We start from the raw sequence: 249,230 nt of genomic DNA on the forward strand, positions 1-249,230 counted from the left end.
CTCTTTGTGTGTCCTGATTCTGTTTCTGATTCTAGCTTCCTGCTGCTACACACACTGGGAAGGAGGGATGGTTCAAAATCACTTGGGTTACTACAATCCACATAGAAGGCCTGGACGAGTTCCTGTCTCCTGGCTTCAGCCTGGCCTAGCCCAAGCAGTTAAAAGCACTTAGGGGAAATGAACCAGTGGATGGATGATTCATTCCTGTCTTCTGCCTTTCAGTTAAATAAAGTAAATGAAAATATTTTTTGAAAATAAGAAGTTGTCTATTTTATTCGCCTACTTATGAGTTTTCTGACCTCAGCCTGTTAACAATGGGAATGCTCAGAGAAATAGAATATTAAACTTTTTTATTTTAGGGAAATAAAAAAATTTCCCTGAACAAGAGTATTAGAACTAAGTCAAGGAATATAAAATGAAGCATTCTCTCTGTTAGGATATTCTTTGCATTACTTCTTGGCCTTTTGGCTGAGATCAAGCATAGGGTACTCTTGGCAGCTCCTGAAAGATGCAGAATCGCCATTCAAGAAAACCTAGAGCCTTAAGGAAAATATACTGACTTTCCTTGATTCACATATTTCTTAACCCTCTGTTGCCCCAGGGAATAACCCAAGTATCAGTACTGTTTGTGCAGATGATATATTCTACTTGATGTTACAGCTCAAGAAGTGACAAATGTTAACACAGTAATTTCTCTGATTTGCCAACACACAATAAAGATTCTTTATAATTTATCAAAACAGGATGCTTAGAAATTCTTTTTACTTTTTGGAGTAAATATAACACAATGGATAGCTTTAGAACAAGCTAACATTATCATGATTCAGGCATGAGCAACTGGTACAGTTAAGTAGTCCATCAATGATTCAAACAAACGTACAATACATAGGCCAGAAACTTAACTTACAAAATACAGTCAATATTACAAGTAATACACAGAGGTAAAAAACCATCGTTCCACACACTTGAAAAAAAAAAACACATTAACTTTATACAATAATTGAAATTACAGAATTCTACTTAGATGATTTGGGCATCTTACAAACACATAATCCGAAAAAACAAAACAAAACAAACAAAAAACTCATAGTCACATCTTGTTTTTTTTTTTGTTCCAGTGGTGTATAATCACATGAAATGTTGTCTGTTTGTGTGAAACATCTGGTTGAAGTACAACAGCTGCTGAATTATAAATATTCCCATATAAATGTTGATATTAAAACAATCCTAAATGTTAGAACTCTAATTCGGATTATTTTGAGAGTCCTTAAGAATTATGGAAACAGAAGCAGTTAGCTTTCAGTGTGTGTTTTCCTATGTTTTCTCTTTAACATCAGTAAACAAATACTGGATTGTAAAGTGCAGCTTCTTTTTCCTCTCGCCTCAATCCCCCCCCCAAAAACAAACAAACAACAACAACAAACCACAGTTCTATAGTAATTTTTAGGTTCTCTACCGAAGAAGAAACTGAGTGATGGTCAAGTGTGTGTGTTCCGGAAGTCGATGATGGCCTTCCACAGTGAGCACAGCATCCCGCCCCTGTTTAGAAAGACACAAGAACAGGGCCAAGAGAACACTGCGTTTGAAACATTGCCCTTGAAATGGACACGTGACTCCTTAGCTCTCAGCTGCCCTGGTCAGGACATGCAGAGCCCAGTCTGATCAGTCCTCGCTTATTCTTGTGTATTCCCTTTCTATTCCCACCAACTGCTAGGTTCCAAGACATCATTTAAAATTTTCAGCTTTCAAACAACCAAAAAACCAAAACAAACAAGCCACTCAAGAAATGGGCACGGGAAATGGGCAAACATTTCACAAAGGAACAAGTCCAAATGGCAAACAAACATATGAAAAAATGTTCCAGCTCCCTAGCAATAAGGGAAATCCAAATTAAAACATCGATGAGGTACCACCTAACACCAGCAAGATTGGCCCACATAAACAAGAACACCAACGACGCTTGCTGGCGAGGATGCGGGGAAAAGGGAACCCTACTCCACTGCTGGTGGAGCTGCAAATTGGTACAGCCTTTATGGAAATCAGTCTGGAGAACACTCAAACAACTCAAAATCTGCATACCATATGACCCAGCAATAGCACTCCTAGGAATATATCCAAAACACCTGTTTTACGACAAACCAACATGCATCCCTATGTTCATTGCAGCACAATCAGTAATTGCAAAAACATGGAAGCAACCGAAATGCCCATCAGCAGAAGATTGGATAAGAAAGCTTTGGTTCATCTACTCCATGGAATACTACTCAGCTATTAAAAAAAAACAAAATGCAGTTCTTTGTGGCTAAATGGGCACAACTGGAAACTATAATGCTAAGGGAAATGAGCGAATCCCAAAAGATTAGATACCACATGTTTGCCTTGATTTAACCTGTAATTTTTTGTTTGGTTGTTTGTTATCTTTTGAACCTGTCATTGATACTGCCTCAACCCAGATGTTTCGAAGAATGGAACTTGCATTATTTTTAACATATTGTTTACCCAATACTATGTCAATTAATTCCATAATGTTGTATATTGATACTGAGGCCTTGTTGGGGCTTTTAACTGACCGGATCTTTACTCTGTTAGACCTATCTTCAGACCATAGAAGGTCTCCCCAAGAGGCCACTGAACTTATCTGGACAATAAGACGCTGAACTTTATGCTAGGCATGTGTTTGCAAGCAATGAATCTCAACTGAACTTGAACTATGGTTATGCAACAAGGTGGAGGAATCCACCATGGGAGGAGGGGTATGGGAGGGGTGGGGGGAATCCCCAGCGCCTATAAAACTGTACTACATAATACAATGTAAGCAACAATTAAAAAAAAAATAAAAAAATAAAATTTTCAGCTTTCTTGCAATGTGTCTTTATTGAGGTGAGCATAATGGTTTTGTGCACTCCTGGCCTGGAACAGTAAACTATTCCAACAAATTGTATCAGCTTATATACCAGCTTATGTACCAGGTTTTCTTGGGTGATGTATCAGCACCTCATCCCAGCATTTCTAGTAAGCATGAGACAATCACAGACTAAATGTTTGTTTAGGGTAGTTTTGGAGTATCTGCGTGCCTTAGTTTGAAAATGATTTGAGAACATTCTTTATTCATCTAGAAAGCTGGTTATGAAAGCTGGGAGCACAATAACAGAGAGAAAAGTGGTACCTTAGTCTCAGGCATTTCAAATCTTCACGGGTAACGTAGTAGAGAACATCCACCAGTGTATAACCCTCAGCCAAAAACTGTAGAGAGAGTAGAATATGCATTAAAGTCAGAGATTTGTATACCCTTAGTAAATAAGCTCTACCTCTAATGTAAGCATTGGCAACAATCAGCAGTGCATCTTGAAAGCAATCTGCTAAACATGTGATCATCTGGCATTATTAGGGGAAAGACCTCCCTGATGCAAAGTAATTATAAAGAAATGCACACATATGATTTCCAATGCATAAAGATGACATATGCCGGAATACTTCTGAATTATTGTCCAATGAGCAGGACAGACTGCAGCTATTACACCTGCCTCTCTTGCATGTAAGAGTTTCGTTGTTGTGTAGCTCTGTTTTTTTTTTTTCCTCAAGTGGATTAAGAATGTTTTGTGTCTCATTTTTGTCACCCATGTGTTGGCTACTCAGTGGCACGTTTCTCCATGGTGCTGTAATTTGTTGTTGTGGTGGTGGTGGCGGCTGTTGTTCTAACTCATACCAGTTGACCTTGTTTCATGGCGTCTCGAAATGTATAGTGATGGAGTACAGGGGGCTACCATATCCATTTGTGGGGATATAATGCAACATGCATTCCTGCTTCCAGATGAAAGATGGATTCCCAATGAGACTGTTGGAAATGTGTAGACAATGAGATGCTGAACTACTTGACATTGTCTGTATCAGCATTTTGGGGTACACTTAAATAAGAGACTGATGGAATTATGATTCCTTATGAAGGACTATACCCATTTTAATGGGGAAAATCTGTCGGGGAGTGGGAGTGTGGAGCAGGGAATCCCAGTCTATCTGAAATTGTACCACCTAATTCAAAATTCAAAAGAGTGTTCCAGAAAGGCACTGATTACATTTAATACCTCAATTTCCTTTTTCACAACTAATACATTTGCTATAATTCACCACAAAATCAGAGCTCTGAAAGCAAACTGAAGTTTTTGACTTAAAAACGACAGTGATTTAGTGAATCATCAATTAATCAAATCATAATTTAAGTCTAATTTAGAAGGATAAATGTTTTTAGAGAACCTGACTGGATACATGTTTCCTATAAGGAATGAAGTTGCTTAACTTTATTTGGCAGTGTTGTATAGTGGGTAAAGCTGCCAGCTGCAGTGCTGACATCCCAGATGGGCACAGGTTCAAGTATGATCCAATTCTGATCTGGCTTCCTGCTAATGGGAAAGCAGCAAAAGGTGGCCCAATTCCTTAGTCCCCAAATGGCACCCACAAAGGAAACCCAGACGAAGCCCCTGCTGGCTCCTGGCTCAACCCCACGCATTGTGGCCATTTGGGAGCAGGGAGGCAGTGACCCAGTGGGTGGAGGATCTCTCTATATTCCTCTCTCTCTCTCTAACTCTGTAACTTCCTTTCAAATAAATAATAATAAAAACTTAAAATTTTTTATTTGACAAGAATTTGGTAAATGCAGCCTTCCAAGGAGGCTCTAAATTTCATTCAATGGATAATAAATTATTAAAGCAAAGAATGACATCTTTATTCTTACTCTTAAATTCAAATATAAAATTGAAATCCATACAATGTTGTGCTAACAGGCTCTATGTATAAATCCAAAATCTATAAGGAATAGAGAGGAATTTGGTTCCTGTAGATATGGAATGGTTTGTATAGCAAATATTTCTGTCATTGTTACCAACTCAATCTTTTATTATGTAGATAAATAGCTGCTGCCTAGGACAGCCTAATAATAATGTAAGAAAGTCACAAATCCAACAGGGGTGGGTGTTTGGTGCAGCAGTTTAGACACTGGTTAGAATACCATATCCATTATCAAACTGCCTGCATTCCAGTCCCAGCTCCTTTGCTTCCAATCCACCTTCCTGCTAACATGCACTCTGGGAGGTAACAGGTGTTGGTTCCCACATGGGAAAGCTGGGTAGCATTCTAGGCTCTTGGCTATGGCCTTGCAATGAGAGGCATTGAGAAGTGAATCAGCAGATGGGAGATATTTCAGTGTCTCTCTCTTTCTCTCTGGTTCTCAAAGTGAAAATAAACTTTTTTATTCTTTTTTTAAAGATCTATCCATTTCTATTGCAAGTCAGGTATACAGAGAGGAGGAGACGGAGAGGAAGATCTTCTGCCCGATGATTCACTCCCCAAGTGACCGCAATGGCCGAACCTAAGCTGATCCGAAGCCAGGAGCCAGGAGTCTCTTCTGGGTGTCCCATACAAGTGCAGGGTCCCAAGACCTTGTGCCCTCCTTGACTGCCCTCCCACGCCACAAGCAGGGAGCTGGATGGGAAGCAGGGCTGCCAGGATTAGAACCAGCGCCATATGGGATTCTGGCATGCAAAGTAAGGATTTTAGCCACTAGGCCACTGTCTAGGCCCAAAAATAAATTTTCAAAACATTTAATTTTTTTTTTAATAAATACAAGAAACAGAAGAACTTCTCCCCCAGCCCTTTTACATCTGTCTTGATTTCTTTTCTCTGTTCTTTATCTTCAGTTAATAAAATACAAAGATCCATAGAGGTTCTGGACCATAAAGCATTTGTCATCCTCATTTGTCTTGTCTCCCCAGCCTAGACTGATCCCTGTTCCTTGGCTGTTCCCAGCCCCACAAACACACAGTTGAATTTCAGCTCATTTATAACCTTCTTAGACAATCTTCCCAAGCCTCCTCTTCACTCTGTCTCATAATACTTTTCCTTCATAGAACCTTCCAGCATGTAGTTACGTTTTTTTCTGTGAAATTGCCTGACTATTGTGTGCCTCTATACTAGTCTGTAAGGCCCTGGAGGGCACTGGCTGTATCTGCTGTGCTCACCAGCACAACCCTGTTGCCTAGAACAGTGCTGAAATACAGCAGACACTCAGTGCTGTGAATAAAGGAATGCTGATTCCTGCAGGTCCAAGTTGTCTTTACCCGACTTATAGTGTCTTCATCTGCTCCATTTTCTCTCAGCCAGTCAGTAAGTTCAGAGTCTTCAGTATTTGTGCCAGGAGAATTGAGGTGACAGACAGGGACCCCAGGAATATCTGGAACAGAATTTGGAGGGATATTCTTAGTTTTGACAGCAGGGTATCTGAAACCCTTCTCATCAGCAGACATTTATGATGACACATTAGATTGCTCAGAAAATAGATATTTATCAGAAAAAAGTTAACAGAAACAATTGAGACTGGCAGTTGAAGTGATAAATCTAAGACTCATTAATCTAATCTAGTAAATGGAAAGTCAGAAGAAATAATATAATATGTGCCTTGCATTGTGGTGCAGCATGTTAAATTATTGCCTGCAATGCCAACATCCCACATGGGCAACAATTTAAGTCCAGGCTTCTGCACTTCCAGTCCAACTGACTGCTAATGAGCATGAGAAAGCAGTGGCAGACGACCCCCAGGCATCCACATGGGAGACCCAAATGAAGTTCCAGGCTGTTGCCTTCAGCCTTTATGACCATCTAGAGAATAAACCAGAGGATGGAAGTCACTCTCTCTGTGTGTGTTTGTGTGTGTGTGTCTCCCTGTAACTCTGCCTTTCAAATAAACAAATCTTTAATAACACTGCCTATACTTTCATAGCAATTGATTATCCCTTAGACTAATGAGACTTTGTTTTTATGTAACAAAGATGAACACCGTGAGCAAGAATCGTGCAATTGCAATAATATCTTTTCCTACTATTTGCAATATTATGGAACAGCCATATTTCTGAAAAAAATAACCATAAACTTTATTTTTACCCAAATTGGCCAAGTAAGAGTATCCATAGATTATCTCATCTTCAATTTCTCCCTCTAAGACAAATTCTTCAAAGAGTTCTTCAAAGTTCCAACCTATGAGCTTTTATTATTATTATTTTATTATTTATTTAAGTCTCTTCAAATTATAAGGAAAATGCAAAATTATAAAAAAGGTATTATAGTCTAGCAAACAGTAAAAAGAGTAGAGATCTGTGTTTATCTCAATAATACATAATCTCTGAAAGAGATGACTAGGAATCATCCATTTTACTGTAGTTTTGAGAAATGATCATCCACTAGCTTTAGAAATGGCATGTTATCTTTAAAGCAACTCCTGCTTGTAGTCATGGTACAAATGACAGGTGCTGAATAACCCATGAAAAAAAAAACCACCTGTTGGCCCAAACAGCATTCCTTTAATAGTTTCTGCCATTTACCTATTGGTTGGGATTTAAGTTTCAGGTGCTTAATCTCTTGTTCTTTTTCTTGAATGGCTCGATGAAGGAGCGCGTGCAATTCTTTTTCTTTCCGAATCAATTCTTCCAGTAATCTGCAGAAGGAAATCACACGAGTTGACAGGATAATAAAGCTAACATAGAGTCACTTTGTAGATTTGGTTTTTCACACCATAAGGAGCATAGACACTGCTGGGATTGCACCGACACACTCTGACCCGAGGTTTCTGAAGTGAGGCCCGAGCCCTTCCACGTCCAAGGAGTGTCCAGGTAATACTGACACTGCAGGCCCACAGATGCCTTCCCTGCCATCGCTATGTTGAGTAACAATGTTCTGGAAGATTCTGCTTCCAGAAGGAATTCAAAACCTCTATCCCAGATTGTCTGCTAAAATTTCCAGAGATGGCTGGTCTATCCTGTTTATGATGGCAAATGTCAGAAACAAAAATAACATGTTAAAAGCCCAATCTTTTACATGTAAGGCCCCCTAATTAAAAAGTTAGTAAATACGGATAATTTTATCATCCACGGAAAGCAACGAGGTGATCACTTTTCCTGAATTATGAAGATCTGAGCGATTGCTTTCCACCTGGCACTTGGCAAATGTTCAGTCAATACAAATGGTTGTCGCCGCAATTGTGATTATTGTGATTATTCCTTTCCCTCTGAAGGCAGAGTGAAGTGGGTAAAAAAAAAAAAAAAAAACAGCTTTGTTCAAGTACATTCAGTTCCCAAAAAGGCACATGGTGAAGTTTTCAAAGAAACAAAAATAAATGATAATACTTATCCCAAACTTCCCACACTGTAAGTCTCACCATGCAACAGGGAGCCAACCTTATCAGTTCCAGCAGTTTCTTGCAAAAAAAAAAAAATCCAATTTATGAAAAAGAGATGTTCTAGTTTTTGCAAAAAACGAACAAACAAAAAACCCCAAAACAAACAAACAAAAAACTATCTTTGAGTAACATGGAACCAGAATTATTTACAATATATAATTATGAGATCATCAGGATATATTATGGCATAGCCTACAGCTCTAGATAAGGCATTTTTGTTTCAGTTTCTGAGTATTGATAGCTTTAACTGAAGACACACATTCCATACATTAGTTCATTTCTGCTTCAGTGGACATGCTCTGAAGGCACAATGGTGCAACACAAAGATAGGCCTGGACTTGCTCCTGGTTCAGACCACGCACTTCCTTGTGTGAAGCTTAGGCAAAAGTTATCTAATACCTCTGGACTTCACTTTGTTGTTTCTAACAAGGGAAAGTAAAGCTTCCAGAGAAGATTAGTGAGCATTAAATAACAGAGCAAAGGTCCCATCCCAGTGCTTGACCTTGCCTAAGGGCTCTGCACTTCTCTGTGATAGCTGAAGGCCCTGGGCAAAAAGCCCTCCCAGGGCTTGGAGGGGCTCCTCCCTAACCTGTTAAAGCCATTCCTATAGGAAAGGAAGATAAGGCCCATCAGGTAGGAGCTGCTGTTGCCATTTGCAGAGTCACCAGCAGTTGCGACCCCCCTCACCCTCAGCAACTTTGCCTTTCAAACACACTGAAATTTATTTTAAAATACCTTGGAGCTCCTGGCTCCTGGCTTCTGATTGGCTCAGCTCCAGCCATTGTGGTCACTTGGGGAGTGAATCATTGGATGGAAGATCTTCCTCTCTGTCTCTCCTCCTCTCTGTGTATCTGCCTTTCAATAAAAATAAATGATTCTAAAAAAAAATGCTAGATAAATTTGATTTACCTTTATTAGTGATTGTCATAATGTTACAAGTTTAACATTTTTCACATGAAAATTACTCTTGTAAAAACACACTAATGTGTCCTCTAAATTCATTCTGCAATGTACATACTCTTTCATTTTTTGTAATATTCAGCTGAAGGGTCTGGCACAATGGCTCGATTGGCTAATCCTCTAACTTGCAACAGCCAGGATCCTATATGGTGCTGGTTTGTGTCCTGACTGCTCCACTTCCCATCCAGCTCCCTGCTCGTGGCCTGGGAAAGCAGTGGAGGTGGAGGATAGTGTAAAGCCTGGAGACCCTGTACCTGTGTGGAAGACCTGAAAGAAGTTCCTGGCTCCTAGCTTCAGAGTGGCTCAGCTCTGGCCATTGAGGCCCTTTGGGGGAATGAACCAGTGGGTGAAGATCTTTCTGTCTTTCCTTCTCTCTGTGAAATCTGCCTTTCTAATAAAAATAAGTAAATCTTACCAAAAAAATTCAGCTGAAAATTATAAGACTAATATTGACATGACTGGTCCCTTTAGCTGCTCAGTGCTGGGACTAAATCAGACGCCTTTTCTTCAATGTACACATAAAATAAGCGCACTCATCTCATCTGGCTGAGGATGATGGGGCTGCTATGAAAGACATTACTGGAACCTAAAAAAGGAGCCCACTAATTGTATAGGTTTCACAAATTCAAATGTAAATAGATAGGAAAAAAAATGTACATGTGAAAGCTGCTGTAAACAAGACAGTTCATGCAATGGAGGAAGGCTTTGTCTTTTCCACACAGCTGAGAATGCAGAAGTGTTGAAGACAGGAGGAAGGCAACCAAAGGCAACAGCTCTAAGAGTTTGCTGGGCACAGGCTATAGCACCTGAGTGATGAGCACACGGCCCACCAACTGGGCCTAGAAGAGAAGGGAAAGGAGTACAGATCAGGGTTGCACTTGGGGAGAAAGGTGCTATGGACACAGCCAGGCGGTGTGCACAGAAGCTTGGGGCCAGGGAAGCAGATACTTCAGCTGTTCAGTGAACACAGCAGCTTTGCTATCTGTATTGTTCTCACCAGGAGCCCTGGGTTGGAAGCAATAGACCTACAATGGTTATGAGTGAATCTTCATCTTCCAGAAGCCAGGGCAGGGGTCCAAAAATTAACTCCACTCAGGACTGGATCACAGAGAGAATGAAGGAGAAGTGACTAAAGGCAACACCTGCTATATTTATGAAAGATGTTCCACTAGACTCTTGACTGAGAAGGGGAGAAATGAGACACCAAGATTTAGATGTAGACTCACAAGAGACTCAAGATCTTTCCTACTAAGCAGTAGAGCTAGCAAGTAATGAGTTGGGTTTCAGAGCACAAAACTAAAATATTAAAGTCAGAAAGTTAATTCCAATTTCCCCTTATTAAGAAACATCTTTATGCAAACCATAGAGGATATTTACTTACCTCAGCAACTAAAGTTCAGGTTTCTAAGAATAGGATGAGCTTTGTACTACCTAGTACTAAGTTTGGAATCTGAGCATAGCATTAAAAACCTAGACCTCTAACTGGAACAATGTGTGTGTTTCCTTATCTTTCTGGTGAACAACTAGAACTTTCAACTACAGTTTATAAATATTTGAATACCTTTTATTGATTCAATAGAAAAAACAAAAAAAGTTTTCATTGCAAAGCCAGGGTCATAAAGTCAGTTGCCCACATGTCAACGGCAGCTAACACAGGAAGCCATAAATCATAAACATTCAGACCTTGGACTGTGGCGACATCTATGAAGGTCAGGAGATATGCACTATGCACATAGTAACCTGATCACATAGGTTTATTGTACCAGATTCCCAAAGACAAACGAAACTCCATGTATGTTACAGTACAGTAAGAACAGAATAGAATCATAATGTGGTCACATGATTGTCCTTTCAAGCCTCTCAAATACAAAGCTTCGGCAGCATTAATTTTGTCTCCTGTTAGCATGGAAGAGTTTCAGAAGTTCCTGTTTTAGAAGAACCTGCTATTCCCAGCCACGGGTTTTCTGTTCTGTCATTGGGCTATCTGTTAGAGAAGGACATGCTGTTCTGAATCTGTTTCCAAGACAATCTATGAGTTACAAGTCAGCAAAATCTCAGTGCACTTGAGATAAGGCAGCAGATAAATAATGCTGAAGAAAGGCCGAAAATGGTTTTATAAAGATTGGCATTAAATCAAGTTTCCATAAACAGGATCCACCTATGGATTAGACTTTTAAAGAAGACCCAAAACATGCACTGTTAGCAAAATAGGAAAATGGAAGCTGAGGCAGAGCAGAACTTACCTGTTGGTCTCTATCTTCATCCTTCCAAGCTGCACGCTGAGTGACCGGTGACCACTCTGCGAGTCGTGGGACACAGTAGAGCTGAGCGTGCTCACCCCTGAGGTAGCCACGGCATCTTCTATGACAGCCTGTGCTCTCCGGACACTCGAGTTAGAAGGCTGTTCCTCATGCTCATCCTCTACATCCAGATCTTCTGGGTCAGCGGTGTCACTCTCGGATGCAAGGCTAAAATGTGGCCTCAGTTCTGTGTGCGACAGCCACATTAAACAGGATTGATTGCATTGATTTTTTGGAAAGAGAAAAAGGCAAGGAGGAAGAGAGGAAGGGAAATTTGAAGAAGGGATGGAGGGAAGGAGAGAGAGAGAGAGAACGCTTTCATCCATTGGTTCACTCCCCCAAATGCCCACAATAGCTAGAGATGGGCCAGAAACACAGCTAGGAACCAGGAACTAAATCCAGATATCCTAGTTGGCTGACTGAGATCCAAAGACCTGAGCTTCCCAGGATGTGCATTAGCAGGAAGCTAGACTGGAAGCAGGGTAGCTGAAAATCATACCAGGTACACTGACATGGGAGGCAAGTATCCCAGGTGGTAACTTTAATTGCTGTGCCACATAACTGCCCTGGTATAAGATAGGAAAATCAACCCAGCTGTACACTGGTTCCAATTTTTTTTCTTCTAGTGAACTTGCAAAAAAATTTTGGGATACATAAACTCAGTTAAAATTATTTAACTCAAACCTAAGAAAAACATTCATACCCACAGGAGACACCTGGTGAAAAGGCTGAAATCTGAACTAACAGCAATGATGTAAAAGCCTTATTAGCAATATAAGAATATTTTCATGTAAGTAAACATTTATTTTCATATTATATAATATCTGACAACTATCAACTTGTTTAGAAATGAGGAAACAGATATACAGATTTTCCATGAACAAAAGTAGCTTTGTAGGTGCCCTTTTCTCCTGTAACATTTAAATCTAAGCGAATGTGGTAGGGTGCTGGAAATGACATGAAAGTCTACATTCTCTTCAATAAGATTATCTGTGACTGGTTGATTCTTAGTCTGTGTCTTTCTCTGAACCAGTGAATGCATCTTTGAAATTGAAAGTGCAATAGTTACAAATCTTCAGCCTAAACAAACTGAGTAACATTAGTTCCTCATATGTCACTTCAAAACTTGAATATCTCCCCACAGGGAAAAAAATAAACTATAAACTGTGACTAAGCCCTCAAGATGGCTCACAAGAGGAATACCATTCAAAACTTAGGTGAAATCAAGGTAGCAAAAATACTGGATTTTCATGTCACATATTCTGGCTACACGGAATTTGTATCAGATTGCAGAATCCACCGAAAACCTGATAAAAATCACGTTTCCCCAGGGCATTCATACAACACTGGCCTAGATTTCCATAGAATCCCTGCAGCCCGTCTCCTGAGACCAGGCCCCACAGGTGAGCTCCTGTGTGCAGCAAAGGAGTATAATAGAATCAATGGAAGGTATACCCCACCACTCAACACAGCCACCTCGCAAGGCCCCCAAAGGTCTGCGAGCCACAGCCTCCAGTCAGTTTTTCAGCCTCCACCTTACCTGACCTGTGCTCTGCATTTCCTCTAAGTCGCTGGCTTTTCTCCAGAGCCTTTTGGTCCAAAATATTAGGACCTTTTACATTTTCTACTTTATCTCCATGGATGAGCTCATTCAACTCTGAACTTAATCACAGTTATGCATGGCAATTATGGTTACCCCCTAATTGCAGTGGTCCCTCAGGTTACAGTGTTTAGTAATGCCATAAGCATCTTAGATTATACAAACACAGTCTATGATGCTCACACAATGATGAAAACTACCTAACTATCTTAGAATGCAGCACATGACTGTACTTCTAACATGCAGATGGTAAACTCTACATTCCTAGCCCCATCCTGTAATAACTAGAACCTTCTACAAACATCTGTTGGACAGGTACATCAGCACCCTACAGAGAACTAGGACATGAACTGGTTCCTATTATAAGCAGCAGCTTCAACCACTATATCACAACACTGATCCAAACCACCTCTACTCTACTTTGTGCCATTTCTCTCTTTTTTGTCTAAAATCTCATTTAGTAATTTACCTTTAGCAGGAGTGACAAGAAAGCAGGTATTTTCATTTTGTAAACCTGGTACCCAGGCCAAGGTCTAAAAATAGTATGGTCTGTAAAAATGTTGGCAAAATGGGAAATATATACTACTAGGGTTATCTGTCTTTAGAAAGAATAAAATAATTACTTTAAAATTAAGAAAATATACTTCTAGATTAAATGAAGATATAGTTAAGCCTTTGAAAGATTCTAGGCTTATTTTATAGTTTCAAATTGATTTTTTTTAACAATGTAAGAGATTTTAGTACACCTGGATAGAATTTCACTTTTGGGGAGGCAAATCTTCCAATATTCATTTTTTAAAAGATTTATTTAGTTTTTTTTGTTGTTGTTGGAAAGGCGGATACACAGAGGAAGAGAGACACAGAGGAAGATCTTCCATCCGATGGTTCACTTCCCAAGTGACTGCAACAGCCGGTTCTGCGCCAATCCGAAGCCAGGAGCCAGGAGCTCTTCTGGGTCTCCCACATGGGTGCAGGGTCCCAAGGCTTTGGGTTGTCCTTGACTGCTTTCCCAGACCACAAGCAGGGAGTTGGATGGGAAGCAGGGCCGCTGGGATTAGAACCAGTGACCATATGGGATCCTGGGCGTATGCAAGGCAAGGACTTTAATCACTATGCTATTGTGCAGGTCCCCCAATATTTATGTTGATTCTTAATTAGCCCTAACTCTGTATATTTTACATATACATGACTAAGGAAAATTTTCATGTAATTTGAAGAAAGTAAAAAAATGCAAGCTAAGGTGATGCTTTGTTGTTTCCTGATCTTTGATGTCTATTCTCTAAATATACATCATCAGATTAGCAGTTGTAAAATTTGCAGATCAAAAAGAACATTTTGTCCTTAGTTCATCTAGAGAGCTGAGGTCAACACACAGAAGGGCTCCAGATGCATTTACAAAGATAATGTTAAAATAACTATAAGGACTATCAACACAGCTGAAAACAGCCTACATGATAGACCTGGCTACCTATGTAATTCCCATATACACTAAAGGACAGCTTTATGTGTCAACTTGACAGAGCTAAGGGATGTTTCTGGGTGAAGATATTATTGGAAGTGATTTAGCATTTGATTTAACAAACTGAGTAAGCATGCAAGCATATTTCATCACAGCTCCTGATTCTCAGGCCTGGGTCTCAGAGACTGGGAATCACACTGTTATCTGCCCTGATTCTCAACACTTCAGACTTGTCCTAAACAGCATCACCAGCAAGCCGTCATGGTCTCCAGTTTGCAGTCAGATTACAGTGGGACTTCTCAGCCTCCATGATGCTATGAGTCAATTCTGCAGGTAAATTTCCTCTTGTATCTCTCTATATATAAGCCTCACACAAACATGTATGAACAGTGCTGAGAGGTAAATAAGGTTTACCACGACTAAGTTTGGGGGTGTTTAATCATTGATAGCCTCAGTTTCACAGAGGCTCAAGGGCCTTATAAGGACAGGTGCTCCATTCAGTTTAACAACAGGTGGCAATATCAAGTGCTTTAAACAGCTTTTTAAATGTCAGCTATTCCTTCTACCCCAGCACTGCCACCCTAGACTCTAGGATAGCACTGCTCCATCTGTGCATCCTCAGCCAGACTGTACTTGAGGAGTCAGATTTGTAATGCTGCCAATAATCCAGACTGACTCTTGATGACAAGTGCAAGAACAGTCAGAAAAAAAATCTGTTGAGGGACTTGCACTGTACTCTTTGTTCCGTGTGTTCTTCCAGGAGGAAAGGAGGTTGAACACTTTTTGTTTAAAAAAAAAGATTTATTTATTTTATTTAAGAGTTATACAGAGTTATCCAGGATGGGCATGCTCCCCTCAACATCTCTCCTGCTTGACCCTAAGTGGAGAGGTTCTAAAAGTGCTTACTTCTAAGCTTAGCCTCCTGCACCTGTGGAGGGTTTGACAGCACCATGGGGAGTTCTACCACAAGCTTCTAGCAAGAAAACCTAACCCCACACACTGCTGACCACCAATTTAACTTGGCAGAATTCAAATATATTCATTATTTTGTAATGTTTTCAAAAGAACACCATAGTTCCTAGGTATACTAACATTTGAATAAGTAGAAGGACTGATAATAGAAAATATTCTCTGTTATAAATCACTTACATTCATGATGGACTAAATGGTAGATTACAACACTGTCTGAATATTAAGATCTCCTAGGAAGCTTTTCGAAATTCTTATCTGGAGAGCAAGATGGTGGAATAGGGTGAAGACACATTAAAACAGAGGATTAGTGAAGCAGACCCTTGAACACAGGGAAGCAGTAGCAGTGGAGTGGTGCTGCAGAAACACACCCAGCAGTGATTGGCGCTCCAACGGCTGTCAGGTGAGAAGAGGGGATCACAGGGAACACATCAGGTGAATCAAGGATAGATTTGCACATACTGATGATTTTTTAAATCTGATCACAAGCAGAAGTAGAATGGCAGAGCCCTATCAGATGGGTGTGGGAATGGGACGGATTTATGGCCAACACTCCAACTACTGCCACAGCAGGCGCCATTTTGACTTCTGTAGCAAAGAATCTGGTTGCAGTGGGGGTGCTGGTGGACAACAGCAAGCTGAGCATTTTTTAAGCCAAGGAAGAACTCATGTCTGACAAAGCACATTGCACTGGTCCCAGAGGGAAAATAATACCGATGTGGCATTCTGGGGATTCCATCCAAAATAGGTCCAGGTTGCCCCTAGACCTTGCTGTCAGCAGGTTCTGGGAAGTGGAAAGAAAAAATAATCTGTGCAATGGGTTCCACTCACAGCCCTGTGATCTAGTTTAAAGTGACAGATGGTGTCTACCTAATCCTAGGTACTGCTGGAACCTGGAGTGGAAGAAGACTGAACAAACAAACTGTATGGCCACAACACAGATTTTCAGAGGGTGGAGAGTGGCAGTCCTAAGTCCCAGCTACAGAGATGTGGCAGAAACATAGTATGGAAGCCCAAGATGGGAGCCCAGGACTGAAACTCACTGAGGGAGTGCCACAAGTGATGCAAACAGAGAAGAGGGCACTGAACAGGATTAGTAAACCTAACCTGTAGATTTGTGGACAACACAGCCTAAAAACCAACCCTAAAAACCAGCAGAACAATCTGTTACTCTGAGTTGCAACAGCCAATGGCAAAAGAAGAAGCACAGACACAATGAATGAGGTTGCTGATGTCTCCCAAAAAAAGGAACAAAAGACCATATCAATCTCTGAGTTAACTGAAGAATAACTGTGGGATAAAGACTTTTTTTTTTTAAAGAAATTGTTACAAAGCTCTTTAAGAAAAAAATCAGAAATACACATATGAGTTAAAAGAGCTTAAGAAATATATTACATAGGAAATAGCAACACTGACAAAATCTAATTGAATTATTAGTAATGAAAGATAAACTACAGCAAATTAAAAATTCAACGGAAAACATCAATAGTAGAATAAGTGAGGCAGAAAAAAGAATTTCAGAACTGGAAGACACCACATGCAAAAATACTGAAGCAGAAAGCAGAAAGAGTAACTGAGGAAGCTAAGAAAACTTATAAGAATTGATAACTACATGAGATGGAAGAAGCCCAAACCCTTCCTTGCAGGATCCAAGGTCATTGGAATAGTAAGCTTCCTTCAGGACTAGGGAGAGAGCTTTCTCTGGTCCTCACTTAGTTCTAACTTTGGATCCCCACCCTATCTTGCAATGACCATCAGGGTCGCTCCGAAGCCCCCCACCCCAAAACACACACACACACACACACACACACACGCAAGCACGCACGTATCCCCCCACACAAATTGGAATAGATAGACAGAGAACAACAAGGAAAGCTTGGAACCAGACAGGAAACGGTCAGCATGGACTCACACATGCCTTACTAGGTAGGACACAAAGATCAGTTACTCCTCACTAAGGTGTTGAAGATTTCTCTGCACACCCCTCCTAAAACTGTTCTGCACTTCAACTGTTGACACATGCCTTGTTAGAGTTATAAGCCAGTTGAGACCATCCCCAAATCTGCCAAGTTCAGCAAAATTAAGCTTCAACACTATAAACTGATGAATGCTAAAATGAAAATAGTCACGAGACAGCTGAATAGTACGCTATAGCCATTTTAAGAGTACAGTGGAGCAAATTAAAACCACAGTGGAGAGTCTCCAAATTAGAATGAAGCAGGCAGAAGAAAGAATCTCAAAATTAGAAGATATCTCCTGTCACCAGGAGAAAACAAACAAAATGCTGGAGGCAGACCTGGTTAAGCAAAAAAAAAGTATTCAAGTACTGAACGGCACTATTAAAAGGCCAAATATAAGAGTTAGTGCAGAAAGAGAAGCTGGAATTAAAGGTGTATTCAAAGAAATAACAAGGGAGAATTTCCCTAATCTAGAAAAAGAATCGGGAAACAACATCCAGAAGGGGCACAGAATTCCCAACAGGCTTGACCAAAAGTGATCTTCACCACAACAAATGATAACCAAGCTCTCTTCAACTGAATATAAGGAAAGGATCCTTAAATGTGCACGTGAAAAAAATCAACTGACATAAAAAGGAATGCCAATTAAACTCACAGGAGATGTCTCATAAGAAACTCTACAGGCCAGAAGAGAATGGAGTGACATATTCCAGATTCTAAAAACAAAAAAATCTGTCGGCCCAAGATAACATACCAAGCAAAGCTTTCCTTTGTCTTTGAAAATGAAATAAAATTCTTCCACAGTAAAGAAAAGTTAAAAGAATTTGCCTCTTCCAAACCTGCCCTACAAATGATACTTAAAGATGTTCTCTTGACAGAGAAAAGGAATAGCACTCAACAAAACCAAACGCAAATATGAAGAACATTCCAGTAAAATGACAACAGAAAACTAAATCAATGAACAACCCATTCCTAAAATGACAGGACCAAAGTACCATCCATACACATAATCCTGAATGTAAACGACTACAACTCATCAATCAAAGCTCATCGATTAGTCGACTGGATTAAAAACCAAAATCCATCTAATTGTTGCCAAGAGGAGTTACACATCACCAACAAAGATCAGAGGAAACTATGTCTCATGGATTTTGATTTTTTTTTTTTTAGTTTCTCCTCTTCAAAACATTTTCCTCTTTTTGAAATTGCTTTTATTTTAACAATCTTTACATAGTTGGTTAGGGCACAAAGGGCCAAGGGCTACAGGAAAGTGGGTAAGACTACTGCTTCCACATTATTTTTTCCCCCTGTATCTGGGGTAAAGGGGAAGATAAAGGGAGAGGCCCCACCCAGTCTCCCACCCATCCCAGGTCCCTGATGTGGGGCATTCTCCGAGGGTCCTGCTCAAGTGGTTTTGGTAGTTCAATAGTTATGAATTGCTGCCAATCTCGCCATTCTAAGCATGATGAAATCACTGCAGAATCCACTGGTTGATGTAGTCCACCTCAGAGTCTGTCCAGATTTTCACTGCCAACACATGGCTGGGGTAGTTGATTGATTTGTTCTGTCCTCTGTTCTATGATGTGGTACCAGGTTTCCTCTGCAGGTTCTGATGGACTGCCATATCCTCCATGTGCACTTGGGTATGCTTTCCACTGCTCCATCTGAGCCTCTGAGGAGACTAAGTTTTGACACTTGCACTCCTTGTCAGACCATGGAATCTACACTTCTCTTCATGGTTAGGGTTCTGAGTTCAGCAGTTCAACTGGGGAGATCCCCCAAGAAATTTTTTCTGAGGTGATCCCAGACCTGATTCTTATATGTGTCTGCCAGTACAGGGCTTGGCAGAGTCATTGCCCCAATTAGCTGGTGGGTGCAATTGCTGGGTCAGTTCTGTTTCCATCCCTGTCCTCCACTGGAACCAATGGGTGTTGCAGTCCAGCCTGATTCTGCCCAGCACACACTTGGCCCTCACACAAACCAGTGGGAACTCTTCTTCATTAAATTCTTCCCTGACTCATAGATCATACAGTAGCAAAATATTCTTCAAGAAGGTGGTTGATTTTCTTTTTCATTTATTCAGTGACACATTTGTCATTCAGTAGCATGTTATTTAACTCCATGGTAATTTTAATTTCTTCTTTTCTTCCTGCGGTTGATTATGTTTTGTGGCTTTTCATTTAAGGGGATATACAGTAACTGTGTAATGGAGACTATCATATCCAGTAGCATGTTATTTAACTTCATGGTGTTGTAAATTTCTACTTTTCTTCCTGTTGTTGATTTTGTATGGTGGCTTTTCATTTAAGGGAATGTATATTAATTGTGTAATGGGGACTATCTTATTCAGATGTGAGGATAAAATGCAGTATGCATCTCTACTTCCAGATCCAAGATGGACTCCCAATAAAACTGTTTAGTCTATCTTGACAATAGGATGCTGGACTCTTTGACATTGTCCATTCCTGCAATGATGGACATATGACTGTTTATGAGGAACTATATGATAGTAATAATATAGGAGAACTCAGTTGTAGGGGGAGGGTAAGGGACAGAGGAGGGGCTAAGGGAAATCCCAAGGCCTTTGGAACTGTATCATAGATGAGAATTTTAAAAAACTAAAAAAAAAAAAGTTATGGAAGTTCCTGAAGGCATGTAAAGAGAAGCTGGGTTAAAAGATACATTCAATGAAATAGAAATGCAAAATTCCCCAACATGGAGAAATGTGAAGCCAAATACAGGAAGGGTAGAGAACCTCAAATATACTCGACTAAAAGCAATCCTCACCATAGCATATCATAATCAAGCTATTTTTGCTTTATATTTAAAAAGATCTACTTAAATATGCATGTGAGAAACATTGATCAACTTACCGAGGAACACAAATAGACTCTCATCCGACCTCCCAGATAGACCAGGAAATGGAATAACACATTCCAGATCTCAAAAGAAAAGAAGTATCAGCCCAGAATAATACCAGAATAACATACCCAGCAAAGCTTTTATTTGTATTTAAAAATGAAACAAAGTATTTCCAAAGTAAACAAAAATGGAAATAATTCATCTCTACAAATGCTGCTTAAGGACATACTACGGACAGAGAAAAAGAATAACACCTACCAAATCCAAAAGGAAATGCAGAAAAGATCTTAATAAAATCACAACATATACCTAAATCAATGAGAAGACAATTGCTAATACGACGGGACCAAATCACTACATGTTGATATTAACCCTGAATGTAAGTGGCTTAAATTCATCAATCAAAATACATAGATTAGAGGACTAGATAAAAAATCCAGGCCCCCGGGCCCGGAGCGGTGGCGCAAGTGGTTAAGGTCCTCACCTTGCACGCCCGGGATCCCATATGGGCGCCGGTTCTAATCCTGGCAGCCCCGCTTCCCTTCCAGCTCCCTGCTTGTGGCCTGGGAAAGCAGTCGAGGACAGCCCAAAGCTTTGGGAACCTGCACCCGCGTGGGAGACCCGGAAGAGGCTCCTGGCTTTGGATCGGCATAGTATCGGCCCGTTGCGCTCACTTGGGGAGTGAATCATCGGACGGAAGATCTTCCTCTCTGTCTCTCCTCTCTGTATATCCGCCTTTCCAATGAAAAAATAATAAAAATAAATCTTAAAAAAAAAAATCCAGGACCCATCTGTTACCTACAAGAGATACTTCTCACCAACAAAGATACAAGGAATATGAAAGTAAAAGAATGGAAAGCAGTATTCCAGGATAACAGAAAGGAAATATGAGCTAGAGTAGCCATTCTTCTATTAGATATTGTAGACTTCAATGAAAAACATTAAAAGAGATGAAGAAGGACACCACATAATGATCAAGGTCAATTCAACAATAAGAAACCATGATAATAAATATGTATGTAGCAATGCCAGGACACTTGGCTACATGAAACAAATATTGATGGATTTAAAGGGAGAAATAGACTCTAATATAATAATAGCGGGGGATTTTAATACCCCACTAACCTCAATGGACAGATCAATGAGACAGACACTCAGCATGTAAACAACAGATCTCACCAAACAGTAGAACAAATGGACTTAATAGAATTTTTCATCCTATAGATGCAGAATACACTTTTTTTCCCCATCAATACATGAAACTTTTCCAGGACAGTACAGGTCACAAAGTAAGCCTCAGCACATTTAAAAAAGATAAACATACATGCACTTTCTCAGACCACAATGGAAACCAACAAGTCAGAATACCCCCAAAAGATATGCAAATGCTTGCAGACTAAACAATGTGCTATAAAATGGACAATCTATTACAAGAGAAATAAAAAAGGAAATTAAAACATTTTTTTAAACAAATGAAAGTATCAATATAACATATCAGAACCGGAGGGACACAGCAAGGTAGTGTTAAGAGGAAATTTCATTGCAGTCAATGCCTACATCAAGGAATTAGAAAGGCACGAGGTAAACAGGCTAGCCATACATCTGAAGGAGCTAGAAAAACAACAGCGAATGAATTCCAAGATTAGTAGATACAAAGAAATAATCAAAATAAGGGACAAAATAATCAAATAGAGACCGAAAGAACGATATATAAGGTCAACAAATCAAAGAGCTGTTTCTTTGAAAAACATCAGCAAAATACACTCCCCATTATACCAACTAATAAACAAAAGAGGGAGAATATATGAGTCAGTAGAAACAGAGACAAAAAGGATATTTCACAATATATACATCAGAGATACATAGAATAATCAAGAACTATTATAAGCAAGTACACACTAACAAATTGGAAGACCTAGAAGAAATGGATATATTTTTGGACATATACAATTTGCCAAGACTGAATTAAGAGGTAAATAAAAATCTAAATGGAACTATGAATGGGATGGGGATTGAATCAGTAATTAAATACCTTCCAACAAAGAAAAGCCCAGGACTGAATGGCTTCACTGCTGAATTCTACCAAATGTGTCAAGCAAAACTTACTCTAATCCTTCACAAGCTATTCAAAACAACAGAAAGGGAAGCAATCCTTTCAAACGCTTTTTATGAAGCCAACATCACCATAATACCAAACTTGACAGAGGCACAACAAAGAACCACAAGGCTTTATCCCTGATGAACATAGACGCAAAAATTCTCAATAAAATATTCCAACAGAATCTATCAATGTATCAGACAGCCCATTCACCCTGATGATGGGATTCATCCTACTTTGCCCTCTACAGCAGCCCTTGAAGATGCTTCTTTGCAGGAAGGATGACTGTGGTGTTTGCTCAATACTGATTTTTGTTTCCCTTATCTTTTCTATACTTATCAGTTGGAATTCAACTACAACAACACTGTAGTTCATTCAATTAACTATGAGCTTCTGAGATTCTCCTTGGCTTTTCACTAATTCCCCTACCCTGCCTCCCACTCCAGGATATTCCACTGCATTTGGGTAATCAGTACTAAAAGGAAGTTTTTTTTTTTTTTAAGAAAGAGTAAAATTGTTGTAAAAGGAGAATATTGCAGCATTTTTGGTGCTGTAGCAGAAGAAGGGGAACAAAACTGGACAACTACCCCAAACGAACGATGATAGTAAAACATTTTGGTGAATGGAGCCAATGGACATTGGGAGGAACATCATCCTTGGATTGGTGAAAACAGCAGCATTTCAGAACTATCCAAGCCACTTAGACAGAATGCTCAGAATATGTACACATTGAGACTCTGGGTTGATATAAGGTTCCTCATCGCTGGGTACTGGGACATGTGGAAAGTCATGAGTGGTTTCCCCCTTTGTCTCTCTCCTTCCCCCAGAAAAAAACAACAAGAAATGGCAAAACTGGGAGCAATGAGTACACCCAATTTTCCCTAAAGCTCAATCCTTCCAACCTGATCCACCATGTAATGATGATTAAAAAATAAAACTAAAAAAAGAGTTAAATTAACAGATCACTTATATGCTATTTAAATTATTTCAAAATATAATTGTTTTTCCTTTTGTCATTTGGGCATCGTTAATGCAAAGATTAGACGTCTTTAACTCAGGGCTATCCTAATCCCTTTTAGTGATATACACCTATTCCTTTCACCCTGGTGTCTTTCAAGTCTTTCAGCCCTCTACCTCACATGCTCTACATCTAGCTCATCCTAATTATATAATAATTTATATCTAAACTTAATTGACATCCTTAGAGTATGAATTCTTTTAGGTTCACATCAACTGCTGATCGCCTAGTTTGGAGACTCTATAGAATTTTTGTTTCTGTCACACAATCTTCTACCCTAATTAGTTATTATCAAACAAAACTCATTTCTTTATTATTGCAACCAAATATTTCTCACTGGTCTACTATGTTGCAGGCACGCTTCCTGGACAGTGTGCTAGACACAAGGCTAAAGGAAACATACACTTACTCTCTAACGAGGGTTGCAGCCACTATAACTATGAACCTGTGGTTTCCGTTTGTGGTATCACAAATGGGTGAAAAGCATTTCCCAAGAAGAGAGAATAACCCAGGATGCCCACTTCAGAAGACAGTGGCTCAGTACTGGGCCCACATGCTAGCCATGGGAGATGAGGGACAGGACATGCGGGCAGGTCCAGGGAGGAGCCAGTTGAGTAGAACACCTGCTCACACCTCTTTCTCATGCAAGAAAGACAGGAAATTGAATCTTTACTAACATTTAATATAAAGATTGACACTGGTGCCCTCATTCTCAAGTTAAAATACTATACAAGAAGAAAGGGTATCTTCTAACTTTAAAGTGTTTACATGGACTTAAAGGTTTGGAGTACTACTTATAAATAACTTACATTTAAGAAATTTAATACTGATCTTATCTTTTACATTCCTATTTTAGAATGTTTTATACTGTATGTATGAATCAGAACATGTTTTGAGAAAAATCAATAAAATTATAAATTCCACATTAGCCCAACTAATCAAAAAAGAGGGAAAAGGTAGAAATCAATAGAATCAGAGATAAAAACATATTCTTAATTTACACAATACATCTAAACTTAATTAGTATCTATCTATTCTTCCTTTATCCCTTCTTACCTAACTATCCATCCACCCATTTACCCTTCTACCTTCACATGAACATACATATAGGGTGGAAGGACTTTGTTAATCACAGATTGTGAAATCATTTCTGAGGTTTTGCATTAGAAATTTAGCGTATTTCTCACTTATGCCATAAAGCCTTGTTTCATCAATAACACTGCCTTCATATGTCATGGCCAATATAGCTGAATTGGTCAATATAACTGGCTGTGCATCAACATGGTCTTGGAGCTGAATTAAAATCAGAATTCTAGAGAGAGAACATTGAGGATTTTCTCAGGGCTATGAAAACATTCTGTATGCTGATACCATCTTGGATATATGTTGTTATGCATGTGTCCTAACCCACATACTGTACAACATTTACTGTAGAGTGAAACCTAAGGTAAATTTTGGGCTTTGGGTAAGAAGGATTTAACAATGCTGGTTCATCAGCTGTGACAAATATACTCTGGAGGTTGATCCTGGGAAGGGATACGCATGTGTGGAAACAGAAAGTACATAAACATTCTGCTTGATTTAGCTGTGAACCTAAAAGTACTCTAAATAAAAGAACGCTAAAATTTTCAAGTCTTTTGGAATCAGGTGCCCGCTCCTATAATGTATACCAGCATCCCATCAGAGCACCAGTTTGGGTCCTGGCTGCTCTATTTCCAACCCAGCTCCCTGCCAATGCACTTAGGAAAACAGCAGGTGATGGCCCAAGTGTTTGGGCCTTACAACTCTTTTGGGAGACCTGGATGGTGTTTCAGCCTTCTAGCTTTTGCATTTCCCAGCTCTAGCCACTGTCACCAATTGGGAAGTGAACTAAATGGACAATTCTCTACGGATGGAAGAGCTCTCCATGTCTCTCCCCACCTCCCTTTTTAATTCTGCCTTTCAAGCTAAGGAGTAAAACATTTTTTAGAACAATTCTAAGTACTTGGCCTTATCTCCAGCAAATTCTTTCCTGGTTCTCAGAGAGACTCTGAAAATCATAACATCCATGATTTCCTTACTCATCACTTAGGGTTCATGCAGATTCAGAGACCACTGCTATCAGATAACACAGAAACATGGTTCATGCTCTCAGGGGTCTATATATTAAAATGCATATTTATTTGGATCACCTGAATAAACTTCCTTGTTTTTTTCATAGCCAACTCTATTCTTTAAAGCCATGGAAGCAAGTCTTCCTCACTCACAGTAAACCTTTTGTACGGTTGTACCATTACTGAGACTGTATGCACCAATGGATGTTACTTGGAGGCTTTGGGGAGATTTCTTTTAAGAGCTATTCTATGGTATGACAAACACTATGGAGATGGCAGAAGCGATAAGTGAAGAGTAATGCAAGCACTAAAGATGCCTGCAGAGGAACTAAACGTTGCTGACCTGGAACCAGAATGGTAATAGCCGTCTGCACTGCCTTTCGGATGATGCTGTCCAGGGCAAACATCCAGTGAGGTTTGATGTTATGATTCCGAAGAACTTTATTGACCTGGGGAAAGAGTGTGACAGGTGAACCACTTTAGTGCTCAATTTTAAAGTAATCCAGTTGACTCAAGCACCTGGCTGATGTTCTATTTACCAAAATGAATGAATTAATGAATACACGAATAAATCAATGAATAAGTAAATAAATAAACAACTGAACAGTTTCTTGTAGTTGAATTACATATAATTTCCTTAAGTCAAGGGAAAACAAGTTACAAATTGCCAATTCAAATTATCTTTTGGTATTTTTTCAAATTGTGGTAAAACATCCATAATACAAAAGCTACTATGTTAAATATTTTAAAGTTCATGGCAGTGATGATATTCATACTGTTGTGTTTCCATCATCACCAGCTGTCTACCAAACTCTTCATCTTGCAAACCTCAAGCTTTGATTATGATACCCAATACATTTCCCTTCCCACTGTTACTGGAAATCATCATTGTATTTTGGTGTCCAAGAACCTCACTCCTTGAGCTGTCTCATGTAAGTGGAAGCATAGAGTGGATGGCTTTTGGTAAATGGATTCTTTTGCACAACCTGACATCCTCAAGGTGCATCCCTGTTGTAGTCTGAGTCAGGATTACCTTGGTTTTTAAGACTGAATAATATCCCACTGTACGCATATACCATGTATATACATTTTTAAAAAAGATTTATTTTTATTGGAGAGGCAGATATACAGAGAGGAGAGACAGAGAGGAATCATCTGTCTGATGATTCACTCCCCAAATGGCCACAATGGCTGGAGCTAAGCCGAGCCAAAGCCAGGAGCCCAGAGTCTCTTCCAGGTCTCCTATGTGGGTCCAGGGTTCCAAGGCTTTGGGCCATCCTTGACTGCTTTTCTGGGCCACAAGCAGGGAGCTGGATGGGAAGTGGGGCTGCCGGCATAGAACTGGTGCCCACATGGGTTCCTGGCACATGCAAGGTGAGGACTTTAGCCATTTGGCTACTGCCCCAGGCCCATTTCTATACCCCTTTACCATACAGCCAAGAGAGACTCATTCAAGGCTCTAGTAGAGTCTGTTATGTACTGATTGAAGCAGACTTCCTGCACAGGACTCAGATCACAGACTTTAGGGTCAGTACAGGAAACGTGGGCCTGCAGCAAACCCGTGCCAGGAGCTGAGCTCCAGGTGTCCAGTCCCCCGCTCAGTCCACTGCAGCACAACCCCTTGGGTTAGAGGGCAGTCTGAACATTTCCTCACAGAAGTTGCCCCAATGAAATGAAACACTGTTAGGTTCCCACTTGTTCTAGAAAATCCTCAGTCAGAGTTTGCCATGGTTGCTTCATTTCTTGGAAGGATTTAGCTGATGAGTGACAGGTAGTGACTAGAATGTTTTTCTTGAGTTACACAGGCACCTGGGTCGAAGAGGGATTCCTGATAACCATGCCCTGCTGTTCCTAGCTCTTTGTTTCCCTTCTCTGGGTTCATTTCCAACCTGGACACAGTAAGCAGTGCAGGAATGTAGGATTAAATGTGTGTGTGTGTGTGTGTGTGTGTGTGTGTGTGTGTGTGTGTGTGAAATCCAGGATTACAGTTTAAAAACCTCTCAACATGGATGTCTCAGCCAAACTGATTTCTCACTTCAAGGCTGGAGGCTAAGTTATCTCACTCTGCTTGCAGATGGTTGGGTCTCCCCAGTTGCAGAGATTTTTCCCTAGTGCAGATAATTATGTGCATGAGTTTTGGCCACTGCTTTTATTCCTAGAACTTGAATCAAGTCAGGTCTTTTGTCCCTGCCTACCACACAGTGCAAAAGCCAATGGGTAACCCAGTGTCTTGGAGAACTCTAGTGAACCTTGGAGGAGCATCACATGGTTTTAAATCAGGGATCATTTCATATGCCAAATACAACTGCCATGACACCTCCTCCACAAGTACGAGAAACACACTAGGGAGGGAATTCATTTTTGTAATTTAAGGAAAATTATGCCAAGTATTCACATCATAGGTACTGTCAATCATCCTCTGATTTCAGTGTTCTGGGAGTGGCTGAAGGCTTTTGCTTTTTTTTCTTTTTGCACAACATTTCGTAGATAAGTCTTATCCAAGAAAAATATAGAGTTCAGAATTAGACTTTCAGAATATTGGCTTCTAGCTTGTGTTGCATAGCAACTCGACTTTAGAGAAAAGAATTCTTAGCAGGCTCGCACTGGATCATGGGGATTAACTTTCATTGCTTTGGAATGTGATACTTTGCACTCTGAAATACAGTTACAGTTACTTATGGCTAGGACACAGCAAATCTTTGTGGAATACACATGTTAAACATTTTTAGCATGGAAACCAGAAGAAAATGGAGGGTGGCGGAGATGAGTGGTATTCTTTTTTGCAAACCTGGTTATTAGGAAACTTTTCTTAATGGCCACTAGATGGCATTTCTCATATAGCTTTAGAACAGTGCATGCCCAAAGTGTGTTTATATTGCTAAAGCTGACAAAATAGTGACCCACCACATGATTTCAAAAGAACAAAGTTTAGCCAGGGGAGATGGTTGTAATTTTTCTATTTTTTCCATGATGATTCAGTTTTGTGTGAACCTAACTTGAGGAACACAAATACATGGAAAACCCTCTGACACTTAGAAGCATAACTCTCATCTATATCCCAAGCAAAGAGATCTGGATATTATTGAAGAAAGAAAACTAGTAAAATTGAAGTTTTGTCCTGTTTTTTTTTTTCTCCTTACCCATTTTGAGCAAAGCATCATACTTACAGCATCCTGGAAGCCAAAGAGTACCACCTGGACCTGGCTGATGCCATGGCTGTCGAAGTCCAGCTCTAATTTCAGCTTGGATAGTGTCGTGGCAATAATTTTTCGGTCAGTGGATCTCACAAATTCTCGCAGGCTTGCGATGAGGGTTGTGATGTGCTCCCATTTGAGTTTGGGTTCTTCGGCTCCCTGCGGGGGAGGGGGAGAAAAGCAACAATTCCTCACTGTGTGTTGGCTCCATCAGCCATGAGCTTTTCCGCAGCACTAGCTGAGAAAGACTGGGCTTAATTTCAATATGTTGCTGCTAGAGGGAAAAGACCACATTTGAAACCATGTCCCATGCTTGCTTTGGAAGCACATACACTAAAATTAGAGCAAAACTAATATGTCCCCTCTTAACCTTGCTCCACACCAAGACGTTGAGAGAAAGCACACAGGACTTACCTTGTCTCCTGGAGTGATCACGATGAAGTCACACAAACAATGCTTTGCTTAAACAGTGGCAGTCTGAGGCAGTAAGACTGTTGCTTTCAGAAATTCTATTTTATTTTTTTTTTAAAGATTCATTTATTTTTATTGGAAAGTCAGATATACAGAGAGGAAGGTCTTCCATCCGATGATTCAACTCCCCAAGTGGCCACAATCACTGGAGCTGAGCAGATTTGAAGCCAGGAGAGCCCAGAGTTTCTTCCGGATCTCCCATGTGGATGTAGGGTGCCAAGGCTTTGGGCCATCCTTGACTACTTTCCCAGGCTACAAGCAGGGAGCTGGATGGGAAGTGGGCCTGCCTGGATTAGAACTGGTTCCCCCCCCACCCTCCGCTGGACAGCTACTCCCACTGGAGAGCGTAAGCTGAGATGGGGGCAGACCAGACTAGGCAGGGCTATAACACCTGTGGGCCTCATGTGGACTAGATCAGGGAAAAGTCAGGCTGGGCTGATTGTTCCTACTGATGCAAACAAAAATTAGAGTGGGTGAGGGTTGGTTGGGCTTAGCCGCAGCATCAGCTGGCAGAAGCTGGCACTGGGGGCTAATTCTGATAAGTTACATCACAGAACCACCTGGAAAGTGCATAATCTGGGAGTGGGAGTGGTCTAGAAGGGAAATAGTGGGCTCCTTCCTCTTGGGTTACCACTCCCACTGGAGTGCATGAAAACCAGGACAGGGGCTGGGGTGGCTAGACAGAAAAGCACCCAACATGCGGATAGTCCCACACATGTGTGTGGGCTAGCCAGGCAGGTTGGATTTAACTAGGTTTCAGTGCCCATTGACATGTATGAAAGCTGAAAGGGATGTGGGACAGACTGGACTAGTCTGCTGCACATACTGGCAAACCAGGATAGGGGGCAGGGGTTATTGTGGGTCGCTCTGACTGGGCTGCAGCTCCCACTGGTTTATATAAGGGCCAAGTGTGTGCTGGGCAGAATCAGGCTGGACTGCAACACCCATTGGTTCATGTGGAAGACAGGGATGGAAACAGAATCAACCCAGCAATTCACAATCACCAGCTGATTGGGGTAATGGACCTGTACTAGCAAGCACACACAACAATCAGGTCTGGGATCACCTCAGATGAAATTTCTTTAGAGATCTCCCCAGTTGAACTGCTGGACTCAGAACCCTAACTATGAAAAGACAGAAGACAGAACAAGTCAGTCAACTACCTCAGCCACATGTTGGCAGTGAAAATCTGGGCAAACAGAAACTCTAAGATGGACTATGTCAATCAGTGGATTCTTCAATTACCTCATAGTGCTTGGAATGGCGAGACTGGCAGCGATTCGTAACTGTTGAACTATCAAAACCACTTGAGCAAGACCCTTGGAGCATGCCCCACATCAGGGACCTGGGATGGGTGGGAGACTGGGTGGGCCTTCTCCCTTTATCTCCTCCTTTACCCCATATACATGACAAAAATAATGTGGAAATAATGGTCTTACCCACTTTCCTGTAGCCCTTGACCCTTTTTGCCCTACTTACTTATGTAAAGACTGTCAAAAATAAAAGAGAAAAAAAAAGAACTGGTGCCCATATGGGATCCCAACACATGCAAGGCAAGGACTTCAGGCAGTAGGTTGCCACACCAGGCTCACTGTCAGAAATTTAAATTTAATTTTAATTTAAGAACTAAAGAGAGACTCATGCAATGAGACACATAATCTCAACCTCAAACTTTGCCAGGGAGAGAAGTAATGAAACAGGCTCCTGAATACATCCTATTACATGGAAAGAAGTGGAATCAATGGCGCCAAGAATGACATTACACTGAGGTTGGAGAAATGGATACAACCAGAAATGTATCACAAGAAAGCCGGCTATTGAGCTTGCAAAATGATTCACCAACTCTTCAAGCTTGCAGTCCCTTGGGCTCATGCTCTAATATCCAACCCCCTGAAGCCAAGCCAGGCAAAATGGCTAGAATTCCTCAAAATTTCACTTTTCCCACTGTTGTGTGAATGTTACAACACACTCCTCGCACTTGGAATGTCCTTAACATGTTCAGTTTCTGGCAGCTAAAGAGGCTGATTCTCATTCTCCAGCCTTGAAATCATGTCTTATCCACCAGTGTGGTGGTTAGTTATAAGAATGGACCAACAGACTATTTCACACATTAAGACTACATCTGGGGTAGCTGTTCTGGTACAACAGGTTAGGCTTCCTACTGGGACACCTATCTTCCATTATAGAGGGCCTGGTATTGAATCCTGCCTCTGTTTCTAATCTAGCTTTCTGCCCATCTGTCTGGGAGGCAGCAGATGATGGCTCAAGTTCTTGGGTTCTTGACATGGACTAGGCACTCCAATGAAGTTCCTGATTCCTGGCTTTGGCCTGGCTCAGTTCTAGCTGATACAGCTATTTAGGAGGATGAACCAAGATGGAATAGCTTTCTCTCTCTCTCTCTGTTTTTGTGTCTTTCAAAAAGATAAATCAGCTGGTAAAAGTACATACTTAAACATGTACTGTGGGTATCTGACCCAATGAATCAGCTATTGGTCAGGACACCTGCATCTCACATCAGAGTAACTGGATTGGAATTTGGCTTCATTCTCACTCCAACTTCCTGCTACTGGGCATCCTGGGAGGCAGCAGGTGACAGCTCAAGTGGCTAGGTCTCTGCCATCTAGGTAGGAGATCTGGACAGTGTGTTTCTGGCTCTTGGCTCTGGTCTGACCTTTCTCGGGAGGCATCTAAGGAATGACCCAGCACATAGAAGCACTCTACCTCCATCTCACTTGCTTTTGTTTCCCAAATAATACATTTTAAAACACTAAAAATAAAATTAATTAAACAGATGCACTCTTGGTATCCCTGCATGATGGCTAAATGGCTAAAGTCCTCACTTTGCAAGTGCCTGGGATCCCCAGTGGGTGCTAGTTCACCTCCCGGCTACTCCACTTCCCATCCAGCAATCTGCTTGTGGCCTGGGAAAGCAGTAGAGGATGGACCAAAGCCTTGGAAACCTGCACACATATGGGAGATCCGGAAGAAGCTCTTGGCACCTGGCTTTGAATCAGATCAGCTCCAGCCATTCGGGCCACTTGGGGAGTGAATCAGAGGATACAAGATCTTTCTCTCCTTCTCTCTATAAATCTTATCTGCCTCTTAAATAAAAATAAATAAATCTTCTAAAAAAAGGTGCATTCTCTCAAATTTCTTTCTTTTGTAACTCTGGAGTAAGGTACCTTGCAGTTTTACAGGAAACATAAGGAAGATGTGATTTATCCTCATTTAAGAAACAACAGGATTTATTTTCTCATTGCTCATTTTCTTATTGCAACATTAAAATTAAATTCCTCAACTGAGCTACTATGAAAATTATAATTTCTAGGATTCTATTAAAATAAAAGAGAAATGCATCATCAAGCTCTTTCTCTCAATATCTTTTCATGTGGGAGCGCTGTCTCTGTTTACGGTTTCATGAGAAAAGATTATATTAAAAAGCTTGAAATGAGTCATTAAGGGAATATTTTAAAGTCAGATTGGGAACAATGATAAACTATGATTTTTTTTTCCCTCATCACAAAGTAAATTGCACCCAAAGTAAAGATTCACAGACAAAATCATAACACCATGAAAATATGTTCAAGGAAAAAGTAGAATGTGAGTTATTCAGAAATTGGAAGCTTATCACAGTAAAAAATCAGTTACAAGTCTGCCAACAGTTTACATAGCAAGCATTTTTTGTAACATGAGATTCCTCTTCACAACCAGGAAAGCACACGACTTCTGGTTTTTGATGCAGATGACACCGTCCTACAAAGGAACAGTTTGCTCAGGAGCTTTACGGAATCATGATTTTTATTTTAACTCTGGGCCCTCCATGCTAACACAATTACATGTCTTCATCACAAGCAAGGTAGGGATCAAGGCAGCCCTGAACTCAGTATCCGAAGCTAGCACTTGACAGCATGCCTGTGCATGGTCCAGTTACAGTCTCCATTCTTTATCCTTATTGATCATCAGTTGGAGTAATGCATTTGGCTTAGCAGATAAAACACTGAACAGAATGCTTGTGTTTCACATTGCAGTACTTGTGTTCTACCCCCACCTGCATCTTCTGCTCCCAGCTTTCTACGAATGAGCATCACGGGCAACAGCAGGAAATGGCTCAGGCACTGGTGTCTGCTCCCCACATGGCCTTAGTCCACGACCTCCACTAGTGTGAGCATATGGGGAGTGAAGCAGTGGATTCAAGCTCCTTCTCTCTTCCTTCTTTCTCTCTGCTCTCCTTTTCATAAATACTTTTTAAAATCAATGGGTTTCAGAATAATGTTATAGGATAAGGAGATTACTGTGGTTTAGTGGCTTGGATTACTGATCAGCATTGAGACTCTAGTTTCATGATAAAGGCTATATATGAAACCAGCATTGTGGTGTGATAAGTTGCTGCCTACAATACCTGCATTCCATAGGGGTGCTGGTTCAAGTCCCTGGCTGCTCAGTTCCAATCCAGGTCGCTGCTAATATACCTGGGAAAGCAACAGAAGATGGCCCAAGTGTTTGGGTCCCTGCACCCACATGGGAGACCCAAATGAAGCTCCTGGCATCGAATTATGCCAGCCCCAGCTGCTGTGGCCATTTAGGGAATAAATCTAGTAAATGGAAACTCTCTCTCTCACTTTGCCTTTCAAATAAATAATAAATCTTCTTTAAAAAGTTCATATTATGAAAAGAAGGATTTTTATCTGGTTGTAGAAAAATTTAAAATATAAGATAACTGGTAATAACAGCAGTAAGAGATGATATTTGTGAAACATTTTTTTTGTTACACAAATCACTCACCATCTCTATTACTCCAGACATCAACCTAACATGGAAGAATGCTCTATTTTACAGATTAGGAAGCTCAGGGTCTCAGAAGTTACATAACTTGCATAGGCTATAAATTGGGCCAGCCTTCCGATAGCATTTTCAATAAAAGCAAGTCCAAGCTGATCCCAAGTTCCTAATCATGACATTCTTCTGTCCCATTAAGCTGGACTACCCAGCTGCAAACCTGGGTGGGGACTAAGGTACTCTGTGCAGTTACAGAAAAAATCTCCTTAGCATTGCAATGTCGTTCTAATTAGCAACTTCCGCTGCTCACTGGGAGTTGTATGCTGGTGTAGCTAGGCTTCCACTCTGATGCTTATTTTTAAGGTATTCTTTCATTTCTCCTTTTACAGAGGAAATCCACATGAAAACTGGGTTCCAGCTCTGGTTCATGCTTGGGATACCCACTTGCATACTGAAGTGCCTGGTTTGAGTCCTGCCTCTTTCACTTCTGATGCAGCTTATCTGATAATGTGCACCCTTGGAGACAGGCGATGATGGCTTAATACACGGGTCCCTACCACCCATGTGTGAGACCCAGATGAAGATTGGATCCTTGGTTTTAGTCTGGCCCAGCTGTGGCTGTTATGGGCATTAACACTCGAGAAGTGAACTGGTGGATGGAAGACTTCTCCTGCTCAGTCTTCATGCCTTCTCTCTCTCCTCCCTTCCCCAGACCCTCTGCCATTCAAAGACGAAATAAAAATAAACAAAAATGGAGTTCTAGATGTTTCTCATCTAAAATTAAGCCTCCCACACTAGCAGGTACAGGAGAAACCTTGACTCCGTAGTGGCTCTTGGCAATCTCCCCACCTTCTCTCCTCTCCAGCTCCCCTGCCTTATGCTTCTCCCAGCACTTGTCACCATATGACAGACAGTGTAACACTCAAGAGCACAGACCCTGGAGCCAGATGCAAAGGTCCAAATGCTGACTATCAACTAGCCACATGACCTTGGCAAGGTAACTCTGAAGTACTCCTCTCTGCCTCAGTTTTCTCACCTGTATAAGTCAGGATGCCAAGAGAACAACTACTGTGGTGAGAATTTAGTGAGAAAACATGCATGAAACACTAACAATATCTGGCTTACAGAAAATGCTGGTAGCTATATGCTTAATAGGCATTTACTAATTTTTGTTGTTTTTCTTCATCCACTAGAATGTCAACATGAGTGGGAGACATATCTTGTTATTTTGTCCACTGCTGCAAACCCAGCACATAGAATGGCTCTTGGTATCCAGTAGATGCTCACTGTTTGATGAATGAATGCATGAATGAACTCCAAGTGCTTCCCAAAGGCTCCCTCATTGTCACTTGGATCCTCTTCTTTTCCCACTCATCCCATTCTCAGTCCATGAATGACCATGGTGAGCAGAAAGGAAGACAAGAGAAAAAGCTAAGGGTTCAAGATGAGTCCAGTTTCCTTCCCACACAGCATCCGCACCATCCCCTCCCATCCCCAGCTCAGAGGCCCAGCCACCTCTCTTCATAATGCACCTGCTGTCTGGGCCTCTGTGCTGGCAACTGCTCTACGTGGTTTTCCTCTAGGACATAAGCCAGGGTTTTCCCAGAGATACCCACTTCAGCTCTTCCTGTACCTAGGGATTGTACTGGTTCACAAACAACCTTTTAGCTGCTTTCATGTCATCTGAAGAAGTGGACACCAGGGAGTTACTAAGGTGATGAAAGTTTCAGATTCAAAAGTACACAGGGGTCCTGGCACAGCAGCCTAGCGGCTAAAGTCCTTGCCTTGTATGCACCAGGATCACATATTGTCACGTTCTAACTGTGGCAGCCTTGCTTCCTATCTAGCTCCCTGCTTGCGGCCTGGGAAAACAGTCGAAGACAGCTCAAAGCCTTGGGTCCCTGCACCAGTGAGACCTGGAATAGGCTCTGGGATCCTGGCTTCAGATTGGCTCAACTCCAGTTGTTGCAGCTGCTTGGGGAGTGAATCAGTGGACAGAAGGTCTTCCTCTCTGTCTCTCCTTCTTTCTGTATATATGACTTTCCACTAAAAATAAAAATAAATCTGTTTTTAAAGAAATGTGTGCAGAGTGAGTGGATTTCTCAAGACAGACAAGTTGAGGCTGCACAGTGAGAACCCAGTGCAGGCAATCTGGTGTCATCTACGTCCCCATTACAGATGAGAACAGGCAGACTCTTGCAATGAGAGGTCTAACATGCTTGGCTCAACTCCACACCCAGACGTACCCTTTTCTGAGGATGTTTTACCAAGATAGAAAGGAATAGGCTATGGGCAGGCCACAGCGATCATGTAGGACACGGGGCAGCCAAAGGTGGACATGTAGGTAGACTCATTTCCAAGGTCCGCAGAACTCTAAGGCTCACATGTGGGTCTGTGGAAGGCTTAAACCCATGAGGGTCCTCAGCTGTCCCCAGCAGCTTAGAGCTGAGGCGAAGCCTATGTTCATTCATGCCTATTTGGACACACTTTAATGGTTATTATGCACTGTTTTCATAGGCCAGATCCCTAATTCCAAATATGACCCCATTTGAAGAGATAGTCTCTAAAGGGCCCATCAAGTCATAAACGTGGGGCTTTAATCTGATCAGACTGGTGTCCCAGGGAGTCTAATTTGGAATACTGGCTTCCCATTTCTGAGAGCTGGTTTGAATCCTGGCTGCTGCATTTCTGATGCAGCTAATACACCTGGAAAGGCAGTAGAATATGTCCCTGTCATCCATGTGGGAGACCAGAATGGAGTTCCTGGCTTTTGGCTTCAGGCTGCCCAGACTCAGCTGTTACAGTCACCTGGGGAGTAAGCCAGTGGACGAAAGAGTTCTCTTGTTATCTCTCTCTCTCTTTCAAATCAATAAAGAAATACAGAAACAAATTTTAATTACAAATAGGCTCCAGGAATGCACCTGCCCAGAGAAAAGGGCCCTTCAGGACACAGTGTGAAAGTAGCCATCTGGAAGCTGAGCAGTGATGTCACAGGAGAAGGCCTCCCAGCCAGTGGTGCCCCAGCAAAATGATCTTTCACAAAGCACCAGAGTTGTTTGGCTCACGTCGCCGAGCAGGGCCCTCTGACACTACCCAGCTGTGACTTCTTACATCTGTCACCCTCTGCCTGTCAGAATCCAGCCCCCCAAATACCAGGGTTCTGCGTAGTTGACTGTGCTTCCAAAACACTCTAAGGGATGACCAGCAGATGGCTTTATGCTAACCTGCGAGTCACAGATTCCCAGAGCTCAATGCCCATTTTGACAACTGACTGAAAAAAACAAATGGAATTGAAAGCATAAACAAATGAACGAAGGGGAGATGAGGCTGGAAGGGACTGACTGTAAGCTCTCCAACATTAAAAAAAAAATTGCTTTTGGCTGAAAACCAGTTTTTTCATTCCAGCAACCACATGAGGAACTGGCTTCCTCACGGCAGCGTCCTGGTGTCCCCATGTCCTCTGTGAGACAATGAAGACTCGTGAGCTCTGGGACGTGAGGGGGACTGGCTGGGGGCTTTACCTGAGCTAAAGACTCCATTAAGTTCCTCACGACCTTGTCTTGGTCTTCTGTCAGAATCCTGTGTAGTGTGGCACGCCGCTCACTGTCCTTCCTCAGCAGGAAGAAACCAGAATCCTTCTCCTCCGGGGATGGGGGTGCACTGTGGTCTTCAAAGTTCTCATCCGGGATGCTGGAAGGGGAGGAGCAGTATGAAGCATGGTGCGCTTAGCCGGCAGTACACCCAATACCACAAGCCCATCACCCAAGAGCCAAGCAGTTCGGTACCCCAGGAAGAGTGTCCGGATCCCTTTGCCGTCTTTTTCCCCGCAGGACTTGGCTCTGGTTTTGAAGGAGAAGGGGTCTGCCTTCAGCTCGGTGTCCGGGGAAACAGAACCGTACTCGCTGCTGCTGCTTGTGTCTTCTACCAGGACGGGCACCGGCAGGGAGATGCTCCTGAGATACTCTGCATGGGTGAGAGACACACACACACATTCACATGATGCATGCCTGCAACAACTTAACACACAGCTAGAGGTGGGCACATGCCAAGACCTCCCTCATCCCATTATCAGAGCACCAGGAATTGCATCTCCACTTCCCATCTGGCTTCCTGCTAATGTGCCTGGGAGGCAGCAGGTAATGGCCCACATTCTTTGGTCCATGCTTCCCTTGTGGGAGACCCAGGTGGAGTGTCCTGACTTTGGCCTGGCCCAGCCCTGGCTGTTGCAGGCATACAGGAAATGATTCAGCAAATGGAAGATCTGTCTCTCCCTTTCTCTCTGCGACTCTGCAGAAGCAGCTGCTGAAAGTCAGCCTCAGTCCTCAGGACATATCTCAGTGTGAAGAGAAGAGTAATTCTACTACTAGAGGTATGTGTCAATGATTGCCACAAGCTCACTGTCACCCATGTAGGGGGCCAGATAGGGCCTTTTGGACCCTGAAAGGAACAAATTAAGGGTGTAAAAGAGTTGTGGAAGCACCAGGCTTCTGATTCGCTCATTTTACTTACTGTTTATTATTTTAATCACAGGTCTCCATTTGCACAACTAGGAAATACAGAATCAGATGAATAATTTTTGAAGATTTATTTTACTTATTTGCAAGGCAGACGGACAGATAGAGGGAGACAGAAAGGAAAGAGATGCTACATCTGCTATCTGGGCCTGACTGAAACCAGGAGCCAAGAACCCCATCCGGGTCTCCCAATTGGATGGCAGGGACCCACACACTTGGGCCATTTCCCACTGCCTTCCCAGGCATATTAGCAGGGCGCTGGAATTCATAATTTGTAAACCAAACTGATTGGGGCCTTTATAGTCCTTTTTAGCATGTTGGAGCTGCCTAGGATATGGCGAGTAAGTGGGAGTCTGATTTTGGTCCACTGTTTCCAATTTTCAAAAACAAATAACTCTGACTGGCACATATCTTGGCTTTATGCATGGAGGCATAGAAAAAAGCATTCTCTGCTAAGGATAAATATTTGAAAATAATGGATTGATTATCTCTCAGGGTTTTCTATGATTTTTTTAATGATTTAATTTTTTGAAAGTCAAAGTTAGGGTGAGGAAAGAGCTCTCCCACATGCTGGCTCACACCTCTAATGATTGAAACAGTGGGAGCTAGACCTGGCTGAAGCCAGGAGCTTCTTAAGAGTCTTTCACCAAGGGTGCAGGAATCTAAACACTAGGGCCATCTCCCACTGCTTTCCCAGATGCATTAGTATGAAGCTGGATTAGCATGGGCAACTAGGTAACTAGTTCGTATCCACATGGGATACTGACATTGCAAGAATTAGTTTAATGTGCTACACCACAATGCCAGGCCCAGACTTCTACTTTATTTGGATCGAGACAAAAGTGGCACACTAGAAGCTCACTACATTTCATCAGATTCTGGTTTTAAGAACAGTGATTTGTGCCTGAAATATTTTCATCAGAAGTGTATTCAGTGCTCAAACAGGCTTTTGCTAAAGAAGACAGATATAAAATGATCAAAAATCTATGGCTGCTTGAGAATCTCTTTTACTTGCCACCTCTTGGGCTGAGCTGAATCAACAGGTCTCAAGGTCAGGAGACAGGAATGGACACCTGACAAAGCAATTAAGATGCTGCATGGGATGCTTGTATGTTACTTCAGAGTGCCAGGTTCAAGTGTCTTCCTGTTACTCGCTTCCTGTCCAGCTTCCTGCTAATGCACACCTCAAGGGGCAGTAGGTGATGCCCCAAGTAGTTGATTCATGCTATCTATATGGGAGATGGATTTCCTGGGTCCTGGCCTCAGTCCTGGCCATGGACATCTGGGGTTTGAACCAGCAGATGGAAGATCACTCTTTGTCTTTCAAATAACAAGAAAACAACCTTTTTTTCAAGCTTTTACCCCCTAGATTTATTTGAAAAAATTACACACAGAGGGAGGTTCCATTTGCTGGTTCACTCCCCAAATGGCCACAACAGCTGGGCCTGGGCCAGACCAAAGTCAGGGGCCAGGAGCCAGGAACTTCTTCTAGGTGTTCCACATGGGTGCAGAAGCCCAAGCACTCAGGCTGTCTTCTGCTGCTTTCTCAGACACATCTGTATGGAGTTGGATTGGAAATGGAGCAGCTGGGACTTGAACTGGTGCATATTTTGGATGCTGGCACTAGAGGTGGCTTTTTAAGCCACTGCACAGTCTCACAAATAGATTCTTAAAAGAATTTTGCTACAACTACAAATCAGTGTTCATGAACAGGATGGGTGGTAACAGTAGATCACTGAGACAAATGGACAAATCTGAAGAACATTCATCTCAGATCTCAGATTTACAAACTACACAGCATCTCCTTTCCTTTCTTCCTTCCCTTCCTCCCAACTGTTGCAAAGTTCTCTATTTGAAGATTCTGTGTGTATGCTGTGTTGTATGCTGTATGTATATCTGGGTGACTATGCACCTAAATACACCATGGTATTAATGGTACTTATTTCTATAAAATATTATTTTGGATGACTGTGATTTTCCATCTTCCCAAAGCCTCTACAATAAACAAGCATCATCTCGAGAACAGAAAACTACATGCTGGAAATATTTTTGACAAGCCAACATTTCACAGGTAGCAGTACCAGACTACCGAGTAACATGCATAATGATGGTTCTGCATTTAAATGTCCCTTGACAGAATAGGCAATGACACCTCCCGACAATGTATCGCTCCGTATGGGGGAAGGCTCTTCTTTGCTGCTCAGTCTTAACGAGGGTTTTCTAACCACATCCTGTGGTATCCTGAATCAAATCCTGCTGCAAGTAAGACCCACCCTGTCCCCTGGTTGTATCATAGCTACCATGCAGGAAAATTCTAACATTCCATCCCACTTAAAGGGCAGGTAGGAAAGCAGGTTTTAGAGGAGCGTCTAGTGCTGTGTTCATTTATAGTGACAATGAGAGAGAGATTCTGTCTCCCAGGTGTTCCTGGGAGATAGCACACCTTCCAGAGACACCTGGTTTCAAGGTCTCTTACTTGTCAGACATAGGCACAAATGGTTGATCTATGTGCTATTACTTAAATGATTCTGGAACTGAATCATCCAAAGAGAATAAAATAAGAAGGAAAAAAGCTGCTGAGTCTACATTTTAACACCCTTGTGCCTTTTATAAATGTACAGAGAAGTCCAAACAGCTTGGCTGAAGACACACAGAAGCAGGGAGCTGGACAGGCCACAGCCTCAACGTCTCCTCAACCAGAGACTCCCTTTTTTTGCCTGGAGTACTGCAAGGGCCTGGCACTCCATGGCCCACATTTCAAGTGGCATTTTCACTCTGCAAACGAGTTAGCTCTTCCTTGCTGAAGCTGAAGAACAGATTGCCCGAGAGTAGAAATGTTTGAGTGCGGGCATGTGGGGGTGAACACAGGACTGATCTTTTGTATTTTGGGGGAAGTCAAGGTATGTAAAGAGCGTTGCTTCTGCTGCAATTCAGGAGCACAGATTTCCACATGGGCAAAACGGCTGATTGACAACAGCATGATTTTCATTGCTGTGAGATGTCAAGCCCCCAAAGTTAAACACTGATGAGGAAGCAGGTGAGCTTCCTCGCACTGTATTTCCCTTCATCAGGTGCTGAAGGATGCAACCGAGTACTCACCAGCAAGGCCCATCTAGGACTTTTCAATATCCTGCATGCCCTGTGTGCAAAGAACCGATTCCCTCCTCATTTGATGTCAAACTAGGGACCTTCATTCTGCACTGGTCAGCTGTCTCTTAGCCATGTGATTATGCACCCAACATGTAGTTATCTCTTGTTTGTTGGGTAGATAAGAGGACTTGCTGGTGGACTGGAGTGAGGGGTATGAAAAGGAGAACTCAAAAAGGACCCTGATGCATCTGGCTTAAGGAAACAAGCGCAAGTACTACTTACAGGAGTACAAGAGGAGAAAGAACACATGTGGAAAGGCAAGGTGTGGTAGTGGGTATGAGCAAGAGACCCAAGTAGGTAGCTGTGAGGAGCAGCAAAGAGAGGCCAATCTGTGGGCTGTAGAGTACTGGGAGCCCCCATGCACAGCAGGAAACCAGTCTGCACTTCAAACAGTTGGAAAGTGAGGGTTTCCTTCCACCACAATGAGGGCATTCCTGGGTCCTTTATGGCTCTCCCTCTCTCCAGCACAGTCTGTGGAAAAAAGCCACACCCAGCACAAAGCTTCCTAACTGGATTGTCCAGTGTCCCATAACTTGAATAATGGTTCTCATACTTCAGTGAACTTAACGGTGATCTGGGCTTACTTCAAAGCACAGAATTCCAAGTTGCAACCCTAGACTGTGGGAAAAACTGACAGGCACTCCCAAGCAACCCAGGTAGATCTGGGTGGTCTGAGTCCCTTCCATATTCTCTTGTTTTTTTAAAGATTTATTTTATTTTTATTCAAAAGGCAGGGCTACAGAGAGAAGAGACAGAGAGATATGTCTTCCATCTACTGGCTCACTCCCCAAATTGCTGCAATGGTAGGGGCTGAGCTGATCCGAAGTCAGGAGTCAGGAGCTTATTCTTAGTCTCCCACATAGACACAGGATCCCAAGGACTTGAGTCATCCTCTGTTGCTTTCCCAGGCCACAAACAGGGAGCTGGATCAAAGTTGAGTACCTGGGACATGAACTGGCGTTCGAATGGGATGTCAACACCACAGGTGGAGGCTTAGCCTACTACTACTCCATCCCCACCACCACCCTATATTCTTAGTGTCCAGTGCCTCATCATCAGTCATCCTTCTCACAGCCATTGGCATAATCCACATGGTAGTGTCACTAATACAGTGGCTAGAACCTTCATAGGTGTTCTTTACATTAACATTAAAAGAAAATCAAAGCAGAAACCCACATAGGGCTGGTGGTGGTCACCCTGAACAGTATGAATACGTTCATTGCCATGTTATCGCAGCATTATAGCCCCAATGCTGGTCTATGACATAAAACCAGATTAATATATCCTGCTGGTTTTCCACGCCTCTTTTGTGCATTTATTAGCTTTTCACGGGCAGCACGTTGCAGCCCAAGCTGCTTGCGACCTCTGGCTTGATCTCTTCCCCTTGCACTTCAAGCATGGGCCAAGCTGTCAAAGCTTCCTTCATCCCCCATAAACTAAGGCTAACAGGGCCTCACTTGGCTTTTGACTCCCCATCCACCTGTGAAACCTGCCTTCTCCCTAATCCACCAAGCTCTACCGGAGGTCACTTTGGCCAAGTCCCATCACATTCTCCCCCACTTGTGACTCCCTCTGTACAGGTCAGTTGCCTATTGCATCTCCTGTACCAGAACCACAGCTCTTAAATGTCAGGACCCCTGTATTTCTCACTGCTATGCATTCAGGGCCAGGCACGTTTCCTGTGCACAACAAATGTTTTTGTGAAAGCAAACTGCTTAAATTTGGGGTCTGTGTATGAAAATGGGAGAGCTGTCGGGTTCAAACAAGTCACATACTGTGGCTTTAATATCACTACTGAAACTCATTTTGAAATGCATCGCCCAGTGGAATGGATTAAGACATGAGATTTGTAACAGGTGATTAGGTTATGGCGGTTTTTGCCCCATCCATGGTTCATGGTTGAGTGGATTGGTGGAGGGAGTAGTTTTGCTGTGAAAGGGAACTTTACTTGGCTTACTAACTCTATAATGCCATGCATTTTCCTGCGCTATCTTGGGACCACTAGAAAAGCAGACCCTCACCAGATGCCAAGCAGAGCTGGGACCATGTTCTCAGACATCAGAATTCACATCTCTCTCTTCTCCTCCTCTGCTCCCCTCCCCCCTTTTTGTTTTAGAAATCATCCAGTCTGGCACTCTGTTAAAGTAACAGAAAATAGACTGAGCTGTCACCTCTTCCTAAAGGCTGCGGAGGGCCTCATCAGTTCCCCCTCCCCACCTTTGACTCCCCTCTTAAGGAAAAGGCAAGGATAATTAGAGGCCCCACAGAAACAGGCATATGACTTGGAAAGAGACCTGGGGAAGGAAGAGGCCTGTAGCTTTGATTCATCCAGAAAGACAGAAAGACGAGGTTGCAGTTCAAAGTTCAAATTAATAGGAGGATGAGGTTCTTGGTAACCCTGAACAATCAGTTGAGAGGTTAATGCCTTGTTAGGTTAGCTTGCCTTGTCTTGCCCTCCTGGAAAAGAGAATGTTCATCTACATCACACTATCCCTTTAGCTTAAAGTCAGAATAGCCATGTGACCCAGACTTAGGGCTGCTCCATGTGCAGGCACAAGTTCATGTTTCAGGTACTATGGGCAGAACAGGTACTATGGGCCACTGGGAAAAGAACATATCCTGGGGAATGCAGCCCTAAGGCAGGCCCTAAGGGAAAGGAGGAGACCTGTGGACTATGTCTGCAACTCCCATCAGTCCATTAGGCATGGGTGGCAATAGAGAAGCGTGAACATGGCCCTTATGAAGCACTCACTGGGTCAAGCATTTTCCATAACCAATCTCATTTGCTCCTCAAACAATCCCATAAACAGCTGGTCTAACTGAACTCACCAGAGAGATAAGGTGGCAGTGAGATATGTTTAAGGCCACCCAGGCAACAAGTGAGCCCAGGTCAGACCCAACACCCTTCCTTTTAAGAGTGGTTACACTCTAAAACCAAATCAGAATCCAACTAGCATTTGAATTACCTTGAACATGAAGCAGAAGAGGACAGGTGGGAGCCATGAGAGAGCAAAGTTCGGCAGATTTGTAACCCCATCTCATGCTTACCCTAAGTGCAGGTTCACAGAGAACCCTCAGGAGCTGCTGCTTCAAACACGCATCTCTCTCACTAAATAATGCCTTGTTGAGTTCTCAGAGTTCTCAGAAGTTAAATGTGCCTATGATGGGAATCTGTTCCCTGCCAACAAAAACCCAGCCATGTGGAGGGAAGAAAACATTCATGGGCTGAGCTGCTTGGGCACAGCATTAAGGTTCTTTAAGGACACGTTTTATTCTATTTTCAGAATGAAATCTGTGAAGTTGGTATTGTTACCAGCACAGGGTGACAGCTGAGACAAGTGAACTGCTACCTGTCACAGATCTACCAAGTGGCTCGGCACACCAGCATCGAGTTCTGTGCCACTCCAGTCAGTGCCCATCTGATCACACCTGAAACCAGCTGCTCAGAGGCAAACGAGCATAGTTGGGCCTCCCTTCTGAAAGCACAATAGCTGCCTTCAGAGCTATGGCTGTCCATGAGAAAGGAATGGAGGAAGGAAACCTGGGGGAGAGGGGCATTGCAAGGAAATGGGTCTATATCCCATTCCTTGGGATATTCCAGACTTCAGGCTATCTTTGGCATCTGACAAAACCCGTCATGCTTCACAGAACCCATGTACCATTGGACCAAGCACTTAGGGAAATCTCAAACCACATTCTCTCTTTGTTATTATTTACAATGCCCTAATTGATCTTCCTAGAGCAAACCCACCTTCCAATGAAGATCTATGAAAACCAACTTGAGAAAATAAAAGCACAATAATGCATGACCAACTGAAGACATAATGGACAGCTCCCACAACAACAGAGCCAACTATGCGGCACTGCTGTTTTCCATAAGAAATTCTTGGGGTGAGAAAGCATAGAGTTCTCTCAAATCAAACATTTCAAAACCAGTCGCCATCTTGCTTTTAGGAAGAGTCAGTGTAAAACACATTCATAAAAGAGACAGAAGAGGGATTTATAAAAGAATGAATCCAGACAGGCTTGCAGTTGTACTCATTCTTAGCTCTCAAAAATGTCTAGATCTTCAAGGAGCAGAGATGAGGTTATTTATGGGACATCTATAGGGTATCACTTGACATGCCAGACTTTAACTCATCGGGCAAAGCAAAAACAAACTCACCATTTGATCCAGCTGAAAGAGCTGTAGAGAAGAAAGAAAACAACAATATCAGCACACACAGGGTTTGCTGTTAAACTGAGAAACCGACAAAAAGTGAACGCGTGACATGAGATCAACGTTTTTTCCATTCAGTCTGTCCAATCACATCCAATAGGACACCAGAAACCATGAGAACAAATGAGTCATTTACTTGTTCTCTTTCTGAACTGAGTATCTGAAATTATTACTAAAACATAACATTTCTTTTTTATTACAAAGTCAGATATACAGAGAGGAGAGACAGAGAGGAAAATCTTCTGTCTGTTGATTCACTCCCCAAGTGGCCTCAACGACCAGAGCTGTGCTGATCTGAAACCAGGAAGGAGCCCAAAGCCTCCTCCAGATCTCCCACATGGGTGCAGGGTCCCAAGGCTTTGGGCTGTCCTCCGCTCTCCCAGGCCACAAGCACAGTGTTGAATGGAAAGTGGGGCTGCAGGGACACAAACCAGTGCCCATATGGGATCCTGCACGTGCAAGGCAAAGACTTTAGCTACTAGGCTACTGTGCCAGGCCCTATACTTCCACTTACATGCCAGCAATGCAAGAATGGTATAGATGCTGTGCCTTAATTATTAGAAACATGTGATGGAAAAATACTATATTAGCATTTGGCACTTGTGAAACTAATGTTAGCAATGCTGGAACACAGACACTTAGGAACCTTTGCTAATGTTTATATCAATTTCCAAACAGGTCGGTGAAGAGATTATTTTACTTCTAAATAATACTTCCATCTTAAAAGCCCAAGCCTAGTGACTAGAACCTGCATCCTTTCCTACGCAACTCTATACCTGAAAGCTTAGGTTGTGTCTTTTTCTTCTTGCTCGAAACCTTTAAGAACTCATCGATAAGCAAGTCGTTGGCACAGGCTCTCTTGTCAGGGTCTGGTTCAAAACATTTCAGTATGAATGCCTTCGCCTCTGCAGACATGGACTCCGGGATCTCGGGGTGCACTTTAAACATTCCCACCTAAGATTAAAGGAAGAAGCATAATGCGTCACCTGAGCTCCAACTGCTAGCACTAGGCTCCCAAGTGCAACAAGGTCCCGTTCTACAAACTCATGTGAGCTTGGGACTCAATGTGAATACACTTCCTATAGCTTGTGGACAGTGACTCCATAACATTACCGATGCTAATGATACCTGCTGAGTAAGTAGCTTCAGAAAGTGCATAATATTTTGAAGGAATAGTTTGGTCTTTCTAATTTTTGGATGATACCAATATACTGGCACACAGAAAAAGATATTTTTAGTTAAGACCACTGACTTGCTCATAATAGCCATGAACCTGGCATTGTGCTGGTCTTTTCCACTTACAAATCTCATCAAAGCCTGTCTCCAAACTAGTAGACAAAATAGTATCCCTGTCACTCCAATGAGGAAAGCAGGGCTCAGAAGGGATGAAGTTACACGGTTATTAACAGGTAAATCTGGAATTTAAATCTCAATTTGTCTGGATTAAAGCCTGTGTCTGTCCCCAATCACACAATCTGTATTTTTCCTATCTCAAATGTACCTACATTAAAAGTGATTTGAAAATAAACAATGTTGCAATTAAGAACTTACCTCTCCTTAAAAGAAATTAATGATGTTCTATTGTATTTAGCACAGAGAAAATTTTCTAAGAAACTCTTTATTGTTACAGAGTTCATAGAAGCTATTATATACATAATAACATGGCTATTTAGAGTAATTATGGAACATGTATCATGGGCCACGCACTATTCTAAGTGTTTTCCTATCTCACACACCATCTCACACACTTCAAACTCCTCTGAGTATTATTTTTCCACCTGTTTCACAGGTGAGGAAACTAAGAAACATGGAAGTTAAGTAACTTACCTAAAGTCTCAAACACCTTCACTAGCATCACAAATCATGGGTAAAGTATATGTTCACCTCTCAAGTATATCATACCATATGCACTGCCTTGGTTCCCTGCCTCATAACAAAGGCATGCTGTGTAATCACCAAGTATACAGAGGGTAAAAAGGCTGCATTTAGACCAAAGTCCTCAAGACTAGTGACAACTGGCTGAGAAGAGGAAGACACCTCTCTACGCCAAGGCAGGCTCTCTCCGAGCATCTGCCAGTGCTCCTTCTGGCTTGGCTCTTTGCATCAGCCCCGGCTCAAGGGATCATCCGCCAGCCAAAGCAAGTCAAGCTTTGTGCAAAGCTGTTGGTGTGCAGCACGTGGCCCTCACATGAGGCCATCCACCAACGGCACAAAGACTGGAAATGCCTCCAGCAGCAGGGTGAGGAGTAACCATGCTCATCCAAAGATCTCTGCCTTAGAAGGGCAGATCCCCGAGTTTTAATTTCTAGGAACCAGGTTTTCCATTTTAAATTTCCCACTGACTTGGGAGTCGCTGAACCAGGTATGCCACACCCAGTCCCCAGATACTGAAACCTTGGCTCCTGGGCTCTCTCAGGTCCATTTCTGTAACAGGTGCCTCCTACTGCAAGAGGTGGTGGCCACAGTGAGGTATGTCTCACTCTCCTGAGAATTACTAATGGGAGAATTAACAAGCCAGATGACTAAATATGTTAGAATAAGATAGATTTAAAAACGCCTAATTTTTTTTAAAGATTTATTTTTATTATGTTTTTATTGGAAAGGCGGATATATAGAGAGGAGAGAGAGAGGAAGATCTTCCGTCCGATGATTCACTCCCCAAGTGAGCACAACGGCCGACAGTATGCCAATCTGAAGCCAGGAGCCTCTTCCGGGTCTCCCACATGGGTGCAGGGTCCCAAAGCTTTGGGCCGTCCTCGACTGCTTTCCCGGGCCACAAGCAGGGAGCTGGAAGGGAAGCAGGGCTGCTGGGATAGAACCGGCGCCCATATGGGATCCCGGGCGTGCAAGGTGAGGACCTTAACCACTTGCACCACCGCGCTGGGCCCTAAAAACACCTAATTTTAAAAACAAAAAAATGGAACCTTCAAGCTATTATGGTAGAGAAGTAAAGGCAGACAATAGCTGGACTAAATTTCCAAATGAGCCAAAACAATTTTGAACCAGCGGAAAAATGCTGGTTATTTTCCAAGGAGCTTACATCACCTTGCATATAGTGGCATGTTCATTATACTATATTGTGAAAAAGAGGTCAAAAGAAGTTAGAGTAGATGCCATACTGTACCTAAGACAACCCAGACAGCAGACAGCCTCTGAGTGAGGCACTGGCCCTGACTCTTGTCAAATTTGAAAGTGCTGTCAACTTAGGCTTCCTCAGGTTCCTTCCCTTTTGCCTTACAAAAAAAGACACATATCTAGCACATCCAGTAGCTATAAGAAGCATTATCTATGTATCTCTGAGATAATACAAGAGGTGACCTTGAACATGGCTGCCTGTGGTTCTCCCAGTTCATGAAATGGGGGCTTTCCTGTGGCCATCTCGATGATCGTACAGCCCAAAGACCAGATGTCTGCTGCTTTCCCGTAGCCACGTGGTCCTTTATCTATGATTTCTGGTGCCATATATTGAAGGGTGCCTGCAAAAATCCATACATATTTCCATTTCAACGGAAGAATACGGATGGGCGACAACTCCAGTTTCACCACACAAGTAAGACAGCTTTAAAAACAGGATTCAGGTGTTAATATTTCACCTTTTGTGAGTTTATTTCTTCTGCTGTGCATACAGTGGCAATAGCAGTTTTCATGATGAATTTGTCAATATGTATTTTCTGGAATCAATTCTTCAAATACATGAAGACTACTCTTATAAATACTTCTAATCTGTTTCCAGGAAAAAAAATAGCTTATACATCTATTTTCTGAAATCCGTATTTCACAACTCCTGAACTGAATGCTTAGTTCTCTTTCTATTCTTGTTGCTTAATCATGACAGCATCAAGATCGTGAAAGCCACTGTGAAAAATAACACAAATACTTTCTGGCATACTCTATTCTGTAAACTAAGTTTACGTGACTCCTGTTGCGTGTCTATAATACGTGGAATAACCAGTTACACAGATCAAAAGCCATAAGACATCAATAGAAACAAATCATCAGACATGGTGAGAACAGAGCAGAAAGAGATTTAGAAGGCTGCATGAAATCAGAGAGCAGTGTGATGGAAAACATTAAACAAGGAGCCAAGATCTGCTGCTTCTTGTTCTAGCTGGGTTCATCCCAGGTAAACAACTGCAGTGACTTCACTGCACCAAAGGAAAGGATGAATTCCAACCTCTAGGCTTTGAGAGGTTTCCCTTGGTCCAGCAATGGGGTCAGGAGCATGGATGGGAATATCTTTTTTTTTTTTTAAAGATTTATTTTTATTATTTTTTTCATTGGAAAGGCGGATATACAGAGAGGAGAGACAGAGAGGAAGATCTTCTGTCCGATGATTCACTCCCCAAGTGAGCACAACGGGCCGATACTATGCCGATCCGAAGCCAGGAGCCTCTTCAGGGTCTCCCACGCGGGTGCAGGTTCCCAAAGCCCTTGGGCCGTCCTCGACTGCTTTCCCGGGCCACAGGCAGGGAGCTGGAAGGGAAGCGGGGCTGCCAGGATTAGAACCGGCGCCCATATGGGATCCCGGGTGTGCAAGGCGAGGACCTTTAACCACTTGCGCCACCGCGCCGGGCCCGGATGGGAATATCTTAATGCCATATCCTCTGCTTCTGGTATACTCACACGAATGATATAATCAGCTAACAGGAACCCCTCCAAGATGCCAGGTTGAATTACTTCAACTCTCGAGGCATTTGCCAAAAGAACTACTTCAGTATTTTCTGGTTCATAACGAGCTGATGGAAATTTTGAAAAATATAGACAAGAACTTTCGCAAATATCTCATGCATGATTTATTGCTAAAAACTCTTATGTAAAATTCCTCCACACAATTCCTGTGAAACCCACAAATGAATACTGGAAATGAACTGCTGTTCATACACAGCATATGAAAGTATATTGTTTTTATCAAGTAGTGTCAGCCTGTCAGCTTCATCTCACAGACCTCATTGTTACTTGGGAATATTTGTTCACACCTAAGTTTGTATCTAACCACATATGCCGCTCTAAGCTTAACACAGAACACTACCGAAGGAAAGTCTTTTACTTAGCTAACGATACAGCAGCCTCTCCTTAGTAGAAAACTGCTATAATTTCTTTCATCTATATCCTTCCTCCAAGTGATAACTTTCTTAAGATTTAAATAAAACCCAGTGGCCTTTTTAAAAAAATGTGTATTAAAACCATTCCTGCTTGTTGTCTCTGGGATTAATGAAAAAAATTTAAGTTGTATTAACATCCAAATATGATTTTCAACTGATAAAAACAGTGAAGTTTTAAAAATGGACAATTCAGGTACTATAATAAATTACACAATATTTCCTGAAAAAACATGAAACACCATCTTATACAAAATGATTTATAGAGATGGGAAAAGATGATACAAGTATCATCAGCCTATGGAAAATAAGAGGGAGCACCAACTCAGACTCAAATCTTATTTATCTGCATTCCAAAAGTTTTTTTTAAAACGTTTTTCTTGCTCTGTTTGTTTTGAGAAGTGGAGAGACAAAAGTCTCCCATGCACTGGTTCACTGCCTAAGTGTCTGTGATGGGTAGAGATGGAAGTCAGGCAGGGAATTCCCTATTGCAGGAACCCCTGCCCGTTGACTAACATTTTCGAAGGATCAGTCTGGTGTTGAGAACAGAGCAGGGGGCACATGTGGAAGGAGAGTAAGGGGTCTTTCGAGTGTGAGACATGGGTGGTAGCAGGGGAAGGGGTCTGATTCTGGTCTGATTTTGGACACAAAGGCACAGCCAACAGGCTTCCTTGATATATTGGGTTGGAGTGTAAGAAAAGGCACCACACATAATTCTATACCTTCAGTGGCCATCCAGTGACCCAGGGAGACTGTGGGAAGAACAGGCTCAGGGAGAAAAATAACGAATCCCATTTGGCATCTAGTTTGAATCTCAGTGCTATTACTAACTAGCTCTGTGACTCTGAGCCAGTTGTCCAACTTCTTTGAATCTTAATTGCCTTCCCATAAACTTGGATAATAATCCCTAATGATAAAGATTGATTTGCAAACTGCAATGAGATCACAAATGGCAGGCAGCAAGCACTGAGCCAGCTGCACAGTCAGCACTCCACAAACAGTGCTCACTCTCGCTTTTTTCCTCAGCAAAATCAAGACAATGAACCGGATCAGTGTCATTCGGTTGCATTCCTGAGAGGCCCACTAGGCACCTGCAAACTGAAGAGCACAGTTAGTGCTGCGAGGTGTTTGGGGTTGAGGGGATGGATCTGCTCACCTGTTAACCCTCAAGGTCAGTGCAGGAGACAGGTCTCTCTTCCTATGCCAGAGCAACAGCTAAGCACAAGCCAACAGCTTGTGTGGTCTACTTTCCTATAACTCCTTTGGGAATTTTACCAAGGACAAAGAGATGTCTTTCACGCACACAGAAGACACTAAAGTAATACTCTGCCCCTGAAAGTAGGCATTTTCTTCCCAGGAGTTTCCAAACTTTGGTAGCTCCTACAAAATGTGCCTTGCTAAGCTGCAGGCATATTTTAGTTACTAAGATTTGGGGATTGACTTTTTTACAAAATACATTCTAACTGTTTTTACTTGTGAACTCTGAAATATTCATGACTAGGAAGGTGCCAGGTGGGCCAGAGATGCAGACTTTCTCTCTCTCCTTTGCCACCTCCCAGGCTGTCAGGAGGGCACCATGGCCACAGAAGGCAGAAAGTGAACACACAGAGCAAGGGTAAGGGCACAGCCCGAGCTCGCTCACGTCCGGTATGCTGAGGCCTCTGGTACACATGTCCTTCTCTCCCAGTGTGCCCATCTGTGCTACAGAGGCTCTCCTGCGGCCTTGGCAACATCCAGCCACTCTGCCTGATGCTGAACCAAGGATTACCCAGGATCATTTTTTTTTTCCTTCTTCTTCTTGACCAGTTTCTGTCTCTCTGCTGGATAAGAATAAAATCTAATCTTTCATGCAAATCAGCATCATGGAGTGGTGAGAACTTGGAGGGGATGGTGGGTAGATATACTTCCTGTCATTGCAGCCTCAACTTCCTCTTGGCTACCATTACCTTTGTGGAACTCACTTGGGCTCCGCCCTCTGGGGAGCCTGGGACAGAGGCAGCCTAGGGGCTGGGTTGACTAATTCCTCAGAAAAGCTCCCCGCCTGGTGGCCTCCTGAGTGGGTGAGTCACTTCCTCTTTGTGAAGTAAAATCCTGCTGGTTATTTATATTGTGGAAAAGGGTGAGAAACTACAGAGAATAAATAGCTCGCATAGAGTCCAACTGCGAAGTGATCACAGAATGAGGAAGAATCACAACCAGGTCCAGACAAGCCAGTGTTAGTTTTTCTAAACTATCTGTGTACAGTGGTTGTAGGCCAACTAGGAGTAATATAATGACAGAAAACAGATAGCAAAATTGAGAATTAGGAAAGAAAATAAGCTTTAGTGGCATTAAGCAAGTGACTAAGCCAATTATAGTAATGTAAGAGGGAGGTAAAGCGGCCAGATAGCATCTTCTATATGCATAACATTTTTCATCAAAATATGCTGATATTAATTAGTGTGTGGGAATACCATTGAAATTTATTTCTCACATCATGCTCAAAACCTGGCAATTACCTCCATAATTACACACAATCTATAATATCATGGTAAAGACATACCAGTAAAAGTTTCAGTGCATGGGTTAATGCCAGCAAGCCTCTTGGATGTCCCGAAGTCAGAGATCTTGAGCACCCCGCTGTAGGTGTTAATCAACACATTGTCACCCTAGGGAACAGAGGCCGTTCGTCAAACATGGGACCTCCCTTCAGACACTGTGGTGTTCATTTGCGAATTCCAGTGACAAAATCTGCTCTTAGTACAAACAAGGACACTAACGCTCCTTCTTCCCGAATAGTTTATCTCTCCAAAGAGGATTCCTGATGCCATCTCTGAGTTTCTGTACCATCAGCTATCCACCATCAGAACATAGTTCAGAGGTAGAGCTTGCTATCATGCCCCAATAGGCTCTGTGTTTGATACCTGTATGAGGAATGGAATTCTCAGTTTCCTTACCTTTTTTTTCTGTTATTATTTTTTTTCATGAAATATTTAGGGATATGACAAACAAGTGCCATTTTGGTTGATTTCAGATTTCAGAGTTGTAATATTAAGTTGCTATTAATAGTGTGGCCTTTGTAAAAAATGTAACACTTCTGAATTTTCTCAAGAGGGAATATAGAGTTACTGACTTATTTCATAATTTCAGTTTTTAAGTTCAGTCCATGAATACATGAAAGCTGTGAGAAAAGGGGCTTATTTTCTTCTAGCATCCATCCACTGATTCAGTAGATGTTAACTGTTATTGCTATAGGCAAAGATCCAGAGATCAGGTACCCTGTAACATGCTCAGGTGCAAAGACTGTCCATTGAGCTTCATACTGCCACACTGCCACCCCACAGGGCTCCAAGAAAATATCACAGAATAAGAGCACAACCTTGTTGGTTGAACATGGTTAAGGAGCTTATTCTCCGAGTAGGAGATCCAAGACACGAACATACTCATTCAAAGTGTTTTGCCAGCTTGTTTTCCTGTTGATTCTAAGGCTCACTCACTACTCTACATTAATACAAATAACACCCGTGGCTTGCAAATACAACCATCATGCAGCAAGGAAATCCTGAAAATGCATCCTGTGCCTCTTACCTTTATATCCCGATGGACTATCTGATTGTCATGGAGGTATTTTAATCCTTCCAGTATTTGCTTAGTATAAAAGCCAATCGTTTGCTCATTATCTTTTAAGGGGCCCCATTTGGAACGAAGGAGTGCAGAAAGACTTCCTGTGAGGTAGACAGAGTGGATAAAATCCTACCCAAATGAGCTCTTTAAAACACATTAATAATTAAATATTAATTTAATGCAACAGTCACTTTTTAAAAAACAATGTCAGGAACTGTACTAGGTACTTGGATTCAAACATTAATATAAAAATGCCCCTACCCTGAAGATGGACAATATCAAATACAGTCTAAGTAAAAGGCCAATCAATTGCTAGCTTCAATACAAGTCAAGATAACTGACACTAAAATGGTCTCATTATTTATTAATTTACTAACAATTGTGAAGTAACAGCATGTGTCTCATTTTCTCTTCAGCTGAGACAAACTAAGACCTTTCTGAAGGAGTTTCAGAAAGTTCATAGAAGATGCATTATGAAACAACTGCATGGATTTCAAAATGTATGGTGCCATAATTAATTTACGTCTGAGTCCATTGTTCTTGACTTTTTGCAGCCCCTTCATATTCCAGTAAATCCCATTCGCTGTTATTACCCTTTCAGGTACTAGAAACTTATGTCATCTAAGGTGAAAAAAAAAAAGAATTCTTACCTCCTGGGACCTGCTCCATAAAGATTTTAATAAAACCATTTTCACTAAACGAGCCCAGATACTGGACAATATTTTTGTGCTTCAGGTGCTTATGCAATGCTATTTCCTCGTGCAAGGGCTGAGAGTACCTGGAAAACACGCAAATGTGTGTGAGCCAGTGATGCCGCTGTGCCTTCATGTAAACATTTAACCAATATTGTTGGAAAGAAGCTAAGTATATGTCCCCTAAGTATATGTCCCTCTATAAAACACGATGAAGGGGCCCAGCACGGTGGTCTAGCAGCTCAAGTCCTCACCTTGCTTGTGCTGGGATCCCGTATCATATCGGTGCCGGTTCGAATCCTGGCAACCCACCTTCCCATCCAGCTCCCTGCTTGTGGCCTGGAAAAGCAGTTGAGGACAGCCCAAGACCACTCCAATAAAAAGAAAAAATCTTAAAACAAAAAAAAACTATGAGGTTTAAGCTGTGGCAGGACCTCTTTTGAGGGGCCTCTTTTGAGGGGTTTGCTCTGGATCTCCTGTTTTTGGAAAGTTGGGGTATTTGGCTCATATCCTTTACCTCATCTGCTTGAAGATCAGATCCTACAAGGAGACAACATAGTTTTTGTTTTTGTGATGTGGAGGCTAACCATTAACAACTACATCTAGGGTTGTTTTCTTGGGACCTATGGTAGGCACTCAATCCAAATCCATGGCCTCCCATAAATTTTGTGTAAATATGGTAGGGCATGAAGAACAATAAGCAGAGACTGAAAGCTATTTCCTTTATTGAAACTCTTATAAAACTAAGGCCACAGGTGTAGGAAGTACTAACCGCTTAAGATGAATTAAACACAGGGCCCAGTGCAGTAGCCTAGTGGCTAAATCCTTGCCTAGCATGCACCCAAGGTTCCCATCTGGGTGCCAATTTGTATCCCAGCTGTTCCATGACCTTTTCAGCTCCCTGCTTGTGGCCTGGGAATGCAGCAGAGGATGGCCCAAAACCTAGGGATCTGGCACCCTCATGAGAGAAATGGAAGAAGCTCCTGGCTCCCGGCTTTGGATGGGTTTGTTCCGGCTGTTATGGCTACCGGGGTTGTGAAACAGCAGATGGAAGATCTTCCTTTCTATCTCTCCTTCTCTCTATAAATGTAACTTCCCAATAAAAATAAATAAATCTTTAGAAAAAATCGGATGTCTCATAGTTGCTTTCATCCTGCATGTAGGAAAGAGCTTACAAGGCCAAATGCACATAAGCAGAAAGGTATATTTTTTTTTTCCAGAATGGTATTTTTTAAATGCCAGTGACAAACGCTAAAACTGGTTAATACTGAATAACACTATTTCATGAAGTATTTCAGGGTAAGGGCTAAAGCTAAGCAGTCGGCAGTTTATAAAAACTCAATTAATTTAATTAGCTCTTATTATGATAATACTTGGAACGCAATCAATAATAACAAAGGGAAGAAATGTGTTTTCGAATTATTATTCATTTTTTCTTTAGAACTGGTATATGAACCAAAAAGAGCAGGTATTAAAATGAGCCCATTAATGGTACTCTTTTTTTTTTTTTAAATCAGAGACAGTAATTTTTCATAATTGCTTGAATGTGAAAGCAGCAGAGGATGGTCAAAATCCTTGGGCTCCTGTACCCATGTGGGGGACCTGAGAAAGCTCCAGGCTCCTAGCTTTGAATCAGTCCAGCTCTGGCCACTGTGGCCACTTGGTGGGGGCGGGGGTGAACCACAGGATGGAAGATCCTTCTCTCTGTCTCTCTGTAACTCTGTATTTTTTTTCTATAACCCTGTCATTCAAATGCAAATAAAATAAATCTTTTTTTTAAAAAATGCTGTGCCTTTTCTACATATATAGTTAAGGTAATTAAATAGTCTTAGGCAAGCAATTTACTCTGTTTATTAGAAATCAAAGGGTTCCCGCCTCCTAATTCTCTATTAAAATTCAACCATAAATGCTTAAAGGAAGGACATTGGAGAAGCAGATAATTGTACCTCATTATTTAAACCCAGCATAGCTCAAAATTCAGGCTTCTAGGCAGAGTCTAATCTACCTAAGGAGAGTACTCTTCTTCAATACTAAAAATAATGCACAGTGCCTCTATGTGTCAGTATTACTGCAAATACTTTTATCAAGCTTTGTTTTCTATTTCTGTCAAACAATTTTTCAGCATTATATACTATTACAGTTTTAGTGGACTATGAGTAGTTTAAAATTTATCATTTATGGTTATATGGAAATGTACAACTGTTCATTGGATTATTTATAACCCTTGCCTATATTCCTCTTGAATTAGGGTCTTTCAACTTTTAGCTTGTTAAACCCTTTATGCAGTAGAAAGTAAAATCTTTGACTGTAATGTAAATTCAAACATACCTTCTCTAAAATCAAAAAGATTTTAAAAAAGACTACAGTAAAAAAGCACCAGGAAGCCACTAACGATTTTCACTAGGTATAAATGGCAATCACTGCATAAGGATAATAATTGCTTCAGGTCAATAAATTGAAATTATCTATGGGAATTTTAGGAAAATCACATTTCTTCTAATTTAGCTGTGACAATGGAAGATGAGATGGTACAGGTAATCAGAAATACTCACACGGATTTAGCTGTGAAAACCCAACAGTTCCACAGTCATCTCCACGCCATGCCCTTTAAACCCAATCTCCCCTGTTAACCAGCTCAACAAGAGGGCCTGGCCATCACTGCAAACTGGTTTCTTAAAGAGCATCAATGCCCAGAGCATCCATCATTTCTGCAGGCATAGCTTGAGCATCACCATTGTTGTTTTTAACTTTTTTCTTTATTTTTAACAATCTTTACATAGTTAATTAGGGCACAAAGGTTCAACGGCTGTAGCAAAGGAGCATCACCATTGTTAAATGCTCCCCATTGATTGTAAGTACAGGTTTAAGAAAAAAAACATAAAATAAACAGCTTAGGCATGTGTAAAAATATTAGAGAAAGCTAACCCAAGATTAGCAACTAGCTGGGGACTGATTCTGAGTGTACTTAAAATCCACTGCCTGTCTCTTATAAGCACCATGATTCACTAACCAAATGCTTTAAGAAATACAGAAATACAGAAAGAACTGTTAAAACCATGGGGGCAGGCATTGTGGTGTTGTGGGTTAAGCTGCTGTTTGGGAAAGCCTGCATCCCAAATTGGAGTGCCTGATCCATGTCAAAGCTTCTTTACTTCTTTCTCATCCAGCGTTCTGCTAACACACACTAGGAGACAGGAAATGATGGTTCAAGTACTTAGGCCCCTGCCACCCACATGGAAGACCTAGAATGGGAGTTCTTGACTCCTAATATGGGCCTGGTCCAACTCTGGCTGTTTTTGCAAGCATTTGGGGAATACACCAGTAGATGCAAGATTTCTCTCTCTCTCTCTCTCTCTCTCTCTCTCTCTTCCTTGCTGTCCCTCCCTGTCTCTCTGTCACTCTTTCAAGTACATGAAATATGACAACTTTATATATTATCACTACAGGCATTTAAGGAATAATTCTAATCACTATTTCATAAGAATTCAAAAACATGCCTTACTATTTAATCAAAAGGAAACTTCAGAACAATACCACAAAAAAAAAATACGTAACTGAAACTTAACAAGTGATATAGATACTTGCCTACCAATATCTACTTTTCTTTCTTCCTATGATTTGGAGAAGCAAATGGCTGGCTACAAAGCTAAACAGTTCTTTGCTTTCTTAGGGTGGAGTGTGGCAATTCTGACCAGTGAAACGGAGGCACAAGCGTGCTGGGTATTTCTAGGCATGAGGTATGGGAGATGGCGGCAGAGCAGCCACTATGGAGGTCATAAGTTAAGGAGATCTGGGACCAGGAGATGGTGGTTATATGGTGGCAGGGCAGGGACAATTTGGGACAGTCAGAGCAAGCCCTAGTGAGGCTTTGGCAGCTCAGCTGAGGCTTAAATGATGACAACAAGAGTTCTGCTAATATTTGGGTTGACCTTTGTGTGTCTGATGGACAGAAAGATAAGAGTGTGCTCATAGTGAAAGTGAGGCTACAGAGCAAGAGGATGGCCCAGGTCCTTGGGGCTTAAGTTATGGGGACTGGGTTTTATGCTGACTGTGGTAGAATCCACTGAGAGGGTTTAGACTGTAGTATCACAATGTGATTAAATAAAGAGGCCTTTTATGAGTAGTTTTAGGTTCTCGACAAAATTGAGCAGACAGCAGAGAAATTTCTTGATTCAACATGTGTAAACTCCCCTCACCAGAGTGAGGAACCCACATTGGCAGCTGTTATCACCATATGATGGGTTTCAACTCCCCAAAGGTCTCCATGGCTTCTCTGCGGAAGACTGGGCTAGGGTGCAAGGAAAAGCAGTGGCAGTGACTGGTTAGGAGGCAGAGGGGAGTCTAAGTGACAGGAATGAAGACAGCCTAAGTTAGAGCCGAAGTGATGGAAGAGAGCAGAAAGAATCAGAATATGTCACAGAGATGGGTACAAACAGTATGACTGCCTAATGGCACAAATACAGCATGTGAGCAGGAGAGGATTTCAAATGCATTCAGGGTCTTAGCCTGCGCAGCTGGGCCAAAGGGATACCTTTAAGTGATACAGGGAATACTTTAAGGAGAATACATTTGGGAGTTACAACAACAAAAATCCATGGCTGTGTCTGAGAAATCAGAGGACAGCCTGAGTGCTTGGGTCTCTGCACCCATGTAGGAAACATGGAAGACCTGTCTGGACCCTGATTTCAGCCCGGCCCAGCCCTGGTCTTGTGGCTGTCTGGGTAGTGAACCAGCTGACAGAAGACCTCGGTCTCTGACTCTCCCTCTTTTTCTTTGTAACTCTGTCGTTCAAACAAATAAAATAAATGTTCAAAAAAAAAAAAAAAGCAAAAATGCACAGCATCATTTTGGCCCTGTTAGCCTTGAGGTTGTTTTGGATTTACAGAAAGAGAAGCTGGAAAGGCAGACCACCAAGGGACCTTGGGAGAGGGTCCTTTCTGCAGACGGCTCATCACGAGACCCTCTCCCTGTGGGATGCTGTGGTGGGAGGTCCTGAGCTGTGACTGACAGGTGGCTGGAGGCCGAGTGTGGAGGAGTCTAGCCCACTGCTGTGTTCAGTGTTGCCTCCTAGAGCTCTACCTGATCCTCTATGTGAGTGCTAGAAAAAATCCCACAGTGCTTCTGTTACAGGGAGGGGGCAAGTTACCATTTTGGAATGTGTCAGACCTTTTGCTCTTGACAAGTCCTACCCTTCAAAAAGAAACTCATGAGCCCAAAGTTTGACCCAACCAGGGATAAGGAAATGCTGAAGTCCAGCACATTCTAGTCCAGTGTATTTTTGTCATCCTGTCCCCTGTAAGAGTAAAACTGAAAAACACTTGTGAAGCTTGTAGCCTAAGGACAAACACTCACCAAAACAGAGACCTAAGTATATAAGTGTAGCACTCGTCCCCTGCACATGCACTCTTGTTTGAACAGTTCCTTTTTCCCATCTCATCTACCTTTCAACAAGGTATTGTAAGGTATATCAAACGGCAAAAAACACAGTTCAAAGAAACTAGCAAGTGTCAGAACCAGAGTCAGACAGGCAGGGATGTTAGGGCCATCAGACTGAGATTTGAAAACAATCATGCTAAATGTGCCAACAATGCTAATAGAAAAAGTAGACAACATGTACGATCGTGATCCCAACTTAGAAATGATCTGAAATTCGGAGGAATAACTAGAAAGAAATGTTGGGGACAGAAATAAAGAATGTGTTTGATGGCTCCATCGTGACCAGATACAGTTGAAGAAAGAATCTCTGAGCTTGAAGATACGTCAGTAGAAATTTCTAAAATTGAAAAATAACAGAAAAGAAAAACAACTGGGAAAAAAATGGAACATAAGATCCAAGAACTGTGAGAAAACTGCAAAAAAAAAAAAAAAGTATAACGAATGTTTACTGTTTAAAAGTATGGCCAGATGGAAAAGAGAGAAAGCTAGAGAAGCTATGCTGAATAAACAGTTTGAGCTACATATAATGATGTGTTGTGAAAAATGAAATTGTTTTTATTAACAAGTTATCAGAAAACTTAACAATTCTGTTAACAGGATTATCTGGTGTTTCCTGCTCTGGCACTCCACTTTAGGGTCTAATAGTTCTCCCAACCTCATGACTTGGGCCAGTCACGTTCTCCCTCATGTCCTCTCTCTGACAGTGCCCCTGCAATCAACTACACACATTTCCCATGTACTTTATATTCTGAAAGAGAGAGTACTACATCATTTAATTATGCTTCCGTGGCCACCCTTTGATGCCCAGCTAAAGCATGAGCTGCTTTTGGCTGCACTTGCAAGTCTGCTTCCCAGGAGGCTTCCGCTTGTGGATTTCTGCTCTGGTGTGGTCTAACTCTGCATAACTTCCTATCTGTCTCTACCAGCTTAGGGGAAGCTGCTTGCCGCGAGACCCAGCTTCACCAACAGATCCAAACATCCTCAGTCTGTTCAGCTTTGCAGTGTTAACATGCCATGATGATATCCAAGATCCTGATGTGTTTGCCTGATAACTGCTACTTCTGGGGCCAATCATTTTGGATAGTACTTACTCCCCACCCTTGCATCCAATAAGCCGACCTTTATGTGGCATAAGCTGAGTCCAATACACCCAGGATCATTCTGTTTTCTCGAACGATGCCCATCCTGCATCTCACACATGAATCACTGAACAGTGCAGTAGCCCCAAATGAATGCAGTATGGTCCTCAGAGCTTTGTTGGCATACCACCAAGTGTTTCCCATATTACCATCAACAACCGAAAGTACTTTAAAAAACACTATCAGTTAGCCACAGTGATTGTACCTGCTATCCCTTTCTGGGATTTCCTTAATTGCAATTCGGACTTGGTTGCTCAGGTCACGGCCTGCGTAGACGATTCCGTACGTGCCTTTGCCCAAAACAACTCTGTCACCATTTTCATCATATTCGTAGTCATACTACAAAAGGAAAAGCAGACAGAGAAGATGAAAACATAAGTTTCATTCCTTATTTCAGACATGACATTTTTCCCTCAAGACTATTCTTCCCTATTTTCTAAGATGCCTTTAATAAGTAAAATAATTAGCTGAGGTTCTGAGAAACAGCATCCAGAACAGAGATAAACAAATGCTCTTACTTCTAACATAAACCAGATACTGTGTTCATGTTTTTCAATTGTTAAGGTTGCACTGGGGACTACACAGTTAAATTACTCAACAGCCTGAGACACCCTTTTGAAGTACTTGGCACAAACAAGGCTAAAATAAATTTAAAAGGCAGATTCCTCTCTTTTCATACTGCATATATAGAATTCTTGCTGGTAATGTACTACTGACATTGAACTCACAATACAGCAATTTTAAATATACATGAAATAATTCGTCACTAGTAGTCATATGAGAAAAATACCAATATTTAAAACTTCGTAAGATAGAAAGTAGTAAAATACACGCACTTAACATAAAGACAGAAGGTAAGCATTTTTTTTAAAAGCACAAGAAAAGGATAAGACATTCTAAAACAGCCAAGACAATTTTGAGAAAGAAGAAAAAGTAACTTCCAGAAATTGAGTCCTAAATAGGAAGAATGAAAATACATTCACACTGAGAAATGATATTGGGAAGCTATGGCAGAAGAAGATAAAAGAAAGTCATATACTGAAGCAGAGATAAAAAGAACAAATTGCCTGCACAGGTAGGTAGCTCATCAGATCTCTGCAAACTCTCTGGGGTAACTACAGGGCATGTTGCTAAGAGCTCCATGTCATTAACACCTCCAGCTTATCTGCCAGCAGATTCCCGTTCCCACATTTCTTACACAAAGCAGTCAGATGCTATCTCCTGGGCAAAATCATGCCCCAACCCAAGCTAGGGAGGGCAGGAGAGAAGCCACACTTTGGAAGGGAGGTGCCTGCTTCCATGGTTGTAACACTGAACAGCCACTGCCAGGGACCTCGTGCTATGACAGAGAATACTCTGACTCTGGCTGCCTGCCACAAGGCTGAAGGCTGTCCCAGTTCACAGCGGGTGATGGCGAGGTTTGCAGGTTGAGGGCACTGGCAGCAGGGATCATTTAGCAATGCGCTCAGACTCGCAGGTAAAACTGGGCTCTATTCCAGCAACAGAAGAGGTAGCATGCATAGTTTAAACAATGCCACTGCAAGGATCTAAGCCTCCTTCCACATTCCAATTCCTCTGTTCAGACTTCTACAATGCTGTTCCATCCATGCTGCCACCCAGGCCCACGGGAGGCAGGGCAGGGACCCTCAACAATAAGCCTCACTTTGCCCTCTCAACAAAACAGAAACCTACAGTCTGAACCCAGTATGGTCACTACCTCACCATATCACTATTAATCTTCTAATCTAAAGGGAAAGAGCTCCAATTTTTAATAGCCTATTTCATCTGCTGACAATCAGCCTCTGATTACTTCCAAGTTAAAAATTATCAGAAATGTTTTTTTCCAGGGAAAATATGTGGGATGTGTGATTTAAAGCCAGCTCACAAAATTTCAGATTTTGTGTTCTTTCCACCATTAATCCTGTGTGGGAAATCTGAATATTCTGTAAGAGCTTGTAAGGTGAATGTTTAATATTCAAACACCAGTTGCATATGCTAGCAAATGACAACGCTCAGTCAACAGCTACTTGGTTTTTTAAGGACACATCTGGGAGCCACCAACCTCCTAGATCCATTACCTTCCTTTCCCTTATTCCCTATGTCAGCTGGAACGCCAAATGCTACCAGCTTTTTCTTACTAAAAATCTTACAAATCTCTTTAACCTCTCTATCCTCCTGCTATTGACTCAGTCAGGCTTTTCTTCTGTGTCAATCCTAGAATCTTTACTAGCCTCTCTGCCCCCTCCTCTCTTGTTGCTTCACTCCCTAGTATATGCTCCACTCACTTGACCATGAACTTCCCAAAGTTCCAAGGTGAGCTTCCCAGGTTAATATTGTCTTTGCTTCACTGGTTCCTTGTTGCTTTCAAGAGAAAATTTAAACTCAGCAAGACACCACACACATGCATCAGAATGCCATTCCTGCCTCTGTATCCAACCTTCCTTCATATCCTCTGTGGGGAACTGTCAGTGAAGTCACCCGCTCTGCACCTTCATGGATGTTGCATTTTTTACCTAGGTCACTTCCCCTCATGTTTGAAATCCAGGCTCAGACAAGGCTTTCCTCAACTGTCTGCCTGCCAGCTGTGCTTCCAGGCCCTCCCCCTTTATCACACATTGCTCACTCTGCCTGGTGCTGGCTATTTGTCTCCATCCATGGGTGGACCTGGGGTGACTTGAGAACTGGAACTTCATCTTTAACTACTTTATCCTTCCTCTTAGAAATAACTGGATAGAGTAGATGCCCCTCACATTTTAAATTAATTAATTATTTAATTATTTAATAGAAAATGAGGGGCTGGCACCAGGGTATATCAGGCTAAGTAATTCCACCTGTGGTGCTAGTATCTCACATGAGCACTGGTTCAAGTCCTGGCAGCTCCACTTCCAATTCAGCTCTGTGTTAACAGCCTGGGAAAGTGGAGGAACACGGCCCAAGCCTTTGGGCTCCTGCACCCATCGGGAGATGTGAAGAAGCTCCGGGCTTTAGACTGGCTTAACTCCAGCCACTGTGACCATTTGAGGAGTGAACCACTGAATGGAAGATCTTTCCCCCTGTCTCTTCATTATCTCTCTGTAACTCTGCCTAATAATAAATAAATCTTAGAAAAAGAAGATAAAATGAGATGAGAACTTTTTCAAAACCAAGTTTGATTTCAAAGCCAAATTTGATTTATTTTTGGTTGAAAGCAGTTTTGCGACATGGTATTCACATAGCTTACTGAAGAATACATATGCAAACCTTGATGAAGCTGTTTAAGCTCTAGTTTCCCTTTGGAGAGTAAACATTCAAAGACTATTTAGTGAAAAAATATGGATTATATATTAGATTCTGAAGTCAACTCCCAGAGCCAGCAGTGTTACACAGTGTTAAGCTACTGCCTGCAATATCAGCATCCGATTGAGTGCCAGTTCAAATCCCAGCTGCTCTACTTTTGATCCAGCTCCCTGGTTGATGAGCCTGGGAAAGCAGCAGAGGATGGCCTGTGTGCCTGGGCCCTTGCCATCCATGTAGAAGCCCTAGAGGGGGTTCCTGGCCTTGGCCCAGCCTACCCCTGGAAGTTGTAATCATTAGGGAGTGGATAGATTTTTTTTTCTCTCCCTCTTCTGTTTGTCACTCTGCCTTTCAAATAACTAATCTTTTTAAAACTTGATTTCTGTTAAAGTCATCATAATAAAAACCAGAAGACTCCTTAGTGAGACTAACATGATTAACAGAAAGCAGCTTAGTAATAAATTATTGCTTTCTTTTCTGCTTTCACTTCATTCTGTCCTTACAAAATAAAGGTATAATTTTAAAAGGCAGTTTTGAAAAAAAAAAAAAAAGGAGAGAGTCTCCTGGCCTTTAAGGACTGATGATTTTATCTATACGACAGAAAAAAAGTTCAGGGCCTGGACTGAGGAGACAGGAGGGCAGCTTCTATTAAAAGACTTCTCTGGGAAAACAGGAAGGTTTTAAAACACAAAAGTTCTCATCACACTGCATATTTTGCATTCTATTTCTATAGCAATAGGTGAACAAATCAAATTGTTGCTAAGGGAGATGATTGCTTTGTGCAGCCATCCTGGGAATACATCGGGGATCAGCCTGTGAGGCTGCCTGCTCAGAGCCATCTAACCGCTGCAGAAGAGAATGGAACAGGTGTGAGAAGACAACTGTGGGCAAGGCCGAACAAAGTGGTGACCTGCTCAGTCTTTCTGCTGCCAACGGATGCCATGCCCCAGCAAAGTAACCACCCTATAAAAAGCCATGCACTTCCTTTTGGGATTTAATTACTTTGAGTGAATAAATACACACCTCAAAGACCAAGATAGTAGTTTCATTCATTTTCAGTCTGTACTGCTTCTTTAATACATACACACCCAAACCATTAGTGATTACTTACAACATAAACACTGCAAATACAAATCCTACGCTAGTAATAGCATCTTCTTAAAGTAGTGCTCTGGGTTTCCCTCACTAAAATTCCCTGTTCCTGCTACCTAGTTCCTTCCTAACACATATCCCTGCCTCACTTTACTCCCAAACATGTTCTAACAAGTGTTATATTTTCCTTATTTGTGCTTCTTATTGTTTGCCTCTTCATAGAATACAAGTCCTGTGAGGGAAGGATCATCCCCTATTTCTCGGCCCTATCCTCAGCACCAAAAACAATGCTGATTACATAGGAAGTAGGTAATAGCTACTTGCTAACTTGAGTGAATGGGATCTTCTTGGAGCTATTGATATGAAGGTTATGTTAGGCTGAAAAACATCTGACAAGTAAAACCATATAAATTAATCCAATCTAAACTTCTTTTGCTAACTTACAAAGAGACTACCCAAACCACAGCTGCCATAAATCAGTTATCCAGAAAATGAGCATTTGTCACCGTCAAGACACCATTTTGGACAATACAACTCTTATCAGTGTGCCTGGGTGTAACTTTCATCAATGCTTGCAGTTCCAGCCTCCCGCACAGGTGCACACCATGGGAGGCAAGAGGTGAAAGTGTTCAGTATGTTCCAGCTCCTGGTTTTGCCCTCATCCACCTACAACCATTACAGGCATTTGAGAGGAGGTCACACAGAGAATGAAAGAGCTCTCTTTCTACAACATTAAAAAATGTTTTTAAATTCCCTACCCAGCAGGTTAACAGCCTAAATGGAGATGTAATAACTCAAATTTAAATGAGAAATTGTAGTTTGTAAAAATCAAACTTTGCTATGCTTTCTTTTGATTTCTGTTCATTTTTTCATGTTAGTTTCCTTTCATCTTCTTTCCCTCAAATTATGAATACTTCCTCTTAAAAATGAAATGTAAACACTTAACTTTAGCAGTTTGAGAGTCATTTCCACCGCTTCTCGGCCTTTTGGCTAAGATCAAGTATTGAGAGTCATTTCCCTATGTGCTATGTCACACATGAAGTGATCCTGTTAACTTGCTTTTCATCTGTTAAACTGCATGCCTCCAACAGAGAATTTAAGTCAGTATACCTGGAAAAGCTTCCTGTCCTCCCAGTAGAATGAACAATATCATAGTACACTAATAAGTGATACATTTTCTCAGTGATCCATCTGGGTCTTCAAATTGGGATCCATTTAAAATAGAAGCAGAATGTGAAAGAAAAACAACCCAGGTTGCTACCTGATGTTTCCAAACTGATTTAAATAAATTTTAAACCATCATTTACTATTGTTAACAGTCATGAAGCAAATCATAAGAAAAAGAGATGGTCAAATTTTCCACCATCCTGCAGAAGTTTGAATAAAAGGAAACTATAGCTTTTATTTCACTTGTTCCCAACTCCTCCACACGAGAGCCCAACATTTTCTTTATGCACCCTGGAAACTGCAGAAACAGGTCACAGATGCCCTGATGGCTACAGCCTGGTTGTGGCAGTCTTATCTCACTTTGATTAAAAAAAAAAAGGTACAAATGCATGTAAGAGTGATGAATGAAAAAGGGGATACAAGCAGGCATAATGGGTATGTGTTTGGGAAATAGTAAAGGAGACACAACAAATTTCAAACCATCATCAAAAAAAGATGTCAGTTATTATAGTCTTTCTTCTTTTCGTGGAAATAGGTAAGAGAAATGGGTGGGTCAATAATGGCTTGGCAATGGTATTAAGCCTGATGACAGTGACTAGCTAATCTTCAAGCCACTTCCCCAGCATTGACTCAGCCCACTCTAGGCTGTACTGTTCTCCTGTTTCAACAACTCTAGTGTTTCGGTGTCCTGGCTCCTGACCTTCCTTTCTGATTGAACTTTCTCTGCCTGGACACACAGTACCATGCAAGACTACGCACTTACAACAAAGATAAGCCATAGTCCTGCCTTGGAATGTTCACGGTCCTGTGCAGGCCACAGAATCACAATACAGTGCAAACAGCCAAGGCAGAAGCTCGGGCGACAAAGACAAGAAAACAGAGAGAAGTGGGAAGGGGAAAGTTAAGAAATGACCCCACGGGAGAAAATGATCCTGGACCTGGGTTTCTACAAACAAGGATGTGGTCACCAGGGGACAGACAGCAGGAAGATTTGCAGCCTGGGGCATCTTGCTGTTAACACTAGAGGCCAAAACAAAGTGCGGCTGTATGGCAAATGGAAAGGAGCTGGCACTGCTGTGTTACCAGGTGGAAAGGCAAGGGTACAAAGTTTTAGGCAAAGCCAGCGGCATAAGAGCTTCAGAGGCTGCAGAACCGTCCTCACACACAGAGCAGCATCTGGGGCTTCCAGGTGAAGAAGTCTCCAGATTATGTCCACATGAGGGCTTTTGCCCATGATGACACTCATTCTATTACAGCAGGACAAGTGATGAATACCTGAGGTCAGGGAGGGATCATAAGGATGAAAGAATGGGGCAGAAGGGAGGATCAGACATGAAGGATAAGACAGAGAGCAGCAAGGCCCAGCATGATAGCCTAGTGGCTAAATCCTTGCCTTGCATGCCCAGGTTCGTGTCCTGGTTGCTTCACTTCCCATCCAGCTCCCTGCTTGTGACCTGGGAAGACAGTAGAGAATGGTCCAAAGCTTTGAGATTCTACACCACATGGGTGACACGGAGGAAGCTCCTGGCTTTGGATAGGTGCCGTTGCAGCAGACAGAACCGGCAGATGGAAGATATTTCTCTCTGTCCCTCTCTAAATCTGCCTTTCCAATAAAAATAAATGAATCTTTAAAAAGAGAAAAAAGTAACAGCAGAGGTACCAGGGAGGTAGTTGCCAGGCTCAAGGTCCTGGGCAGGTGTCCCTGCTCTTAATACATACATACCAGATACGAAGGACAGGGACCACAGCAAGACAGAATTAAAATCCAGGGCAGGGGTAGGGAGGACAAGATGGCCAATTGTAGAAGTCAGGCGTAGCTGAGAGGGCAGAGATCTTTGGGACAGGATCTTGTGGAACAGAGAGCTAGAAGAGAAGCCTCATCAGGTGAGGTGATTGAGGCTTCCTGGAGTCCACCAGAGGGACATGGATGTTACACAGGTGAGGAAGCACTGCTGAAAACATTCAGGATTGCAGCCAGAAGCCCAGGAGGGTGAGCACAGAGCCACTACAGGAATGCAACTCAGGCCACAGACAAAAGCCTGGTGAGTTTCAAATCAATATAGGGAGACTCCCAGTGGGAGCCTTCCCAAGGAGACAATGGTAATCAAAGGAACCCATAAGACAAAATACTGGTGAAGGAAGGCAAATCTGAGAAGAAACCCCAGGCACCCCCAACCCCGAGAGAATGGTATGCCACTGAGGAACGAACCATTGCGGAGGGAGCAGCTGGGGAGTAGACCATCTAAGAGAGAAACACACAGAGCAAGAACTGAGTCTGCCCACACCTAAAGGGTCTGTGCCCTGAACCCCTTGGAGAGACACCAGGACCACCCGAGAGGGAGATGCAGATCCCTGGCGGGGCCAGGTCTAGACCCAGATGCCAAAGAGCAGGAGAGTGCAGATCCCTGGCTCACAAAGCTGCAGCTGCCAGTGTGCACCTGATCTGCTGCTTGCCACAGCTGTTGGTGTTCTCCCTATCCTCTGCTTGCCCTGATCTGCATGCCCCATCTGCTGCTTGAAGAAAGCGGGTCACAGAGGAACCCTCCCCAAGCAGGTGCACAGTGGGTGTCCCTATATTTCAGCCATCTCCCTGACCCTGACAGGTGCCCTAGAAAACCCCAGAGATTGAAACCCCAGAGACTGAAGGCCCACAGGGGCACACCCATTACCAACAGATCTGAAAGGCCATTAGAAAGAACAACAGAAAAACAGGAAGCAACATACATGAGGAAACTAGTGCTTCCCTCAAAAAATGAGCAAAAGATCAGATCAATCTTAGAGCTAGAGGATGACGATACTGAGGATCTCCCAGACATGGAAAACAAAACAAAACAAAACAAAACAAACATCATAAAACTCTTCAGAGACAATGAAAAATTATGGCAAGAATCCAAGGAATTTAAAGAACATATCACCACAGAGATAGAATCTATAAAACAGGTCTGAACTGAAAGAGTTGAGCTAAAAAAACAGAAATTCTCAGCAACAAAATAAATGCTGCAAAAGAAAGAACATTAGAATGGGAAAGATAACCAATTTGAGAACACATAATTAATTAAACATATGGAAGAGAATCTGACTAAAGTCAAGAAATCTATCCAAGAAATAAATGACACCATAAAAAAAATCAAATATCAGAATTATAGGAATTCTGGAAGGTGTGGAAAGAGAGACAGGATTGAAGGAGGTATTCCATGTAATTACAAAAGAGAACTTCCCAAACACTGGGAACATAAGGGGAAGCCATTACAGAAGGGGCACAGAACCCCAAAGAGATTCGATCCAAAAAGACCCTCTCCCAAACACTTCATTATCAAACTCCCCACAACTGAACATAAAGAAAGAATATTGAACTAAGCACAAATAAAGGATCAGGTAACATATAGGTGAAAACCAATCCGAATCACTGCAGACTTCTCAGAAGAGACCCTTCAAGCAAGAAAAGAATGGAGTAACATTTTTCAGATCCTAAAACAGAAAAACTGTCAACCTCATTTGTATTTGAAAATGAAATAAAATATTTCAATAGTAAAGAGAAGTTAGAAGTATATGCCAACACTAAGCCAGCCCTAGAAATGCTGTTCAGAAACATGGTGAAGTCAGAAAGAAAGGAAGTCAATCATAATCAATGATGGCAAAGGGGAATATCTTTCCATTAAAACCCACAAAAGAAACCAAAGTGAAACAAAGACCTCAACACACACACACACGCACAAACACAAATAACAGCCAACATCATACCAAATAGGGTAAGATTGAAAGCTTCCTACTAAGATCCGGAATTAGACAAGGTGGCCACTATCACCATTGCTATTTAACAAATAAAAAGACTCAGTAAAGGGACTGCTAGAACTTATATATGAGTATGGCAAAGTGGCAGGGTACAAAATAAACAAACAGAAATCAATGGCCCTAGTGTATGCAAACTCCAAGGCCAAAAAAGAACTGATCAGCATGGTACCTCTCAAAATAACATATACTGAAATATCTTGGAATAAATCTAACTAAAGATATGGAAGATCTTTATGAGGAAAATTATAAAACACTGAAAAAAGAAAAAGGAGAAGACTTGAAAAAGTGGAGAAATGTACCATGTTTCTGGATGGGCACAGTCACTAGCTTAAACACGTCCAAATTCCCAAAAACAATATGCAAATTCAACAAAATTTCAATCAAAATACAAAGAACATTCTTCACAGAGCTGGAAAAAATGATACAAACGTTCATCTGTAGACACAAGAGATCATGAATAGTCAAAACTATCCTGAAGAATAAGAATTTAGGCATGGTGGCTGGAAGGCCCCGGGATAAGCAGCATCTCATGCCTGGAGCACATGTGGCCGCTACCATGGGTGTGTCTGGAGCTGGTATCTGGCGGTCGGCCAGTGTGCCATTTGGCGGTAGGCTCTGCCTGCTGGCCGCCCGGCCAGGGAGCTCTGGGATTTGGTTTTTATGATTGCTGCTTAGAAAGCTCCATGATGAATCCTCAGGGCTTTGGGTGCATAAATCAACCCTAAAGATTCCCAATGAGGGTAAATCTCCCCTGATGGACCTAATATGGTCTCAAGCCATGTGTTTTTAAAATTGTATAACCAAATGTCCTTTCCATACCTTTTACTACTCAGAAATTGGGCAGGAGAGCAAAGAAACCTTCCATCTTCTGTGAACATGTGACAAAGCCATGTAGTGTAACCTCTCAGGCACATAACAGGTAACTTGTAGACAATAGATTCAAGACAACATTAGATAACAGTAAAACTACAAAGACATACAGGGGGAATCAAGAGCGACCCTGACAACCTATTAACAGGAGGTCATGTGCATAGAGCAGTGGAGGACCACAGAGTGAAGCAGGTGGACAGGAGGAGACTTGTATCCCAAACCTGGAGACTCCCGGATCCCCACCAATGACTATCAGTATGGGCGCCTAGGACTACATCCCAACTGCCAAAGAGACCACGGGGGACTGGAATGCCTTCGGAGGCCGAGAACTCAGAGGACATCCCCCCTGCCTTTGGACCTACCACATGGGATGGAAGAAGCTGAATCCTTCATCATAGGATCCAAGGCCATCTGAACAACAGCCAGGAAACCTGAGCCATCTTTAGAAACAGAAGAACAGTAAACTTCCTTCAGGACTTGGGAGAGGAGCAATCTCTGATTCTTACTTAGCTCCAACTTAGGGTCCCCAACCTCTCTGCAATGACCATGAGGGATGCTCCAGAGCACCCCCAAAACACACACACACACACACACACACACACACACACACACATACACACTCACAAATTGGAATGGATAGGCAGAGAATAACAAGGAAGGCTTGGTCAGCATGGATTCACACACACCTTACTAGGTAGGACACGGGGATTAAGTACTCCCCACCAAGGTATGGAAGATTTGTCTGCACACCCCTCCTAAAACTGTTTCGCACCTCAATTGTTGAATTGTCATTGAAATAGTCACAGAAAGTTGTTAAGGCCTTGCATCCAATTTTGACATATCGGTTGCTCAATACCATGTCAATTTATCTCTTAACATTTTATATTGTTGCTGATGTTATGTTGGGGCTTTTAATTGATTGGGATTTTGCTTTGTTGGCTTTGCCTTTGTACCGGGGAGGGTCTCCCTAAGAAACCGCTGAACTTGACCAGACAGTAATATGCTGGACTCTATGCTTGGTGTATGCTTGCAATGAAGGGATCTCAACTAAACCTGAACTGTGGTTACACAACGGGGGGGAGGAACCCACCGTGGGGGGAGGGTTAGAGGAGGGGTGGGGGGAATCCCAGTGCCTATAGAACTATGTCACATAATATAATGTAATTGAAATAATAATAATAATAAAAAAATAAGAACTTAGCTGGAGGGATCACAATCCCAAACCTTAGGACATATTATAAGGAGGTAGTAATCAAAACAGCCTGGTACTGATACAGAAACAGAGAGGAAGATCAATGGAGAATACAAACATCAGAAGGGAGCCCACATATGTACAACCACCTAATCTTCGGCAAGAAAACAGAAAATAACCCAGGGAAGAAAGGAGGTCTCTTCAACAAATGCTGTTGGGACAACTGGATAGCAGCCCACAGAAGTAAGAAACAAGACCCCCATCTTTCACCATACACAAAGGTCAACTCTAAATGGATAAAGGATATAAACCTATACCCAGACACCATCAAACTTTCAGAATAAAATGTAGAATAAAACAAGATATAGGCACAGGGTAAGACTTCCTATAAAAGTCTTGAAGAAAAGGCAGTCAAGGCCAAAATAAACAAATGGGATTACATTAAATTAAGAAGCTTCTGCATAGTAAAGAAAACAATCAACAAAGTAAAAAAAGCAACCACAGAGTGGGAGAAAATCTTCGCATACTACATAACAGACTGGGGGCTAATATCCAGAATAAACAAAGAACTCCAGAATAACCATAACAACAAAACAAACCAGTCAAGAAATTGGTGAAGGAAATGAGCAGACACTTTTCAAAGGAACAGATCCAAATGGCTAACAGACATATGAAAAAAAATGCTCAAGTTCCCTAGCAATAAGGGAAATTCAAATAAAAACAAAACTGATGTTCTACTTAACTCCAATAAGAATGGCCCAAGTACAGAAAACTACGAAAAACACCAACTGGTGAGGATGTGGGGGAAAAGGAACCCTACTCCACTGCTGGTGGGATTGCAGGCTGGTGCAGCCATTATGGAAGCTGGTATGGAGAATACTTAGGCAACTGAAAATTCACCTACCATGTGACCCAGCAATCCCACTACTAGGAATATATCTAAAAGATGTGATACATACTCATGAGAAAGCAACTTTCACACCTGAATTTATTGCAGGACAATCAACAATTGCAAAGACAAGGAAACAACCTAGATGCCCAGTGAAAGCACACTGGATAAGAAAACCTGTAGAACATCTTGTCTAAGGAATACTACTCAGCTATTAAAAAGTATGAAATTCTACCATTTGTATACAAATAGCCTCAACTGGAGAATATTAGGCTAAGTGAAAGGAGCCAATCTCAAAAGGACAAGTGTCATATGTTCATTCTAATATGATAACTTCCATAGAAAATAAAAAAGGAGAATAAACACAAATATGTAACCCTACAAACAAAGGATGTAACGGAGACTAGACCACCAGGAATCAGGGAAAATCAACAAAATGCATCTCTACTAAGGAATGAAGGTAGACTTACAGTGAAACTTCTAAATATACCTAGACAGCAAAAAACTTAAAATGCCTTCTATTGCCCATGCTAATCGTGTCAGGACTCATGTAAAAGCAAAAAGTTGGAACCATTTTTGTTTCATCTCTGATTTCAAGTGGTTGTCACCTCATGATGCTCCTTGCTAATATGGCTGAGGGGTTGTTTTGTTCATCTTCTTAGGGAATGGCTCTTATTTCAATTTGTAGTTTTTTGGTGTCAAATCTAATTATTTTTGCTGTGAATTTTACATTTTTGCACTTCCTAGTCATTTGTATCTTTTTCAATAAGTTCTTGTGATTCATTAATTGATCATCCATAAGAGACTTTCTGATTGCTTGTACGCACCTGAAGTTGTAAATGTCACTTTCAACACTGTTTTTGCTACACCTCATGGGCAATGATATTCTTGTTTTTATTGTCATTTCTTCAGTGCCACATGGGTCAAGCAGTAGCATCAGTTTCTACAAGAAGGTCCTTGGCTTTCTTTTTCATCTTTTGCATTCTGTAATATGTTGATGAAAATTTAATCTTTTTTCCCCTGTGTTTTCTGGCTCTGTATTTAAAGGGAAGTATAATAGAAGTGTATTGGAAATTGACATGCCCAGAGTGGAGACATAGTGCAGCATCTTTCTCTGCATGCAGACCAAAACTAGATTCCCAGTGAGACAGCTGAAAAGATCCTGAAAGCAGGATGCTGGACTCTCAAAGTCCATGCCTACAATACTGGGAAACACTTCAACAGTAGAATCACAGTATTAGAGAGACTTATGACTGTTCATGAAGGACCACCCATTATAATACTAGAGGGGAAGACAATGTGGGGAGAAGAATTGGGGAGTGGAAGAGGAAGTCCCATAGCCTGTGGAATTGTATCAAAAATCAATAAAAAAAATCCAGGGCAGGGTAGACATGAAGACATGTTTGCAATGCCCACAGCACATCACAGAGTGTGTGGGTTTAAGTCTTGACTCTGCTTCTAATTCCAACTTTCAGCGAATGGATGCCTTGGAAGGCAGCAGTAATGGCAAAACAGGTGGCTCCCTGTCACTTTTGCAGGAGATCTGGATGAAGTTTCCAGTTCCTGACTTCAGCCTGGCCCAGTTGTGGTATCTGGAGAGTGAGCTGAAAGATCTAAGATTTCTGTCTGCTTCTCTCTCCAATCAAACAAACATAATTAAAAAAAACCTGAGGATTTTGACAAAAAACATCATCACATTAAACCACTTAAAATCATTTAAGGGTTCACCCCCTACACCTTCCACAGAAAAATACAACTTTGGAAGAAAAAGCCATGGCCTTGAATCCAAAGAAATCATTTCTCTGTTTAAAAGCAGGAAAGTCCTTCTCTGGGAAGCGGTACTGAGCTATATTTGAAACAACCTTGGACACTGTGTACTAATCTTGAGAATCATTTTGAAAGTGAGCTCTGGGAAAGGCCATGAAGGATCTTCTTGATTCACTCTAACTTATGAAGTCATCTGAGCCCAGTGGGAATAGGAACTCTTTTGGAAGTTGCAAAGATGACTGAAGAAAATGTTAGGACCAGACCCACGGCTCCTTACCCTGCCTGGAGATCTCAGTGGATTCAAACTTGCTCACAGTGCAAACAGGGTCTAACGATGACCCAAGGAAGCCACATCCTTCTCATGGTGGTACTGCTTCAAAGAAGACATACTATTCAAATTATAAACAAATCAACTGTGAATGGTGCTTCCAAGCAGTCTTCCAAATGCTAGGCCACCTTGGAATTAGCTTTCATTCTGCAGTTTACAGAAACACATTAACACCTCGGCACCACACTAAGAGAAAGTAAAATACGCAAGGGCATTTCCTGGTCATCTGTCCAGTCTTACTCGACAATGTTGAAAGTATTCAAGAAATAGATAAAAGGAAATTATCCTTAATTGTGCAAAATAAGAAATAAGTTAAAGCTTACTAACTCACACTGCAAAGATGCTCTGGCTGCAAAGAGACACTAGTGAGAGGGATGGCTGAGACGCAGAGCCTCAGGCTGCAGTCCGAACACCACTGACACCACTCACCATGATGTGCTAACAGAGCACCCACAACACTGTGGCAAAAAGGAAGCCACAATTCTTAAAACAAAAATGTTTGAATTCTTCAGTTAGACTATAAAGTTCATTACAAATACCAAAGAAGCCACTCTGTAGAGAACTCAATTACTCTGTTAGCGAATTTTTTTTCTCATATTAACAGAATAGCATCCTGCATGTAATTACAAAGTACAAGTTCAGAGCAATTGGATGACTCAGCAGTATTCTCTGTGCTGTCTATCTAAGGTCAGCAGATTTACTCAAACCCTCTGGCTCAGCCTAGGCAGAAACCCTAGCATGTGTTTCTTATTTAGCTGGTTAACCTGTTCATATTAGTTGCCATCGAATGGCTTAATTGAGCAGGGTCTCATCCAAAGCCCCAGTCCACATACTGTCATATAAGGAAAGAGGTTATTGGTCCTGGATCCTTGTGATAGCTCTTTGGAAGTGATTAATCTTCACCTTTACGTAACAGGAGACCAAGGCTGAGAAAAATCAGCTGGCCAAATTTCCCACAAATTGCAAGGCACTTAAAGCTTTATTATGCTATCAAATAGTTAAAATAGTTCCTACAGTTAGGCCTTTCAGCTACTGATGCAATCATTTATCAAAACCCATTTTGCCTATCATGAGGTCTTCAAAAATTCATGGAAAAAGTGTTATCATTTACTATGGCATGAATTACATGTTATTTTGCACTAGAATAAACACTTTTGGAAAAGATTATTAGCCAGGCTATGCTATATATATTATTGTTAATATAACTGAGTTTTCAAAAAAAAAGAAAAATAAAGTACAGGTATTGTTGGTTTATGGTATCAGCAACTTATTGCACTTCAGAAAGTTTTTTTTTTTATCATTTTTCCAGTCTCATTTATTCATAATTTTGCATTACTGATAGAATTACTTGATTCTCAGTACCTTTAAGCTATTGCCTAGAAACTGCTATGGATCAAGTGATATTAAATTTAACAGAAACAAAAACAGAGATAATGAAGCACAATCAGAAGGTCACTACAGTCGGAGTCAAGAGCTTTGAGTTCTCAACATAGTCACTTAAACAAGAAAAACACGTTATAAAACACAAAGCATATACAAGGAAGCACTATCAGTTCGTTCTACAGACAATAAGCTAAAGCAGCTAAAGCAGCTAAAGCAGCTAAAGCAGCTAAAGCATGGGGAATTTATTCTCTCCAAATGAGCTCTATCCTTTTACAACTTTAACGAAAGAGCTTCAGACCTATCCAAGAAGTGAACAATTCCTGCATAATCATATGACTTAACTGTAGATAGAGTTTACAATTGGATACTATATTTAAATTTTTCCTCAACTCTACTGATTCACAGAGATTTAAGTGCGTGATATGACTTTCTTAAGTTAATCTAACAAACGAGTACATGAAGCAGGTTGGTGATCTGTAGTTTTTTCAACTAATGTTAGTATTAAAAATAAAATTTTCAGTATTGTTTGGTGCTATATACCAAATACCTGTGTCCTTACAAAATAACCCATTAAATTCCCTATCCCCAGCCCGGGGTATTAGCAAGAGGGGCCTTTGGAGAGGTGAGGAGGGCTCTGATTCCCAAAAACTACTTCAGTGACTTTGTAAAAGAGGCTACTGCTCATTTCTTCCAATGAGTGGAGGAGGCAGCAAACAGGTGTCAGGTCCATACCCTAACCAATCCCTGAATTTGCTAGCACCCTGACCTTGGACTCCCTAGTCCCCAGAACTGTGAGAAACAGATTTCTGTTGCTTGTGGATGGTTTCATGTTATACATGCTTGAATGGACTGGATTGAGAGTTCTTGCTTTAAGCTAGACATTGGGAAGGGCTTGGAGAAAACAGTGGCCTAGCAATGCACCCAGAGAAGTGTCATTCCTTCAACCCTGAGATGCTGGCATGATGGGGGCAGCCCTCTGGAAACATACTACCACTGTTTCTTGCATTGGTGGAAGGCTGTTATTCACAGAGCAGATAAGGCAGAGAAAAATGGGTGCAGACAAGCCAGAAGTACCCAAAATGCACAGGAACCACGAGGCAAAAGTAAGAGAAGTGCAACAGAGAGGAACAACCTCTGGGGTGTCTGTTATAATCTCTTCTCTTTATTCTATTAACATTCCAGGGGTTCAGGTCCTCTGTGTAGCATGTTAGTGAGGAATTCAAAGGGTTCTATCATGTTTAACTGTGTATACCTGTGTGTGAACTCCACCCATCTCAGAGACTGGTTGTAAAGGCACCATTGCACATGCAATGAGGGTAGGCAATACACTCACAGGCACAGCGCAACAGCCCAACATCAAGAAATTGAACTCACTCTTCTTAAAAATAAGATTTTGGCAATATTTGCTTTTTAGCCCTTTTTAACCAAAGGCATTCTGGAAGTTCCTAGTAATGTGAAGGAAAAACTTACATGCCCCAGCTGATGCCTCGATCCCTATGAACCCAACCATACCTTTCTGGGCAAGTCTTTAACCAGTTCATTTGCAAAACCATCTGCAGAGGACCTTTGCACAATGGAAGTCATTACCTCCAGGGAGTCACCTTCGCAGTCCCCTTCCTCTGTGCCTCTCCCTTTCTCTTCAGTGATGGTGTTCACCATTTCAAAAAACCTACAACAGAAATTAACTTGTGAGCAATCATAACACATACATCACAAAATGCAGATACTTTCTTGACTTAGCATAGGATCAGGTCATCCCAAGCTGAAAATACCATTAAGCTTAAAATGCATTGCATACACCTCTCCCACCAAACTGGCTTTAAACACAAGGTTTAAGATTTGGGTAAAGACTTGTTTCAGTCAATACAAACATCTCCATAATCATCTCACAGTGTCATTTTGTATTCTGCAGTCATGAGTGTATAGTTGAAATCCCAGGCTTGATGCTTACCAGTTACATGATTTTAGGCTAAACTCCCTAAGACTTATAAAATATTAATCTTATCTATTCAGTAAGGATAAAATAGGTACTAGATTTAGAACAGGCGCTCCACAAATCTTAGCTAAAACTATCACAGACACAAATCAATAACCTTGAGATTTAAGTGTAAGTAAACAAGAGCATTAAGAAGCTGCAATTATTTTCTATCATACCATTTGCAACAAAAAATAAAAACAAATATAAAATAAAAAATAAAAAACCAAAATAAACCAAGAATTGGCAATTACACACACATTTTTGGGCAACAAGACTGAATGATGGTAGACCGTAGCTAGCCTGCCACTCTCTTAGAACAGAGTCAAATAATGACTAAATCGAGTAAGAGCGAGAGTCAGTAGAATGTGAAGTACAAACTGGCTATTACTTGCACTTTGGCTTTCAAAGTGTCACTTGTTTTTCCAGTTCCTCAGAGTACTGAGTTTCAAATGAATCTTAAAAATGTGATAATAAACCTAAGAGAAACACACCTAGAGGGGTTAATACAAATAGTATTAACCTCAATAGTACAAATGTACTCCATGCATTTTTGGACTATCTCTTTTATTGGAGTGGATCAGATCACAAGTTCTTAATTCAGGCTTGGTCCCAAGCAAAAGGTCTGACCTTACTAGTGTGAGGTGGGGCCCAGGTATGCTTCTCTCTCTCTTTAAACATTTGTTTTATTTTGATTGGAAAGGCAGATTTACAGAAAGAAGGAGAATCAGAGAGGAAGATCTTCAGTCTGCTGCTTCACTCCCCAAGTGGCTGCAATGACCGGAGCTGAATAGATCCAAAGCCAGGAGTCAGGAACTTCCTCTGGGTCTCCCACATGGGTGTAGGGTCCCAAAGCTTCTGACCATCCTCCTTTGCTTTCCCAGGTCACAGAAGGGAGCTGAATGGGAAGTGGAGCAGCTGAAACACGAACTGGGGCCCATATGGGATCCTGGGTACATGCAAGATAAGGATTTAGCCACTGAACCACTGTGCCAGGCTCCTAGGTGTGCTTCTAAAGCTTATCAGGTGATTCTATTATGAGCTAGATGTAAAGGCCAGAGTTGTAAGAGAAAAAAAATTGATTTATTAAAGCAAACTCCCAAAATTCTGATTGCATATCATATTATACTAACTATAGCATATTACCCCAAATAAAATAATTGTAACAATCACATAGCTATTAATTGTTTTTAGGAGTTACACTCACTGAAAATAATAATGAAGTAAAAACAGTGTTGTTCACACACAATGACCAATACCTACTTTTTACAGTGAAGTTCTGTACAGAAATAGATTTGGAAATCATCAGAATTGTGAAGCACATAAAGAAAACAGCATCGTTCTTCAAATTTAGAAATACTAAAACAAAGAAACAGAAGCATTATTCAGGGAACAAGCAACACTTTAGATCAGTCATAAAAAATGAATATTTTTATCTCAAATCTCAATAAAAGTATTAATATTGCTTACGACCAAAAGATATAAATCCATGATTCTACTTACCAGTAGCACAACACTGAAATTATTTACTATTCTCAGAGTTGTCCTCCTACTCATATCTGCTGCCTGCAGTGTCGTAAGCACACATAATCACCTTTGTCATCGCTGTGCATGGAAAAGAGACCTTGCCTATCATGGCAGCCCTAACCTATACAGAGGCAAGCAGAGCATCAATACACACTGTACTACAGTGGTGTTCCTGAAGCTAGCGAGCAATTTGCAGAGGTCTCTTTCTCTCTCTCTCTTTATATAAAAACACACACACACACATATAGACAGGACACAGGACACATAGCTAAAATATTTTAATTTCTCAGGCCCAATTGCTCAACTTTGCCACTGGGACACAAAATCAGTTTGAGGTAACATGCAAATAAATGAACATGGCTGTGTTCCAATAAAAATTTAAAAGAACAGGGAGCAAGCCGGATTTAACTTTTCTCCAAATTTGCCAGCTCCTACTTCACACCAATATACTAGTTGTTCCTCAGGTTTAGGTGTACATCCCCTTTTACTTTTAAAAGAAGTTCTGCCCATCCTTTAAGGCCCTGCCTTGACCTAACCTGCTCCTACCCTAACGAGAGTGACATCCTCTTGCACTTCTGTGCTCTGAGTGTACTTGACCACTGCTGACAGGCATTAATTGCCATTCCTTTTAAAATGTCTGATCCCCTCCCTATTGGGTGGTGAGTTCTTCCAAGACAGGAGTTGGTACCTAGGTCACTTGTATTGTGCCTATAGGACTCAATATTTGCTCCATAAATACTCTGACTTGAGTTGAGCACATTCTGAGGTGATGCAAAACAAATGGCTGGCCTAGCTGGATGCTCTTCCATTAATCTGTTATTTCTTCTCTACAGTGGAGGAAACCAGTAAAAGTTAACTCTCTTTGAAGCCACCAACTAGAACACAGGTTTCTCAACATCAATCAGTAGCAGCCATACTGGAGGCACTTCGTGCCTATCACATAGAGTGCAACTTGTGCAGGGCGGCGATGTCTAATTAGAGATTCTCTTCCTTGGAAAACAAATCTGATAAATTGAAATTTACAATGCCACAATTTCCCAACTATATTGCTTAAAACAGCACTAATAAACAATGAGTTTTTTGGCTAATGACTGGTTTTAAAAATTAAATATTAAGAGAATAAAGTTTCATTCGAGACAGTATTGATTGGCAAGATATCAGATGAGTCAGTCTATAATCTTGCTTGTTTCTGTTCCAATCACCAAGGAGGTAACAGGTAGTTTTCATTAGGCAAATTCCGATTACAAATGACTCACACTGCTCTACCAGTTCGTGCCCTAACAAAACCAATTACTGCTATTCTAAAAGCAACAGGATATTGCATAACTGGCTTGCAGAAATCTGTTGTCTCTTACTTCTATTACGTGGGGAGAAATAATAGTAAATGCACCTAATTTGGTTTAAAATCCTCAAGTACTGGTCTAGCATGAGCTTCTACAGGACAAATATGTCAACCCTTAACCAGTAACTCTGGATGGTAAAACACAATCTTATTTTTGTTTTCCAAGATAACGGCATTTTTTTAAGCTGTTGGTAGACAACGTCAAAACCAACTTGAACTGACTTATGTCACTGTAACCTCAAAAACACCCCATCAACAGTGACCACGGTAAACGTTTTTAAAAAGTAGAATACGTCTAATCCCACAAAATTAATAATTGCTACAAGAGCCAATCTAGGAGACAGCATGTGTGTCTTATGTAGCTCCTGGTACATCAAAAGCAGAAAAAACTGTCCTCTAACATAGATGAACAGTTTAGCTGGCTGAAAAGGACCTCCACGTAGTTTCCATTTATCTGTATCTTGATTCTGGTCTGAAGTTTGTATTCAATATCTAGTCACTATGGTTTACATGGCATCAGTTCAACCAACAGTGTACAACTTCTGCAAATCTTGTCATCATAGAATCAGTTTTGGGACTGAAGAAGGCTGAGCATCTTCATCAGTGTAAGAATTCTTGAAACATGTACTCTTTTAAAAATCACAGCTGAAAGTCTCATCCAGTCATAAATATACAATAAAAAACATTCTTCTAAATAAACCAAATGCACCAATGAAACATACCTCACTCCCCGGACTGAGGCAGCACTGAAATTCCACTCATGAATGCCTTTCTGTAAAACCACAGAAGATCAGCAGCATGTTGAGCCAACCACGAGTAAACAAGACAACAACATTTGGCTTTATTGCTTTTTAACAATTTAGAGTAATTTTCTTCTACAGCATAATTCAAGAACAAATTATCTGATGGAAACTCCACTTCATACTCAAGTCACAAAGGTGATATCTAGTTCATAATTTCTGTACTTCAGTAAGGCAGCTTCCAAAAGAACCTAGGTAAACATCTCATTAAATTCTTACATTTTTATTTATTACAGGGGCTCTATCACCCAACCGCAGCCCAGTGTATGCCATTCTAATTGGGACCTGGAATTCAGTGCAGGTTTCCCACACAGGTGGCCAGGACCCAATTCCTTAAGACCTCAACCCTTGCCTCACAAGAGCATGCTTTAGCAGGAAGCTAGAATCAGGGCCAGAGCTGGTGCTTGAACCCAGACACTCCACATACATCTAACAGGCATGTCAACTTAACAGTTGAGTGGCCAAATACCCATTCCAGTTCACTGAATTCTGAAACTGAATTTTTAGTGAAGATTGTTGTGTGTTAATTTTTGAGACAAACAACTCGGCGATTATTGCCTTATAATAGTCCAACAATAGTTCTCTTGTGAGAAAGAAAAACATTAACCTGAGTAAAAGTTCTGCAATGTTTTAAGGATATTAATTTCTGAATTCAATTTAGGTAGACTTTCCAGTTAAACTGACAATTGTATTTCCTTAGAAATTGGCAGAGTATATGTATATCTCTTCACATATGTATAGCACATTCACCTATCCACAGTGTTCTCATGGTGTAGTATTCATTACAGCTATAAGGGTTTGCTACCTAATTTATGCAAAATTCAATATGCCAGCAAGTTTGAATATAAAAAATTGGCTTACCATATGATAAACATGCATGATTTAAAGGTCCAAGATGGGAAAAAAGAGTTATAATTTGCTTTTTTTGAGTTTATCTCTAAAGCTAAATTAAAATTTTATCAAGTTCATAAGTTCCTAAATTAAGTAAGTAAAGGACATGCTGAATGTTTTTTCCTATAAAAATATTTGACAACTATACAAAATAAATAGCACAAACATTTCTACAGAAAAAACATAAGTGTTACATGTATCTAAATCTGGCAAGTATTGTACAGAGACCAATCACAGTGTAGTTCAATTCCTTAAATGTTGAAGAGCCTCTTATCCACCCACTGCCCGTAGCTGAGGCCTTGGTTAGGCTAGAGAAATGGGTATGACAATCTTGTGGCTCTGAGGTGGCTCCAAATTCTCTTGGCCGAAGCAACAGAAAAGCCACTGTTCTTATCCTCAGCCCCTTGTTCATTGCTAGGCTGTTGCAACTTGAAATAAAAACAGATCCTCTTAAGCCCAGTGTAGTAAAAGATTGATTTCAATTCACATCTGTCAGGTCATGGGAATGTGAATTGAGCTATTATGGAGTAAATTTTGTTCTGCACAGAATCCAGGGAAGGAAGGAAAATGCCACAGAAATGTGCTCATGGAAGATGGTTCTCTTAACATGAATTCCAGAGAATGGAATTAACGCAGCAGCCTACAGCCTCAATTGACAAGCTGGAAAGTTGCTTCTAAATTCCTTGAGCCTCAGGTGAACTTCTAGCTACAGACAGGACCCTGTGGCCCTAACCTGTCCACTACTTGCATATAATGAGCTGCCTGCCAAGATCATGTCAAGGTCCAATAGGGGCTAAACACCGAACAGGCAAAGGCAGTGTGCAAAGTTGTCCCTGCATACAACAGCTGGCAAATGCCAAGACGTATGGGTCCAACTGCTCTTCCAGCTTAGGCCAGCCTTGTCCTCTGTTGGCTCCAGCCTGAGTCGGCTACAGAGAGATATCTCAAACTGATGGGGCTCGTTTTGTAGAACAGGAGAGTACTTAGAAAATGCTTGATTCTGAAAGGTTGCCAAGGTTGCTGGGGTATGTTTCATTTCCCCAGGATGGAGGAAATGAAATGGGAAAAAGGTCTCCCTCCCTCCCTGTCTTGCTAATGGGGTTCACCACACAGAGGCGCTGGAGAGCTACAAAACCACGGCCGGTTAAACTGCTCCAACACTAGGTAGTCCCAGCAGGCTTCATACCCCAGTTCACCCTCATTTTATCAGAACAAGCACCATTTTCTAGGAACTGACAGCTGTAGATCTGAGGCCTCCATTAAGGCAAGATTAAGATCTGAGACTTAATACTGAGTTCAGTGGCAGGAACCACACTGTGGCAGGCACCATTGGTTCCATAGGCAACAGCCATTGCTTCCTTCTCTGCAAACAGACAAAAAAAAAAAAAAAGTTCAGGTTCAGCTGGCAATGTTGAAGCACGTGAAACTGATTAGTTTAACCTGGCCATGGTGAAGTCTTTTCCCTAGCTGGTTATTTGTTTAGACATGGTGAGATGACACACTGAAGGGGGTTGGGCTTCTGACCCTCTCCCTGGAACGCTATGGTCTGAGGTGATGCTTGGAGCAGCTGTTTAAGACTATACGAGGAAAGTCCAAACTAGGCACAGAAGCTAGTGACACTGAAGTTACTCTCAGGATGGCCCTACTTCAGAATTTCTTGAAATGTGGAATATTGTTTCTTTATTTTTCAAGCTACTTTCCATTTAATGATTTATTTTTATTATTTTTTCATTGGAAAGGCAGATATACAGAGAGGAGAGACAGAGAGGAAGATCTTCCATCCGATGATTCACTCCCCAAGTGAGCGCAACGGGTCGATACTAAGCCAAGAGCCTCCTCCGGGTCTCCCACAGGGTGCAGGTTCCCAAAGCCCTGGGACGTCCTAGACTGCCTTCCCGGGCCACAGGCAGGGAGCTGGAAGGGAAGTGGGGCTGCCGGGATTAGAACCGGCGCCCATATGGGATCCCGGGCATGCTAGGCGAGGACCTTTAACCACTTGCGCCACTGCGCCGGGCCCTCAAGCTACTTTGGTTGGGAGCTGAAGGACATTGCAAAGGAGATAAGTATTATAAGTAGCTTCTCTTTGTCTCAATGTCCAGGTGTTTGCTTTTGCTTTCCTTGCACAGGTAGATTTTGTTCAAGTACAAGCTTACTTTACACAGGAACCATACACTGAACAAAGAGAGAAACTGTTAAAAAGGTTGAGATTTCAATTAATCTTGCCCCAGAATGTGAAGTAGCACCAGAAGAGTCCTGGGGAATGGGGAATAATTGGCATACAACATAAGTTAAGTTTTGAGAACGACAGCATAAAGTTCCTCTTTGCTCATGGAACTGTTCAATCCACATGTTAGGGGGAAAATACTGAGACAGGGAGTGAGGACAGAGAGAAAAATGATCGATGAAATGCAACATTCTCTGTTTTACTTTTAGAAGAAAAAAAATCAAAACATTCTATTAGCAATACAACTCACTTCCTGCTTTAGCAGAAAACCCACTTAATTGGTTGTTTATCTGATGTCTAACTATGGTCTCATAGACATTTAAAATTAACATAGTAATAATAAAGTTTTCTTATTTTTATTGCTGTCTTCCAATTTCACTACTTCTATTTTTAAAAATGCAACAAATAGCAATGATGATGAATATATTATGGATACAAGGAGGGTTTGCAGAGAACGCCGCAAGTTCCAAATGGAAAAGGATGTCAGGAAGTTTAAATGTTTGTGTGCACAAGGAGAATTTTTATCACTAGAGGTTACTGCAATGCAGACCATGCAAATTGACTCCCTAGGTCAAAGAGGGTAAAGAAGAAACGTGGCAATCCAAGCCTTCCTCCTGCATTCACCTGTATGTTAATACACACACTTCCTGACACAATATAAAACTTGTCCCTATAACTGCCTCAGAACATAAGTGAATCAGCATAGGGCTCACTTTATTAGATGAAGAACCTCCAGGACGGAGAAATCAGTAACAGCTACTTGGAAATGGTACTCATTTTTCCAAAAATCTCTGGCCTCCCTTCTATTCCCTTTCTGTCTTCCAAGTTCTCCTGGCTCTCTGCCGATTCTTGGGCTTTGCTAATCGCTAATTCCTACAGCCCCATTTGGTTTCCAAGTGTCCTCGAATAACCTCACGCTTTCTAATGAAGCCTCTGCAAATCTCTTGATCTTGCCTTTCTTCGTGTTCATGCCTCCTAGCTGTGTCAGTTTCTGTGGTTTCAACTGTTACTTCTGAGAACGTGTGTGTTCTTGAAAAACAACATAAATAAAATGCTGTGCATTCAAGCAATATTAATAGCAACTAGGTAATATATTGACTATTCTTAAATTTATCTCAGGATGATTGCAATGAAGTCATGCCAGCAGTTCAAACTAAACAAAGCCATAGTCCAAAGTCTTATGAACTAGTTTCTCCTCTAACCACCATTCCGACGTTACTAACACACTCAGAGATTCATTCATGTTTTGACTGATGTGGCCATTTGGGCAGTGACCCTGAGGAAGGAAGATCTCTCCATCACTTTGCCTTACAAATAAATAGAAGAATTTTAAAAATGCAGTAATTTTATACATATTCCTGCTTTTAATTTTTCTTCCTCCTTGGCGAGTAGGTCATTCACCTTTCTTTCCAAAGGACCTGTCCCTCTGTAGTCACAATCACATGATCCAAGACTAAGGTCTCCCCAATTCCTCTAACAGTCTTTGTGACCCCCCCAGACTCCAGGACTTCTGAACTCTAATGCCAAGGCCAGATACATTGTATACTATGACAACAACCACAATGAAGCACTTGATCCCTGCCATTTAGCACTGGGCTAAGTGCTTTGCATTGATTATCTAACTTACTCTTCCTAACAATTCCAGTACCTATTTTCATGTTTTACATGTTTTGTACCTCCTTCTCAAAGCAGGAGGAGTTGAAGTGGATGGCCCAGGTGATAAAGCAAGTAAGCCAACTCCAGCTTTCATACTTGTACAGTTTGAGACAGACTGTCTTCTTCTTCTTCTTCTTTTTTTTAAAGATTTATTTATTTTTATTGGAAAGGCAGATATACAGAGGAGGAGAGACAGAGAGGAAGATCTTCCATCCAATGGTTCATCCCCCAAGTAACTGCAATGGCCAGAACTGAGCCAATCCAAAGCCAGGAGCTAGGAACTTCTTTCTAGGTCTCCCACGTGGGTGCAGGGTTCCATGGCTTTGGGCCATCCTCAACTGCTTTCCCAGGCCACAAGCAGGGAGCTGGATGTGAAGCAGGGCTGCCGGCATTAGAACTGGCGCCCGTATGGGATCCCAGACGTGCAAGGCGAGGACTGTAACCACTATGCTATCCCACCAGGCCTAACAGTCTGTCTTCTTAATTCCTTCTCTGTTTTGCCTTCATGCATGCTCTCAGATTTTTAAGAAACTTTAGGGATGCCTTGTTTCCTGCCATTACGTGTCTAAATTCTGCTTCCTAGCTTATGTAGGGCTCTAGAGTCATCACCTCCTTGTGAGTCAAGTCACAGCCATCATAGCTCTTGCTTACATCCCATTGGTGTGTTTTCTAGAATCCTGCCCTGTTCTTCAAGCTCAAACTGTCTTCCCTTGTCCCACTTCTCTTCAGGTTCTACCCAGCGTCAAAGTCCAGCTTCTGCTTCCTTTCTACAACCTTCTCTAAGGACTCCAGGCCTTCCTCCACTTCCTCCTTGCTCAGCTGCAGCCAACATCTCACACAGTGTTGCACACTAACCAGCAAGGACTCAGGAGCCACAGAACTCACAAATGATGTGCTCCACTAGCATCTCCACAGTGTTTCCATCAGGTGTAGCTGATGCTCTGGGAAATGGGCTGGGTTGATGACTTCATTTGGCCTTTTCTCTGCACTTGGCTGAAAATCTGCCATAGGAGGTCATTATCTAGGAAGCTTTATGTTAAGAACAAATCAGTACTTCAAGTGCTTATATTTTTAATTCATATTTCTAATAATGAAAAAGAATCAAATTTCTATTTGCTCATAGTGGCCAACAACTTGTATGTGTAGTTGGGGCTTGTTTTGAAGATTCTCATTAGATCTTTAAGTGGGATTTAAGATTTTGATGTACTTACTGTAGAATGTCTTGTGAAAGTACTGGCAAGTTTGGGGTTTCGGAGACTGGGCTATGAACAGGATCACACTTCTGAGAGACTCACCAAGTATTCCTCAATGCTACTATGTAGATTTGGGATTGAGAATGGATGGTTCTCCACATGCCTGTCTTAGTTTTATGTTATTAACATTAAACATGTTTGCCAAGTTAGCAAATAACATGAGCAAGTTTATCCCAACATATAATCACTTACAAAACAAGATGAACTTAGTATGCTACTCAACATCTAGTCATTTCAAACACATGATACTGCCTTTCTGGAAATGATGGTAATGGGACAGAGGACTTCATGCCCCTCTCTGACAGAGGTCAAAAGATTGGCATCTGGGCCTGTTCCAGCTGATTAAGGAACATCAAAGTACAGGACAGTCTTCTTACTAGATTACAGACCGAATGTGTTGATTTTCCTGTTCAACTTCCCAAGGTAGAGTGTATCAGTCTGGTTTTCTTTACTTCAACAAAATACCTCACAGAAACCACTTATGAAGCAAGGAAGTTGATTTGCATTCATGGTACTGGAGGTTCATAGTCCCACATTAAGTGGTCACATTATTTTGGACTCTGATAAGTGGTAGAGCATGAAGAAAGGATGGAATGGAAAACCAGGAAGCGTGGGACAAAGTGGGAACCAACTTGGCTTTTAGAACCAATCCTCTCACGAGAGAACAAGCTCCCAAAGGCACCCCGCTGCACCAATCTAAGGAGCCCGCACATGACCCACCTCCTAAACACCATAATTGCATTAAGTGCTCACTCCCACCATTATGACTGAGGACTAAATAGCTGCATGGGTTCAGGAGTCCAATCTTGCTCAAACCATAACAGGTGGGAACATGCTATGTGAGGTTTGAGACTGTTCAGTAGCTCTGAAAAGTAGACTACAAATTTGCATTTAAAATCAGCTCCTAGGGGCCCAGCGCAGTAGCCTGGCAGCTAAAGTCCTCAGGTTAAAGTGCAGGGATCTCATATGGGTGCTGGTTCGTGTCCCAACACCCCTGCTTCCCATTAAGCTCCCTGCTTGTGGCCTGGGAAAGCAGCAGAGGATAGCCCAAAGCCTTGTGACCCTGCACCAGCCTGGGACACCTGTTAGAAGCTCTTGGCTCCTGGCTTCAGGTCGGCTGAGCTCTGGCCATTGCAACTATTTGGGGAGTAAATCAGTGGACAGAAGATCTTCCTTTCTGTATCTCCTTCTCCCTGTATATATGACTTTCTAACTAAAAAACAAAACAAAAAAAAAACTTAAAAAAAAAATCAGCTCCTTGGCTCACTACATTGCTGGTGTTGCAGGAATCCACACTTTGAAAAATACATTCCTTGGGAGGTAGCTTGGTCATAATAGCAGATATGGTGACTTTTCTCAACTACTACAATTTAATGATTTAGTATACTCACATGCCTTATTAATACTGTTTCCAACAACCATGGCTAAGAACCATATAGAGATCTTCATTAACACATGCTAGGGAAAGCATCATTATAAGTATAAAAGATTCCAGCTCAGGTGAATGTGACACTCAGCAGGTGTGTGCCCTAACGGAATACCAGTGCCTTCCCAAAGATCACCTCTTATTGATTTAAACATCACATTCTGGGATTTAGCACTTAGTCATGTAAACTGAATGTTGCAATACCTGCGTAAATGGAAAATCAGATATATTTATTTTTTCCTAACAGGCATTTGTCATGAACTTCTTTCTGGAGATCCCTTATATGCAAGGATTTCGATTTTTTTTTTTTTGCACCAAGATAAATGCTATCTTTAAATTCTGCTTTTCATGAACTCCGGGAAAATAACTTCATCATTATTGTTACTGTTTTTATCACATACTGAACACTTATTATAAACCAGGCTCTGTGAAATATATTGGTATTATTTTATTTTCTCTCTCCAAGCTTTCCCTGTTTCCCTTCTGTTCAATCTCTTTAATGTCATAGTCTGTGAAATGCTTCAAGTTTATAAAAGATCTTCACAAGCTTTTGAGGTAGGTATTATTATCATGATCCTATTTTACAAATAAGGGCATTGCAGCTTGAAGAAGCCAAGTTGCCCAATAGGATATGAACAACTCAAAGTTCACACTTCTAAAAATTTCTAAAAATGATTTTTCTAGAAATTCAACCCCACATCTCCAAGTAAACTTCTTGATTTCATCTCCTGTTTTATTTTTCCTTTTAATCACTACTGAGTACAGCTACATATTTTGATTACTGACTTACTGCTTCTCCAAGTACAGTGCAAGCAACATAAGGGCAGGAATTTTGTTTTTTTCATACACAGCTATTCCTCAGCTGTCAAGCATAAAACCTGATAGTTCCTGACACAGAGTTAAGTGTTCAATGTATTTTGTTACATGAACAGTGAATAAATGTTGATTGCAGAAAATTATACGGGCATCTTAGAAAGCAACCACAGACACACACGCAAACGATTTTTCCATAAGACTCTCCTCAATTCTGTGATCTATCCAGTGGACAGGCCTTAAAAGGTTTTTATTAATTAAAAACAGTAAGATGATTTGTACATGCATTAAAACCTCTGAAATGCAAACATAGAAAGGCTTAATCACGTGACTGCTCTAAGCAGAAATGTGTGCTTAGGATCCTACTGGGAGCCATTTAGCCTAGCAATTGAGACAGACGTAAAGACGTCCACAGTTCACACTGAAGTACCTGGGCTTCACACTTGGCACCAGCTCCTGATTCCACAGTGATGGCTTAATTAGTCGAGTTCCTGCCACCCAAGCTGGATTGAGTTTCCATCTCCAGGCTTCAGCCCCTGCCCAGTCCTATCCACTGTATACACTTGCGTTGGGAATTTTTCTCTCTTTCTTCTTTTGTCTGTCTGTCCCTTTCTCTCCCAAATTTCAAAAAGGATCCTTCCGAATCAAATGGTAGCACAACCTACCTTATTACCACAATGAGTCAGTGGTTAATTTGAACTCAAGCAGCTATTTAGATAACCAAACAGTACAATGTAATGATAACTATGATGGTAGCAGTGTAGGACTACAAGTGGCATTATTTGGATGTGGTTTCTACAATTAAGATATGCATCATACACATTATGTATCCTGCATATTAGTTCTTGTGTGCAAAATTCAATTCATAGCATAAACTTAAAAACAAAATGTCTGCGTTGTCACACTACATAGCATAAATATCCACACGGTTCAGCTATATATTCATTACTAAACGCAATTCTTAACTCAAATTGAACATAGTATATTACGGAATGGATTTATGCCAAGATAAACACATAGTCAATCTCTTTCTTAACCACACAGGCCAATCCCAGTCACTGGCTGAAGTAGGTAAATACTATAAGAGCATAAAGTACTGAATTAGTAAAACTTCTGTCTAATAACTGCACAATTTACCTTGTCGTCAGGAAGCACGTGCCAAATAGATATCGTCTTTTCCTCGACTTCGTTGTTGATAGACAAATATGAAGGTTGGTAGATTTTGGTTGGTTCTAATATTAATACCTTGAACACATAAGGCAAAGAAACTCAAGTCAGTGTCTTCAGATTTAAACCACTTAGAGCTGCTATAAGGAACCAACACAAGATGATCAGATCAAGCTCTGAATGCACTGCTGGATTAAACCACTTAAACTTCCATTTACAGCCATTCTTATTACTCCTTTGAGCATCTTATGGAATTATGCAATGATCATAGGGTACAATAATGCTTCATTTTGTATTGCTAATGAAATTGGCAATGGATTATTCCCAAGGAATCTTTTAAGGATACTTTTTGAAATCCTATATTTTAGCATGAAGGACATGAGCTATCTCTATAAATATAAAAGTGTCAAAGGAAAGCAGAAGCGTGGTAAAACAAATAATTTTGAACACAGGAAAGATTCCATACACAGAATGTCACCTACTTATTTTAGGTTCCTGCTGTCACACTTTATCATAAAGATGTAGTACCACAGCATGATTTTAGCACCAGTGTGAGTGAATTTAGAAATGATTTGGATTATTGAAAGAGGTGTGTGTGTGTGCATCAAAGAGAGACACAGCCTCATGAAACAGTAAAAATAGCTTTGTATAATGTTCAAGATAAACCAGGAACCTTCAATAATGATATATTTAGCCTTGAGAGAGAAAAAGAACTAAAATGTGCTCTATTTGAGAGATAGATGTGGGGCATCTGATAAGTGAGTTGAGGGTTTCCATCAAAGGCTGGCCTTTGAGGTATCCTATTATTACTAACATCTCACATCAGAAAAGAATAGTATTAAAATAACACACAAGTCCTGGTTCCGAAGAAGCTGTAATTATCAAGTACTCAAAGGCACCTATCTAACCCAGCTTTTCTATGTAGACTTATAACTTAATTATCAGTGAAAATGGAACAATTCTTGCTAAAGTTCTACTGCTTAAAATTTAAGAAAATTAGGTTCAGAACCAACACTGAACCAGCTGTGTTTACGAAAAAATGGTGGAGGAAAAGTCCTTCCAAAAGCACCATGAAAAAAAATTATAAATTCAAAATGCATTAGAATATAAGTAAGAAGGCAGGAGAATTTGGTCAGGAAATCGATTCCCAGCAATATCACAAACTGAATTTATTTTTTATTTAAATGTGTCATTTACATATGGCAAAGTCCTGAGAATTAGATGAAGGGGTCCCAAAGACAAATTATTTTTTTCTCTTTGAGCATAACAAGTTTAAGGGCTCAAACAATTCAGGTTTTAGTAATGAAAAATAAAGGGACAGATGAGATTATATTGTGGAGGGGCAGGCACTATGGCACAGTGGATTAAGCAGTGCCTAAAATGTTGGGATCCCATAAAAGTGGTCCAGGTTTCTGCTGATGTGCCTAGGAGAGCAGCAGAAGATGGCCCAAATGCTTGGGTCCCTGCACCCATGTGGAAGACCTGAAAGAAGTTCCTGGTTTCCTCTGGCACAGCCCCAGCCACTGTAGCCTTCTGAGGGGTGAATAAGTAGATGGAAGCCCTCTCTGTCTCTTCCTCTTCTGTAACTCTGCCTTTCATATCAATCAATCAATAAATATTTAATTTATTCATTAGAAATGCAATAAAAAGTTAATTTTACATAAAAATTTTGAAATCCATACATAAGAAATTCTCAAAAAGTTTACAGAAAATGCATATTATGAAACAATTGTATGAATTCCTTTTAAATTGCACCAAAATAGACTTATCTTTTAATTTTATTTCCCAGAAATCTTTTAAAAGTGCCTTCATATCACAAATACACAGTGAGAGCCTACCAGGGTCATAGTCTAACACAGGAATCCACTCAGCAGGTGAATCCAGGTGCAAGTTCCAAGAAAAACAAAGTGACATGTTACTGACAAGCACTAGCAACAAAGTCTCAATCTTGTGGAACTGATGCCAACACATCTGAGCATCCCAGTGACTACAAACTTAATAACAGGTCATAGAAGTAGGTTTCCCAAATCATTGTGCAAATCTCCTCACTGGCAAATAAGAAAATGAAAGGTTTTATCAAAAATTCATGGAAAATGTACATTACAAAAAAGCTATACATGGATTTGAAAATTTTTGTGCCAAAGTAAACTTTGCACAAAATCATCTGCAGATTACTTATAACATCTAACACAATATAGGTGCTATATAAATGATTGCCATACTACACTCCATAAGAAAAGATGACAAGAAAAGTAAGTCTTTCAGTACAGACATATTTCCATCTCCTGAACATATCTGACTTTCAGTTGTTTGGATTTGTGGACACAGAGTAATTCTATTTCTCTTCAGGAAACTTAGTTAATAGTCTCCTTCTTACCTAGTATTTTCTAGTTACACTTTTTTACATTCGTTTATTTAATTATGACATTCAAATTTATCTTCAACCAAATTAGCTCAAAGTGGCTAATATAAATAGCTTCCTGTCACCACAGTCTGTTTCTAGCTGACCCAGTGAACAGGTAGGTGCTCCCTTCTCTCACCACTGCATTTACTGCTGCTCCAAGCACCAGCTGGCAGCAGGCTGCCAGCTCACTCCAACGTACGGATTTTTCTAGACTACCTGTTCTCTGGTCTAGAAAGCAAAGTGAAATATTTCAGTTTCAAAGGCTTTTCAATTAAGGAGCCTGCTGAGTTCATCTGGCTTCGTCTGGAAGCCAAAGCAAGCAAAGCATGTTAATGCCAGCCAGGGACTTAATTAAATGAAGCAGATGATCCTAGCAACAAGAGCTAGAAACCAAGACTTATCAAAAAGAATTGAGAACTGTTGCTACCTCTCATGGAAGATCGAGATGAGAGGGCTCAAGCAGAGCGATGTGTGACATGACTCTGCCACAGAAAGACATGTAAACACGCTGTGAATCATCAATAACTCTTGACTTGGACACGAAAACACTACTGCTCTGGATGGTATTCTGAGAAATCTCTGGAGAAGGGGGCATCAGATGAGACAATGGAAACACTATTTTTAAAAAGCATTCATGTGTTGTGTGTGTGCGTGCTCCACATTTAAATACACACATATAAGGGAAAGTCTTCAAAAAGTCCATAGATAGCACACATTATGGAAAAACTAGGCATGGGTTTCAAAATTGTGCGCAGCAAAATACTTTTTGATCCTTTTCCCCCTGAGCTTCTTGAAGCACACACACACAGACATTTCACCAGAGAACGGTCCAAATGAGCTGTGGATCAGAAACTATTAAGTTGTCACTTTCCATGATCAAAAGAGTGACTGAGGCTCTCAAGTACTTGGGTAATGAGTGGTAGAGACCATTCAGCAGCACAGGTGAGCCCGGCACTCCTCATCATCGCGATGACGATGCTACTGAGTGCAATGTCAGCAGTAATACAGCATCACTACAAGTACCTGTGTAGTCTGAAGAGACGACTCTCCGGGCTAACCAGGAGATCATCTTTTCATTGTCTGGGAAGCACACTGTACCACTTAATCAAAAAGAACCACTTGAATCCCATGGCAAAAACAGAAGAATGTATACTTTTCCTTGGGTTCTCAAGAAGTTATTTTTACAAGTAAGCTAAAGTACACCCATTTGCAGAAAACCTAAATACTAACCAGATGCTGGCAGTCGGAGGGCAAGGACACCAGCATGCTAGAATTGTTCCAAGCTCAGTGCGGACACTCCTCCAATCAAAGCAATAACACAAAGTGTACTTAGAGTTAAACCAAGCGTACTCACTGGAAACCTAACTACTGTAACATCTGTTTTTGTGGCCTCAACCAAGAAATCCATCCAAAAGTCCACAAGTTCCTGCTTGGCCACAGGCTGTTCTGTAGTCAATTTCACAAAATGTTTATAGATCAAAATTGTCTCTACCATAGACTTGAGGTACCTGAGAAGAAAAAGATATCAAACATAGTGCAGGTAAGTTAAAACCACTTGTTTCAATGCATTCTAGTTTTATTCTGTAATGTAATTTACATACAAGCATTCGTAATTATATATTCAGATTCACCATGCTTTGATTGGTATCTCATGCAAATCTCACAAAAATTCAATAGAATCGACTAAATTGTCATTTTTTTTTCCTTTGAAAGGCTTAGTTATGCAGAGAGAGTCAGAGAAAGAGGAGACACTTCCATGTGCTTGGCCACAACACCTGGGGATGGGCCAGGTCAAAGCCAGGAGCCTGGAACTCCACTGGGGTCTCCCACGTGGCTGGCAGAAGCCCAAATACTTGGACCATCTTCTGCTTTTTCCAAGATGCATTAGCAGAGTCGGATTAAAAGTGAAGCAGCTGTAGTTATAATTCAAACCAGCACTCATATAGGACACCAGAAGGAAGCTTAACCTGCTCTGCTATAATATTATTTTCTCTCCTTTCAGACATGAAAAAACTAAGCCTTATAGAGAGCTTTTAAGTAACTTGGCCTGGGACCACACATGTACTTAAAATATGACTTTTAAAATGACCATATTCTGCTTAGGCAATGCATTTTTTATTAATTACATTTCATTTTGTGACACAGTTTCACAGGCTCTGGGATTCCCTAACCCCTCCCATTACCCTCCTCCCATGTTGGATTCCTCCACCTTGTTGCAGTATTACAGTTCAAATCTAGTCAAGATTCTTTCATTGCAAGCATATAGCAAGCATAGAGTCCAGCATCTTATTGTCCAGAAAAATTTAATGGTTTCCGGGGGAGACTATCTCTGGTCTGAAGGCAGAGCTGGCAGAATATCACCCTGACCAATGCCTTTTAATATAACAAATCTTAAAAACCCATACCACATACAAAATATTGCACACCTTTCAAAACAGTTTTGTCCCCAGATCAACCTTTTGGTTCTCCTTTGCCACAATGTTTTGCATTTCTCTTGTATGATTCCTTGAGGAAACATTCCTAAACAGACCATTTGGGTCAGGCACTAGGCCTAGTGGTTAAGGCACAGCTTGGAATGCCCACATGCCACACCAGAGGGCCCGGACTGCAGTTCTGGCTCTGCTCCGGATTCCAGCTTTCTGTTCATACAAGCCCTGGGAGCCAGTCACGATGGCTGGGGTGACTGGGCGCCTGCCACACACATGGGACAGCAGGACTGTGTTTCCAGCTGGGAGCGTTGGCCCAGTGTAGAGCCCTTGCAGACAGCTGAGGCGAGAACCAGCAGGTGGCAGCACTCTGTCTCCCTTTTCTTGTTTCTGCTGCTCAAATACAGATTAAAAGAAGAAATTCACATTTGTCTAAAAAGAAACAAATGTACCCAACACAAGATTTTGTTTTGCTCTGAAGCAATTCAATGGATATATTACACAAATATTCGCAAATCACTAAGACAGATGGTGCATTAAAGGAAAGCAGGAAAAATAAGAAGCAAGATCAACAGACAAGGTGATAGCTACATAGGCCTTTTGTAGACCACAAGCAAGAAAGTTTACATTTCAGAAATATTTAGTTTATGGAAACTTAAGGCACAATTTTGTGGCTTTAATTACTAATGGTATTTTTTTTTCTCATTAACAGAAGCCAGGATATCAGAGCCTTAAGCTCTTAGTACTTGTGCCATCAGAATGGTTAGTGTAAAGCACAGTACATTTGCAACATGTTGCATGGGCTATTTAATTTCATTTGCTTAATGTCTACTGTGCACATGATACTGTCAACAAATCACTAGTTCTCAAAAGCTGTATGCAATGCAGTGGCAACAAACATAAAAAGGTATTATAACATCATGAATAAATATCAATAGAGATATAACTAATTGGAGCTAAAAATTTTTAAACTGTACAAACAATGTCAGTAGAGACATAATACAGCAGCTAGAGTGGCATGGGAGAAGGGAGTTAGGTGTAAGACAAAGTTTATGTTAGAGGCTGCTGTAAAAACAATGACCCATGCGTGCCCCACAGGTGGATTAGAGCAGTGAAAGTGGCACATTTGGCACGTACTGAGACACCAACACAAGAAGCAGCAAATGTCATGTTCAGAATGAAGAGAGGAGAGTGTGGATTCGGATATGATGGGAGTTGAAGTTGGAGTGACTCTGGGTAAACCACCTTTGACACGCTCTGGAGAGGGACTTCAGACCATAAACTGTGAGGAACCATCACAGTAGACTGAAGTGAGGTTTCAGTGTGGCATAAAGTTCAGGCAAGTTAAAATCATTACTTTTTAAAATTTCAGAGGCAGAGAGGAGAAAGGGGGAAGGAAGAGGAGAAAGGGGAAAGAGAAAGAGAGAGACTGACTCCCATCTGCTGGTACATTCCCCAAAGGGCTACAATGGCCAGGACTGGGTTGGGTCAAATACACTAGCTAGCAACTTAATCCAGGACTCCCACATGAGTCGTAGAGCCCAATACTTGAGCCATCACTGCCACCTCCTGGTGTGTGCATTAGCTGGAAGCTGGAGTCAGGAGCTAGAACCAGGAGTTCAATCTGGGTATGTTGAAACGAGATGCAGATCACTTAACCACTGTGCTAAACCTCTGCTCCCGAGGCATACACTTTACAAAGATTACTGTGAGAGTGATATTGGAGAGGAAACTGAATGGAGGGAACCTTTAAGGACCCCATGATTGTCTCACTGTGACAGTCATTTCCTCAAGGGGTTTCTGTACATCGCCAATGATGGGCACTGAGCTCTCAGGGAAAAATTCTCTCTATATGCCATTGCTGACCTTTCACACTCTCCAGCAAGTGATCAGTCATTATAAATGATACAAAATACAGTCTGTGTTTCAAAAAACAGTCCTAAATGCAGATGGAATATGCTTTCATCTCTCCAATTCCATATAATGATGCACCTTGAGTGTTATCCAAGAATAATCTGAAATTGGCAAAAACCTCTCTAGGAAACACCCAGATGTATTCGTCACACCATAATAACAAGAAATGAAAATCAAGAATGAGAATCCTCAAGTGCAGAACACATTGGAAGAGAAACAAAGGGGAGGGGGAGCATTTGCAGCAGAAGCCCAAGAAGAAGGGATGGAAACACGGGCTCAAGTCCCAAAGCTGAATCACACACTCGCAGGTGTAGGTACGATGCTTTCTGTAGGATTTGTGCAACACTGTTCAACTCGATCAGTGGGTTGGCTAATGTGGAAGAAAAGATAAGTAAGCAACCAGCCTCTACACTCTGCATCCAAAGTCATCTGGCTGTAATTTAATCTCTTTTCCTTAGGAATCTCATCTCTTAATTTTGTGTTCAATTCCATAACCACATGAAATAACCTCACTGTCACTTCAATTAATATGGGTACAATATGAGGTTACTTATTACAAGTAACTGCATAAACACATAGGAGTCTATGATTACCATGCTGGTGTCTTCAGTTTGAAAAGCTTTTCTGATGCTTGAATGACTCTTACGTGGTCATTGGCCAAGACACTAGCCCCCAGAAAAAATCCAACTTCCCAGTAGCTCTGGAGATTCTCTAAGCTTCCCTTTTTACCAAGAAGGCTACTTAGCTTCACCCCTAGAAAGAAAACAGAAAACAAAATGTCATGAACACATCACAGAGAGTCAGAGCTAAGTGTTCACTCTAAAGCAAGATTAAAATAGCTTTGTTAAGTTTCTAATTAAAGTGACTCAAGATCATTGCAAGACTAATCAGAAAGCTAGAAAGAATAAACTGAAAATTACTCTTTACTTTAAAACATATATATCAGTGCAGACCTTTTATTGAAAGATTTCTTCTATTTTAATTTGAAAGGCAGAGAGAGAGAGAGAGAAAGAGAGAGAGAGAGAGAAACTGCCATCTACTGGTTCACTCCCCAAATGGCAGCAATCCAGAGCTGAGCCAGGAGTCAGAATCTCTCTGAGTCTTCCACATGGGTGCAGGGGTCCATCTTCCTCCACTGCTTTCCCAGGCCACAAGCAGGAAGTTGGATCTGAAGTGGAATAGCTGGGACATGAACCGGTTCCCACATGGGATGCCAGTGTCACAGGTGAAAATAGCCTACGGAGCCATGGTGCCAGCCCTCTCAATGCAGAACATTTAGGAATGGAAATAGTTAAGAATAAAATCACAGAAATAATTTAGAAATAAAATTTCAGCCTTCTTCTTACAATCCAAAACTTCATTCTATAATGTTGGCTATTAGTCTTTGCAGAAATCTGTCACATAAATAGGACACTCCATCAGCCAGTATTTGTACAAAACATGGTTAATAGTGTTATAGTATATGGATGTGTCATGTTGTATTTATGTTAATGCAGATAATTTTCTGTTATCATAAACATTGTTGCACAACTGCTTTGTGCACTTGTTCAATTATTTCCTTACACTAAAGTTCCAAATGTGTATTTATTGGGGATAGAAGATACGCCTATTTCAAGTGCTGACAAATCAATGTTGCGTCAAGTTCCACTCTTACCTGAAGCAACTGACAAGGACTTTCTCTTCAGTGCCCTTTCTAGTTGCAAGTACTATCCAGTCCACTCATCTCTACCAAAGAAACGGAGGGAAAAATGAACATGGCCCTATTTAGCCACTGAAGTTATTTCTCATATATCTGTTTCTCTTTTGGGAATAAGCTTCATGTTCTCTGCACATATGACGCATGAAACCAGAGGATATTATTTTTTTAGGTAAGAAGCTGGTACTAATTTTTAAAATTTAGGAGTCCCTTTCTCTCTTCTGCTCTTCCTCTCTTACCTAGAATACAGGAATAAACAGCTCAGTACATAAAATCTGTTCTGTATTTAGCACTATATCCACTGGGTAGAGTTGCAAAGTAACTGCTGTTTTGCATGATTCCAGAATACAATATTTTTAAAGCTTTGGATCCACAGGACCAAATGAATAGAGCATTATCTCTGGTACATGAACTATCATCATTATCAAGTCCATAGCAGCCCAGTATTTTTATTTAAAATATTTTGGCTACATATATAAGCAGTGGTTGTTAGGTTATTATTGGTTTATCTACCATCTTTGATTCACCTGTTTCTGCAATTTGAATTTTGACAGTGCTCTCAATTAAAGACTGGCTTGAGGGGGCAGGGGGAAAATTGGTGGACTTCTAAGTATTCAATAGTATCAATACTTTAATGTTTATCATTATTTTTATCACATTGTGCTTATTAAAAGATACAAGGCTGTTTTACTGAAGAAAGGCAGGACATTTTTACTGAATAGTCATTTCTATGTCTAACACTGCATGTTGAAAATGGTACCGTGTTCAATCCATACAACACCACAGTGAACCAGATTATCTCCTTAAGGCCTGAAGAGGATTAGCACCTTGTGTAAGGTCACAAACTCAAAGATGGTAGAGATGAGATTCTTTGCACTTAATCTTCCTTATGAAGAATTTAAAACATAGATGAAAGCAGACAAAAAGTGGCACACTACATTTTCAACAAGTATCAGCATTTTGCTATTGTTTCTCCCTGAATATTTCTGCTGAACCATTCCAGGTTAAATCACAGACGTGTCATTGCACTCTGAAGTGTATACATGTCTAAAAAACCTTATATGTCATATTCTATTACTGTCCCTAACACTAAGATTAGCAGCAAGTGTCCAGGTTTACAAAAATAAATATCATACACTAAAACAATCAGTACATAATAAATATTGATTTATTTGTTCAATGGCTATAGATTCCATTCTTTATATAATATAACACTTTTTAAAAAAGTTTTATTTACTTTTATTGGTAAGTCAGATACACAGAGAGAAGGAGAGGCAGAGAGGTAGATCTTCATCTGATGATTCATTCCTCAAGTGACCGCAACAGCTGGTGTTGCACCAATCCAAAGCCAGGAGCCAGGAACTTCCTCCCACACAGGTGCAGGGTCATCCTCGACTGCTTTCCCAGGACACAAGCAGGGAGCTGGATGGGAAGCAGGGCTACTGGGATTAGAACTGGCACCCATATGAGATCCCAGCATGTTTAGGGCAAGGACTTTAGCCAATAGGCCATGGTGCCGGGTCCCAATATAACACTTATTAAGAACAAGAGGGGGAATCCACCATGGGGGGAGGGTTGTGGGAGAGGTGGGGGGAATCCCAGTGCCTATAAAACTGTGTCACATAATAATAATAAAAAACTTGTAAAAAAATTGTGCCAATGCTGAATATGGACTGACGATTTATGATTTCATTAAAACACAATGTGCCAACTGTTAAAAAAAAAAAAAGAACAAGAGGGGGATACAGAATGATGGCTCAGTGGCCTTGCATGTGCCAGGATCCCATATGGGTACTAGTTCGTGTCCTGTTACTCCACTTCCCATCCAACTCCCTGCTTTTGGGAATCTCTGGCCAAAGGAATCATTTGTTTGAATTCTGCAACCTGTTTCATAATTTGTCTACAGGTTTAAGATATTTTCACATATTTTTCACTGCTCTGCACATTTCACCCCCCTAATAGAACAATGAAAGTTGGCTTTAAATATTTTTGTATGTGGCTGATATAATGCACATTGCTTTTAGAATTCAGCAATATAAACCAGTGAGTAACTAAAGATGGTGGTTCCCAATGTAAGCATGCCCTTGATCACCAGCAGTTCAAAGGCACCAAAATCTGGGGCAGGTTAACGTGAGTTAAGACACAAAAGCAGGGCTATCATTTGGCCTAGTAATTAAGACACCCACAGTACATATTGGAGTACATTGGTTTGATCCCAGCTCTGGTTCCTGACTCCAGTGTTTTGCTATTACAGGCCCTGATTGGCAGTGGTGATGGCTCAAATAATTGGTGCCTACCATCTGCATGGGAGCCCTGGACTGAATTACTAATTTTAAGCTTTGGCCTGACCCAACTGCAGCCACTATGGTCATTTAGGGAGTGAATCAGTGGACACTACCTCTTTGTCTCTCTCCTCTCCCCTCCATTTTCTCCCCCCAACCCACCTTTACCTCTCAAATACCTTTCCTTTTTTAAAATGACAAATGCCTCTCTTTCCTCTTTTGTTCAATTTGGACCAAAATGAAAATAACTTGTTTGCAGAAATATTGGCTCAGAGAGTCTCAGTTGATATTCTGAATAGGCTGCTGTGGTCTTTGATTTTAAAAAAAAGTATTCTTTTTGGTTACCATAATTTGGGGCATCCAATAGCCACTGCTTCACTCTATCAATTTTCAAAGACTAATTTTAATTGCTGTGACACAATGATTATTTTAAGAAAAACAAACCACAACCTTCCCTTTCATTACTCAGAAATGCTTTGTAAGATATTATTTGTCTTATCCTAGAAGACATTATATAAAGGTTACTAAAGTGATTTTCAAAAAAAGATTTTACTTACTTGAAATCAGAGTTACAGAGAGAAAAGGAGAGACAAAGATATTTTCCACTCACTGGTTCACTCCCACGATGGCCACAGCAGCCAGCATGGAGCCAGGCTGAAACCAGGAGCTAAAAGGTTCTTCTGGGTCTGCCAAGTGGTGGTAGGGGCCCTAGCACATGGGCCGTCTTGCACAGCTATAACCAGGGCATTAGTTGGATCAGAAATGGAGCAGCCAGCACATGAACTGGTGCTCATATGGAATGCCAGCACTGTAGGTGGCAGGTTTATATGCTATGCCATAATGCCTGCCCCTACCCACTATGTTGCAATGATGGCCCCTTAAATGATGACTTACATAACACACAATACATATTCTTAATCTATTTTTAAAAATTTACTTAATTTATCTGAAACACAGAGCAATATAGAGAAGAAAGAGTGAGACCTTTTACTTGCTGGTTCACTCCCTGGAAGGACCACAACAGCCCAATCTGGGCCAAATACAAACTCAGGAGTCAAGAAATCCAGTCCTGCTCTCATGTGGCTTCAGTGGCCCATGTACTGAGCCATCTTCTGCTGTCTTCCCAACAGAAAACAGTAGCCAGGGCTTGAACCTGTGCTCTGATATGGGATGCCAGCATCACAACTGGCAGCTTAACCTGTGGCACCACAACACTAGCTCCTTCTGAATCTTTTTACATAAACAATCCATCCACACCTATTTCTTTTCATGACATTAACTTTTCTCGCATTGCAGATTTGTCAGTTGGTACATTAACACATTGTTTAACTTACTTCTCTAGATTCTTTAAATCTTATTAAGTCAATGTTCTATACTTTCAGGTCTGGGTTAAAAAGGCTGGGGTGACAAAAGGTAACAAGAGATGGGCTGTACTATACACTCATTATAGCAAGCACAGGCCGGGCCATCACACTATCACTGAAGTGAAATTTGATCATCGACACCCAGGTCTCTCCCTTGTACATCTGTCCTTTTGTGCTAACTTTGGCACTACATATAAACATATTAAAATGTAAAATTTTTAAAGAATAAATATTTTCAATGAATGGTTTTGGTCTTAACTGATGACTGCTGCAAAGATCAATTATTTCAATGTCACTACCATGATCAGTTTTATCATTCTCCTTACTTTATTAACTTGCATTCTTTTGAATAACACACTCTTGAAAAACAGTATATTCACTCTGTAGCATATTTGAAGAGCTGTATTTTGTCAAGTCGATGCAGAGTTGTCTCTCATAAAAGAAATAAAAGCACCTACTTCTTTCCTTATAGTTTCCAATCTTATGAAAAGTTACCTATCTTCAGAGGTGACAAGAGAGTTGTTTTGTGGTTGGTAATGACTTTTGGTTTGGTTTATTCTTTCTTGATTATCATAAAAAAGAATTGACATAAATGTTATATTCAATAATTTTTTTAATGTTTACTGAAAAAGAGATTCAAAAACCAGTCTGTCTCAGTGGCAAACACAGTGTTCCTTTAGTAGGTTATCATTACTGTTGGTGACCCAAGCCTGTAATTCTGACTCTCATCAAACGGCTCACAGTTGAAAAATTCCACAGGAGATGGGAAAATCATATTTTTATTTAGCTGAAGTCGGAATACTGATTTTAAGGCTATGAAGCTGAAAATAGGAATATGAGGTAAGATGTGGTTTTGGTGTTTTAAAAACTAGTTCTCAATAGTCTAGAATAGACAGTAATGAATCTTCAAAATGTGAAAAATAAAACAGAGGTCAATGAGGCAATTAGTCATAATCCCAAGCAAACATATAAGAAGAATAAGCAGTCCTTGAGCCACAAAGAGGTAAGAATTATTTCTAACATTGAAGTTGTTCAACTTAAGATAATATGCTTAGAAAGTTTCAGCATGTGTTATGACATTTTAATTTTAATTGTTTAACTTTTATAAATAAAACAAAAATTCCAAAAAGCATCTAAAGAAGTAATTTCATATTGGAAAGTCTGATTGGTGTAAGAACTTAGTAATTCAGACAAATTCATATGTTTGTAGGAGCCAAAAGGAGAAATGAGAGAAGATAAAAATTACTGCAGATTTTGTTTAGAGCATCTTATGTTTTAGGGAAAATGGAAGGTAGGAAGATACACAGAGAGAAACACACCCCCATTTGCTGATTCACTTGCAAAGGCCCACAGTGGCTGAGGCTGGGCAAGGCTGACGCTGAAAACTGGAAACTTAAACCAGGTCCTTCATGGGTGGCAGGGACTCAACCCTTCAAGCTGTTACTTGTTGCCTTTTAGGCTGTGCATGACCAGGAAGACAGAATTTGCTGCAGAGCTGGGACTTGAACTCAAGGACTCTGACACTGGGCATTTGCACCTGAACTGATATCTCAGGCATCAGGATAAACTCTTGCTTCTATTTAGAGCATCTAAGGAATACAACTAAAATCTTCACAGTATGCCAAATATGTCATTAACAAGTCTTGTTTTTACTATATACTACTAAATTATAATATCTGACACATTTATTTAGCAAACCTATCTAAAAATCCTTGAACATTTGTTTAATGTTAACATACAAATTTAACTAAGGTCACCTTATTTTGCTTAGCAAAGTTTACGATTACATTCAATTTAAAAATATGTTCTAGCTTTTTTGCCATTGACTCATAAACAATTTAGAACATATATCACAAGATTTTAGAAACCCAAAACTTAGTTCTTAGGAAAATCAAGTGCTGAGTCTGTATTTACAGTTTCCAATGTTTAGCTTTAATTTCCTATATTTTCCAATGTATAACATGTAATATGAATGTGTTTTTGCAAAAAAGTAAAATGCATTTTCTTTACAATGTCATATTAAACACAGTTCCTCAGAGTGCTGACCATATTAATCCACATCCAATTTAAAAGATTTCGGAGCAAGAATTGTGAGCTCTGGTTCAAATCCCAGCTTCTCTTCTTCTGATCCAGCTCCTTGCTAAACTGCTTGGGAAGGCAGCAAAAAAATGGCCCACCTATCTGGACCCCTTCGCCCACAGGGAAGACCTGGGTGGAGTTCCAGGTTCCTGGCTCTGACTTGGCACATCCCAGCTGCTTACAGTCATTTGAGGAGTGAATTAGCTGATGGAAGATTTCACTCACTTTGCCTTTCAAATAAAAATAAAGCTGTAGAGTTTCAAGAAAAGTTGGGATTTACAATATAAGTATGTTTTCAACTGCTGTTATTGCACCACCCATACATGAAAATCAATGTGAGTTCCAGTGATGACTTAGAAACATGAACAAAACTTCATTTTGAGCTCAAGAATTAAACAATAAAAATTACTTTTAAATCACAGCCAGGAAAGCCACTACAATGTGGTGGCAATAAACACTTCATTACTTTTAGTCTGAAGTTTTTAAGAAAGTTTTTACTATATTCAGACTCACAGATAAGTTTCCCCCAAACCTTACAAATGAGTACCATCAAGTAAAGCAAATCAAGATTTAAGAGTCAATGTTGTTAAAAATTAAGAAACTTTCAAGTTGAAAATTTTCAATGATTTATTTATTTTTATTGGAAAGGCAGACTTACAGGAGAGACAAACATAAAAATTTTTCATCTGCCAACACACTCCACAAATGACTGCAATGGTTGAAGCTGAACCAATCGGAAGCCTGGAACCTGGAGCTTCCTCTGGGTCTCCCATGTGGGTTCAGGGTCCCTTTGGGCCATTCTCCTGTTTTCTCAGGTCACAAGCAGGGAGCCATTTGAGAAGTGAAGCAGTTGGAACACGAACCAGTGTCCAATGGGATGTTGGTGCTTACAGGAAAAAGATTGGCCAATTGAGCCATCATGCCAGCTCCTCAAGTTTAATTTTTAAAGGAAAAATTTCTTCTACAATTCTTTACACACTTTCCCCTTGTGAAAAATGAGGCCAAATGTTTCTGTATGCAAGAATTATAACAGGGGTGGCATCTGGCCTAGTGGTAATGCACACATGAAGACAACTGATATTCCATGTCAGAATGCCTGGCTCTGCTCCTGACCTCTGCATCCTGTTAATGCAGACCCTGGCAGGCAGAAGTGATGGCTCAGGTGGTTGAGCACCTGTCTTTCATGTAAGAGGCCTGGATTGAGTTTGCCAGCTCTTGGCTTTGGTTTGGCTCAGTCCCAGCTATTGTGGGCATTTAGGGAGTAGATGGGATTAAGAGAGCTTTGGTTTTTCTGTCTCTTTGCCTCTCAAATAAATAAACAAATAAGACCTAGAAGTGTCCTGTGAAAGGGGGTGGTTAGACACTCAAGAAAGTAAAATCTGATCACCCTAGACAGAACTCCTGGATGAGAATCTCAAAAAAATGTGATCAAAACCCAAACCATAAAATTGACTCAAAATTTGTTCCCTATGACTCTAATTTCTTTAAATTCAGGGAAGGGTCAGCAGATGAGACAATATTTACAGATAAAAGGGATAAATGAGGGTGCATCCCACCCCAGGTTATAATTGAGAGATGGTCTCTGAGTCCAGACACTGCCCAGATTGCCATCCACCTCCAACACCAACGTATTCACACAGGCACAGGTACAAAGGAGAAAACAGGACTGAAACAACGAAGGGTCCACTGCTGTGGTGCAGTGAATTAAGCAGCCACTTGCAACAGCAGCATCCTTTGGGAGCACCAGTTTGAGTCTTGCTGCTTTACTTCCTGTGAATGCATCTGGGAATCAGCAGAAGATGGTTCAAAGAGCTTTGGTCCCCGCCAACCACATGGGAGATCCAGATGGAGTTTCAGGTCCCTGGCTTTCACCTAGCCCAGCCCTGGTTTCTGTAACGGGAGATCTGTCTCTTTCTCATTAATTCTCTCAAATAAATAAATAAATTTTTAAAAAGAATCAGGAAAGCACAACCTAAATCAGGAACCATTCCTGACGTGCCACATACTACTAACCTTATTTGGGAGCTGGAAGTTGAATTCAGAGCCCTTATTATCTATACTAATTTGAGTTATAACAGTAAGGATTAATCAGAGGGCTTTTAAGAATAGTTAAAATCTAAATGTAATTAACATCTATTACAGATTCTGGATTCTGCACAAAACAATTTTTTGTCGCTGTTGTTCAGAAAGTCAGATGTGACAGAAAGCAAAGGCATCTGTCTGATTTCTGGCACAGTGGGCCTTCCATAGTGGGGGACCCAAGATCAAGTCCTGCCTATACTTCCACTCCAGCTACGTGCACCCCAAGAGGTAACAGACAAATGGCTCAAGTTCTTAGGTTCCTGCCACCCATGTGGGAGATCAGAATAGGGTACTTTGCCTCCTGGGTTCACCCTATCGCAGCCTCAACTGTTGCAAGCTAGGGAATTAAACCAGCAGATAGAACATCCCTCAATCTCTCTCTACCACTGACACTCTTTCTTTCAAATAAATAAATCTTTAAAAAATGTGCTTATCTATATATTTGTTTGTTTGTTTATTGTGCCACACTGGGTCCCGTTTCCTGACTTCTATGCAAAACAACAAGCTGTAATTACCAACTTTCCGAAGCTCAAAGGAAGATTCAAACTGGTGGCCGGCTGCAAGGAGGAGGACAGCATAATTAATTCCCGACTGTAGTGTTGGCTCAGACTCAAATGCCTTTTTGAACCTATTAAAAAAAACATACACACAAATGTGCAAGTTTACTTTCTCAACCATGAAATGCTGGGTGTGCAGTAACTTCTGTTTGCATAATTCCAGTTCCTGAGCAAAAAAAAAAATACATATATATATTTATATATATATATATTCCTCTGGCTTTCACCTCAGAATGTAGTGTGCTCTTAGATTTAATGCTTAACTGCACCACCTTGTTCCTGGCTCCACTGCATTCCTCTGGCTCACCTTCAACCTAGTGCCCTCTGCCTTTTAAAAAATCTCTTCACCTACCTACCGGAAATGGGTGAGTGCACTTACGTAGGCTACACACATTTAAAAAAGCAGAATCCTGCACCTTGAAAAAAAAACCTTAAAAATAAACAAACACTAAGGATGATCATGCAGGCAGCATACTGAAAAGATCAGTCCCATAGAGTGAGTCTGACTGTCCATGACAGACAGGAATGAGGAAAAACAGACACTGTGTCTCTGCATACTAATGTTGGCTCCCAGAGCCTAAGCACCCTTTTTTGAATATGCATGTGACGGTACGCTGACCTCTGAGAACACTTCAACACTGGAAAGGACTTCAGTGTTAACATCCACTGTAGTTTCAAGGTAACCCTTCTTAGCATCCGTTTAAAGTCTTCCTCCCATCCATCATTAAACAGGCCATAACATTCCACATTATTTCATTAGCACACATGAATAAAAAAATGAAAATAAATTCCCTAGTAGAATAATAGAAACTGCTTCAGACAAACACGTGCTAAATTGAAAGCTTTGTTCTTCAAGAAATCAGACTGAAGAAAACATGGGGCTAACTACCCAATAAATGACCATTAACATTACAAACAGTTATGTAATGGGGAAAAATCATGATAGAGTCATTCCTATTTCATGATAGAGACATTCCTATTTAAGTCACAATTGTATGAATGAAAGAAGAATAAAAGTGGTGTTAAGTATCACAGTTAAAATTATAGTATATTCCTGGATCTTACATATACTTGAAAATTTCCATAATTTTTAACGTGAAAGAGCAAATGAAAATGTCCATTTTTCTGAATATTGAAGACAGTGTTTACTTAAAATTATCTTATTTTTCTAAGTAGAACAAGCCTCTCTCAATGGAAACAGAAATCAAACAAGCCTTAATCTTAACTAGTTGGCAGTGATTGTTATATGTCTGATGATAAGACAAAAAATTTTCAACTGCATCACAGTAGGTGATTAAACAGCAATTTATCACTCCAGAAATATAGATGTTTCCATTTCTAAAAAGGAAAAATTATGTACTCAAATACAGATATTCCAAGTCATATCAAGGAAAGATACAACCACCAAGGCTTGGACCCATACAAGTTTCAAAGGCCTTTGTTCTGACGCCAGGAGAGTCCCAATAAAAAGGGCTTAGGAAAAGAACAAAGCAATACACTTTCCTTTCTACTAATTCATTTCAGATAAGCAATATTTTCAACAAGTTTCTCTTGTTGCCTCTGAACCAAAGAACATAAAATAGCTCTCCTTAATATCTATATAGCAAGATGCAAAAAAGCAAGACCTGCTCAAATAACTTAATTGGAACCGACTAAGTACTTTTCACGGGTAGAAACCAACCAAGACTAACAGCTATAACTACATTTGCTTTTCTGTCACCATAAATAACATATTTGATATTTTGAACTAAAATATAAATGTCAATAAAGTTAATAATAAACTTTCTCCTAACGCTTACATCACTCTATAACAGTAAGTTTGATATTGAGGGAAAAACTGTAACATTTTCTGGAAGCTAAAGGATTCTGTAGGTGTATTACCCAAAACAAAGCAAAACAAAACAACCAACGAAAAAACCTACCTACATTAAATATCACTGATAAACTACTACAGGAATTGGAAAGCTTCATAATATCCAAGAATAAGGAATCATTATATTCTTCGGCAGAAATCTGCCTATATCAAAACTACAACTTTTAAAAAATGTATGTAAATCTGTTGATACAATAATTACACACTGATGAGTTCAGGACAAGGAAAAGTATTAAATATGTAATTACACATTTAGTTACACAGATATGTAATATAAGAGAAAATACTACATTTCTAACAATATTGTAGAGCCTAAATGGAATAAAACCTATTTCAAACTGAAGAGCTATGTAGAAGAATATTCATATTATAGGAGAAATTCTTGTTTCCAAGTAGGAGTAGCATCCTACTCGGAAGGCAACAGTCTTGATATATAACTGGGGCAAGGGCACAGAAACGAGACCCCAGACACATTTTTAGAAGCACTGGACATCTGTCCAAGCAACAATAGCACAAAGTCACCAAAAAAAGACTGCAGAGAAGGAGGTGGTACCCTTTCAAGCAGAGCTGAGCTGATGTTGCCTCCCACATGGACAATGGCTGGTTCTTCCTCTATGAATCAGCCTGGAGGGTCAGCATTGCAGCACAGCAAGTTAAGCTGTTGCCTGCAATACCAGCATCTCATATAGTTGCCAGTTCAGGGTCCAGTGGCTCCACTTCCAATTCAGCTCCCTGCTCAATAGCTTAATAAAGGAGCAGAATGAGGGTCCAAGTGTTCGGGTCTCTGCTACCCACATGGGAGACCTGGATGAAGTTCCTGGCTCCAGCCTGGCCCAGCCTCAGCCACTACAACTATGTTGGAAACAAACCAGCTGGTGGAAGATCATTTTTTTTTTCTCTCTCTTTCTCCCCTCCCATAAATCTACCTTTAAAATATGAAAGAATGGAAAGGAAGGTGGCAGAGAAGGAGAAACAGAGAGCAAGAATGTAACAGAGAGGGAGCAAGAGAGAAATCAGGAGAGAAAAGGAGGGAAAGTGAGAAGAGAGTGCAGAGAAAAGGAGATAAGAGAAAAGAGGGAAGAGAGAAAAAGAGAAAAAGGAGGAGGGAGAAAGAGAAAAAGGAGGGAAAGGCAATAAGCAAAGAGCAAGGTGGAAGAGAGGGAAAATCCTAAATAGAGCTTAAGAGACACATGAGACATTTTATTTTAAGGGACCAACACAAATTTTAGTGTATCCTTGTAAAGAAGAAAGAGAATATAGCATGTAAGAAATACTTGAAGACATAATGTATAAACAAAGTTCCAAACTGATGACGGCATCTTTTCACATTTATCCACAAAACTCATGAAGCCTTAAGCAGGATAAAATAAGATGAATGTCTAAATGTTGGAACTAAAAACATTGAGGCAAATCTAAGATCAGTTAGAGTCAAAGATATATTATCTTCAAAGGAGCAATAAAATTGAAGCTAATTTTGCAATGTGAACCGTGGGAGCTTAAATTCAGAATAATGAAAGGAAAAATGTAAAACAGAGAGAGAAGAAAAAACTGGGGACACTGGGCGCCAGAAGATCTGTACTACAAAGAAGAGTAAAGTATTTCCACTAAAGGAGAAGTGATTCTAGTTAGAAGCCAAAAGTTTTAAGAAAAAAAGACACCCAAACAGTAAATCTATGATTATATTTAACATATATGAACTATACGTGGTGCTCAATTTATGGTGATGTTCTAGTAAAGCCATCCTAAGCTGAAAATATTGGTCAAAAATAGATTTAACACACCCCATCTGCCAAACAGTATAGCTTAGCATGTGCTACCCTAAACACATACTAACATTAGCTTACAGTTGGGCAAAAATAAACACCACAAAGCAAATCTGTAATAAAGTGTTGAATATCTCATATAATTTCCTAATACAGAAGTTTGTACAGTAACAGATATTTGGAGGACTATACTGTACACTATTGCCCTAAGAAAGATTTAAATGCAAATCCTTGTTTCTACCAAGCATTTTACATCATTGTAAAGTCAAAAAACCAGGAGGCCAAATAAACATTGTAAATCAGAGGCCATCTATATTTATAAGCTATCAATGACTCAAACTGCTTTTAATTACTCTGTTCAGAAATTGGTAAAATACAAGTTTAAAGTAGAATACAAAATGAAAAGTATTGACAGCAGTCTCTAACAAATGTGTAAAAAGCATTACTAATGAGATACTGGAGGAAACAATATAATACACAGTTAACAAAATAGATCAGGAAAGCTAAGCAAAAATTTAATATGAGACAAAGAGAAAATGGGTAGTAAGTAGGAAGATTGCAATCCTGACTTAACTGCCAATTCCAGGTTCGTGCTAAGATACACCCTGGGAAATAGCACATGGTGACTGGAGTACCTGTGTCCTCTGCCACCTGCACAGGAGCCTCAGGCTGAGTTCTCAGTTCTTAGCTCTGGCCTGGTGCAGCCGGTTGTGGTGGACTTTTGGGGAGTGGACCATGACAGACAGTTCTATCAGTCTATCATTCTGTTTGTATATCCTTCTTCTCTCCTTCAAAAAATACTCTTTTTAAAATGAGACAAAAATATCAGGATATGGATGAGCTGGTTACATGCTTAACCAAGTCACTCTGACTTATCAGAAACACTATACCCAACAAGTGCACACCATATACTGAGTCATAAAGCACTTCCCAACAAACATTAACACACCGAAATAGTGCAGAGGGTGTTGTCTCATTCCACAGAATGAAAGGAGAGAACAATAAGGAAAGAGATGCTTGGAAACTGAGTGACCGACTTCTACTTTCCAATTGTAACAAGTCTGGAATAGGCGGAATTCCTTACCAATAAGAAAATGGAAGCACACAAATATCTAATCACGTCCTCTAGAAGAGGTCCAGTAGGAACCACTGTGGTTCTGTTAGACTCCAAAGCCCAGCCCACTTCCCTGCTCACGCTTGGTTAAAAACGTATTTTTTAGTTCTTCTTCATTACTTTCTATTTTATTTGTTTCTGTTCTTGTTCTTTTTTTCTTTTAAAGATTTATGTATTTTTATTGGAAAGGCAGATATACAGAGAGGAGGAGAGACAGAGAGGAAGATCTTCCATTTGATGATTCTCTCCCCAAGTGAGTGCAACGGCTAGAGCTGAACCAATCCAAAGCCAGCAGCCAGGAGCTTCTTCCAGGTCTCCCATGCAGGTGCAGGGTCCCAAAGCTCTAGGCCGTCCTCGACTGCTTTCCCAGGCCACAAGCAGGGAGCTGAATGGGAAATGGAGCTGCTGGGATTAGAACCGGCACCTATATGGGATCCTGGCGTGCAAGGCGAGGACCTTAACCACTACACTATCATGCCCGGCCCTCTGTTCTTGTTCTTTTAGTCGAAAGAAATTGGACAAAATGGAAAAAACTAAAATGAGAGATTAAATTAAACAAAATTGCTTTTATATTAAGGATAAAGTTTGTAGATACAGAGACAGATACAGATGTATTCTAGGAAAGATCTGTGTTTTTCACAGAATGTACTATGTCAGTCTTTGCCTAAATACTAAGATTTCAAAAGGCTGACATTTGGCAGTACTACTGAAATGAGTTCACAAAAAGGCAGCAAAGAAGTTTAAGCCACTAAAAATCTCACTTGCACTCACCAAGGATAAATGAACATGAAACTACATGTCTACACATATGGAAATCCCTAAACAGTGCAAAAGTATGACGATGGAGAAATAAAACAACTGGATGTGACTAAAGTTAAATTAGACAGAGCTTCATTAAGCAAACATTCTAAGAGAATGAACTAGCATCTTAGAGAACACCAGCGGGCGTAGTGGGGTAATAGCAATAAATAAATAATTTCCACTTCTGTTTATTTTATTGTGCTTCAGTGCTAAATATTGGTTGAAAGGGAGTAAGCAACTTGTAGTCTTCAATTCTTTATTACATGCCAGAGACACACAATCCTGCTTACTAGTTCTTCTCTTCAAGAACTGCATGATTGGTAACAGTTCCTGTTCTCCCAAGGCACACCAGGTCTACAGGAAATACAGCCCCTAATGAACATAGTGATGTAGTCTTTGTTCACTTTCTTTCATCTTTCCTGAAACATTAAAAAATCCAGCATAACAGAAAAGTGTTGAGTTGATTACTTCCAGCTAAGGAGCATCTACTTTCCAGTAAAGTAGAAACTGAGTTCGACCTCCTTCTATTTAGCTGACAGTTTTTCCCTCTCATTTGAAATACAACAGCTGTGACTGTTTCAGTGAGGCACACAAGTAATTAAATTAGAATTTCATGGTACTGTGCATCTCCAGGGATAATTCTGAAATTATCACTCATAAAATAACCCGGAGGCAAAGCAGGGCAGCATGTGGGGAAAATAATCCTGTGGTGCCAAATAACCCTGCTGATTTGATCTGGTGAACAGGGAATAGCTCTCTCTTCAATTCAAATGACTTATTTGTATATATTCCTTATAACGATAGAAAATTCAGGAAGAAAAGAACCCAAAGTTCTGTTTTCTTCCAGGCCTTTCACCTCGCACATAGTCTTTCCTCCAAAATGAAGAATCTCACTATTTTTTTTATCAGCTGTTTTGTTATTTGACATATGGTGTTACTATTACACATTTTTCAAAACCACAATATTCTACCGAGTACACACTGAGAAGAACTGAAAGCAGGATTTCAAAGAGAGATGGGTGTGTCAACAATCACAGCAGAAAGACAAAATAGCCAAAAGGTGGAAGCGACACAAATGTCCATCAATGGATGGATGCATCAGTGAAACGCAGTATGTTCAAGAAAAAGTGCCTGGTCTTAAGAGGAAAGGACAACCAGGACACCCTGTACAAAGTTGTGGGTGACCCTTGATATTATATTGAGTGAAATGAGCCAGTCATTTAAAAAAAAAAAAGCACCATGTATATAAGGTAGTGGGAGTCTTCCAAATGTGAGACAGAAAGTAGAATGAGTGCTACCAGGGACTGAGGGAAGTGGGGAAAAGGAAACTAAATGGTTAAAAAGCACAGAGTTAGGCCCCACACAGTAGCCAGGTGGTTAAAGTCCTCACCTTGCGTGAGCCGGGATCCCTTACGGCCCCCAGTTCAAATTCAAATCTGTTATTTCTTTTGTAGAGTTTCCAATGGTGTAACTGCATCACAGTACAAGAATTATCTCAAAGCTCTCGAGGCAGAATGTCCAATTGCCTTCCAGGAAGGTCTTAACTTTACATTTCCAAGAACAGTGTAGGAGAGTGACTTTCATTCACATTGTACAATTGTTAAAATATTCTTTTTTTTGCATTTTTTCTTATTAATATTATTATTGAATAATCACTATTATTTAGTAGTCTAATACTTTTTGAAGCTTTGTTTTTGTCTGAAAGGTAGTTATAGAGAAGAAGATACAGAGCGGGAAAAGATAGAGAGGAGGAAGAAGGGGGAGAGAGAGAGTATCTTCCATCTGCTGGTCCACTCCCCAAGTAGCAGCACAGTTTGAGCTGAGCTTATCTGAAGCCAGGAGCCAAGAGTTTCTTCTTAGTCTCCCATGTGGTCACAGGGGTCCAAAGACTTGAGCTATTCTCTGCTACTTTCCCATGCTATAAGCACGGAGCTAGATGGGAAGTGGAGCAGCCAGGACACAAATCTGAGCCCATACGTAATGCCATACTGCATATGGAAGCTTAGCCTACTATACCCAGTGTGGGCCCCAATAATCTATTATTTAATGATTACTCTCATTTCCTCTTTTAATTGTCAATTGACTTTTTAGTTATAAAAATGAACAAGTTTCACGTATTTCACAATACAGATTTAGGAGTACTGTGATGTTTCCCACCTTACTCTCCCTCCTCTTTGCATTCCACATTCATGCTCCTTTTTCCTTATGATTTTCTCCAATTCTTACAATGGCATATTTTCATGTCACTTTTCAATCACAGGCTTGGCACTCCAATAGTAAAGATATCAACACTTAATAAGTAGAAACCAGAAACAAACAAGAATATCTATTATTCCTCAGAAGTACAAAGTCTGTAAACAATAATCAAACCCCAGAATGTCAATCTCACTCATATATATTACATTTTTTGTACTCTGTGTATTAGTTATCACAAATCAGGAAAACATGATATCTGTCTTTTTGGAACAGGCTTATTTGATTTGAATACTTTGAGGGTGAAGTTTTCAAACTTCTAGAAACAGTCTACCCACATCCTTCTAGTAACACCTTTCAAGGCTTTCAAATTAGCATGTAAACCCCATATTCTAAGAAGGCTGCAGAAATGAGAGGAGAAATGCTTGCAGGAGCTCTACATGGGAAGCAGGAACAAGAAGAGGAGTTTAAACTTTCTTTAAAATATTTATTTATTTTTAATGGAAAGACAGATCAGACTTATGGAGAGGAGAGACACAGAGAAAGATCATCCACTGGTTCACTCTCTGAATGGCTCCAACAGCAGCCAAAGCCCAGTCTCCCATGTGGGTGCAGGGTTCCACGGCTTTGGGCCGTCCTCTGCTGCTTTCCCAGGCCACAAGCAGGGAGCTGGGTGGGAAGTGAAGCAGCTGGATCACGAATTGGCACCTATATGGGAACCTGATGTTTGCAAGGTGAGATTTTAGCCATTGAGGCATAATACCAAGCCCTAAATGTCATCTTTGAGGGTATGGCAAATGTAAAGATCCAGGAGAAAGAGAGAGAGCAACAACAAAATATGGGAGGCAACTACCACTTAAGGACGTAGTCCATAAGTCAGGTCTGGTTACCATTCAGTAAAATGAGTTCACTAAAGCAGAGTCTCCAAGGGTAAGAATTCCACACTGCTGGAAAGCTCTTCTGTATTTCTCATATTTAGTAGTTCACACCACAGATGCCCACAACTGTTAGATGTATTTTTCATATTTAGCCAGGCTTTGCAAGCAATCCCTTTTGGCTCACTTGGTGAAATTGCTCCTATTCCTCTCTACTCTCTTTCCTGGCAATCACCTAGTTCCTCCCCATCTCTCTGATGACTGGATGATATGGAGCAAGCCTGACTTGCTCTCCTTATGAGGCCATCTTAATTCAACCACAATTAGGGAACCTCTACAGTGACATATTTGATATGATTCTTCCTGAACTTTAACTTGCTCATGCTGTCACGGAGCTTCCTCCAATCAATCACCTCCAACACTGGCCCAAAGTATAAAAGCAATGTCCCAGAGACTTATGGGCGCTATGGACACACTGCTCTTCAGCCAAAGGCCTGGGTCACCCTGGCACTTTTGCCCCTTGGGTATCATGGACATCTGGACACATCTGGACACCAATGACCTGGAACTCATTAGTCTTTATGGTTGAAAACCAGAAATCATCCCAAATCTGGAACCTCATCTGTTAGACACAATCAAGAACTGAAAAAAATGTAACAGAACTACAGAAAGATTGAAAATTCTGGTGGTGGTAGAAGTGAAGACAACAACCAGAATATCTTCAAGCCAAAGCAAAAGAGAAAGGCTAATATGGCAAATGAAAATCAGGGGATTTTATTTGCATGTGATTGGTCTGTTACATAACACTTCCAAAGTAAAGCCAATCCCATTAATAATGGAGAAACTCAATCTTTATTAGGCATACATTACTGTTTGAACAGCACTGTCACTGACGTAAGAGAAAATCAGTTGATAAGGCAAAGTTCCCTGTTCCCTGCAAAGTTACTATGGAAAAATGAACATATTCATGCTAAAAGCAGAGCTAATGCTTTCAATTTCCTGGTGACAGATCTTTTTTTTTTTTTTTTAAGTATCACAGAAGAGACACGATTATGCTAATACAGTAAAAGCACCCAATTTCCTTTCCAAGTTCTTAAAATGACTTCATGTCTTCCTTTAGGACAGAGAATACCATCTTTTCCAAAACTAACTCTGACTTTAAGCAAAGCACTGTGTGTTGCATGTGATCTTGTGATAGTCCCGATATACAAACTGCAAAGACCTGGGCAAAAATTATACAGGCTCTACACCTTTTTCTCTCATTACCTAAAATGTCAAACAGGATTCAGAAACAGAAAAAGGACTCGGGAATACTTTTGGAAAAGGCAAAGTTAATGCAGTCAATGGGCATCTTGAGCATGAACAAACAAAACACCCATGTAAAGAACTAGCAGTGATTTTACATATTGTGCACCATGGATGTATCACTAACTAGTGCCTGAATTCTAGAACTTGAATATATCTTACTTCATTTAATTCTCATAAAAGACCACTGAATACTCCCCAAAACACGATCCTAAGACAACTGTAATAATCTCCATTTCCTTGTTACACATTTGTATTTTCTTGGGCTATCAATGAAACACTGGAAGCAAAAAGATGTAAGGATATAGGCTTTTAAATATATATTATTTACTTAAACTAATATGTGACAATTATACCTATTTTGGGGTTATAATGTGACATTTCACTACATGAATATATAATGATCATATAAGCATATTTGGCATATCTATCCAGATACTTATTTCTTTGTGTTAGAAAAATTCAAAATCCCCTCTACTAGCTATTTTTAAGTGTCTGGTTAGTGTCAACCACGGTTGTTCTATGGAACTTAGAGATCAAGCCCAAACATTCCTCCATCCCACTATGCCCCTATATCCATCAACCCTCCTTATTTTATCCTTCTCTCCCCCATGCTCTTCCTAAATTCCCAAATCCACTTTTCTCTTTATGAAGTCAACTTTTCACCAATGTTTAAAAATGTAAGTTTAGGCAGCTGGGTCATAATGTTTCATATTCTGAAAGCTATAATACTGAACAACTACAATAAAAAGGCACAACCTTTCAATAATCTAAAAGATGATCACAGCTTTATTGCCTAAAAACAAAAACTTTTTTTTAATACTACCTTAATCTGCATTATAAAAACTTAACCAGCTGTGCTTAGAAAACATCCAGGGAGGAAAAAAATGTATCTTTTAACCTGTCATTATTTCTGGAACAATACATAACAACTATTTATCTTGTATGAGCACTAAGTATTTCAGATCATAGATGATCTAAAGTACACAGGAGGATGTGCGTAGGCTAGATGCAATTGTTGTGCCACAATATATAAAAGACTTGAGTATCTGCAGATTTTGGTACCCAAAGAGGAATGTAGGGAAGTCTTGGAACCAATCCCACACTACACTGAGGGATGAATCTAACAGTATAATTTTAGTCATCCTCAAGAGTTTCAATGAGCAAAAATAAGCAAGAAAATGACAGTTTTTTTAAAAAAACAAAACACTAGAGAACTACTCGTTATATATATTTAAACCAGCAGGATGCATCCATTTAAACCACTCCACTCTGTTTCAAACAAGGTTCAACGAAGTCTGTTCCAACATTGGAGCATAATTCAGCAAGCTTCAAAAAAGTCTAAGTCACAAAAACTTTTTTCTTACTTTCTCTTTTCTTCTTCAGAGCCTCCAACTAATGTCCTCAGAAAACAAATCTAAGTCAAGGGTCTGCCTAGGAGCCAAAGGGTATGATGTCTGTTGCTCCTGGCTCAGACACTGTGCTCAGGGGAGTGTAACACTTCCTCTACTGCAGGGCAGGCACATTTGCTAGTGATATTAAAAAGGAGCACTACAAGAAAGGATTTGAAAAGTCATCAACAGCACAACTGCTGCTTGGGGCTCGCACACACACTCTCTCTCTTTTTGTACTGAGACATTTATCCTTCAATGTGTCATGGTCATACATGTCACTGTTATTCAAACCAACAAAACATGACTCAGTCCATGGAAACAAGTCAGAGGCTGATGGCCTGCTACAACACCACACGCTTTGTCTCAGTATTTGCACTGGACAAGTGAAAACTGAATATCACAACTCCAAAAAGAAGGTCAGTCAGTAGAAATATCCTTTAGGGATCCATGATTCATAATAAGTGCAATCTTGACCAATAACGTCCATGGTGCACCTTGACAGAGCAGTTTTGCCTTCTCAGCCTTAACAGGCCAGAGTCAGTGTCAATATGAAAAAACGCTTTTGCACTTACTGTGAAAGCTGGTTCAAGACAAGAAAAAACACTGAGTTAGCTTTATAAATGTGCACATAAAAATTCATTCATTTTTAAACTGGGGCATCTTTTCAGAGAAATCAATTTAGGATAATAATGGCAAAATATGGATAGGTACTTTGCAATGCAAGGGTAAATGATACACCAAACACCAAACCCTAACGTCTCTACCAGAGCAAATGTTTGGGTTCTAACACCCTACCCTGTTCTCACTAGAACAGGAATAGTTTAAAATGGATAGTTTTTAATGGATAGTTTAAAATGAAATCAGAAAAACTCTCTCAAGATTTTGAATGCAAAACTTTCTAAGAGAGGGATAAGATTCCTAGGTTATACACCATTAGAGGGTGACAGAATGTGAAAGTATAGACAGTTGAAAACAAAACCAGGAAATTGCTCAACTGTCTAAGCAAACTTCATGTGCGCTTGAATGCTGACTATAAATTGCTTTGCTTGCTTTTCATAGATCTTTCCATTTGAATTCACTGAATATGATAACCAGACCCATGAGGATTACTGATGCATTTTATTATCACAATTCTAACAAAAATATTGACACTGAGTATATTGCTTCCTGAATATCAGATCTCAATGCTCCTATAATTAAGAATTCCCCTAAAGTATAAATATCATGGTGACTAAATGGTTAGATAGCAATGTCCCTCTTTGGTAACGGCAGGGGGGAAAACTGGCTGAAAAAAACTGCCAAAAGTCTTCACATGATACTAAAAATCTAGAGTTATAAACGTCCGAACCAAAGCTTCCTATGAAGGATCTACGAAAGGATATCACAGTTGACAAATATTCTTCCTCAGTTTTAACCCAGAACCCCACCTGAAGCCCCTTGTGGACTGCCAAATAATCAAAAATATTTGCAAGTTGAAATTTCAGTTTGAGAAGAGAAAAGCTATGATTATCACTGAGCAACTCTTAAACTAACTCGACTTCATTACTATTATTATATTACCACTATTATTATTTAGTCAGGGAATATTTTAGAAATGTTCTATGAATACTAAGAAGTAGGGGGCCAGTACTGTGGTGTATGGACTTAAGCTGCTGTCTGGGACACCAGCATCCCTTACGAATGCATGTTCAAGTCTGACTGTGCTGCTTCTGATCCAGCTCCCTGCTAACACACCCTGGAAGGCAACGGTAGATGCTCTGGACACTGTACTCATGCACGAGTCCTGTACCAGGTTCCAGGCTCCTCTAGCTTCTGCCTGGTTCAGCCTTGGCTATTGCATCCACTGGGGCAATGAACCAGCAGATGGAAGATCTCTCTCCTCACTGTCTCCCCTTCTCTCTGTAACTATGGATATGCAAGCAGAATTCTCAGTCGACTGCTTTTTTCTTCTATTACTTTAATGATGCTACTGTATTAACTCATGGTTTTCTTCCGAGGAGAAATGAACAACTGATTTTCCTGAGTTAAGGATTTTTTTCCTAAGGTTGTATTTATGACACTTCCTATTTTTCAGCAATATTACCATGATATATCAACAGATGAGTTTCTTTCTATTTATTCTGTTGCTTTGATGAACTGCCCGGATGTGTGGGCTGGTTTCCTTGTGTGTGCTTTTTGTGTGTTTGTTTGATCCTATCTGGATAATACTTGGCCACTACTTCCTTAAGTTTTTTTTTTTTTTCTATTACAGTATATCTCTCCTCTATTTCTGGAACTCCAATCAATGTGTTTTGGACTGAGCAATACCACTCTTCAGGTCACTAGGACTATTAATTTGTTTCTCAAATCTTATTTTTTTCTTTCCTCTGCTTCACCTGGAATTATTTCTAACAGCTTGTTCACATCCCAACAGGCCGCGATAGCTGGAGCTAGGCTGGATCAAAGTCAAGAGCCTGGAGCTTCTTCTAGATCTCCCACATAAGTACAGGGACCTAAGGTTCTCAGCTATCCCCTGTTGCTTTCTCAGTTCATAAGCAGGGAGCTGAATGGGAAGTCCAGTAGCTAGAATATGAATTAGTGCCCATATGGGATGCTGGCACTGCATCTAGAGGACTAGCCTTTAATGCCACCATGCCAGCCCCTATATTTACCTCTTACTTTCAAGTACATTCAATAGTTCCTCCCATGTCCTTATCTGATAATTCCAAAATCTGTATTTTCTACAGTTCTATTTCTCTATTGATTTTTTTCCCAATTAGGCTTTATCAGGGTGGTTCTGTTCTGGTTTTGCACTTAACTATATTCTACTTTCTTAGTATTGTTTGTAGCTTTTATTTTTAAGTCTTGGGCTTCTTAGCGTTTCATAGAGACGTTCAAGCTGTGTGTTAAGTTGTACTAAATTGGTGAGGTTCAAATTCCAAACTTGCCTCGCAGAGTTTCTCTTCAGCCTCTTTAGTCTTCCAACTGCTGTTATCCTAAGCATCCTCTGAGCTCTACTCCACATATGTTCCTCAGCGGTTAACCAAGTACTGAATGGGAGTTTATGTACAGACTTGGAGCCCCTCCCTCTGAGGTGTCTTGATTTAAGGGCTACTCACTAAATCCTGAGCATTCTGACAGCCTCAAGCTCAACCCCTCAAGTCAGTTACATAATAGTCTTCTGCCTGAGTTCTATATGTACAATACGCCAGGGTGTGGGAAAGTTACTTTTTTGTGGATTTTACCCTTCATCCAAGACCAGAAAGTCTTCAACGTTGGAGGACTACTTCTAATCACTTTTTAGTGCTTGATGGATTTTCTAAAAACTGTTTTCCCAGCATTTATCATTTCAACAGCTGGGAAGACCATTACAGTAGAATTTGCTGTACAATTTCCAAAAGCCAGTACCTCGATGAGAAAAAATAAACTTAAATATAGTCCATGCCACCAATCTTACCTTTTATAGTTTGTAATATTTTTAAATTGTTTATTTTAATTGTATTTGAAAGGCAAAAAGAGGTAAAGATAGAGCTAGAGATAGATACATTTCTATATCTATACATTTATCTATCTATATGAGACAGAGAGGGGAGGAGAAAGAAGGGGAGGCATGGGGAGCAGAAGCGAGGGGGCGGGGGAGAGAGGTGAGAGGAGAAAAAAGGCTGATCTGTCTTATGCTGGTGCATTCCCCAAATGCCCAAATGTCTCAAAACAGCTGGGACTGGGCCAAGCTGAAGCTAGATCTCAAACCAAGTCTTCCCTGTGGGCACAGGGACTCTAGGACTTGGGCCATTATCTATTGAATCCAGGGTACATAGCAGCAAGAATCTGGAACTGGGAATGGACGCTGGACTCAACTTATGCTGGTGTCCCAGACTGCAGCTGAGGGTCCACACCAAACACCTTCCCTGATTTATAGTATTAAGCCTTGTTAAACAAATCTTTCCTATATTTCTACTTTAAAAAATATTTCTTCCAAGTTATTTTTCATATTCAATTTTTGTGTGTATGCATGGAAATCAAGAGTAACATTTTATTTTTCTGAGCAGGTAGATAAATTTCCCATTTGCCAAAGGATGTGCCATTGCTTAAGAGTCCACCCTTTCTTCTCTAGCTCAGGAAGCCTACTCTGTCACAAATTGAGTCTTACAAATACAAATACTTCCTGAAAATATGCATTAGGAGGAAAAAACCCAATGCATGGATTGTAAAACATTTTACATCAAAATAAAATATTTCTCACTAATTCTACTTTTTATTTTTCAGGAAGCCTTTGAGGTACTCTTATGTTTCTTCTATCCAGGTTCCCTACTCCAATGTTTTCCACCCCCACAGAAACGCTGCAGAATCTTACTCATTAAAGCTCTCTAGTAAGTCTTGTTATCAAATAGAAGCGAGTCCTTTCTCCTTGTATTTCTTCACAACTGCTTGGGCTATTCTATTTGTATCTATTCAAATACATTCAGGGGATCTTCATGTCAAATCATATGGGAAAAATCAGCTAAGAAGAAATAACACCTTGAAAATTTCAAGCCCGCTTATATACAAACTTCATCCCATTTTCCATTCACCCAGGTCCATTTTAATGTCTTTCCATACATTTTCCTACAAAACTATATGCTACAATTTATACAATATATTTTAAATACCTTTTATAAATTACTTCTTTAATTTATCCCAAATTCCCCTGCTATGTTAAATAAATTTCACCAACTCATTCACTAAAGTTTAAGATTTAAGATTTGGCATATAATATATAAACTAATAACATAATATTTTAACATTCCCACTAGCAAAAGAGTTTTTTTTTTTTACACAATGACTTATAAAGTAAGTAGCTTACTTATATACCACATACTTACCAAGAAGCTCCACGGTCTCTACTTTCAGTGTCTGTGAAATTAGAATCCAAAAACATATCTTTATAGATTCGACCAACGAGGCAATACATGTCTGAAGCAACCTGTCCTTCACTTTGCACCATAGGGATCATAATATCAAGAGCTTTTGCTCTATCTCCAGGGAGATTTCTCCTAAGGTAGAAAATATTGTTGTTTCAATATAGATTACAGAAGCAACAGAGGGCAGTTGTCTGATTTTAAACTGTACTTGATATATTGATTCATGTTAGTGAATTCTGGCAAAATAAAAACAAGATTCTGAGAGTCCTCCATAAATCCGTTTGAAGTAGCTCCCTGTCTGAACACAACCTGTAGGACAGTTGGGACAGCGGAGGCCTGTGGGACCTTATTGAGAAGCGGCTCCTGGAAAGAGAAGGTGGAAGGCTTCTCACCCATGGTGTGCTCTTGTCCCCAGTGAGTCCTTGGATGTACTTTTGTGCTCTCCTAAGACAGGCAGACATCTGTGCTCTGTCTAGTCAATCAAGGATGGACAGTACTCTTTACCTATTCCTTGTTTCAATAACTCTTTGACTAAGTCGTTTTATTAGCTTCTTTGTACTCTCTGTGTTCTTAGACATAATCTAATTCTGAGTTATGTTTGAACCATTGTTTCATGAAATATCTAAAAACTGAAACCCTGGAAATAAACTGTCAGTTGTCAAAAGGGAACACTGTCCTCCCATTTCTTCAGGTTGTATCTCTGCCCCAGGACCCCCCAAGGCAAACTTACAGCTCCCCCCCTTTTTTTTTTAAAGATTTATTTTTATTATTTTTTTATTGGAAAGGCAGATATACAGAGAGGAGAGACAGAGAGGAAGATCTTCCGTCCGATGATTCACTCCCCAAGTGAGCGCAACGGGCCGATACTATGCCGATCCAAAGCCAGGAGCCTCTTCCAGGTCTCCCACACGGGTGCAGGGTCCCAAAGCTTTGGGCCGTCCTGGACTGCCTTCCCGGGCCACAGGCAGGGAGCTGAATGGGAAGCAGGGCTGCCGGGATTAGAACTGGCGCCCATATGGGATCCCGGGCGTGCAAGGTGAGGACCTTTAACCACTTGCGCCACCGCGCCGGGCCCTACAGCTCCCCTTTTAAAAATTCTATTTCATGTTTACCAGATATAGCAAGAATCTGTTTCAAACTGTTTTTCTGATATGGAGATGGATCTGCACTCATCCACCTCCCTTCCAAATTTCCCTGTCTGCCATATGCAGATTCAAGTCAGTGAAATGAAAATGTACTTTGACTCTGAATGGGACAGGATCAATAAACCAAACAGGGACAAAATCCTGATCTTAGTCAACTTTTGCTCCAAAACACAGGGAAAACAAAATCACAGACAAAACCAAAAAACAAATCTAACTCAACAGCTCTCTGAACAATTAACTGAATAAAATTCATTATATAGCTTGCTTCTAAATAGAAAGTGTATATATAGTTTCCAAATCCAAGTGAAAATTTTTTGTGAAATCATCTCTTAGATCTTCAAGGACACTCTACTTAGTAAAAGAAGCCAACCACAGAACACTACATTATTCTATTTATGTGAAATATCAAGAATAGGCAAATCTACATAGATTTATTGCCTACCAAGGTATGGTGGTCTTAGAGGGAAATGAGATGATGACTGCTAATGGGTAAAGAATTTCCATTCGGGATAATGCCATGTTCAATGCCACAGCTATAACACTTACCCATAAAAATGGGTAAAGTGCTTGGCAAATGAATTATACTTCAATAAGACCATTATACAAGTTTTTTCTGTTCCCAACAACTATTTCCAATTTCTATCCTTGAAACCCCTTTTGACCCTTTGTACTAAATAGCTTGAGTTTAGAACATTGTTCCATAGAAAGATGTTTATCATCTCATTAGATGCTTTTTCTGGAAAGAGATGAAACACAGAGAAAGGAAAATTCTACGAAACTCACAAGGACTTCCACCTTTCATTTCAAACTACAACATACTCTAGTCTACCATTCTAGAAGGATTTATTCGAAAACCAATGGGGGCAGGTAATCACAGGAGGGTTCATCTGTGTCTGTCCATTCAAAAAAGATGCTTAAGAAGTGGGAAGAGAAAATGTGTTTTCCTTTCACATTTCCTGGTGAAACTAGGGAGGTGTACAGTTGAAGTGGGTAAGGAAGAGATGCTGCCTGCCTGAGGAGCAAGTTGACTCAGAGGCAGCACATCCCAGAGCAAGGAGTACATATCCCAGCACCTGACAAATCTGAGCTGGAGCCTCAAGGTGCTGGTAGGCCCAATAGCCTTACTCAGTGGGTACCCAACCTAGCTGCAGTTGCTTCATTTGTAAAACATGGAGCCCTCAGACCTCCATGACATGCAGTAAAAGTTCCACAAAGTTGAGGCCTCTCCCCACCATCCTGTGTACCACTGTTTTCTTTTCATTCTCCTGAATTGTGGGCAATTGCACATTGACTGTTCCAACCACAAGAGAAAACAGCAGCACAGCTACCCTAGCTCTGGAGAAACCCAGGCTCCAGTCCTGTTCATGGGGACTCCAGGCAGAACACTGAATTGGGATGTGCTGTGATGCAGGGAGCAGGTGCAGAGGTAGGAATGGAAGTGGTAGCACCAGTCCTGCCTTTAACACATGTGTGTGAGTTATGTGCATACATCATGCAATTTCATACAAGGGATTTGAACATCCATGAATTTTTGTATCAAAGTGCTCATGGGTCTGGATCCAGACAGTATTTGTTTCGAAACAACATCACATGCAAATAAGAATATGAATAGCAAATACAAATGAACTAGGAAGAAAAAGACTAAGAATTTAAATATACAAATAGTGTTGGATTTTAACTCAAAGCACTATTTAAATTACCAGAATGTGTGTGTCCAATATTTTGCACAGCTGAGATAGATCTATTATTATTACATTCCCATAGTTGTCATAGTGCTGGAATTAACACACACCCTGCCAAGAACCTTCAGGTAAACCAATGATACACTAATACATCATGGAAGAAACTTGTTCTTCTTACCTATTCAGTGCAAATGCATAATGAAACTTCACATGGTGATGGGAGGCCAAATCAAAGGTTGGCAGTTTCTCTAAAGTCTCCACCAGCTTCACAATAGAATCGTAATCCTTCCAAATAAGAGCACAGATTTAGGAGAAGGTTCTCACAAGAGGTAGTCTATGACAACCAGATATCTCAGTCTGAGGCGGGATTAAAAAGAGAAGCTAGCATCCACAGAACACTTTCAAGAACCTAGAAGAAACTATAGTTTTCCTTGAGAGCTTTGGATCACACATTCTAGCACGAAACATTAGAAATACAGTCAGCAGGTCTGACTACAAACAAAAACATGAACAAGCAACAAACCAACCCAGCACAATCATCCGGCCCTAAGTACAAGAGGTCCTTCAAACAGCTTACTTGAGAGCCAATAATTTTGTGAAATCTATGCATACTGTTTTCCATAACGCACATTTTCACAAACTTTCTCAAGATCCATATATGGATTTCAAACTCTTTTGTGCCAAAAGAAAACTTATCTTTTAACTTGATTTCTATTAACTTTCTGAAGTATCCTTGTCTTGGTGAGTTACTTCTACCTTACAAAGTCAGATGCCAGGTATGCAATGTGTTGTCAACTAGTTTGTGGGAAAATAGCAAATGTCAAGTATATGGAACAATTGATAGACTTCTGATAGAAGTTATCACAAAATGGCATTTCCTAGGCAGGAGTAAGCTATTCTGGCTGAGGCATTACGAGTGACATGGCTCTCCATGCCTATGGGTCTCTGAGCCACACAAAGCATCACACAGACGTGGGAGATGGGCCTGGGAATAGAAATCAGAAGTCACAAAAAGTTTACTAGAAACAGCAAATTCCCAACTCAGAGGTTTTTTATTTTACCCACCGCATTTTAAAAATATTAAGATATGTTAATACAAATGATGTAGTGAGTGTATTTTACCATATTATACCATACATTTTGAAAGTTATTTTAATAATCAATGAATTGCATACTTCCCACATTTGGTTTATTAAATTCAGGATTACCAACATCAGTCAATACAATTTCAAGGAATAAAGACTAAATCCAGAAGGCTCTAAAAATTTCTGCTAATTTCCCAAACAAGCTTCCATTTATTGAATGGCTGGTGTATTTAAACAGACTGTTAACAGATTGACTCTGGGGCATTTTCATTCCTGTTCTCTTGGAGAGCCAGGCTTTACCATGAAAATCTTGTACAGTCACTGATGGTTATCTCTCAAGAGTCTTCTTTCACCATAAAATCACAACAGGAGAGAAAATTCAGGAGAATCAACAAAAAACTACACACGGCAGGAGAAATGTGACATTGGCACCCTCTTATTCGCCCAACATACTCCATGACAGATTTGACTGTGAAGTATCTTCTCACCTGGATATCTCTGTAGGACAGCAACAGATTGATCACAATATCTGCTGTCAAGATTTCAATATTATCTATTCGCTGCCGAATTCTGGCCAATTCAGCTGCCAGTTCTTTACCAGTGTATAAATTACGAGCTTTTCTGATATCACTGAGTATAGATTCACGAAAATATTGGCTGAGGGAGAAAAATCAAACATTATTTCAAACAGTTAACACTTGAAGGAATTTTAATAAAAACAGTAATTTTATAAGAAAATTAATGGTATTTGTCCATTAATAACTGTCCAACTATTTAAGATACACAGCATGAATACCTCATAGTATCTGTCATTACTGAGAAATTTTCAAGTCCTATTATCTACTTTCATATTCTGTTCTTGTTTCACAAAGAATTAAAGGAATTAAACTGCCAAAATCACAGCTTTATTTGATTTTCTGAAAGGTTATTCTATATAATTAGATATGCCTATAATTTGAACAGCATTTAACCTTTCCTTTCTGATTTGGCATCATCATTTATTAACATATTTATTCAATCAAAATCTCTCAGTAGTTTTTTAGGCAGGTAGGCAGAATTCTTGTTCTTACGTTGAAAGTCCTTGGACATGTACTCTGAATAGGTTTCTGTACACAATTTAGCTCTACAATTCTAATAAAGCAATTGGTAGTATTCTTTATTCTTTCTAATATCAAAGCTATTCTGCTAATAAAATAGACATAATGTAATTTGTGGGCCCTACAACATCAATGAATGTATTATTATCTACTTACAGGGGTGGGGAACCTTTTTTTCTGCCAAGAACCATCTGAATATTTATCAACTTAGAAATAAACCTGTTACAGATTGACTGACTCTCGAGGTCCACTGTGGTTACCTTGGACTGGCCAGACCAGATGATTGTACAGGTCTTATATGGTCTTCCACCTGGAAGCTCTCCACCTCTGAAGACAGTGTTCAACATTGTTTCCTGGTTCTTATCTGTACCCTGATTTCTAACGACCACCTTACAAGATGCACAAGTGAAACAGGGAGAACCATTCATCATCAGTGGCAAATGGCATTACTAGCTCTACCTGGAACTTGCTTGTGCCATCTTCAAGAGTCGGATGAAACGATCCACAAGAGGTAGGCAGATGGGTCCAAGAAACAGCTCCAAGTTGGGTTGCATGAGCTCTGTCAAACCCTTCATGAGGCTGCTGTCACAGCAGTAGACCTTGTTATGGGGCGTCACCATGTAAGGGACGAAGGTGTAGTTCCCAGTGCACATCTGTGAAGAGAGCAGGTGCCAGGAAGTAGGGAGTCAGCCTGAGGACACCATGCAGGAAGCCCACGCCTAACTCCAGTGATTCATTTGAATGCAAGGATAGAAAAAGCTCATTTCATATGTATGACTTGTGAAACTGGAAATGTTCCTCAATTTTTTTAATTGCTTACTTCAAATATTTAGTACTTAGGATAAACAAAGAAAGTGTGCAAGCATTTCTGTTGATCAATTAAATATTGATTCACCACCTTTTTTTTGCCTAAGGCACTATGATAGATGCTATAGGAAAAGCAGAACAGTTAGAAGCATGGCCTGTAGCTTCCAGGCAATTTTAAATATGCTCGTGGAGATACAGTATAAACATAGGAAACTACCATGAGCTACCATTTAAAAGGCTTCCCACGTCACAGGCCATGCTTGAATGAGGCTGCTCCTCCCCAGGTTGCTGGCTCCATCTGAGGCTCCACTAGTCCCTGGTTAATAATATAGCCCCAGAGATCATCCTTGTTGCATCCATTTCCTTCCTCTCAACATCCCATCAAAATTTTCTCCCCTCTGCCTCCAAAACAGACCTCCTGTTTGCCCTCTTGCCTCCCTCTTCCCTGCCAGCTTTTTGGCCCATTCACCAGCACACCTGCTGTGAACCACTGCCAAGTGCTCTCACTGCCTCCAACTTGGCCCGCCAATCCCCTCTGCACCTAGCTGGCAGCAAGCTGTAGCACTGAACATTTTTTCAGGTGCTCAAAGTCCCACCATGCACTCTCTGGGAAGATGAAACACAGCAATGTCGTTCAACACAAGGACCTCACTATCCAGACCCTGCTGCCCACTAACCTCAGCCCAGGCCTCTCTCTGCTCACTCTTTCTGGCCCAGGCTCACTGACCTTATTCAACTCTCAGATGATGCCTAGTGAGGGTGTGTCAACACCAACAAAGCAAAGCTGGCAAGAAGAAAAAGGGAGTTGGCTTGGACATGCCTGAGTAAGCAAATCTGAGCGGAGACTGGGACTCCAGGAAAGGAAGTGCCTGCCAAGCAAAATTTTTAGAACTACACAAGAGGTCTTCAACAATTTGTAAGACAAGCATTTCATGGTAAAAACAATCCATGGCTTTTAAAATCTCTTACACCAAACTACATGGATTCTTAAATTCCTCATTTGCCCTCAATTTTCTGAAGTACCCTCCTCTATGCTGGGCAATGGAAAATCATAAAAGGATCTGGAGCACAAAACAAATTACAATCAAGATATGTAACTCTTGTGTGATGTATTTGGGACCCTAGCCCAGGCTCTCTGTTTGGATGGCATGCCAAGTGGTTATGCATCCCTTTCCTGTGTATTTTACAAGGTGGCACACCTGTTCTCCAACCTTCGGTCACCTATTTGAGCTAAATGAATGCTCACAGCAAGTAGACAGGAAGTGTTCAATGCCCTATATTATCTGTTATATTTCAGGGCACTCATATGTCAGATAATGAAGCAGACAGCACATCTGACTTCTAGTTGAAGTATGAGGAGAGCAAAGCTTTAAAAGGTTGAAGTTTTGACTTTCAAGTCAAGTACACTCAGTTGTTCTTTTAAAAGTTTTTGTGGAAGAATGATTGGAAGATTAATCAGGAAGAAGGAAAATGAACATATCACCAAAAGATCCCAAAGCATGCCCTTCACAATTTAATCCTTGAACTCAAACCACTGCCTATTTAGAAAAGAAAGGCCAGGATAGTAACAGATTGCTTTCTAGACCTAGAGCTTAAACTGAGTGTGAGTACAGAAGAACAACAAAATCAGGTATTTCTGTTGTACATGAGCAACATCACTCAGAATTATAAAAGATGTTATTCTAACACCTCAAAATCACGAAACAAAAACAGCCAGAAAGCCAAAACACCAGAGATGCACACTCAGAGAAATACTACTGAAGTTCTGGATCCTCAGAAGCTGTCATAACGCGTGCACTGATGCATAAGACATGAATCTTCATGATTATTGAACAGTGGGCAATGGGAGATCACTATCACATATCTGGGTGTGGCCTGGGCAGTGAAGAGAGAAACGAGAAAAATGAGAGCCACGCAGATAGTGATGAAAAGCAGCTCCCAAAACAAACCCCATGATTGAAAGTTTTAGTATCCTTGCCTCCTTACACACTTCTTTTCCTATTTCCCTTTGGAAATGTCAGACATAAAGGGGAGTGTGGTAAGCTGAAAGCGGCACCCAGGTAAATGAAGGGCAAGCCCATCAAGTCTGGAAGGGGAGAAAGCGCAAAGTTGGTCCTGTGTCATTTAAAAAAAAATGCATTTTTAAAAAATACCAAATGTCAAGAAAAGCACTTTTTCAAAATGCCAAAAACCAATCATGTGCGAACACTTATTTCCCAAGTTGGTTCACTAAGAAATTCATTGCTGTCTTTTGTGTTTACAGATTGCCAAGGAAACTACCAGTTGGAAACAGGTGGTGATTTGGGGTAAATAAAAACAGGCACCTCAAGGGCAAGAACTGCCTTTTATTAATAAGGTATTAATTGTAAAATACCTAAACCCTTAGACTTCCTGCCGCTTGTAAGAGACCAACTCCAGTTCCTCAAATTTCAGAACTACTAAGACATGGTCATAAAATAACACTGATCCCTCTGGCACATGCTTCTCCCTCCTTCCGCACAGCTGTAAATATCCACAGCTCGAAATCCAATCTTACTCTAATTACTACCTTCACTGTTTAAAAAAAATCTTTCACTCTTTAAAAGGTACCTAAGGAAAAAACCAATTAAGCTGGTAGAAACAAAAGCTCTCAGCAGGTATCAAAAAACTACTCAAATAAGCTGAAAATATTCAACTTTTGCAAAGGACTCCCAGCACCTGAAAGTCGGCAGCTTGCTTAAGCCAGTGGGCCACACGGCTGGGATGTGCAACAGGCAGTCTAATTATCAACCTCCTCCGTGTGTCCAGAGGAGCTGGGCCTCATGGGCTCCTTCCTTGGATGGCCCTTGATGCAATGGCCACCCACTCCTTAACACATCTCATTCTATCTTAATTGGTTTGTTTGCTTGTTTCTTTACTCGCAGTTCTCCCGCTCACTTCTGATCTGCTGCCTCCACTCTGAAACTCCCTAGTGAGGCCACTCCCACACCAAGCTCAAATTCTGGTGTGTGGCTCATGTTCAACCAACATGTATTACGGTGAATTCAAGTTCATTTCCTGTTGGGATTAAAGGATAAAGGCTTATAATGACAACATTATTTACGCTGCCGTAAATCTCTATCCTGGAAAAATCTAAAGGATCAGTTTAAAATGTTCTGATCTAAGGGAAAATACCAATTGTACTTATCTTAAATAGAATACTGCACAGTCTTTATGTTGTGCGTGTTTACTATTTTTACTCAACACTGCAGAGGTGGCTTACTTCCCAAAATGAAACATACAATCACTGGCTTAAAAGGCTGTTTCAGCTGCATACTATGAAACATTTCTCCACGCAGCATTTTATACAGGTTAAAATTCATTTTTAGGGCCTGGCGCAGTGGCACAGTGGTTAAGGTCCTCGCCTTGCATGCCCGGGATTCCATATGGGCTTAAGTTCTAACCCCGGCGGCCCCGCTTCCCTTCCAGCTCCCTGCCTGTGGCCCTGGAAAGCAGTTGAGGACGGCCCAAAGCTTTGGGATCCTGCACCCACGTGGGAGACCCTGAAGAGGCTCCTGGCTTTGGATCGGCATAGCATCGGCCGTTGCTCTCACTTGGGGAGTGAATCATCGGATGGAAGATCTTCCTCTCTGTCTCTCCTCTCTGTATATCTGCCTTTCCAATAAAAATAAAATAAATCTTTAAAAAAATAATAAAATAAAATTCATTTTTATTATATTTAACTTGGTGTGGAAGGTAGAAGTTCTACAGCAATGTCATAAAAACAGTCTACAAAACTTAAGAATGTAAATCTATCTTTTTAAATAGAAACACACAAATATACAAACCTCTCCAGATGGGTATATGCAGATCTACAATTTCTACATATGTGTGTGTGTGTATGTGTACATGAGGCTACTTTAAGAAATTGCAGAAAATAAAATTAGTTTATTTCGGGACAAAATTTTTGAAAATTGTATATAAAAGGAGTCTTTGAAAGCTCTTGAGAATGTGCATTATGAAAAAAACTGCATGGATTCCAAGTTATTTTTCTTAAAAAAGATTTATTTGAGGCACATAGGAGAAAGGGAGACAAAGATGAAAGGAGGGAAGGAGAGAGAGAGAGAGAGAGAGAGAGAGAGAGAGAGAACCAGAGAGTCTCCATTTCTTGGTTCACTAGCCACATGGTCTTGGTCAGACCCAAAGCCAGAAGTCTGGAACTAACTTATAGATTCCACATGGGTGGCAGGGATCCAGGTACATGTAGGCCAACTTCTGCTGTCTTCCTAGGAGCATTCACAGAAAACAGATGGAAAGCAGGGTACCCAGGATTCCAACAGGCACTCATATACAGGAGCCCCAAGTGCAGGCATAACCCACAGATCCACAATGCCCACCCCAGCTTTTCAAATCTTTGCATCAAAAAAACCTTATCCTCTATTCCATTTTCCACAATGTTTGAAGCATCCTCATATATATATTACTTCGGTGCCATCCATAATTCACACAATACTGAGTATAATATGGACCATTATCCCCCGAAGTATAATTATAGAAAACAGCAAGGATTAGTATCACCTCCTATTAGTATAAATAAGGTTTCATCACAATGGAGTATTTAGATAAGACCATCATATCTATATTGATATGTCAGAAATTCTCAAGATATAAATAAGATACAGAAATTAATTTATAGGGATTAAACTATACCAGAGATTAGCTGATGGAAAAGAAAGGACAAAAATTTTTTAGAAGACAAAATAAAATACTCACAGTATTCTTCTGGCAAATAATGTCCTGAAAAAGGAGAAAAAACATGACATATTAATACAAAAGCCCACTCTTCAGTGACTTTTACTGAACTCTTTTATGCAAAAATCCTATGTTACCATTTTTTAAGCAAGTGCAAAATCCAAAGAGTGTCAAGTTCCTCACGTCCGAAACATTTGCAATCTGATGGTCTAAGCTATCAAGAAAACAGCACAAATTGGCAAAATACCCAACCTAACAATCTGGAACAGTGAGGTATAGAATTACGTGATCAGCCATGTTGGTTTGGGAAAAGGTGAGAAAGTTTGCTTTCCGTAAGCACAGTCTCTCACACCCTGAGAGGGGACCAAGGAGTGTGCTTTACATTGAGCCATTAGAAATGAAAGGTATCAGGACCAGCATAATTGGCTCGACACATTAATCCTCAGCCTTTAAATGCCAGCATCCCATATGGGTGCCAGTTTATGTCCTGGCTGCTCCACTTTCCATCTAGCTCCCTGCTTGTGGCCTGGGAAAGTGGAGGATGGCCCAAAGCCTTGAGACCCTACACCCATGTGGGAGACCTACAAGAAGTTCCTGACTCCTGGTTTCATATCACCTCAGCTCCAGCCATTGGCAGCTACTTGGGGAGTGAACCAGTAGATACAAGATCATTCTCTCTGTCTCTCTCTCTCTGGAAATCTGGCTTTCTAATAAACTTTTTTTTTTTTTTAAATTTTAAAAAAGGGAAATAAAGGCGCTAACTACTGCACACAAATAAGAATATCTGGCAGCAGAAAATCATGAGTAACATTTTGGTATGTTTCTATCAGAAGTGGATCGGGATAAATACATCATGTGAATAATGTCATATCTGCTGGGTTGTCAGGAGTAAGACTGTGTAGAAATGCGGTTGTGCAATGCTAACTGCACAGCAAACTCTCCAGGGAAGCTTTGTTATCATCCTTACTTCCCCTTGACATTCAACTGGTAAAACATCGCAGATACAATCAAGAAGAACCTATGGGATAAAGATTTTATCAAGGCTGGGAAATTGTGGATTAGAAATAAAGCAAACAGTACATTTCCCAGTAAAGATGCCACTGTGTTGTCATGGAAACTGTAAAGGTAAGGCATTTGCAAAGCCCCAGGACTGAGCCCGCGTGGCTATGAAGAGGAACCAGATCCAGCGAGATCAGGGAGTAGAGACGTGGGGTTCAGCTGCCCACCAGTGCCCTTCAGGCCAGGATCAGCACGCAAAGAAGCCCCCTTCCCTCACCCAGGGCTTTAGCTTAGAGTTATCATTTAAGGACAGAAAGACAAGAAACAAAAGTTGACAGAGAAAGCAACTGTACTAGGTGGTTTTAAGAACCAGAAAGAGGTATCTAAAACATTAAGTGGTGCCTTTGAATACTTGACAGTCTTGCTGATTATAAAAGACGACACGTACATATTTCAAAAGAAATGCTTTAAGTCTAGATGGAAATGCATGTTCAAGCAAACAGCTGAAAAATGCAACAAGTGGCAAGAGACAGTAAAGAGAAAGGTGGTGGTATGCCTCAAGGAAGCCAGGGAAGAGCATCAGACAAGGTGGAACTCTGGCTGAGCTGTGGCACACAACTTTCGGAGGCAATGACTGGAGGTGGGAATCCAAGCCAGACATGCAGGGAAACAGAGGCCCATTTGAAGAACATGATATTATCACTGAGAGCCAAGGGAGACAGTATACTGTGGGAGTGCATAAGAGAGGAGTAAAGAAGTATTTGGAAAGATACTGAATTTAATCACCAGAGTAAAGCAGAAAATGTATTTCAACACAGACAGATGACAGGACTAGAATGCTGTATAGGGCACAACTGAAGACATTTTGCCTGTAAAAATTCTTGTGTATTTTGCAGCTGAGGTGCTTCACACAGTGAGCAATCTAAACTTGTATCAAGGAACATCACACATGTGGGGACGACTTGTGTTACAGCAAAACTGGGATACAACATAAATCCCCATCACCTAGAAATTGTTAAGTGAATATGAAGCCTCCATGCAATAGAACAACAGTGATAGAGAAAGGATGCCAAGACAGAATGCTAAATGGAAAGAGAAAAGGACAGATGACTTTATCCTATGGTCCCAGTTAGATGCAAAAAGGAGAAAACATAAATTCTAATATGCACATTCCCATAATATCTCTGGCAGGATATTCAAGAAAGGAATAACAGAGGTTGCCCACGCAGTCAGCCACCAGACTCAAAGATAATGGTGATATCACAGCCTCTCTACGTGCACCCTTTCTGTACTTCTATATGTTTTTTAATAAGGCGAGCACATGACCATAGAAAGACAAATCACTAAAACATAAATAATGTTACAAATTCAGAAATATGAATTAAGATGGTGGTTTTCAGTATCTGTGGGGGAAAAGCATTCAGATGACCATTGCAAGAGCTCAGGGACACCTCAGGAAGTCCGTGGAAGCTGGGGGAGCCCCCAAGAGTAGACACCAAGGCATAAGAGAGTGACATTGAAGGGCAGCCTGAACATGGCTTTTCCCACAGTTGATTGAAGGTACTTATAGCACATTACAGATACAGATACACACTTATACAGCATGGTTCTTGACCACTATCTAGTGAAGTGTTGGGTGATCATAAAGCCAGACTATAGAATACTTGCTCTACGGAACAAGCAGGGCCCTTCTCTTCATCTTCCTCCCAGAGCATCCTCTGAGCAGAGAGCCCAAGAAACCTGTCTCCATGAAACTGGCCTTAGCTGAGTCCTATGACACCTGTCCTCCTGCAGGAGATCATGTACTATTTTTGTCTTCACTGACCTTCAGACAGATTTCAATGACATTGCTTCCTACACCACATGAAGATTTTTGTTATTATTCTTCCATCCTACCTCATTGGGTACAGAGACCATGTGTTGCGTTCATCTTTTATCCCCACTGGTTGCCAACCCAAAATTCCACAGCACATACTAGGTACTCATTAAAAGTGTAAGTAATGAGTAAATCAATGAATATATAAAGTATACAGATATTAATTGTGAGCTAGGGATTAGAGGGGATGTATATAAAGTCTGGCTCTGCTCCCAGCTGGCCTTGTGTCAGTTCATGTCTCTTGAAAGTAACACACTAGCACATGGAAGATATGGCAGTACATTGGAGGCTGCAGAGGACACATAGTACCATGACAGAGGCCAGAACAAACTGATTAACTATCCCAGCCAAATGTTGCCAGTGAGTATCTGGGCAAATGGAGACTCTAGGGTGGACTATGTCAACCAGTGAATTCTGGAGTCATTTCATTGTGCTTGGAGTGGCGAGATTGGCAGTAATTGTTGAACTATCAAAACCACTTAAGGGGACCCTCAGAGTATGCCTCACATCGGGGACCCTGGGATAGTTGGAAGGCTGGATGTGATTTCTCCTTTTATCTTCCCCCTTTCCCCCAGACACAGGAAGAAAATAAGAGAATGTGGCAACAATGTTCTTGCCCACTTTCTTTTAGCCCTTGACCCTTGGAGCCCTAATCAATCATGTCAAAATCATTAAAAATAAAAATTTTAAAAAAGAAAGTAACACACTAGGAGAGTTGGGCTAGGTGACTACTGGCCTCTTCCAACTCTGTAGTCTACCATTCGCTTTGGCCAAGAGCCTATCAGTCAGTACTGTCCCTGTGTCAGTGGAGGGAGAAATGTCCTTCCATTCCACCAGTATGGGAGCTACCTTGCACTGTCTCATGGTGAACTAGGCACAGTGATGACAGTGATAGGGAAGAGAACAGAGGGGAGGCCTGAGTGAAGCAAAGGCTCTATAGAAACCACCACAGCCACTATAGGTTCACAGCCAGCACGTTGGGTTCCCAAGGGATTGCTTCTTGAAATAACCACTGGTTCACTGGCCTCCTTTGCTTTCATCTCAGACTGTGTTATAGCTAAGTATGCAGCTATGGTCAAGCTATCCCTAGAGCAATCTCTTGACTCCTGTTTAACTACTACTTATATCTCATTGCAGCTAAATAGATACAAATCATTCTCCTGAAGGAGACAGAATTTACTCAGGGTGTATGATGTAACCCCAAATGACTCATCAACTTTAAAGGGGAAAGGGTACTATTTGTACATTTTAATTTGGTCCAAGTGAATAGCAAACAAGACCTCAGCAGGTACTTAACTCTCGAGGCACAAAAGTCAGTGTGTCATTTGAACTAAACACACTAAAGAGAGGGGAAAAGGAAAGGAAACACTCAGAAGACAACCTGCTATATTGTACATCACATGGCAACCTCTCGTTTAAGGTGTCTATAAATACAAACAAACCATCTTCACATGTTCTTGCCCAGTGAGATGTTTTTAGAGAATGCAAGACCTGGCTACAATGTCATTCCTACCTATAGACTTTGGAAGGGGATGGGAGTGGGGGTGGGGGATGGGTAGCTTCTGGCTGTTTCAGAAACATCCACAAAATTTTTTTAAAATTTTCCAGTACTTCTGAGAACCAAATCTGTAAGCAAGACCCAAGAAACCATGTAGGATAGGATGGCAAGATAAAGCCAACTTTAGATAGCGATTTGGGACAAAACAACTTTGAAGAGGCCATCTTGGGAATAAATACAACACCTGGAAAGCTTTGGTGACTGAAATTTAGGTCATGGCCAAGGGAAGAGAGGGGGAACAGCTGGTGTGGTGTGACTACATCAAATGGACTCAAGGTGGAAGAAGTATCCAAGGGCTCAGCTTCCTGCAAGAAGAAAAAGGAGCTGGTTGGTGGGGCTATAGTGGTCTCTCCCACGGAAAGAACCTGACCTCCTGGGTGCTTCCTTCTTACCCATCTTGCTGTCCCAGCAGACCTTGGCAAACTTGCCACCTGAATCGGGGGAAAGAGGGATTACTTTCTGTTCTTCCAAACATTATCATCTCATTCAATATGAATGATTTCCAGCTCTTGAGGGCATCCTGGACTTCACGGGAAGGGTGAGATGCACTCTCACCTTTTCCATACATCAAGCAGCCTCACAAAAAACAGAGGCCCACAGGTGGCACAGATCTGTGACATGAAATAGACAGGAAACTAGGACATTTGTGTTCAATAGCTATGTTGTTCAATAAATGCTTAAGTAAAAATAAAAATACACATTAAATGTCCCCCACCCACCCCCTAAAACCTTAGAAAACTCATCTTCTACAGGACATGAAATAGCTAATTATACCTATAAAACAAAGTGTCTTTGTGTGACAATGAATTGAAGAAGACGAACCCATCCCTGCCAGAACACTTATGAGCTCAGCAGGCCTTCACGCAACATGGTAATTTTGGGTTCTCATCCATGAAGAAAATATGTTCTATCTGTGCAATCTGAGTAATGGGAATGTGCATGTATGACTGGGTTGCACATAAAGATCAAAGGAAATAAGTTTATGAAGGCATTTACAGTTCTTTAAAGCCATATGCAGGGCCAGCAAAGTGGCACAGCAGGTTAATGCTTTATTTATGACACTGGCATTCCATTGCAGAGTGCTGATTCCAGTCTAGGCTGCTCCGCTTCACTTGGCAAGGCAGAAGATGATAGTCCAGGTCTTAGAACCTTGCCACCTAAGTAGGCAACCAGGTTGAAGCTTCTGGTTCCTGGCTCTGGGGTGAACTAGCCTTATTTGATGCATCCAAATGGTAAATGAACCAATGAGCAGAAGATAGCTCTCTCTCCTTCCTCCCCCATCCCATGCTCTGCCTTTCAAATAAATACATAATTAAAGCCATAGAAAAGTGAGGGATTAGTAAATCAAAGCATACACCTCCAATGCAACTCCTACATGATGAAATCTAGAGACATCTTGCATGTGTTATTCATGGTTGTAACTAAGAACACATCCTTCTCTTGAATAGGAGCCAACTGTTTTTCAAACCAACCTGTATCACAAATCAGGTTAAATTATACCAAAGCTGAAAAGTAATTCTAAATCGTCATCTTCTTCTCTGTTTACATCTTTCATACTTATATGTATCAGGGTATACATATGGCACAGCACTTGGGGCAGTTCCACTCATACCAGAATGATTGGTTTCAATCTCAGCAATTCGCGTGGTTTGAGTTCCAGCTACTCCACTCCCACTCTAACTTCCGGCTAATGGGCACCTTGGGAGGCAGAAAATTATGGCTCAACTTCCTAAGACACTTGAAGGAAACGTGGGTGGTGTTCCTGGCTCCTAATTTTCACCTGGCTTAGATCCAGCTGCTGTGGATATCTGGGGAGTGAACCAGCAGATGGAAGATCTCTCTTTGTTACCCTGCCTTTCAAATAGCTAAAAGTAAATAAATACATCCTGGTGGGAAAACCATATTGTAAGTAGATCTGTGTCTTTGTACTGGACTGAGGCACTGATGACACTGCATGCATGTAGCCTTTGTCACAGCTTCTTAATACACATTTCCCTTTATGTTCTCTTGTTATTAAAATTAACTTCCTCTTCTTTGTCACTGGCTCTTTCTTTTCCTCAATACATTTAATTGGACCATATTATTCGAGCCCACATTATCTGTGGTTTTTAAAGGTACTGTATCATTTTAAAACTACAGGGATAATGAATTTCTGTATGGTAAACCACAATTAACAAATAAATTTCAGTAATGAACTCAACAATATATTCTAAAGGGACCCTACAAGCCCAATGAGTTGGCCTGCCACAAAGATCAACGGCCACTGGAATAATATTGATCTGTAATGGTCAAAATGTGTCTTTCCCTCTTCTCTGTCCTGGGCCACCACAGGGTTTCAAAAAGTCCATAGCAATGTCATTTACACACACAAAAAAAACACAACTGTATGTGTAAGTATTTTTTTTTCTTGCACTCCAATAAGCTTATTTTTCAAGGTCATTTTCCAAAAACTCTTGTAAGCGCCTTCCTGGTCCTTCTTGGTTGTTAAGGTCTTCACACTCCTGGGCCTATGATGGGAGTCTTCACAAATGAGGTGAGGAGCTGGTAGCCATCCAGTAATACCCTTGCCTCTTCCATTCCTTGTACTGCTACATTTCCTTCTCTTAACATGTAAGAGACTAGAAAGGGTGGACGGAAGGGGTAGTGCTTACAGGAAGAATTTAGGAAGAAAAGCAAAGGCATATTTTACCCTGGCTACAGATAACTACTTAGAAAGCCTGGTATTGTTGTAATTGACATGCAAGAAAACTGGATTTTCCAGTTTCAAGCCCTTTGGGTAACCTTATGGATTCTACAACCAGGAAGTCAACTCCTACTAAATGAATCATTTGCCTGGTGTGCTCATTCAAAATCTTCATGGGAAAGCAAGCAGTGCTACATGGGACACTGCTTATCTGCTTCTTCTCCAAATTATCACTATTTTTTTTTTCTAATTACAGGTGGAAGGAATTATGGCTGTGAAACTAGAACAAAGGAATAAGAACGTTTCTTCTCTCACTAGGAAAAAAAGCGCCTCCTGAAATGATAAGAAGTATACAGGATGGTGAACCAAGGAGAGTGCAGAGTGTTAAAGTTGAAAATCCTTGATCCTAAACCAATAGTTTGTTATAAAGTCAACAAGAGACTTTTGGGAAGGTTCAGAGGCAGGAAAGGATAGGGCAAGACTTCTGGTTCACAAACTGTTAGACTATGGGTTTCCTACTTTAAAATGACTTTTTAAAATAAGCACTTAATAAATGTGCATTTTGTACCACTATGTTGTTACTATTCAAAGTTCTAAAAGAATCGGAAAGAAAGAGAGAAAGAGAGAAGGAGATGTCTTGGGTTTAAAAACAGCCTGGGGGCCTGGCGCGGTGGCGCAGTGGTTAAGATCCTCGCCTAGCACGCCCGGGATCTCATATGGGCGCCGGTTCTAATCCCGGCAGCCCCACTTCCCTTCCAGCTCCCTGCCTGTGGCCTGGGAAAGCAGTCGAGGACGGCCCAAAGCTTTGGGACCCTGCACCCGTGTGGGAGACCCGGAAGAGGCTCCTGGCTTCGGATCGGCATAGTATCGGCCGTTGCGCTCACTTGGGGAGTGAATCATCGGACAGAAGATCTTCCTCTCTGTCTCTCCTCTCTGTATATCTGCCTTTCCAATAAAAAAATAATAAAAATAAATCTTTAAAAAAAATTAAAAAATAAAAACAGCCTGGAATCTGAGCAGATTCACCACATACAAGTAAGATTTCCATTCAGGATTGTGGCATTTGTAACAAAAATTACCCTCATGTCTTTATCAACTTAACTACCAACTGGTAGAGTCACTAAAATTGATAGTACAGACCTTACCACTCTTTTCCAAATGATAATCATTTTCTTCAACTAGATATGAGTAAGTAGCAGAAAAACAATGTTTAATGCCACACAAATATGCTCTCAAAGAGGCTGGGTCTCTCCATATCCACAGATAAAACATCAGGCATCTACAGCCCTGAGAGCTGCTTGAATCAGTAACTACGGTAGTTCTTAAGGTTCAGTCATTCTGCCCTGAATGACTCCACTTTATAGATTTGTTTATAATTACATACGTATGCAGTCTAACATAAATAGCATTTTGCTGATCCATCCCTTCATTGACAGACATGTGAAATGTTTCCTTTTTTCACTATTGTAAATCATGTTCCAATGAACACAAGTTCATTGCAAATATCTCAAGATTCTGTTTTCAGTTTTTGAAGTACACAACTAAACGTGGTATTGCTGGGTTACATGGCAGTTCTATTTCTAAGTTTTGTTTTTTTATTTAAAAAATCTTTTAAAGATTTATTTATTTTTTATTACAAAAGTCAGATAAACAGAAAGGAGGAGAGAAGAAGAGCTTCCATCCGATGATTCACTCCCCAAGTGACCACAATGGCCGGTGCTATGCTGATCCGAAGCCAGGATCCAGGAACTCTTTCAGGTTTCCCACACGGGTGCAGGGTCCCAAAGCTTTGCACCATCCTCGACTGCTTTCCCAGGCCACAAGCAGGGAGCTGGATGGGAAGTGGAGCTGCCGGGATTAGAACCGGCACCCATATGGGATCCCGGTGTGTTCGAGGCGAGGACTTTAGCTGCTAGGCCACACCGCTGGGCCCTCATTTCTAATGTTTTAAAATGGCTGATGTGAATAGTGAGAAATCATGGTTTACACTTACAAGATTTCATGTTAGTCAGATCCCAATCTAGAAAATAAAAGATTCATTGATTCAGGGTGGTATTTTAGGCACCACATGTGCGTTTTACAGTCAGGGAGACAGTGGAGGAGTAAGTACAGCTACACTAATGTAGAAGATTTTGTATTAAAGAAAATACTATCTGTAAAGAAACTTCTCAGGCAATAACAAAACAGAAAAACACAGCTAAAATTTTTGAGCCAGGAATAATCTAACATAATCATTATATTTCAATACCAGTTGAGTCACCTATCAATCTCCAGAGAAACATTTCCTCTACAGAGGATAAAATGGGAAGAAAGCCCATTTGAATGCAAACAGAAAGCGTCTGATGATTCACAACCAGAACATTAGCAGAGAGAAACTAAAACTCTTTGGGATTCACGTGCCCAAGATGTATGGAGGTTATTCTGATGGATAAAGAAAACAGTTATGAATATAGCAACCTTTTGCTCAAAAAGAGAGACAGAGAGAGAGAGAGAGAACAATTAATTCTATTTCAAGCATGCTTGCTCACTGGTGATTTATTTTAAGTGCTCTATAATATTCCATTATATGACTGTCCCAAAAGATATTTTTCCATTCTCCTATTAATAGATATTTGCCATCTCCTTTGGGAGGAAGGACTGTTACAATGTTAACATAAACATTCTTGATTATATCTCTGTACTTGTGAAAGATTATGTTGCAGTACAAATCAAGAATAGAAAGCACTGAATTTGGTGACAAGTTCATTAACACTGTTAGATAATTCCAAATTGTACCAACCCACAATCCCACCAGCAGCGTGGAAGCTTCCTGCTCATCTTAGCACACTCTCTGGACCACCGGAGCTTTTGGTGCTTCACTCTGTGAGGTTGTACAGCAGTATTTCAGTCTCATGTTCCCTTTTTATATGCAGCACTGTTTGAGGAGAGTGCGGAGTGTCCCAAAATGAAGACAAAAACGAGATGGGAGAAAGGATCCTAACAAATGCAGTGGGGCGCTGTACAGTTACAAAGAAATTTCTGGCAATAGAAGAAATGGTTGTTGGAGTTCCAGCATGTGCTTTGATGTGCTGAGTACCTAGAACTAGACAGTAATCTCTCAATCAAGGTCTTTCCCTGTTCCCTCACCCCACCATCTGTCTCTAGATCCTCTTTCCCTCCCTAAGGGCAATAAGGGATAAGCCTAAAGCCCGGATCAGAGTTTAGCTCACAGGAAGACAGACTAGAACTAACACCACATTCTGAGTATGGGCAACGTTTATACCAGTCTCTTGTCTATTTCTTGGAACAACTAATTTGTCCTAAAAACAATTACTCTAGATACAATGCAATATACATCTCTACTTTCAAATCAAAGATGGACTCTCAATGAAACCACTGGACATATCTAGACAATAGGATGCTGAGCTGTCTGACATTGTCTGTACCAGCATACTTAAATAACAGACTGATGGCCTTATGACTGCTTATGAAGGATTATACTATTGTAATAATATGGGGGAAATCAGTCAGGGGAGGGAATAAGAGGTGGGGGAGAAAACCCAGACCCTATGGAATTGTACCATAAAATTAAAACAAAAATTGATAAACAGAAAAAAATTCATTCTTCCTTCAAGACTGTCTCCATCCCCCACTTGCCTCTTTATCATGGGCAGGATATCTAAACATCAACCATCTGGCCTTTCTTTGACTTCTCCACACTTTGTATGACTCCTGTGGGCTTCTAAGGTCAATAAATGCGTGTGCCTTTTCTCCTGCTAATCTGTTTGCTGTCAGTTGGTGCTAGCAGACTTAATCTCATAGGTTAGATGGGGAAATTCCCTTAGGCCCTAGGTGTTTCATTATAACCACTTCCTTTATCTACTTAACAGTCATTCACCCCCACATCCCTCCTGCCACCCCAGCCCTTTTTTGTATCTGCTACATTGCATCTATCTGGCTAGGAGTGTCCAGAACAACACTCCCATTTACTGAGGAGCCCCAATCAGAAATGCAACCACCTGATCATGCATGGAACAAATCAGGAAAGAACTGGTCCCTACATTTCTTATTTTCAAGCAGATATCAGTTTTAGCATAGTCTATTTCAATAAACATCAATAGGCATTCAAAAAGTTTTTGGGGTGTTTATTTGAACTTGTGAAAAATACCTTGTTATAATGCCAAGAAAAAGAAAAAAATCAGCTTTTGTTCCTCAGAGTACAGCAATTTAAAAAAAATTAAAAATTTCATTCTTAAAGTGTTGTTATGACCTAAAATGCTGGATATAAACCAAAGTGAGTACATGAGTGATTAGATTCTAAATACCCCTTGAAAATGACAACTCAGACACAAATTTTAAGTACTTTCATAGCTTCTAGCAACTATTTTTTAAGGAACTTGATTCTTTTTTTCCCTATAATTCCTTTCTGAGGATCTTCTTTAAAGAGAAACTGCTGTCTTCAACAAAGAGCAGCACATGAAAATTAACCAGTGCAGCTGTCCTTTCATCGATGGCCACGGAATCAGCTGAAGTGAAGCATGGAATGTGAGCAGCATTTTAATTCTGTCTCTGTCTCTGGAGAGATACTCTACTTTTTTTTCTTAATTCTGGTTAATCCTTACCTGATACAGTATTCTAAATATATCCTGGTCTGCCAGGAGCTATCTCACATAACTATATTTTGAGTTCATGTAAGTTTTTCTTTTTGTGGCTGAATAGCAGGAAGAGTTGTGCACACGCGCGCGCGCACACACACACACACACACACACACACACCTTTTCTCAATAGCAGAGGATCTGAGGAATTTTTAAGATTCTGAAACCAGATAACATGACCAGCTAGAATTGAAAAAGACAATAGAAAGAGCTTAAACGAACAGCAGAGAGAACAGAAAAGATAGGTGCTGCATGGGACATCCAGGCACGCTGTAGTTGATGGATTTTCTAAATGAACACACTTGCTGGGAGTATCTGACATACTTGTTGCTAGAACAGACACCCCTTGGTTTCTGTGATAGGCTAATTCCAGGACATTCTTTGGATACCTGAATTGGTAGATGCTCAAGCTCTCTATAGAAAGGTACAGTATCTGTAACAACTCCATGCACATCCTTAAATATTCTTTAAACTCATCTCTATGCTACTTATAAAATATGACATCATAGAAATGCTACATAGTTGTTACACTGCGTGGTTTAGGGACTTGTAATAAGAAAAAAGGCTGTGCACATGGTACAGACATAATTTCTTCTCCCTGATATTGTTCATTTTTGCTTGGTTGGAATCATGAAACCTTGTGAAGAGCAGACTATAACTAAATATAGACATAATTAGCTATGGCCACGTTCCTAGCATATCACCTTAGGCAAATAATTGTACTTATTTCAGCACCATTTCACAATTCTATAAAATGTGATAGAGTGTCTGAATACACCTCACAGGACTAAATTTTGAACAATAAATGTGAAAAATGGGTGCAGGCAACGCACTTGGTGCTGTGCACATGGGAATGCACCAGGTGACTGAGCATGGTTTAGACATTATTGCATTTTTTTTTTTAAAAAAAATCCAAATCCCAGTTAACACTCCTATACAAAGGCTGCCTAAAAATAAGAGTTTATATGTCCCCTACACATTCTCATTCTCTAACATGTAAAAGGTAAAATTCACCTCACTAAATAAACTTTCCCTTTATCACAGCCCAGACAATAAAAAGTAGCAACAATAAGGCTAGATCTTCTGATACATTTCTGAACTTACCAAAAACTTCAGGTTCTCAAAGCTCTGAAGGGGGAATGAGAGTACTTCTTGGAAGAAAGGATCTCATTCCAGGGTAAGATATTGATTTTTTTTTACAGCTCAAGTAGTAAACTGACTACCCCAAATTAGTTTCTGTACATGGAATTGGAAGGACCTGTTTGCCAAGGTTCAGTTATTTGCTACTAGCAGGATGTAGCTCTTACCGATTGAGAGAGCATGATGCTTAAACTAACTGGGTGTCTGTGTTTCCTGCCACTACAGCTGATTGAATAATTTATATTGTGCAAGTGATGTAAGCTTGGTGGATTGAATGATTTGTGTCACATTCCGGCTGAGTGGGTGATCATTGTTTAAAAACCCCGAGTGCAGCTGATCAGGTCTGCTCCCCTTGTCCACGTGCAGTACAGGACGGTTTCTGGTCAGCACTGGCCGATGAACAAGGACTCCTCAGCTTCCAAAAGTCTGCCCCCGGCTCATTTTTGGGATGGAATCAGTCAGTTTACAATACCCTTGAAAATATTAATTATAAAATTATATTGCCAATAGCTCTGGATCAATGACTATGAAAGAATGTAAGCCTTCAGACATGGCACAATAGCCTAGTGGCTAAATCCTCGCCTTGCGTGCATCAGGATCCCATATGGATGCCAGTTCATACCCCAGACGCTTAACTAGCGTTCCAGCTCCCTGCCTGTGGCCTGAGAAAGCAGTCGAGGATGGCCCAAAGCCTTGGAACCCTGCACCTACATGGGAGACCCCAAAGAAGCTCCTGGCTCCTGGCTTAGTATCAGCTCAGCTCTGACCATTGTGGCCACTTGGGGAGTAAATGAGCAGACAGAAAATCTTTCTGTCTCTCCTCCTCTCTGTAATCTGCCTTTCCAATAAAAATAAATACATCTTTTTTAAAAAAGAAGGTAAACCTTCCACTGTAACACTTGAAAAAAAATTAATCCAAAAAAATTGAGAGGGTCAAAAGTCAATAAAAATAATCTCATTCCTTCAAAATAGTAGTGAATTGAAAAAGTTTGTTCACACATTGATTAAACGTGTCAGTCTGGAGGTTTCTTACATCATTGTTTAAGGTGAAAAACAAACTGAGGCCCAGCAAGGCAAACCTCTTTCTCGCAGATACTATTTCAGATTTTAGAAGGAATATGCCAACACCACACCCAGTATGCAGAAGATTATGTTTGGTAACTGACACTGCAGTTTTTTCAAAGCAAGCTACACATGCTTTAGGTACTATGTTACAGGGAAAATATGACTACTTTTTGCACCAATTTGGGGTGAGAGGTTAGCACCTGACAATGATAAACCATGAGAAACAGTACTGGGGACTGGACTTCCCCCATTCCAAGGTTGAGTCTGATGTGGAAACTGGAATACAAGAGCTACACAAAACAGGCTGGATATTCCACAAGGAAAACAGGAACTCAGTGTCAGCTTGAGTTTCATTGAACTGTGAGATGCTTTTCAAACTATCACACCGTGTAAAAGTCATCTGACCGTGCAAAGCTCTCCAGGCGACCTTTTAGGATGGCAGAACTGCCCAGTAAGTTCTTAGAAGTGGAGAGAATGGCACTGGTGGGCTGCGCTGAATTTTGTAGAAAACTAACAGTTTTACTCCTCTTCTCACACCCCTTCTTAACTGAAATGATGCAACAGCACAGGATGGTCATTTTCCTGAGATACTCAAGAAGGAATTTCAACTCTGAGCAATCTCAAGTGGGAAGCATACTGTCATTTGAAGCCAGGTAGGCAGGATGAAACCCATGGTGACATAGCAAAGGACCTGAGTCCTCCTCCACTTCCTTCTGTCTCTCTCTGTCTCTCTGTTTCTCTCTCTCTCACTGATGACTTCCTTCCAACATAGCCTCCCTCTGCACTACACATCAGAACTCAATGTAAATTCTCACCCTGAAATTAACCTCACATAAATCTCACAGCTTGATTGGTAATGGGTGCATAGTTATCACAATGACAACAGCATTCCATAGCAAACACAAGCTCCAGGAACCCTCTTGATGGCAGGGAGGTGGCAGGAAGTGCTGAGTAAGCAGGGAGGTACCTTGAGGGACTGCAGAGAGTCTGCATTGGTGTCACAGTAGAGGATGATGTTGTTGGCCATGCTGAAGCTCTCTCTCACCCCAAGGTGGTAGAACAAGGATGGCTGCCGGAAGGCATCGCTCATCTCCACCACAGCAATGTCTGCAAACAGAGAACAGAGGCCAGAAGGATGACATCAGAATCAAGCCCAACTGTGGTCGCAGCAACTTAGTACTCAAAAGAGGAAATGAGAAAGCTGGAGGGATTTTCCCTCTGCAATCATCTCTGAACTTTGAATTTGCATTTCTGCCTGAAAGTGGTTTTATAAAATGCAACAAACTTGGTTCTTTAAAAACAAAAAACAGCAACAACATCAAAAACAGCAAAAACCAAGCAGGAGATCATACAATTACTGCAAACCACCTAGAGTTTGCAATGCAGGGAGGCAGGGCTACCACTCTAACTCTGTTAATTAAAATCACAACTTTTTTTTTATGTAGATCCAAAACAACAACAAATCAAAACAAAAAAAAAGGTTTGTTATCTACAAATCATACAGAATTTGTTTAAAACTAATTTTAAAAAAGGCAATCTGATAGCAGTGGTAAGTAATGAATATGAAATGGGACTTAAAGACAGTTGCTTTAAATTTACCTGCTTGAAAAATTCATCAGTTTCATCAAATGAATTCATCAAATTCATCATTCCATTTTAGAATTACCTAGCTAATATTTAGAAGGCCTCTGGCAAGTAAAATGAAGGGGGAAAAAAATAGTCAAGATAAAGACAACTATGACCAAGAGGGCAAATATAATCACAGTGTACATGAAGGCCGAGTGTGCGGTGAGCAGGATCAGGCTGGACTGCAACACCCATTGGTTTGGGTAAAAGACAGGGCTGAAGAGAGAACTGATCCAGCAATTGCAACCACCAACACGTGCATAAACTGACTTGGGCGACGGACTGTGCCAGACCCTATACCGGCAAGCACACACAAGAATCAAGTCTGGGAACATCTCAGATAAAGTTTCTTTGGGAATCCCCTCAGCTGAATTGTTCGACTCAGAACCCCAATCATGGAGAGACTTGCAGGTTCCATGGTCTGACTGTGAAGTGTATGTGTCAGGGCTGGGCTCCCTCCGTGGCTTAGACGGAGCTGTAGACAGCATATCCAGGTGCACATGTAGGATATGGCAGTACACTGGAGCCCAAAGAGGATACCTGGTACCACAACAAATGTTGGAGGAAGAACAAATTGATCAACTACCCCAACCAAGTGTTGGCAGTGAATAACTAGGCACATGGAAGATTCTAAGGTGGACTATGTTAACAAGTGATTCTGGAAAGATTTTGTTGTGCCTGGAGACTCAAGACCTATGCAACTGCATGTGAAACAAAATTTCAACACATAAAAATAAGGCAGGCTTGGAGGAGCACTTAACCTAGCAGTTAAGACTCAATAAGACAACAAACTGGACATGGCAGTGTCTGGTTCATTTCTTGATCTGGCTCCTGCTAATGCAGACCTGGGGGGCAGCAGTGATTACTCTGTCTGTTGGGAGACCTGGATTATGCTCCTGGCTCTAGCCCTAGCAGTTGGAGGCATCTGGGCAATCAACCAGGGGATGGGAGTAAATTCTGCCCCTCTCTGTTGCTCTCCTTCTTCCTCATTCTCATCACCTCTATGCGTACCATCTGGTGTGATGGCTCAATTGGCTAATCCTCCAGCTACAGGAACCGGCATCCCATTTGGGCCTTCGTTCATGTCCCAGCTGCTCCACTTCTCCTCTAGCTATTTGCCTATGGCCTGAGAAGGCAGTGGAGGGCTTTTCAAAGCGTTTGGACTGTGCACCCATGTGGGACACCAAGAGAAATCTCTTATCTTCTGATTGGCTCAGCTCCAGCCGTTATGGCCATTTGGGGAGTTAAGCAATACATGGAAGATCCTTCTCTGTGTCTCTCATTCTCTGTGTAAATTGCCTTTCCAATAAAAATAAATGAATCCCTAACATTTTTTTTTTTAAATGAATGCTCTTGAGAAGCTACCTAGTGCAGAGTTAGCCTTATCACATATACACGAAATCAAAATTCATATGTAGTCAAAAAGAAATAAATCAGATGAAATAAAGAAAGGCATAGTAGGTACTGAAGTTGTAAAAGAGAAAACAGGCCAAATGAGTTTCAAAAACTACTTTTTCAGAGTTAAACAAGAAGAACCCTTTAATATAAATGAAGAGTTTTCCTTTGGGGTCTTTAACATTTCTGCATCAACAATCAACACATGAAACAAGTGAATCATTGCCTCCACCCACTCAGCCATCTGCCTCCTTCCCCCACAAAGCTTTTGCCTCCTGCAGGTGCCTGCACTCCAGTCAATCACACTCCTTTAAAATCAAGAGTGGAGCTGAAAGACAATACATGAAACACTGGCTGATGAAGAGTAATGAGAGACATGCAAAGGAAAACGCCAGCATAGTAAGACGAGGGAGGATATTTCTCTAGAGAAGTGCCTCCTGGAATCTGATGCTAAAATGAAATAAAAATACTAGAAGGTTTTCAGATTAAGAGAGATACTAGACCTTTAAAACAAATGGTGCAAGTGAAAGAGTCGTTAGATCTGACCATCTATGTAGGAACAGACCTTGTTGGGCATAATTTTGAAATACAGCACTATGGTATTGTAATTTCAGAAAAGACTGACTTTTTTTCTGTTACACAGACAAATGATTTGTTCTAAGACTTTTTTATTCTTTCATAGGTATTGTGAAACTTTCAATATACAGATCCTGCACCTGGTTTGTTAAATTTATTTCTAAGTGTTTTATTTTATTGTTGATACTGCAGATGGTAATCTCTTAAAATTCCACACCCTGACTTTTTATTACTGATAAAGACTATTAATTTTGTTTATTGACCTTGTATTCTGAGACTTCACTAATCTCATGTAATAGCTTTAAAAGCTTTTCTTTTGCATATTTTTGGAGATTGCTATATAAACAATTACGTCCTCTGCAAATAGAACTGGTTTTACGTATTCCTTTCCAATGTGAAGGCCCCCCACCTTTTTTTTCTTGGTTGTTATTTGTACCATGACATGCTGGGAAGTTTTTTCATTATCTAACTAAAGAGGATATTTTTCCAATAGCTACCTTCAAATTCTAATGTGAACCATTTTGGAAACAACAAACTAAATAAGTCAAATTATCTTCCTGATGGAACTATCAAACACATTAAAAATGCAAAACATAGGACCCCACTGGCCAAGACATTAGTGAAGACAAATGCATCACATCAGAGTGTCTGGGAGTAACTCCAGGCTCCAGCTCCCAAGCCCAGCATCCTCTAACGCAGACTCTGAGAGGCAGCAGGAGCTGGGTTCCTCCCACGGATCTGGGAAACCTGGATTGAGTCCCAGCTCCTCTGCTTCTGGCTTCGAGTCAGGATCCTGTGAACATTTGGGGAACAAACTGTGCTGGATAGTATCTCTCACTCTCTTATAAGTAAATAAAATAGGGCCCAGAGGTGTGGCCTAGCAGCTAAAGCCCTCGCCTTGAACACGCCAGGATCCCATATGGGCGCTGGTTCTAATCCCGGCAGCTCCACTTCCCATCCAGCTCCCTGCTTGTGGCCTGGGAAAGCAGTCGAGGATGGTGCAAAGCTTTGGGACCCTGAACCCGAGTGGGAGACCCAGGAGGGTGTTCCTTGATCCTGGCTTTGGATTGGCTCTGCTCTGGTCATTGCAGTCACTTGGGGAGCGAATCATCGGACGGAAGATTTTCCTCTCTGTCTTTCCTCCTCTCTGTATATCTGACTTTCCAATAAATAAATAAATCTTTTAAAAAGATAAGTAAATAAAACTTAAAATGCAAAATATGATGTCATTTTCATTAACTTTAGATACGACAGAATTTTAGAACCCCACTACTAGACAGCAGTTATCCACTTTATTTCACAAACATCCAGTCAGTGTTACTATGTGTCAGAAATTACGTGCTTTTCAAATACAGACTCACTCAAATTTCATAATACCCCTTTGTGGTAGGTTATATTATTTCAGAATACCGACACATACATGCACTTACCAAAGACAAGACAAAGTTTTAGTGCCAGATCTAGAACCAGATAATCTGTCTCCAGGACCCACGTTCTTAATTCTTAACAGAGCCATGTCCTCCACTTGCAGGAGATGGAAATTCATAAGCTCAAGACACAAAATGTGTTGTGAAACTAGAGTTGAGGACCAAAACATGCCACTCCTGTCATGTATGTCAAGAGTAAACGCATTTGATAGCTATCTAATTGAATTTCTGTGATCATACGATGAATTGAGTTACCACAGAAATGAAAGACAAAGTCATTTCAAAGTATCGACAAGGCTCTGCTGTATTTTTACCTCAGGTAAGCTTTGTTTCCTTGTCCCAGCTGAGTTAATGTTAAATAGAGCATAAAATTAGGTTTACCATAGTTTATTAATGCATAATAAATATTTAGGGCAATAGCACAAAATCACTGCACCTAATTGTATTTTGGTCATCAACTGACAGTGGTTCATGATCAATTTTTCCAATGGAACTTTTTCTTCCTAATACAGTATCTATTAGTTACATACCTCATGAGACCTGCTGCACTTAGTGAAAAGTAGGATTGAAAAAAGATGTTAATCTCTGGTTGGTTTTGATCTATTTGGTCATTTTTGTTAGGTACCAGATCACAGAAAACAAAGCAAGAAGCCCAAGTGTTGATGGGGTTTGTGTGCTATAATGCATAAGGAATTCCCTCCAAAATACCACAATCACTGAAAACATCCCAAATCATCAAATAGAATTCCCCTATCCAGCCTTAATGGATTAATCCAGAAGAGAGCCCATTAAGGCCAATTTAATCTTGAGTGCCCATACCACACAAGGCTATTTGTTTCATCTTCTATTAGAAATATTAAAAGGGAAATTAATGAGATAGTTTTCTATCTTCTTTTGTGGAGTTGGCAAATTGTACATGCTGACAAACACTGAGATGTGACTGGATGTGCCCAGTACTGTGGAACAGGGAATACTTGGGAACCAAAGAGACCAGGGCTGGTGGGATGGATGGAGTGAGGTCACTCATGTAAACTGCGCATTAGCTGGCTGTGGAGCTGGAGAATGGAGTGCAACTAGCATGGTGATTCCCTATGAGTGGGCAGAGAGGCTATACGGAAGATATCAGCCTCCACAGGCTCATCTCATCTGCGATTCCAAGGGACCGACAACCTAACTTCTCTGGTCTTTCTGTTTTATGACTGATTAAATGCTACTCACAACTAAACTAATAAACTTACTGAAATATTCTCCAGGACTTAAAAGTAATACCTGGGGTCCTAAGACTCTCAGTCCATTTTCTGAAACTCAGCAGGTAGAGAACATACAGCAACAGCAAAATCAATATTGTATTGTACAAGGGGGTCTTAAAACTGACGGGAAATAATGCCTTCTGAAAAACTACACACAAATTCTAAAACTGTTTTGCAACAAAAATGAATTTCCCTCTTAACTTCCCTTTCCACAATTTTTTTTTCTGAAGTATTCCTATACAGAAGAATCAATGTCATGCTCGGAAAGGACCAAGAGTCGTCTATTACCACTGTTTGGAGTTGGATGTGGCCTGGTGAGTCCTGCTACAAATGACCATTCATTCGGCTGCCTCAGCATTACTTTATTTTCTAGTGTGTTGTTTGGTTAACCCTCCCATGTGGAGTGATGCATATTTCTGTCAACAGCGAATTTTGGCCCACAGTTTCCTCATCACTGAACCCTAATAAGGGTATGCCCAGTGACTAAGACATGAATCATTCTTACATTGCTAAAGCAAATGTATACACAACTCCCAACCCAGCCCTCACCTGTTTATTTGATGAATGCTATTATTAAACAAGTGCTTGTTTTTTTAACCTGAAACGTGAGGCCCAGCAGGCAGATGATCCGAGGGATATTTTGCACATTGAGGTTGGCCTTACAAACCCGAGAACCGCAAGTACACATCTGGCTTAGTGATTAAGACATTACTTGAGATGTCTGCAAGCCTGGGTTCAAATCCTGGCTCTCGTTTCCATTCCAGCTTCCTGCTGATGTACTCCAGGGGAGGCATTAGATGCAAAATTAAGAGGCTGCATCCCTGCAATCATGTAGGGGACCTGGATTGAGTTTCTGGCTTCTGGGTTGGGCCTGGCCCACGACCAGCTATTTCAGGCACCTGGGGAGTAACCACAGAATGGGAGATGTCCACCTAACTTTTGTCTTTATTTCTCTACTTTTCAAACAAAACCTTTTATTAAAGGTCAACAGCCATGCTACCTACTAAATGAGGGGGAAGAGAAGAAAAGGGAGAAACCAAGAGAGGAGCAAAGAATAAGAAGAAAAAAGAGAAAAGTGGAACAGAGAAAAAAACTAGGACAGAAGCAAGGAGAAAAACAAGATGGTGGAGACAAGAACTAAAGTTCCTGCACAGATAGCCAGAGCTCAGCTCCTGATGCTCCAGGTTGCAAGCAGGGGAGAATTGAGTGTATGCTGTAGGAAGTATGAAGCTGTGTAGACTGTAGCATCTGAGCTTTGGTTTCTTCAACTACAACTTGGTGAAAAATAAAATGAATTTGTCAATAATACTGATTGTGGTGCCCATGCTGTGGCAGAGTATAGCAAACTGCCTGCTGTGTTGGCATCCTATGTGAGATGTCATACAGAGTTTAAATGGAGTAGTCCCAGCTGATCCACTTCTGATCCAACTCCCTGCTAATGTGTTTGGGAAAGCAGCAGCAGAAGGTCCAAGTGCTCGTGCCCCAGAAGAAGCTCCTGGGTCCTGGCCTCAGAGCAGCCCATCTCCAGCTGTTCTGGACATTTGTGCAGTGAACCAATAGCAGAAGACTTCTATTGCTGCTCTGCCTCTCTCATTCTTTCTAATGAATAAAGAAATCTTAAACAAATAACACTAACCACAAAACTTGCTAGACACAGTAAACACTCAAGAATTGGCAATCACATGACGGTGTTACAGGAATGCTCAGCAGGAGTCCCTGGGAGCCACTGGGATCATAAAATGTCACAAAAGGCAACGTTAATGTATAACTTAACACCTTCTGAGGAAACCTCGTAAGATCGTTTCTCATCAAAGTTACAGTAAGGCCAAATTTGTGAAAGTACAGGAAGTCAACACAAAGTGTTCCAACTTGATTTCAAAGCAACAGCTGAATCTACTTATGCCCCCAGTGAATTTAGGAAATGGGGTGAGGAAAGATCCAGGCTGTGCTTTGGAAACAGAAGACCAGAAAGTATGGATAGAAGAAAGATTCAACAGACTAGAGGCCAGGAGATCATTTGGGGCATATCTACGGGAACGTATGTCCTTAAACAACCTGAAGAAATAGTGGGGGAAAATCAACAGGCATAAGGATCTGGTGGACATGAACAATCTATTTTGAACCAGATAGCTAAGGACAATGACTTTCTATTAATACCATGAGGAATATAAGAAGATAATTTTTGCTAGTTGGGAACTTGACTTTGGAAGGAAACATACTAAACTATGTATATGGTGGCAGGGTGACAGGGTGCATGTGTGAATATATAACCAACAGCTATCATTCAGAACTCCAGAAGAAAGATTAGAAACACAAAGATTTAAGAATCTGAGTGAATCTATTAATTAGATTGATCATTGAATCAGAGAAATGCCAGAGTGACAATTCTTCTAGGATTCCAGGATTCTACTCATTACCCAGCAAGTGCAAACACAAGTATATGCTCACACACACACACACACACACACACACAATGAAGGTACATCGCACCAGTATTTGTAAACCACCAACAATGGAAGAAACAACAACAAAAAAGACACTTTGGTGAGGGAGGGCAGTCCCTTAAACTGGGGCCTCAGGGGGTCTGATAGGCTGGTAGAGTTCTGCTTAATTAAGAGGCTGGTTTCTCAGGTTTGTTCAGCTCATGAAAATTAACCCACTTCTGCTCAACAACTTTTCCCAGGATGTCGAAAGAGGTCTGCATGACTTGCCTGTGGCCACTGAAACAAATTACTGCAAAAGAGATGCCTTAAAACAAAATGGATTTATTCTCTCAAAGTTCTGGAAGCTGAACAACCTACACCAAATTACACAAGTAGAGTCAGGGCTGATGTACTTCTTAGGAGAATAGGTTCCTTGCCTCCCTGGGAGTTTGCAGCATTCTTTGGCTTGTGGTACAAGTGTATATGATACCCAACCAACCTCTGTCTTTGTCTTTCTCTCTTTCTCAAAACGGAATTGCTCATTTATATAGGGTACAATGTAATACATCAATGTAAGAATGCCATGCGTAAAGATTTAGAGTAGTTAGCATTTTTGTGTCCTTAAACAATTTTTAAAGATATGTTTATTTTTTTACTGAAAAGTCAAATTTTCAGAGAAGGAAACAGAGAGGAAGATTCTCCATCCACTGGTTCAGTGCCCAAGTGGCCTTAATGGCCAGAGCTGAGCCAATCCAAACCCAGCATTCAGGAGAGTCCTCTGAGTCTCCCATGCAGGTGCAGGCCCCAAGGCCTTGAGCCATTCTCAGTTGCCCTCCCAGGCCACAAGCAGGGAGCGGAATGGGAAGCGAAGCAGCCAGGACACAAATCAGCACTCATGTGGGATCCCAGCGCATACAAGGCAAATACTTTAGCCACTAGACTAGTGCACCTGACCCAAACATTTTTTTTTATTAGCATACAATGATCTGCCTCTATAGACATTTGTGCAGGTATTTAAATAATCCAGGCTCATTCTATCTTAAGATCTTAACCTAACCACAAGTTATCAGTGATAAGGTAGCATTCGTAGATTCTAATTTTGACACAGATAATGGCATGGGAGTGCAGAAACAACTTTCAGCCACAGTGATGACAAGGAAGCCATCTGATAAGGAAGGCAAGTACAACGGAAGTAAGGTCTGGATACAAAATGAGGACAAGGAGATTCTCTACAGAATCACAAGGTAATTCTCCAAAGACTGCCAGAGAAGAGGGTTAGCACAATGGGGAGAATTATTCCTTCAGTGAGGAAATCAACAGCTTAGGGAATATGTTAAAGGAAGAGAAAGATGTAAAGGGTTTTAGTTTTAGAGTGGTGTATCTCCTTGTCAGTAGAAAGTTTATGATTAAAATGGGAGGAGTTATTTAATGGAGATGATCTCTGTATTCCCATATAAAACATATGGGTGGGGACTGATGGCAGAGCGGAAAAGTCAACCGAATGCAGGGAATGGGGGAGATTACGTGGGGCTGGTATAAGGGCTAGAAGAAGGGAAGCAGCACAAGCCAAAGACCAGGAAAGAAGGACATGATGGTGCCCCAGCAGAGAGGAAAGCCCCACCCAGGGAGAGCAGGAACAACCTATGTCCCAGGGACACCGCTGAGCACACACCTGACAGCACTTCCTCTTCTGGCCTACGGTGTGAGCCCAGGTCAGCTTCTTTCCCATCAAAACGAATTCACGTTAGACTCTGCCACATGTAGCAAACAATGCTAACTACTGCAGCGTAGGGCCAAAATGGGAGCTCAGGCTTTGAAAGACACTTTTTTTTGTGTGTGTGACACTTGTCTAATTTATAATGAAGACAAAGCAGTAACTGATGAAAAGTGGGAAGATACAGATTAGAGTTCAGTCTCATTCTGCAGAAGAATAAATTAACTTAAAAATATCAATCTTACAAATGACTATCTGGGTCACAAGAGGATTAGAGAAAGAATTCCTCCCTCCTATTACAAAAAAAAAAAATCTCAAGCAGACAGGGTTTTTTTCCTCCTCTTCCATTCTGTTTTTAATTTTAATTTTTCATGAGAGAGTTCCATAGGCTCAGTGATCTCCCTTTCCACCGTTCCCATTCCCTCTCCCTCTCACTGTTTTTGTCCATATTATTATGACAGTATATAGTCCTTCATCAAATGGCACAAGTCCATCTTTCTGCTATTTAAGTGTACCATGACATTACAGATATACACAATGGTAGAAAGTCCAGCCTCCTATTGCCAAGATATACATAACAGTTTTTATTGGGAGTCCTTTTATTCAGGAGGAGAGATGCATACTGCAATGTATCTTCATTTCGTAGTATGCTAACATATGCAAACATATAGTTCCTCTAGATGACTATATGTATCAATAGGTATCTGTAGACCTATTGATCTCTTTTTTTGCATGAAGTTGCCTTATATCAGAGAGAACATATGATACATATTCTTTTGGGATTGCTTATTTCACTGAGCATAATGGTCTCTAGTTGGGACTGTTTTATTATACGTGGTAGAATCTCATTCTTTTTATAGTATTCCATGGAGTAGATGTATCACAGTTTCTTCATCCATTCCTCTTTTGACAAGTATCTCGGTTGTTTTCATGCCTTCGCTATTGTAGAATGTGCTGCGGTAAATACGGGATTATAGGTCACTTTCTCAATGCAGATTTCCTTTCCTTTGAATATACTCTCAGAAGTGGAATATCTGGGTCACATGGTACATCAATTTTCAGTTCTCTTAGCACTCGCTATACTCTCTTCCATAGTGGTTATATTAGCCTATACTTCCTCCAGCAATGAAGTAGGGTACCTTTTTCCCCACATTCACACCAGCAGTTATTGTTAGTAGATTTCCAAATGTAAGTCAATCTCACTGGAGTTAGGCTGAATCTCAATGTAGTTTATATTTGTATTTACCTGATAGTTGGGGAGCATTTTTCATATGTCTATTAGTCATTTCAAGTTGTTCTTTTGAACGACACTTGCTCATTTCCTTCACCCATTTCTTCACAGGGTTGTTTGTTTTGCTGTCATTGAGTTTCTGAAGCAAATTGTAAATCCTGGATATTAGTCCCTATTTGTTGTGCAATGTGCAAATATTTTCTCCCATTCTGTTAGCATACCACATTTTGAAGGTGGTCAGCAAGGGTGATTGTGGGAGCCCTAAAAAGGTAGCAACTGGGTCACACTGACACTGAGTATTTCATATCAGTTTATAGGAAAGTAGCAAAATTACAACCCAAATCTTACAGCTCATGACAAGTATTTTATTAAATAATATTTTCCTGGTCACAGGCATGGTATTCCTCTGCTTATTCAAAGTACAAATAGGCCCTACATAAAAAAATAAATGTTATTCTGGGTAAGCACTGAAAACAGCAGTTAAGATGCTGCTTGGGAAGCCTGCATCCCATATTGGAGCACCTCACTTTAAGTCACAGCCCTGCTTCTGATTTCAGCTTCCTGTTGATGCACACCTTAGGAGGCAACTTGATGTGTGGCTCAAACATCTGGGTCTCTGCCCCCCACATGGGAGACCCAGATCTGGAGTTCCAGGCTCCTGGCTTAGATTGGCCCAGCCCCAGATACAACAGACCTTCAGGAGTGAACCAACAGATGGAAGATCTCTGCTTGAATGCATAGCTGCCTTAGTTTTTGTCTGTCTGTTTGCCTGTCTCTCAGATTTTTAAATACAGAAGTCATATGCTTTATTTTCTTTCCAAGCTCAATTGGCTCTAGTTTATAACTTCAGAATTTAGTTTTGAATGTTTTGGTAATAGCAATAGATGTGGTCAATGCTCTACGTACTATTTTTCTTTTATTTTTATTGGAAAGACAAATTTACAGAGAGGAGAGACAGAGGCAGAAAGGTCTTCCATTCACTGGATCATGCCCCAAATAACTGCAACAGCTGGAGGTAAGACAGTCTGGAACGAGGAACCCAGAACTTTTTCTGGGCGTGCAACATGGGTACAGGGTCCCAACACTTTGGAAGTCCTTTGCTGCTTTCCCAGGCCATAAACAAGGAGCTGGATCAGAAGTGGAGAAGCTGGGACACAAACTGGCACCTGTATCGGATGCTGGTGTTTGAAGGTGGAAGATTAGCCTATTGAGCCATGGTGCCAGCCCCTCTATGCACTATTGCACTAAGAAAGATATAAGCTGAAATTAATGACAAGGTTTATTATGTGACAGAGACAAATAATACATTACAAATAGGAAGGGAACATGAAACTTTTTTGATGATACAAACCTTTACGCCATCATTATAAACTACTTTACTCCTTATATTTACTCCTGTATTTCCTAAAGGCATGCTTGGCTTGAATCTACCATCTCTGTAAACTCATTTTATGTAACAAATTTTAGTCCTTAATCAATCTTGTTTTCATTAGATCATGAATGACATATTCATCTATATTTAAACAGTTTTTATTATTGTTGAGGTGCCTGTCACTATTTGGGGATCTCACCAATTTAATTTTAATTAGATCATCAGACTTTCCTTCTTTATTTATGCTTCAGTAAAGTTTCCAGGCACACAGAGGAGTTCTTTGTAAGAATCTCCCATAGGTATCTTCTCTTCCAGGTCAATCATCTGCTTCAGTTAACTGCTACTTGCTTAAGCTGGGGAAGTTCATGGAGTTCATTTACAATCATTTTGAAGAAAACCTATTTGTTCCTCATGAGTGTGTAATACTGTTCCTCATTTATTGTTCTACACCTTTACAGCCTCTTTTTTTTAAAGATTTTTTTTAAATTAGGCATATTTACAGAATGAAGCAGAGAGACAGACAGAAGGATCTTTCATCCACTGGTTCTCTCCCAGTGGCTGCAACATCTGGAACTGAAGTGATCTGAAGCCAGGAGCCTCCTCCATGACTCCATGACTACTGGAGCTCAAGGGCTGGGACATCCTTCACTACTTCCCCAGCACATAACCAGAGAGCCGGATGGTAAGTGAAGCAGCCGAGACAGAAACCAGCATCCATATAGGATGCCAGTGCTTGAGGGTAGAGGATTAGCCTGTTTAGTTATGACATCAGCCCTCCACCCCTATTTACAGCTTCTACATACAGAAGTAAAAAAGACATCCAGAGAGACTCTTATACTACCAATGGACATCTCTTGCAAATAGAGCCTCAGCAATGTCATTCATGTTTGAAGCTATCTGATTAAGATGTCATTTTTCTCCCTCTGGCTTATGTGTGTTCTGTCTATATAAACAAGAAGAGTTATTAGATCCATGGAACACAGCAATGCAATCAATGACATTTCAGACTCTGGAAAATTCTACAGGGAAAATGAAGGCCTCACTTCCTTAGCAAAAACAGTATAGAGGGCAAAGAGAGTTGAGGGGGAAAGAAAATGAATGCAATGGACAACCCTTATGCTGACTTTACAAATTATTCTCAACATTTATTCCTTTCTTTGAAAATCAGGCCTAGAAAGAACAGATAGACAAAGAAGAGACAAAAAACACTGATTTACTCCCCAAATGACATCTTCCACTGCTTTCCCCAGGCTACCCCTAGGGAGCTGGATGAGTGTTAGAGCAGGTAGGACACAAACAGCCACCCAAATGGGATGCTGGTGTCACATGTGGAGGCTTTGTCCCCTGCCCTCCTCAACGCTGGCCCCTAATTCTCCAAATTCTCAAAAACAGTTATGAGACCACCATAATTTTAAAAACCAACAGGGTATTTGATGATAACATAAAATAAAGCATTTTAAATCTGATACTGTACTATAGTAAGATCCCTTATATTTCACAGGATAAAAATGTGGCATGGTCATTAAATTCTGTGTCAAAAAAAGAAGACAAAGAAAAAATGGATGCTAGTGTCTGGTGCACACACAATATATATGACTTGTATGTATTTATTGTCAAAAAGGTTACACTGCTCATGTAATAGGAGCTTGAGTGCAAGTCATAAACACTATATTGTATACCATAAAGATTATATTGTTCTTGCCACAGAAGGAACATAGGTGGTAAAATCAATGCAATTGGCTGCTTATTGGTTTCTGGGTGGCACCCTGGTGAGTGGGCCACTTTGGGGAAGTGCTACCCCATGTATTTAATCTCTTGTATTCACGAACCCAGCTGCAACAAAAGTGTGAGTGAATGCTGCTAGCTCCACGGTGCTCCCGGACACCATGTCACCAAGAGGGAGCCTCCTCACAGGATTCATTAACAGCTTCCCAATATGCTGTGGCTTTCCCAGCTGTGTACTCCAACAAACTCATCTCAACACCTGGTAAACAACTGGCATCTAGGAAAACTATGCACTGATCTTGCTTCACATTCAGGCGTCTTTTTAACAGCCTCTGTCACTCTGTTGATACAACAGATGTATGAATAGCATTCTGCCAGTCATGACTTCATGCCTTGCTTATGTGTTGACATTCCATTTGAGTTCAACAATTCATTTTGGGGCTCTTAAAATCTCCGAGGATGATCTGTTACAGGCAGTGGGAGGATTAAAACACTGTTGGTTCAACAAGTGGCTGACCTTAACTGGCTGTAGCAAAGTGGACTGGTTCCTGGTTTGTTCTCTTAGTCTCTTTTGCTTACTCCTTTGCTCTTGCCCTCTGTCTCACTTCTCAACTAAAATTAAATCTATTGGGGGCTGGTATAGTGGTATTATAGGTTAATCCTCTGCCTGCCACACCTTTATCCCATGTGGGTACTAGTTCATGCCCTGGCTGCTCCACTCCCGATCCAGCTCCCTTCTAATGGCCTGGGAAAGCAGCAGAGAATGGCTCAAGTTCTTGGGCTGCTGCAACCACATGAAAGATCTGGAAGAAGCGCTTGGTTCTCAGCTTCAGACTGGCCCATCTCTGACTGTGGCAGCCATTTGGGAAGTGCCGTAGAAGAGTTCTTGCTGTCTCTTTCTTCCTCTCTCTGTAACTCTGACTTTCAAGTAAAATAAATGAATCTTTGAGGAAAAATCAAATTGACCAACCCCAGGAAGATAATTTTCTCTATAGGAAAATAACTGTAACATATGAACACGATTAAAAGCACATCACTGAAAGAGCTGTCAGTGTATCTAAAAGGCAGGCCATGTAGAGATGGAGAAAGGGAAACTAAGATCCTTAACAACCAGTGAGCACAAAGGGGTAAGCCTGACCAAAATACACAGCAGACTGCAGAGGCAATAACAGGGCAGCCCCTTCCTTGTGTCTCACACCTAGTTAGGCATCCTAGGAGTGTCACAATGGCTCCTCAGTACCCTACAGAGGTGGCTCAGGTCTGAACTTGTACTTCAATTGCAATCATCACAGACCCTGGAGGTGCTCCTTTCTATCTCACTCTTGCTCTTACTCTCTCCCACAGGATAATTAGCATGTGCTGTCTGTCCAGCACCAAGTCCTACAGAGCCAGCTAAGAAACCAGCACCAGCCCTTCAGGAGCCTGAAATTTTCACATGCAGCAGCTGCACAGATGAGATGCTCCAGTCCAAGGTCAAATGAAATACACCAAAGTGCTCCATGGAATGTAGAGCCAAGAGTGATCAACTCTAACGGAAGTATCAGGGGATGTATCCCAGGGCCTGCAGCTTCTAGAAGGGCACAGAGACTGGGAAGGAAAGCATCTGCCTCCGGTTTGGGATGTCATCACCTAGGGGTTTGTTTGCACTGGAACAACTGCTCCCCCACTTACCAAGAAGCAGGTCCCTCACTGCCCACCAAAGGAGAGGGGGCTCAGCATCCACTGCAGCTGATCTTCCTGCAGGGAGTTCATAGGATGAAAAACAAACTGCACGATGGTTTCTTACAGACTCTATTAAATACAACACCCCCCCTTTTTTTGTTCTTTCCCTTGGCCTAAATGAGTTTCTATTCATTTAGCAGATGCACTACTAAATACGTCCCCTTACCTTACACACGACTTGGATGCTCATATTCTTCCCCTCCCAAGGGCAATTCCCTTTCCATGGAAGCTCCTCCAGTTCATCCTACAGCTGCAGTCTGCTCGACTGTGTACTCAGAGGTCTCTGCTAAATCAATAGAACAACTCTGGAGACGAGACAGTATGAGAAGACAACCTGTACTGCACATTGGTGAAAGCAGATAAACAACCTATAGGAAAAGTTTCTGAATAATGCAAGAGTGCCTTCCACATGGCACTCAGCCCCAAAACTAAGTCCACAAAACATCACAACATCAGAGTGTTCAGACCCAGCGAGCAGCACAGAATATAGACTAGCCAAAGGCATTCACAAAATGAGTTCATTTCCAAGTGACCTATATTCATCAATCTCCTGAATTGTCAGCACTTGTTTCTCTACATCTATTACCCATCACAAAGAGTAAATGAGTTAAACTGACAGTAAAGGTACATGTGTACTTGGAGCCATGTGCCGTCAGACTGAAAGTTACTTGCAGTCACATAAGCACTCGCACACCAGAACTAGTGCAGTCATTGGTTCAACCGATGCTCATTACATTCCAACTATAAGCCAAGCCTGGGTACACAAATCAGTCACACACACACCCACACACACGGTTCCTGTCTTCAGAAAACTGATGATCAACTGAGAGAAAAGACAATCAAATAATCACGCAAATCCCAAAGCAAAATGTAATAAGCAGGATGATAAAAAGACATGTGGTATTAAACTGGGTAACAGAGCAAATGGATGGGTTGGCAGGACTCCCCATGACAAAGCGATTGGCTCTGACAAAGGCAGAGAAATAAGAAGAGACAGAAAAATGTGACCTATGGGCTGTCAGTATGGACAAGAGACCATAAATAGACAAGGCGTGCCCTGTTGCGAACAGAGTGCAGCTGCCTGAGTCCACACCTGAGCTATGCAGTGAACAACTGGAAGCTCTGGTGCTGAACTCCCTGTATTAGCCACCATGAATCCTCTGGGCTTCGTGGGCATGAGTGCTCCAGGAATGCTGGCCACTACTACAGTATAAGCCATGGATGGAAGCACCCCATCCCTCACTCCCAGGACAGGGAACTCTACGTGCCTTCTAGGTAGGGTAGCCCCTGTTCTTGTCCTGATGGATAATCAGGACATAGTAAAGCAGTTAAATGACTGTCAGTCTAATCAGCAAGGCCTTTTGGTACCCTGACAAAACCTCTATTTAAAGAGTATCTCCAGCACAGTATTTGTGCTGGCAGACAGACAAAACCAGCACTGTGGTCACTGCCTTGGGACTTGATGGCACAGAATCAGCAACTAATTACAAGCCCCTCAGCAGGTACAGGGGTGACCAACTGAGGCAAATGCAGGTTTGCTTCTGGCAGCCCCAGCAGTGTATCATCCCAATATGTTTACTATACTTGTTATTCTCAAGCATCTTCTAGGGTCCTAAGCACCAGTTGCTCTTCCACAGGTCATAGTGGCAGGAGTGGGCAGCTGTCAAAAACTCAGTAAGAAAGCCCCCTGCTGCTGTAACTCCAGCAGCTCTGTGTATTCTCCCATCAACTTTCAGACAAGACGTACTTACACTTAATATGATCAGGCCTTGAAGCTGCCTGGAAGCTGTACTTTAGTGCCCCCAAAATTCCAGGTGTTGGGGGAAAAAATCCCCCAGGTAAAGAAGGAAAATAGCATGGAGTAGAATCAGGCAGCTCCTAAACTAAATCCCTTCTTTCACCAGGTAAAATGGTTCTATATTCTCTCTCTCCCTGTGTATGTGTGTATGTATTCACAAGACCTGTCTCTCTTTCACCTTCAATCTTAGCTTTCCTTTTTTTTTTTTTTTTAAATTCTTCCAAGGCTGTATCTTAATCCTATTGAAATTCAGCTGTTTACTTACCATTTCTTCCTGAAAATACCAAGCCAGGGTCAGGTTTCTTTTTAAACATCAGCAGCCAACGCTGGTTTTATAATTCACATCACCTGTCCCCCGAGTTCTGGACCGAGAGCTCCAAATGTTCCTTGGGAACTGGATGCAACCAAGTAACGAAATGGGAAAGACACCATTGTCCCCGGCCTTTTCTATCCACAGGTAATTCAAGAACAAGCCCACAACAATTAAACGGAGGGCGGGCGAAGGCCAGGAAGGCTGGGAAGGAAGAAGGAAACAGGAAAGAAAACACTGAAATTCAACCATTAATACTCAAGAGCATTTTTAAAATAGGATTTCTGAGTAAGTTTGGATGTTAGATTGTTTTTAGAAAAAATTGTTACACAAATTATTTTCTTGGGGTTAGAGTCATGGGAGACTGGGTTAAACAACCACGTGTAATGCTAGTCTCCCATATGGCCACCGGTTTATGGTCCAGCCACTCCACTTTAGATCCAGCTCCGTGGTAATACACTTGGGAAAGCAATGGATAACCCAGGTGAATAGGGCCCCTGAACCCATGTGGAAGACACAGATGAAGCTCCTGGCTCTTGGGATGCCCATGGCTGCTTGCTTTATGATTCCAACCCTAAAACTATCAGGATTGTCACAAGTTGATCAGGGGCAGAGAACACAATAATGTGGGATGTGAGTGAATATGCATTTGTCCAGACTTGTAGAATGTACAGCACCAGGAGTGAACCTTCATGTCAATTATGGACTGGGTTGATCGTGATGTCTTAAGAGACAATTCAGGCCCGGCACAGTGGCCCAATGGCTAAAGTCCTTGCCTGGAACGCCCCTGGATCCCATAAGGGCGTCGGTTCCAATCTTGGCAGCTCCACTTCATATCCAGCTCCCTGCTTGTGGCCTGGGAAAGCAGTCAAGGATGGCCCAAAGCCTTGGGACCCTGCACCCACTTGGGAGACCTGGAGGAGGTTCCTGGTTCCTGGCTCTGGATCGGCACAGTACCAGCCATTGCACTCACTTGGGGAGTGAATCATAGGATGGAAAATCTTCTCTGTCTCTCATTCTCTCTGTATATCCAACTTTGTAATAAAAATAAATAAGTCTTAGAAAAAAAGTGAGACAATTCACCAACTGTAACAAGTGAACACTCTAGAAGGGAATGTCGACACTGGGAAAAGCTGTGTGTAGGCAGGGACCAGAGATATATAGGAACTCTGTTCCTTCTGCTCTATTGTTCTGTGAGCCCATATTTGCTCTGAAGGTAAAGTTTACCTTAAAAAAATTAAAGTTGAGTGTTTGATAGGGCAGTTAAGTCACTGCTTGGTGCACTGGTCTCCCTATCACAGCACCTACTTTAAGTTCTGGCTGCTCTGCTTCCAGTTCAGCTCTTGTTAATGCACACCTTTGGAGGTAGCAGGTGATGCCACCGACGGGAGTTCTGGCTAGAGTTCTGGGCTCCTGCCTTAGGCTTGCCCAGGTTTAGCTGTTATGAGCATAGAGGAGGAGAGGCGGTAGCTGGAGGGTCTGTTTTTCACCTTTCAAATACAATGAAAATAATTTTTCAATAATAATAATAATAATAAATAATCTTTGAGCCTTTCCCCTCCAGTCTCCCACCCCCAACCCTCAAAATGTCTGTGTCTGCAGTGTCAGGGTCACAGGGAAGGCTGCCCACCCTGGCAGCAGCCAAGAATCTCACATACTTCCTGGGACCGTGTTGGAAGGAGGAGCTGCTCCAGGCTGCCACATCTAGGAACCAAGCAGCTCCCAATCGAGGGCCAGAGAGCAAGAGCCTTCCACTGCATTCACCCTAGTAGACACAAGTAGCCACCCCCTGCAGAACCCTAACCAACCCCTGCATCTGGAAGTCTGGGAGAACTGCAGTGCAGGCTCAAGGCCTGGTCATTTCCAGAGTGGCTAACAGCCTTGGCCACACACTGTCATCACCTAGGAACTTTGGTGGCCCAAGTTCTTGACTGTAAGATCCTTATCTACTTGGTTCAGGGTGTAGTATGAGCATCACAAATGTTGGAATCAGGTGATCGTAATTTTCAAACACAAAGACCCATGAAAACTGGTTGGAAGCTGAATGAAAGATTGCCCACTCATCTATCAACTGTGCAATTTGTCTAGAAGCAAAAGAACAGGCTGCTTATTTCGGCATTTTGGTCACAGGGATCCTTAGAAACTTTGGCAGCAAATATTAATTTCCCCATTAGTGGCAATGAATTGCTCTTCTAATGAAGACCAGTGTAAGCAGTGGTTGGATGCAGCCCAATTTTTTTCTGTTCAGAATGCTGACCAGGCGGCAGCTGGCATACACTTGGCAGTTATTAAGTATCTTAATTTTTAAAGCAACTTAATTGGAGCTATTGCATCTATTATGTATCCTGCTCAGAAAACTGGCTGCACAGATGACTACTTTTCCCTTTCCAACCTCAGATTATTTTAAAAAGGAATAAGCATAATTATAACTATATTTCACCAACAAATAAACTAAGGAGAAGAAAAATAGTTGCCCTTCATTCTCAGCTTCTCACTCTCAACAAATGAACACTTTTATTGATAAACAAGTAACACTGAATCTGACCTAGAAAAGTGGATTTGTCTCTCAACAAAGAGTTAAAACAGAGGATTAGCCAGCTGCCAGGGTTCTGGCTGTAGGGACCTGAGGGAGGATGGTAGGAACTCTCACCCGATGCCCTGCCTCCCAGGACACCTACAACCTTGCCCATGAAAATCACAAAACCCTGCTCACAGGGAGAACCTTGTGCCCTAATTTTTCCACAGGAATTCTGCATGCTTCTGTGGCTTGTGATCACAGTGCTTCCCAGCTGCACACAGAACACGGGAAGGCACACAGGAGCAACAGCTCAAGGCTACAGACCCCATTCAGTGATGTTTTCAACAAAGGCAAATAGCACCTTTTTTTCTGTAGCAGATAACCTAACCTACAGAATTGTAAGGAGAGTAATAGTCATTCAAATCAGTCGTTTAAAATCAGCTTCATCTTGAAAGTTACTTCTCCCCCAAAGCCTAGGTAGATTCTGGAACATGTGCTTAGGGAACTTGACCTAGTAGAAGACCATTCTGGATGTTGTTTTGGGCACAGTAAAGTAGGAAAACAAATTAGCAGGCAATAATACATGGGTCCAGATGTGAGAGGCTCATGTTTAAACTAGGATGGAAGCAGCAGTAACCATGGAAAGACACGCATAGTTCATGACATATTTTGGAAGATTACCAGATGATTTAAATGATTTAATATCTTAATCCTTTAGTTCCCCAATAGAACAACAAAATGGTAAATATAGCAAGTTTTTGACTTAACATTGACTGTGGGTTTTCTCCAGGTTTACAGAATAAGAAGCTAGGCCTAAGGGAATTAAACTCAACAAATTTCATACGATTTTGAGTGGGCAGGAAGACACAAGTATATTTATTTGCCAAATGCACAGAGAAGATGAACTGTAACAATAAGATTGTGGACTATAAGCTACCAGTTACAAGGAGTTCCTAAGTACTGTTCCACAGAGACATCTGCCTAATGGTCTCCTTAGATTAAAATGACATATGAGGCCCTGAACAACACAGAACGAATGCTGAATACCCAATGGAAATCACTGTGCTCCCCAGTTACTGTCTCAGTAGGCAGAAGCAGCCAGAAGCAGAAAACATATATGGGGTTTTAATACCCAAGAGAAGTAGACAGTATCTACATATAGCTATGGCTTAAGAGGGTAAAAGAAAAAATTTGAGCACACACAGTAATATTTGTTTCTGCGGCAATAAAGCGCCGCACGTTAGGAGAGGGACCAGCGAGGTGTCAGCATGCAAGTGCCAGCATCTGGTACGAATGCTGGTTCATGTCCTGGCTGTTCCACTTCCAATCCTGCTCTCTGCTTGTGGTTTGGCAAAGCAGCAGAGGATGGCCCAAAGCCTCAGAACCCTGCAACCGTGTGGGAAGTCAGGAAGAAGATCCTGGCTCCTGGCTTCGGATGTGCTCTGCTCCAACTGTTGCTGCTATTTGAGGAATGAACCCGTAGACGGAAAACCTCTCTCTCTGCCTCTTTCTCTTTGTGTAAAAATTTGCCCTTCAAATAAAAATAAACATATTTTAAAAAAGAATTAGGGGGAATAATTCAGTCTGTCTCAGCAACCATTTTCTGTGTCCCAGGCTGCTTCAATCCGAACACCCTCCGTGCTTTAGATGGCCAGTGATGAAGGGATCACTCTCCCATGAGGAAATATCCAAATACATTCCAAAAATTGATTTTTATATAAATGCAACTTTTCCTTCTTATTAGTCATGTCTTTGTCTTATTTGAAAGGCAGAGAGACAGAAAGATACAGTGAGAGAGTAATTGGGAAAACGTTTAATATTTATCACTACATTTCCCTACATGGACTTTCTACTGTCCAAAATGTCTATTTATGTGTACTTACACAAACGTATATTTATTCATAAAAAAAAATCTGAGGGATTTTCTTTGATGACAGCCAGGGCACTATTTATAAAATATATTCAAAGAAAAGGCTTAGGGCAAACAAAATCTGAGATAACGTGTAAAAGGTTAATTTTTTAAAAGAATGAAGATGAAACTAAGATTTTTTTTTAAAGATTCATTTATTTTTATTACAACATCAGATATACAGAGAGGAGGAGAGATAGAGAGGAAGATCTTCTGTTCAATGATTCACTCCCCAAGTGACCACAACAGCCGGTGCTATGCCGATCCTGAGCCAGGACCCAGGGACTTCCTCTTCCGGATCTCCTACATGGGTGCAGGATCCCAAAGCATTGGGCCATTCCCGACTGCTTTCCCAGGCCACAAGCAGGGAGCTGGATGTGAAGTGGAGCTGCCAAGATTGGAACCAGCGCCCATATGGGATCCCGGTGTGTTAAAGGTGAGGACTTTAGCTGCTAGGCCATGCTGCCAGGCCCAAGATTTTTTTAAAATTTATTTACTTTACTTGGAAAATCAGAGTTACATGGATACAGGGAGAAACAGGAAGAGATATATTACATCCACGGGTTCACTCTTCAAATGGAAGCAATGGCCAGATCTGAGCTGATCTGATGCCATGGGCCTGGAGCTTCTTCTGGGTCTCCCATGAGGGTATAGGGTCTCAAGCACTTGGGCCATCCTTCACTGTTTTCCCAGGTGCATTAGTGGAGAAGCAGATTGGAAGTGGAGCAGCTGGGACATGAATCAGTACCAATGTGTGATGCCAAGTACCTGTAGATAGATTAGCTGGTTATGCCACTATTCCAGTTCTAAATTACAGAATGTCTAACACTTGTTACAGTACAATTAAAAATTCCTATACCTTAGAGAGAAAGAACTAAAAATATAAGACAAGTTTAAAATAGTTAAAAGTTGAAGTAAGCAGCCAGTGTTGGGGCACATCAGGTAAAACTACCCCTTGCTACATCAGCATCAAAGCACTGGTATGACTACAAGCTATTCTGCTACCAATCCAATTTTCCACTTATGTACCTAGGAAGGCAGCAGAAAATGGCTCACATACTTGGGCCCCTGCCATACACATGGGAGACCAAAAAGAGTACTGGGCTTCTGAATTCAGGGTGGCCCAAACCTGGCTGTGGCTGCCATTGAGTAAACCAACAGATAGAAAACATGATTTGCCCACTCTCCCTCTTTTTGTTGTTCTACCTTCAAAATAAATGTCTTAATTTTTAAAAAGCTGAGTTAAGTATTCTATAGAAACTGTGGTCAAAGCTGAAAGAATTACTTCTAAGAAAAGGATTCAGAATCTTTTTAAATAGTTTGAAACAGAAAAGCACCTAGTAAGGCTCTAGGACAACTGAAAATGTATATATATCATTTTTTTTTTAATTGAGGTAGAAAATTTCAGCTAGTGGAAGAGGTTTTACTTGGCATCTTTTAAATATAATTATAGTTATATTACTGATCCTAACTAAATAAAAATGGAAAATTAGAAAATTTATTATTTGCTCAAAAGGTATGATAGTCAAATTGCCTTGATAATTACACAGCCCCATTAGTTTAGGTCACTAACAAAACTACGCTATTGTATGATACCTTACTTGGCTACTCTAGTCGCATACAAAATCCATCCATAGTTTTCCATTATACACAGTCTTCAAAAACCTTTCATACACACGGTTTTTTTTTTTAAAGATTTATTTTTATTATTTTCTTATTGGAAAGGCGGATATACAGAGAGGAGAGACAGAGAGGAAGATCTTCCGTCCGATGATTCACTCCCCAAGTGAGCGCAACGGGCCGATACTATGCCCATCCGAAGCCAGGAGCCTCTTCCGGGTCTCCCACGCAGGTGCAGGTTCCCAAAGCTTTGGGCCGTCCTTGACTGCTTTCCCGGGCCACAGGCAGGGAGCTGGAAGGGAAGCGGGGCTGCCGGGATTAGAACCGGCACCCATATGGGATCCCGGGCGTGCTAGGCGAGGACCTTTAACCACTTGCGCCACCGCGCCGGGCCCTACACATGGTTTTAAAATATTGTTGCACTAAGTAAATTTATCTTAGCATTTTTTCCCACCAACTTTTTGAAGCATGACCACAGCTAGGTGAGTCTCTGAGGTACTTACAGCATGCTTACTCTTGCAACAGATGGAGCTCTAATATGCCTCTGAGAGACCTTTTTCTACCCACAGCACCAAAGTCAGCTTACAATGACCAAGAACTTGAAGAGTGTCATTTATTCACTGACCTTGTCCTATAGAACATGAATGTTCAGGCAGGGGAGACCCCATCAATGTCTGAATGATCGAATAACAGAAGCCGGGGATGAATAATGCTCATGGGGAACATGGCAGGCTGTTCTGTCCTGCATGGTTGCAAGCAGTGTGTTAAGAAGATGCCTTTTCCTGCTAGCAATGAGCACAGGAACTGGTAAAACACCTACTGCAATTCCTCCAAGTCCCTCCTCCCCAAACAACCCGGGGGGTGACTCTACTCGATATGATTCTAGCCATATTGGTTCTAACTGCCATCCTGTCCTTCAGGTACCCCTGACAATCATCCCAAACCTTATGGGATAAACAAAGTACAGTAAGATCACCTGCTAGTCCTAGCTGACACCTGGAATGTTTCTCACACGACACTGGAATGCTAGTATTTCTTGGGAAAGTGTGGGTTAGCCATGGGCCGTGTTTTCCTATAAAACCTCCTTTCTCTGGGCATACAGTGCAAGATGTACTTGTCTTACAGCTGCTCAAGCCAATCTTGTTGATGATCTTTGCCACTAAGAAACGATATTCTGTGTTATCCTGGATGTGTCAGTCTCTTTCTTTTGGCTCATAAGGCCATTTCACTTGTGGTTCTCTCAAATGGGGTTTTCAGCAACGTCTGTCACTATACAAATATCCCTGCTACAATGTATTCATCAGAGCAGAAATGAAGAGACAAGGTATGGCTATCTTCTGTCCATATCCCATGGACTGTAGGAAAAATTGCAGCCTGATGTACTTCCAGCTTTTCATTAGTCAATTCATTCTTAACAGTTCAAAAACATTTCCTACAGTGTCCCGCGTCGACAATAAACTCTTCTGATGCCAGCTGGGTGTTTTAAAGACTTGCCGAGGATGAAGAATTCCTTGATGATGAAAGGGATGAATTTTTATAATTTAGGCTGCACTTGCATCTTTTGTTGTTAAAAATAATATGTCAGATTGCTTCTTTGACAAGATCAGGTGGTTATCTTTAGAAAGGTTCAGAATGTATTATTTTTTAAAAACATGTTAAAATCTAGACTAAAAGACTTTGGTTGTTCCAACTTCTCTTTGTTCTCAACAGCTGAGAAAAGGCCTTAAGCTTGTCAAAACTCTGTCATTCCACATGTTTCGTTTTCTTCCTCCTTCCAAAGAAAGCTGTCCTAAATCCTGATTCCTTGGTGTGTTTACATTATCGCCACTTGCTCTTATGATCGACTGCAAAACAGTATTCCAGGGATGTTACAAACTGCAGATTTATCTACTACAATTTTTTAGCTGTGTTAGTGAGAGTAACTAATAATTTGTTCCTCTCTTTGGTGACTCCTATTAAGTCAGATTTTCTAATGGCTCCAAATCCTGGGGAGTGAGCTTCAGTCCTTCTGAATGTTTCTTCTTCACTTTCTGAATTACTAGTCCCACAATAGCATTCTTGGGTTCTCATGCAGATCCCCTCTCAGAATGCTTCTCCTTGGTTAATCACTGCATTTTGTGTTTATGGTTTTACCCTCTTTAAGAGGCCCAGAAAGAGAGGAGGGGTGTGTGTGTGTGTGTGTGTGTGTTCTCACTTGGTCACTCCTCAAGTGCCTACAACAGCCAGGGCTGAGCTGGGAACAGTGCTGGTCTCCTATGTGAGTAGTAAATATTCAGCCATCACTGCCTCTTGGCGTCTGCAGGGAGATGGGATTGAGAGCTGGGTCTGGGCACTGAATTCAGGCATTTCATCATCAGCCAAGCACCTGCCTGCTGCTCATTCCCTTCATGTTTGAACAGGTCATCAAAAGGCCACTCATCTTGAATCTTCCCACACATGTTAAGCATCTTATTTAGGGAATTACAAAGATATCTTTTTGAAGTTTAAACCACAGATTACTTAAACAAACACAAAAAAACCCTATAATTCAGATTGCACTGCAATAGCCAGGGGAATTGGTAAGAACTGGAATTTATTAGTATTAACGAAATATCTAATAAAGCACAAATAGATAGTCAAATTCAATCATGAGGATTTAGTGGCCAAATCCAGTAGTGATTTTTACATTAGAACATAATAATAGTTATTTTTTCCTTTTCTGCAGTGAACATGAAATACCAAAATGTCTCTCAATGTAGAAACTGCTAGCAGTACTGAATTATACACTCTGTTCTCAGGACCCTAAACCATCACACAGCAACATTTTATGAAGTTTAAAGATGTAACCTCAGGGGTCTCAGGATGGGACATCTCATGCCTGGATCCCAGACAACAGCCTCCATGTGCACATGGTGAGCTGTCCCGGGGCCTGCCTGGGCTCTGGGGGCTGCTCCCTTCGGGGTGAGTATACCGAGGGGGGAGGTCTCTGTGACTGGGCAGGTCCAGGGCCCACCTGCCGCCCTCATTGGGCAGTGAATGGGACTGGGGAAGGGCACGAACTTGAGCCTGGGAGTTTAAACTTCCAGCAGCCTCGCGGTTGCTGGTGAGTCTCAGGAAGGGGCATCTCATGCCTGGATCCCAGACGCCAGCCATCACGTGCATGTAGTGAGCTGTCCCTGGGCACCCAGTGCACCATTTGGTGCCATGCTCCACCTGTTGGCCACCTGGCCTGGACCTCGGGGGTTTTGGTTCTTCGAATCCCTGCTTAGGTAGCTCCAGGTTGAACCCACTATGCTTCAAGGATGTGAATCAATCCTAAAGACAGTAACTCTTCCTTTGTAGAACCTGTAATCTCTAAACAATGCTGACCACCAAATACCAGTCCATGCAGAAGCTATGGCTTGGGGCTTGTCTATTAGAATCATATCATGTTATCTGACATGATGATGGATCAGGAGAGGGGCACATTAAGCAAGCCATTACATTAAGCAGCACTCGAGAACCATATCTGGGGGTAGCTTCTGTGGGGGATGTGTGGGCCAAACCCTGGGGAAATTCTAGCCCCACTGGTTAGCTCAAAAGTTGGGGTGGTGATGGACTAAGCTAGGTGTGACCAAGGAGCCTGCCATCAATCACAGGTAAAGGAACCGACAACAGTCTGGACTGGTCAAGGCAGCAGCACCCGAATGTGCATCCTGATTAGGGTGTGGGGTGGGCCAGGATGCAACATTCACCAGCTCATTCAAGGCTAAATGGAAGGCCAGACTGCGCCGGAACCTGGCCTAAACCCAATGGCATGTATGAGAACTGGGTCTGGGAGTGGATTAAGTGGAGGAACTTGGGAAACTCCCTTGGCGAGTCATAGCTCCAGCTGGTGAACATGTGGTCCAGACCTGGGGGTCGGACAAGCTGGGAAAAGTAGCTCCAACAGCTGGCTAATGTGTCAATTGTTAATGGAACAGGATGGACCGGGCAGGACTGAGCAAACCTTAGCCCATAAGCAAAACTAGAGACCAGGACGGAGCACAGGTCATGCAGAGCTAGGCTCATGTACCTACGGTCTGTGTGAGCCAGGAATGCTGAGCCACAGTGTCTAAGGCAGAGGTCAGGACAGGTGAGGGGCTGTGCCAAGCTGAGCAGAGCAGAGCAACCACTGGCATGCAAGTGATCTATGGCTGGGAACAGGCCTCGCTGGGGAGCTAAGGCAACAACCCTAGCTGGGTTGAGGTTCCCACCAAGGGGTGCGTGTGGGCTGAAATTGGGGCTGTGTTCTGATCAGGAAATGGTTGTAGTCTCCCTTGGCACAAGTGTGGACTAGGATTCGATGCACCAAACCGTGTCAGACCCCAACAACCTCTGGTGTTCTAGAGGACCAGGGTAGATGTGGAATGGATTAGGCTAGGTCTCAACCCCTACTGAGCCATGTGTGAGCCATATGTGGGTATGGACAAACCATGGCTGGACTGCAACATCCAACAGCAAGACCAAATTGGGTTGAAGGCCAGTCAGGAAAAGACACTGTTCCTGCTATGAAAGGAGGTGGAGTAGAGCTGGCTCACAGACCCTCTTGCATGCGCAAAATCTGGCATTGGGAGAGGTTCTGATGGAGGAGCCTGGGCAACTCCTCTGGCAGGACACAGACCCGGCAGGTAAGCATAAGAAACAGGATAGGAAACAGCCCAGAACAGGCCATGGAAAGTGTCCCACTGACATACAATTGGCAGGGGTCAGGGCAGACCAGGCTGAATCTGTCCATGTCATCCACTGGCAAATCCAGGCACCAGAACAGTGTGGGTCGAGCTGGGTTCGGTCGCAACAAAAACCAGTGCACAATACGGAATGCCAAGGTGAGGTTGCCTGTGACAGAAGTGACCACAGCACCCAACCAGCACACGTGATAACCAGGAAGGGAGGGGGCAGAGCCAGCAGGAGGAATATCGGGGGGTTCCCTTGCTGGATAGCTACTCCCATTGGAGAGCGTAAGCTGGGATGGGGGCAGACCAGACTAAGCAGGGCTACAACACCTGTGTGCCTCAGGTGGACTAGATCAGGCAAAAGTCAGGCTGGGCTGATTATTCCTATTGGTGCAAACAAAATTAGAGTGTGTGAGGGTTGATTGGGCTTAGCCGCAGCATCACCTGGCAGAAGCTGGCACTGGGGTCTAATTCTGTCAAGGCAAACCACAGAACTACCTGGAGAGTGCACAATCCAGGAGTGGGAGAGGCCTGGGAGGGAAATAGTGGGCTCCTCCCTCTTGGGTTACCACTTTCATGGGAGGGCATGAAAACTAGGACAGCAGCCGGGGTGGCTAGACAGACACCCAACAGCATCTGTGCGCGCTGCATAGTGGAGCTGGTTAGAGGGAACAAAGCTTCAATACCCATTGACATGTACGAGAGCCAAAAGGGATATGGGACAGACTAGACTAGTCTGTTACACAGACTGGCAAACCAGGGTGGGGGCGAGTCTGGTGGGGGTTATTGTGGGTCACACCAACTAGGCTGCAGCTCCCACTGGTTTATGTGAGGGCCAAGTATGTGTTGGGCAGAACCAGGCTGGACTGCAACACCCATTGGTTCCAGTGGAAGTTGGGGCTAAAAACAGAACCAACCCAGCAATTGCAACCACCAGCAGATCAGGGCTATGGATTGTGCCGGGCCCTGTACTTGTTATACATACAAGAATCTGGTTGGAGAACACCTGAGACAAAGTTTCTTTGGAGATCTCCCCAATCAAAATGCTAGACTCAGAACCCTAACCAAGAAAAGACAGAAGACAGAACAGGTCATTCAACCATCTCAGCCACATTTTGGCAGCGAAATACAGGGCAAACGGAGACTCTATGATGGACTATGTCAATCAGTGGATTCTTCAAAAACCTCATAGTGCTTGGAGTGGCAAGAATGGCAGTGATTCATAACTGGTGAACTATCAAAATCACTTGAGCAAGAACCTCAGAGCCTGCCCTACATCCGGGACCTAGGGAGAGTGGGAAATTGGGTGGGCCTTTTCCCTTAATACCCCCCTTTAAACATGAAGGAAACAATATGGACTTTCCTATAGCCCTTGAACCTTTTTACCCTAATTAACTATGTAAAGATTGTCAAAAATATAATAAAAGTAATCAATTAGTTAATTTTTTAAAAAAGATGAAACCTCAGAGAGCTGGTCTTGTAGTGTGGTAAATTAAGCCTCTTTCTGTGGTACTGGTACCCCTTTTGGGCAGTGGTTTGAGTCCTCACTATTCCACTTCTGATTCAGTTTCCTGCTAATGTGCCTAGGAAATTAGTTTAAAATGGACCAATTCCTTGGGCCCCTGCAGCCACATGGGAAACCCAACGGAAGCTCCAGTCTCCTAGCTTTAGAATGGCCCAGCTCCAGCCTCTGCATCCATTTGGGGAGTGAACCAGAGGATGGAAGGCCTCTCCCTGTCTCTCCTTCCTTCTCTGTAAATCATTTCAAATAAAAGTAATAAATATATCTTTTAAAAATCTAATCTCAGCCTAGGAAAGTTGTGAGCACTCCCTTGGAAAGGAGACAGCAAGCATACTGCTGAGTTTCTTGTTTTCTGACCTGGAGAAAAATCTCCTAGCCCAGGTTCATAGAAGGGATGTGGTTATATTGCATTCTTGTAATCTAGCCCAACAAATATGACAAACATCAAAAACATACAGACTTCAAAGAACAAAGTGAGTCACACCTTCTCTCTCAGGAGAGTACCACCCTGGAAATAGAGGTGAACTTTCAGTTTAACCTTGACTGAATAGCACACTATTGATCATGGCAAGTACTGGCTTCCAAATAAGTTGATGAAAACAACTCCAAATTATTTGAAAGTCATATTAATCTTCAGTTCAAGTGCCTTTTCCTCGGTGTACTTCCTCCCTTCATCCCTACTTCCCTTCCTCCGCCTGACTCATTCACAACTTTGGTAATTACCTTAATACCTCTCCTGTCCCAGGCAAGGATCTAGACACTGTTGCTACCGAGATGACAGAGCCACAGTCTCTGCTCTCAAAGCCTTACACGTGGGAGGCAAGAATCTCAAACAAGTTACCTGTAATGCAAATCAGCAAGAGCTCCATTAGAAACAGGGACATCACAAAGGAAGAAACAGGAGCCACAAGCTCTTCTTGCAGAGGGGCAGGGGTGGGAGGCTGGAGAGTGGGCAAGCAGCATGTCATTTTACACTTCAGCTGGAGGAGTCAGTGAGTTCAGGCCAAGCAGAAGACAGAGGGAGCCCTAGTTAGACCAACTGATGCCACAGCACGGAGCTGTGAAAGGGTGGGAGCTCTGGATGCCCAACACAAGGGCCACAGGGGAGAGAGTCATCTGGGAAAGGTCCGATGTTCAAGGGCAGGGGTAGGGTTTTAGAAGGTGGTTCTGTTCCTTGACCCTTGAACATGTCTTCCCACATTTCCACTTGATTACTGCATATCCCTCAAGCCCAACAAGACAGGTCCTGAAGTTCATTGCCAGGAACCAAAGTTTCGGCATATTGGGGAAAGCACTCTTCTAGTCAATTCAGCTGCTTCTGCCTGAAACAGGTCACCCTAAAGTATCCCCTCTTTCTTTTCTGCTCAATCATGAACTCCCTTCCTGTCGATCTATTTAGTTCCTTCCAGCCTTAATATTCACCTGGTCTCCTAACTCAGCCCTCACTTCCCCACTGGCCACATAATATTCATACTGGCATTTTTTTTTAAAACACTAAGCTCATCAAGGCATTCTCTTACATTAAAAACAAAAATAAACCTTCAATGGCTTAGGGAAGATTGGAAATCTTTAACCTGAATCACTAATGCCCTGCTTAACTCTTGCCCCTGCCTCACTTTCCGGTCTCATCCAGCTCCTCTCTGCCCCAGCTTCCTACTGGATCCTCACATCTAACCTGCTCACCTATGCCTCTCCTGGCTCTCAGACTAAGGCAGTCCCTTCTCATAGCCCTCCAGACTTTCCTCCAAGTACACAGCTTACAATCAGATGACTGATGGCTTCTCGGCCTTTTGGCTAAGATGTAGTGTAGTACAATTAGATTACTGAAAAGATTTAATGACTATCACTCTGCAGAAGTGATCTTACATCCACGCCACCCTGAGACTCAGCTCACTATCCACAAATGTGAGAAGAGTATCTAGTACACAGAAGACGTTCATTAACCGAATGTATGCATACACGGCAAGGAGACAAAGATGACACTGAGTCTCTGGGGTGACTGTAGTAAAATATGATCACTGACAAGCACTCAGGTACAGAGGGGAAATGGTGACATTAAGTATCCAACTTTCTGCTTAGGAAGGTGGCAGAAGATGACCCAAGTGCTTGCGTTCTTGCTATCCAGGGATGCAGTTCCTGGCCCCTGGCTTCCACCTGACCCAGTCTGGCTGTTGTTGCCATTTGAGGAGTGAACCAGCAGATGGCAGATGGATTTTTTTCTCTCTCCTCACCTTGCAAAAACTAAAAAGAAAAGAAAATGACATTCAACAGACTGTTGGACAAGTAGAAGTGTAATTCAGGAGGGAAACAAGAACCAAAAATACATATTTGAGCATTGGGTATATGGTGAAGTCCAACTGCACGGAAACAAGCTCCTGGGAGTCCTATATTTCCAACCAGACTGTAAGCTATGTGAATGTACTATCCATGCAAACCCATCCTTTTACTCCAAGGACCCTCAGTAGTACAACAATGGTGCCTCAACAAACATGGAATCCTTAGCCCTGTCAAACTGCTGTGGTGAAAAAATATCACTGGTGCCTTAAGTCCCTATTGACCTATCGAGATGGTTTCTACAAAGTGATAGAAAAGCTAGGTAAGGAGCAAATGCCAAGGAATAGAGACCAAAGAAGTGTCAGGCTTACAGGGACTATTCCTTCTCTTTCTGATTAAGAGTAACTCCAAGCCTCTAGTTCCAGTGTGTGCATGGACTTTCTCTTCAGAGCCTGCTAGCCTGGAAGCAAAGGTGAGTTTGGTTTTTCCCACATCTCTATGAGGTTCTGTTGCATCAGCATCAAGATCTGAGGAAAGTGTGGTGTCTGGAGTGATGAAGAAATTGGTCTCTGGCCAGACAGGGATTCTGGAATGTTCACGCCTCCCCACCTCCAGCCTGGGAAGCAAAGCTTTGGGGTTTCAGTCTGGGGATCTGAGGCCCCAACCCATCCTTTTTTTTTGCTTTGTTCCCTGAGACACACCTGCCTCTGCGATTTCTCAATTAAGTTCCATGCAAGACCAGGATTCCTTAGCCACTCAACCAACTACAACTGCAATAGACTTTAGGACAACACAGTTTGCAGGAAGAAAGTCTTCAGAGAAAGGTCAAGAATTTAAGTTTCAGTGATAAGATGCTAGTCAGCTGCACCCAGGATGCACATATCATGTTCACAGACAAGCTATTCACAGATTCCTCAACTGTTTCCCTGTTAGAAACAATAGACACTCAGTAGCTTGTACTACGCTATAATCACAAAACTCAGTTTACAGACCCTAAAGATTCATTATTTGCAGCATCTAAGTATATTTTAGAAATAAAGTAGGAAACATAAAAGATTTTGAGTGATAAAGTAGCAACGGGAATGCTATATAAAAGTATTAGAACTAAGGAAAGATAATTTAAACTTTCTGTAAATAATTGAGCCTATTTTAATAAAGCATCCAACATATGACTTCTGTTAAAATAGCTTGAGTACATTGGGTTCTTCAGCAATTTAGGAACAAATACCATTTTGATTTTAGTCTGTCTTAAATATTCTGAAAATTAGTGTCAATACAATGTACCAGAAATTTAAAGTTAAAACATCTTCTTGCATTTTAAAAGCTTCTTTGCCTTTACAGAGTTTATTCTCGCATAATAGTTGAGTACTACAAAAAATCATTATATAATAAAACCTTGCCACTTTCAGGTCATACATATTAACTGATTTTTAATCCCTTCTGATGTTCCCAAGATATATTGTTAAATGTCTCAGAACTTTGCATATGATGGAAACTGAATCAGAATGAAAAGAGTCTCTGAGCTTACATTCTACCTAGAGTTCTCAGAGACATTCTTGAAGGATTCTAAAGAAACAATAATATACCTTTGGAGTTTGCCAATTGTGTCCAGTCCTTCAATCATTTTCAACTGATATACCAAATAATCTAGGGGCCCCTGATTCAGATTTTCCATTTTAAAAGCAAGTCACCTTCACCCTTATCCAAACTCTGCATTATGAAAATCAATACAATACAAACCAGCAGGAAGAAACTGGCAAATTCTGAAGTTAAGGTTTTTGTTATACTTTAATCATTAATAATCAATTATTAGGTGAAAGTGTAGTTTGCCTTGATTAAAGTTCTTATTCCCTCTGAGAAAATGAAAAGTGTTTTTTAATTTATACTTCTTACATTCACAGCAGGAAACCTGTTCCCACCCATGTTTCCACATATCAAACTTTAGGGATCATAGTTTTTGAAGCAAACTGTTATCCTAGCTAGTCTTATTTACCCACACATTCAATAAATATTTATTGAATTGGTACTATTTGCGAGGCACCAAGCTGAACAAAAGGACAAAAGCAAATAACACACTGACTCACGGGGCAGGCATTTGGCAGTTCAGTCACTCTTGTCTTGAATGCCTGAGCTCCAGCTCCAGCCTCCAGCTTCCTGCTACCTACATGCTGGGAGGCGGCAGCTCCGACGACCCATGTGACTGGGTCCTTGACCACCATGCATGTGAGCTGAAGAGACTCCCAGCTCCTGGCTTTACTCCTGGCTCTGACCTATACCAAACAATGCAGGCATTTAAGAGAGAATCACTGCATTTTTGCTCACTATTACTCTCACTCTGTCTCAAATAAACTAAAAAATGTATTCCTAAGAAATTGATTCATGAACATATAACATTACCCATTGTGATTGACAGGCAGGGACCAGGGTCAAAAATCCACATTATAACTTATAGTACACCATCTGGAGAAAATCTTCAAAAAAACACTGTTTTCTAAAATAACATCTGAACCAAACCTATAAAAAATGAAGTTAAGTTTGTGGGAGTAAAAACCAAATTATCCTTATTTGCAAAGAATAGATGCCATTACCATGGGGAAAACGCATGGGGAAATAAACGAACATTTTTACATTTTTAAGTTGCTGAGGCAGGAAATGGATTTCTGAAGATTATACCTAGAATTTTTATACAAATATTTATTTATTTTTACTTGAAAGAGTTACACACAGAGAGAGAGAGAGAGAGAAAGACCTCCCTTCTACTGGTTCACCCACCAATTGGCTGCAATGGCCAGGGCTGAGTCTGCTTGCAGCTGGGAGTGAGGGGTCTCTTCCAGGTCTCCCATGTATAGAACCCAGGAGCCTAAGCCACCCTCCACTGCTTTTCCAGGCCATAGCAGGGAGCTGGATCAGAAGTGGAACAGCCAGGACTAGAACCAAGGCCCTTAGGAAATGCTGGTGCTACAGTAGCTTGCTATGCCATTGTGACAGTCCAACTATATCTACCTTTTTACAGTATGTCTGCAAGTACCAAATAAACAGAACAACCTAGGCAGGCGGCTATAGTCATGGCTTAATTTTTCAAATTTGTTCTTTTAGAAACAGAATCAGGGGTCAAAGCCAGGAATCTAGTGAAGATGCTCCCAGACGGGACACAGGCATGTTTACTGGTTTCCTTAGCTGCTGGGCCTAATACCCACCCTGTAGTTTTTAATTTACCCAATTAATACAATCTAATTACAATAAGCCTAAACATAAACTCATACCTAACTAGCCAAGATTAGTCAGCAGTCAATAATACATATGCAATTGTCATCAGTCTAGATTTTTGTTCTTCCAGAAACAATAAAGGCCTTGAAGACTAGCAGATGCTATACTAAATTTCAAAGCCTGTGTCATTTTACAAATTAATTTTTTAATAGTCACAAGTAGCAATTAGTACAAAGGGGAAACTATTTTCTGAATAAAGCTTTTATCTGAGGCACTATTTCTATAAATGATGAAGTTGCCGACTCACATCGGCTTGCAAAATTTAATTAACAGTATTATCTGTTACCATATTACTCAACAAATATTGCTACTGTTTAAATGCCTGTGTTCCCCTCAATTCATATGTTGAAATCCTAACCCCCAAGGTGAGTATTGGGAAGCTGAGGCCTTTGGGTGGTAATGGAGTCAGAGCTCTCATAAATGGGATTAATGCCATTATAAACGGGACCCCAGAAGAAAGTTCCTGATCACTCCTGCTCCCTCAGCCAGGCAAGCTAACTGTGAGACAGCTATCTATGGAGAACTAAGCCCTCCATAGACACCAAACCTGCCTTGACTTCAGACTCCCAGCCTCTTAAACTCCCTTATTATAATAAGCCCTCCAGCTGTTAGAAGTATTTGTGGAACACCTGTGACATGTGTGCAGTAGGGACACAACAGCACAGAAGGTAGATGCTGACTGTCTCAGTGGACAGGCCAGCCGCTACCGTGGCAGTATGCAGCAGGCACTGCTGGGTGACTGGACGGAACAGAGAAGTTCCCAGCGCAGTGCCAGAAGCAAAGGAGTCCAGGGAGGGAACTGCAGAAGAACCATTCCCACTTCCCAGGACCTCAGTGCCAACAACTGTCAGCACATTGAAACTGCAGAATTTGGGAGAAGAAAAAAGGGAGACAAACACAGGACTACTGCACCCAGGAATGGAGACTCTGAGCTTGCGTTAGTAAGGAAACAGCAAGCAGTCCTCTGTGTAGGGCTGGGGAGAGGAGCAGCTCAGGAGGCCAAGGAATGCCAGACCTTGACAGACAAGAGGGTGACAAGCTGTTCGGGAGCCCATAGGCTCCATGCAGGAAATGACCATGACCACTGAGTCATTTCATTACAACTACTTAGTACAAGAGACAAGGGCTGGAGAAGAAAAAGTAAGATATGTCAGCCACAGAACAGCCCACTTGAGGCCTTCTAGAAAGGGCCTCACATGGTTTACAGCAGTTTTGGTGTATCTGGGGAGGGCTGGCAGGAATCTTCTCCAGGCAGCAATTCCACCCCAGATAAAACATTACTAGGTTATCTCTGTTCAGCAAAGAAAAGAAAAAGGAAACGTTTTCAAATGAATTCTTTATCTCTTCCAATGATGACTTTAAAGACAGTTACTTGCCAATACATTTTGTTTCTCTTTTCAACAGGGATAACACTATTACTTTAAATGACAAAAATAAGAAAGGAAAAATCTGCTCTAATGGCCAGCCAGAGAAAAGCTGGAAGAGAGAGAGAGCAGTGAATGGGAAAAGTAATGAGCAAACAAACAAACAAACAAACAACAAAATAGCACTTCCAACTTTGCCTGGCAACACTTAAGAATCACTGTGCTTAAAGAAACCAAAGCTTCTCCCAAACGCACCAGTATATCTGAGAGGACACAAGTCAAGACCTGTTCATCATAAGACAGCACATGCATGAGCCTAAGCAGGGAGGAGGGATTGGCTCAGGGAAAAGATCCCCAAAAAGTCATCTCCTGGCTGAGATTCTACAGTCAACTAGAACTACACAGGGGAAAGTACCAAGGGCTATGAGGCCAAGGAAAGTACCTCCTGTGGTTTTTCCTTATCTAGAAATGTTAATGTTGGTGACAAACCTCTATAGGAATAGGCAGGTGGCCTGCCAATCAAACCAGTTTTTAAACCACATGATCAGGTCTGCACTGACCCTCCCGGCAAGGGCTCTCGTCTATCCCTCCTCCCCGCCTCCTGAGAACTCCCTGGTGTTCTCTGTGAACTGCCCTCCCCCATCCCCTTTGCTCCCTTGCCTGTTTCAACGTAGAGAATAAAAATGACAAACGCTGTCCATTCCCTAGGCCAGGATGGAGCTGTGTGCCACAGACATATGTTAGCTCTGTGTAGCTTTGACAAAAGCAGCATGTCCATCTCTTTGTCTAACTGGTCCACTAAGACAAAGCCATTGGTTGTATAAACAAGATTGTCACAAGATGGTTCACTGACTTCCCCACATCAGCCACTAGACCAGGAGAATCATTAGCTGCGGCCAGTCTCTGTTCTAGCATCCAATCCTCACATGGCCGGACACACAGGGAAACAGGACAGCTTATAGCAAGAGGCTCATCTGGCTAGACAGCAAGAAGGCCCAAGCCCAGTACCTTGATGTGTTCCATCTGCCCTATCTGTAGAAACTAAAAATTCACGCAGGAAAAGAAAAATGCTTTCCCTTGAAATGCTTGTTCCTGCTGAATTAATTCAGATACCTCTTTGTGAATTTTCACTGCTGCTTTCTCAGAACCTTATGATTCCATTCAAATTCTGAATCTCAATTTCTCTCTCTGATTTAACTACCAGAAGGAAGCAAGACAGGCAAAGGCTAGTGGCCTGCTGACCAGCTACCCACCCACATGCACATCCAGGCAACATACATTAGAACATTCAGAAGGCGGCAAAAGGTGCCAAAACGGGTCACCATCAGTTCCCCAACCAACTGTATGACTGAGCCCAGTCTCCCAGTGAAGAATCCCCTTCCCTGGGGGCAGTCACTGCAGCGACTTTGACCAACAGGATGTAGACCAAAGAATGTCATGAGATTCTTGGGACCAAAGATTCGGAAGTAACTGACACTTCCCACTTTCTTTTTCTTTGAAAGTTCTGTCATAAGACGCTCCCTCTCAAAGCACAGACACTATGTGAAAATCCAACAGAGGAGCAGAGAGGATAACACCCACCAAAATCCACTCACGGCAAAGAGCCTTTCAGGTCACTCCAGCCCAGTGACTGTGAAGGCAGTCAAGTTTATGTGAGATGGAAGACATGTACCATGCTGAGCCTACTCGGCATTCTGGAACTGTTGGCTTCAGCTGTTTGAAGTCACTTCTTTTCACTCCACAGCCACAAGATGTTCTTGTGTATGACATCAGCATGTGGACAGGCGGTCGGGAGGCAGGAGCTCTCTGCCTGCTTTGCTTCTGCCCAGTAGTCAGGTCAGAGAGAGAAATGAAGGTTTTGGCCTTAAAGCAGAAATGAAGATTCAAAGCAAAACATACCTGAATCAATCCAGCAAGGAGAAGCTTTTCATGGAAAAATCATAAATCAATACTAAAAAACACAGATGTTGGCTGAGCATCCACTGTATGCCTGCCATTTATATACACTTCCTCAGTTAAATCTCAAAAATTACTGTTCAAATATAGGTTTTCTCACTTCAGGAAATACCGCAAAAAAAAAAAAAAACATCCATACACAAGAATTGCAACTCAAAGCATGAGCATTTCTCTTGGTTCTTCCCACGACCTCTCCAACACGGGGACCAGTGATTCCGGCAGCCACTCAGCTCTTAGCAAGTCTCAGCTTTGGCGATCAGAGTCTCCACACTGATTTCCGGAAACATGCTCCTCTACCATCCAGCGACTAATGCCCAGATAGTGGAGCACTTAAATTAGGAAGTCATCATTAGATGACCACTTATCAAATTTATGCGGTGATATAAAACATGATACAGAATAAGAGCATATCTAAAGGCCTCTTGGCAGATTCATGGGTCAGATGGATGGTAGCTTATACAATCTACATATGCTATGTGTTCCAACAGTTTAAAATTTCCCATGCATTTTCCAAAATTCCTTATAGGGGTTGTCTCACTTAAGCTTCCCAATAACCCTGTCAGGCAGCAGTACCTGCCTTTGTCTCTGTCTTATAGATGCCACAACTAAGGCTAAGAGAAGCAAGAACATAGAATTATTATGTAGGAAAGCTAAGATCAACAACACAGGTCTGCCAGATCCACAGTCTAAGTTTTCATCATTACAATACAAAGATTCCACTCCTTGGCAAGGAGGCATGATGTTTTTCCTACTCCTCTGATCATCAAAGATGCAAATCTTGGTTGTGAACATGATTCAACTGCACACATTTCAAGAAATGGTCTCTATTTCCCTCAGAGCCACCCCACTGCACCACAAAAATATACAAGCTTTAAAGGAAACTAGGACCCAAACCAGCCTCCACCCACAACACCCAGTCAGAAACTCATGACACAGACATCACACCTGCAAATCAGCAACAAGTATCCTGTGGAATAAGGTCCTGAGCTGAAGTTTCACACTCCCTCATAGAACAAGGCCAAGCAATCATCACTCAGCAAAGAAGTCCATGGAAAATGACCTCTGAGAACCCTTCATCATTTACAGACAAGAATAGCTGGGCACCACGGCTTGCACCGCCAAGTAGGTCAAGACAGTGACCTCCACCCTGCTTCACCTCAATTCACCCACAGCCATGAGCACAATGGTACATTATCTGAAGTTCTGAGTAATTCCTTTCATTACCAGATGCATCAGCCAACAACTGGGCTTTGGAGTGCTGGGTCTTTGGATATCTGGTTCAGCAAAACTAGACAGGAAGGAATTTGTGGCTGGAGAAAGAAGTCATTAAAAGATTTAGTGAGTAAGCAGTATATCAATGCAATATCCCGTGTTAAGATAACATTACAGAGAAAGTTTCAAAAACACTCAACTCAAAAACAAATTCAAAAATATAACAAATTGCATTTCTTCAGCTTATATCTTGCTAAGATTGATTCAGGGACCAGTGTGGTGGCTCAACAGACTAATCCTCAGTCTGTACTGTCAGCATACCATTTGTGCACCAGTTTTAGTCCCAGCTGCTCCACTTCTAGTCCAGCTCCCTGCTAATGGACTGTGAAAGCAGCAGAGGATCACCCAGGGCTTTGGAACCCTGCATTCAGTTGGGAGACCATGGAAGAAACTCTTAACTTCAGGTCAGTTCAATTCTGTCTGTTGCGGCCATCTGGGGAATGAACCAGTGGATGAAAGATCTCTCTCTCTCCCTATCCTGTCTCTCATTCTCTCTGTAAATCTGCCTTTCAAATAAAAATAGATATTTTGTTTAAAATGTAGTTTGCAAAACAAATTGCTAACCCACTCACCCTGTAAATATTCACAGCAGGTGGTTACTTTTAGAAAGAGCATAAATCAGCATGTATGTTACAGAGAAATGACATTTTCAATCAGCTTTGGAAGGGATTTGGACATTGGACATTGGGAGAGATTCCTCATTCTTACATCAGCAACATCAACAGCATTTCAGAGCTATTGCATCCACCTGGGCAAAAACTCAGAGCAGCCACCACATTGGGACCCCAGGTGGCTATTCCCCAACCCCAGATACTGGGGTAGTCAGGGAGCTAGGCATGGCTACTCCCCTTATCTCTTCCCTCCCCCAGCAATGGGAAGAAAAAAATAGTTTTGCAAACAATACTCACACCCACTCTTCCCTAACCCTGGATCCTCCCCACCCTGATCAACTATGTAAATATCATCTAAAATTTAAAAAAAAAATTTTTTAATTAAGCTCCCATATGATCCAGCAATTCCAGTCCTAGTTATATGCTCAAAGGAACTGAAATCACATGCCTAGCCTATGCCTTGGCACCGACATATACAGTAAGTGTATTCATGAGAGCCAGAATACATAAACAACCCTGAAGTCCACCAACTGATGGCTGTGCAAACAAAGTCTGTTACTGATCCACAGAATGAGATAACATTCACCCAGTTAGATGAATCAGGTACTGATTCTTGCTACAGCAGACAAAACTCAAACATGCACTGAGTGAAGGAAGCCAGTCTTAAGATTCCATGACTCAGTGATCTCACTACAGGAAATATGGGAACTGCCTAGAGGGAGCTCTGTAGAGTGATTGTTAATAGGTATACAGTTGATATTTGAAAAACTAAACATGCTCTGTGATTAAATACACAGATGTCAGTGCACTGAATGAGTTTACAGGAAACCAGCAAATTATATCCCTTTAAAAAGGAAAGGAAGGGGGTATACAAAAGTATGAATTCAGTGAACAGAAAAACAAATAGGGAAGAGTGGCAGGCGAGAATTCTGCCACTGAACCACCAATGCTACAAATAGGGAAGAGTGAAGATAAATACCTAAATATGCTGTGGGTAATTCATGTTACACTGAACCAACATTTATTGAAGAAGGAGGGAATCAAAGATGAACAGCAGGAAGAGAGCAAAAAGAAGGAGGGAAAAATGATGGTATTAACAAGAAAAATCTGTGTCAATAATTCACATTAAAAAATTATAAAGGTGCAAGCATGTAATCTAGTGGTTAAAACACTTCTTGGAATGCCTGAATTCTACATAGGAATTCCAGTGTTTGAGTACTGGCTCTGATCACAATTCCTGGGAAGCAGCCAGTAATGGCTTAGATCTCTGTGACCCACATGAAAGACCCAGACTAAGTTCCTGGCTCCTGGCTTTGGCCTAGCGTAGCCCTGGCTGTTGAAGTATTTGAGGAGTTAACAAGCAGATGAGGAGTTCAACCTCGGGGGCTTGGGTGGATGGAGCTCACAGCAGCAATGGCAGCTGCTGAGGATACCTGAGAAAGGTTGGACTCAGTGCTTGGGACCCTAGTTCTAGACACCATTGCCAAGGAGTGAACAAATCCTGGGTTTCCCTAGGCCCTAGAGTTTTCTCCATCCACCACCGCCATCTAGGCGGAGGTGAGGTTGGGGGTGAGGTAAGTCAGACCTCAAGGCTTGGCTGGATGGAGACCCTGGTAGCGTGGTGGCCTCCAGCAGTATCTGAGCCAGGTTGGACTCAATGCTTGGAGCCCTAGCTCCAGCCTCTGCTGCCAAGCAGCGAGTGAATCCTGGGCTTGCAGGCAGCAAGCTTTGGGGTCTTGGGGTGTGCAATTACTGCCTAGGGACATCCATGGATAAGCCTCTACACATGTAAGTAAAGAAAAAATCCTAAGGGACTCTCAACAACAAGACCACTGCAGGTAAGCGAGGAATCTGAGACCTGGTAATTTGGAAAGGAGAGAACAGAAGATCTATATGGGTCATATGAACACACCAGCCCACATGGGAGTCCTGAAAAAAGCTTGTTAGCACGGAACATTGCTGACCACTATACAACAGTCCATGCAAAAGCAAGGGCTGAGGACCTGTCTATCAGGGTTAGATTCTAGTACCTGAGTGAATGTCGAAACAGAGGATGGGTCATATTAGGCAGGGCCATGACACTAGCCAGGTCTGGGGATAGATTCTGTGGGGAATATGCAGAAATACAAGTCCCACTGGTTACCTCAAGAGTTGGGGTGGTGCGCGTGGGAGACCCGGAAGAGGTTCCTGGTTCCCAGCTTCGGATCTGCGCAGCACTGGCTGTTGCGGTCACTTGGGGAATGAATCATCAGACGGAAGATCTTCTCTGTCTCTCCTCCTCTCTGTATATCCTCTTTTCCAATAAAAATAAATAAATCTTTAAAAAAAAAAGAGTTGGGGTGGTGATGGCCCGAGTTAGGAGTGACCATGGAACCTGGACACTCACAGGTACAAGGACTGAGAACAGACTGGGTATGTCCAGGCTGCAGCACCCGCATGTACATCCTAAAACAGGGTGTGGGGCAGGCCGAGCCACAACATTTACCAGCTCATACAAAGCCAAGAATGAGGGTCAGGCTATGCCAGGCACTGGCCTAACACCTGTTGGTGTGCATGAGATTTGGGTCTGGGAGCGGGTCAAGTGGGGGAACTTTAGAAACTCCCCTAGTGGGTCATAGCTCCTGCTGGTGAACATGTGGTCCAGGCATAAGGGTCAGGCAAGCTGGGCAAGGTAGTTCCAACTGTTGGCTAATGTGTGGGATGGTTGGAAGGGGGCAGACCAGGTAGGGGCAAGCAAACCTTAGTTGATTGGCAAGTGTAGAAACCATGCTGGAGCACAGGTCATGCTGGCTAGGCTGTCTCCCTACTGGTTTGTATGAACCAGGGATGAGAGCAGACTGAGCAGCGCCAGGTTCTAGCACCCACCATGAGAGTTGGGACTAGGGGTAGGCCGGTTCAGGCCAGGCTTCAGCATCCAAAGGAAAAGGCCAAGAATAGTGAGCGACTATGCCAAGCTGGTTCTGAGCAACCAACGGCACATGCAAGATCTATGGCTGGGAACAGGCCTGCTTGGGGAGCTAAGGGGACGCCCTGGCTGGGTTGCGGTTCTCACCAATGAGTGTGAGGGCCAGAGTGGGGGGCTACTTTCTGATCTGACATAGCTGCAGTGTCCCTCAGCACAAATGTGGACTGGGTCTGGGTTGTGCCCAATTGTGCTAGACTCTAGCACCCACTGGTGCTCATGAGAATCAGGGTAGGTGTAGGACAGGCTAGGTCTCTGCCCCTGCAGAGCCATGTGTGAACTGCATCTGGGTGTGGATCAGGCTTGGCTGGGCTGTAACTCCCAACAGTAAAAACCAGAATGGGTTGAAGGCCAATTAGGAAAGGCCACTGTTTCAGTAAGCACAGGAAGTGGACTAAATAGGGCTGGCATGTGGACCCACCGGTAGGCGCAATATCTGGCAATGGGAGAGGTTCTGATAGAGGAGCTTGGGGAACTCCTTTTTTGGGACAGAATCCCTGCAGGTGAGCACAAGAACTACGGTAGGGAGCAGCCCAGACCAGGCCAGGGAATGGTATCCACCAGCATACATCTGGCACAGGTCGGGGGCAAACCAGGTTGGGCCAGTTCACATCACCCGCTGGCAAAGCTGATCACCAGAATGGAGTATGAGTAACGCCAGGTTTGGTTGCAACACATAACAGTTCACATGAGGGCCAGGAATGGGGGCCGGCTGGGTTAGGCGAGGCTGCAGCCCCAACCAGTGTGAGCTGGAATTGGGGGTGGGCCAGGTCCAGCCAGGCAACAGCACCCACTGGCAAATGCTGAGGTGAGCCAGGCCATGCCAGACTGGGCCGTAGCACCAACCCAATCCCCTCTATGTGAGACCAAGGAGGGGAGGGGGCAAAGGCAATAGGGGGACTGCATGGGGTTCCCCTGCTGGACCATCACTCCCGCTGGTGAATGTGAGAGTTGAGATGGGGCAAACCAGGTTGGGTAGGGCTACAACACCTTGTTTGTTTCATGTCAGCTGGATCAGGAGAAAGCCAGCCTGGGATGACTTATCCTACTGGTAGATGCATAAACCAGAGTGGGATTGGATTGGTTGGGCTTTACTGCAGCGTCAGCTGGTAGATGCTGGCAAGGGGACAAATTCTGTCTAACAAGTTAAGTTTCAGAACCACCTGGAGAGTGCAGGATCCAGGAGTGGATCCATTAGGCAAAGAGTGGACACCTCCCTCTTAAGTTGCCACTCTGATTAGTGAGCATGAGAACCAGCACCGGGGCAGGCATGGCTAGACAGAGACTGGCACACACAAACACATGTGTGGGCTGGATAGAGGGGCTAATTGGGTTCAACTAGGCTTCAAGGCCCATGGACATGTATGAGAGCTGAATGGGATGTGGGACAAACTAGACGAGTCTGCTGTCCATACTGGCAAGCACAGGAACCAGGGCACGGGCAGGCCTGGTGGGGGTTATTGTGGGTTGCTCCGACTAGACTACAACTTCCACTAGTGTACCGAGTGTGTGGTGAGCAGGATCAGGCTGGACTGCAACACCCATTGGCTTGGGTAAAAGACAGGGCTAAAGAGAGAACTGATCCAGCAATTACAACCACCAGTTGAGGCGATGGGCTACACCAGATCCTGTATTGGCAAGCACACACAAGAATCAAGTCTGGGATCACCTCAGATAAAGTTTCTTTGGGAATCCCCTCAGCTGAATTGTTGGACTCAGAACCCCTACCACGGAGAAACTTGCAAGTTCTATTGTCTGACTGTGAAGTGTATGTTTCAGAGCTGGGCCTCCTCAGTAGCTTAGATGGAACAGTGGACGCCATGTCCGGGTGCACATGGAGGATATGGCAGTACATTAGAGTCTGCAGAGGACAACTGGTACCACAACAGAGGACAGAACAAATTGATCAACTACCTCAACCAAGTATCGGCAGTGCAAATCTGGGCAAATGGAGACTATAATGTGGATTATGTCAACCAGTGGATTCTGGAGAGTGAAATCATCGTGCTTGGAGTGGCAAGATAAGCAGTGAATCAGAACTGTTGAAGTATCAAAACCTCTTCAGCAGGACCCTCAGAGCATGCCCTCTACCTGGGACCCTGGGATGGTGGGAGGCTGAGTGTGACTTTCCCCATATCTCCCTCCTTCTCACAGATACAGGAAGGGGAAAAAGAGAATGTGGAAACGGTGATCTCACCCACCTCCTTGTAGCCCTTGACCTTTACCACCCAAATCAACTATGTAAAAACCATCAAAAATAAATAAAACAAGTGGATGTGTGATCTCTCTGACTCTCTATATCCCCACCACGGCCCACCTTTCAAATAAATAAAAATAATAAAGTCTTCAAAAATCTATAATAAACATCAAACTAAGGAAATAATGTAATTCATATGGAAGAATTGCTGTTCCTAGTATTTATGCAGCTCCGTGTTGTTTCAAAAGAACCTAAAGCAGCTCTCTGGTTTTGAGAGCCAGGTGCATTTCGTGAGATGTTAGAAACTAGGAAAGGGGGGGCCCGGCGCGGTGGCGCAAGTGGTTAAAGGTCCTCGCCTTGCACGCCCGGGATCCCATATGGGCGCCGGTTCTAATCCCGGCAGCCCCACTTCCCTTCCAGCTCCCTGCCTGTGGCCCGGGAAAGCAGTCGAGGATGGCCCAAAGCTTTGGGAACCTGCACCCGCGTGGGAGACCCGGAAGAGGCTCCTGGCTTCGGATTGGCATAGCATCGGCCGTTGCGCTCACTTGGGGAGTGAATCATCGGACGGAAGATCTTCCTCTCTGTCTCTCCTCTCTGTATATCCGCCTTTCCAATGAAAAAATAATAAAAATAAATCTTTAAAAAAAAGAAACTAGGAAAGGGAACCAATTTCTGTGTGGAAGTGAGTTAGGATCCCATGGGCCGGCCAGCAGGTCTGGAAAGCATAGCAAAGAGTGACAAGAGATTAATATAGCTCAGGATCTGGGCCAGAAAGATCTCTCAGGGAGACATCTGACACTCCAAAGAACGTGTTGTTCATGTCAGATGAACCAAAGGAATGAAACCCAGCTGACTCCTGGAACTGAGTCCTCCTACTAATCTTACTATTATTGCTATTCTTATTACGATTCTCCAAGAGGATTTCCTTCCACTCAGAGGACCCAGCATCAAAAACAATCAGCATCCATACCTGCAGGTTCCATGTGCTCTGAACAAAATACTTGAAAACACTGCATGTGTACTGAATATTCAGGCTCTCCTTCCTTGTCATTGTCTCCTGTACGACACTGTATAAATCTATTTACAAATCATTCACATTATTATAGATATTATCAGTAATGCAGAGATGATTTAAAGTGTAGGTGGGTAGGAAGCACGTATGTGCCTCCAAAATCAAGATGCTCACATCCTGCACCAGAAAATCTGGGGTTTCAGTTCCCAGGCATGGCTCCAGCTTCCTTTCCATCAATGCAGACCCTCGGAAGACAGTGTTGTGCCCAGATTTTGTGATCCCCAGAAATCATCAGGAGTCTAAAGTTGATCCAAGTGCATAAGGATGGTTTATTGAAGCTCAGCACATCTGAGCCTTGTTCTTGGTTGAGAGCAGGCAGCTGGCTGACCGACCGGCCAGCCAGCCAGCCAGGACCAGGTGTGTGACTCCACACACCCTTACCAGGTGTGTGGCTCCGAACAGCACACTCAAAGGGTTTTTATAGGGGCAGTCTACAATAACTTGAAAAGGGGAAATTCACAATAGTCTGCAAGGTGAAGGGAAATAGCACACATTCCCTAACTATGTTGGCTGGACAACCCATGCCTCCAGGAACTAAGGCAAGCACCCAAATTACTTGGAACCACCTGTGAGATAACCAGACTTAGGTGGGTCTTGATTCATAAGAATTGGGACCCATCAGTGTTAAAGGTCACATAGGCGGCTAGAGGTCACATAGGCCATTTAGCCTGCAAGCTCATACAGTTTCTTAGTAGAAATGAGCCATGAGCAAATGGTTGGAATTTGGATATTGAGGTTCTTCAGCAGCAGTGATGGCTTTTGTAATTGGGCTCCCAACACCTTCATCAGAGACTTGGAATGAGTTCCTAGCTTCAGCTCCAGTGTAGCCCTAGCTGTTGGGGGCATTTGGATGGTGAGCCAGTGGATGGACAGTGTTTCTGTCCCTCCTTCTCAAATATATACATAAACACAGTGTAAGGGAAGATGTGCACAGGATCAATGCAAATATTACACATTCCATATAAGGGACTTGAGCATTGTTGCTTTTGGTAGCCACGGGGGCATTGGAATCAATCCCAAATGGATGCAGAAGGACAGCTATGTTTGTCTTTATACTGGCTCCTCACTATGAAAAAATAAAAAGGAAAGAGACCCTACTCTCTTAAAGTAATCTTAAGTGTATGAGAAGTTCCCTTACAGGCGTGACCCTTCCCTGTCCTGCTATGGTAAGCATGGCTTGTAAGACTCACAGTGGGTATCATCAGAAGCATCAGGTAACATGATATCCCTCTCTGTCTGAAGCAGCTACAACGGTTAAGTCTAAAGGGAGCTGATTCCATGATGAACCCATAAAATAACAGCAACGTTGTAGATAAGGATTCCTGGGATGCAATGCAATTTCTTTCTGGAATACACAAACAATGAATATAAATGAGCAAGCACATAAGGTAGTGAGAACATCTTCAGTTAATGCAGGGTTTATTTCAGTAATCCTGTGACCACAGCTCTCCTCTGGGCAGTGGTGAGGAAGCTATAGTGCATGCAGCCTAAAACCCAAGCAGATTTCTGAAGATGTCATTGCTAGTGTGTGGTGGCAAGCTGAGCAATTAGATCTCAAATGAATCATGCTCACTGTTATGAGCCAGTGTTATGAGCAATGAAGTGCTTCGAGTGACTAAGAAAACAATACGAGCATTCGGTTAGGCTCCATCTCTTTTGGCTTTCAAAAGCCTGTACAGCCCACCATTGAGGACATATGAATGAAAAATCCACCTCATCTGTGACAGCCATTTCACGTCCTTAACAGCTCCCGTGCAGCTGAAAACACGGCCCAGGAAGGGAAGAATCCTCTGCTTCAGCAGGAACACTGTGAATTTGAATGTATGCGAGCTATGGAATCTCCTAGGGAAAAGAAACTCTTTTCAGACAATTAAGATCTGTGAGAAACTGAATACATTTGCAAAGGGCATGCTCTTTGTTATCTCCCTCATCCTATCTCACTGACCACCTGAGCTGATGCCTTTCTCTGGACACCTTCAAGGGCAGATGTTCTAACACAGGTTATTATTTTCCCTATCGCTTCTCCTTGTGGGGAGACTCATTTACTCCCATGACTTTAAATGCCAGGCACAAAACTGCTCAATTAAGGTTAGCTTTGCACCTAAGGCTTCAAAACCCAACCCAAAGGTCATATCCTGTCCCAGGTCTTAGTTAACCTTAGGCACACACCCTTCTCCCCATGCGGGACTGTCCTATAGTACTCTATGTAAACCTTCAACAGTTAGCACAAAGCCATTATGTTGCTAAGCTGGTCTCTTGGACTAGACTGTGAGTCCCTCAAGGGAAGGGAAGATTTCACTGAATTCTCTAAGTGTCATTCAATGTCACTCACAGGCCACACTGATACAGAAGTCCTGGGGGATGTTATGATCCATAAAGCGTGAGCTCCGCCACTAACTTTCCGAGAAGCAAGGGAAGCAGACATCAAAACACCAACAACTGAAGCAGCCGCAGGGGAAAGTGAGAGTCATGCATTCAATCAATCAGTAAATGCCAAGTGCTTGTCATGTGTCCGAACTCCATGGGGCTCTAGAAACACAGGACAAACAAGACAGACGTAGAATTCTATTTCCATGATTCCTAAAAGTTCTTGAAACTGCTCCTTCTGTGTCACAGCTTTCTAATAAAGGATTTCTCCTCCCTCTAGTGCATTGGCCTTGACATAGCTGTGCCTTCTCTGCCACATCACATATATATGAAGCAAGACTTAAGGAAGAGCAACATTCTTATGTATATTCCGATGAATGCTTTGAAAACTGAATCCTGGAATGAAATCAACATTTATTTAACAAATGTAAAAGACTGATTGTTTTTAGAGGAAATGTATAGCAGCTACTATAAAACATAGAACAAAAACATTGCAGAGGTTCTGGCATGGTGTCCTTGTGGCTAAAGTCCTCACCTTGTATGCACTGGGATCCCTTATGGGCACCAGTTCCTATCCTGGCTGCTCCACTTCCTTCCAGCTCCCTGCCCGTGGGCTAGAAAAGCAGCAGAGGATGACCCAAGATCTTGGAACCCTGCACCCACGTGGGAGACCTGGAGGATGCGCCTGGCTCCTGGCTTGGTATTGGCTTAGCTCCAGCCATTGCAGCCACTTGAGGAATGAACCAGTGGACAGAGGATCTTTATCTTTCCTTTTCTCTGTAAATCTGATTTTCCAATGAAAATAAACAAATATATTTTTAAAAAAACATTGCACAAATATGAAAAGAATAAAAATAAGAAGATACATAGTTCCATGATTACTTTTGAATTAAGGGGAAAATAATGTTCACATAAAGTTCATATAATACTGTTGAATATGGTAGAGTCCATGATCACATGACTCAATGATCACATATGAGGTGTGTAAGAATACCCATGGCTCTCAGCCAGTGTTGTGATACAGTGAATTAAGCTGCTGCCTGAGTTGCCGGCATCCCATATGAGTACCAGTTCAAGTCCCGGTTGATTCATTCAGCTCCCTGCTAATGTGCCTCAGAGGGTGACTCCAAATGTTTGGAACACTGCACCCATGTGCGAAACTCAAATGAAACTTTTGGCTCCTGGGCGTCACCCTATGTATCCCTGGCCCTTGTGGCCATTTGGGGAGTGAAGCAATGGATGGAAGATTCTCTCCCTCTGTTTTTCAAATAAATAAAATTAAAAAAAGAAAAGAATATCATGGCTTAGATAAAGCTTTCTTCTGTCGCTGAAAGAAATAAGGACAAGAATTGACAAGGCAATCCTCTTAGACTAAGTTTGCAATCAGTATGCAATTCTGCCTGGTTCCAAGTCTCCAACGAAGCTTTCAGCAGTGAGATCAAGCAACTGAAAAGTGAAAGAGGGTGAGGACGTTGGTTATCCAATGGTGGCCTTTCTCCTTTTTGATGTTCCCAGAAATATAGCTTTTCCTCCAACACAAAAATCTCTTAGGGCAACATGTGTGCTAAAGAATATTTAGCAATATTCTGCTAAAGAATAAGCTAGGAAGAGCAAGCAAAAGAATGATAGATCTGGACACAGAAAGCCATGATTGCTTCATCCCTCTGCCCTTGCAAATGCATTCCAGTCCATCTAGGATATTTTTAGGAAAGGCACAAACTTACCAAATAGCCTTGGCTTGGGAAAAACCAATGCTTGGCAATATACAAATACCACAGTATTATTTTGCTTCAAAATTTCTGAGCAGTGTCACAACACACAGGAAACAATTATGTGAATGACTTTTTCCATCCTGGCACTGGATAAAATCAGGCTCTTCTCCATCTACACCAGATTCTGTAGCCCAGTTAGAATGGTTACCAGAAAAATTGAAATAACAATAAATGTTGATGAGGAGCGGGGTTGCGGGGAGTCCCCTAATCCACCTCTGATGGAAATGTTTACTAGTACAACCATTATGGAGGATAGTTTGGGGATTCCTGAGAGATCTAAAAATAGATCTACCATATGATCCAGCCATTCCTCTCCTGGGAATTTACCCACAGGAAGTGAAATCAGCATAAGATAGAGTTATTTGTACATGCATGTTCATTGCAGCTCAATTCACAATAGCTAAAATATCAAATCAACCCAGATGTCCAACAGCAGATGACTGGATAAAGGAAATACTCTGAAATATGACACAATCATAAAAAGAATAAAATCCTGCCTTTTGCAACAAAATGGTCACAAACAGAAACCAATATGCTTAGTGAAACAAGCTAATCCAAGAAATACAAGTATCACATGTCTTCCCTGATCTGTGGTAACTAACACACAGAGTACAAAAAAGTAATCTGTATGAACAAGACTGACATTTTGAGATCTGATTATTGTCAATATGCTTGAAGAACAGAAGTTAGGTTTTCTTTTTTTCTCCTTAATGTAGTGTCAAGCCTGGGTCTATGAAGTAAACTGAGGTATGTCATTGTGAAACTTAAAAAAGCAAAAAAGAAGGAAAGTAGAGAGGAGGAGGTAAGAAGATAAAGAGGAAATGCAGGCACGAGGGTGGGTAGGGTGGTCAGTGTCACCAAACATCTAAATCTGTATTGTGAAATACATGAAATCTCTTCACTTTATGTAAGTTAAATAAGTCATAATTTTAAATAAAAAGAACTTGCAGGGGCAAGCATTTGGCAGAACAATTAAGGTACAGCTTGGGATGTCCCTGCATTTCCTACACAAGTGTCTGAGTCTGGGTCCCAGGTCTGCTTCCAACTACCACTTCCTACTAATGCCACCCTGGGACGCATCAAGTGATACAGCTCAAGTCCTTGGGACCCTGCCACCTCTGCAAGAAACTGAGATTGGATTTTATGCTCCTGGCTTGGACCTGTCCCAGCCCTGAAGGTTGTGGCCATCTGGAGAGTGAACTGGTAGAGGGACGAGCTCTTGAATTTTTCTATTTCAAATAAAATGAAAATATTTTCATTTCAAAATTTATTATATGTTTATTTTATAACAAATACATATTTTAGGGGTTTTAAGATGGCCGACGTAGGAGGAAGGCTGTGAGGGAGCGTTCAGCGAGATAGGGATAAAACGCTACAGAAGCAGCAAAGAGGAACAGCAGGGAACCGCAGGGAGAGGTCTGTGAAGCTCCCTGGGACAGTGTGGAGCCAAAAAGTTCCACACAACTCGGAAGAACAACGAGAACGGAGCAGGACAAAGGTAGAGAAACCGACATCCCACTCCAGACCTGCAGAGTCACTTTTGAAAACGGCCTGACGGGAGACGCGGCCAGCTCGGAGGCAGGGAGATCGGGTGGATCGTCGCCGGCGGGAAGCCTTTGACAGCGGCGGAGGCAGACTGCAGCAGCCGGACGTTTGGTGAGCGGGGGGGGTTGACGTGGCAGCCTCCGCATTCCTCGCCCCCTACTGAGGTTCCAGCCTCTGAGAAGGCGGGGCAGGCAGCCTGAAACGGTTGGGTCTATACCTTGGGAACTACGCGCAGTGGTGTTGGTGGTGAGGGAAGGCGCCTCGTATGTTCCTGCGCTGAGGGGGGCCAGTGCGTCTCGGTGCGCAGAGGCTGCTGGCGAGGATCTGGAGTCCCCCACATCCTGCCTGGTGGATGCGTGAGAACACCAGGAGGATTCTGATCGCTGCCTGCAGCAGCCGCCTCCGCAGCACAGGTGTCAGGTGTCAGGTGTCAGGAGAGCTCCCAGTTTTGGGAAGTGTAGCGCTGTGTGTCCCTGGCACGCAGGTACCACTCCCATAGGGTGAACTGCTCACTCCTAGCCTCCCACCCCGCAGTTCTGAGCGTGGGCGACCCACCAGGAGAGCTCTGAAAACTCCTGCATCACACTGACACGGTGAGAACCTGCCGTGAAGTCATTATAACAGGGCGCCTGGGTCACTCCTCCGCTAAGGGCCTGTGTGGGGGAGCCACACGGGAGCAGGGGCTCTGAACACCCACACACCACGAGTGGTGGATTCACTGCACAAGAGCCACGCCTGGAAAGTGCCTCACCCACAGTCCCGTGTGTGGGAGACGCAACAGGTGGGCCCTGAAAAACCCTGCAGTCCCTGACACGGAGAACGCAGGGAGAAAGCACATAAAACCTTCTAAGCCCTGGGGATTCCCACCCAGAGAGCGCCTCCATCCCTCCACGCCCTGGGGTGTCACACCTGTAGAAGAGGTGCCCAGAGTGTGCCTGGAATCCACTGGGCCCCCAAGGTGGTGCTCTACAGCCCCGGGCCCTGAGAACGCACCAACGGTGCCTTGAAAATTACCACGCCCGGCAACACCACGCCTGCAGGCTCCAATCTCTACAGGAAAGCACCTGACAGCCCCTCAACACACGGGTCCATTTGCCCCACCAGAATACACCAACGCAATGGGAAAAACCACCAGAAAGAGTTGTGCTCCAGATGAAAGAGCCAGCACCCCACCAAACAAGGGCCAAAAGCCATTATCAATATCGGCGATGCGAGATGAAGACATGGAAGTGTTACCAACAAAGGAATTGATGAAAATAATGCTAAAATCTCTCAGAGACGTGGACACAAAGCTGGAAGACCTCCAGAACCGCATAATCACCGAAATACAACAAATCAAAACCAAACTGGATGCCCAAGAGAATAAAATTGAAAGCCTCATCAACAGAATAAATGCGGCAGAGGAAAGGATCTCTGAAACAGAAGACACACAAAATGAAGGTGTCCAGCGAATTAAACAGCTGGAGACAAACCTCAGCAAAACTAATAAAATGATGCAAGAGATGAAAGATTACCTTAGAAAACTGAATATTCGGATCATCGGCCTCCCCGAGGGAGTAGAAAGAGAATCTGGGATGCAAGCAGTGCTTGATGAAATTATACAGGAAAACTTCCAAAACACTTGGAACACAAATCCACCCCGCATACAGGACGGACAGAGAACTCCCAACAGACATGATCCAAAGAGATCTTCACCCAGACACACGGTGCTCAAGTTCTACTCCAATGAAGACAAAGAAGGAATCCTGAGACAAGTACGAAGTAGAGAAAAGATCACATACAGGGGAAAACCCATCAGAATCACTGCTGACTTCTCCGAAGAGACCCTACAAGCAAGGAGAGAATGGACAAAGATCTTCCAAGTCCTGAAACAAAACAACTGTCAACCAAAAATAATCTACCCAGCAAAGATCTCATTTGTATATGAGAACGAAATCAGATACTTCAATAGCAAAGAAAAACTAGAAGAATATGTCTACACAAAACCAGCTCTGCAAAGTCTCCTTAGAAATGCGCTAGTCCCGGACAAAAAGGAGGCAAATCACAAACAAAGTTGGCAAATAAGAAGGTCTCCAAACTAAAGGCCACACAAACAAGACAATTACATAGGCAACAACACACACACAACACAATCACATGGCAGGGAAAAATTGCAACCTCTCAATTTTAACTCTCAACACAAATGGCCTAAATTCACCAATCAAAAGACAGAGATTAATAGAATGGATCATCAAACAAGACCCAACCATCTGTTGCCTACAAGAAACGCATCTAACCAGAAAGGATGCAAAGAAACTGAAAGTGAAGGGATGGAAAAAGATATTTCACGCCAATAGACGAGAAAAAAAAGCTGGGGTAGCTATCCTAATTTCAGACGAAATAGATTTCATTCTAACTAACATCAAAAGAGACAGGGAAGGCCATTTTATACTGGTGAAAGGAATGATCCATCAAGAAGCAATCACCATCATTAATGTTTATGCACCGAATCTTAATGCACCTAGTTACGTAAAGCAATTACTTACAGACTTAAGGGAAGACATAGACACCCGCACAATTCTTGTAGGCGATCTCAACACACCTCTAACAACAATGGACCGGTCTACGAAACAAAAACTCAACAAAGAAACAACAGAGCTCACACAAACAATAGAACAACTGGACTTAGTAGACATATATAGAACTTTTTATCCTAAGGCCACAGACTATACATTCTTCTCAGCGGTGCATGGCACCTTCTCCAGAATCGACCACATGATAGGACATAAAGCGAACCTAAACAACTTCCAAAACATTAGTATCATACCATGTACCCTCTCAGACCACCATGGGATGAAACTGGAAATCAACAACTCAAAACTCCCCAGGAAGTATAGGCACTCTTGGAAATTGAACAATATGCTATTAAACGAACAATGGGTCAGAGAAGAAATTAAAGATGAGATCAAAAAATTCATGGAAACCAATGAAAACTCTGATACTACATTCCAAAACTTGTGGGACACCGCCAAAGCAGTGCTACGAGGTAGATTCATCGCAATCGGAGCGCATGTCAAGGCCCAAGAAAGACGCCAAATACAGGAACTAACCACACACCTCCAGGATCTGGAAAAACAGCAGCAGAAGAGTCCCACGCACAATAGGAAACAAGAAATCATCAAAACAAGGGAGGAGATAAACCAAATAGAAATCAAAAAAACTATACATAAAATCAACAAATCAAAAAGTTGGTTTTTTGAGAAAATAAACAAAATAGACACTCCACTGGCCCGATTGACCAAAAAAAAAAAACAAGAGAAAGTGAGAATCAACAGCATTAAAGATGAAAAAGGCAACATAACAACAGACACTGCAATCATTAAGAAAATAATTAGAAATTACTACAAAGAACTGTACTCCCACAAATTTGAGGACCACCAAGAAATAGAAAAGTTCTTGGACTCCCACCACTTACCAAAACTCAGTCCGGAGGCAACTGCAGAATTAAATAAACCCATAACCGAGGTAGAGATTGAAACAGTCATCAAGGATCTCCCAACGAAAAAAAGCCCAGGCCCAGACGGCTTCACTACAGAATTCTACAAAACATTCCGAACAGAACTAACCCCAATCCTCTACAAGCTCTTCAAAACAATAGAGGAGGAAGCAACCCTCCCAAACTCATTCTATGAAGCCAACATCACCTTAATCCCAAAACCGGATAGAGAACCATCAGAGAAGGAAAACTACAGACCTATTTCTCTGATGAACATTGATGCTAAAATTCTCAACAAAATCCTAGCCAATAGAATTCAAAAAATCATCAGACAGATCATTCATCCGGATCAAGTAGGATTCATCCCTGGAATGCAGGGATGGTTCAACATTCGGAAATCCATAAATGTTATAAACCATATCCAAAAACTGCAAAACAAGAACCACATAATAGTTTCAATAGATGCAGAAAAAGCTTTCGACAAAATCCAACACCTCTTCATGCTAAAAACTCTAGCCAAAGTAGGCATAGATGGGAAAATCCACAACATAATTAAAGCAATTTATGAAAAACCCAACGCCAGTATCATACTGAATGGAGAAAAGCTAGAACCCTTCCCACTGAGATCTGGAACAAGACAAGGGTGCCCACTATCACCACTGCTATTCAACATAGTCCTAGAGGTACTTGCAGAGGCCATAAGACAAGAAAAAGAAATCAAAGGCATACGTATAGGAAACGAAGAAGTCAAGCTTTCACTATATGCAGATGACATAATCCTATACATAGAAAAACCAGGAGACTCAATACAGAAACTGCTAGAACTTATACGAGAGTTTGGCAGAGTGGCGGGGTACAAAATTAACGAACGAAAATCAACAGCCATAGTGTACGCAAATAACACCAAGATGGAAGAAGATCTAACCAACAGGATACCATTCAAAATAGCAGAGAGAAGTATGAAGTATTTGGGAATAAATCTAACCAAAAGTGTAGGAGACCTATTCGAAGAAAACTACAAACTATTTAAAAAGGAAATTGAACAAAACCTCAAAAGATGGAATAACATCCCGTGCTCCTGGATAGGCAAAATCAATATCATTAAAATGTCTATACTACCACAAGCAATATACATTTTCAACGCAATTCCAATCAAATTGCCCAAAACATTCTTCACGGAACTGGATACAATGATTCAAAAGTTCATCTGGAAACACAAAAAACCACGAATAGCTAGAACCATCCTGAAAAATAAGAAATTAGCAGGGGAATCACAATCCCGGACCTCTGGACATACTATAGAGCAGTGGTTATCAAAACAGCCTGGTACTGGCACAAAGACAGAAAGGAAGATCAATGGAATAGAATAGAAGCACCAAAAGGGAATCCACACAGATACAGCCAATTAATCTTTGACAAAAAGACCAATGACAGCTTAAGCAAGTGGGAAGGACTCTTTAGTAAATGTTGTTGGGACAACTGGCTGATAGCCTGTAGAAACAAAAAGATAGACCCACATCTATCACCATACACTAAGATCCAATCTACATGGATAAAAGACCTAAACCTACATCCAGAAACCTTCAAACTCTTGCAAGAAAATGTAGGAAATACCCTGCAAGACCTAGGAGTAGGTACCGACTTTCTAAGAAGGACACCAAAAGCAATAGCAGTTGAGAACAGAATAAACAAATGGGACCTCATCAAACTAAGAAGCTTCTGTACAGCAAGGGAAACAATCAACAAAGTAAAAAAGCAACCCACAGAGTGGGAGAAGATCTTTGCACACGATATAGGCGATAGGGGGCTAATTTCCAGGATATACAAAGAACTTCAAAACAACCAAAAAACCAAAACAAACAAGCCACTCAAGAAATGGGCACGGGAAATGGGCAAACATTTCACAAAGGAACAAGTCCAAATGGCAAACAAACATATGAAAAAATGTTCCAGCTCCCTAGCAATAAGGGAAATCCAAATTAAAACATCGATGAGGTACCACCTAACACCAGTAAGATTGGCCCACATAAACAAGAACACCAACGACGCTTGCTGGCGAGGATGCGGGGAAAAAGGAACCCTACTCCACTGCTGGTGGAGCTGCAAATTGGTACAGCCTTTATGGAAATCAGTCTGGAGAACACTCAAACAACTCAAAATCTGCATACCATATGACCCAGCAATAGCACTCCTAGGAATATATCCAAAACACCTGTTTTACGACAAACCAACATGCATCCCTATGTTCATTGCAGCACAATCAGTAATTGCGAAAACATGGAAGCAACCGAAATGCCCATCAGCAGAAGATTGGATAAGAAAGCTTTGGTTCATCTACTCCATGGAATACTACTCAGCTATTAAAAAAAACAAAATGCAGTTCTTTGTGGCTAAATGGGCACAACTGGAAACTATAATGCTAAGGGAAATGAGCGAATCCCAAAAGATTAGATACCACATGCTTGCCTTGATTTAACCTGTAATTTTTTGTTTGGTTGTTTGTTATTTTCTGAACCTGTCATTGATACTGTCTCAACCCAGATGTTTCGAAGAATGGAACTTGCATTATTTTTAACATATTGTTTACCCAATACTATGTCAATTAATTCCATAATGTTGTATAATGATACTGAGGCCTTGTTGGGGCTTTTAACTGACTGGATCTTTACTCTGTTAGACCTATCTTCAGACCATAGAAGGTCTCCCCAAGAGGCCACTGAACTTATCTGGACAATAAGACGCTGAACTTTATGCTAGGCATGTGTTTGCAAGCAATGAATCTCAACTGAACTTGAACTATGGTTATGCAACAAGGTGGAGGAATCCACCATGGGGGGAGGGGTATGGGAGGGGTGGGGGGGATCCCCAGCGCCTATAAAACTGTACTACATAATATAATGTAAGCAACAATAAAAAAAAAAACAAATACATATTTTATACATATATGAAATAAACTTACAGCCTAAGTTTGTCCCCAATTGATTATGGTTTGTCCCCAATTCCACAACTGGCAATGTCAGGAGGAGGGACCCCACAGAAGGTACACAGGGGTCTCAGGACAGAGTCCTCATGAATAGATTAACGCTGTCTTGAATAAGTGAGCAAACATTTGAAACTGGGACACTGCATCAGTCACCCCATGAATAGGTGGTTAATACAACGAAGCCAGCTATCCCCTTCTTTTTCCTGCCATGCTTTGAAACAGAGCAACCCCTCACCAGAAGTTGAGAAGTTAATATTGTTCAGTCTTGAGCTTCAGTTTCCAGAATTGCGAGCCTAAATAAGCCTCTTCATAAGTCATTGTTCTGGTTAAGCAACAGAAAATGGATAAAGACCCAGGTGACATTAGGAAAAGCCAATCCTGGATCACATAGAGATTCTCCATAAAGAAGAATGCTCCCTATTTAACAAGATGAAATTACCTCTTCAAGGAAAGTGATGCTAAGCAGGTAGCCTTAAGCACCACAAAGTTTAGAAGCTGCAAGTCTGCACTTTCCTGTTACTTATTTATATTTCACCAAGCAGGGAAAACATCTTAACATGGCAGGCAAGAATAGAAGATGTAGCAATATCTTAATCTTAATGTATGCAAGATGTGTCACTCTAACGATACCAAAGATTCACCCTCCCAAAGATTTCATAAATGAGACCCTGGTGATGACAGCTATAAATGGAACTAAAATACTCGAGTAAGATGATATAACTCAGTCACCTACAACTCCTTCAGCTCAGAGATGCCTGCCACCAAAGGATTCTGTAGGAACTTATAAACACAAATTCAGACTAGCCATTCCCTAACCCCGCAAGAATGAGCACTGACAGGATATACACACCAGCAGTTTGTACAGGCACCCACATCTAGCTTTCTCAATCAATATGTTTTTGCTTCTAACCGTTTCCTTCCAAAGACCCTTAAAAACTGACCTTTGTAGCGACACCTTTTTTATGATAAGTATGGGCTTTGTCAATTATACATTGCTCTCACAAATTAATCAAAACTCACATACCATGTACATGCCACTCAAACATATGCTAGATGGGTTAGTAAACACAAATAAAATACTCATATCAGTGAAATGCCAATCAAGTCAAGAGCATACATGACTGTGCAATAATTTCATAGCGCTGACAACCGTTCATTTCAGATCTGGGCAATAAACAAGGCAGATCTGCAGAACAACACCCTAATAAATGTAACAGGAGTAGTCTCTGGGTCACACCACTGAGCAATCAAGTGAATTTTTTGCACCACTAAAATCCTACTAACAGTGGACGTTAACACTTTCTTTCCAATTCTATTTCAGACTAATTGCCAAGTGTACTTTAAGTTCACAAAATATTGGCAACACTAGAAGTTGCCTGCAAGAGGAGTCCAGCCAACTATTTTTGTCATAACTCACGTGCAAGCTACAACACTGCTCTCTAATTTCACTGCTTCAAGCCAAGCAGGTTTAACCCAACCCACTCTGCAACTAAAGCTCAACACATGCAACTAAGAACTGCAGTGCATTTTAAAGCCAGATTCCCTGATCCTCTAGAATGTCTACGAATCTTTTCTTACTTTTCTGTATGTAAACAGTAAATGTTGGACCAGCAGATCTGGGAAACTGATCATGAGTTATTTTTGAAAAACCTTAACTTAAAGAACTGAATTCTCACCAAATCAATCAAAATTAGTTTAAAAGAATAACTCTCCAAAATCTAGGAACTGTCTTAGGACTCACAACTCAAAAATAATTATACATTTTATGTGGAGTATGCATCCACAAACATTGCTTGGGACTTTCAGAAATGATCTAATTTTCCACCTGAGAAATTTTTGCTATGTATTCCATAATTCAAACATATGTCTCTATCAACAATATATCCAGTGTAGGACTGCCTTTATTATTGATATGGAATTTGTTTATTATTCACATTCCACCCAGCACACAAAAACCTGCCATTCAACTGATGTCACCTGCCCCATAAGTTGTCTTCAAGACTGAAGAAGAGCACACACTGTAGAGCTACTGGCTAGCATCTAGCCTGCAGCAATGCAGGCTGTTTATTTGAGTGTAATTTGCCTTAGATCATGAGACCAACACCCTACCTTTACAACAGGAAATTTTACAACAGTTTACCAACCCTCAAATATATGATAAGGTGGTTTTTAACTCCAAAAAAGAAAGGGTACCTATTTGGAGAAGTCTAGACCAATGAAACTGGTGATGATGATAATTTCTTAGTTAAAAATAAAGCTGGAGAATGGGCGTTTAGCCAAAAATCAAGTGGCCATTATACACATTAGTGAATCTGTCTCCAATTCTTGGCTGGGGCTCTTGACTCTAGCTTGCTCCTACTGCAGACCCTGAGAGGCAGTGATAACGGCTCAAATCACTGAGTTCCTGTCACCCACGTGGGAAACCTTAATTGCATTACCAACTCCTGGCTTCAGGCCCAACCCAGCCCAGGCCAGCCATTGCAGGCATCTGACAGTAAAATAACACACGATTCTCTCACCCTTCTATCCTCTGTGTGTGTGTGTGAGGGGGGTGGGGTGGAGGGGGAGAGAGATATGTAAATACATAACATTTATTTATTTATTTATTTAATCAAACTGAGTTTCCAGACCATGCAGGCACCAGGTTGGTATACCCCTGACTTGGATCTGGCCACATGGCCTGAACTTCTTACCACCTCTGAAACCTAAAAGAATGATAATGTGCCAGTGTTTTCAGACAGGAACTAGCATGTTTAGAATCCTTGGTTAAGACAAGGTACTCTGGGACTGTCCCAGAGCAAACACCAGTTCAAGGACAGAGTAGCAGAGAAAGAGGACATCAGGTCCTTTCGGTCAGTTTGGGTTTGGAGCACCTGCAGAGAGACAGGCCTAGAACCTGCTGACAATGACCAAAATTTGTCAGATTTAAAAAAGATGTTCAGATCTGGTCATGGGTCAAAAAGGGTACCAGATATCCTATATCCATTGAGGGCTGGGCTTTGTAGCACACCTTTTAAGAATAACCTAGTTTACCAAAGTATATCAAGATTAATTAGGCAACCACTGAGTTGTAGAAAACTGAGAGCAAGGCAAATAGTTCCTGCTGGGTGGGTACTGTGGGAAATCATAGGCCCAAAACCACAAGAGGGTATGGTGGCATTGAGCATAAAGTTACCACTTGTAATACCAGCATCCCATATAGCATCTATTCAAGTCCTGGCTGCTTCACTTCCAATCCAGCTCTCTGCAAGTGAGCCTGGAAAATCAACAGAAAATGGTCCAAGTGCTTGGATCTGTGCACTCACCTGGGAGACCCAGAGGAAGTAACTGGTTCCTGGCTTCAGCCTGGCCCAGATCCAGGCCCCTGTGACCCTACGGAATGTGAACCAGCAGATGAAAAAGCTGTCTCTCCTTCTATCACTCTGCCTCCCAGATAAATAGTTTTTAAAAATAGTTCTTACCCACAGCAATGCATATGAATATTGTTTGGCAGAGATATAATTCATCTCCACCCTGTATAAAAGATGATGTCAGCAGTTATATTTACAGAAATGCCTCACGTACTATCCACTTTTTCATGCACTAGCAAATTCACTTCACCATTCAATCAGCATTCCTGGGTGTGCATGTGTCTCTACTACGCAGCTGGAGACCATTATAGTGAAATAGACCACTCCCAAAAATATAAGTATCATTTTTCAGATATATGGAGGCTAATATAGATTTTTTTAAAATCCCACAATGAATAAGGAATGAAAATGACATTTGTAATTTGATTATTTTTTATAACCCTTTTCTATAGTCCTGGTCCTCCTATTTTCTACATATTAGGGTTATTGGCATATTAAACCTATGATTACAAATTGAAAGCATTTTATTGCAAAAATCAAAGGAAAGAAAGGAAGGAAGATGGAGCAATAGAGGAAGAGATGGAAATATGGCTATCTTAGGAACTGTCTGAAATGCATAAAAATTGTTCTATTAATTTTTAACCATTTTATGTGAACAGAAAAATATAATCTTTGAACCACTTTCAATATCTTACTGATTTCCTCACTAATGATGAGTTAATAAAATAGCTGACATATCTATGCATTATTTATAAATAAAGCATATATCATTATGTAAACATGTTTACAAATTTATGCAGTCATGATTTTACATTTTTGAAAATTGTTCATTATAAAATTATAACACAGCATTTTCATGGAGAAAGCACTTTCCAAGGAAGGGAAATTGGTTCATTAAAAAGGCTCTTTTAGTTTTGTGCTGAATAATTTATTTTTCCAAAAGAAAAGAGAACTGAAAGAAACACCAAAGCATTCGGCAGCTGATATTTTTATTCTATTTAGGTAGCAGATGCAGAAATGTCTGTTATACTATTTCATGTGCTTTTATGACTGAAATGTTTTGTAACTTAAAATCTGTGATTTTTAAAGATTTATTTATTTTTATTCGAAAACCAGATATGCAGAGAGGAGGAAAGACAGGGAGAAAGATCTTCCATCCGATGATTCACTCTCCAAGTGACTGCAATGGCCATAGCAGAACAGATCCAAAGCCAGGAGCCAGGAGCCAGAAGAGTCTTCTGGGTCTCCTGTGCAGATGCAGAGTCCCAAGGCTTTGAACCATCCTTGACTGCTTTCCCAGGCCACAAGCAAAGAACTGGAAGAGAAACAGGGCCGCCAGGACACAAACCAGCACCCATATGGTGTGTGCAAGATAAGGACTTTAGCCACTAGGCTACCACGCTGGGTCCAAAATTTGCAAATTTAAAAACAAATTAATTTTACTGGGTGGAGGGGAGTGGACAACACAGATGATCCTGGTTTCTACCTTTGCATGCTTTTCCCATGGAAACAGATCTTAATCCTAAGCCTTTATACTCTCAAAGCTATACATTCCTTTTCTTTTGTAATTCCTCGGGGCATCTGTTGCAATAAGAGGCACATCACTGCCAATTAATGAATGCTTACTGAATTGAATTACTGGAAATATATTATTGCATTAAAGCAAATTAGATCCAGGAGCCAGAACTTCCCAGCGAAGCAAGGAAAGGAACCATCCCCCACCGGGTCCAGGTGAGCCTCACACCCACATAACTGCCCAAGAACCCCGTGCAGAAAGCCCAAAACGGAACTGGAGAAAAGTGACCGGCAGCCAGAACTCAGCCTGAGTATGTCCATTTTTAGAGACTTCCTGTACGAAGGACTATAATCTCCTTCCTGTATGAATCATATATCAAAGGCAATTGTTCTCATAACTATAAGTTAACTACTATCACTAAAAAGGTTTGATTGCAATGCACTGCCTACGCCCCCCTGGTCAGCTTCTGTGGCATGATGGTATACAGATCTGGGGTTCCTATTTGGCCTAATGGTTCACAGGCTGGCTACAACACCTGCATCCCACATCAGAGTGCTCCAGGTCCTGACTCCTGCTTCCCACGCAGGCAGACACTGGGCAACAGTGATGGCCCAAGCAGGTGGTCCCTCCCATCCACGTGAGACATCTGAGTAAAGTTCCCAGATCCTGGCTTTAGTCCAATCCCAGGCACTGCAGGCATCTGAGATGTGAACATGCAGATTAAAGATCTCTAAATAAATAAATACATAAAATTTTTAAGTTACACAGATCTTCCCTACTATGACTATATTAAATAGGAGACGCTCCTAGCATTTTCATTCTCCCTCCTCCCTGTCTCCTCTAATGAAACTATCATAAAACAGAGAGGGTTAGGGGTCTTGCAGATTTTGACGTTTTCTTGGGGAAAAAGAAAAAACAAGAAAACTTACTTAAGATGTAAGTATTCACTAATTTCAGTCTTTGGAACAATTAGACTAAGAATGAACATCAGTGTCAACTCTGATTTTACTTCTTTCTTCCTTCTCTACTCATTTTGTACATGTTTTGATCAATTTCTTTATAGTCACTATCTCCAGAGAGAAAAGTGAATACATTAAATGAAACTAAAGAAGCCAATGCATGTGTATTAGAATCACCAGTGGGTTGTAAGTCATTTACTTTTGCCTTGATTTTCTGTTTTTCTTTCTGTGCCATTACCACATTTTTTTCCCTCAAATATAATGCTGTTCTTTGGAACTAACAGTATGTAGCTCTCCGAAATACAGTTTCCCAGACTGCTTCTAGCCGAGAAAGACAAAGCTTTATATAACACACACCTCCCCCTGGCCCATGGGTTCAGGGTTTCTCCCTGCCACCCACACAGCTGGTTGTGAGTTCCAGCAGCTCGGCCTACCCATTTCCCACTACCACCTGGGCCCCAGACAAGAGAAGGGCATACTGGACTGGCATACTATGACCAAAATGACAGCCTATGGGTGATGGAAAAGGGGTGTGCAACCAAAAGCCCCAAAAGCTTCCTTTTAGAGGCCATCCTTGCACAGCATGCTATCAACCTGGGGTCACTGCCCAACATGGCAGCATCCTAGGGCTCTCTACTCTCCCAGCTGGAATAGTGTCTGAAGTGACCGCTCTGGGAAGCCACTTGCAAAAAGCCAACACAGTTGGTACCTGATGGTGCAAAGGCTTGTACATCCACTGGGCTTTTTGTTGCTCCACCTCCTGCTCTACGAAGAAACCACGAACCAATTTTATCCTCTAAATCAGAAACAGGAACTGAATGGGCCTCTCATCAGGCCTCTGAAACAGGAAGCAGGGGACAGTCCCTATAGCCACCAAAGAACTCCCAGAAGACCAGCATCAGCCAAGGCCACTAGTGAAACAAGGCCATGCAACTCACTTAGAGGCTTTGGGGCTGGCACAGTGGCTCGGCAGGTTAATCCTTCACCCTGTGGTACCAGCATATCATATGGACACTGGCTCATGTCCCAGATGCTCTGTTTCCTATCCAGCTCTCTGTCTGTGGCCTAGAAAAGCCCCAGAGGTGGCCCAAGTTCTTGGGACTCCGCACCCAGGTAGAAGAGCCTGAAAAAGCTCACGGCTCCCGGCAGCTGATGTCAGCTCAGCTCACGGCTCCCGGCAGCTGATGTCAGCTCAGCTCACGGCTCCCGGCAGCTGATGTCAGCTCAGCTCAAGCTCTGGCCACTACTGCCATGTGGGGAATGACCAGCAGGTGGTTGATCTCACTGCCTCTCCTGCACTCTCTGTAACTTGTGTCTTTCAATTTAAAAGAAAAGAAAAGAAAAGAAAAGAAAAGAAAAGAAAAGAAAAGAAAAGAAAAGAAAAGAAAAGAAAAGAAAAGAAAAGAAAAGAAAAGAAAAGAAAAGAAAAGAAAAGAAAAGGAAAGGAAAGAAAAGAAAAAAGGCTTCGCCTGGAGACAGAAGTAGTGCATGCTAGCAACCCATAACATGTTTCAGTCAGACTAAAGGCATCCAAGCAAGGCAAGAAACCAGGATCCTGGACGCCCAGGAAGCAGGATTAGACCTGACGATCTGCAGCTGGAGTGAAAAAAAAAAATGCTCTAAAAACAAATCTACTTGGGACAGGGAGGGGAGCCTCAGTAATTTCTTTTTCATTTTCTTTTGCTTCACCTTGCTAGTAAAACCCTTTGAAAATTACAATTTTGCTTCGACTGACTGGGTATACAAGATAGCCAGAGGCAGGCACAGTGGTCCGCAGTGGCATGTGCCAGGGGCAGGTGGAATGCTCAGAGCAAAACCACCTGTGAAGCTTTAAACATCCTGTCCTGGCCAGAGTTTTTCCTAATAAGCATATATATGTGCATTCCTTAACAACTGTGACTTGGGCTGGTCTCTTACGAAGTACAGTCATGGAGAAATGAGAAGGTGGTTCCCGAGTTCCCAGAAGAGGTTCTCCAACACTGCTTGGTTGCACAACATGGAAAGGTTTTCACTCCTTGCTGATGAGATGGGAAAAACAAATAATAAATCGTGTGCATTTTCCTAAGTAATTCCTATACATGCAAAACTACTGTTTCTTCCAAGGTTATATCCCTCTTAGTTTTCTTTTTAAGATTTATTTATTCTTACTGGAAAGTCAGATATACAGACAGAAGGAAAAACAGAGATCTTCCATCCATTGATTCACTCCCCCAAATGGCCACAACAGCCAGAGCTACGCCGATCCAGAACCAGGAGCCAGGAATTTCCCCCAGGTCTCCCATGCAGGTGCAGGGTCCCAAGGCTCTGGGCCATCCTCTACTGCTTTTCCAGGCCATAAGCAGGAAACTGTATGGGAAGTGGAGCAGCCAGGACATGAATCATATGGGATGCTGGTTGTCCTCCAAGTACTCATATGGAATGCTGGCACTTGGAGATAGAGGATTAACCAGTTGAGTCATTGTGCAGTTCCTCCTAGCTTTTCTAACATACAAACAGCTTTCCATTTGGAGAAATCAAGGCAATAGGTGCTGAGTTTCTCCTCTTTCTCTATTTACAATATCCTTGGAAAAGCTGAAATGTGGGCATTACACAAATCAGTCTTCTGAATTTTTCTAATGGATATATGAGAACTACTCTTTTTTTTAAAGATTTATTTTTATTATTTTTTTTGGCGGGGGGGAAAGGCAGATATACAGAGAGGAGAGACAGAGAGGAAGATCTTCCGTCCAATGATTCATTCCCTAAGTGAGCACAATGGCCGATACTATGCCCATCCGAAGCCAGGAGCCTCTTTCGGGTCTCCCGCGTGGGTGCAGGGTCCCAAAGCTTTGGGCTGTCCTCGACTGCTTTCCAGGGCCACAGGCAGGGAGCTGGATGGGAAGTGGGGCTGCCGGGATAGAACAGGCGCCCATATGAGATCCTGGGCTTGCAAGGCGAGGACCTTAACCACTGTGCCACCACGCCGGGCCTGAGAACTACTCTTCAGGAAACAGAGACTTCCTCCTCCCTCTACACAACTAAGAGACATTCTATACAAATGCTTTACTGAACTTGAAAATGGAAATGCAGAAGTGGGTGGGAAAACTTGGAGGAACTTCTCAATATGGGACAGATGCAATACAAAGGGTCTATTCTGTTGTTTCTGTGTTTGCCGGGTATAGCCAAAGCCAGGAATGGTGATGCACCTGTCCTTTAAAATGGCCTATATGGTGACTTTCATCACAAGCTCCAGTAGCAATGGAGGCTTTATATGGACGGAAATAGAAAAGCTAAGCTCTTGAAATTTCTACTAGCACATGCTTCCTTCCTGTTTCTCACCATTGCTGGACTGTGAGGGGCTGAGTAAGAGACTGCACTCTGCAGCGAGCCAGGCTAAGCGGAAGGCCAGGGAAGATGTAATGGCTGGTGTCGGGAACAGAGAAAGTGTCAGGAACACAGGAAGTGGGCAGCCAATGGAAACTAATCTCTTCTGATGCCTACACAGAGGGAATGTGATGATGGCCATGAGCAAAGCAGGGTTCCAAGGGCGGGGGCAGGGAGGCGGCGCACATCAGCAGAAAGTCTAGGATCACAAAGAGTTGGGAGGGGAAGAGGGCTGAAAGAGGAGAAAGTGTGCATGAGTCCTCAGTAGGCACAGCCACCTCCACTCTGCATCCTGCTTCCAATCCTTCCTCTGGCCCTGACATCACCACAGCTCCCCAGCCCATCACCACCAACAATCCTCTTTGATGCTCCTCCCACTTCTGGCCAAGATGATACGAAAAGCAACATCAAAGGCAAAGTCACTATTCTGACACAGAGAGAAGGCTGGATTCAAAGTCCAGGCTACAGGTTGAGAAGCAACACTGTCCTGAACAGTCAACATGGTCCATGTTTTCCATGAACTCACAAGCCAGTTCCAGAATCTAACCACTACCCCAATACTGTTGCTAAGGAAACCATGCTCCTGATCCCAAGCAATAATCTGAAATCATGCTCCCTGAAAGAATGGATGTATGAATATGGCCTCCTTATGCTTCAGTTTTCATGAACTAAATGAGAGAATTATGGTGTCTACTCTAGAACTATATTGACAAAGTGGATGTTGACTTAAAAGAATTTTGGAAATACTTCGAATTGGAAGGAAACCTTTCCACCTGTACAGGCCCACCTGGATCACTGGTTTGTACAGAACTGCACTGCCTTCTATACATGCTACGGATGGGTGCTGATAGCCTGGCATTTGCCATCTCTGAATCACAATGCCTTCTGCATGTAGATAAGGTAATTTTCCATAAATGCATCATTACCAACAGTTCCACCTCAGAAAGAGACTGAAAGAATGACAAATGTCAAAAGAACAAACTAGAGGATAGCTGCATAATAATCAGATAAAGGAACAGGAGTGAAAACAATGAATTGCAATATCAAGCTTTCAAAAAGGCAGCAGTGGGGCAGGTGTTTGGTTAAAGATACCAGTTGAGACACCCACCTCTCACATTAGGGTATCTTGTGTGTAAGGCCTGGCTCCAGCTCCTGACTCCAACTTCCTGGCAGGCAGCAGTGGGTGCTCATCACCCACGTGCTCAGGACTGAATTGGGGTTTCAGCTCTAGTTTCAGTCCCAGAGGTGTGGGTATTTAGGGAGTGAACAAATTGATAACGGGAGTACTACTATCTTTCGCTGCCTGTTACTCAAAATAATTTTAAAAATATGTATAAGTTAATATTTTAAATGCCTCACGCATAATAGCAGTAACATTGAAATTCTAGAAGGAATTTTCAATACCAATTATTCCAACCCTCTACTCCTTTGGGGGATTTTAAGTAGCTTGTTCCCAATCATAGAAATGCCAGGGCCAGAAACTACATCTTTAGATTCCCTGTCCCCCCATACCATGCTGCCCTGCCTCTCGCAAATTCAAATGAATTGAGAAGGGAAACTAAGACATTCAGTCCAAACCCCCTCTACTTCCACCCCTGGAGAATGGAAGAATAACCACTGGAGGACATAAAGGCTGTCTTCCCCAGCACATGGTGCACAACAGAGCTGGGATGACAGCTGGGCTCTACCTTGAGGGACAGTGTTCTGCCCACTCCATCACAATGACTCAACATTCAAGGACAGGTAGTGGGTGGAGAGAAAAGGTCACTATGGCCCAGGGGCCTGCAGCTGCCTGTCTGTGTACAGACTGCAAGCTGAGAATGATTCTCACATTTTAAAGCAGTGGAGGGGCGGGGGTTATCAAAATTCTATTCTAAGAAAGGCAAGAAATTCAAATGGCAACATTCACTAATAAAAGTTTTACTGGAACACAATCGTGATCATTTCTTGAAGCGCTGTCCATGTCCGCTCCTGAGGAACAAGAGCAGAGCTGAGTCGGGTTGAGCGAGATCTTACAGAAAGAGTTGGCAATTAGCCCTCTTAGATGTCAGAAGAAACTAACTTCTACTACCATCACTCTGCATGACTCTCTGTTTAGAAAAGCTAAACGTTTGCGTGGCAACTGATACCATTTTCATTCTCTCCCATCTTAATGCTGAATGAGAAAGCAGAGACTCCACATCATTCAGATGCGCAGCAGTTAAACAGGCTTGCCCAAGGTGGCAAATGCCAATGGGTGGCACACAGCTGGCCCAGGTCCAGGGTCTTGCCAGAGCATCCTGTGCCACCCCTCTATTCCATACTGCACAGGCTCCCCTATTCTCTGTTTCCAAGTTGGGCAGTTTCCCTTGATTCTCAGCGGCAATCAGCCCAACTACCTGGAGGCCACAGTGGGGCAGGTGTTTTGCAAAATGGTTAACATGTGCTTGGGAAGCCCATCCCATAGTGAAGTGCCTACAGGTCAGTCCTAGCATTGCTCTCACTTCCAGCCTGCTGTTAATGGGGTTCCTTCACAGCAGCAGGTATTGGCTCTACTGGTTAGGTTCCTCACACCCCCGTGGGTTGGGCTCCTGTTTCCTGGGTTTGGCCTGGCCCAGCTCTTGCTATTATGGCTATCTGGGAATAAATTGATGGAGGGGGGAGTGCTCTCTCTCTCTTTGCTGCTGCTTTCCAATACAATCCACACAAAGATAAGTTTTTAAATCTTTGAATTCACTGGCAACAGCAAGGGTCAAGTGCGCGCGATGACCTTAGGCTCAGCCCCATGCACTGACCAGTTCTTGGCCTTGAACCCCAGAATCAGTCATGGCAGGCAGCCTTATGTGGAGCAGTACAGAAAGCAAGTCTCGCAAGTGAAGTTTCTTTCAAATTGGAGTTTAAGATAGTTTTTTTTTTTTCCTCTGCAGCCTTAGGGAAAAAAACGTCCAGTCTGTCAGCTCCATAAAAATAAACTCAAGTGTTCAGATGGGCTTTTAGCTCTCTAAGCTTTCAGCTCTTTGCAATGTCTTGCAAAATTATACTCCAAAAATGAGTGCTGTAATTTTTAGAAAAGTTATGTTTGTATAATTTTTATAGCAAGTCACAGGCAGAAACAAACCATATTGTACTCATGTTCAATTATGAAAACCAAGACAAAAAAAAAAAAAAAAAACCCAGAGCCAGAAAGCCCAAATTTAATTTAGTCTGGCTCCCTTAACATGAAGATCTTGTTCTTCAAACACGCGGCTTTGGTTAAATTCCAAAACTGACCTAAGCCTACTTCAGGTGTTTTGGAAAGACTGAAGAGAATCAGAACAGAAAACTAGATTGGGATATTAAACCTTGGATGTGATCTCAGATGCGAGCAGCTTATTGCTTTTGCAAACATTCACGCAAGTGTTTCACCCACCATTATAATAAACGTGTACTCATATATACTCAACTTTGGATTACAGGGTGCTAACAGTTAACTCCAATAACATGTTATCATTACGAACATTTGCTAACAACTAATTGCTTCAGTCCCTGGAACTGCTTAACACTGTCTGAAATCTCTGATACGCTGAAAAGATACATTTCTTTTCCCCCAACGGATCACACTAGCAATCCCTTTAGAAGGCAATCTTAGTCACTAACAGCGTCTCAGCGTTTGAACAAACCTCCCAGTCCTCCATAGCACTGGGGGCCATTAACTAGCAACAGGTCTTTTCACCAAGCTGCTCACAAAGCCATAAACACTATTTTGTGTAAGTTAGAACGCTGTGATTTTACAAATAATTACCTCAAAGTCCACCTGCTAAAAAGGACAGGAACTCCAAGCCACAGAAACTTACTCAAGGTGCAAGACAACACTACCCGTTGCGGCTGACCGGGTGGCCCAAGCCCCCGGTCCTCCCCCACTGACTGCACGGAGCAGCGAACGTCGCCCAAACAGCCGCAGGTCCGGCGCAGGAGGAAAACCCGCCAATCCCCTAACAGAAGCGAAACCGACACTCAGGGAACGCCGTGCGGCCCGAATTTCCTCTCAGGGAGAAAACATCGCGGTCCTTCAGAGCGCCTACGATCGCGCCGTAGGCCCCGCGTGGGGCCGCATGCTCCCGGGAGTCGCGAGCGCCGTGGAGCAGTCACGCTGCACCCCTCGCGGCCCCCGCCGACGTGCGCCAACAAGTTAGTAGGAAGCAAGCTTCCCGCTTAGAAAAATAATTGAAAATCTCGGGTCCGCCCCCCCCAGTCACCCATCGCCCAAGGTGGGCATACGCACCTGCGTTGTAAAATCGGTCCAGCACCGCCGTCTCCCCGAAGTCCAGTTTGCCAAAATGCAGCGTCTCTAGGGTGGCGCCCACCGCTTCGCATGCCTCCCGCAGGCTCTGCAGGGCCTCGCTCTCAGCCACCACCAGCTGCCCCTGGCTCGCTTCGTTGATCACATAAGCTACTGTGGTCCGTCGGCCGGGCCCGCTCCCGGAGCTGCCCCGGCACCGAGGGGCGCCGCTCCCAGGGGCGCCGGCGGCGGGACCTGCGGTGCCCGGGACGCCCGTGCTCTCCACGTTCCAGAAGCTGCCCGCTGGTGGCGGTGCTGGTAGCTGCTTCTCTTCGCCCTCGGCTACCGCCGTGGCTCCCCGCCGGCAGCTGCCGCCCTCAGGCCAGGGGCACAAGCCTGAGGGGGCGAAGGTTGGTACGGAGAAAGTGATGCCCTCGCCAGCGTCGGCGCTCATCTCTGCCGGCCGGGCTGAGGCGGCGTCCCCCGTCCAGCCGTACCGTCGGGCCAGCCACAGCTCGGGGCTGCTCCGCGCCCGCCGGGCTAGGCAGCTGCCATCGCGCGCCGCGCCCTCGCCTCCGCGCCGCCGCCTCCTCTCCGGCGCCCTCTCGCCCGGGGGCCCGCCGCTGGCCGGCGGCGGCGGCTCGCCCCACCTCGGCGCCTCCGTGGCCGCGCCGCTCGCCCGCTGCAGGGTTTAGAGTACAAGGGGTGGGGACCCCGGCTGAGCGGGAAAGGACTGCGCTTCCTCCTCCGGGCGGCTCGCAAACCTGGCGCCGCGGTGTGGCTCAAGGGCGCCGCGCTCGGGGTGCCGGCCGTCCACACAGCCGCCCCGCGCGGTCCCCGGCTCCTTCCGCGCCGAGCGCTCCTGGAGGAGCCCAGGACGGGGAGCTCCGCGGGTGGGAGACTACCTGGCGAGCACCTGACGGCCCGGGGAGGCTCGCCGGGCCGCCGCCGCCGCCGAAGGGGACCCGCGCCCTCCTGCGTGCCGGCGCCTGCTTCGTCTGGCCTCGCCTCTCCCCCCTCCGCGCTCGCCGTTAAATCCCAGCGCTCCGCTGGCCGTCTCGCCGCTCCCTCAGCAGCCGCTCGCCCTCTCAGCCACCCACTGCAAGCCGCCCACTCGTCGCGGCACCGACTCAGGGCCCGCCCCGGTGGGGAGGGCGCTGCTGGGAAGCCGGAGCCGGGACGGCACCCACCGCGCCGGGGGCTGCGGGACCTCAGTCCTTCCCCGAGCGCCAGCCACGCCACCGCACGGTTACAGCCCAGGGTCCCGCCGCCACGCAGCTGGCCCCCGCCAGGGAGAATCGGGGCTGGCAATACCGGCGTCATTATAGGATGTCGTTAATAATGATGATGATGATAATAATAATAATAATAATAATAGACACTACTCGGTCGGTGGAGTTGGCCTCGGAGCGGTCGTCGCGTTCCCCGGGGCTAGGGCGCCCCCCGCTGGCTCCTCTCGGGCGCCCTTGGCTGCGGGAGCTTGGAGCGCCCGGGGTTTGGGGGTGCGCAGCCAGCACAGGGACGTCCGAGGGAATACCGGGTTGTGCCAGTGAGGAAGGGATTCAAAAAGCGGCCTAAACCGGTACAAGGCTCAGCAGCGACCAGGGGGCCAGAGAAGTTGACTGGAAAATTTCGCGGACCCTGTATTGTTGTCATTGTTGAGCAACTGTTTGACATCTTCCCTCCCCCCCCACACCCCCCCACCCCCGTCCCCAATCCAGAACGGTTTGGTTTCTAAAATTTTTACCCACACGCATCATATAATTAATACAGAAGACGGATTTTTTTAATGTAAGTGTCTTTAAAAGTTTACAAGGGAGTTGGGATTAGGCATACCCTAGTTAAGCTGCTGCTGCTGCGCCATACCATGGGATGGACTGCTCCACTTTCCGTCCACTTTTCTTGCTAGTGCCCTGGGAAAGCAGAGGAGAGCGGCCCAAATGCTTGGACTCCTGCGCTCCCGTGGGAGCCCCCTTTGAAGCTCCCATGGGCTGCTGGCCGCTCCTGCGCTGTTGGACCATCCGGGGAATGAACCAGTACATGGGAGCTGTCTCCCTGCCTCTCTTGTTCTGTAACTCTGATTAGCTTTTTCTTTTCTTCCCCCTTATTTATTTTATTGGAAAGACAGAAGTACAGAGAGAAGGAGAGACAGGGAGAGATGTCACATCGGCTTGTCCGCAGGACTGGAAGTGGAGCAGCTGGGATCTGAACCCAGTGCCTATGATGATGCTGCTACAGGTAGACTTACCAGCTACGCCACAGCACCTGCCCAGTAACTGATTTTCAAATAAGTGAGGAAATCGTGTTTGTTTTTTTTTTTAAGTCATGGTAAAGTGGAATTAAAAGAGGTTTGACCATTGTCTTGGTGCAGTGAGTGAGTGAAGCCACAGCCTATTTGCTGACATTTCATAAGGATGCTGGTTGGAATCCCTGCTGCTCCACTTCAGATTCAGCTCGCTGCTGATGCAACTGGGAAAGCAGTGGAAGAGTGCCCAAGTGCTTGGCTTCCTGCCAACCACATAGGAGACCCAGGAGTTTATGCCTACTGGCTTTAGCCTGGCCAACTCCCAACCACTGAGGTCATTTGGGGGCTAAACCAGCAGATGGGAGATATCTTTACCCTTCTGTGTACTTTCAAATACAGATTCCTTTAAGAAGGAGGAGGAGGAGAGCTGTTTCTATGCAAATATTCTTGCAAGATCCATGAAGAAACTTCAAAAACTTTGTGGAAAATGCACATTGGGAAAACTGCACAAACATTTTGATTCAGGGGGTGGGGAGACACCAAAATAAGTACCGTTGCGTTCCAATTTCCACTAGCTTTTTGAAATACCTTTGTGTCTGATTCACCAAATGATTGTGCCTATTTGATAAGCATTCCCAGGGAAGGAGTCTGTAAAGGCAAGACAAACTGCAAAGAAGAACCACTTTCTCTAACTCTCCAAGAGCCGTGAGGGAGGGACTCCAGAGGAAATATGCACAGTTTAATATCCGGATGTTGTTGAGTCAGCTGAACGAAGACTTGATTGTGAACTCAGCAAACTAATGCACCAAAAGACTACTCCACTTACTGTTCCCTGATTGGTTGTTATTCTAACTATTCTAACCTCTCCTGCCTAATGATTGGTTGCTCTTCTGCCTTTCCCCATGATTGGTGAAGTCTGTACTCACTTTTCAGAAAGAAGCCCTTGGGAGAGAGCCACTTTGTGTATAAAGGAGCCAGCACTGCCACGCCTCCCTTGGAATCCTCCTGATGGCTGTTTCTTGCTTTCAAAGAATCTGATCTTGCTCACTATCCCGTCTGCGTGAAAATTTTACATTGTCCTGCAATCATATAAATGAGGGAAATTATAAAACTTACTCAACTTTTAAAATTGTGTGAAAGAAAAGAAATTACCTGCTTCAGAGCAATGAAGAAGGACCTACTTGTTTGGTGCAAAGTTCCGGGGGATGCTAGAATGCTTTGACAGGAAACCAAGGCAAGTGGCAATGAACTGAAGTTACAGGTTTTGCACATCCCATCTCCAAAGACTGATATTATTGAGTTTCATTAAAAGGGCATATATATATATGCCGGAGTCCAGCTCCAGCTGAGTTCGGAGCTCGAGAAGGGTGCGTGAAATAGGCGTAGAAAGAAGAGAGAGAGACGGACCAATAGGATTCCATGATCATTGTGTACTATGCGAGAAAGCTGTCCGCTTTATTTACACAGAAGCAATACACGGTTTTCTTTTAGGGCAATTTGACATAGCTTCAAGGGGGGCACCATTTACAACAGCTTGAGAGGTGAGGGAGGGAGGATTCCACATTCCTTGCTTATCTCTGCTTGCCAGTCCCCACCTGCTCTCCTCAGGTCTGGGCTCTAACCTTGGCGCCGCCTGTGACAACCAGACCCCTACCTTGAATTACGTATGGGTTAAAAGGTCTGGGGCCTTGGTTTATGGGGATTGGGGTCATTGACGTTAGTTGGCCCATTAGGCCTGCAAGCTCAGCCTTTAGGGTCACAGCAACAGGATAGCCTTTATGGTCCCAGTAGCTATATTTTTTGTCATAGCAGTTTCAGCCCATACTCCCATCACTTCCATTAGTTTGTAAAATTCTTACCAAGCCGTTTCCCAGGAAGCATGCTAAATGTCTGGGCCAGATTTCAGAGCAATGGGTAGGCACACAATAAGGTGGCCAGAAACAGCATGGGCTTAATTGTACTTCTGTGTGCAGTTAAAGGCCCACTCACCAAGATATTATCAGTAACTAACTCTTAAGCTCATGTTGGTTGTAAAAGCCATCTCACAGGGGCAAACAATGCCTCAATAGATTACAAAATTCTTAGTGGGGTGGTTGAGTGTCCATGGGAAAGGGGGTGAAACTGCGTCAAGGTGCTCAGAGAGAAATCTGCAGGGCCCTGCCCAACAGCTGGAAGTTCCCTGGGCCCTGCCAAGCAGGGAGCTGTTCTCCTCACACCTTCGTGTTATTCACACCTACTGCACGGACCCCAGCATATATATATGTATAGAGAGAGAGAGAGAGAGAGAGAGAGAGAGAGCACTACATTTCAAGCTGGAGTGGGATGATAAGGAAAAATAAAATAGCTGAGTGGTTAACAATTAAAGGAAGGAAGAAAATAATCATGAAGAAAAACACCTAGCCATTGTACAATTATATCCTCCACTAAGGAAAGTGACGAGGTTTTTCTAAAAGTACATGAAATGATAGAAGTTATTCAGTTACTCAGTGATCATGCTGAAGCACAATGTTGGTGGGGTACTAAAAGATAATTCTGATATTTCAACAACGTGGAGCCCTTCCAAACTCCTAGAAAAGTATTGACTCCTCGCCATCTATAAAACATCTTGTCTAATTTCTCATGTAGCATTTTGCTACACAAGTGACTAGTCTGATAAATAGACCTATTCCTTAAAAGCTGTATTCTTTTTTTCAAAGATTTATTTATTTTTATTTAAAATTCAGATATACAAAGAGAGACAAAGAGGAAGATCTTCCGTCCATTGATTCACTCCCCAAGCAGCTGCAAAGACCAGAGCTGCGGTAATTTGAAGCCAGGAGCCTCTTCCAGGTCTCCCATGCAGGTACAGGATCCCAAGGCTTTGGGCCATCCTTAACTGCTTTCTCAGGCCACATGCAGGGAGCTAAATGGGAAGCGGGGCAGCCAGGACTAGAACTGGTGCCCATATGGGAACCCAGTGCATGTGAAGTGAGGAGTTCAGCAGCTAGGCTACTGCACAGGGCCCCAAAGCTGTATTCTTAAAAACTGTCTCACCTTACTACCCTGTCACATCTTTTCAGAAATATTTTTAAGGTATAATTTGTATTTTTGCTTTTGTTTTACATTGCTGGATTCCATGTAGTTGAGATCAATTCAACAACCTTAAAGTTGTTGCTGATCTCATGTACCCTAACCCCAGTGTGATACTGAAATGCTGCTTCCAGTTACTGACCTGAGATGGCCCCTCAACCTGAAAGGAATAGCAAGAAAGTACTTGGATAGAACCATATACCATTTCAGATTTTGTAGCTGGTAAGCACTGGAACGTGTACAGGTTCATCTGGTTCGATTCTTGGCCTGCCAATAGGCAGGGCACAGGTGAAGAAGCCAAAAGTGGTGCTGAAATCCAGCTGACCTTGCCAGACTCTGCATCAGTCAATAGGCATGAACGCTTTGTCCCAACTAGATCACCTGGAAGACGAACATTTCTGCGATTGTTCTGCATGGAAGGAACACCTTTTTCTAACCCCAAAGGACATCTTACATGTTAGTAGTAGACATGAAGAAAAAGTCTATCTTGGACTTGCAAGGTTATTCTTGAGGAGGCAAATTTTGAATTGTTCTGAAAAAAAGCACAGCTCTCCTAACTAACTATTGGGGTGTAAATGTGTGTGTGTGTGTGTAAGAGAGAGAAGAAGAAGAAGAAAGAAGGAGCATACCTTTTTCTCTGCATCCTCAGATCAAGACAGTATAATATAGTGTTGTTTCCAAAAAAGGCTACCAAAGACTAGCTACAAAACAAGGTTAAGCATAACTTTAAATCTAAAAACAAGGATGGCAGTGAAAGTGATATCTAGCACATACAGTAAATTAACGACTAGATTGATTGCTAAATCTATGTGTTTGAGCTACTAACGTGAAAAGTGAAAAGAAAATATATGAAATTATATATTCATACAAACATTCACATCTTTTTCCTGGCAAGGAATTCTATAAAGAACTTATTACATATAATCAGTTGCAGGTGATATTGAACAATATGATATAATTGAATATAGATTTTTAAGAAAAACTGTATGTTCTGTAGATTTAGTTTTATATTAGTTTAGTTTATATTAGTTTAATATTTCAATTATATCACTAATTTAATGAAGACATTTTGCAATACATCTAAAATTAAAATAAGTCAAATATGTTTTTGGTCACATTACCTTAATAAATGTGAGAGACCTTGGAGATATTTCTAAGAAGTCATAGTCCCACTCCATATTGACCTTCAAGGAGTCCAAGGAAGCAGCAAGGTAGCACATTGCTTGGAGTTATCTAAAGGATTTTTTTGTTGTTAGTAAAAAAAAAAAAGATTTATTTATTTTAATTGGAAAGGCAGATCTACAGAGAGAAGGAGAGACAGACAGAACGATCTTCTGTCTGCTGGCTCACTTCCCAGGTGGCCTCAATGGCCAGAGCTGAGCTGATCCAAAGCCAGGAGCCAGGAGCTTTGGGCCAACCTTTACTGCTTCCCCAGGCCACATGCAGGGAACTGGATGGGAAGTTAGCAGCAGAGACATGAACCAGCGCCCATATGGGATCTTGGCACCTACAAGGTGAGGATTTAGCCACTGGGTCATGCACTGAGCCCATATCTAAAGACTTTTGACAAGTTTAAATCACAGCACAAACTTGTATTTATAGGTCTCTGATGTCTTTACTCTTTAGAAAAGCATGACCTCAGACCTGACATTTTCTGGTTAAGTTCTGTCCACTTCTTCATAGAGATGGACATTGAGATGTCTCTAAGGTAGGAGTTGGAGAAATTTGAGAGATTTTTACCTCTGATACTCACATACTATTTTGATCAGTGCTCTCTTTGAAAAGACGCTGGGCAAAATTTGAAGCATATACATAAATGCAGCAAAGCACTAATGACATAATGGGAAACCAGCTGACAAGACTCTATAGAAAGACCACGAACTCAGAAGCTGAGCACTACGGCCAGAACTAGCTTTGGCCTGGAAATGTTTTGCAGATAGTACATAGGCACTGAGAGTCTAAAATGAATTGTTAACATCGGGAAGAATGAAAGTAAGAATGGCACACTCTAGAAGTAGGAGGAAACTGTATGTAAGATAGCTCTCATGCAGACAAAAGATCTGGCTCCAGACTTCTGAGTAACCTAGAAGGAAAATCTCAACCCTGAATTAGGATTAAGATAATTTTGGACATACAGCAAACAAAACTCAGAAGAAGTTTCAGACACACAGAAAACAAAGCGAGAGGAAAGTAGCATCATCCCAGGGCCAGGCTTTATGTCCATGGCAGTAAGGCATGTGCTTGTAGGCCAACATTTGAATGCATGGTACAGTGATGGAGTAGCAGTGAGAATACACTTCAATCCTGTCTTTGTCCTCTGTTTTTGTATTTTTTTTTTCCTCCAGACCCATGATGCATTCATGAGAGCCTGTATCAGGAGGTGAATGTGCATGAATTAAGCCTGTGCCTCCCTTGCTTGCTGCTTACCAGTTGAGTCTGCATCCAGGCAGAGATGTGCGGAGGGAAATTGGGAAGAGGGCCTTGCCGTTTCTGGCTCTGTCAGTCCCTGCAAGCTGTGTTTTTCAACAGAATGTGGCAGATCCTGATGGACTCATTTCCCTGCAAGGTTTCAAAACCATCCTCTGTCTTCTTCTCTGACATCTCAGGAGGAAAACTGGAAGCTGCTGGTCCCAAGCTCCCACACAGCCCTCTGGAGGTCCCTTTCATACCTTGGCAATATCCTCCAAATTACCCTACCTCCTTCTCAATGGAACTCTGGTAGCTACTAAAGAGCTTTTAAAATTAGAAAATGAATGTCACCTCTCTGCATTCTGTTTGTTCAGCCATCAGATTGAGTTAGATTAAATGGAAACTTTTTGGATACTGCAATGTGCTATGGTTGAGTGCTTTCCAAACAACAGAAGCCTAGGAAAAACTCAAAGACTCTGGGGCCCAGCGTGATATCCTCGTGGCTGGGGTCCTTGCCTTACACATATCAGGATCCCATGTGGGTGCCAGTTCTGGTCCCAGTGGCCTGCCTAGTGGCTAAAGTCCTCACCTTGCATGTGCCGGGATCCCATAAGAGCACCAGTTATAATCCCGGCCACCACTACTTTCCATACAGCTCCCTGCTTGTGGCCTGGGAAAGCAGCAGAGGATGGCCCAAAGCCTTGGGACCCTGCACCCACATGGGAGACCCAGAGGAGGCTCTGGGCTCCTGGCTTCAGATTGGCTTAGCTCCAACCGTGGTGGCCATTTGGTGGGTGAATCAGCTAAAAGAAGATATTCCTCTCTGTCTCTTCTCCTCTCTATGTGTCTGACTTTCCAATAAAAAGAAAATCTTTAAAAAAGAAGAAGAAAAAAAAAAAAACTCAAAGACTCTGGAGAGCCCATCAGCAGAGCCAGGTCTGTATGACTACTGAAGCGAATGCAATGTTCATTCTATACTAATAACAAAAAATAAGATGTGATGTAGGGCCAGTTCCAGTTGAAAAATAGCAATAATGAGCACCTGTCACTAACTATTACATATATATAGCTCAATTCTCCCATCTTCATGTCAGAGGAGACCTGGGGAACAGGTTGCCCTAGGTCACACAGGAGTAAGTTCCAATCCAGGGCTTGTGTGGGTGTCTCTTGTTCCTTACGATAATGATGGTATAGGATCATGTCATCAGGAAACAGCAAACAACTTGCTTTATTGTTCTGGTATGAAGACACGCAGTCAGCCCATGCAACAGAAGCGTGAGATTTAGAAGGGTCACAAGGAATTCAAACAGTCTGATTTTTTTTTTTTTCAAATTTGGAATTAAAATATCCCATTGAAAGTCTAATTTTTACTTTTCCTTCTGGAAGCTACGAACACACTTTTTTTCTCAGCAATTAAGGAGTGCAAAGGCCTAGAGAATAACTCAACACTAAGGTCAAAAGGGTGAATGTTGTTTGTATTTGATGCTTTGGTTTTGCCTCTGAGTTTGCCACTTATTTCATAATTTGCAGTGTTTTGTTTTCATGCAAAAGTGTGTTTTTGATTTCTTAGTTCTCCAAGACAAACCCCTGCGAGTGAAAGATAAAGTTGACTGCTTTTTCTAAGCCTTCAATAACTTCATATTCTCCCCTCCATCCGCTACTCACCTCAGGAAACTCCCCAGCCACAGGTGCAGAGCAGATTCGTGTGAGGTGGTTTACACACACAGAGACCACTTTTTCCAGCCCTACCCCAGAAATGTGATCCACATAAATTCAAGAATGGGCCTCCTCTGATATTCCTGTAATATCCGATGAAGAAAATTTACTGGTAGAAATCTCTTCTTGAGAGTCTACTCATGTGCAAGTGCTGTAAGAATGTCGTATGGCTGGATAGTTACTGCAGATCACGGAGAGCAGCCCTGGGATCTTCACTGTTTACAGGAACTGGCATACACACCAGAGCTGAGTGACAGTGTGCCCCTCGAGCAAGTGCAGAAATCTGTCCTTCCACTCTTCCTTTTGCTGATGCCATTTGAGTGAATAATGATATCCCAAAATTTAAATACAAAAGCTCATCTTGAATTCCATTATAAATTATTTAGACATAATATACTACTTCTGGAAGACTGAAAGTATCAGCACACAAGTGACTAAATTGAGCTAAGCTGCTTTATTAATTAACCCCTATAAATGCTCTGATGGAACCCAAGCTATTTAGAATATGCACCAAAGGGCCCAATGCACTAGCCTAGTGGCTAAAGTCCTCACCTTACACGTGCCTGCATCCCATATGGGCACTGGTTATAATCCCAATGGACCCACTTTCCATTCAGCTCCCTGCTTATGCCCTGAGAAAGCAGTAGGAAAAGGCCCAAGGCATTGGGGCCCTGCACCCGTGTGGGAAACCCAGAAGAGGCTCCTGGCTCCTGACCTCAGATCAGCTCATCTCCGGTGGTTGTGGCCATTTGGGCAGTGAATGGAAGATCTCCCTCTCCATCTCTATATATCTGACTTTGTAATAAAAATAAATAAGCATTTTTTTAAGAAAAAGAATACACATACAAAAATACTTTTATTTGGTGTTTTTGCTGCAAATCTGCCACAAAGCCTTCTTTTGAGTTACCTTCTTCTAGCAAATCTTCAACTCTTTAAATGGGAACCCAAGAAGTAGTTCAAGTAAAAGTAATAAGACAAGAGAGGAGATCCATTGTTATGGCACAGTAGGATGAGCTGCTGCCTGCAATGCTAGCATCCCAATTTGAACCATTGGTTTGGATCTTGGCTGCTCTGCTTCTGACCCAGCTCCCAATTAATCTGTCCAGGATGCAGTGAATGATGGCCCAAGAGCTTTGGCCTCTACCACGCATGTGGAAGACCTGACCGGAGTGCCAGTTTCCAGATTTCAGCCTGGCCCAGCCCTAGCTGTTATGGTCATTTGAGGAGTAAAGCAGTGAATAGAAGGTGTGTCTCCCCCTCCCTGTCATTCTGCATTTAAAATAAATAATATTTTTTTAAAAGAAGATACATTGTTATTTGAATCTAAATTATTAATAGTAGATGAACATAAAATTTAGTTTCTCATCTATCAGACAATGCGAATATAAAATGTTTCCATCACTATACCAAATTCTACTGAGCACTGCTGTTTCAGAAAGAAAATTTTTATTCTTTATTTGGCAATAAATTGCTTAACATATTATCCCAACTGAGCTCTGGAGAGACAAAGCTACAGCGACTGAGCTGCAATAGAATACACTGTACATAACTAGAGCAGAAGTTAGAGGTGAATGCGAAGAAGTCCCAGGACCCTGTAAAAAAACAGTGTACAATATACACAATAAATTAAATCCCAGAAAATCACAAAGGAATTCAAGTGCTAATACTAGGAAAAATAGTAATAGTTTTGCAATAGTGCTGTACCACCACCACTCTACCGATATTCCTGTAATCACTACAGAATGATGACTATTGTAGCACCACTATGGTATCAGCAAACCCATTCTCAGTAACTGTTCAATAAAACAAGATTAAAAACCAAGGAAGAGTCAGATTTTAGGGCATCTTTGTGAGAGATGAGTTTAACCTCACCGGTGAGAAAAGGCCAGTTTTGTTTTGTTTTGCCTTGCTTTTTATTTATTTGTTCTTATTGCAAAGGTAGATATACAGAGAGGAGGAGAAACAGAGAGGAAGATCTTCTGTCCGCTGACTCACTCCACAATGGCCAGAGCTGAGCCAGTCCAAAGCTTCTTCTGGATCTCCCACGTGGGTGCAGGGTCCCAAAGCTTTGGGACCATCCTCAACTGCTTTCCCAGGCCACAAGCAGGGAGCTGGATGGGAAGCAGGGCTGCTGGGACAGGAATCGGCACTCATATGGGATCCTGGCACATGCAAGGTGAGGACTTTAGCCACTAGACTACCACGCTGGGCCCAAAAGGCCACAGTTTTAAGCAAATGTGCTTATATGATCCAGCTTGTATTTTAAAAAGAAAGCTTTGACTCTGTGTAGCAGCATGCATCTCGAACTAATCTCAAAAGGCAGTAGAGAGAGTTCTGAGTTTAAGTCTCACCTAGCAATGATTTCAGTGCATCACAAGTCTCCTCCCTCTGTGAGAATTACTGATGGGGTCTTTGCTCCTAAAAGCACTGCTCTCAACATTTTCAGTTCTCTTTCTGTCCTACAAAGTTAAGGCCATTTCCACCAAGAGAAATTATTTCGTGAAGACATGGCCTCCTCCTTTGTTTTGTGTTGTCTCATGCTGCCTCTGCCCCACCCACATGTCTATTCACCTCCTAAAATCAAAATGTCTTTTATGGCTTCTCTTTCAGTTTGACCAAAAATTCTTAATATTCAGGACATTTTAAAAATGTATATGGAGAAATCATTAAAAATATGCACATAAGGCCACAGCAATAGTCTTTGTGGCAGCAGGTGCTATCATTTGGATATAGTTGGAGTGTGTACCCCATGGGCCATATGTTGGAATTTTGGTTCCCAAGTTGTTAATATTTGGAAACCTTTGAACCTTTAAAAAGTAAATTTTAGTGCAAAGTTATTAGGCCATTGAAAAATCATTCTCAGATGGAATTAAATAGCGCTGGTCAGATTCCAGCAAATTTCCCTGAAAGGGCTTATTTTATAAAAGACCCAGACTGGCTGGTGTCAATGTCTCCTCTCTGGTTTCCTGTCTTGCCAAGTGTTCTCTCCCTGTTTCATGTGTTCCTGCCATGATGAGAGCCAGCCAGAAAGGCCTTCACTAGAGCTGGACCAGTGTTTGTCAGAATTTTCCAATTCCAAACTATGCCTGGGAAATTTTGTTAAGGCATTGGAATCTGTATTCCAAAAAAAAAATTTAGTTCATCAGTATAAGGCTGGGATCCAGGCTTAGAAAATAGACAACAACCCAAGGGGCTTCAGAGGCAGGGAGCAGCAGCTAAGGTCTAACCGCTGGGATGCCCCTGTGACTTTGCCCCAAATACAGGTTATTGTTGCTTTTCCCTCACACTATTGAATCTTAACAGATGTAAGCCCTCCACTGTGAATGAGCTGGTTCATGAATAAATAGATCAATGGAACAGAATAGAAAATCCAGGAATAGATCAACTACATATGTAAGCAGTATGAGATAAAAACAGCATTTTAGGTAACTGAAAAGAAGAAGTGGAATTTGAAAAAAAAAAAAAAAGGATGCTGGAATAAATAACTGTATAGCCATATGGACAAGATAAAATTGGATTCATTCCCCACACTTTTACATCAGAAAACATTCCAAATGCATCAGAAATGTAACTGTCATAAACGAAAGTAGGGGCAGGCATTTGTTCTTGCAGTTGCAGTACCCATGACCCACATCAGAGTCTTGGCTGAAAACCCACCCCTGGCGGCTGCCTGGCTGCTGACTCCGGCTTCCTGCTAATGCAAACCTCAGGATGCAGTGGTGATGGCCCAGGTGGTCTATTCCCTGGAAATTCTGTGGGAGATCTCAGCTCTGGGTCTCTGCCTGGTCACTGACTTCCCATGGTTAGTCTTGGAAGTTTCTTTTACTTTATGGTGGTATGAAAGCAATATGCATACAGATGAAGTTGTATTTTGCATTTGGAATTTTGGTCTTTTTCCAGACTAAGGGCACAGCCTATTGTATGATCCTTGATGTTGGGCTGCAGGTGCCAGTCAGCCATGCAATCATAAGAGTAAACAACTCATATTCTGTAGTATGCTGTGTTGCTAAGCTGTGTACTAGAAGGTTAGGGTGGTAAACACATTTTCAGCTGATGATGAGTTGATCAAGGTGCTACAATCATAAGCTGAGGAGCATCTGTATGTAATATGAGCAATTTTTTTTCAGTCTATGAGGGAAGAAAAGTTTACAGGACTTTGACAATTCAAAAGGAAAAAAAAGTAGGTGAACCTGATGTAAGTAAAGTATGTACCACGACAAAAAACATTCTAAGTAAACTAAACAGATAAATACCTCAGATGTGTGCAACTGGTGACATAACTTTGTTTCTCCAAAAAGAAGAATAAGAAAGCAAAAATCCTATAGCAAAACAAGCTATAAAGAATTAGGCAAATTGTACATGGAAATACAGGTGACTTTTACTGATACAAAAAAATACTCAGTCTTTTTCATGAAAAGGCAAATGCAAATTAAAATTATACCAGTCTCCCATTTTTCTCTAATTTGGAAATACAAAATGTGACAGTGTTCTCTGTGAGTCTGGCCATTAAAACAAAAACAAAAACCAGATACTCATTCATGTCTTGTATAATACAATACAATAAAACACTGTTAGAGTGAAATTTTGCCAGTCCATCTCCTGGATGCTCCACTTCACATCCAGCTCCCTGCTTGTGTCCCAGGAAAGCAGTAGAGAATAGCTCAAAGCCTTGGGACCCTGCACCCATTGTGGAGACCCAGAAGTTTCTGGCTTTTGGCTGTGGATTGGCTCAGTTCCAGCCATTGTGGCCATGTGGGGGGTGAACCAGTGGGTGGGAGACCTTTCAGTGTCTCTCATTCTTTCTATAAATCTGCCTTTCCAATGAAATAAAATAATCTTAAAAAAAAAAGAAAGGAAGGTGTGTGTGTGTGTGTGTGTGTGTGTGTGTGTGTGTGTGTGTTTAGGTTACACACAAATACTACACCATTTTATATAAGGAACTTGTGTGAGCACCTGGAGATTTTGGTATCTCTTGGTTGAGGGTGAAGGGGGAATTGTGCCAAAACCACTTTCCTAAAGATGTGAAGGGATGAATGATAGCATGAAAGAAAATTATAGCATATTATATATGCTTTTCTATTCCTTTTTTTTTTCTTTTTTAACAACTAGACAACAGCCAACTTGGGCATGAGAATTCTGGAAAAAAAAAGTTGGGGGAGGGTATGATCTTTTTTTCAGGAAGGCATTTCCGGATAATGATGCAAAGAACTCAAATTGAGGCCAGCAATCTATGATTGGGGTCACAAGGACTGAAATTTGCATAGGCTTAAGGCAGTTGAAATGTGAAACACAAAACACCCAAAGGAAGAAGTAGAAAAAGATTCCAGATATCTGTATGCAAAAGCTTTGGAGTCATTAGCTGCACACAGCTCGGCACATGTGTAGGGTCAGATCTCATAAGGTCAGACAAGAACAACTTCTGAATAAAGAAGTGGGCATCAGGGAGTTCTACCAGGAACCATTCTCAGAGCTCTCATGGGACTGGGCATAGATTGGGTATTTCTCTGTCCCAAGTCAGTGCAGAGACCTCATTGAATGTGTGGGGCATTTAAACAAAAGATCTCAGAATGACTACAACTTCCAGCTTGGGTTTACAGTCCAGGCCCTTTTAGATCTGCTTCCCATGATTTCTGAAAAGCAAGAAAGTTCACCCACAAGTAACTGCTTGCCAGAAAACACACACACACACACACTACTACACACTTCCAAAAATAACAGAATACAGCATTCATAAAAGTAAAACATTACATCTAACATTCTACCAGAATCTACAGAAGACAAAAAAAAAAATTATTCTTAACAAGGAGAAAAAATCAGACACAGGTCCAGAAATGTCAGAGATGATGTAATTAGCAGACAGAAGCATTAAAATAGCTATTAAAAGTATGCACAAATATTCAGAGATGCACAAAGAAACATGAACACACAGGTAGAAAAACAGAAGATTCAATAGGAACAGATCAAATTATAATATACAATCTAAAATTAACCCTCATGGTCAATGATTTTTTTTTAGAAGTCGCAGAACTCAGTATAGGGTCCTACTTCACAACAATGTTACAGTAGAAGGACACAAAACAGAACCAACAAATGCAAAGAGGCACATGGAACTAAGTCCGCAGGATTCCAGGCTCTAGGAATCCTTTCCTAGTGGAGTCACTCAGAACACACATCATTCCCCAGCAACTTGCTGTGACAACATTCGTAAAATGTTGTCTGCTGAGAAGCTCAAGTGAGACGGAGTGCCTGAGGTTTTTACAAAAATTCCACTCTCATAAGGAAAGTAGGTGTTCAACACAGTCTGGGGACGAATGAGTGGAGAGTCTCCCAAATGTAACCTTGCAAGCTGACTTTTGGAAGACTACCAGTCTCAGGCTTGTGGTGTTAACTCATTTATCTTCATTATCGAATTATTCCCTGTACACATGTCTCTGATATTGAATGTAACCTATACTTAACAAAGTTGCTTTAATTTTTACAACAGAGTAAGTCAGCAATTCATACAATTACCTGGACCATCAGAAATCCAATATTGCCTGAAGAAGCCACTAAGAAGAGCGTACGTAAGGTTGATTCTGCTACTAGAGAATGTACAAGAGATAATGACAGCCAGAAGTTGAGAGGTAGGAGGAGTCTGAGTCGGGTGTAACCGGCTTGTTAAGACACAGACTTGCTGTATACCTTTATCACGGTGGTAGTTCCATGGCTGGATAAATGTGCCCCAATTCATTTTAAGTATATAATTAAAATCCATACATTTTTGATGGGTAAATGGCATCTCAATGACATGCTTTAATAAGACAAAAATGATTATTATAAGGCAGGAAGGAAATAAGCTAAGGAAGAGATGAGTAAAATATACTTTTACATAGGTCCTCTTATATTTTGGAAACATGAAGACATTTTAAATAATTATGATAAAAATTAAGTATTATAAAATCAGTCTCCAAGAATAAAAGAAATCTAATTAATCTCATTGGTGTCAAGCTGATAGGCTTTTAGGGTCGTTTAAGGAGCTAGTATGAAGGATTTCCAAACAAAGGTAGGGGAACTTGAATATCAATAAGATTAATAACTAGAACTTTTTGAAACCCATGAAATGTACTTATATTCATGAGTTAAAAACGAAACTACAAAAATCTTAATCAATTAAGTATGGTTGTTAGTCAACTGGTAAGATAAAGGGAGAGAATTAAACATTATAACTCTTTTTCACATCTTCACTCTTTCTGCAGGTACCCAAATAGTGAAGGAAAAGTTTCTCCTCACAAAAGTAGTATAGAAAAGTAAATATAGAAAATATGGTGGATTAAAATGTCACCATTTTGCCACACATAATAAATTAATGTCAGTAACTACCATATTCAACGTAGACAGAAAACAATTCCATATCTGTCGGTGGAAGGACATATTACTACCAGAGAAGTAGCCTTGCCTACAATTTAAAAACCAATAATATAAATGTATCTTATACCCCAAGAAAAGCCTAAATTCCAGTTTCTTCAACCAAAAAGCAAAGATACATATCTTAGTCCTTTCAGGTCACTGTAAGAACATAGTATAAACTGGGTGGCTTAAAAACAACAAAGGTTATTCCTCACAGTTCTGAAAGTTATAATAAATTTAAAGAAGTGTAAAGAAGCAATAGTTCTATCAGAAATGAAGACATTTTACAAAAGCTAAAGATGGCTTTATGTCTTCACAAATGTAGGTACGGATCCACAGTGCAAGGAAATAGAGCCGGCAATGAGGCCATGCCTATGGGAGGTCATCAAACCACAGCAGTCTGAGTAGCATCAAATAAAACTCTGAGAAAAATGGTAAGTCACAAAAGAATAAGTGTACTTTTTTTTTTAAAAAAAAAGGGCATTTAAAAAATGTATATATATTTGAAATACAGAGTGAGAAAGAGAGGGAGAGACAGACAGAAGTCTTTCATCTGCTGACTCACTGTCTGGCTGCAATGGCCAGGGCTACATTAGGCTGAAGCCAGGAGACAGGAGCTTCATCTGGGTCTCCCACATGGCTACAGGGGCTCAACCACATGGACCATCTTCTGGTGCTTTCTCCAAGCCATTAGCAGGGAGTTGGATCAGAAATGGAGCAGCTGGGATTTGAACTAGCACCACAGTGTATATGGTTTGTGACAGGAGATGTATGTGGTTGAAAGCTAAAAAGCAAAGATCAATAATAATTCATAGTAAGTTTTAGGAAACATGTTTTTCTTAAAGAGGAAAGGAGTAAAATGTAGTGGGGTATTGTCTGTCTTCCTTCTACTAATATGCCCGTGTATCAGAAAATATGTTTTCTGTCAAGTGTCATGGTAGAAGGGATGAAATTGCCACTGGCAATGCTCACATGGCATATTGGAACACCAGTTCGAGTCCTGGCTGCTCCACCTTTGATTCCGTTTTCTGCAAACATCTCCTGGGAGACAGCAGATGCTGACTGAGCTGGATCCTACCACTCATGTGGAAGACCTGGTCCTGAGTTCCTAGCTTCTGCCTGGTCCAGTTTTGGCTTATTATGGGCATTTGGGGAGTGACACAGAGAATGAAAAAGCAATATAGGATAGATAACAAAAATCAAATAAAAAGTAAATATTTAGAAAAAAGCTTTAAATTCATTTACTGATTTTGATGTACTTTATCAACAACAGACAAGACCTACAAAAGAGCATTCATACCTTTTCTATTTATGTGCTTAAAATTCTGGCTTTTCTCTCATCATGGAAACCATTTTCATAACAGTTCCTATTTCCAGGCCTGACATGGTAGCATAGTGACTAAAGTCTTTACCTTGCATACGCTGGAATTCCGTAAGGGCACTGGTTGATGTCCGAGCTGCTCCACTTCCCTTCCATCTCCCTGCTTGTGGCCTGGGAACAGCAGAGGATGGCCCAAAGCCTTGGGACCCTGCACCTACGTGGGAGATCCGGAAGAGGCTCCTGGCTCCTAGCTTCAGATTGGCACAGCTCCTGCCACTGTGACCACTTGGGGAGTGAATTAATGGACCAAAAAAAAAAAAAATCTCTCTGTCTCTCCTCCACTCAGTATATCTGACTTTTCAATAAAAAGAAATAAATCTTTTTTTTTTTTTTAAGTTCCCATTTCCTTTAGACACAGCTCTTGTGATTCCTCAAGTCCCCTTGCTTTGAGGCACAGGAAGATGTTCCTGGCCTGGTTAGTCCTGCCACCCACCTGGAGTCAGCCACCTTTCAGGAAGACACCTTCTTTTCAGCTGCTAACTGGTGTTAACGTCAAATTCCAAATACAACCTTGACCCAAGACAGGGTTGAAGCCAGGAGCCTTGGGCCCCTGCACCCAGGCGGGAGATCCAGAAGAGGCTCTGGGCTCTTGCTTCGGATCAGCTTAGCTCTGGCCATTGTGGCTGCTTGGGGAGTGACTCAACAGACAGAAGATCTTCCTCTCTGTCTTCCCTCCTCTCTGTATATCTCTGACTTTGCAATAAAAATAAAATAGATATTTTTAAAAAATCAAATGCATACACCCAGTTATCTTAAACCCAATGTTTCTAGGAAATTAACTCTGACCAACTCTGTAAGGTAGAAAATAATTAAAGAAATTCCAAAATGACTACCTCTGGCTTTGGAGTGCATGCAATCCTGAGACTACACCGTAACTGGATTGGGGTACTACAAGAGCCCAGATGTAAGTCCAGACCATTGTGGTGAAGAGTAGGTAGAGGAAGGGCAGCTAGTGGAGAGTGAGTCAGGTGTGCTGAGGAACCAGGTCGATAGCCACTGTGATTTGTGCTCACCACTTGTGGACTAAAGGAATTACCATCTCCGATCTGCCTTCACTTGGAAGTCACAGCAGCACTGTTACAGATTGTCCTGAGCCCTTCCTTAGCCCTTGTCGTTAGTAATCAAGTCTCATAGACATGTGCAAAAGACTGATTTTTACCATGTAGAAAGAAGATTAGTTAAGAAATACTTGATAAGGGCAAGTACAGTGCACAGGCAGTGATGGGCTCCCTTAGGGTTGCTGGTTTGAGACTTGGCTGCTCCACTTCTGATCCAGCTCCCTACTAATGGACTGAGAAAGCAGTGGAAGATGGTTAAAATCCACATACCCCTGTACCCATGTGGAAGACCTGGAAGATGCTCCTGGCTCCTGGGTTCAGACCAGTCATTGTGACCATTTGTAGAGTGACCCACAGATGAGACATTCTCTCTCTGTTTCTCTCAACCTCTCTCTCTCTGTAACTCTGCCTTTCAAATAAAAAATGAATAAATCTTTTTTAAAAATTAAAAACAGGGCCTGGCGCGGTGGCGCAAGTGGTTAAGGTCCTCGCCTAGCATGCCCGGGATCCCATATGGGCACCGGTTCTACCCCGGCAGCCCCGCTTCCCTTCCAGCTCCCTGCCTGTGGCCCAGGAAAGCAGTTGAGGACGGCCCAAGGCTTTGGGGCCCTGCACCCACGCGTGGGAGACCCGGAAGAGGCTCCTGGCTTCGGACCGGCATAGCATCAGCCGTTGTGCTCACTTGGGGAGTGAATCATCGGACGGAAGATCTTCCTCTCTGTCTCTCCTCTCTGTATATCCGCCTTTCCAATAAAAACATAATAAAAATAAATCTTAAAAAAAATTAAAAACAAATAGTTGATATCAATCATAGAAAAATAAAAGCATTGCATCTTTATTCCCCCAATGATCAGTGACATCCTTTCCACATCATTTATGGTCATACATAAGCCATTAGAGTTTTGTTATACATATGAATGTTATATTGTATAACTTCCAAGTGAATTCCTCTCTCAGTTGCACAGAGTCCCTCTGACACTGAGTGAAATCATGCAGTTTTTCTAGAACACAGCCTAAAACTTACGTGCATTCTAGTGTGATGATCGCTTCTATTACTCCCAGCCATTACAACTTTGTGGGAGCAAAGAGAATTTCTGGAATGCATTTCCCTCAACCACAACTGTACTCATTTGTACCCTCTAACCATGTGTTTGCTCTGCTGCTAGTATGGAGGGAAACTTTTAAGATTCTTTTTTCTTCAAAAGTCATAAATCGTAGTCAATGGTATATCATGTTAAATATCCCCTGCTGCACTTGCATCCCACAAATGCAAGTTCAAGTTCTTGTTGTTTTGCTTCTGATCCAGCTTCCTCCTAATGCTCCATGTAAAGTATATAATGGCCCAAGTGCTTGGGCCCTGCTGCACTGGTGGGAGATCTGGGTGGAATTCCAGGTTCCAGGCTTAGGATGGCTTAATTCTGGCCAATACAGTCATTTGAAGAACGCTGGGGAATTGATCTCTCTCATTCTCTCCCTCTCTCCCCTCTTCATTTCTCACTGCCTTTCAAACAAGTAAATATTTTTGAAGGAATCTCAGGTTGGTAAAAAAAAAAAAAGACGTAAGTTGATTTATTAACTTAGAGGAACATGTACTCAGACTTGAAAAGGAAACATTTTCATCTTTTTTTCCAGGAGTTTGTTGTATACCCTAAATTCATATTCACTTATATTTCACCTATCCGTGGATCAACTATTATCCATTCATTTGTTATTTCTCCCATGTTTGTATTAAGTTTAATTGTTTTAATTTGTTCTCTTCTTTGTAGAAGTGCAGTAAATTCATTTCCTGGATCAGCACTCTAGTTACTAGTCTAGGTTGTAAAATATACATACCAAACATTTATCATTTTAACCACTTTCAAACACATTGTTGTACAGTTGTCACCACTCTCTGTTCCAGAACGTTTTGTCTTCTCCGTTGGAAACTCCATACCCATCCAACAATAACCCTCTTTTCCCTGCCTTCCCCCAGCTCCTGGTAAGCATTACCCTCAGTCTTCATAAACTTGACTGCTCCAGGTACCTCATGTAAGTGGAACACTGCAGTACGTATCCTTTTGCACCTGCCTTATTTCACTTAGCATATCCATAGCATTCATCATGTCTGTTATCTTTGCTTTTCAAGGCTGAATGACATCCTATCTCTCTCTCTCTCTCTCTCTCTCTCTCTCTCTCTCCATCTCTCCATATATATATATGTATATATATATGATTTGTATTATATATATATATGTCATTTTTATTTACGTAGTCATCGTTTGTTTTGGTCTTTTCAGTCTGCGATAGCAAAATATAAATGATTAGCTTCTAACAGTATAAATATAATTCTCACAGTTACTAAGGCTGAGAAGTCCACAGCTGAAGCGTCAGAGGATTTGGTATCTGGTGAGAGCCTGCCTTCTGCTTCACTGGTGGTGTCATTTTGCTGTGTTTTCATATGTTGGAAGATGCAAGGGGTCTATCACCAGGTTCTTTTATCAGGATATTGACCACATTGATAGTCTATTCACCTCGTGAAAATCTTACATAATATCATCACTTGAATGACTTTATTTGGGGAAAGAAAAGCATTCAGTAAGATGCCATTGTGAATAACACCATTCAGATATCTGTTCTGAGCTTTTACTTTTGATTCTTTTGGATATATACCCTAAGTGGCATTGCTAGGTTACACAAGGGTACTGAAAAATTTCCATGGACAGAGGAATTAAAAGATAAGTTTATCTGACCCAATTCATTGACATGTATGTATGGTTTTTCCCTAACATTCTGAAGATTTCTTAGAGTAATTTTATGTTTAGTTTGCTTTGAGGAACTGTTGTACTGTTTTCTACAATGGTTGCATCATTTCACATTGCCACAGATTCTAAAATTTTTAACAAGAAAGTGTAACTACTGTAATAAAGGATGAATGACAGAAACATGAGTTAACACAGATAATTATCCCATAATTATGGACTCTGAGAACTTGAAGGGCCTCTAGAGTGCACCAGTCCAAGTATCCCTCTTATATTCAGGATAATGCTGAGAGTTTTTGGATGATGACCGTATTACCCTCCAGCAAATATTGATTAAAGGTTTACTCAGCACCTAGCCCAATGCCAGGCAGTTCTCAGAGGAGAAAGCAAATCTTCAGTTCCTTTCTGGACTTCTTCTCCACAGCTACCATAAACACCCTTCATCACAGTAACTGGTCGATTTACTTAGGGTCTTGATTCACCTGAATGGAAAGACCTCACATTTCATTTCATTTACTTCCTGTCTATTCCATGGGGAAGATAAACTAATTTAAAAGATGATGTGGGCTGGTAGATATTTGCAATTAGAGTCTTTATGAGGTCATCATAGCAGTTATAAAAAAGAATTTGAATATAATTGTAGAGCCCTATAGAAACCTTGACATCTAGCCATGCCCGCCTACATTATTTCAGTTGAATGGCCTCCCAGAGTGATGGCCAAGTTGAGAAGTTACACAATTCTGAGGTGCAACAAAGGTTTACACAAAAATGTTGTCTGGCCTAGCGTGATAGCCTAGTTGCTAAATCCTTGCCTTGCGTGTACCAGGATTCCATATGGGCACCAGCCCATATCCTAGCTGCTCAACTTCCCATCCAGCTCCCTGCTTGTGACCTGGGAAAGCAGTAGAGGATGATCCAAAACCTTAGGACCCTGTACCTGTATGGGAGACCTGGAAGAGGCTCCTGGCTCCTGGCTTTGGACCAGCTCAGCTCCAACCATTGTGGTCACTTGAGGGGTGAATCAACAGATGGAGGATCTGTCTCTCTGACTCTCTGTAAATCTGTCTTTCCAATAAAAATTAAATAAATATATTTTAAAATTATTTCTCTCTTAGTTCAGATGCCTCAAATTCCTCGACTGATGATGAGGATTGCACACTTGCAAAAAAAAAAAAAAAAAAAGTGCTTTACTAAATGCACCAAAGGCTTTGAAGAGGGCTCTGTGGTTACAGGGGGTAGAAGAAGTCGCCTCTCTTTCTTGGATCCTGCTTTCTCTGGCACCTTTACCTCTTCCAAGAGTTCAATGAAGAGTCACCAGGAGATGTGCATGGCAGCTAGAGACACATCTAGGCTACACAAAACCTGAGAGATCAACACAGTGTATAGAAACCCTGTTCAAACCTTCACCCTTCTTGAGCCCCAGAAAATGTCATGATTTCTGAGTAGTTAATCAAAAGTCAATATCAACCCAGAGAACCCAGGTGACTATGTTGCATTTGGATAAGTTCAACCTATACTTAAAGAAAATTAAAATTTGATATTGTCTTATGCTACAGCATTAGCAAGATGTGAATTTCTCCTGGTTTTTGAAATATTTTAATTGGCTTTATCCTGTTATAATCTTCAAGTCCTCCTGATTAATCTAGTCAAAACTTTCCATTTTATACAGGAAAAAACCCAATCAAGGAACTGAGTAGTGAAGTTTGGAACTGAGGAAAATAAAAGCGAGGGGGAAGGCAAATTGAGATTAAAAGTCCATATTCTTTGTTCTGTAGTCTACTTGCATTTAGAAGACTTTTTCTTGGAATCATTTTGTAATTCCAGAAGAAATAACTTTCTAGTGATGGCATCTCAGGGGCAGTTTTACTTTAACTCTACTTTCATCAACATACCTATTAAACCAAAAACTGAATGGGTGAGGTGAGGGCTGCTTGTCCAGGGAAGGAGAAAGACAATAGAAGATAAGGAATACTTCATGTCCTTAATCCTTCCTTTTCCAGTTTAGTATGAATTGTTCAACACTTATGAAGTGCTTGCCACATATTGGACATTTTCCAGTGTGCTAAAGATATGATTTATTTGTTAATACGTGTAATGGTTGATATTTTGGAATATCTCACAGTGCTTTAATCCACTTTTACTAGGTAAGGAGCAGCTAGAAACTCAGAGGTCCTCTGGATGTTTTCCATGGTCAGGATCTCCATGAACAGTTCACCCCTGCTGGAACTAGCTTCTGTCCTTCCCAGGAAATCACACTATTTTTAGATGAGACTGGATACATCTTTTTGCACCACTCCCTGCCAAGGTCCCAGCTGCTTTTACTTTAATATTTTATTAACCCATGTTTAGCATTTCAAAGCTCCCAGAATTCCCCAGTTTTTTTCCTTGTAGAATTATAAACATTTTTTTCAGTAATAACTTAGACATTGTCTCATATTACATTGACTCACAGCATCCTACCCTGGATGCCTGTGTGCCAGTTTATTAGGATGCACCCATGAGTAGCACAGGCAAGAATTTTCGCCTCATGGAGCAAATATACTAGAGACTACGTAATCGAAAGTAAGTGGGGTTTGACATTATACATATTTTTTTCTCTCATGTAAAATAAGTCCAGGGGCAGACATGATGATACAGTAGGTTAAGCTACTACTTAAGATGCCTGTATCCCATATCACATGGTGGTCTCAAAACTGGCTACTCTACTTCCCATCCAGCATCTTGCTAAAGCACCTGGGAAGGCAGCAGAAGATAATCAAAGAATTTGGTTCCTCCCGCTCATCATTCCCTTCCCTTCCCTTCCCTTTCTCATTCTCTCGATCTCTCAATCTCTCCCTCACTTCTTCCTCTGCCTTTCAAATAAATTTTACCTCAGGAAAGTACAAATACAGCCAGTTTTGGGTTATATGAATCGCAACATTGCAATCAAGGATCTTGATTCCTTCATTAGTTTTTCTGTCATAACTGTTTCACAGCTTCTATTTATAGAATCACCTCATGATCAGAAAAGAATTGCATTTTTGTCATATTCTAGGTAGCAAGAATGAAGGAAGCATAGGCAATAGGCTTAGCAGTTTGTCTTAAAAATAACCTTCCTGGGCTGGTGTAGTGGTGTGGCAGGCTGGTCCTTTGCCAGTTTGGGCCCCAACTGCTTACTTCCAATCCAGCTCCCTGCTTGTGGCCTGAGAAGGCAGTTGAGGACAGCCCAAATCCTTAGGACCCTGCAACCGCATGGGAGGCCCAGAAGAGCTCCTGGCTCATGGCTTCAGATTGGTTCAGCTCCAGCCATTGCGCTCACTTGGGCAGTGAACCATCGGATGGAAGATCTTCCTCTCTGTCTCTCCTCCTCTCTGTATATCTGCCTTTCCAATAAAAGTAAATAAATCTTAAAAAAAAAAAAAGAATTTCAGCTGTTCCACTTCTGATCCAATTCCCTTCCAGTTTGTCTGGGAAAGCACTGGAGAATGTCTGCGGTGTTCAGACTCCTGCATCCACGTGAAGACATGACTAGACTTCCAGGTTTCTGGCTTCAGCCTGGCTCAACCTAAACCATCATGGCCATCTGGGGTGTGAACTAATAGATGGAAGATCACTCTCTCTCCCTCTTTCTGTAACTGTGTGTTTAAAATAATATATATATTTTTTTTAAAAAGAAGAGTGATTATAGTACAATGTTTTTGAAATCAATGTATATTTTCCCATAATGCATATCTTTCACAAGCTCTTTCAAGAG

At 41.8% G+C, this 249,230-nt stretch overlaps 1 protein-coding gene across 1 annotated transcript; it reads right to left on the reverse strand.

Moving 5' to 3' along the window:
* Positions 1–744: 744 nt before the first annotated feature.
* Positions 745–224,373, reverse strand: MAP3K5 (mitogen-activated protein kinase kinase kinase 5). Its single transcript, XM_040965413.1, has 30 exons — positions 223,499–224,373; positions 151,110–151,249; positions 136,208–136,231; positions 131,129–131,322; positions 130,061–130,229; positions 128,666–128,772; positions 125,622–125,792; positions 109,421–109,533; positions 99,996–100,155; positions 96,417–96,570; positions 92,629–92,736; positions 83,151–83,200; positions 80,823–80,918; positions 79,172–79,253; positions 62,037–62,170; positions 55,215–55,342; positions 54,529–54,665; positions 53,504–53,609; positions 49,181–49,338; positions 46,639–46,816; positions 45,809–45,829; positions 37,765–37,942; positions 37,501–37,669; positions 28,706–28,891; positions 25,882–25,987; positions 11,425–11,668; positions 7,368–7,480; positions 6,111–6,223; positions 3,167–3,243; positions 745–1,539 (listed from the first exon to the last, which is right to left on the reverse strand). The coding sequence occupies exons 1-30, from the start codon at positions 223,947–223,949 to the stop codon at positions 1,479–1,481; spliced, it is 4,128 nt and encodes a 1,375-aa protein (XP_040821347.1). The 5' UTR covers positions 223,950–224,373; the 3' UTR covers positions 745–1,478.
* Positions 224,374–249,230: the final 24,857 nt, after the last annotated feature.

Source organism: Ochotona curzoniae, unplaced genomic scaffold (genome assembly GCF_017591425.1).
Source record: "Ochotona curzoniae isolate NIBS_2020 unplaced genomic scaffold, NIBS_Ocur_1.0 scaffold_3890, whole genome shotgun sequence".
NCBI classification, from domain to species: domain Eukaryota; kingdom Metazoa; phylum Chordata; class Mammalia; order Lagomorpha; family Ochotonidae; genus Ochotona; species Ochotona curzoniae.

Bases quoted from the DNA above. Each gene is read 5' to 3' on its own strand.
- MAP3K5 (XM_040965413.1), bottom strand. From the start codon at position 223,949: ATGAGCGCCGACGCTGGCGAGGGCATCACTTTCTCCGTACCAACCTTC. The intron at 128,773-130,060 runs GTGAGAAGATAC...CTTATTTGGAAG, and splicing joins TGTCCTACAGAGATATCCAG to GATTACGATTCTATTGTGAA. The intron at 45,830-46,638 runs GTATAGAGTTGC...TCTTCTCTACAG, and splicing joins GACACAACCTAAGCTTTCAG to CTCTTTCAGCTGGATCAAAT.